At 40.4% G+C, this 288,358-nt stretch overlaps 3 protein-coding genes across 6 annotated transcripts; 2 read left to right on the top strand and 1 right to left on the bottom strand.

Moving 5' to 3' along the window:
- Positions 1–71,241: 71,241 nt before the first annotated feature.
- On the bottom strand, positions 71,242–120,298 carry ASB7 (ankyrin repeat and SOCS box containing 7). Its single transcript, XM_004271648.4, has 6 exons — positions 119,776–120,298; positions 119,511–119,605; positions 112,746–112,870; positions 110,578–110,839; positions 88,841–89,446; positions 71,242–74,595 (listed from the first exon to the last, which is right to left on the bottom strand). Exons 4-6 carry the CDS (start codon positions 110,786–110,788, stop codon positions 74,456–74,458), a joined length of 957 nt encoding a protein of 318 aa, XP_004271696.1. The 5' UTR covers positions 110,789–110,839; positions 112,746–112,870; positions 119,511–119,605; positions 119,776–120,298; the 3' UTR covers positions 71,242–74,455.
- Positions 120,299–120,539: 241 nt separating this feature from the next.
- LINS1 (lines homolog 1) lies at positions 120,540–149,973 on the top strand. 4 transcript variants are annotated; one of them, XR_004484192.2, is made up of 8 exons: positions 120,540–120,683; positions 135,957–136,451; positions 136,554–136,643; positions 137,479–137,620; positions 138,079–138,669; positions 139,880–140,051; positions 141,905–144,290; positions 145,746–149,973. XR_004484192.2 is itself a non-coding variant. In XM_033431427.2 (8 exons), the coding sequence occupies exons 3-8, from the start codon at positions 136,053–136,055 to the stop codon at positions 142,788–142,790; spliced, it is 2,280 nt and encodes a 759-aa protein (XP_033287318.1). In that variant the 5' UTR covers positions 121,446–121,463; positions 121,575–121,749; positions 135,957–136,052; the 3' UTR covers positions 142,791–149,973. The 4 variants fall into 4 exon arrangements, 3 of the variants coding, with proteins under 3 accessions (XP_004271697.2, XP_033287318.1, XP_049562057.1); XM_033431427.2 differs by lacking the exon at positions 120,540–120,683 and adding exons at positions 121,446–121,463; positions 121,575–121,749 and having other exon boundaries at positions 141,905–149,973; XM_004271649.4 differs by having other exon boundaries at positions 141,905–149,973.
- Positions 149,974–162,893: 12,920 nt separating this feature from the next.
- CERS3 (ceramide synthase 3) lies at positions 162,894–286,420 on the top strand. The gene is made up of 11 exons (XM_004271678.3): positions 162,894–163,050; positions 184,773–184,946; positions 201,835–201,952; positions 207,799–207,917; positions 215,270–215,327; positions 216,283–216,333; positions 220,021–220,113; positions 222,797–222,925; positions 226,268–226,374; positions 243,695–243,848; positions 283,890–286,420. Exons 2-11 carry the CDS (start codon positions 184,774–184,776, stop codon positions 284,055–284,057), a joined length of 1,170 nt encoding a protein of 389 aa, XP_004271726.1. The 5' UTR covers positions 162,894–163,050; position 184,773; the 3' UTR covers positions 284,058–286,420.
- Positions 286,421–288,358: the final 1,938 nt, after the last annotated feature.

Here is a 288,358-nt window from a genome sequence, read left to right as displayed (position 1 = left end):
TGGGTCGTGGTGGTGCCGAAGTAAAATAATCTGTGAACATACCTGTGCTTGATAAAGTATCTACCTTTGGGCACCTAGGCACCCTTCTCCTGGCTGTTCTAACACATAGATGTTTTCAATGCTGAAGGCTCGCCCTGGAGAAATTTCTCCTTACTAAGTCACCACGTTGCTTTTAGAGTGTCTGTGGATGGTGCTGTCTCCTTCTGACATGAGACACAGTCCCAGAACTGCCTGTACTTTTCTCCGTTCCCTGGGTTTCCATAGTGCCTCCAGACTCCACTGGAAGTAGAATGCAATTAGATGGTGTGGTATTGTTACTTATAATAAGAAATACGTATTTGGTCTTCAATCTGTTTCTGGCACATTGTCCTAAAACCTTAGAATTTTCCGGTGATAAAGAGTGGTAAAGGTGTCTCATAATGCTGATAAGGTGACTTTTAGACCCCAACTAAGGATGGGGGCTGGTCATCAGGAGAACCAACCATGTGATTAGAGGGTTGGAACATTTAGTCTGTGATGGAAAAGGGGCTGGAAGTTGAATCAATCACCAATGGCCAATTAGTTAATCATTCAAGCCTATGTAATGAAGCCTCCATAAAAACCCAAAAGGACAAGGTTCAGAGAGCTTCCATGTTGGTGAACATGTGGATTCTGGGAGAGTGGTGAGCCTGGAGGGAGCATGGAAGCTCCATGCCTTTTCTCCATATACCTTGTCCTATGCTCTCTTCCATCTGGCTGTTCCTGACTTATATCCTTTTAATAATAAACCAGTAATCTTGTGAGTAAATGGGTTTCCTGAGTTCTGTGAGCAAATTAATCGAACCCAATGAGGGGGTCATGAGCACCTCTGATCTATTGCCAAGCCAGTCAGTCAGAAGCACAGGTGACAACTGGCATCTGACGTGTGCGTTGGGGCAGGGGAGGGCAGTCTTGTAGGACTGAACCTTTAACATGCAGGGTCTGATGCTGTAGATGGAGTCAGAATTAAGTTGAATTGTACACTTAATTCTGGACACCCAGCTGGTGTCTGAGAATTGCTTGGTGGTATGGGAACCCCCCTCCACACATACATATTGGAGTTGATCCAGAACTGTTAGAAGTGAGGATGGGAGAACCTGAGCACATCTGCAATGGAGAATTATACAGGTGATAATCAGTCCTCAACACTGGAAGAATGAGGACACCCAACTGCAAATTGGCACATCCCTGCAAAAGACCAAGAGCCGTCTGCTTTGAAATTTCCTGCTGGTGTGATGGCCTTGGAGGATTCAAGAAGATGGGAGGTAGCAGCTAGAGCACCTGAACTCCAGCACACAAACTGGTCAGGAGCTGAAGGAAGGAAGGAAACTATTTTTGGAAGCTGGATAAATGTAACAGTATGAAGCAGAAATGGAAATTCTATCCATCAACATCCACAGTGCTCTGAGGAATGTGCAGAGAAGAAGGAGGAGAGGGAAAGGGGCAGAGATGTACTTTGGCCGTCTCCTACTATCCATGATGACTGATTGTTAGATACTCTTTAGGAAATTTGCAAGCCTGTTGTTAAACCACTGGTAACCTAAACTCAGCCATGGTGAAATTAGCCACACTCCAGAAATGGGCAGAAGCCACAGATCGAGGCTTTGTGATTTTTTTTCCCAGAGATCTAATTTACCAACACACCAATGGGTAAAAGGAGTAGAGGAATGGAAGAGTCTGTTTAGAATGAAGGCAATGTCCCAGCAGAGAAAAAGCCTCCACTCAGAGAAGGAAAAGCAGCAGAAAGGAAGTGCAACAAACTTATGAGGTGGTTTCCCTTAGGGAAACTTTTCGGCTATGACTCAGACAGGTTAAGAACTTGTCCAAAGTCACACAGCTAATCAGTGCCAGAGCATTTGAAACCAGGTATTTCTGGTTGTGGTAGTTTTTGTTGTTGGTTTGTGGTCTTTTTGGTTTTATTTTACTCTGCCAGTAACAGATGAATGAATGATTGAAATGGAGTTAGCTGTTTGGAAGTGTCTTTTATAGGGTCAGTTCTATAGGCTACCTAAAAAATTCAGAATCCATGAGTTAAAATCACCTCTTGCTTTTGGCTTTATTTCCCATGGTTTTATTTTCACAAGCCAAATACACCTTCAATGGACCCAAGTTTGCTAGCATTAAGGGTTTCCTGTATGGCTAATTCTGCATGTAAAATCCTGGAAGCCAGTTCCAAAGATGGGTTTTGAGAGTGCCTTGGTGTTGTCCCTGGCATCATGCCTAACTTCTCAAGGAGGCCAACTTTCAAAATCAGCACTCCTTTAGAGGCAAAAATCCTGGTAGGGTCACCATATCTAGGGATATGGTGGTGACTTTGTTTTTGTTTTATTTTCACCAATCTTTATTACTGGGTCATTTGGCAACAATCCAAATTCTCCAGAATAGGGAAATAATTAAAGTACAGTACGCCCATACAGTGCAACTCTATAAACCATGGAAGGCAATAATGTAGATATTGATGATACATAACAATTTACATGGAAAGATGTTAGTGATGTAATGAGTGAAGGTTGTACAACCTTATGTAAAATATAACATACATAATAAGTATGTGTCTATTCATCAATCACATACGTATATAGATATAGGATTGGAAGATGGGTTGTGGAAAGATTTGGCTGGTTTAAATTTAATTTTGTTTATGTGATTTTTCTAATTTTTACATAATGAATACACATGACAAGTGCAATAAAAGTATTTTTATTCTTTTAAATATGTAGTAAGATGTTCTTTCTGGGATGGTTTAAGTGACATCATTGTGACGTGCTCTCAGGTTATGTGTTTTCGTTTTTTCTCTTAAAGAAGGTTAAGGGATCAGATGATGACTTTCTGGTCTTCCAGCAGGGTTCCCCATGCAGTCGCTGCAGAACCCCAAGGGACACTTGCTCAACAAAGACTGAGGATGGGCCGTCCCTGCCAACCTGGGGCCCTTTTGGGAGACAAATCCAACAGCGGCTGTGCCGTGTGGGATGGGGCAGAACTGGACACGGAGCAGGTCCTCACGCTCCACTGCAGACAACAGGGTGGTGACTCTGAATGGGGTAGCTGCCACTGGGAGTCCGGGTCCTGCTGGCTGCCTTGCCACACCCCTTGGGGAACCTCTGGTAGGAGTCTCTTGTGGGGGCGAGGGAGGCAGGGAAGTTGGAAACTCACTAGGCTTCTGTTTGCATTTCTTTTGCCAGGTGTAGCCACTTGTGTGGACAAGTATTATTAGGATGACCTACCTGGATTTAGCTAGTCAGGATAAATTAAAAATCTTCTTGGCTTTCAACAGTACTTTTGAATTTTATAATAAGGACTCTGTGCTTCACTGCAGTCAAGATTTAAACACCACAAACCAGTAGTTGGAAGTGATGATTCATTTAAATAGCACATTCACTGATTTTGAAACAGAGCATGGACCTCTCTGTCCACATAAACTCGTTTTATTTCTTTTTCAGAATTCAGAGTCATCAGGCAACTGAGACCTGAACGTCAGCTCATTCAGGCCATGTTCACGGTTTTGTTTCTGTCAACCTGAGGAGCGGGATGCCCTGACATCAGCAGTGTCAGCTCCTTCTCTGCCTGGCTCCTTGCTTCAGCTGGATTGACTCTTGACTGCAAATGGTTCTCCACAGTGTGGCAGGGCCTTTCTTCTACAAGATTTATTAGGGCCAATTAGCTCCTCAGAGGGGTATTGCAAAAATACCCGCAAAGTACGTTCAGGAGACACCTCCCTTCAAGTGGACAGTGTTCTACCAACAAGCTGTAACATACCAAGAGCAGTGACATTAAATTCTCAGTCTTCAGGACACAGCCTGCAGCCCTCCTTCTTTTCCCCCGCTGCCTCTGGAAGCATCCTTGACACATGGACAGGGGACAGACAGGCAGATGGGCTGGAAAGCAGCGGGGCACCATGACATATGTGAAGGGGATCACTGGCCTGGAGTTACCCACTTCTTGTATCTAATCTAACCTGGATAGTTGTGAGGCTTTCCACAAAACTATTTACATACTGAAACTGTCTCAATAATTTGTAGATACTCATCTCTTCTGGAACTTTCATGAGTAATTTGTCTCGGTATCTCTATGTAACTGAGACAGAAGGCTTGGCTCTACCCACGAAGGGATTAGTCATTTATATAAATAAGGATACAAACAGCTTGGGGAAATAGATTCTGTGAGACTGTAAACCAGATCACTGGGAACTAAAACACACAACGCTGGAGCACGTCATGGCACACACCATCTAAGTGTCATTCCATCCACTCACCCCCAATATCAACACCACCAGCAACATCAGCAATGAATAATGGAGAAGAATGTGCCCATTGTGGTACCATAGACGTGCCCTCTTTCCGGCTAACCAGCACACAGCACTCACGAATTCATTTGTTTGACATTCCTTCATTCATTCCTTAATCTGCCTTGACTCCCCATTCCCTCCCCGCCCCAAACCCTTGGCCAAGTTCTCTGGAACTCTCCACCGCTTCAACCTCTTCTCTTAATCTTCCCTCAACTCTTCACCTTAACCTGAAGCTGGCTGCCCCTCCCTAGAGGACTCCACTTGCCCTGCGGCCTCTCGGGGAGGAGAAGGGGCGCTGGTTTAAGAGGAAGGCGGTGTGCCAGAAGACGGGCACTCCCCGCTGCTGCTTCTGCACCACCATCTTTCCTCCTCCTGCACTGTCTCCCTCTCCTCGCAGCTGTCATCCACCAATCCTCATTCATGCAGGACTTGAGCCAGCTCACTGGCTTTGTCTCCTGTCACCCATGCGGATGACCGGCTACCCAATGGACAATCAGGTCCTGACCTCCTCACCACCGCTGACGTCTCCCTCCCCTCCACCTCACCCATCATTCCCATGGTCCCACCCTGTAACTGCTAATAACTGACATAGGGAAATGAAGGTGCTGCTGACGAGAAGTGTGGAGGGTTGCAGGGCAGGGCAGGATATCAGATCCACACGGCAGTAGATGGGGAGCTGGAGGCCAGACCAGGGAGATGCTGAAGGCTTGGAGAAGAGTAAAGCTGAGCATGGCACCTGAATGGGCCACAGCTGTTTTGCATCTCAACCTCTCCCATCAAAGGCCATAACGACTTGAGATCAGTCTGGCTCAGGCAGGCTGCTGGGGCCGAGCATCCAGGGGTGTCCTCTGGGCATCCTCCTCCATGGCCGCCACACTCTGTACCCACAGCTCACTTCCTCGGTGTCCCCTCTGCTGCAGGTCATTCTCCCCACTCAGCACTTGCTAACTCCCTTCTCTTCGTGCCCCTCCATCATTATAACCCTTACCTCCCTGCCCACCCCTGGCACTGTGGCTACTTCTGGCAGAACCCCAACCTTGAGTGGATGCAACAGTTTGTCTTCTCCACATATTTGTCATTTCCAGAGAAAATCTCCCAACCAAGCTGACTGGTTTCACTTCAGTCCATTAGCACAAGTCTCAGGGATGCTCAATACCCAGACTCATTCCCCTGGGGTTGATTTTCCTTCTCTTGAAGCAGTTTCTTGCTCTTTCCCATCCCACGCCCCACTTCCAGGGGTGCCCTCACCTCATATCTTACGTGTGAGAAACTGAAGCCATCATAGGGGATATCCCTCAACTTCCCACCACTCCATGGGAGTGCATACCTACATGGTCCCCAACTCCCCATCCTCCCCCTGGTGCAGCGGGGATGTGTCCTGCTCTGCCCCTCAACCTCGCGGGGGTCCTGCTTCCTCATCCGCTGACTGTCCCTCTCCCTCACTGCCACCTTCCACCTCACCACTGGAACATTCCCCACAGAGTACACACACACTCTAGCACCTTCCAACCTGAAACAACACTCAACCAGGACACAGAGTCCCTCTGCCTCATTTCTCCTGTCTCATTACTCTGCTCTCCTCACCACCGTCTCCAGATTGCTGTCTCAGCTCGCTGTCTCCACTTCTGCACCTCCACAATCCACGGAGCTTCTACGCTCTCCAATCTAGCTGTTGTCCCCTTGCTTCACTGAGACTTCCTTTATTAGGGTCACAAGTGTGTTCTTGTGGACAAATCCAAAAGATGCTTCCTTCACCCCATCAGTGTTGCACACATTTATCCATACCCCCAACTGAAGTGCCCTCCTTGCTCGGCTTTCCAAACCCTCCACCCCATCCACCTAGTCTCCTCTTGCTGCATTTCCCACCCGTGTCTTGACACCATTTTCTGGCTCCTCATTTTCTGACCAACACTCAACATTCCAGCACCATAGGCCTGGCACTGGGGCCTCTCCTCTTCCCTGTCCACATTCTCTTCCTTGGTGACCACATCTGGTCTCATGGTTTTAAACAATTTCTATTTGCTGAAGACTACAAGAGGACCTCTCCAGCCCTTGCCCCTGATCCCAGTGATCTTATATCCTGAAATGTAAGAACTGCCCCCTTGAAATCCCCATCTGGGTGTCTAGGAGGCATCTGAAATCCTCCTTGAAATCCCCACTGCCTCCTTGAAGTCCCCACTTGGGTGTCTAGGAGGCATCTGAAATGAAATATTCAATACAACCAAAATGGAACATTTGATCCCCTCTTCCCTCTGGGAAAACAAAGCAAAACAAACACATTTATTCTCTGGCCTTCTACAATCCCTATCTCAGCCTGAATGTCCACTGGTGCCTGCCGCCCAGAGGACACACCTGGTTGCTCGGCCCCAGCAGCCTGCCTGAGCCAGACTGATCTCAAGTCGTTATGGCCTTTGATGGGAGAGGTTGAGAGGAAAAGCAGCTGTGGTCCATTCAGGTGCCATACTCAGCTTTACTCTCATTCAAGCCTTCAGCATCTCCCTGGTTCAGCCTCCAGCTCCCCATCCACTTCTGTGTGGATCTGATATCTTGCCTTGCCCAGCAACCCTCCACCCTTTGCTGTCAGCAGCACCCTCATAGGGAAATCTATGTCCCTATATTCCCATAGTCCCTGGGAGGAACCCATCTCTCCTCCAAGCTCAGTTTGCCTGTCTCAGTGCAAGATGACACTACGCCCCAGACCCATGACAATGAGCAGGTGACCCAAATGTGGCCAACCAATCTATCCCATTTCCCTGGGAACATGACCCAAGCCAGGACAAAAAGACCAAATTCTAGGACTTTGGGCTTACTAGAAGAGTAAAGCTCTCCTCCAGCTGAGAGAGTCCTGATGCCATTATTTGAGTCCCCGGATCCAGCTAAGCCCCAAGTTATTTCTGCACTTGTCAGTTATGGGAGCAAATAAACACCCCTCCTTTATTTTTACTTAAACCAGTTTGAATAGGATGATTTTGCTCACAACCCAAAGAGCTCTAATTAATGCATCAATTCATTCACTTATTTACTCACTCATCCCCCTACTAGGTAACAGGCACTAATCCCTCTGCTAGTGACTTGTCCAAATCATGTCACTGAAACCACAGATATCCCCCTCTCTCTGCCCCATTGCCTATGGGTTCAAGCTCTGGCATTTATAATTCCTTAATTGGGTCCCATCCGATCTCATTTCTCAAGACTCTCCTTAAATGAACCCACTACACCAAGAAGGTCAAATGTAGTCCCCTTCAAAAACCACATTTAGGGCTTCCCTGGTGGCGCAGTGGTTGAGAATCTTCCGGCCAATGCAGGGGACGCGGGTTCAAGCCCTGGTCCAAGAAGACCCCACATGTCGCAGAGCAACAAAGCCCGTGCGCCACAACTACTGAGCCTGCGCTCTAGAGCTCGTGAGCCTCAACTACTGAAGCCTGCAGACCTACAGCCCATGCTCCACAACAAGAGAAGCTACCACAATGAGAAGCCCACACACCGCACCGAAGAGTAGCCCCTGCTCGCTGCAACTAGAGAAAGCCTGCGTGCAGCAACAAAGACTCAACTCAGCCAAAAATAAATAAATAAATAAATTTATTTTTAAAAAACCCCACACACATGTATTCCACTCCCAAACCCTTTCCTTGCATGCTCCTCATCTGATTCATCTTCCAGACTCATCTCCCAGGCACAGCCCCTTTGAGGAGTTGCCCATGTGACTCTGGCTTACACATCACAGATCCTCTCCAGCAGCTCCTGGACCACATCCCCTCACCCCCCCCCACCCCACAGGAACTCAGCCTCCCTGGTCTCAATGAACATGTGTCTTGCTTCCCAAAGGGCAACATGAAGGCAGGCCTGGGTCTCATACTCCTTTCAGACCCCAGAGTGTCTGGGACAGAATTGGACATCCTCATTAATAACAGGGTTTAGCATTGGCCAGGCCCGGTTCCACATGAATTCTGCTAACTCTCACAGTAATCAACAGTTGAGAAACTGAGGTGCTCAGAAACCCACCCAGCGTCACCCAGCTGGAAGGTGTTGGGCCAGAGTAGGAACATGGATCTGCCTTAGGATTCCCTGGGCAGGAGTGGACACTTTCTCAGTGAGGAAGGGGAAGAGAGAGGAAAATGCATTTCTAAGGCCACTTTTTCCCACCCAGCGCCTGTCCTGCCATCTGTGGTGAAGAACAAACTTGAACCCATCTCTGCCCAGTTGGTCCAAGAAGAGGAGTCCACGGATCACATGTTTGGCGCTTGCGGCCAGGACACACTGCTCTAAACGTGTCGAAATGCTTCCGCTCAGCACCTGTATTCGTAGCCTCACACTCCAGCAACAAACAGCAGATAAGGTTTCAGGCAGCAAATCCAGCCACTGCTTTTCAGGGGAGCCTGGTGCCTTTCTCTCCAACCTTTCCTCCTCAACCCTGTCCCTTGTGGGCAGCTGCATCTGAGCCTGGAGTCCACATGACCAGAGAGCTGAGCAGGGAGGCAGGGAGCCAGCCTGGAGGAGACACCAGGCAGAGCGGGACCCTGGGCAGGGGCACTGCTGAGACAGCAGAGGGGAAAGCAGCGCTGCTCAGCCCCCAGCTCCCGGAGGTCAGCTCTGTCACAGACCAGCGAGAAACCTCGGGTTCAGCACCAAAGGCTGTTGGGTCTCCTCAGAAGGACCGATCAGACCACTTGAAGAGAGACGTCAGGCCGATGGCCCTTGAACCAGAGGTTAATGGCCTCTGTCCAGTAAATGCTCCAAGTTTCATTCATTCTTTCAACAAATGTTTATTGATTGCCAGGCTCTGCGCCAGCATTCAAGATAGAACCAAACCATGTCTCCTGCTAGTCGGGGGACAGATGCCTAGATAAGAGTTCAGGCGGACAGTCATGGATGGGTGGACAGCGAAGGAGAGGGGCGACAGAGAGCCCAGAGCAGGTCTCCGGTTCTGTGCCGTGGGAAGCTGCAGGGAGCTGCCTTTGCCCTCACCTGGTCCAGCCCATTCTTGGCACCAGATCTTTCCAGGGGGCCCCCCAGTTAACAAACGAAGGAAAACCTGGGGTCTGCACCTAAGGAACTGGAACTGGGCCAAGGGGCCCCTGCTAAATCCTCCCCCTCCTCTGGCCCCTTTTCCACCCGCCATTCTTTCTCATAGCAGGAACCTGATGCTCTGGGCCGGAATCTGTCACTTTCCCAGCAGACACTGAGAGGCTGTTAGGAGGATAATGCTCCTTCTCTATCCTGAGAGGCAGCATAGCAGGATCAGGAAGCTGGTCTTTGACCTCAGGAAGATTTGGGTTCAAATCCTTGCCTGGTCACTTTGCGAGGATGATGTAAAGTGGTTGAGAGCCAGACTCTGAGCCAGACTACCTGAGGCCAAATTCCAGCACTAGCTGTGTCACACTGTGTCACTTAACATTCCTGTGCCTCAATTTCCTTCCCCATAAAGTGGAGAATCACTGTAGTACCTGCCATGGAGTGATCAATGGGACTGAGTGAGTGAATTCATGTAAAGTGCTAAACAGAGCCAAGCTAACCATAAGCACTTCGTTATTGTTAGCTATGTTATTTATTGTATGTTAGTTATTGTTAGCTACAGTTATTACACCAACTCACAGGGATACTGAACAAACTAAATGGGCTAATCACTCAAAATATTGAATAGGTGCCTGACAAATATTACTGTCCTTTCTCATACATTTTTTTTATGCTTTTTTTTTTTTTTTTTTTTTTTGCTGTACGCGGGCCTCCCACCGTTGTGGCCTCTCCCGTTGCAGGGCACAGGCTCCGGACGCGCAGGCTCAGCGGCCATGGCTCACGGGCCGAGCCGCTCCACGGCATGTGGGATCTTCCCGGATCGGGGCACGAACCCATGTCCCCTGCATCGGCAGGCGGACTCTCAACCACTGCGCCACCAGGGAAGCCCTCATACATTTTTTTGATAAGATAAAGAGCGGGTGGAAGGCAGAATCTGCCCTCCCCACCAACCCAGGGAGCAGAGGCCTGCTGTAGATGCGAATGTCCAGGGGCTGCTCCTGCTGCCCCTTGGGAGGGTAGCCCCAAGTCTTCTAAAGGGGCTGTGAAGTTCTTGAGAAAATATCCATGTAAGTTCACCTTAATACTTACACACTGTTTTTAAAAGGTAGATTTTTAAAAAAGAAGCAGGAAGGCAGAGAAGTGGGAGAAGCTGACGGCAGTGGCCAGCCAGCTGTGGGTCCAGGGGAGTGTCAGGGTGGAGCCCAGGTCACCCCTGCCCATGACCCTGGGGGCAGATGCCAGGAAATCCTCTCCCTGGAACAGAACCTTCACCTTTTGCAGGGAGGGAAGGTGAGTGCTGCCTGGAAGAGATGAGCTTAAAAATGCTTAGTCCTCCCAGAATACAAGCTTTTCTTGTTGCCTTTCCCAGACATTTTTGTGAAGGAAGGAAGAAAATTGTCCAGGGCCCCTGAGCTGAAGCCTGTAGGCTGGAGGTGGGAAGGGAAGGGGAGGACCCCAGCTACAATCTCCTACTGGAAATTGCTGCCCACCACATGACCGAGGGGTAAGGGGGTCTGGCTTGGCGTGAGGGGTCCTCAGAGCCCTCCTCTCTGTAGTCATCCTGGTGTCCAGTCCCTGCCCATTTTCAGGGAGGGGGAAGCCCCCTGAGGGCCTTTCTCCACACAGCCACCTGAGACCCTGAGATCATCCCCACACATGCTCCCAGGAGGGCTGGGATGCACCTGTCCTTAAACCCCTCTTCCTGAACCCAGACTGGTGCCCCGCTGTGCTGACTGGACTGTCCAGTTGGGTCAGTAAGTCTGAAAAGTTCCCCAGAAGTCACTTGTTCATGCTGGCCCTCCCCCAAACTGCCCCCTATGGCTTGGGTTGATTTGCATTTAAATGGTGACCCAGCTCCTGACTAGGGCCTCACCTTGGGACTTGGTTTCTCCTCTATCTCTGACCCCTGGCCTCTGTCGGCCTCTCTAACTGGTAATGTCCTATCATGCCAGGGCTGAGGGCACAAATAGACACCCCTGGGCTGGGCTGGCTGAGGTGAGACCAGGGGAGCCCAGGCCAGACACAGGCAGGTGAGGCAGGTAGCGTGTGATGAGGTCTCCTTGGGAGAGCAGCTTGGCAGGTGAGTCACTCCTGAGGAATCCTCTGCATTATAAATAGGCCTGGCTGGCAGTGATGGGAGGGAGAACAATGAAGGACCATTGTCCTTCCTGATAGGTTGTCACTAAACCATGAATAATCCCTTTGAGGGAACTGAGTCTACAGATAGCCCCAGAGCCCCTTCCTTGTGAGGCACCAGCACTGTTGATGATACTAGGTGCCTGGAAGCATGCTGGGGCTGTACCTATATGATGGCATTTAATCGATCAGGATATCAAACCAGGAGATAAGTATGCTTATCCTCAATTTAGAGATGGATCAACAGATCAGAGAGGTTCCCTGCCCATGTTCATGGCTGAGTCAGTGTTGTAACCCAGGTCTGCCTGCAATGAGGCTTCTGCTCCTTCAGCCAGGCCATGGAGCTCCCAAGGGCAGGCCCAGGAACCCCAAAATGACCAAGCCAAAGAATCCACTGAGACTTGAGTGCAAAGCCAGCTGTAGGAAATGTCACCCATGGAGAGGAGTGGTTGGAAATCCTTTTAAGCAGGTATAGATCTATTACATTTTTTTCATCTTTATTTCCCTTAAAAACATTAAATAAAGGGCAGGGCCAGGAAAGTCTTCCGATAGGAACTAAGCAAAACCTGTTCTTTGTTACAAGGTCATCCTGCTTTCATTGCCAATGAGGGTCAGATCCCTGTCCCCACAAGAGGTCCAGAGACCATTCTAGCAATTCCTGAGCTATCACACCACGCCTGCTCCTCCCAAATGCCCCTGGGATAGAACAAGACTGGGCCTGCCTAGGTGGGCATCAGAGGCCTCAGATAACCAAGATGTGGTTTGATCGGGACCCCACCCAGTTCCTTGAGCCTCAGGCTCAACATGCAGGGGTACTCACATTCCTGAGCTGCCTGGGACCTGGACCCTCGGGGGCAAACATCATCAGAGCCTGAGAAGAGCCTCCTCCTGGTTGGTCCTGGACTCCTGAGTCTGCTGGGGTTGGAGTATGGGGAAGTTTGCCTGCTCCCTAGGCATTACAGGCCCAGAGCTGGAGCAGGTCAAACCCGGTCTACACTGGCAAGGTTAGAAGGGCACATCGCAGCTCCATTAATGCAAGTTGGGAGGGAGGTTGGTTTGCATATTTTTGTTTTTTGCATCAGCACCAGACACCCATCTCTCCTCCCCTTCCAAATCTTCCCTAAAGCTACATGTGAAAGCTCTTAGTGGGGGACGCATTTTAGGGAGGAAGGAAAGGGGGCCAAGTCTGCCTGGGTGTCAGCAGATCTGGGTTGTCTGAGAAGGTCCCTCCCACAGTAGAAATCCGCATGGAGCTGGCAGCAGCCTGGACACACGGGCTACCCCCAGAGACACCACTGGAAGCCCTTGCCTTTTCCTCAATACCATAGGATGACATAATTCCTAAGCCAGGCCTCAGGGTTCTTCCTACCAGGGATTTTCAAGACCTGTGGCTTCCTCAAACCCTGGACATCTTACACACAAGTCAGAACCAAGAACAACTGGTTTAGGTTAAAATGGACTTTGAACTCAACAAGTAAAACCTCAAAAACTGGCTCTCTTTGAATGAATATTTCAGTGAAATATCGTGCAATGTCTGTGTACTTGGGGGCTACTTTCCTATAATGCCTCTGAGTACAGGAACCCAGATTCACAAGCCAAACCCAAACCCACAGCAAGGATCCCCATCCCCCACCCCCAGCCTTCCTTCCTGACATTGGCACCCAGTCTGTGATGATATGTGGGCACTTCATCAAAGTTTAAAGAGGCCAAATAAGTGCCAGGCACGCTGCCGGGGCCTTTGGCCTTCAGCTCCACTAGAATTGCCAAGACATTTGTCAAACAACCCAAGATGGCAGAGGCCACTGACACAGTGCAGCCTGAAGGGCTTGAAGGAAAGGAATCTGTGTGCTCTGAACACACACCCAGTTGACATGCAAGCAAGACACCCATCTGCAGAGCCATTGTTCACTCCTGTGCCAAGCCCAGCTCCCTTAATCTGCCAACCCAAGCCCAGCCAAGGGAATGAGACTAGGGCCTGTCACTTCCAAATGGCACACAGACCCTTCCCTGCCAACAGGCTGCCTGTGAGAAACTGAGCCAAAAGCATGAACCTACTCCCTTAGGTCCATGACAAATAGGGCAGGGCCATCCTGGTTCAGATGGAGCTGTATTGGCCCTCCTTCCTGTAAAAGCAGGACCTGCATTGGACCACTGGATCTTATGCTCAGGAATTTTCTGGTAGATGTGGCACACCAGGGACATAGCTGCCCCTTCCCATTGGAGCTTATCTAGGAGACCGTGACCCAAGCAGACACCATCCAGACCCCTTATGTTCATCTCTGCTTGCTTTTCCTATGGTTCCATCTACTTCTGTGGCTGTTGACCCAAATCTATACCTGCAGTCCGGAGCCCTCTCCTGAGCCCCAGCTCACAAAACAGCAGTTCTTCAGGACACCCTGCGTATGCTCTGCAGATTCTTCAAACTCACTAAGTCCAAGATGAGCTGACTTTATTTTCTCATATCCCATCCTGGTCCCAAACCTACCTTCTTTTTACATTCCCTATCTTGATAAATCCATCCAGACACCCGGTCAGAACTTTCTACTACTCCCCACCATCACCACCTCCACCTCCACCATGACCATTGCTACCACCTTCATCACCATCACCTCCACCTCCACTGCAACCACCATAACCATGATCATCACCACCACCTCCACATTCACCTCCACTAACACCTCTACCTCCACCACCAACTCCACCACCTCCCCTCCCCCACCACACACACACACACACAGACACACACTCATAATGTGTCATCCAGTCCTAGTGATTCTTTCTTCCAAATTCCCCTGGAGTCTTTCCCTTCCCTGCACCCATCCAAACACCACCTGAGCTTAGGCTAGTCCGTGTTAATGTTGCCCTAACCAGCTCTCCGTTCTTCAGCTCCTCCCCCTCCCCTTTGATTACACACAGCTGTAAGAGGAAACTTCTAGAGTGCTCAAAGCCCTGCAGTGACTCCCTTCCACCTGCTCCCAGACTTTCTCAAACATGCCCTTTAAAAGAGAGTTTTGATCAAATTTCGGGGGTGCTGGACTAAAAACTTAAATGTGTTTCGTTATTGCAAGATTTGGCAGTCTTTAATACGAATGAGCATGGAGACAGTTCCAGGGGAAGAAAGTAGATGCACTGTGAAGAGCTTCCTGAATTTCCCTAATCATGTAACTTTGGCTGGAGCTTCTCAGGGAGGAGGAAGGGAAACCAAGGCACCCATTTGGCCCTGGTTTCCCCTTCTCATGATTCTCTCCCTGCTGGTAAGTATCCTCAGAAATGTCCCTCCTCCACTTCTTCCAAGGTAGACATAACCACCCCCCACCTACTTCCTCACTCCCTTTCTAACACTATAATTGTTTACATCTCTGATTTCCCCACTGGTCCAGGAGCTCCCTAAAGGCAGGGAGTAATGGGGATCCCCTCAGCTAACACAGAGCCTGAGAAATGGTGGTGCCATCAGTGTTTGTGGAGCAGCTGTCGAATGCTCACTGGTCTGGGCAAGAAAATTGGAAGGAAACCGAGCAGTGTCTGCACGACTTGCCTGCACCATGCATCTCCTTCCCTCCCCCCGCCCCCCAACTGCTCAGCCCACTGGCCTCTGGAATCTGTTTCTGCCCCTCCATCAAAGTAGCTCTTACTCGTGTCACCAATGATGCAAATCACTAAACTCGCCCTGCTGTGTGTCAGTTTTCAGCTGCCTCAACCTCTAGGCAGAATCTACAGTTTCCCCTCTGTCTTTCTGGGCCAGTCTCACGCACAGGCACCCCTCCACCTCGACCACTCTGTCTTGGTGTCCTTTGGGCCCAGGCTCTCCAGGCTTCCCTCACTGCTGCGTTCCTCCAGGCATGCCTGGCTGCCCTCTCCTGCTCTGGGCGCTCCTTCAGCCATGTCCCTTGCAGCTGCCCCCATGGCCTCAGCCACTCCGAGCCCTTTAGTAACTCCCTCATGTTGTGTCTACCCCGGTCCTCGGCGCAGAGCTTCCAGTCTGATTTCACCAGCGGCCCACTTGACAAATATACTTTGATGTCTCACTGGCGCCTCAAATTCTCTGTGGCCAACATGTTAACTCTTGTTCCTCCCCCTCAAACCTAATCTGCCTCCAGAGTTTTCCCATCTCCATAGACGACACAACCACCACTTGTTTCCCTCAGCTCCACAGCTTTGCCAATAGTTAGTCTCCCAAATATATTTTTTAAATTTTTTAAAATTTATTTTGTTGTAAAGGAATATTTGACACGGGATCTACCTTCTTAAATTTTCAAGTGCACAATATGGTATTGTTAACTAAAGGCACAGTGTTGTACATCAGATCACCAGGATGTCTTCATCTTGAATAACTGAGTCTTTATGCTCATTGATTCCATAGCTCACTGCCCAGCCCACTGCCTCCAGCCTCTGACAACCAACTTTCTACTCTCTTTCTATGAGTTTGACAATTTTAGATACTTCATATAAGTGGAATCATACAGTATTTGTCAGAAGGACAAATCTTTCTTGAGCATCTTTCTTAGTCTACCCATTTCTCTTGGCTGCCACCCAATCCAGATGCCATCCTCTCTTGCTAGGATTCTTGCAGGAGCCTCCAAACAGTTCTCACCTCACCCAACCTCACCCACCTGCACCCCCATTCACTCTACACAAGCAGAGAAATCTTTCCAAACACAAACCATTCCCTTGCTGAAACCCTCTGTTTCCGCATTACTCTCAGGATAAAACTGAGCATCCCTAGTGTGGTTCCCTCACCTCATCAGCGGGGTTCCTAGTTGCAACTCCAGCTTCCTGCAGGTCAACTACACCAGCTTTAGTGGAAGGGGTGCTTCTCCCTTCCTGCATCACTTACACAAACTCCTACATGTAACTCCTCATGTCCTTTGGAGCTCAGTTCAAATATCCCTTCATGCCAGACACCTGCCGTACATCCGCATACACATTCATGTGACACCATGTGCTTCTTCTTCCTAAATTCACTATGATTGTGATTAAATCCGTAACTATATTAGGATCTGTTTCCACTGCCAGAATGCAAACTACAAAAGGGCAAGGACCATGTGCATATTGTCCTCACTGTGTCCCCAGTGCCTAGAAACAGCCTAGCACATTCAGGACTCAGCCAGTACTTCTGCAGTTAATGCTTGAGGAGCTTTGCTTATTCAGAGGCAGCTTCTCTGTGTTGAAAGCAAAGGTCTTGGAGTCAGACACACACGGCTCAGCCTCTCGCCAGCTCTGGGACCCTGAGACTCAGTTTCCTCATTGGTAAAGAGGGATGACTGTGTGGGGGATCTGGCCTGGAGTCTGAGTTCAGCGAATTTCAGCAGCTATGGTGCAAGGCCAGAGCAACAAAAAATCTCTATTCTTGCCTCCTGAAGGAGACATTTTTCTCACTGAACACAGAACGGAGGCTGTATTAAGTAGTTTCCTAGGGTTACGATAACAAAGTACCACAGGCTGGGGGCTTAAGCAACAGAAATGCACTGTCTCACGGTTCAGGAGGCTGGAAGTCTAAGACCAAGGTATCAGCAGCATTGGTTCCTTCTGACTGACCAGGAGGGAAGGTCTGTTCCAGGCCTCTTCCACAGGTTCTGGTGGTTTGTGGCAATCTTTGCTTTCCTTAGCTTGTAGAGGCATCACCCCCATCTCTGCCTCCATCCTCATATAGCATTCTCCCTGTGGGTACGAGTGTATCCAAATTTCCCCTTTTTATAAAGACACTAGTTATTAGGGGCCTTTCCTACTCCAGTATAATGGCATCTTAACTAATTACATGTGCAACAATCCTATTTCCAAATCAAGTCACATTGTAAGGTACTAGGGGTTATGACATCAGCTTCAGTTTGGGAGGGATACAGTCCAAACCATAATAGAACCTGTCCACCGGGTCTGAAGAGGAGCCCCCGCTGCCCTGGATGGGGTGACTTGGTGTGGGTGGGGTCCTCTGTGCTTGGTGGCTCTCAGGCAGGCTGGGCTACCCGCAAGGTGTGGCAGGTACGAGGCTGCGTAGCCAGCGTGATGTGCCCTCAGACTGCCTGGGCTCGGAATGTCCCTTCGGAATGAAGGGGATTTCTCTCACCTCCAGGGCAGGCAGGTAGCCCCACTATGTCTCTGGTGAGGGCTTGAGAAAGGGCTTCTCCAGCGCTCTCCTGAGACCCCTTGCCCAGGGGCCCCACTGGTGGGTTCCCCCTGACTGCAGGAGGCCTTGGCCCCCACAGCTTCTTGCCTCGCAGAGGAGGGAGCCCGCCCTCCCCTCCCCTTTCACCCCATTACCAAGAACTGAGGCAAGCTGGAGCCTCCCCAGAACTTGCAGACCGAATGGGAGTGAGCAAGCATTGCTGGGCCTCGGCTCTGTCCCCGAGACTGCTAGGTGGGCTTCATGGGAAGGGCTTCTCCGCCCACAGGGGTCCCCAGGGTGCGCCCACCACAGCTACACTTGGCTGTCCAGACCCCACAGTCTGTGTGACCCTCAGCAGCTGGAAGGCATGGCAGGCCTTTTGCACTCAGCGTTTTGTCTACTTTAAAGGTGGCAGAGGGATTCCCACTGAAGCTACCCCCTGAGGCTGTGTGGTCACCATCATGATTTCCCCCTCACCCCCTCTCCCTCTCACACACCCCAGCTCCTCAGTTTTAAGATGGGACCTAAAGCTGGTGAGCGACAGCCCAAGCACATAGTAGGTGCTTGATAAATGTTTCCCTGATGCTTCCCATGCGCTCCACCGGCATTTCCAGCTTCTAAGTGGAACTATCTTTAGCCAAGCTCTCTCCCAACTCCTCCTCGTTGTCCCCTGCCAGGCAGGGCACCAGCACCACAGCTGTCCAGTTGCCTCAGCTAGAAGCCCTCTCATTAAAGACCTCCAGCATCTGTCTCCGTTTCCCTCAAGCCCAGCCTCATCTCTCCACCCACACAACCTCCCATCAGGCCCACACTTGTCTTGCTTCCAGCTTGATGACTGTCTTCTCCCTGGGCTCCACTCTCGTGGTCTCCTTCCATCCTATCCATCTGCCCCTCTGCCTCCAGAGCCCCAGGACAGCTTGGGACCCTGCATCCAACTCTGTACCATCTGGATGTACACAGTCTGTCCTCCACTTATCTGGTCATCGTCCCCTGCCAGCTTCCCCACGTCACCCTCTGCCTCAGCCACTCCAACCCACACACTGTGAGAACCAACTCCAACATCACCTGTGACTCAGCCCTGATCATGCCACTCCTTCATCCTTCCTCCCAAGACAGGTTGGACACATGTCCACTGTGGTGTTTGTCCCTCCATATTGTGATCCTCTGTCAGTTAGTCACTCTCTCCCATAAGAGTCCCAAAGTGCACAAAACCACAAGGCAGCATCACAAAAAAGGTAGGTTGTCTGGCTCCAAGCCAAAGATTCTGATTGTGGGGCCCAGGAATGTGCATTTTAGCAACACACCAGGTGGTCTTGTTACGGGTGGTCCTTGGGTACCACACTGAGACCTGCTGCTCCTGTGAGTTACAGGCTGGGGGGTCTGGTCTTGTTCATGGGTGAGTGTCCCCAGCTCCAGCTCAGTGCCCATCACAGGAGAGCCCTAGTGGGGGCCTTGGCTCACATCGTGGCTGCCCCCTTCTACCAGCTCAGGGACTATGCCAAGCTCCTCAGCCTCTCTGAGGCTGGCTCTGGGCTTCCTCTGGAAAAAGGAGGATACTAGGCCTGGCTCACAGAGCTGTGAGGAGAACTGGAGGACAAACAAACCTCAGCACGGCTTTGAACCCAATACACCATCCTTGAACAAGGCTGAACCTATGGCAACCTGTGCGTCATAAGATTTCCCAGAAGTGCTGAGGCCTCACTCCAGCCCTATCAGGGGATATCTATTGCAAAGAAGTAGATGGAAATTCTACTGGGAGGAAATATCTCCTCCCTTCTTTGGAATCAATAGAGTTTAAATCCTGTCCTGAGTTTGCCTAGGTCTCTTGTCAAGTTTTAGGAGGGTGGATATTAATGCACAGAGATGAAGGCACCAGCATTTCCCAAGAAGACAAAAGGTGAGAAGTGTTTCCAGCATGCTGTATGATGGCGATGGGCCCTGATGTGAGAACCACAGGGTGCAGCAGTGGCCCTGGGCCTGACATGCTGACCAACGGAAGTGCAGGTGGCGAAGGGCCAGGGCCTGCCTAGAATTCAGCACCCTTGTCCAGTTGGGTTTGACCCTGCACCCACCTCTGGGCTCTGTCTCACCCTCACAGTAAGTCATTCATTCATGCAGCAAATATTTATTGAGTGCCTGCTCCATGCTAGCACTGTGCTAGACCTGGAGATACAGAGGTGATAAGATAATCCTCTCCACAAAAGGATTTACAATATTGGGTGGGGGACAGATAAGCAAGCAGGAGCAAGGCAAGATGGTAATGCTGGGATGAAAGTAAATAGAAAGTTCTGGAGAGAGAAGGACTACAAAGATGGAGTCTGGCCTTTACCTGTGAATTGGGATAGAAGAGGCCAATGCCTCCTGTATCAGAATCAAGGCCTGTCTGGGCACCACATGCTACCCTACTTCTCCCAGTGTAGCCCATGACCTCTGCAACCTCACCCACTGACCCCTGAGTCCACAGGCCTGCAGGGGTGCTGGGGCTGGCCAGAAGGACCAAGCAGAGAGGGCAGAAAGAACCCGGAGGAGCAGGCTTGTCGAGAATCTGAGATGGGAACCCTGCCACCCAGACACAGATACCCTGTGCTAATTCTTGTAGTGCCTAACTATTTGGGGCTGAGTCTTCTGGGATTCTTGTGAGCCCTTTGTAGTCTTATTTAAGGAAACATTTTACATGAACCAGTTTTGTTCATTTGTTTATTCAAAAAAGTATTTACTAAGCATAGACCAGGTGCCAGGTGTAATGCTAGATACTTGAGTTATATCAGAGAACAATTTTAACAAAGACCCATGTTTTCATGGAGTGTGTGTTCTAGAAGGGGAAAACAGACAATAAACAATAAGCATAACAAATAGGTCAATTATATAGTATGTAAAAAGTTGTAGGTGCAGGAAGAAGAAAGCAGAATAGAGTGAGGGAATTGGGGGCCTCGCGAGTATGGGAGCAAATTGCAACATTAAATAGGGTATAGGCTGGTCAGGTGAGGCCTTGCTGAGCAGGTGAAATGAGAAGGCTTTGAGAAGGTGAAGGAGACACTGTCAGGGTATCTGAGGGAAGAGTGCTCCTGGCAGAAGGCACAGCAAGTGCAAAACCCTATGTGGGAGTGCTCTTGGAATGTTTGAGGATCAGCAAGGTGACCGGGGCCTGGAGCAGAGTGAGGGAAAGGCAGAGCTGTGGGAAAGGAGACAGGAGAGGTGAGGGGGCCTGAGGCTGGGGGCAGCCACTGGAAGAAGTGAGCCGAAGAATGTCAGCATCTGAGTTTCACTCTAAAATGATCACTCTGACTGTTATTTGAGACTTGATGGGGAGTAGAACAGGAAGACTAGTTTGGATGCTATCGCATACTTCAGATGTGAATCAATGATGCTCTGACAAATGTGGGAGCAGGAAACCTGCTGAGCATTGGGCAGTTCTGGATCTATCTTTCAGGAAGACCAACAAGGTTTCCTGACAGATTGGATGTGGGCTGTGATAGAAGAGAAAGGTTGAGTTTGAGTGGGTTTCTGTTGCTTGCAGCCTAAAGAGGTGAGTCCTGAAACTGGTCCCCTTTGCTTTCACCAGAACTCTCAAGGTGGGCCTTCTCAAGCCCACCTTTCCACTGGGCTCAAGACCTGGCAAGACACTGGCTCAGAAACCACCCATTGCCCTGTGAGGAATTAGAGGTGATGACTAAGCCAAGGGATTGAGTGAGCTGGGCTGTGTTTACACATAGAAGCCTGAAGTCAGAAAGAACAAAGGGTGTGAATGAGAAATCCAGGAAATAGACCCAGGAGCTTATTAGGATTCAGCACATTTTCCCACACACTGTCAGCAACTGTAAGGCCATTCTTCAACTCTGTGGCTGAAACTTCTCAGTGAAGGCATCAGACCACACACATCATTCCTTTTACCACAATTCTGCTGGTCTTGTGGAAACAGTTGATGCTCACCTACCTACTATCCATGAGCTCCCCTACATTTCCCAGCCTCCCTTACTATTAGGTCAGGTCACATGACTAACTCTGGCCAATGGACTGTTAGCACAGGTGATATGATTTCCTCCCAGGATAAGCAATAAGAGGCAGTATGTGTCCTCCATCCCTCTCTTCCCCTGCTCCAGTGACCTGGGAAAAAGCGGAGGCAGCCTGGTTCCCTGAGTCACTAGGTGGAAAGAACTACTACCAGACTTCATTGGACCTTATGTGAGCAAGAAATAAACTTCTGTTTATTACAGGGTTAATTTTTTGTGACCGCATGGCATAGCTTTCTCTGATGAATACCACTGACCAAAGACTTTGGAACCAATTTAAACAATAACAAGCTTAATAATATTCCCAAACTACCTCATAGTTTAAAAGAACTTTTGCTTACTTTCATTTGATACTCACCTATTCCATGAACTTGGTAGTTCCCTTTGAACATCTTCAAATGGACACCTTCTGACCAGTTGAAAAAAAGCAACCATAGAGAAATCAGTGGCTTTCCTCTGTAGAAAACAAAGTGGAAAAGAAGACTTCTTTACCACACTATCAAAAATTAACATATACATAGGAACAAAGTTACCAGGAGAAAAGCAGGATTTGTTAAGAAAGCTATGAACTCTACTGAGGGAAACAAGATAAAATTTTAATAAATGGAGAAAGATATTTAGTTTTTTATTAGAAAGATCAACATTGTAAAGATGAAAACTCTTCCCAAATCAGCTTGTAAGTGTTATGTACTTCCAATCAAAATACCAAGATGACTGTTTGAGAGACTTGAGAGCATTAATATAAAGTTCCTCCTGGAGAATGAAAAGGTAAGAGAGGAGAAAATTTGGCGGGAAAAGTACAAATGCACGAGTAGATAATAAAAGCCTATCTTCAAGCCATAATCATTGAGAAAGCATGGTACTGGTGGAGAAATAAACATATCAATGAAATATAATAAAAAGCCCCCAAGGAAACCCAGGTATTTCAGTAATAGAAGATAAACTCCAAAGACATAAGTGACAAGAGTTTAATTATTTTCAAATCCCCAAACTCTGAAGTACTGCACACATTCCCAGGGTAACAGTACTCACCATGACAAAGATGCTCACTGGAAGGGCCTGAGATGGAAAGGGAATCATTTAGAATGTGCATGCGTGTGTGTGTGTGTGTGTGTGTGTGTGTGACTTTGAAAAATTGTCCCTGTATGTACATACATAGTAAAGTGATGAGAAAATGCAAGAGAATAATAAGCAATTCAAGACATCCCTTACTTCTTCAAGAGAAGGAAGAGAATGAGGTCAGAATGACCTTCAAAGGGCCTCCAAAGATTTGGTGATGTTCTATTTATTAAGTTGAGTGTTGGGTAGATGCGGGTTTATTATATTATTTTTTATTCCTTAGATAGACATTATACTTATTTTTTGTATGTATAAAAAAGTTCTTAATACCTTTTAAAGCCCCTGAGGTATATTGATATCCCTCTCAGGAAGGTGTATCTACCCCATCTCTAGTTATGAATCACTGAAATAAGAAATGATTAATAAAACAAAATTTGAAGAATGGAAGAATTATAAGTAGTATATGTGACTCACCATATTTTGAAAAAAAATGGTGGTGAGGAAGATGAGGTCCAAATGCTTCCATGAAAGCAAGTGAGGAAATAAATTTTAGTGCCATCCCTTTCTTTCCCCAGGAACTCTCCCTCCCAACCCCACCATACAAAACGTCATTGACTTCCTACACTTCAGCAATAACCTTTATAATTATAATAGAGGGGAAATTCCATTTAAAAGAACATGAAATAATATTTTTTAAACCCCCATAGGAAAAAAATTATAAATTCTATGTGAAAAAAATATATTTATTAAAGAACATTTTTAAAAGCCTGAATAACTCCATAATTTTCATTGGAAATGCTCAATTTTATAAAGTTTCCCTGAAATGATACACAAACTGAAAAAAATCCCAACCAAAATCCTAAAGGAGTCCTTGAAATTTGCAAAATGATTCTGTTTTAAAAATATCTGATAGTATAGCCATAAGTGTTTAAAAAATAAGAAAAAGGAAAAGTCTGATATACTAGATATCAAAATAGTCTATAAAGTTAGAGTAATTAAAATATTATGGTACTGGTACCAGAATAGACAAGTAGATGGATGGAAAAGAACAGCAAGTCTTGGAACAGACTCATGATTATTTAGGAATGTAGTACATGATGGAGGTGTCATTTTAAACCAACAGAGACAGACTAGAATGTTCTAGTCCCATAAATGAAGATAGGATGACTAATTAGTATTAAAATAAATTACATAGATCCTTAATATATCACTATTTACAAAAATAGAATCCAACTGGATTAATGAATCAAATGCCAAAAAATAAAATCATAAAAGTATTAAAATATATATATGGACATATCTTCAAATTTGATATGCAAAAAGTTTTTCTAAGTGTGATCCCAAATCCATTAGCCATAAAAGAAAACACTAACAGATTTAACTACTATCTATAATTTTTAAAACTTCTGTACATTAATGACATCATTTGTAAAGCTTATTGATGAGAGAAAATTAGGGGAAAAATACTTGTCATATGTATAAAAAACAGTGTTTAACTTACAAATTATTTCTAAAAATTTATAAAAGAAAAAGGAACATCCTAGTAAAAATAAATAGGCAAAATATATTTAAAAACAATCCACAGAAGAACTACAAATGTTAGTTAAGTCATGAAGTATTGCACATGGAAATGCAAATTCTAACAAGAGGACATTTTAAACTCTATCAGAATGGCAAAATTTTTTTTAAGATTGATAATGTGGGTTAGAGTGTGGGAGAAAGAGATCCATCACACGCTTTTGGTGGGATTGTGGAACATGGACTCTGTTGTGGAGGGCATTCAGTGGTGCCTGTCAATGGGCCACTCTCTGGACAAACAATCTCACAGTTAAGAATATAACTGACCTGGGCTCCCCTGGTGGCGCAGTGGTTGAGAGTCCGCCTGCCGGTGCAGGGGACATGCGTTCGTGCCCCGGTCCGGGAGGATCCCACATGCCGCGGAGCGGCTGGGCCCGTGAGCCATGGCCGCTGAGCCTGCGCGTCCGGAGCCTGTGCTCCGCAGCGGGAGAGGCCGCAGCAGTGAGAGGCCCGCATACCGCAAAAAAAAAAAAAAAAGAATATAACTGACCTAAATCTTTATGCCATGCACAGGGCCATGCATTCAGGAACATTCTCTACAGCATTGTTGATAATAGCTAAAATTGGAGAAATTTAAACATGTCAGGATGGGGCTTGCAAAGTAAATGATGGTATATTCCTACTATGAAATATCATGCAGCCTTTCTCAAAAAGGAGGTGGTTCTAGATGTCCAGAAGTGGAAAGAGACCAAAGATCTATTCTTAAATGCAAGACATAGAGCCTCAAAACAACACCTTTATTATGACCCTTTTGTGCAAGTGCAAAAAAAATGTATTATAAAACAAAAAATTTAAATGGTCCTCACAAAACTATTTATATTACTCTAGCAAGAAAAATGAGATTGGAGGTGAGGTGGAGATATTGGATTTGAAATGAAGAACATTTACTTTTTTTTTTTTAATTGGGTATAGTTGCTTTACAATGTTGTGTTAGTTTCTGCTGTACAACGAAGTAAATCAGCTATATGTATACATATATTGCCTTCCTCTTGGACCTCCCTCACCCCCCCCATCCCACCCATTGAGGTCACCACAGAGCACCGAGCTGAGCTCACTGCTCTATATAACAGGTTCAGCTATCTGTTTTACACGTGGTAGTGTATATATGTCAATCCTAATCTCCCAGTTCATCCCACCCCCCTTTCCCCCCCACATGTCCACACATCTCTTCTCTATGTCTGTGTCTCTAATCCTGCCCTGGAAATAGATTCATATGTACCATTTTTCTAGATTCAGCATATATGTGTTAACATACACTATTTGTTTTTCTGACTTACTTCACTCTGTATGACAGACTCTAGCTCCACCCACGTCTTTACAAATGACCCAATTTCGTTCCTTTTTATGACTGAGTAATATTCCATTATATATATATATGTACCACATCTTCTTTATCCATTCATCTGTTGATGGACATTTAGGTTGCTTCCATGCCTTGGTTACTGTATATAAAAGACACATGGTCCCCAATGTTCATTAGTTTTAATAATCTATACTTTTCAGACTCACAGATATAGAGAACAAACTAGTGATTACCAGTAGGGAGAGGGAAGGGGGGAGGGGCAATGTAGGGGTAGAAAATTAAGAAGTAAACTATTAGTTATAAAATAAGCTACAAATATATATTGTATAACAGGGGAATATAGCTAATATTTTATAGTAACTATAAATGGAGTATAACCTCTAAAATTTGTGAATCACTATATTTTACACCTGTAACTTATATACTATTGTACATTAACTATACTTCAATAAAAAAAACTCCATAAGATACTCATCCATAAAAACTAATTGCCCAGAGTTATTTAAAGTAGAATTATTTAACAATAAATTGTTATATTGACTAACAAAACGTTTTTGTTGAATGTACACACAAGTGAATGAATAAAGCAACAAGTAAATATTTTTTACAATCTATACTTCTTTTGAATTTGATATTTTAAAAGGATTTTTTTAAAACAATAAGTACAGAATTATTCCATTCTAGTTTTTAAAAGACAAGTACTTAAATACACATATAGTGGCCCTCACTTTGCATGGTAGTGTGGACCAAAAACTGACTGTGCTATCTGAAAGCATGCAAAGAGATCTTAATAATCAATGGAGAGGGTACACTCTAAAATTCCTCTGGGGAAGGAACTGGGACAGGGTCTTGAAGAGGGACATACACATTTTTCTCAATATACTTCTGTGTTATTCAATACTTGACAATGATCCTTGGAATTTTAAAAAGAAGTAAGACATGCAGAAAAAGAGAAAGTCATCTGACAAAAATACCATTGTTTTTCTAAAAAGATATTAAAAACACATTTAAATAAAAATACTTCATTAGATTTTTATTTAATTATCTTTATTAGATTTTTGAAATTATGAAGTAATACATGTCTATAATAAGTGAAACAATGCAAAGACAATAAAAATGTTAATATTTATGGACTTTATTTTGTTTCATTTGTTTCTGATTTATGTGATTATTTTTATGCCAATTGTTAAAGCTGTTTTAAAGTGAGTTGTAAAAATCTGGGGAGGCAAACCACTCCCCTGCCACCATTCTCTTATAAAGTGTTCTGAGTTATTCTCAGACTTTATTCTTTCATATTACCCCAACATATAAATATTTGTTCAACCCCAATGTATAACATTGGAATTCCATTTAGAACTATATTTTATTTTTGTTTTTATACAAATTGGTGTTTATATCTAGGAACACAGTATGTCTCTCCATCATTGTTTTGCTTTATTTAATAAAGTTATATAATTTTCTTCAATAGGTGTTATATCCTTTTTGCTAGATTTATTTCTATGAATATTGTTGAATTTTTGTCACAAACATGAATAGGATCTTTCTATTTTCATTTCTAACTAAATTTTATTAATATGAAGAAAGGCTACTGATTTTTATATATTTACCTTGTATCCAGCAAGCTCACTTAATTTTCTTACCAATACTATTTTTTTAGTCTCTTGAGTTTTCAAGATGTCCAATCAATTACAACTGCATATAAAGCTAATTTCACCTTTATTACTAATATTTATATTTTTAATTAATTTTTATTTTTTATCTTAGTAATAAAAGCATGTATTTAAAAACCATATAATACTAGAAGACTTAAAATTTAAAAGCAGCAGTTTCTTGCCACACTCTTGTTTCCATATCCTCAGACAAAGCCACTTTTATCTCTTTTAGCTATTTTTTCTGACTTTTTCACAGTGCCATATTTCTAAATGACATGCTTATACTAGTATCTTTTTATTTTTTAGGTTTAGATACTACCTATTCACTTCCCCAAATGGAAAACAAGAATTTAAGTCTCTTACACCACCCCTCACCCACATATATATTCCACATCTCTTAATATAGTTTTTTCACAATAAACCAATTTTCATATTCATAAAGTCATGGCTTTGTAAATATTATCTATAGATGAGCCATGCACCCAATGACTATGACCATCTTTCCTTTACTTACAGCTTTTCTTTTTCTTCTTTTTTTCTTTTTTTTTGTGGTATGTGGGCCTCTCACTGTTGTGGCCTCTCCCGTTGTGGAGCACAGGCTCCGGACACACAGGCTCAACGGCCATGGCTCACAGGCCTAGCCACTCTGCAGCATGTGGGATCTTCCTGGACTGGGGCACGAACTCGTGTCCCCTGCATCGGCAGCCAGACTCTCAACCACTGTGCCACCAGGGAAGCCCCACAGCTTTTCTTTTTCCCAGAGTTAATAATGGCTTTACTTTTCTGTTTGTTTCTTTGTTTTAGATGTGTGTATATGTATGTTGTCATTATTATTTTGTTTTGCTTAGTTATTCACTAGCATCACTTCTGATACATTCTCCTCTCAAAACACTTAAACACATCCAATAATCTATCAGTTTTGTTTCTTTTTTGGATATCTTTTTCCTGTGGCTCTCTACCTTCCTGCTCCAAATGAAACTGGCTGTGGTTAGCCAACAACGTGGCTGTAATCCTGGACTGTCATTCACATTAGCCATTCACAACACCCATTTGCCTTTCAACTGTGTTTCCTTTTCATTTATTTCTGGTTTTTCCTCATCTTTCTTTTCCCTGCTTTACTCTCTGTGGTAAATAGAAGGTAAATTGTGAGAAAGAGAAGGTCATTCTCACTTGCTTAAAATGTTTTCTAGTAAAGAGAGAAACATAAATTGTTAACCAAAAAAGGCAGATGAGAAGGAATTAGCTAAAAGAGAGAAACTGTGATCACCCGAGATAAGGAGATAATCTGTAGGAGAAAGTTTCCAGATATTACACATGAATGAGCTGGCTTTGGAAAGGGAAGTCTTCCCACAACCATCATCAGGGACAGCTGAAAGATAGACTCCATTTCTGGGAACTTGGCAGACAAGATTACTTGGCCAACTCTCCTGCTGAAAACAATTTAAAATGCTAGATAAAAATAGAAGAAATATCCAAAGGCTGGCTAAATATTAGATTTATTAGATTTGCCTTTTGACAGCCAAAAATGGCCAACTGATAATAATTCCATATGTTTCAATCTGGTAGTAAAGAATCTAGTAGTAAAGTAACAGGACAAAAATCTAAGGGAAAGAAGGATTCCCTAGAATTGTAACAGCAGTACTGGAGCTGCTTTTGCTCCAAGGGCATTTGTTTTTGTTTATTTATTTAGTTAGTTAGTTGAGGTAAAGTTGTTTTACAATGTTGTGTTAGTTTCTACTGTACAGCGAAGTGAAGTTGTTCCCTGTGCTATACAGCAGTTTCTTATTAATGATCTATTTTATACTTACTAGAGTATATATGTCAATCCCAATCTCCCAATTCATCCCATCACCACCCCCCTACTTTCCCCTCTTGGTGCCCATACGTTTGTTCTCTACATCTGTGTCTCTATTTCTGTCCAAGTGCATTTGTTGATCTAAGCAAACCTGAACTTTGATTGGCCTCTTGATGGTGGGGCAAAAGTCAAAAGTGTAATAGGAGAATCTCCCACAATATTCTATGAACCTGAAAAGCTATACTCTTAGAAAAAAAGATGAATCAGGGAACTAAATGAGAGTTGCTGAGACACTGAGCAGAATGGGAGGAGGGAATCCCCTAAAAATTTGTAATCATAAGTTGACCTTTATGGAGATTTGTAACCCAAGTTCACATTTCTAGAAGGGTCCCAAAGTAAGCTCAAATGTGAGTTTGGTTTAAAGTGGGCTTGGTGGGAGTCACCCCAGACAACTTGCAGAAACAAATGCAAATCCTGAAAGGAAGCATTTCGTCCCACAAATACTTTTTCAAGGAAAATAAGCAGCATGCAATAAAAAATAACCAAGCCCATAAGGAAAAAGGCACCATGGTGAGATCCAGCGGAAACAATAGACAGCAGAAACAGACCTACAAAAAAGTCCTGTATTAGAAACATAAGACATAGATTACAAAATAACTGTAATTTATGATGTTAAAAGATATTTAAAGCTTAAAAAATATCTGCAGAGAATAAGAATCTATAAAAAGTGACAGAAAATTTGAAATAGAACCAAATAGAATTTCTAGGAATAATTTTTAAAAGAATCATCAAAATTTAAAACTCTTATCTTTTTTTAACTTGTTTTTTATTTGGTAAAATATAACAAAACATGAAACTTACCATTTAAGTCATTTTTAAGTGTACAATTCAGTGGCATTAAATATATTCTTATTGCTGGGTAGCCATAACTACCATCCATCTCCTGAACATTTCCATCTTCCCAAACTGAAACTCTGTACCTTTAAATACTAACTCCCCGTTCCCTCCTCCCCAGCCCCTGGCAACCAACATTCTACTTTGTGTCTCTATGGATTTGAATACTCTAGGTACCTCATATGAATGAAACCGTACAGTATTTTCCCTTTTGCATATGGCTTAAATCACTTAGCATAATGTCTTCAAGGTTCACCCATGTCATAGTATCAACACTTCCTTCCTTTTAAAGAAGTTTATTGTGGTATATACACATAACATAAAGTTCACTATCTTAACCATTTTTAAGTGTACCATTCAGTGGTTTGAATAGATTGACATTCTTGCGAAGCCATCACCAACATCCATCCCAATAACTCTTTTCATCTTGTAAAACTGAAACTCATTAAACAATAACTCCCCATTCTCCCCTTTCCCCAGCTCCTGGCAACCACCATTCTACTTTCTGGCCCTATCAATTTAACTACTCTAAGTATCTTATATAAGTGGAACCATACAGTATTTGTCCTTCTGTGACTGGCTTATTTCACTTAGCATAATGCCCTCAAGATTCATACATGTTGTCACACATTGCAGAATTTCCTTCTTTTTCAAGGCTAGATAATATTCCATTGTATATATATACCACATTTTGCTCATCATCTGTCTATGGACAGTTGGGTTGCTTCTACATTTGAGCTATTGTGAACAATGCTGCTATGAACATGGGTGTACAAATATCTCTTCAAGATCCAGTTTTCAATTCTTTTGGGTAAATATCCAGAAGTGGAATTACTGAATCATATGGTAATTCTATCTTTAAATCTTTGAGGAACCATTATTGTTTCCCACAGTAGCTATACCATTTTACATTCCCACTAATAGTGTACAAGTATTCCAATGTCATCATATCTTCACCAACATTTGTTGTTTTCTGTTCTTTTAAAAGTAGCCATCCTAATGGGTGTAAGGTGGTATCTCATTGTAGTTTTGATTTACATTTCCCTAATGATTAGTGATGTTGAGCATCTTTTAATGTGTATATTGGTTATTTGTATATCTTCTTTGGTGAAATGTCTATTCAAGACCTTTGCCTATTTTTAAACTGGATTGTTTATTTTTTGTTTTGAATTTTAGGAGTTCTCTATATGTTCCAGATATAAATCAATTACCAGTTAGATATATGATTTGCAAATATTTTCTCCCGTTCTGTGGGTTGCCTTTAGGCTGTGTTGATGGTGTCTTTTGATGTACAAAATTTTTAGTTTTCATAAAGTCCAATTTGTCTATTTTTCCTTTTGTTACCATGGATATGTTATCATATCCAAAAATTTGTTGCCAAATCCAATGTCCTGAATCTTTTGTCCTATGTTTTCTTCTAAGAGTTTTATTGTAGAGCTTACATCTAGGTCCTTGATCCATTTTGAGTTAATTTTTGTATATGGTTTTAAGGTAGGTATCCAACTTTATTCTTTTGCATGTGGATATCCAGTTTTCCCAGCACTGTTTTTTGAAAAGACTGTCATTTCCCCGTTAAATGACAGTCTTGGCACCCTTGTCAAAAAATCACTTGACCATATATACAAGTGTTTATTTATGGGGTTTCTATTCTATTCTATTGATCTTTATGAATGTCTTTATTCCAATACCACACTATTTTGATTACTGTAGTTTGGTAGTAATTTTTGAAATTGAGAAGTGTGAGTCCTCTGATTGTGTTCTTCTCAAAGATTGTTTTGGTTATTCAGGGGATGTGTTTCTATTTGTTTATGTATTCTTTAACTTTCAGCAGTATTTTGTAGTTTTCATTGTACAAGTGTTTTACATCCTTGGTTAAGCTAATTCCTAAGTATTTTGTTCTTTTTGATACTAATTGTAAATAAAATTGTTTTTGTAACTCCCTTTTCAGATTGTTCATTGTTCATGTATAGAAATGTTACTGATTTTGGTGTGTTGACTTTGTATCCTGCTACTTTGTCGAAGTCATTTATTAGTTCTAACAGTTTTTTTGGTAAAATCTTTAGGGTTTTCTACATATAAGATCATATCACCCACAAACATAGGTAATTTTACTTCTTTTCCAGTTTGGATTCCTTTTATTTCTTTATCTTGCCTAATTGCTCTGGCTAAAAGTTCCAGTACTATGTTAAATAGAGGTCATGAAAGCAAGCATTCTTGCCTTGTTCCTGATCTTAGAATAAAAGCTTTCAGTTTTTCACCAATTTAGTATGATGTTTGCTGTGGGTTTTTCATATATGGCTTTTATGATGTGGAGATAGTTTCCTTCTAGTCCTAGTTTTTTGAGTGTTTTTATAATGAAAGCATATCGAATTTTGTCAAATGCTTTTCCTACATCAATTGTGATATTACTTGAGCTTTTTCTTTCATTCTGTTGGTGTGACATATTACATTGTCATTAATTTATGTTTAACCATCCTTGCATTCCCATTTGGAAGAATCCCACTTTGAACAAATCCCACTTGTTTGGTCATGGTGTGTAATCTTTTAATATGCTGCTGAATTCTGTTTGCTGTATTTTGTTGAGGATTTTTGCATCAATGTTCATAAGGGATATTGGTCTGTAGTTTTCTTTTCTTGTAGTGTCTTCGTTTGGCTTTGGTATCAAGGTAATGCTGGTCTCAGAATGAGTTAGGAAGTGTTCTCTCCTTTTCAATTTTTTGGGGGAAAGTTTGAGAAAAATTGGTATAGTTCTTTTCTATGTTTGGTAGAATTCACTAATGAAACCATCAAGTCACTGACTTTTCTTTGTTGGGAGATTTTTGGTTACTGATTCAGTACTCTTACTAGTTATATACCTAATCAGATTTTTCTATTTCTTCCTGATTTAGTGTTTGTATGTTTTGTGTTTCTAGGAATTTGCTCATTGCATTTAGATTATGCCAAATTTGTTGGCATGCAATTGTTCATAGTACTCTCTTCCAATCCTTTTTATTTCTATAGAATTGGTAGTAATGTCCCAACTTTCATTTCTGATTTTAGTAATTTGAGTTTTCTCTTTTTTCTTGATCCATCTATCTAAAGATTTGTCAGTTTTGTTGATTTTTTTCAAAGAGTCAACTTTTGGTTTCATTGTTTCCTCTATTGTTATCTATTTAATTTATATCTGTTCCAATTTTTATTATTTCCTTCATTCTGCTAGCTTTACGTTTAATTTGTTCTTCTTTTTTAATTTCCTTAAGTTGTAAAGTTAAGTTGTGGATTTGAGATCTTTCTTTTTTAATGTAAATGTTTATATCTATAAACATTCCCATTAGGAACTTTCACGTTTGCCCATAAGTTTTAGTATGTTGTGTTTTCATTTTCATTCATCTTTAAGTATTTTCTAATTTCCCTTGAGATTTATTCTTTGATTCATTGGTTATTTAAAAGTGTGTTGTTTAATTTCCAGAATTTTGTGAATTTTCCATTTTTTCTTTTGTTATTGTTTTCTAACATCATAAAATTGTGATTACAAAAGATACTTTGTATAATATCTATCTTTTAAAATCTATTGAGGCTTAATTTGTGGCCTAACACATGGTCTATCCTGGAATATGTCCAACGTGCACTTGAGAAGAATGTATATACTGTGTTTGTTGAGTAGAGTGTTCTACATGCCTGTTACATCTAATTGGGCTAATGTGCAGTTGATGTCACAAAATTACGTCTTTATATATGTTGCCCCAAAACACAAACTAATAATTATTTTAAATGCATCGGTCTTTTAAATTGTGTGGAAAACAAGATTTATAGTTCTAAACAAAAGTTACAGTAGTACTAGCTTTTTTACACTAGTAATAGTTTTATTCTTTAAATGTACTAGTCTCTTAAATCATGTAGAAAACAAAAGGTTCAGTTAAAAACCATTTTTACAATAATATTTGCTTTTATAATTGCCCCTGTATTTACCTTTATTGAGATCTTTATTTCTCCATACTGCTCAAGTTCCATTGTCTCATCTTCAAGGTTGTGGATTCTCTTTTTATTTTTTTTAATAAATTTATTTGTTTATTTATATTGTTTTTGCCTGTGTTGGGTCTTCATTGCTGCGCATGGGCTTTCTTTAGTTGCGGTGAGCGGTGGCTTCTCTTGTTGTGGAGCATGGGCCCTAGGCACATAAGCTTCGGTAGTTGTGGCACACGAGCTTCGGTAGTTGTGACACATGAGCTTCAGTAGTTGTGGCTCGTGGGCTCTAGAGTGCAGGCTCAGTAGTTGTGGCAGATAGCCTTAGTTGCTCTGCGGCATGTGGGATCTTCCCGGACCAGGACTCAAACCCTGGTCCCTTAGTCTCTGTTCACTTTTCTTCTATCTTTATTCTTCTGTTCCTCAGATTCAATAATTTCCATTGTCTCATCTGCAAGGTTGTGGATTCTCTCTTTATTTTTTAAATAAATTTATTTGTTTATTTATATTGTTTTTGCCCATGTTGGGTCTTCATTGCTGCGCGTGGGCTTTCTTTAGTTGCAGTGAACGGTGGCTTCTCTTGTTGTGGAGCACGGCCTCTAGGCACACAAGCTTCGGTAGTTGTGGCACGTGAGCTTCAGTAGTTGTGGCTCACGGGCTCTAGAGTGCAGGCTCAGTAGTTGTGGTTGATAGGCTTAGTTGCTCTGCAGTATGGGGGATCTTCCCGGACCAGGGCTCAAATCCATGACCCCTGCATTGGCAGGCAGATTCTTAACCACTATGCCACCAGGGAAGCCCTGTGGATTCTTTCTTTTGACTACTCAATCTGGCTTTGAATCTCTAGTGAATTTTTCATTTCAGTTATTGTAATTTTCAGCTCCAGAATTTGGTCTATTTTTAGGTTTTCTATCTCTTGAGCATTTCTTAACTCTTTATTGATATATACATTTTGTTCACACATCATTTTCTTCACTTTCTCCACATCTTCCTTTAGCTCTTGGAGCATCTTTAAGATGGCTGTTTTAAAGTTTTTGTCTACTATATCTGCCATTAAGTCTTTCTCAGGGACAGAGTCTGATGAATTATTTTTTCCTTTGAATGGGTCATACTTTTTTGTTTCTTTGTGTACCTTATAATTTTTTGTTGAACAATGGATATTTGAATCTAATAATGTGGGAACTCTGGAAAGTAGAATCTCCCCCTTCCCCAGGGTTTGCTGCTTTTTGTTACTGTTTTTGTTTATTTGTTCATTTTTTAAATTGTTGTAGGCCATAGCTGTGTAGAAGATCAGGCTGAATTGTACACTTAAGGTCTTCTCAGGTCTTTTCTGAGCCTTTCCCTAATGCCTGGTCACTTCTAAATTTTCCCTGTAAGTGCAGCTGTTTTTTGAGTGTCCTACTCTTTAATGTCTGATTCCCAAAAGGGGGCAAAAGAAAAAAATAAACTGGAGAAAAAAGAGATGGCAGCCTTTTAAATCCCCTGGAAGTCACTTTGGCCAGAGGAGAAAGAGCTCCCAACAGTGGGAAGAGGTGCAAAAACAATGGTTGTATGCCTCTTTGACTGCATCTCTGTGATCAGAAGCAACAATCAATGATCACATTTGGAGTACAGATCCTGATACTTGGAGGACAGGAGAACAAAATCCTTTTTGCCCTCCCTGCCTCCTCCAAGAAGTGTGCAGGCTGTTCCAGGAACTCAGACACACTGCCTGACACATGGCTGGGGGTGGGTGATGGGTAAGCAGCTGCTGTGCTAAGAGCTGAAATTGACCAAAATTAACCACAATTTATGATCTAAGTCTTCCCCTGGAAGTTGTAAGCCTTCAACAGATTCCAGAGTTCCAAAACTGTATGCCAGACAGATTCTGCAGTACAATTGTTGGTAAAGAGATAGATTTCTGGCATTTCCTACTACACCATCTTCACAGAGTTCTCCTCTAAACTCAGATCTTTTAACAAAAGGTTAGAAAAAGCTAAAGAAAGAATTTGAGAACTGGAAGTTAAGTTAGTAGATATTATCCAGAATGAAACACAGAGACACATTTAAAAATGGAAAATATGAAAGAGAGATTAAGAGATATGGAAGATAGAGTTAGTAGATAAACATGCATTTAGGTAGAGTCAGAGTAAAGGAGAGATAGAACAAGGCAAAGTCAGTATTTGAAAAGATAATGGCCAGCAATTTTCAGAACTGATGAAAGTATGGAATATATCCCTGGGTGGTATTCCTCAATAAATACATAGCAAAATTTGCTCTGTTATCATATTGTGGTGGGTGTTGGTAGGACTTGGGAAATTTTTAAATTTTATTAAATCAGGATCACTTCACCCCATCCCCTGAGTTAAAATCCAGTATCGGTGTGATAACACACTGCAAAATCAGCCCCCACCCTGCATGGGAAGTAATGATTTACAGCCTAGCTGAAATAGAGCAGAGTAGGCTCTTTAGAGCACTGATCTCAGGTTAGGATTCCTTTGAATTCTCCCCAAAGAGCCATGAAGTTTCACTTTTTAAAATCAGTATTATTGGTGAAAAAAAGCATAACTTCCTCAGAGGAGGACAAAGAAAATCCCATAAGGTTCTACATCAGCAATCAAGACCAAGGCGCCAGAAAAATGTTACATGCTCTGTCTTGTCATGAGTTACAATCATTATTCTGGGAAATTTCTCAGAGGCTTGGTATTTTTCGTTATAAACAAAACTACATATCATTCTTGAAGCTGTCTGATAACTGGAATGCAAGCAATTGCAGCATCTTTTTCAGGCCAAAGTGTGATGCCCGGTGGTCCCAAGTGACAACAAGGGGTTTGGGTTTCACTTTTCACTCCCCAGTGGAACTTCCCCCTTTCAGGACACGTATCAAGACAGCTATCTCCTCAGACCTCTCCAATCTGTCCCAGGCATCTCATGCATGGATCTCAGAGGGCTTCTTCCTCTACCCCACAGAGCCTGCGATTTTCTCTGCCTGGCGATAAAGGGCTAAGTTTTCTGAGGACCCATTAGTGTGGACATGATATCCCTGTGATCACTGTATCAAGTGCACATGTCCTGGTACATCATGTTTCTTGTTTGTAAATTAATTCTGGGGTGAGGTTTACAAGATAAAGTTTGATGACCTCTTGGATAAAGGGATGCAGGCTCAGAGATAGTTTAAATAGATCTGAATAAAACACAGAAGAAATAATCTTTGCCAGCCACCCCTTCGCCAGCCAACTTTCTTCTAGTTTCCCTCACACCCTTTCTTATTTTTCCTTCGTTAATAATATCAGAGTAGTGTATCTCTTTATTATATAGTCTTGATCCCTAGTACCCTGAGCACAGAGCTCCTGATTCCTCTGGAGGAGGATTAGAGATCATCCTTCACATCTGTCTTGTTATCACCCCTTCTGGTTGTGGTGTTAGACCCTTTCCCATGTGCATACAAGACTGACCACAGTAGGAAAGGCAGCAGGTGACTCACAGGTATTCTCAGCTATCTTGACAGTCTTCTCTCGTTTGAGTATGAGGTCTCCCCTTCCCCAATTTCTCCTCCATACCAGTTCCTCCCCTGTACTTCCCCCAACACTCTTCCTTGCCCATAAGCCTTCAGTGATTTCCCTTCTTCTTAAGGATCAAGACCAAGCTTGTTCCTCTGGCTTCCAAGGCCTTCTTTAGTCTGATACCAAATCTCACTCTGATTTCCAACTCTCATCTGCTCTAGTGGTTCTCAACCAGAGGTGCCCTAGAGGGTGTTTGGAAATGCATGGAAGCCTTTTGGCTGTCCCAAGGACGGGGGTGGCAACTGGCATTTGGTGGGCAGGGTCCAAGCATGCAAATTGCCCTCTGATGCCCAGGACGGTCCCACGCAGTTGTCCCATCCTGACGCCAGCAGTGCCCCTGTTGAGAAACACTGCTTGATTCTGACCAAACTTGTTTATTCTCCATCTATCAAACCAGTTATATGTGTTTGTCCCTGCTGTTACATCCTACCTGGAATTTACCTCCTTTCTTCTCTGCTTATCTGAGTTCTACCCATTTTCAAGAACTGCCCTTCTTAAATGTCCTCCTGAAGCCATTGTGCCCTCTGATGCCTCAAAGCCACCATCATCTATGACTGAGAGGCTGTCAGGCCACATGAAAGATAGGACCCTGGAGTAGCACAGACCTGAGTTTGAGTCTCATTCTGCTGCTCTACCCACATGGCCTGGGGAGAGTCACCCCAGGCCAAGTCTAGTTTCCGCATGTCTGAGGTAGAGGTGATAACAGCACCTCCTTAGAAGGTTTTGTGAGGATTAGATGCCACACAGTAGTAAAGTGCCCAACACCATCTGGCATGTGGTAGGAACTCCATTCATGCTACATATTTTTAATTCCTTTCAACACAATATATGTATTCAATAAACACCTGTGGAGTCACCATTCACCCCTAAGACTGTGAAGTTGAAGTGCTAGGTCCTGTCATTCTAGACAGAGACTGTGTAGGCAGACTCTTATTCAGCCACATAAAGTGTCTTAGCATGTGAGCCATTGAGAAAGGGCAAAGGAAGAGTCAGGATTCAGTACCTGCTGAATCCTGACTTTTCACTGAACGGGAGTGAGTCGCTGCCCCTCTGACACAGAATGCCACTGCCATGCTGCCTCCCCAGCTTCTCTTGGCTGCTCTTTCCTTGCTCTGGTTCTGCACTACAGACACCCCCAGTTACCTTTGAGTCCTCCCAGCTTGGCTTTGCTCTATGTCCCAAGAAACGTCATTGTCTCCTAGTCAAGAAATGGCAGATATGGAGTCAGAGAACAGTTTCACTGCATTTATCCAACAACGTAGGGTGGCACAGATATCCAGGGAGTGTGCAAGGGCCTTGGCCAGGCCAGCCCAGGCTCCTTGGCCTGAGTCAGAAGCCCAAGTCCCCACAGACTGTGCATGAGCTCTTAGCAAGCACTCAAGGGCTAGCTGATGACAGCTCAGGATGTCACTGGCTCAGGATGACAGCTCAAGATGTTACTGGTGAAATTCCTGGTAAGGGAGGACCAAGAGTGTTATTGCAACTCAGGGAGCTCTATCCAATCCCTCCTTATGATTTTCTACTTCCAAAGTTAGCAACACCCCAAAAGTTTAAGAAGACCCATCAGGAGTATTCCAAAACTCCTATAGAAGTAGCTCAGCCACAAGGCACTGGATTTCCTATGCTCTGAAGACAAGGAAGTGGTCCCAACCAGATGTGGGTCAATGGACTGATGGAGCAGACAGCACCATCCTTTGTGGGGGGAGGAGTGAGGCCTGGGCCTGTGGCCTGGCTCTGGGCACCTCACACAGCTTCTCTGGGTGTCTGTCTTATCTGTTCCATGAGACCACTGGTCTCTAAAGGCTGTTTCTAATGATGATGATGATCCAATTAAACAACCAATAGAATTTTACCCAAAGGATTGATAAGTAGTTGCAATGATCTGTTGGTTGTTTATTTGGCTGCTGGCCCTTCCCACAGAAGACTTCTCACCCACCATCCACAAAGCCACCATGAGGACACCCAGCTCTCTCTGGTCACCCAGAGAGAGGGGCCTCCATCTGACCAGGTTATATGTTCCTGGTCAGGTTCTGCCTCTGACTCCAGTCATCTGTCAATTAACCCTTTGGACCACCCCTTCTTTGTGTCTCCACTGATTCTTCTCCCAGCACCGGGGCAGGACCAGTTTCATCAGGGCTCTGGGGGGATGGGTCAGATGGTACCTGTGACCCAAAGGCCAGAATCAAGAACTTTAATGACTTCCACTGCCCACACTCCACTGGGTAGTGGCTGGTGTCCAGCCAGAACAGACAAGTGAGAAGTGACAAGCACCAGTTTGTGCTCCTGTTCTTGGAGAGAAGGCTCCGTGGCTGCCCCTGGTGGCACTGGGGATGGAGACATTTGTTGTATGGCACACGTTTGTAGATGCCTCTCTCAATACAAGGTCCCGGAAGAACCACGATCATTTGTACTCCCGGGAATGACATCCAAAAGAGAAAGGCTGAGCAGAATTCCCTGGCCAAGGACTAACATAGCCTCCCTCCCTAGGAGCTGGGGAAGCCCTGCCTTCAACGTGGAGAAAAAACAATCCTTCTCAAAGCCATCTCCAGCCACACATCCAAGTGTGTTCATGTCAGGGGCCAGCTGGACACAACCTGTAGGCCTTCATGCTTCTGGCCTCTTCAACTTAGAGGTTTTACTACAGAAAAAAAAAAACCTTAATAAACTGGAGCATAATCAAAACTCTAAATTCATCAGGTTATTTTGGAAAGACTGTCTTGTAACAGAAAAAGAAATCACAATAACACAAACTCACATCAAGGATATAATTAGAGCACAGCAACACCAACAATCACAAACCAAAATGGTCCTAGCTCTTGTCACCAGCTGGGAGGCAAACTTAGGATGGTGGCCCTAAACCCATCAAAGCCCAAAGGAACCACCCTAACCATCTGAAGAGAGAATTAATTCCAGAGACCCTTGCTGGTTTCTACAGCAGAGACCAAATACATGCATTTCAGACTGTTGAGAATGAAGCAAACGGAAACTTTTCTCTCATTAATCCTCAGTGAATTAAACAGTTTTGTTAACCGATTCTTGAGTGTCTCGGGCCCCTTGAATATTGTGCTGAAATGACATTGGTGAGATATGCAGAGTATTCACACCCTGCATCTTGACAAAATCAGATACCTCAAATCTTTTTGGAAATGAGATAGAGAATAAAGTATAAAAATCCACAAAACAATGTGGAAAGAAAAGGGGACATTGTGATAAGCTACTCTTTTGTAGCCCTTTGGAGTCCTGGAAAGGTTAAGAGTGTTCTCAGAGTTGTGGCATTGGCTACCCTCCAAAATTTGAGAGGCACCTCAAGGCATTTGGAAGAAAGCACCATTTGGCCAGGAAAAGTGGTACCAAGGGAGGTTTTTGGTCCAGGAATTACAAGGAAAGTAACAATAATGTTAATCAAGTGACTAGAATTGGCTTCGCACAGGCTGTCTATGCAGCAATTGGCAAAGGATGTCTTTCTGTTTATTTGCATAGTTGACAAAAAAATCCTTCTTCCCTAGAATGCATTAACCTCTTGTTCTACTTGTTCTTAAAACTGAGGAGGTCATAGATTCCTTTGCGAATACAATGACCAAAAATTCCCTCTTGCACACAATTTACAATGAATTTGAAAGGACCCCAAAGTCAATCCATAGACCCTGGCCTGGAACCTCTGTGCTAAAGTGGGCTCCATTTGTGACCTGTGAACTAAGGGTGGGTACAGGTCCATTTCCAGACAGCTTCACTGCCAGGAACCAATCTTCTCCGAGAGCTGATGGACAATTCTGATCACAAGAGAAGGACCTTGCAGCTCTCCAGTTTGCCCTGTGGGCCCACAATGTCCCTGGTTATTGTGTAGGCATCCATCTTAACCCACCCAAGGCCATTCCTCCCAGGGGTTTTCAGGTATTTAAAAAATACTAACTGGCATGACTAGCCAGGTGGGTTTAAGTCAAGACAACCTAGCAGTAGTCAAATCTAGACTGCCCCCATTAGGTTTTATCCTGTAACTGGTGTGCATGTGTGGGTGTGTGTGCACATACAGCAACCTCAGGCAGTCTCAGTGGCCAGCTGGGTTTATCTAGGCTCAGGTCTACACCTGGACCAATTCCTCACTTTGGAGCATTTCCCCAAATGAATTGTGAAAGAGACCAATAGAACCAGCAACTCAGTGATTCGGCTCAGAAGTGACCCATGTCACCTCTCTCTCAGCCCTTGGGCTCAGAGGAGGCCTATGGCCCTGCCTAAGGAGGAAGAAAAATGGAGCCTCTGTGTGGTCTGAGAGAGTGGAGCGCTGGATCCAGACAAGCTTGGGAGTCTCCTCCACACACTAGGTAGATTGATATGTTCAAGGTCACCTATGTAGAGGGCTATGCCGGGATTCCAGCCTGTCTCTGTGGTACTCAGTGGCTATGCTCCAAATCACAGTCAGCACAAGGCAGGGATCTGGAAAGGGACAATATAAACACAGCAGGTCCCTGCTCTGCATAAGGTGCAGCTGTCTGCATGCTGGGAACTCTCTGCATGATGGGAGACCCCTCCCCCATCCTCCTCTGGGAGCAGGCACGTCAACATCTCCCCTTGCCTGATGTCACCCATGTCTTGGAATACTGGCCATAAAATAGGTGGATTTTCACCGGAATCTGACCTGGTAACACGCTAGGGCGACCACGTGCCCCAGGAGCCACATGGTGGGCTTGAGGCTCATGGTACAAGGTCTCAGTCAGCCTGGGCTGCCATGACAAAATACTACAGACTGGGGGCTCAAACGCAAGACAGTTATGTCTCGAAGTTCTGGAGGCCGGAAGCCCAAGGTCAAGGTGCTGGCACTTGGTTCTTGTTGGGAGCCCACTCCTGGCTTGCACCAGCTGCCTTCCTGATGTGTCCCCACGTGGTGGAGAGAGAGCAAGTTCTCTGCGGGCTCTTCCTATTCTTATAAGAGCTCTAATACCATCTTGAGTGCCTCACCCTCCTGACCTCATCTTAACCTAATCAGCTCCCAAAGGCCCACCCCCAATGCCATCACATTGTGGGTTCTGGCCTCATCATATGAATTTGCGGAGGACACAAACATTCAGGCCAAAACAAACGTTCAGGTTCTGTGGCACTGGTGTCACTGGGGTGCCCAGAACACATCTTCCTACTGTCCCAAATCTGCTCTGGCCAGGGAGGCAAATAGTGCAGGACCCATTTCCTGTGGCTTCCTGGGAAGAGTCAGAAGGGCAGGGAGTCAGTGAGGGCTGGGGAAGGGAGGCTGGCTTTAGTTTTGAGGTTTGTCGACTTTAGACATAAGACCCTGAGCTTCCATGCTGACACCTTGCCCACAGCTGGAGTGCAGGCCTGCATGGCACAGGCTTCCTGTTCCGGGCCAGAGAGTAGAGCCGGGACTGTTCCCCGGGGCAGCGTCTCGGCAGGAACACATCACACAGCAGCACCTGAGGCTTGTGGCAGCGGCTGAGCTAGGGCCTGGGAGGGAGCCTGCAACACTACCTAAGAAGGGTTTGGAGTTGAGCCTCTGGCTCAGGCTCATGGGGCCAGCTGCCTCTCTCCTACACCTTGTTTGGGCTTTGCTTGATTGATTCTGAGGGTTCATTTACAGTCAGAGGGCCTGAGCACCTCACTGTCCCAGGGATCCCCCTTATTTCCCTGAATCCTCTCTCTCACCTACGCTCCCTCCCTCACTGCTGCTGTGACATCAGCCCTGGGAATCCGGCTGGCAGGGTGGATCATTCCTGCCAGACTGGCTGGCTTGCGGGGAGAAGCCGGAAGCTTCTGTCGGTAACAGGGCCACCTTCTTCACTTGCATCAGCATTAAGAGGCTGCACAGCCCACTTTTCCTGTAATTTGCTCTTCCCGCTCTTGCAACCCTGGGCTGAGTGATGTAATGAATGCCTCTCTGTCCACTGCTGCAAGGATTTCTTTGGCAGGCCATGTGGCAGCCTGAGGTCCACCAGAACGTTTCCATTTTGTTCCTTCCATTTCTCCTTTTCCATCACCCTTTTGGTCCATCCTGAGACCTTCTGAAGAAAACCAGGGCAGCGAACTCTGGCTTAAAATGCTCCAGCCGAAAGCTCGCTACGTTTCCTGACAAACCAAGAAGCTTCATGTTGAGAATCTCTGAGAAACTCACTCAGCTGATTACAACATTGCTGAACTTTTGGCAGAACATATGTTTATCCATTTAATTATCATTATTAAGTTTCTCTCCCACTCAAATTTTTGGCTTTACGTATTATATCATTTTTGGCTGAGTGTGCGTGGCTGGGGGGTGGTGTATGAAAGGATAAAAAGATGTAATTTGCTGCTCTTGACTCTCATGCTGTGTACTTAAACATTCATTTTCTCCCAAGGACAGCTATCTAAGAACTGTCCATGGCACTAAGCAAATATTCTTTTCTTTAAATCAATTTTCTTTTGTTTCCATCAAAAAGTCCCTTCCACTGTTTCTGCTCTCCTCAAGTCTTACTCACGCTCAATCACTTCCTACTGGGGTCATAGATAGTTTTTGTTTCACCACTGGTCTAAAATGATGTCTTTTGAATATCCCAGACAGACAGCAGAAAGATTGAATCTCAGCTCTGGAAAATAAAATATTAGTCATCTGCTTTACTCACTCATGAAACACAGTGAAGGATTAAAATCCAACTCGTCCAGATTTCCAGAGTTTTCATACTGCCAGTTATTCCCAAAATTCAAATCAACTTCACCTGTTATATATGCCGTCCTTGGTGCATTTGCATTTATGTGGACTGTTTCCAAGCCACTGGCCAGGGAAGACAGTAGAGGAGCTGTGGATGACCCTCCTTGACAACCTCAGGCCTGCCCACTTTCCCACCCAGATCCAGAGGAGGATCTGTGCTGCTACCTCCCAGGGCTCTCTTACCACTGGGTTGCACTGTTCTGAAAGGACCCCCACGTTTGGCTCTGCTGTAGCCACCATTCCCTAACACACTCCCTCTCTCTTTTGCTCACCACCAATCCCCACCAGGGTCCCCTGCTCTAAGTTTGCTCCCCAGGATATAGGCACCAGCCCAGAAGCCTGCAGCCGGGAGACAGTCTACAATGCCGAGGGTCCATGCTCTTGCCTATGTGGTTGACCTGTCTCCCCATGACTGGGATCCTGATGGCTCTCTCTTCTCTTTCTCCTCTCACTCCTGAGTAAGTGGCCCTCAGAGAGCAGCCCTCTCCTCCTGTTACCTGCTTCCCTCCAGGCCGTGTCTCTGCTGTGGCAGAGAGGGCTATGTGCAAAAAAACCCATGCTCCCCTGCCCTGCCCGGTGGTCCCTGGGAGGGATCCCCACCAGGACTACCTTTTCCACTTCCCTTGCACCCAGGTGAGGCCGTGTTACTGGTTCTTGTGTCAGTGGACTGTAAGCAGATGTGCCAGAGTCATCTCTAGGCTGGAGTTCTTAAGGAGCAGATGTGACTTGCCTGTCCTCTCCTCTCCATTTGCTGGGTGGACAAAGAGTAGATCAAGAGCCTGGGGGTTGCCAAAGATACAAGATGGAAGAGTACTGGCCCCTGGCAAAACACATGGGAGAAAATTTGCCCCTTGACCAAGAATGCCTGCCTTGGACTCTTACGTGGGTGAGACATGAGGTCTGTTGTGCAAAATCACTGCCAAGTGGGGGTCATTTGTTACAGCAGCCAGTGTTCCCATCCATCCTCCAATGGCCATCTTTGGCCCATTCCTCTCTGGGGCTGCTGCCCACTCTCCCAAGGGGCTAACTTCCCCACAACCGTTGAGACCAGCACCCTAAGGGCCAGTGGCAGTGGCAGTCTGGAACCTCCAAATTTCCTGTCCAGGTGACCTCTCCTGTCCCTTGAGAGTTATCCCCAGCCAGTTCTCTCTCCCCACAGAGACATGCGGGGTGCTCCCAGGGCACGGTGTGGAGGTAGGGTTTGCTCACAGTAGAGGGGGGGCTATCTTGGGGTCAGCTCCCCAGGTGCCTGCACAGTGGCCCAGCCTGTCTCTGTGTTAGTTCTTGCACCTGTTAAACAAGGTAATGGCCTCTAACCCACAGGGAAACTGTGAGGCTTTCAAAGCATAAGCCCCCCCACAAAGTACCTGGAGCAGAGTGAGGGCTCAGGAAGTGTTAGCTCCCTCCCCAACACCCGCCTCCCTCCCTGAGGAAGAAATTCACACACAAAACCTTAGCTGTCTGCCTGAAAATCACCTGGAGAAGCAAAGCGGGGAAATCTTTCTAAAAACCAAAGCTGGCCAAGCCAGACAGGGCACATCATTCCCTGGTCAGGGAGCTCAGCAGGCCTCTCATGTTCCAAGGAGGTCAGAGACCTGGGCCTTGTCACAAAGGCCACTCCAGGCCCGTCCTGACCATTCATCAACCTCCCAACACCCCCAGGAGCCTCAGAAGGGGCCACTGGTGGTGTGTGAGAGCTTGGGACCCCTCTCGCCACACCTAGGCCCACCTGGTAACAGGAAGAAGCTGTCCCAGAGCTCTTTAACACAGCCCTGCAGGGGTGTGGCCTCCTCCAGTCTGGGATGCAGAATCAGTGCTGACCCTTTACTTACATGAATGCTGTCCAAGGCTTGGCTCTGGAAGCCCCACCACTACTTCCCCACAGCTGTCTGCCAAGGAGGGGACGTGCTGGCTCTTCCTGGACGGGCTCCAGCTCTCCATCCTCCGGGCCTGGCCCTCCCCTTCCCGGCTTCGCCCTCCATCCTTCCCTGCACCTGGGCAGCCCACTGGGGTGTCCTAGTATGTGCACCATATGCCCTGAACTCAGCAAGAGTACCCACTGGAACCCAGGCTCAGGTGCCTGCTTGTCATCTGTTGTTGTTTCAAGGCTCTGGTCTTTGTTGAAGTCCTTCCACCTGAATGCTGTTTCCTGGAAGTCCTCTCACTACACCAGAAGGTCAGCTCTCAGTGAAACACAGCCACAGAATTTCCTTTAAAATGGAATCAGATACTGTACAGTTATGTTGGACCTCTACCCTCCAACAAACCCTGAGCTTCCAAATGTCAGCCAAGGGAAGCTCCATTTACAGGAAAGCTGGTTAGGTTCTGAAGCTGTGGAGCTCATCAGCAGAATCACCATTTCTTTCTGTAAAGAGGCAGCTGGGGGGCTCAAGGTGGCCTCCCTTCTTCTCAGGAGGGTCAGGGTCCAGGAGTAAGGGGAGAATAAGGATATCACCTCCATTCTTGCCCTAAAGAGGTGCTTCACCAAGGCAGTTCTTCCCCAAAAGACTGGCCTGGGATCACTCTGCGGCCAGGACCTGAGAGCCTCCTGAAGCCAGGTTCCAAAATAAAAAGGGAGAAGCCGACCTCTGATGGCAAGGCCTGACTGTCTCCTTCGTGGAACAAAGAACCTGGATTCTCTTCCAGATCTGCATGGCAAAACATGAGCATTTGCTGAGGATGGAATAGAGGAAACCCTTCCTGTCCTCTCTTCTCTACAAATGGAGAGACTGTCACCAGTGCCCCAATGCCTCCAAAATTAAAGGGGCTGCTCATGTCTTAAGCAGGGAAAAGGGAGAGGAAAACATGTGTAGACTGTAGCTCTGTGTGGCAGGGTGGGGACAGAAAGGGATTCAGGAATAGAACGAGGACCCGCTCTCCCATGGCCACGTACTAGGTTTTGGTAAAATCTCAGTTGCAGCAGGGTCCACAGGAATCTGACCCCTGCCTGCCCAGATGGCCCCCAAGGGCCCTAGATATTTAAAGAAGACTCTAGTAGAATCCACAATAAAACGTTCTACAAAGAAGTGACATTTGGCTTTTGAGGCTAGTGCAATATTTAGGGTAGAATTGCCAGTTGCTTCTAAAATGACAGACCCAATCTTTCATTAAAATATCCTTTCCTTCCTGATGATAAAATGTTAGCAAGTATATAAAGCACTTTTGATTTGTTGATGCTGCAAAACCATCAGACTTCAGAGTATTTTGACAAAGGCAAAATTCTCAGGTGGTACCTAAGTAGTTCAATGACATCAACTGCTTCATCCCCAAACACCAGTGAAAGAGAAAAGTTTGGCTTTGGGGGAACTGAACTTGAGCGAGCAGCTCCACCATTGCCCCTGGCCTGCTCCTCCCCCCAGGAGGCACACATCAGCCCTTGAAGGCAGGACATGTCTGAGATGCCCTCAGTTAGGAGTAGGAATTCACATCGCAGATGGTTCTCTGTGTTCTTGTGTGCAAGGTTTGGTCTTGTGCCTCCAGTTTCTCAATTTGCAAATGACACAGAGAGGGCATTCTGAAAGGACATGCCATGTGGTTTGTGAAAGAGGCTGGGAGGAGGGTTGTCCTCTGGGCACACACGCTGTATGAGGCGTGGCAGTTGGGAGGAAAGTGCCGTGCAATCCTTTGATCCCAGGACACCATCCTTATCTCTGCCTCCTGGAAAATCTTTTCATCTCTGTCCCCCTGATCAGAGGATGGTGTGTGAGGGCTTCTAGAGAATGGATTGTACTAGCAGGAGTTGCCGTTGCAACATTTTAATCACTGTCTCTTCACCAAGTGTTATAACACAATGGTCACTGACCACCCACTGTCTTAAGAACTTGGTGTTAAGCTGGATGAGCAAGACACACGGGCCCCTGTGCATGAGGGTCACAGTCTGCAGAGAGTCCCACAAGCATGGACTAAAGAGCAGACAGGGACTAAAGGGACTCCACCTAGTCTGGGGGTCAGAGAAGGCTTCGGGCAGGATAGGAGCAGGGGAAGAGAGTGTGAAGTGGAATGGGGGGCCCAGGCCACACGAGACCGCAGCAATGCCAGAAGCAGAGAGGGTGAGTGAGAGAGGGTGCCATACCCTGGGAGGCCGCCAGGATGTGGCCGAGAAGAGAGCTAAGCACTGGCCAATGGGAGTTTGAACGTCATGCGACTGCTGGTGGGTCAGCTATGGATGTCATTGACTCCCAGATACCATCAATTTTAAGCCATTTCAGAAATGTTAGAGTATATAAACTATACATATTCGAAGATGAGAAGTATAAGCCTCAAGTCCTGACTTAAAATTTTTAAAAGTCCAGAAAGTGTCCACAAGTGGGGTATGAGGACAAAGAGAGCCCATGTCCTTCCTTAGGGGGCTGCTCACACCGCAGAGCTACCTTTCTGACCCCCAACTCACAGCACCCCCAAAGGCTCCCCAGCTCTGCTTCCCACCACCCCCAACAGTGAGGCAGTGGCCCCCCACACCGACACTCAGCACTCACCCATATTCCCCTGTTTGCATTTTACCCACATTTTAATGTTTCAAAATCACAATATCTCTAACAATCGATGTGGACATTGAATGTGTTTCTCTCCCTGAAAAGCTGTTAAACTGATGGTGCATCTTAGAGTCATTTAGAACCTAGCCTTAGACCCTAAAATATTCAGTAATCCACAGGCCCAACACATTATGCTGTAGGGACTGTGTGATTTACTTAAAAAAAAAAAATAGGGCACTCTTTTTTTTTTTTAATATTGCTATCTCCAACTCATCTCCCCTTTTTGCAGATGTGCACAAGAGCCACTTATAAACAAATTCCAACATCTATTGGGTAATTCCTCTTAAACTGAGGAATATCTGGATGGTTACAGGCATTAGAGTCCCAAATATTTTGCGGGGGTGCCTTTTGCACTCACACCTAATAGTACTGTTTTACAGAGGGAGAAATTACCACAGCAAAGCAAGGTTGGGCATTTGGCTGGCTGCAATTTGCTCTGCTTGCTGGCTGTCATTTGATGGTGCTGAATGACACAGAGCATCTTAGTAGATGCTTAGCCCTGTGACTACTGTTCAGATGTGGAAACTGAGTCTTGGCAACAGAGGGGGCTGCCTGACACCACAGAGGCATGTAGTCAGGGCTTGAATGCAGATACATCTCATTCCACAGAGCCACAGAGATTCCAAGGGGCACAGCGTCCTCGGTGCTTTAACCCATGATGCAAATCAGTTTCCTTAATGCTCTTCCCGGGAGAAACTGGTGTGCACGATTCACCTCCCTGCTGCAGAACCTGGTGCTGCCAGTGCAAACTTAGCCTTTGCCTCCCCACACCCCCACCACCAATCCTATCCTCCCTCAGACTGAGGGGCAGGGCTGGTGGGGACCGAGTGCCAGGATGCTGATGGTGGCCGGGCAATTCTGGCCACTCTTAGGAAGCCTTCAGGGTGCTTCTTTTCCAACATGGAGAACTTGGGCCTTCCATTTACAGGTGTGGCCTTGTGCCGAGCCCAGCCTGAGCTGCTAAAAAAAGGGAGTTCGGTAGCTAGGGAGCAGAGCTGACTCTCCTCAGGCAGTAGTTTATGTGTCCAAACCTTCCCATCTTCTCCTTCTTATTGCCCTGAAACACAGGTGCGTGCCCATTACTGCTAGTACTGCAGTCCCACTTTTTCACAGCCTCCCATCACTTTACTGAGCAAATGTTGAAAGGTGAGTTCTCAACTTTCCCATCTAAATCTGGAGTCCAAAGATACTGGGAGCTTGATTAGACCAAGGAGGCCTCAGACAGGTGAGGTGGGAGCTTGATTAGACCAAAGAGGCCTCAGACAGTTGTGGTTTAACACAGTGAGTGTTATGGGCTGAGTCGTGTCCCCCACCCAAATTCCTATGTTGAGGTTCTAACCCCCAGTACCCCAGAATGTGACTTATTAGGAAACAGTGTCTTTGCAGATTGAACCAAGATGAGGTCATTAGGGTGAGCCCTAATCCAATATGACTGGTGTCCTTATACATGTGAAAATTTGGATGCAGAAAAACATGCACACAGGGAGATTGCCATATGAAGATGAAGGTAGAAATCAGGACGATGCTTCATCCAGCTAAGGAACTCCAGAGATGGCCAGCAAACCACCAGAATCTGGGGAAGAGGCCTGGACTGATGGTCCCTCACAGCCTCCAGAAGGAACCAACCCTCCTGACCCCTGGATCTCAGACTTCTGGCCTTCAGAACTGGAAGACAATATATTTCTGTTGTTTATGCCACCCAGTCTGTGGCAGCCCTCACACACCAACACAGTGACCGACATCCTGGATTCTCCAGAAAAGTTACAATTCCAAATGTTCTAAACCTGAGTCCTCATAAGCTGTCAAAATATTCCAGAAATTCAAATTTCAGCTAGAAAATATTCTTTCCCAAGCTGTCTCCCAGACTCCCTAAAAGCAGCAAAAACCCACTGAAGGACCATAAATCTTGATTTAGGGTTCAGAAAACATGGACACCACATGTGTAGCTCCATCCATGCAAGCCCCTGTGGTGCCCGCACAGACCAGCAGACTCTTCTCAGACAAGCTCTGCGAGAGTGAGCCAGCATGCACAGTGATGCTCCCGGCTTGCGGTACCAGCTCCTGCTCTCACTGCCCTGCTCTCCTGCTGAGTGCGCAGGAGGCCAGCCCAGCCGACGGGCTCCTTATTGTACGTCACTGCCTGTCTGTGCTTGAACACGTCTCAGTCCTGCTGCCAGTGACCCAATCCACCACAGTGACACAATTAAGATGATTCTAGTAAAACCAACTACCAAGTTTTCTTGGAGGATGGGAGGATGGTTTTTATGCACCATTAAGCTTCTCGAGCCAGAAAGCCATGGGTTTTTGGTTGGGTGGTGCTGCTTGCTTTAGAGGGGACATTGTTGCCTGTCCTTCCCCAGATGGGCTGACAAGGACCCCAACACTCTGGCAATGTGAGCAACGCCAGAGTGTTGACCAAAAGCCCCAGTGACCTTTGTCTAAGTGGAGAAAACTATTCACAGCGAAACGTGCCCAGGTGTCTTCCATCAAAACCCAATCCATGGTGCCACATCAACGGGGCTCTGGGTGAACAGTTAGAAATGCCCCAGGAACATCATCCAAGGGCTCAGACCAAATGCAGCGCAGTACATTTCTGGGAGGATTGTGTGTGTGTGTCTGTGTGTGTGTGTGTGTGTGTGTGTGTGTGTGTGTGTTTAAACACAAGCAAGTCTGAGCCACAGAATTTAAAACCTAAGGAAGGGAATTTTCAAGTGAGTCTCTTCAGCTCCAACTCTGTGGGACCAACAAGCTTGGGCCATCTATTTACTTTGTTATTTGGTTTTTGGCCTGAGAGATGAAACACAAGATTAGAGAAAGAGAGGGGGAAAAAAGAAACACCATGTGTAAAGAAATGAGGAACAAAATCCTCCATCCAATCCAAAACAAACAGGCCTGGCCAGGCCTTGCCCTCCATCGGCTGGCCTGTTTCCTCACCTCACTTTAGCTTAGCGTAAACGTGTAGGGAAGGGAAATGCAACTCGGATGCAGTGCTGTGCATCACCAAACACTAGCTATTCCTGGAAGGGACATAAGCCATTCCCAGCCTCTGCTAAGTGGCCAGATGTTTTCCTCATTAAGGCTTTCCTAGGGTAGAAATGATTCTTGCCTTTTTTAATGCAAGATTAGTAGTCCTTTGGCAAGGCCTAGGAACTGTCTACTTTCAACTGCCTTTAAAGATGAAACTCTTAATATGTATTCTAATACACAGCATCATCTATAAAATGTTTACCCTGAATACAGCCTAGCTGCCAGATTGACCTCCAGCTTAACAGGAAATACCAACAGTAGATGATGAACAAGCTAAATGACATGAGGAATAAACAGTCACACAAATCCAGATTATGGGATATTCTCCAAGGCAACTCTTCTAGACTCTTTACTCAATCTCATGAAAATAAAAATTAAATAGATAGAAGACAGATAGATAGATAGATAGATAAAGGTAGGAGGCAGTGTTCTAGGCTAAAAGAGACTGGAAGAGACACACTGAATGTAATATATAAACCTATATTAAATCCTGATTAAAAGTATCAAAATAGTTATAACAGACATTCTTGTGGCAATTGAGGAAATCTGAATATGGACTGGATATTACGTTAGAATATGGAATTACCATTATTTTCTTAGGAATGATGTTGGCATCATGTTTATATTGAAGAATGTCTTTATTTTTGGATACAGCGTAGAGTGTTTAGGGGTGAAGTGTCATGATGTCTACAACTTACTTTTGAATGGCACAAAAAAGATCCCTACGTGTGTACACACAGGGATAAAGCAATGATGTTAAAATCTTCACAGTTGTTGGATCTACATGGAGGTATTCAGTGTATAATTTTTTTCTACTTTTTCATGTGAAGATATTCATGTTAAAAAGCTGGGGGAAAAAACAGGCAAAATAAAAATAAAGAGAAATCCAAGAGAATAAAAATAAATAAAAGGAAAAATATTTTAAAAATTAAAAATTTTAAAAAAGGAAGGGGAGGGCTTCCCTGGTGGTGCAGTGGTTGGGAGTCCACCTGCCGATGCAGGGGACACGGGTTTGTGCCCCGGTCTGGGAAGATCCCACATGCCGCAGAGCGGCTAGGCCCGCGAGCCATGGGCGCCGAGCCTGCGCATCCGGAGCCTGTGCTACTCAACGGGAGAGGCCACAGCAGTGAGAGGCCCGTGGACCGCAAAAAAAAAAAAAAAAAAGGGAAGGGGAATTTGTTGTAATTAGAAGACACACATTCCATTGCTTTGCCTTCTGAGAAGCATAGTGGAGAAAATATTGCCAGCAAGCACATACACAAGATTGCACTACTACAGTCATCTCTTAGTATCTGTGGGGTATTGGTTCCAAGATCTAGAAGAAACCAAAATCCACGAATGCTCAAGTCCTTTGTATAATATGGCATGGTATTTGCATATAACCTACTGTACATCCTCCCCTATACTTTAAATCATCTCTAGATTACTTGTAATATCTAATACAATGTAAGTGCTATGGACATAGTTATCAATACAATGTAAATGCTAATGTACATAGTTGCTGGTGGGCAGCAAATTCAAGTTTTGCTTTTTGAAACTTTCTGGAATTTTTTTTCCAAATAGTTTTCATCTGTGGTTGGTCTAATGTGCAGATTTGGAACCCATGGATATAGAGGGACGACCATACTAGTGAGACAAGGAAAGAGCAGCATTATAAAATCCCAATGCAGGTTAGTGGTGATGTCTCAGGAGGAAGGAGGAGCACAGATGTCAGTGAACATTGTTATCAGTATTCTAGTTCTTAGATTCTGTGGAAGCTTGATATCTATAACATATTATTAATAAATGAATAAATAAAATGGGAGTGGGCCATGCACAAACGAAGATGGTAGCTCAAATATCTTGTAAAATCATTGTCCAGTTCCTGTACTTGGCTATGTGAATAATGAGAAATTTCCTCATGTAGGAGTCTTCAGTCCTCTGAATACTGAAGCAAACAATTATACTCATTACGTGATGTTTCTATTTATCCACTCCTTCATTCAGTCCATAAATATTTATTAAGCGTCTGCTATATTCCAGGTGTATAGTATGTATATAAACATATACATAATTTTTTGAGGGTCTGCTATATTCTAGGTATATTGTATTATATAGATGTTATATATAAATGCATGATATATATTTACAGAGGGTCTGCATAAATCAAAGGTTATGAAGACAACATAAAGTGTATAAAGGGCCTTGGGAGCAGAGAGCCTGAATTTTTTGCCAAGCGGCCAAGGGCAAGCTGTCTGAGAAGGGGCTCTTTGGGCAGGCCTGGAATGACTGAGTGAGCTGCTGTGTGTTCTCTGGGCAGGAGTATTCCTGGCAGAGGAACAGTAAGTGCAGAGGAAGGTTCTGCGGCAGGAGCGTGCCCTGTGTCAGGGAACACAGGAGGTCAGAGCAGTTCCAGAGAAGTGATGAGGGTCAGAGAAGCTGCTGAGGCCATCATAAACACTTCAGATTCAGTACATTCAAAGCAATCAGTGGTTTTGAGCAGGGAAGTGATATACCTGATTTGTGTTTTTAAAGGTTAAAGCTGAATGATTCTCTTGAACAAGTGAACCAGAACGTTATTGTGTCCACAAAGGCACGGGTAATATCCAAAACACTGAGCAACTTTCAAGACAAGGGTCCTGACCAATCAGAACTGACACTGGTCCTGCAAAAGGGCCACGTGCTGGTAAGCCCCTGCTAGGGCAGGTGGCCAGTTCTGAAGCTGCAGGATCTGGGTGAGGTCTCCGATGTCGAGGAGGGCAGGGGCAGTGGGGGCAGGGGACATTGGAGGGCTCAGGGAATACCTGATGCCCAAATATAGAAGTGGTCAATATTTTAACAAAAGAATGGGTAAATACATGCTTGTATAAAGATATAATGAATAGAAATAAGACTAAATCATATCTCTGTCTAAAGTAGCTAGGATTGTGGTGGAAGTTGAAGGAAACCCAAGCAAGGTGATCAATGAGCAGTTCTACTTCTTCCCCTAATCCCTTTATTCATGGGAAATACAAGAATCATCCATTCACCTGTGTGTCCATCCACATGTCCATCCAGCTATGCAGAGACTCAATAGGTTTTGAGCTGCTGGTATTTACTTGTCAAATACTGTTTTCAGTGCTGGGGATGTATCAGTGAATAAGATAGGCAACATCATCGATTTTGTGGAGTTTATATTTTAATGTAGACAATTAAAATATACATATTAAGCACATTTCAGCCTGAGAAAATAAAAGCTCTTGATGATATAGCGATTGAGAAGCAGGTTGGATACTTTAGATTCTAGAAACAAATTAGCAAGAAACAGACAATACAAAATAACTAGTTCCTGCAATATCACTAGTCCCTAGAGAAGCGCCTGGCACATGGACAATGCTTAATATACATGAAAGAAAAAAAAAAGAACATGGAATATTATTTAGCCATTAACTAGAATTAGGTACATTTACACATCTACACATGGTAACACAAAAAGGTCTCTATGAGTAGAGGTAAGCTGCAGAGAGTTCATTTTTGTAAAACTAAATGTAAAACTAAATTCACAGAGAAAGAGCTGTTAGAATATACACTACATGGTTAACACTGGGAGGAAAAGAGAAGGGACTTCCACTTTTTACTTAATATATATTTATTGTTTACATTTAAAGGGTACACACTCATTTTGAAATACCAAGGACTTTTTGAAATATGCATACATGGAGGCTAAACAATACACTACTTAATAATGAAGTGATCACTGAAGAAATCAAAGAGGAAATCGAAAAATACCTAGAAACAAATGACAATGGAGACACGACAACCCAAAACCTATGGGATGCAGCAAAAGCAGTTCTAAGAGGGAAGTTTATAGCAATACAATCCTACCTTAAGAAACAGGAAACATCTCAAATAAACAACCTAACCTTGCACCTAAAGCAATTAGAGAAAGAAGAACAAAAAAACCCCAAAGTTAGCAGAAGGAAAGAAATCATAAAGATCAGATCAGAAATAAATGAAAAAGAGATGAAGGAAACGATAGCAAAGATCCATAAAACTAAAAGCTGGTTCTTTGAGAAGATAAACAAAATGGATAAACCATTAGCCAGACTCAACAAGAAAAAAAGGGAGAAGACTCAAATCAATAGAATTAGAAATCAAAAAGGAGAAGTAACAACTGACACTGCAGAAATACAAACGATCATGAGAGATTACTACAAGCAACTCTATGCCAATAAAATGGACAACCTGGAAGAAATGGACAAATTCTTAGAAATGCACAACCTGCCGAGACTGAACCAGGAAGAAATAGAAAATATGAACAGACCAATCACAAGCAATGAAATTGAAACTGTGATTAAAAATCTTCCAACAAACAAAAGCCCAGGACCAGATGGCTTCACAGATGAATTCTATCAAACATTTAGAGAAGAGCTAACACCTATCCTTCTCAAACTCTTCCAAAATATAGCAGAGGGTGGAACACTCTCAAACTCGTTATACAAGGCCACCATCACCCTGATACCAAAACCAGACAAAGATGTCACAAAGAAAGAAAACTACAGGCCAATATCACTGATGAACACAGATGCAAATCTCCTCAACAAAGTACTAGCAAACAGAATCCAAGAGCACATTAAAAGGATCATACACCATGATCAAGTGGGGTTTATTCCAGGAATGCAAGGATTCTTCAATATACACAAGTCAATCAATGTGATACACCATATTAACAAATTGAAGGGGAAAAACCATATGATCATCTCAATAGATACAGAGAAAGCTTTTGACAAATTCAACACCCATTTATGATAAAAACCCTGCAGAAATTAGGCATAGAGGGAACTTTCCTCAACATAATAAAGGCCATATATGACAAACCCACAGCCAGCATCATCCTCAATGGTGAAAAACTGAAACCATTTCCACTAAGATCAGGAACAAGACAAGGTTGCCCACTCTCACCACTATTATTCAACATAGTTTTGGAAGTTTTAGCCACAGCAATCGGAGAAGAAAAAGAAATAAAAGGAATCCAAATCAGAAAAGAAGAAGTAAAGCTGTCACTGTTTGCAGATGATATGATACTATACATAGAGAATCCTAAAGATGCTACCAGAAAACTACTAGAGCTAATCAAAGAATTTGGTAAAGTAGCAGGATACAAAATTAATGCACAGAAATCTCTGGCATTCCTATACACTAATGATGAAAAATCTGAAAGTGAAATTAAGAAAACACTCCCATTTACCGTTGCAACAAAAGGAATAAAATATCTAGGAATAAACCTACCTAAGGAAACAAAAGACTGGTATGCAGAAAATTATAAGACACTGATCAAAGAAATTAAAGATGACACAAATAGATGGAGAGATATACCATGTTCTTGGATTGGAAGAATCAACATTGTGAAAATGACTCTACTACCCAAAGCAATCTACAGATTGAATGCAATCCCTATCAAACTACCACTGGCATTTTTCACAGAACTAGAACAAAACATTTCACAATTTGTATGGAAACACAAAAGACCCCGAATAGCGAAAGCAATCTTGGGAATGAAAAATGCAGCTGGAGGAATCAGGCTCCCTGACTTCTATACTACAAACTATACTATAGTATAAACTATACTACAAAGCTACAGTAATCAAGACAGTATGGTACTGGCACAAAAACAGAAAGATAGATCAACGGAACAGGACAGAAAGTCCAGAGATAAACCCACACACATATGGTCACCTTATCTTTGATAAAGGAGGCAGGAATATACAATGGAGAAAGGACAGCCTCTTCAATAAGTGGTGCTGGGAAAACTGGACAGGTACATGTAAAAGTATGAAATTAGAACACTCCCTAACACCATACACAAAAATAAACTCAAAATGGATTAAAGACCTAAATGTAAGGCCAGAAACTATCAAACTCTTAGAGGAAAACATAGGCAGAACACTCTATGACATAAATCACAGCAAGATCCTTTTTGATCCATCTCCTACAGAAATGGAAATAAAAACAAAAATAAACAAATGGGACCTAATGAAACTTAAAAGCTTTTGCACAGCAAAGGAAACCATAAACAAGACCAAAAGACAGCCCTCAGAATGGGAGAAAATATTTGCAAATGAAGCAACTGACAAAGGATTAATCTCCAAAATTTACAAGCAGCTCATGCAGCTCAATAACAAACAAACAAACAAATCAATTCAAAAATGGGCAGAAGAGCTAAATAGACATTTCTCCAAAGAAGATATACAGATTGCCAACAAACACATGGAAGAATGCTCAACATCATTAATCATTAGAGAAATGCAAATCAAAACTACAATGAGATATCATTTTACACCAGTCAGAATGGCCATCATAAAAAAATCTAGAAACAATAAATGCTGGAGAGGGTGTGGAGAAAAGGGAACACTCTTGCACAGTTGGTGGGAATGTAAATTGATGCAGCCACTATGGAGAACAGTATGCAGGTTCCTTAAAAAACTAAAAATAGAACTACCATATGACCCAGCAATCCCACTACTGGGCATATACCCTGAGAAAACCATAATTCAAAAAGAGTCATGTACCAAAATGTTCATTGCAGCTCTATTTACAATAGCCAGGAGATGGAAGCAACCTAAGTGTCCATCATTGGATGAATGGATAAAGAAGATGTGGCACATATATACAATGGAATATTACTCAGCCATAAAAAGAAACGAAATTGAGTTATTTGTAGTGAGGTGGATGGACTTAGAGTCTGTCATACAGAGTGAATTAGGCCAGAAAGAGAAAAACAAATACCGTATGCTAACACATATATATGGAATCTAAGAAAAGAAAAAAAGGTCATGAAGAACCTAGGGGTAAGATAGGAATAAAGACACAGACCTACTAGAGAATGGACTTGAGGATATGGGGAGGGGGAAGGGTAAGCTGTGACAAAGTGAGAGAGTAGCATGGAAATATATACACTACCAAACATAAAATAGCTAGTGGGAAGCAGCCACATAGCACAGGGAGATCAGCTCGGTGGTTTGTGACCACCTAGAAGGGTGGGATAGGGAGGGTGGGAGGGACGGATATGCAAGAGGGAAGAGATATGGGAACATATGTATATGTATAACTGATTCACTTTGTTATAAAGCAGAAACTAACACACCATTGTAAAGCAATTATATTCCAATAAAGATGTTAAAAAAAAAAAGAAATATGCACACAATGATTATATGCTTCAAGAGGGGCGACCTGGAAATGGAGCATGAAAACTGGTGAATAATTTGATCCAATCATGAAAACTTATACCAGATAGTCACTCTACAGGTGATGACTCTTCAAACGTTTGGGCAAAGCAAGCTCACTCACACTCAGTGCCATCCATCAGCCAGGCTCCCTGATGCTCCTCCGGGCCTGGCACGTGTCCAGGAAATACCTGTATGGAGCATGCTACATTTTCTAACGCATGCATATGTGTTATCTCAGAAACAAGGAGCAGAAAGCAAGTGTAAAAACAGAAAATAGAGAAAAGTATTTCACGTTTCAAATTACAGCATCCGGGTGACACTGTTGAAATAAAATTGTCAGGACCTACGGGTATTTAAATAACCCAGATCGTCACCTTGGAGGAAGATTAGAGACTCTGAGTGGATGAACTCTCCAGGTGAAAAAAGACCAACCAGGAAGGACGAGCCTATCCTTGTTTCTCAGTCTAGAGAGACCTGACGCATGGTGGGAATATCAAACACCTGGAAACAAAGGCATCCTGTGCAGATTTTTGTGGAAGGATTAAAAAACTAACAAGCATGCCCTCCATAAATTCTCCTGGGCAGTGGCGGCCAAAAAGCCCCACCGTGGACAGCTGCACACAAAAAACGGGTGGGTGGGATGCCGGCAGGAGAGCATCCAGGGGTGAGGGTTCCCTGACCCTACAGGCTGAGCAGGAGAATCACGGGGCTCAAACTCCTAAAAAACCCTGTAATTTTCAGTTGACTAATGGTGGGAAAATCAACATGTGAATCACCTTTCAAGTATTTAATTTAATTAGACAAGGAAAATGAGGCTTCTTTAAAATTCTTACTTGGTATTAACTTCTGTCACAAAGCAGCCTAGCGTAATTGGTAAAAGTGAAAAAGTGATTACCGAGACTTAAGCTTATTTATCACAGCTGCTGCACTTTTACAAAGTGAGTTTTACGGTGCTAAACCCTCCGCCAGAGCAGTACAGACCCCGGAGCATGGATTCCAGTGTTTTCATAAACCACCTCTAATAAGCTGCTGTAATAGGATGGGTGGGGAGGGGAGGGGAGGGGAGGGGAGGAGAGTAACGAACATCCCCCCACCCCCCCACTGGAGCTCACAGTTTGGTCTGTTGTCCTAGGTGCCCATTCTTCCCCTTCCTGTCTTCTCTGTCACTTTTGAATCAGACAGTGATGGTGGGTGAAGGAGCCCTTAGCTCAGATTCTCTAATCCTTGGCAAAGCACTTGCCCAGGGGCACACGGCCATTTACCAGCAAAGCCAATTAAACCCAGGCCATGTGACATCCATGTCACAGACCTTTTCTGTCTTCAGCAAGCCAATCAGAAAGAACAGGGATACAAAAAACAAATGCTGGAGAGGGTGTGGAGAAAAGGGAACACTCTTGCACTGTTGGTGGGAATGTAAATTGATAACAGCCACTATGGAGAACAGTATGCAGGTTCTTTAAAAAACTAAAAATAGAATTACCATGTGATCCAGCAATCCCACTACTGGGCATATACCCAGAGAAAACCATAATTCAAAAAGACACATGCACCCCAATGTTCATTGCAGCACTATTTACAATAGACAGGTCATGGAAGCAACCTAAATGCCCATCGACAGATGAATGGATAAAGAAGTTGTGGTACATATATACAATGGAATATTACTCAGCCATAAAAAGGAACAAAATTGAGTCATTTGTTGAGACGTGGATGGATCTAGAGACTGTCATACAGAGTGAAGTAAGTCAGAAAGAGAAAAACAAATATCGTATATTAACGCATGTATGTGGAACCTAGAAAAATGGTACGGATGAACTGGTTTGCAGGGCAGAAGTTGAGACCCGGATGTAGAGAACAAACGTATAGTCACCAAGGGGGGAAAACTGCAGTGGGCTGGGGATGGTGGTGTGCTGAATTGGGCAATTGGGATTGACATGTATACACTGATGTGTATAAAATTGATGACTAATAAGAACCTGCAGTATAAACAAACAAACAAAAAAACCCAACTAATACTAAACTTTCTTTGGGTTATTTGTATGGAAATATGTTAATATAAATGTTTCAGACGTTACATGAAATTTCTAAAAGTCTTATATGTTCTGGTATAATAAGTCATAATTCTAGTTATTACTTTAAAATGTATATCTCAGAAATAGCTAAATTTCCTTGTCAACTGCATTATTATGAACTTTCATCAAATCTTTAACCATGGTCATTTTTAAGTCTTTTGTCATTTACAGACAGTTCTGGGTGTACTCTGATGCTTTCGCAAAAATGTTCCTGTAAAAGGGTTTCATCTTCAAGGAATTCATGGAAAAGACTCTGACAAGTACAGGTTTCTGGTAACTGACTATACTGCCGAACTGAACGAATAAGCATTTTCAGAACTCTAATGGAAAACTGATGAATTCATAAAAGTGCTAACAAAAGATTAAGATGAAAAAAATAATTAATTACATGGGACTGAGTGAACTGATGAGGATGATTATAATTTTTGTGACTTTCTGTTTGAATAAAAAAAAAAAAGAAAGAAAAAACAGGGAGCAGCATCTCAGGAGGCAAAATCAGAAGTGTTGCTCTGCAGCTTTCTGTCTGGTGCTCTTCTGTGGCCCTCCCTGCTTTCCCACTGCATTAGTAACTTCTGTTTACCTCCTCTTCTCCCCAAAGCTCTAAACATTTGGAAGACAGGTTCCTGACCCCATCTCTCTTCGATTACCGGAGGGTCAACTGCAGCAGTTAGTAGGCACTAGGTACAGCTGTGTTGAAAGAAAGAAACCTCTCTATGCTAATAACTAATGAATTTTAGGAATCACTTTCCTCTACTCAAATAGACCAAAATTTCCACCTAATGAGTGGTTGTTTGCAATGTGCCAGCCTCTGTGCTGGAATCCAAAAAGGAAAAAACAGACCCAGTCTGCAAAGAACTTACAGTCAAGTGGGCAAGAAGACAATTTTTCTTTTCATTTTTGGGTAAAATATTAATGAAGGCTCAGAGAATAATAGCACAAACACCCATTTACTCACAACCCAGACATATAAATTTTGTCATATTCACGTGGTCTCTCCCCAAGCCAAAAACCAAACAAATAAAACCAATATTACAGCAGGCCAGGGATTGCTCATGACCCTGGACTTCCAGGCTGGGGATTCCGCTACATTTCCCTTTAGAAAACTACTCGATTAGGTAAGTTAGGAGATACAGGGGTTGGAGAATAGGACTGTTAAAATCCTTCCAAGAATCCAAAGACCCTAAATATTTCATTAAGCACGTTTACCTGACAAAGGATTTCTGGCCCCCTGTACCTCCACCTCAGCCAGCTGTACCCTTGTAAGGAGGCCACATGGCTGACAGGGGCAGGGCGGGCTGCCTGCAGCCACCTCCCAAGACCTGCCAGGCCAGGCTTTGGAACGAGGGATAGGCTGAGCCTCCCTTGGGGAGTTCCCTCAGAACATTTGGGACACCACTATGTACTGTCCTTGCCACATGAGTTCCAACCTGCTCCTCTACCCCAAGGCCACCTGCCCCTGGAGACTAGAAACTTGTGCCACTCATTACCTGTCTGAGGCCTTGGATTATGTGCAGTAGCCTATCCTACCATGAGGAGGAACTTGGAACATTCCCCTTCCTTCAAGTTGTCTGTTTTACCACTTTCCAGTGAGAACAATCAAACCCATCACATTGTAAACATTAAAATGTGTAATTTTTTCTATAATAATTACACCTCAATAAAACTTTTTTTTTTTTTTTTTCCCTTAAGTAACTGGTTCTTCCTTTTAGCAGGCAGATTCCATCCAGGGACGACTCCATGTCAGTGGCTCTCAGAGTGGCTCCTGGACCGGTAGCAGCAGCATCGGGTGCAAATCTACACTCATCTCCTAGCTGATTAGTTTTTCTTTCTTAAAGCAGGTAACACCAGCTTAGCTCCCAAGAAACCCAGGCTGCATCCATGGGCTGGGTTAGGATTCGTGGGTGCTGTTGTTCCCTTGGGCCCCTCTGGGAGCTCAGGCTGCACCCAGCCTGACCTGGCAAGGTGTCTCCCATCTGCCATCAGCGCTTGGGGCAAGGCTGCTGATGCTTCTCCCATCTTCAGGACACGCCATTGGCAGCCTGACTTGTCAGCAGTACCAAGGCACATGCTGGCTGGAGCAGCCAGAGTCATTGTCTCCCCCACCCAGGGCTGTCATTATTAATGTTGGGCAGACATATTATTTACGAGCTGCTAAACTAGGCTGAAGAATAATAACAGCAGGATAACAGAACTACAGGCTACCAGTTTTGTCTGTGCCCAACTTAAATTAAGCAGTTGCAAAAGATAATTGGAGATATAAAGGCCCAGATGTAGAGTCAGCTTGTAATATGGCAAGATAGATTTGTAGTCTTTGTTCACATAACACATACAGAACTATTCAAGGCTGCCCATAGAATAAGGCTCATTTCACATGTGGCTTCTGAGAATCACTAGAAATACTATACGCACAACTCATGGACAAGTAGGTAGGTGGTTTCTGAAACATCTCATAGTAACTGTTGGATTTTTCTCTTTTTCTCTCTCTTCCATTTGCCATGGAAGAACCTAAATACCCAAATGCAGTGGTTCTAAGACGGTCTCCAGACCAGCACCGTCCACATCATCTGCATTAGAAATGCAGATTCTCAGGCTCCACCCTAGCCCTGCTGCATCAGAAACTCTGGGAGGCTCAGCAATATTTTAACAAGCTCTCCAGGGGATTCTGATGCCCACTCAAGTTTAAGACCCACACCCGGCAATGTATACAGTGGAGCACCATAATTCCACACTCGGGAATTGTACACATTTTGAATTTAGAACGTGGGAGTCCTCGGTCAAGCATAACCCTACCCGATCTCCACACACCTGGTCTCCCCACACCAGCCCTGCCTCCTTCTTTTCCCAGGTGCTGCTGGCTATGAGTGCTGGCACGATGCTGGCACCTCAGCACAGGTGTTCCAAAAATATGTATTTAAGGGGCAACCAATCCTCAACTGATCATTTCCAAACTTTCCCCAATTTTGTGAACATCTCAGTAAACGACACGAGGGTGGAATCTATGAAGGTTGTATCAGGAACCTCCCAGAAACACTAAGCTGGGGTTCTACTGCATCAGGAAGACCAAGGGACTGCTCTCAGGAGCTTTATTATCATTACCAGGGGTCCAGTCTGACTGGAGGAACAATTCAACTTGTCTATCATGTGATGATGAGCTTCTACCAAGCAAGATTTTTATTTCTGTCCATTAAAACAGAAGGTGATTCAAGCACTTTTTAATTTATAAAAATTTTAAATGAAGAAGGTAGTAATGGTATCAGTTAATCTCAGGTCAGGTTTTTTTGGAAGCTCCTAATAACTTCTTTTAAGTAGTACATTTTAGGCAGAAGTATTTATTTATTTATTTATTTTGCGGTACATGGGCCTCTCACCGCTGTGGCCTCTCCCGTTGCGGAGCACAGGCTCCGGACACGCAGGCTCAGCGGCCATGGCTCACGCGCCTAGCCACTCCATGGCATGTGGGATCTTCCCGGACCGGGGCACGAACCCGTGTCCCCTGCATTGGCAGGCAGACTCTCAACCACTCTGCCACCAGGGAAGCCCACCTAATAACTTCTTAAACATCAAGCATTTCCATGAAGCTAGCCAATTAATTACAGGATTTATGAGTAAGCACTTCTACAGAATTCTCAAAGGAATAGCCAGGATCCTCATATAACAGGGTTTAGATGTTCCATACTTGGAGCCTGTATACTCACCCTTTTATCTTAATGCACAAAAGTGTCCAGAAGAGGATGCAACGAGGGGTTACATACTTTGGGGAGCCAGCCTGGCTCAAGACTGGGAACCTAGTTTCCAGCCACTGGCCCTGCTCACTGTGGGCCACTGCAGGGCCTACTCTGGTGATATAGTGACCCTCCAGGTTGTCTCAGGCAGGTGAGTAACATGAAGCCTCATCATCCAGGACACTCAAGGTTGCTACTGTCCCCCTCCCAGCTCTGCGAGTCTTCCTTTCAAGGTAACACGGGAGCCTGCAGAGGACAGACTGATGGTGCGATGACCTGGAGGCTGGTCTAGCAGCATCACCTGCTGCCAGGCTGCGGGCAAGGCCCACCAGCCTCTCCTATCCCTGATCTGCGGCGTGGGATCCCGCAGGTCTCCTCCAGCTTAACAAGTCTCTCTACCCCCTAAAACCTTCTCACTGAAGAAAGACGTCCAGGACCCATGTGGAAACAGTTAAGCGAGGAAATGGTAAGGTCGGGGAGAAGAGGGCCAAGGAAGCAGACCCCAAGCCCCAGCCCAGTCAGGGCCAGATGGGGACTCCATGTCCAGGAGGCAGGAGGTGTGTGCTACACCTCTCACCACGCTCAGCGTGGAACTTGGGCAAAGGACACGGACAGGGCCCCCAAGGTGGTGGGCGAGCTGCCCTTGGCATTGGGGTGGCAGGGAGACAGATGCTCGGGAACTGCTTCAGGGGTCGGTCAATGTGCTGTTTCTGACACTAGGGCTCTACAGACCCCTCTGACGACTTGATGGCCCAGACTCTCCTCCCAGGAAAAGCCACGTGTGCGAGCACACATTTGCACAGCCTTGTGCAGGGTTCCTAGCTCTGTATTAAGAACCTGAGGAGCAGAGGTACACAGAGAACAAGACAGCGAGTGGCTGGTACCTGTGATAACACAGGGAGTAAAGACTCTGGGGAGCCTGGGGAAGGGGGAGTAAGCCCAGGTGGGAGGCTTAGGGAAGCACCCCTGGTGAGGAGGCATGAAAGGCTGGGCCAGGGCCGGGCAGAGCCAGACAGGAAAATTGGAGTGGGGAAGACTCAACCTCAGTCTCTTCATTGTGAAGATGACCAAAACACCTACCTGGCAGTATGGGGGTGATAAGTAAGTTAGAATAAGTATAAGTCCACACAGCTTAGAGTCCACACAGTGAATCTAGTGTTGGTTCCCTTCCGGCTTTCTTACCTGCTACCAGGGCTTTGAAGGGGCTATCACACCCACCTCCTCACTCCCCAAACATATGGGAGGCAACTGACTGTCTACTCGCAGGTGCTGGTCTTGTTGTTGGGCCACAAAGCCTAAGGCCAGATCCCTGCCTTCCAGAGGCTTCTTGGCATGGCAGGTGGACACCAACATGCAGACCACTTTCCCCCCTAGAAAGAGGAACTGCAAGGCAAAGCCTCCAACTAGGACTTCCCAGAGGAAGGGGCAGGGCCAAGAGGTGGGAGGCTGGGAGGGAAGGGCATCCTCATGGCTGGGACACGAATGCCTTGGAGAAGCAGTCGCAAGGGCAGCCCGACTACCAGCCCAGCAGGATGGGACCCATCCCTTGCTCTCCCCAGCCACAGGACTACCAGCTACCAGGTACTCACACCTGAGTACCAGCCCCCTCCCTCACCTCCTTAGTTTCCCATCCCCTTCCAGACTTGACCAGCCCATTACTGTAAGTCCACAGGCGACTCTCAACACAGAAGCCCTGCTCACAACACACAACCACAGCTGACCTCTCTGCAGAGGCACCACAGGCCCGCCCCACTCCCTGGCGAGGAGAGTAACACGTTACGGAGCAGATATGCCTAAGGACAGATTTAATAGGAATCAGGACTAAAGACAAGTGTTCTGAACAGGCTGCAGCAAAGTTGCTGCTTCCTAGGCCATACTGGGTGTAGGAGGCAGTGGCAACGCTGTGCAGGTCCAGGCAAGGCAGTGTCCCTCATTCTTTAAGGAGCCAAGGCAAGGCTGTTATTGCTACCGGTTCTGCCTGGCTCAGAACTAGGTTCCTGGTGCACCTTGTTTGTCATCAGACTGTAGCTGTGTACCGGGCCCATTTCTCGCAGGGTCCACTCTCCCCAAAAGGAGAGGCATGAGGCAAGGGACTTCCATCTCTCCACCACTGATATTACATCAGCAGGTGGAGGCCCTAACTCCCTACACCTCATGCTCTAGAAACACCTGCCAGGGGTGGAGAGGTGGTGGTGACTTTCATTGGGTTTAACAGGAAGCTGGAACAGAAATGACCACCTTGTTGCTGACATGTCCACTGTAATTTTAACCATGGGACCTCAAAATGTTCTATGGATAGTATATTTGAGTCGACAGTACTTTCTGGAATAAAAGCATTATAACTTTAGTCTCAAGGACTGATGAATTAGGGTAAACTAATAAGGTGACATCCTCCAAGTCGGCAGCTCCACTCAGCCAACCACATCTAAATTGACAAGTCTTATTTTCTATTTGTTAGAGATAAATACCTGACAGAAAAATTTATCAATCAGCTTCTTACAGAAAAATTTCAGTTGAGGCCTCCAGGTAAGAAACGCTTACTTTAAAGTGTACACAACAATTGCTATGTGATACAAGGATTTGTGCAATTTGTTTCAGTTCAACTTTAATTCTAAGTCAAAATGTCCAAGTTCCTCTCTACTCCTCTACAAGTGTCTTTAACTCTCAATGGAAATACATACTGTGAATGTGAGGGATCATAAAATATGATGAAAAGACTGGTGGATCAATCTCTTAGCTGCCTGTAATGAAAACTTAAAGGGAAAAAATGCTGAGTATAAACGCCACTGGCATCGTTGAGCAGCCTCATATATGCAGTTATTCAACTCGTCTTGTAAACACAGAGCAAAACAAAAGCACAGCACAATGAGAATTCCTATCCCCACGCTCAGGAGGCTGGCGATGCCGTTCCTAAGGTCGCCCCCAGAACCTAAGCCCTTTCAGTCATGATTTTTTTTTTTTTTTTGCGGTACGCAGGCCTCTCACTGTTGTGGCCTCTCCCGTTGCGGAGCACAGGCTCTGGACATGCAGGCTCAGCGGCCATGGCTCACGGGCCCAGCCGCTCCACGGCATGTGGGATCCTCCCAGACCAGGGCACGAACGCGTGTCCCCTGCATCGGCAGGCGGACTCTCAACCACTGCGCCACCAGGGAAGCCCCAGTCATGATTTTTCAAAAAGGCACAATGGAGACCAAGATGGAACCCTCAGGAAGCATTCTGTAGGAAATTAGAGGCAGTTTTATGGATGTGTGGGCTTTAATCCAGGAACTATACGTATAGAGTCCTGAACCTTGCCAACTCTTGCCAAAATGTAACTCATTCCATCATTACTCTGTTAACAAGGGGTCAGTTTCTGTTCCACAGAAAACACCGGATGCAAGTGAGGGCCAAGCCACCCAAAGCTGGGATCGCTGAAGAACCAGAGGTTGAGGAGTGCTGGCTGCTGTGCCCTTCATTGCCAGCCACTACAGGCAGGGCCACAGTTACTGAGTCACCTCAATTCTCGACCCATAAAAAAGGGCTTCCCTGCCTGTAAAAGAAAGGGCTTGGACTAGATTAATTCATTTGAAGAATAACAACTGAGCACCCACTATGTGAAAGGCACTGTGTGGCAGGCACCATGGAGAGGAGCAACAGTTAGACGCAGGAGCCAGCTATGCAGTGCTCCCCTGCTACGTAAACAGTGACGTCGTTCGTGCTGCCCGTGGGAAAGTGGGGAAGAGCACAGCCGGGGGTGATGAACCAGGGGCTCTACTTCAGTCCCCACCTAGCTGCCCTGAGATGTGAGGAGAGCACAGCGTAACCCATAGAGACACATCAGTGAGCTGGGGTCACTGCTGGGAAGCTCTGAGCTAGACACGCATGGAGGGTCCTCAGGAGAAGTGTGATCCTTCAGAGGCTCAACACACTGTGGGAGCGCAGGGAGGGAGACTCCAAGTAGGCAGAATTCCCCATGACCAGAGCCCTGTGGCATCTCTTTGGAAGTCTGCCATCCCAGTGTCCACACACCATTGATCATATGGGTCCACTGCTCAGTGACCATGATGGAGGGGAGGGCAGAGAGGTGGGGGCAGAAGGGAGGAAGGAACAGCAAAAGACAACACTGGCAGGAATTAGGAGGACAATACTTACCTGAGATTTGGAGCTGGGAAATGCTGATGCTGTCATCCACATGGCCCTGGGTTCCTTGGAAGCTTGAAGGAATAAAGTTACTGGCTGAGGACCAACTGCCACATGTACCTATGGCTCTGGAAAACTGATTCTTTCAGCAAATACTGTTTGAGATTCAGGCAAATAAGACCCAGGGTCCATCCTCAAGGAGCCCACTGGGCAATGGACTCACAGAAAATGATTTCTTAAGAACACGTAATAAACCAGGAAGAAATGCAATTTGTTCCTCTCTGGTGCTACCCAAGATGGGAAATGGATGTAGCCCAGACTTATTAGGCTTCTTAAATGATATTATGCTATATTTCCTAATGATATTAAGCTGTATTTCCATCCAGGTAAGGCAGGGAAAGAAAGCAATCAGGGAACTCAAGTCAAAAAAGCAACTTGGCGAGGCCATGATTTGTGCACGTGTGGGTACTTCACAAAAGGGTTAAGTGGACAGAAGTAAGAGAGGGAAAATCTAGAAAACCTCTAGAGAAATATAAAATGGTCATGTACAGTAAGTCTACCCCTACAAGTGTTCTTCTTTTTCAGTAAAGAAAAAGAAAACTGAGCAGTGACCTGACCCAAAACTATCAGAGGAAGAAAAGCAACATCAGCTCAAGACTGAGCAGCAAGAAAAATAAGACTCTGTTTGCCAGATAAAATAGGAAATATCTGCAGCTGGATTACCTCTGTGTCAGACCCAAAGGGTCAGTCTACTCAGCACATAACCAAGTTTCTCAGCTTCAACTGAATCCCCTCATCCAAATTAAGCCATCTCATTTCTGATTCATAAAATACTATTTCACAGAAAAGTGAGTCACTTAATTACTACCTAATGTAACATAAATTACATTTGCATTCATTTAAAACAATTTCCTAATTACAAGAAAACATAAAAAAAAGGTTCTGAGTGTGATTTTTAAGATGCCGGAACAAACCAAGATTTAATTTAAAATATATTTACAATAACTACAAACAATTACATGATTTTTTCTTAAAGGTCATATCTGCAACAGAAGAGAAATATTTTGCTTTAATCTGATCCTTTACTTCTAATGGTTTATGGGTCTTCAGAATTGATAAAGCATTTTAGCACAACTGAAACCCAGCACAAGGCACTCTGGGCACAGGTGAGTGAGAAATGGAAAGAGCAACACTTGGTGGAAGACACTCCCCCCCTGCAGGACAAGAGACCACGCTCTGCAGCAACAGAGCTATTACCAGGTTTTATTCACACAATGATGATCTCTCATAGGACCTTGTGCAAAGCACCTCAGTCTTTTTTCATATGGGATTGAGCATGTTAACTGTCACTCAGGAATCAAGAGTTTTTCTGGAAGATAAAGAAGTATCTATAAAATGTACAATGATCTTAGAGAAATATAGTACAAGATTTTGAACACTATTTATCAGCAGCATACGAGAAGAGTCATGGGCTCCAGTAGAGCCATATGCTGGCTGACCCTTTGCTTTTCATCTAAGACTTAAGAGACCTTATAGGTAATGACCGAGTAACCAATGATAAAATAAAGACAAATTTGCCTTGGTATCTTAGGAGTCTACATCAACCTAAATAACAGTATCTGGCAGTGGATATTTAAAATCTTTACTGGTATTTAAGCTAATATAAATGCTAACATCAAAGTTTGTCAGACGTGTTAAGAGAACACAAAGCTACATTGTTACATAAATACAAAGATGATACAAAAATCCACTTTCTTTTACCTTTGAAACCCAACTACATGGGATGTGGAAATATTTTTTTATCAAGTAGATAATCTGTTTTATCAATAGCTAGAAAGCCATTTTTGTTAAGTTGTCTTTCAGCTGAAAAAACAATACACTACTTACATCATATTGGAAAAGGAATGACCTCAAGATTTCCAAGCAACACAGCTCTTTTTCACATCTGAACTCCCCTGCTGATCATTAGGAACAGTTTCAGATGTCCCATTCTTGGCTTTCATTTGTGCCAAACCCTGGACAAGTCTGTAACAAGGTTATGGTAGCAAAACACTGTGTTTCTGCACGGGGTGCTAAGTCATCTGTCCTCCCTTCTTCTTAGCACAGCATCATTCACATTAGTCTGAGGTCTCTCCTAAATCAAGCTGTGCTTATATACAGAGGAAATATGAAAGCAAAGTTATCTTCCTTCTATCTCTTGTAAGCTAATAAACTACCTCAAATTCATTGTTTAACTGAATATACTGTTCTGTGCTTAGAGATGCTGTGGTCCAAACTCTGTCCTCAGTCAAGGTGAGGCAGAGGTGAATACGGCCCCAAAAGGCTCAGTGCTGGATCAACACACTCAAGAATGGGATAGATAGTCTTTTGTTGGTAGGTATTTGCAGAATACCTTAAAAAAGGGAGGGGGGCTTCCTTATCTGATCCAAAATGGTGCTGTTTTCTGTATCACATTCTTACACAATTCCCAATTATCTAAAATGCTGAGGAATGAAAGACAGCGTTCTGTTTCTTTTGACCAAATAGCTGGAAGTATTAAAAAGTTAAGGTAGACTAGAAATAAAACACAATTCCAATATGTTTTAAACCAGATTTAAGTTTTTTTTTTAATTCAAATTGACCCAAAGCAAAACTTACATTACAAAGGAAGAACAAAATACATTATGATATAACACACTAGGAGTTACATGAAAGCTAAATTTGTGGGCAAAGGGCCTCATCCCAATCACATTCTGGGCTGATGAGCAATTCTGCAAGAAAGTTAGAATCTCAGTTTTTGTATGGTCCACTCTGGTAATTAAACTACACATTTTCGTCTCATAGGGTGTGTATCTGACAAATCAAGCTAGACTCCCTCACGCTCCAGATGTGTACTCTTGCTACTGCCAGAACACTGAATTCTCTAGCGGAAATGCTGTTCCAAGCATGACTGATAATGAATTAAAAAAACAAAATAGTCAAGTCCTCCAAACTAACAAGCATGGATTATTCTGTGGTAAATAGTTTAGAAATATGGGAATTAAATAATCTAAAAAACTTACTCTGCTGTACATTTATAAACACAAATATTTACACACAAAAAAATCTGTTTTTAAAAGATGAGGTTTGCAGTTCATTAATGATCATAATCTTTTATGAGCTGGTTTCTTTGGTGTACTTGCCAAATATATGTCTATAAAGGTTTAGTAATAGGCTTAAATAATAAATTTCAAAAGAAACATAGAAGGATCAGTGACAAATTTGATACTATTCTGAACATTTCAGTCAAGATTCTGGAAAAACCAATCAGTTGATTTTCTGAAAATATTTGTTCTCATTATGTTACTACAGAAAGCTTCTCTGCCAATCAAATTCAAGTGCAGACCGGCACGTTCATCCCTATATTCCACCAGTTACCAACTTGGAGACATTTTAGTTACTGTTAAATATGATATGTGATTGGGATTCTATTAACAACAACAACAAAAACATTCTTTTTAAACTTCCAGAAAAATGAAACCTCAAACAATAAATAATGGAATTATACACTTCTTCATTAAATAGAAATTTTGATTCCAGGAAGAGCATTCATAATTTTTTTCTGAAGTCGCAGCAGCAATACAGAACAAAGAATTTACCTTCATCTGACCTTTTTACTTGGAATTCCCTGACTCAAACTCAGTGGCTAACTTAATTTGGAAACCTTTGACTGGCTGGGGAAAGAAAATCATTTTGAACTAACTGAATAAATTAATAGACACATGAGGAAATAAGTCCTGTGCAAATGTAACATTAACACCACTGCTCAGAGTGCAGGACCCCACAAGCCCTCCCATCTCCTCGTCTCCCTGGGCCCAGGGTTTCAGGGAGAAGTAACACAATTCATTTCTGGCCATGCCAGGTCCCTGATGCCGCAAATGTGTCCTAGCTCTGACCTGGCTATTGGTTTCCAGAATGAGAACACAGCTCAGCTCCTAGCTTCATAAAGGACTCTCTCTCAGAAGATAACTTTTTGGAGATATTTTTACGAAAAAAAAAAAGACAGACCACCCATTTCTATCCATCATGTTCCAGTTACAGTTTTGGGATGGTTACAAAACTGGCCACACTCTTAGTGGCTCCCTGTAGAAGAGGCTATGTAGCCCATCCGTGATCCCCCACAACAACCTCTTCCCGAAGCTGCCCGTTCTTCAGAAACCTGTACCCAGCCTAGGCCCAGCAGATCAGACATCTGATGCCACAGCTACTCTGCATCCAAGAGAATAAACTCTGTGCTTGAGGAAATAACACTGCTGGCTCTGAAAAGGGTAAAGCCAGAGTAGACTCCTAATTCTGCTTAGTTATACTTTTCAGGTGAAATTCAGACAAGAGAAGCCCTTCATCTTGTAAACTTCTGATAACGAATTTATTACTGGTATGTAACTATTCTGAAATTTCCTAAAGCACTAAGAACAATACTGGGATATTTTTAAAGTTTCTTCTGAAACTAATATGATGACAAATCAAGCACAGAACTCATTTCCAAGGGCATCACCATAGATCTCTAATGCCTCTAGAACCACTGTTATTGACACTTTATCATATTTATGTTTACACTGCAAACATATGCCAATCAACCCAGAAAATAACTGTTCTGAAGAGCGTCACTGTGCATAACTTTAAAATAGATAGGAAATGCTTAATTAGCATATTAGGAATTAACCAGATTTACAAATGTGCACCCATTAGAAATTTTACCCTTTAGAAATTTTATTTCAACTGGGAGGAAAAAAACACCATGAAACCACCCCAAATTATTTAACCATTAAAGCCAAATGGTTTAACAATATTTGGGGCTATTTTTAGGGAATACTCTACCACCAGGACATGAAATTTTCGGCTTAAAGTGAAGTAAAAGACAAAGCTTAAAATGGAAATTGCAACTGACATACTATGGTTCTGCAATTAAAATTAGTGGTGGTTCCTGTTCTCACAGGCATGTCAAAGCCAGCTGTGGAATGAGGAACATCAAGTGAAATAATGGATAAAATACACCAGAAAGAGTACTGCACTGGAGGCACTGTTTTAAAAACAGAATACACGGGCTTTACAAAGTTATTTTCTTTCCCATTAGTTTTTTTAAAAGCACAATTCAACTAGAGACAGAAGTTGAGACGCAACGTCTCTGGGTAGTGTACTACAGTTGTTAAAAAAATAAGTTTAAAACAAGAGCACACCAACAGGAAAGCAGAGGTAATGGATTTATGTCATCCAAAGCTACATTAATTAGGAAAAGAACAGTTTGAAACAGCCAATTTGTACTCATTAAAAATGACTGAGGTGACAGCGTTACTTTAAAATTTTCTTAGAGCATTTTCCAGTAGAACCCAGGATGCCCCGGGTAAAACTGTGCCTCCAAACTGTAACAAGTGCTCTGCTGGTTTATAATATTGTGCACGTCAACGAAACCATAAATTTGGAAAGGGTAAATTCTCCACTCCTAACCTGCTTGTGTCATTTTGGAAAAACAATTGTTTTAAATGCAATATTGTATAGAAAGCTTGAACCTCGTAAACTTGGACCAAGAAACCAAATTAAGACCTTCAAGCATGTGGGGTGTGTGTGTGTGTGTGTGTGTGTGTTTATATATATAAAAACACCCCTCCCCTACAATGAAAACCAAACAAACAAACAAACAAAACCTAAAAGTGTATACCTGCTTTCTGATTTCACAGCAAATCAGAAATTGCATAGGATATACTTTGTGCAAGGCAAAAAGCCTTTTAAGTATCTGGAATATAACTCCTAATCTTGCTCACAGTTCTGTGTATATCAGATATCATCAAATTTGTGTTTTAAGTAGTCTTTCATGACCTTGGCAATTGGTAGTTCATCAAGTAGCTTTAGGTTTTGAAGGCCTATACATTGTCGAATTTTAATTCGGCACAGGTCCTGCAAGTTTCTGGGCTGTCCTATAAAGACACAAAAAAGAAAATGTTACAAAGCTGAAAAGCACAACATTTAAGGCGGGCTTTAAGGTTCTGGAAAGAATAGTTTATTTCACTGGGAAGTGTCTCTCTGTGGACTTTACATGCAAAGGATCAGAGAGACTCTAGCTAAGAGGACATGTCCTGGGTACCTTCATACGGCGTCTCATTTGATCCTTTTCACATCCCTGGGATGGTCGATATTTTCACCTCCATTTTACAAATAGGGACACTAAAGATCAGGGATTTTAGTCAATTGCTCAATGTCAGACGACCAATTAAAGCTTTTTAGACAGAGGCTAAAACCATATCTTCTGACTCTAAGCCTGGTATGCCTACCAGTACAAACTGAAATGTCAGTTCTTGTCCCAGGTAGGCCTCTAATATGCTGGGTGAACCAGTGTGAGGCAAATCACTCTTCTGGGCCTCAGTTTCTCAACTTGAAAAGTGAGAGAACTAAAAGAGATGCTTTCTAACATGGCTCCTCCTGTCAGCTCACTGTCCAGGGCACAGAACACAATCCCGGGGAGCTCTCCCAAATGACATCTGCCCCGCTGTTCACCATGATTCTGGACACAGTAGAACTTGGCTGTGGGGAGAGCATGGACTGGGAGGGCGGGGGGGGGGGGGGCGGAAAAAGCACCCCAAGCTATTCTGAATCCCCACCTCTTCAGACATGCCACCCTGACCATCTGCCAATAAAAACCTCTGCTATAACCCAACTCAAAAGAAAAATTACAAAATGCAATTTCTTTCACTTTTGAATACTTCGTTTTACCGAATCAATACAGATGACCACAAACACAAGCAAAAATTCTTTGCCACAGAGCCTCAGAAGCGTTTGGATTCACATAAATTCTACTTTCATGTTAAATGGTAATAATAATACAAACTAACATATGTTGAATGTGTACTCTGTGCCATGTAGTCTTATAAGCTCCCGACATATACTAACTCGTTTAATCCTTTTACGAGGGAAGTACTTTGATCATCATCCCCATTTTACAGACTGCTTGCATCTCTAAGTAACATGCTCAAAGTCAAGCAGGATGCTATACTTCAGCGATTCTCAAACTTCTTGGCCTCAAAACCTCTTTACAGGGACTTCCTTGGTGGCACAGTGGATGGGAATCCGCCTGCCAATGCAAAGGACACGGATTCGATCCCTGGTCCGGGAGGATCCCACATGCCGCGGAGTGGCTAAGTCTGTGCACCACGGCTGCTGAGCCAGGGCTCTAGAGCCTGTGAGCTACAACTGCTGAGCCTGCGCTCTAGAGCTACCAGCCACAACTACTGAGCCTGCGATCTAGAGCCTGTGGGCCGCGACTGCTGGGCCCGTGCGCCTGGAGCCAGGCTCCGCAACAGGGGGGGCACCGCAATGAGAGGCCCGCGCACCGCAGCAGAGAGTGGTCCCCGCTCGCCACAACTGGAGGGGGCCCGTGCTTAGCAGTGAGGACCCAACGCAGCCATAAATAAATAATAAATAAATAATTAAAAAAAAAACTCTTTACACTTCACCATATTAGAAGTTAAAACAGAAATTTCAGAAATACTTAATTCATTTAAAAATAACAAAGATAAACCCATTATATGTTAGTTAGCATAAATACCATTGTTATGAAGGTAACAATATTCTCAAAAATAAATGAGAAGAATGGCATTCTTCCACATTTCTGAAAACCTTTTAAAGGTCTGGCTTAACAGATGATAGCTGAACTCTCATATATGCTCCTACACCCAATCTGTTGTGATGAAACCACATCATCCAGTCTCTGGGGAAGTCCACTTACTCTCATAAAAGAAGGAATGTGGAAAAGACAAATAATGTCTTAGTATTATTATGAAAATTGCTTTGACCTCGATATCCTGAAAGGGTCTGGCTAACTCCAGGGGTCCCCAGGCCATACATGGAGTACTACTGCTATACTTAGTACTTACTTGAATAGTACTCATTTACAGGGATCACCATTATTCAAAATTAAGTAATTCTTTATAAACGAAAAAGAGTCCTTAAAACTTAGACCTCTGCTCTGTAAGCCCTGTGCTTTCCAAGAGGTACTTAATACATGGTCTCTTAACAGAATCACAGCTGAAGCTACTGCTTTCCTAAAAATGGCTGTAAGCTAGGGGCACGTGTATCCGTGGATGTCTGCATAAGGATCCCTGTGAGGCTGTAGCACTCACTCATGAGTCTCTTGGTGAGGTACGTCCCCCTCATCGTCCAGATCTCTACTAAAAGGGCACTGCTGAAAGGGAGATGAGGTCAGGTTCCCCATCAGATTCTCTCCGAGCTCCTTTTCTCTACAGTACTTAACAAGGCTATGATTTTACATTTACTTGGTGATTACCCATTAATGTCCATCTTCCTCACATGTTCCATGAGGGCAAGATGATTTCTGGCTGCCAATGCAAAAGTCCAATGCCTAACACAATACTCAACAAATACTAGTTGAACAAATGAACACTTAATAGGCTTGTCCTTAATGTATAAAACAGCTCATTGCAAAACACACCCATGTCAACAGCAAATCATTTTCTAACCTGTTTTGAATTATTTTTCATCACCATTCATGGGCTACCTTTAGGAAGATAATAAATTATCACTGTCATTTTTCAATAAATGCTTATAGTATTTGAACTGCAAATGCAAACCAGAATATGTATCAGATTTGAATCTTCTTTTTTTAAAGAATTTGATTTTCCTAATAGATGGCAGGTTCTTTTCAAGTATAATATTAATGAAAAGAACAACCACGATGTATTCAGGCAAAAAACAGATGACATAGAATTGACATATATAAATATACATGTGTACTTAAATGAAAACATATCATCTAACAATGTGGAAAACCTGTATTATTGGAATTTGCTTAGCTAAGATAGAAAAGATGGAGACAATAGGTTCCAAATAGGGGATCTTCTGATGGTCTCGTTTTGTGGCAGATTATACTCTCCAAAAACGACCACAGTACCTCCTATGCCTCATGCTCTTTTTTTTACAATGTGACCCATCATTAAGAGACAGTATCTAGGTTCCCTCTCCTTGAAACTGGGTGGGCTCATGACTATGGTGGAACTCAGATCATAGCTTTCACTTGGCTCTTGGGACATTCACTCTTGGCACACAGCTATCACCACGCCATGAAGAAGTCTCAGCAGTCTACAAAAAGGAACTGAGGTCATTGCCCAACATCCAGGCTGAGCTCCCAGCCAAGTGCCCGCACAACTAGCCAGCCATCAGGGTGAGCCCTTTTGACAGTGGAGAGGCCCCAGTCAAGTGGCTCCAGATGACACTGCTTGGAGTAGAGAAGTAAAATAATCAATTATTATTATTTTAAGCCACTAAAATTTGCAGCATTAGATAACCAAGTGAGATTCTGGGACGTGGAAGTAGGGGGCTGTCATTAAAAAAAAAATCTAAAATAGATGGCTTTGTCATTGGGACCAGGCAGGGGGGAAAAGCTTTGACGAGGCTGTTGGTCAGGGCTTAAAGGAAAGTTTTAAAAATGTTACTAGAAGCTGGAGGAAAGGGGAGACTTTTAATTGTTTAATAAGTTCAAGGGAGGCAGCTACAGAAATACTACCACCCTCAGAAGCTATTGGTGCATTAGCCTTTCCCAGGGAAAAATGCACTTTCTATGCCTAAATATCAGAAAGTTTTACTCAGTTTGCTACCGAATTTTCTTCTTCTTAAGCAGTGTGTTGTGGCAGTCTTTTAATGTTTGGGGAGAATGTGATCTTTTGAAGATTTCCTGACCATGTATAATTCCTGTCTGCAGAAAGACCTTGAACGGTAAAGGCCAGAGTGGTTAAAAGCATCAACTCTGCAGCCAGCATCAAGTGCTGGCCCCAGTAGCTCCTGGGTGAGCTACTTAGCCTCCTGCCTTGGTTTCTGCATCTATGAACTAAGGATAACACCATCTACATAATAGGCCTTACAAGCACAAAAAGAATTAGTTTTGGTAAAGTGCTTACAATAGTTCCCAGGCATATAGTAAGAGCTATAGAGTATTTGGTAAATAAATGTTAAAATAGTAATTTTAAATACTTGTAAGGATATGTTTTGCTTCCCCTTCTCAGAAAAGTAGAGGGCTCCTTTTTGGAAGATGAAGCTTCCTGGTGTTAAGACGGTAAGAAAACTAGCTGACAACTTAACAGTAAAAGAACAACTCGTAATCTAGTCCTGGGAAACAGTGCTGAGCAAACTGATGGAAATCATATTCTGGAAATCACTACATGACCTGGATTCGGCAGAGATGTGAGAACTTAGTATAAAAAAGCTGTGCAGTGATGAAGTGAGGTTGTGTCGTTATACTACTGCTCCACAAATATACAGATATTCCCTCACCTTGCCAGGTAGTAGCACTGAGTGAAAAGCGGGCTACATAATAAAGAGTAATAAAGACTAATTGTAATGACTGTTATTTCTAAGACTATTTAAGGACCCATTTTTTCAAGAATATCATTTTAGGAATAGAAGATTATGACTGAAAAAGAAGTACAGCCATACCTCGTTTTATTGTGTTTTGCAGATACTGCATTTTTTACAAATTGAAGGTCTGTGGCAACCCTGAATTGAGGAAGTCTATCAGTGCCATTTTTCCAGCAGCATTTGCTCACTTCATGTCTCTGTGTCACATTTTGGTAGTTCTTGCAATATTTCAAACATTGCCATTATTATATTATTATGGTGATCTGTGATCAGTGATCCTTTTCTTGAAGTTACTACTAGGCTAAAGGCTCAGATGATGATTAGCATTTTCTAGCAATAAAGTATTTTTAAAATTAAGATACGCACATTGTTTTTTTAGACATAATGCTATTGCACACTTGATATACTACAATATAGTCTAAACATAACTTTTCCATGCACTGGGAAACCAAACAATTTGTATGACTTGCTTTATTGCAACAGTCACTTTATTGCAGTGGTCTGGAACAGAACCTGCAGTATCTCTGAGATGTGCCTCTTATTTATTTTCTTGTCAATATATCACTCAAAAGTATTTACTGAGCACCTACTATGTACTTAAAAATGCACTGTCCCAGAGATTAAAGGGGCAAGAAAAAGAAGGAGGTGGTGGCAGAGGAAAAGAAGGCAGAGAAAGAGAATAAAGGGAACAAAAGCAAAAAACCAACACATGTGCATGCTGTTTACCAGGCGTCTTAGAAAATTACTCCTGTCCTCTTAAATGGCAACTGCCTTGTCCATGGGATGACAGGGGAGACCTTGGGGGACATCTCACAAAAAGAGTATAATTTAAGGAATTATAAACACTATGGGGGATGCAGAAACACTACAAACTATTATTCATACTAATGAACTACAATGGGATTACATAATACTTCAAAGGGTTATTAGTCTTTCCATTTGGTAAAGAAGCCCATCATTAGTAATAATTGGGCTGGTATAAAATAGGAAATCAGCTTTTGAAGGGTCTGGTCTAGTATAATTACAAAACCAGGGCAGCAGCATAATTTTGAAAATTAAATATCCTAAAGCACCTCCTTTTGACATGACCACCACTGCATTTATAATAGGCTAAACTTATTTATTTAGCACTCTCCATCTTTGGTCAACATCTGGAATGGTCTCCCAATACCTCTTTGTTTTATTTCAGTTTCCCATTTTAAGACCCTACCATAAACACGTTTTATTCCTTTGCTCTTGCCTCTGAATTCCCTTCACAGAGACTTAGTATGAAATGTGTTAAATCTTATTTTACAGGACAAAGGTAGTTGCGAGCTCACCTCAAAATAAAAATCATGGTATTGTAAAATAAAAGGCTACTCTGATTTAACTCTTAGATAGAATCCAAAAGTACACAATGTCAGCCTTGATGACATTTGTCCACTTGTTACATTTTTCTTCACAGGCACACGAGCTTTGACCTATTTTTCTCATTTGCACTAAGCCAAACAAAAGCATATATTGCTTCCTAACAAATAACAGAAATCCCTAGAAACCTACATAAAAAATAGAAAGTAATACAAATATGACAGAAATAGTACAGAATAAGGTAATACTTTCCATATCAAAGAACCTTAAAATGTGGTGTAATTTGACTTAAAACTGTGTACTATTTATTTATTTCTAAAAGTGATTTTAATCATTGGGACTAAATAACCTAATAAGACTACAATGTAGATGTGTAGCAAAATCCCCAATGAGAAGAAAAATCAATAATCAAAAATAACCTTAGTTAAAATGTGTTACACAAATTATTTCCCCAAAGAGTTATACTAAGGTAACACTATTTTGGTAAGTCATACTAAAAAAAAAAAAAAGAAAAAAAAAGTGCAAAGAAATTGATTAAAGAAGCATTTGAAAGGAACACAGGAGTAAGGTCACCTGATGCCGAGGGGTTGTATGGGGTCATCTGCTTACATACCTACCTGCTGCTGTGCTGGACTTAGCTGAGAAAGCCACAGCCTAAACTTCACTTTCTTAAAATTAAAGTCATGATTTGTATTCTTACTTTTTTTAAAGTTTAAAACTTTGCAGCTAAAACATACTACTTGACTATGACTAAAATTTAAAGACATATTTAAATAAAAACATATAGTGTTTATAAAACAGTATTTTTAAATGCCTGTGATTTCAGTTACTGTAGTGTTTATAAAATAGTATTTTTAAATGCCCGTAACTGATGTTCTAGAAAGTAACAATCTTAAGTACTTGATGGATTAATTTTCTGCAAAACAGTTTATCCAACTCATTCCCATTTACCTAATCTTTTTCTCTTAGAAGTATGAGCCCTTTATTTTTCAAATTCCTTTTGGTCAATTTACCTATTTAAAAAGTTTTTATTTAAATAAAATATTTTAAAATTATTAAATACATTAAAATTATTTAAAATTTAATTTAAATAATTAATTCCTTTTATTAACTCCTTTAATTCCTTAAAACATACAAATCAAAATATTGATACAACACAGCACTACCTTTTACCTACCACTGAAGCATACTGAGCAGCTGCTTCAAGTATTTGGACAGCATCTACTAGAAACACAGATCAGTGCATTACCTTAGACTCCTCTGGATATTAAACACAAACCCAATTGGCATATTCTCTGCCTTAAGAGTAATTTATACGAGAGCCTGCTATGCTATGTAAAAAAAAAAAATGTGTTTAGTGAACAGTTAAGTGGTTAACTTACTCAAGGACTCCTTGGCACCTCTGATATGCTGCTGTGCACGGTGAATCTCTGAAACTGGGATCTAGAATCCAGGGTACTAGTCTTCTAAACTGACTTGCACTCTTAAAATTATAGGACCTCAAAGAATTTTTGTTTATGTGTGTTATATCCATCTATATTCATCATATCTAGAAAATAAACTTCAGAAATTTTAAAAATACTTATTGATTCACTTAAAATAATAGTAATAAATTTATTATCAGTTGAAATAAGTTTTTATGGGAAGAAAAAGCTGCTTTTCAAAACAAGAAAGATTTCATGAGAAGAGTGGCACTGTTTTACATCTCTGCAAATATCTCTTAGGTCTGGCTTCAGAGAAGACTGCTGGATTTACAGATCTGCTTCTGCGTACCATCTGTTGTAATATGCTGTCGTGATTGAAGCAGATGAAGAAAATCCAGACTCACATAGGTAGTTGGAAAAGGAAGTAATATTTTAATGGCCTTTTTAGATAATCATGGATCTTCTTTGATACTTCACCAAAACTCAACAAGAGTTGTTTTTTTAAAGGTTAGATGCAATATGGAATCTGAAACCACAACAATGAACTTCTTTATACTCTTTCACATTAAAATCCATTGGTCTGTTTTGCCCTCTGAATGGATCTTTTACCCATGCATGATTTTGTAACATCATGCATTAGTCATTTGGAAAATACTGGTTACCTGGGTTATTATGCAGATCTTCCAAATGTTGACCCAATTTATTACATGATATCAAAAAATTACTTTTGTTATTATCTCTACTAATCTCAAAAAAGTCTTTACATGTTGGGAAACTGGCAATATCCCAGTGGCAAATACAAAAATACAGGCTTTTCAAAATTCTAACTTTCACTTGAAAGCTCAAATTTTATGACTCCCCATAAATACTGTAAGTTGTTTTCCTTAAGGTGACAAATGCACTTTATTCATTTTCAACAAAATGTCTACCAAATACCAAAGCCTAAACAGCTATAGTTTGGCTGTCCATCCATCCTTCAGGTAAAAATGGTATTCCACCAAAAATGCTGCTGGTTCAGCTCAAACAAATCACAGATGTACTTTTCCTCCATTCAATCACAGCACTTCATTACACAGTAAGAATACTTTCAATTTCCATCCCACAGAATATTTAAAAGGTACATACTGAAAGGGATAAGATTTAATAAAATTAAATCAAAGAGATTCCTAAATGGAACTGGAACAGTCTTTACTGAGATTGCCTTGTGGTGAAGAACACAACTACTAGTACCCTCTGGGACTACTGCCCTGATTAATGCTGAGGTACCTGCCATTTTACCCACCACAGCTCTTACACCATCAGTGCAAAAGTCAGTGCAGAGACACAGATGCAGAGAACGGACATGTGGGCACGGGGGGGAAGGGGAGGGTGGGATGAATTGGGAGACTAGGTTTGACATAAATACACTACTATGTGTAAAACAGATAGCTCATGGGAACCTGCTGTGCGGCACAGGGAGCTCAGCTCCCTGCTCTGTGATGACCTTGATGGGGGGGAAGGGGGGAGGGAGGTCCAAGAGGGAGGGGATATAGGTATACATATAGCTGATTCACTTCATTGTACAGCAGAAACTAACACAACACTGTAAAGCAATTTTACTCCAATAAAAAAAAAAAGAAAAGGCAAATAATATCTTAGTATTGTTATGAAATTAGTTTTGGCCTCATGGGCACCTAAAACTGTCTCGAGGACCCCCAAGAGTCCACACTGTTCTACATGAATCCAGAAACAAAATAAAATAAAACCACAAGCAGCAGGATATCATCCCCTTTAAGAGTGTTTATTGGCAAGAATTTTTAAAAGGAGGGACTCCACGGACTATGGTCTAATACCTCCATCTTTCAGAGAAGGAAACAGACCCATGAGGCAGGTGGAGGCTAATCAGCTTGCCCAAGTTTATTAGGTAAGTCAGACACTGGGTCAAGAGCCCATTAACTGCTCTCTCCACCACCAGACTCAGCTGATTCAACAGCACCCATGACACAGGCACAGCTGAGAAACCTTCAGGACGCTATAAAGGAGACACATGCCTCTGAATACAAGTGGGCAAAATTCTACTCAGCCCAAGGGACCATGGATAGGATGATTTTCGCATTGTAAGTAAAAATGATAAAAATAATGAATAGACTTCTGGTTTCAGCTCCAACATATAATGAACTTGAAGTCCTCGCTCCAGTCCTTATAAGAAGAAAAAGCCAAACAAACTGAAATTAATGACTTATCTAGGACCCATCAGTAAACTGATGTCACAGGGCAAACCACCATAAAATCTGGAGAGAGAATCAGATCTAGAGTCACAGCTGAAATCTGTGCACCTGCAGCAGTAGCTATTGGAGCCACAAACTGGTAGGAACACTTAAATGGTCATTGTGACAAACTGCCAGGAGCTGTGCATGGACCAGCCTGAGAGGGAGAGCCACAGTCTTAGGAAACATCCGATGTTCTGAGCTTTCCTTTCAGGAACCCCATCAGGTTCTCACATGAAGAGCCAATAAAGACCCCCTCATGGCTCTGCCGGGGGAGGGTGAGAATAACTATCTGACATACACTCAGAAACTTCATAACAAAGTCTGTTCTCCAAAGGAAGAGACTTCACCAGAGTCTTACCCCACCTGGAGAATAAATGTTTCTCTGACTCCAGTCACTGCAGTCCTCCTAGCTCACCAAGGTGTGGGTATTTGGGGGTGGGGGGCAGGGCATGAAACAGGGGAGAGGGCAAAACTGCTTTCTCATGAAATCTCTCTTTCTTAAAAAACTTTCATATTCTGAGTAACTCCTTGACTCGGAAAGTTTACATTGTAGGGCAGGGAGATGATAAGGGGAAAAGAGCACTAGATTAAAATCCCATTGCTCAAGGAGAGTTCTATTATTATTTAACCATTTCTCAGGGTAAGCTTTACTTATGAAATAGTCTTTCTTGAAGTTTTAACGTTGCACCTCTTTTAACAACATTTTCTTGTGCTCTTTCTTGTGCCCTTTCTTGTGCATAAATGTTAATTTTTTCTTTTGAATTGGGCAAACATTCCTACAATCTCTGCTCTTTATCTTCAGCTAGAGAATTTTTGCCCATTCCTATATGCCAGAGTTTCCATAATCCTCTTAGCTCCAAATGGTGTCTGTGCAAATGCTACGTACAAATTATTCTACTTTAATTAACTGCATGCATTTGCATGACCCTCAGAATGACTGTCTCCAATAGACCTCCATCAACGGACCTCCATCATCCTCCATCAATGGACCTCCATCAGAACGTCTGCTGCTGTCTGTCATCACCATTTCTACCTGTCATCAGTCACATCTTCATTGCTCTCTCTGTTGTTGTCCCTTTAGTTTATTTGCGCCACTCTTTTTTTATCTAGTAAAAGAACTAAAAGACCAAAAACTGGCTTCTCTAAGCAGGAAACACCTTTCCCTCAGCAAGGTGATCCTCATTCTCCAGGTAGGATCCTTGGCTCTTCTTAGCTGTATTTACCGTTCCAGGGCACAAAAAAGCTGCTCCTTCAGTTGACTGGCTTTCTGGAGGTGACCACATTGAGTTCCAGCCATTCTACAAGGCAGAGGTTTCTGGAAGTCTGTCTGTAGAATTAACACCACCTCTTTGTGGCTTCTCCCTCTACTGTGACCAACAAGGCACCCACAGATACTACCTTATAACTAAGCCACTTGACCTGCTCTGTTTTTATGGAGTGTGTGTATCAGAGTTTTTATGGCAATTTTTCTAAAAAGCCACAGTAGCTTTTAGATTCTAGGATTATGATTGTCTTGAGTTCTTCCAATTTAAATAACTTGCTCTCTAGTAAAATGGCCCTGAATAAAGACCACCAAGTGGTATTTCTGCTGTCCTTACACCTCAGGAGTCTGAGTTCTCAGATGTGAGGCCAAGGACTCGGGGCCTAGAGAGCGGTAGCTCTCAGCAGCAGTAAAGACTGAAAGGAGCTCAGGGATTTGACTTGATGGCTCCCTGAACCACCTAACCATCTTTCACTCTGGTTTTCTTTTCTTTTTTTAAAATTATTTGATTAATTTATTTATTTTTGGCTGCATTTGGTCTTCATTGCTGCACGCGGGCTTTCTCTAGTTGTGGCGAGTGGGGGGCTACTCTTTGTTGCAGTGCATGGGCTTCTCATTGCGGTGGCTTCTCTTGTTACGGAGCACAGGCTCTAGGCATGTGGGCTTCAGTAGTTGTGGCAATGGGCTCAGTAGTTGTGGCTTGCGGGCTCTAGAGCGCAGGCTCAGTAGTTGCAGCACACAGGCTTAGCTGCTCCGCGGCATGTGGGATCTTCCCGGACCAGGGCTCGAACCCATGTCCCCTACATTGGCAGGTGGATCCTTAACCACTACGCCACCAGGGAAGTCCTCACTCTGGTTTCCAAGAGAGCCAGTACAGACCTCCAGAGGGCATCAGCTACAGTTGGTCCTTCTAGCACATAATTATTCACTAGGAAAAGAAAATCTAATAAATAATGCACAGGTGAAACAGAAACACTTAATTTGCTTTTGGCAGGAAACACCACTGACAGCAAAGTCAAGAAGTAATGAATTACGTTGCATCACCTGAAGACAGAGGATAACTGCAGCCTTCCAAGGACAGATGGTCCTTCACTTCTGAAAAGCATCCCAAGTTTGCTCAGCTACCATCCTTACAGATGCAGCCAATCAGCCAACCCACACTTACTGAGGTGTATGGCTCTGCTCTAGGTGCAGTGGAGAACTCAAACACAAAGAGGCAGTCCCGTCGATTTTTCTATCTGTCCTAATTTTAAAGGTATGTGTGAATCTCTTTCTTAACTCAACATTCTTGCTCACCAGCAGCACTCCATGGTGGAACTGAGCAGCTCCAAGGGCCGGGGGATGAAGGGGCAGCTCCCCCCATCCCCCTGGCTGCCTGTCTCCAGATGCAGACCACACAACAGTTTATAGATTTGAAAATAGAGGCTAGGGTAGAATAAGAATCTAAGGGATTCACTCTGTAGGTAGCAAGCCAGCTCTTGCTGTTCATCTACCCTCACTTAATTAATTATTTTATTAAAAAAAAACATATATAGCACTTAAAATGTGCCAGGTACTGTTTTAAGTGCTTTATAAATATTAACTCATTCAATCCTCACAACAAGCCTGTAAGACAGATATAATTACCCCAATTTTAAGATGAGGACACAGAGGCACAAAGTGGTTAGCTAACCCACCCAAAGTTACAGCTAATATGTGGTAGAGTCATGGCTGGTCTAACATAGTCTAGCCCTAGTCTACCACCATTAACCACGGAGCAAAGTATTTAACAAACAAGGCTGCGGCATTTATGTGTGTAACATGCCTTCCTGAAGACAGACAAGGTAATTTAACCATGAGCCTCTAGTGTTAAGTTAAAACAACAACAATAGCAGCAACAACAAATATATATTCAGAATTTATTAAGAATAAGATATACGTTATAGGCTACATACCACGACAGAATTCTAACCTCAAGTTCAAGAGTAATCTTATCTTTCACTACACCAACACCCCTACTGGTCGATATAAATGAAAACTGCTAGAACATTTGCTGAGAGAATCAGCATTTGAATTTTTGCTGTAGTCTTTTCCTAAAATGTGGCCTGGATCTGAAGGGTCAGCTGGGGAGGAATCAGCACACATAACATCTCCTGTCTCTGGGTACATCAGTGTGCCTCAAAAGCTTTCTGCAAGGGACCACCTACCAGATAGCCCAAAACATCTCTCCCAAGGCAGGCATATCTGTGCTGTACAAGTCGACAGCCACTAGGCACTTGTGGATGTTTAAATTTAAATTAATTAAATAAAATTAAAAATTCAGTTCCTGGGTGGCACTTGCCACATAAGTGTTCAACAGCCACATGGGGATAGTGGCTACCACAGTCAACAGCACAGAGACCATTTCCATCATTACAGAAAGTTCTATTGGACAGCATGAGTTAGATCCTGAGTGTGATTTCTTTTTATGCTTGAGTCTGAATATACCTAGTGGTAATAATTTCATCCTTCCTTTCTTATGAATAAACAAAATACAAATTACATTTCATTTCTTCATAAGTTTTCTACTCCCAAATTCAGCTCTCAGGGGGGCAGTGGATTATTTACAAGCAGGTCAAGTAAACTCCTCACCCTCCAGTACCTGGTACCCAGAATGTGTTTCTTCTTCCATAACAATGAATGAAACATAAAACTTAGGTAAGGAAGGGGAATTCATTAAAAAGTGTGGCAGACAAATGTTCTGTTTATAGACTGTGGCTTCATGTGTGATGTTAAGCTCTGAGACACATACTCGACTGGTCACAAGGAAGTCGGACAGGAGAGGGTGGCTACTCCACACAAACAAATACCTCTATCCGAAAAACAACACGAACACATGCACCACTACACACAATGGGTCAGACACTTTTCCTGGCTTTAAAAAAAAGTGCCCACACAAAAACAGGTCAGTTATACAGTCCTGTGTGGGCCAGAGACAGTGGCACCAAATTTTCCACTGGGAGCAAATTTTTCTTTACAACACTTTCTGATTTCTATCATCCTTAACCTGCATTACTAGGATGTCTGATAAATAACACTGCTGTTCCATTTCATGTGTGTTCACATTGTAAAGAAGAAGAAAAGCAACAATAAAACATGAGCAACAGCTTAGCAATAAAGCACAAATTCTAGGACACTTCCATAGCTATGGATGCTAAGATCCAAAATTCTCCTAATTCCTCAGTCTCAATTCCAGGAAAGCCTGGAAAGACTATGTTTATGACCAGTAGGAACTGCCTTGTTCTAGCATCGATCTTAACATCTAACATCGAGGGTGTTCTAACACCCTATCTACCCCCATTTACTTTTAGTAACATAACTGAATTTTTAATGAAATCCTGTGATATAGAGCTTTCTTTTCAGTTCAGATGAATGGAATGAGCAAGGCTAATAAGAATCATTAATGTCTGGTCATTTTAAGTTGTAAAAATACCTTAAGCTCCTCAGAAGATGCAAAATTTAAAAAAAATGTAATAGTAGTAATAATTAAATTACATACTTGTGACTTCTTGTAAGAAATCCAAACACGGTCGACTACTTCCAGAAATGCTTATTGAAACAGCCAGTGGGGTCTGTCCTTCATAGTTCCTTGTGTTCGTGTCCGCTCCATAATTATATAACATCCGTGCACAAAGCACGTCATCCCTAAGGGCAGACAAATGTAAAGGAGTTTGTCCATCTTCTAAGCGACCCAAGTTTGTGTCTGCTCCTCTCTGAAGGAACATTCGGCAATAAGAGTGATTGCTTTTGATCACAGCGTATCGCAACAGGAAACCGTTCTGAATGTCGATGTTGGCATTGTGGTCCAGGAGGATTTTCACACAGCTTGACCTCTCTCGGATAATGGCGAGCTGAAGCGGCGTTGTACCTTTATCACTGAGCGGGTCAACCTCAGCCTTGAACTCCAGTAGGAGTCGGACAAATGAGTCCCTACCATAGTGAGCAGCCACATGAAGGGGAGTCCAGCCATCATTGCTTTTTGCATTAATAATGTCGCTCCTGTATTCAGATTCTAACATCAGGCGTGCAATCCGAGCCCGGCCATGCATGGCTGCGTAATGAAGTGCAGTGAAGCCTCCGATTAAGTCCTTAACTGTGGGATCAGCTAGAGTTAAAACCAAAATGAAAACATTAGCAGACTCTGAGACAAAGCAATGAACTCTGCCATGGCACAGCACATCTTAGCCAATTCTCATATGAAATGTGAAATGATTAAACACTATAATGAATATTAATTCCTTCTCGCCTCAGCTTAATTGAAATACCGTTTTAATGGAAAAAAAATTTTAGTAGAAAGTTATCAAGCCTCGATTAATAGGATGAGTATATGACTTACAAAGCATTTAAAAGCTATATACAAAAAACACAGAGTCCAGATCACCACATCCCCTCTCTTTGCTAATTTCACCAATTGCCCTTGGCTTCCCAACTCCCTCATCTCTGTACTGTTTCATGTTGCTCTTCTGTTTTGAACTTTTTGTTTTATTTTCTCTTCTGCTGCTTCTTGGTCTTAAAAAGAAGCATGTGTAGCAACATCTGCTGCTCTAAATTACGGATGTACTGTGGTCTGGCAGACTGTGTTGTTTTAGGGTGTATTAGGTAAAAATTAAAAAAAAAAAAAGGTTTTCTGTGATCTGTAAGAATTCCAAAACATGTAAGATATATGTTAAGTGATCTTGATAAATCATGTTTTTATAAGATAAAACTCTATTCTGAATTCTTCGTTTTACAAGAACTTTGCAGTTTTTAAGAATTAAACAGCACACATTGTGTGAAAAATTGGGAGAAACCTCAGCACTGAATAAATATTATTTTCTAAAACAGTTCCAAACCTCTCTCCTAAATCGACAGATTTCTGGAAGAAAAAAAAGAAATAAAAGAGAAGAAAAGAAACTAAAATGATTTATCTGCTGTATGACTCCTCAAGTCACAGACTTTTGTCACCTGCCCCCAGTCTTTCCTAAAGCTGAGGGTCAGTTCTACACAGCTCTCATCCCACTAGCCTTCCTGGACAAGGGCAGAAAAGGGGCAAGAACCCTCATATGCTATAGGTAGGTCACTTCCTGGAGGCCAGCAATTCTGTGTGAAGATAACTGGTTGGACCTAACTACCAAGGATTAAAATACTTTCTTCTTATAAAAGTCACCATTAATTTTTAGCTTGTTCATGAAAGAGAAAAATTCATAAGTGTTCTTCAAACAAACAAACAAAAAGCCTCCACAGTCATGTGATTAAACAAAACACTTGCATTTTGTTTAGTAAAATGTTGCTTAGTTCTAAAACATTTTATGACAGCTTGGTCTCTTAGAAAAACCTATGAGGCAGAAAACTGTATCTAAAATAGTAATAATACTGTGGAAAATACAAATTTCAATTAAGAAATAGTTACAACAAAAGCTATAAAAAGTGAACACTTTTTAGGTAAGCTATATCAGTTGAATTTCTAAGATTATTTCATATAAACTGATATTACACAACACTAATATGACTTTTATGTGTTTAAAGAAAATGAGGGTATCATATCTGCCTTGGTCTTCACTAAAAGAAAAATATACAGTACCTATTCACTACTTAATTAAAAAAAAAGGAGCAAGAATATTTAAACAATGCACATTGCTGCCATCTACTGGTAAGGCATGAACATGAGCTACTGTTGCCATTTTGACAGATGATGCTGAGCCCTCAAATCTGTTTTCAGATACCTCACTTACCTAAAGTAGACTAAGACAGGCATGAAATATAAAAGAACCCCTTCTATTCAAATAAAACCGTAAATCTTGCCAAGATGGCCATCCCTAATCTATACCTGACCAATCAACTGCTTCCAGACATTCTCTTTTAATCTGTTAGTGAAATTCAAGAATACCTTTTTTCACTTCTCCCACCTTTCATCCACCATGGGTGCCTTTAAAGTTGCCAGCAAACAGTCTCATGTGCATCCTATACTCGCTTTGTTTGACAGTAAAATTAAAATTATGTTACATAAAATTGCACTGGCATCTTTAGTTTTCCACCTCAGGTCTTTTTTAGATTCTACTTACAACTTGGTGCTATACTGAGCTAGGAAAAACAAAGATTAACAAATACAGCAATGATCTGCTTAGTCTAAGTAAAAACCACTAAAATCCATTAATTGAGCACACACTGGAAACACAGCACAGAAGGAAGACTGTAGGTTAACAACATATACAATCTGTATAGTTACTTTCCTCAAGAAATTAACAAATAGGAAATATAAGACAAAGATGAAAACAAAAATTAATTTAAGGATTATTAGCCAACGCAATAAGATAAGAAAAAGATCTTATTTGTAATAGTAGCAGAAACTACAAAACACCTAGATATAAATTCTGTAAGAAATGTGCAGGGCACATGTGAAGAGACCTTTTTTGACTTAACTGAATTCACTTCATCTGTGTCTGTTCAAATGTTCCTTCAACAGAAAATCCTTCGCTGAACACTAACATGGTAGCCCCATCACCTCATAACTTTGTCTGCTTTAGCAAGCTTTCTCCCCCCAGGTGCAACCTATTTAATACAAATTGTATCAGTCTCAAGAAACCCATTTGAAAAGTTTGAAAGCATATATAAATAAAAGCAGACAAACATTCCCTACCAATATGGTTCTTTCTTTGCAACAGCTTTACTGAGGTGCAATAAAACTGAACCATTTTAAGTATACAGGTTGATGAACTCTGACGAATTGTATACAGTCATGTGACTACCACTACAATCAAAATATTCCCATCATCTCAAAAAGTTCCTTCCTGCCTCTTTATAGACAATTTCCTGCCCAGACTCTAGACCTCAGGCAACCACTAATGTTTTGCCTTTCTATAATTTGATATAAGTGGAATCATAGAGTATTAGGCTTTTGTATTTGACTTATTTCACTTATCATAATGTTTCTGAAATTCATACATGTTGTTGTGGTTCATCAAAAGTTCGTCCCTTTGCAGCTCGGTGCTTTGTGACTGCCTGGAGGGGTGGGATAGGGAGGATGGGAGGGAGGGAGACGCAAGAGGTAAGAGATATGGGAACATATGTATATATATAACTGATTCACTTTGTTATAAAGCAGAAACTAACACACCATTGTGAAGCAATTATACTCCAATAAAGATGTAAAAAAAAATTTAATCCCTTTGTATTGCTGAACAGTATTCCATAATATGGATATATAGTTATTATTTATATAGTCAGTAGCAAATGGATAAATGGGTTATTCCTAGGCTATAATGAATAAGGCTACTGTGAACATTCATATACAAGTCTGTTTGTGGATATATGTTTTCAGTTCACTTGGGTAAATACCTAGGAGAGAATTGCTGGTCATACGTTAAATGTACATTTAACCTCCTAAAAAAGGGCCAAACTGTTTTTCTAAGCGACTATACAATATTACACTCCCACCAGCAATGTATGAGAGTTCCTAATGTTCTACATGTTCACTAATACTTGGCATTATTAGTAATTTTAATTTTATCAATTCTATTGAGTATAAAGTGGTAACTTATTGGGATTTTAATATACATTACCCTGATGACTACTGATACTGGGCTTATTCATATACTTTCTTTTGTGAAGTGTCTGTTGAAATCATTTACCCATTTTTATTGTGTAGTTGTTCTCATTATTAGTTTAAAACTCAATTGTGTATATATTCTGGATACAAGCCCCTTTGTCAGATATGTTTTGTATTTTCTCCTAGTCTATGGCTTGCCTTTTCATTTCCTATACTGTGTCTTTTGAAGAGCAAAAGTTCTGAATTTTGATGAAATCTACTGTCATTTGTTTTCTTCTATGGTTTGTGCTTTTTGTGTCCTGTTTAAGAAATCTTTGCCCAACACAATGTCACATAGGTTTTGTTTTCTTCTAGAAGTTTTATACTTTTAACTCTTATATTTAGGGCAATGGTCCATTCCTAGCTGATTTCTGTGTACAGCGTAAGATCAGATCAACGTTCATTATTCTCCATATAAATATCTATTTAATCCAGCACAATTTGTTTAAAAAACTACCTTTCCTCGATGATTTATCCTGGTGCCTTTGCCACAAAACAATTTACCATACAAGTGTGGATCTATTTCTGAACTCTATTCTGTTCCACTGATCTAAAAGTGTATCCATATACCAGTACAAGATTGTCTTGATTACTGCAGCTTTATAGTAAGTTTTGATAGCAGGTAACATTCTCAAACCTTCTTTAAACTGTTTTGGGCAATAAATTTTAGAATCAACCTACCAATTTCTTCAAACAAGCCTGTTACAATGTTGACTGGAACTCTACCAACTCTAAAAATGTAAATCTGCCCCAAATTATCTAAATAATATTTATTCTTCCAAACCATGAGCACAGAATACCTCTCTATTTATTTAGGTCTTCTTTAATTTCCCTCAGCAATGTTTTGTACTTTTCAGCATACAAGTACTGCACATCTTTCATTACATTTATTACTAAACTTTGTTGCTATCATAATGAATTGTTTTTACATTTCATTTTCTAAATGTCAATTACTGGTACAGAGAAATAAAATTGATTTTTGTATACCAACTTGTGTATTCTGTAATCTAGCTAAATTCACTTTTTAGTTCTAGAATGTTTTTGAGATTTCTTACGATTTTCTAAACATACAATTATGTTCTCTGCAAATAAAGACAGCTTTACTTCTTCCTTTCCAATCCCAGGACCCTTATTTGAACAATAAAATGTTGACAAAATGTAGTAAAAGCATATACCCTTGCCATGTTCCTAATCTCAGAGGGAAAGAATTCAGCAGTTCACCATTTACTATGATGTAAGTTGTAGTTTTTCACAGGTGTCTTTCCTTAGGGTTTGGAAGTTGTCTTCTGCTTTTGGCTTGCTGAGAGTCTTTATGATGAATGGGTATACTATACTGTCACATGCATTTTCTGCATCTATTGAAAGGATCATTTGGTATTTACTTTTATTCTATTAAGAGGGTAAATTACTCATCATATTTTCAGATGTTAAACAAAGCTTGCATTCCTGGGATAAACACTACTTGGTCGTGATGTAGTATTCTTTTTTATATAATGATGGATGAGATTTGATAGTATTTTGTTAAGGTTATTTCTAACTTTTGTCATGAGTGAAACTGGTCTGTGGTTTTCATTTCTTGCAATGTCTTTATTTGGTTTCAGGGTACTATATGCCTTATACAATAAGTTTGGAAGTGTTTCCTCAAAGAGTTTGGGTAGTGCTGTTATTGTTTATTCCTTTAATATTTGAAATATTTCAACAGAAAAGGCAGCTGGGCCCACCTAAAGACCTTTAGTGTAAAGTTTTAATTATGAACTAAATTTCTTTGATGTAGGACTATTAGATTGTTCTATTTTTCCCTTGGGTCAGTTGTGGCCATATGTGTCTTTCGAGGAATCTGTTCATTTCTTCTAAATGGCAGAAGGGTGTTCATTATATTCCTTATTATCCTTTTAGTATCTATAAGATCTGTAGTGAAAACAGTTTTTTCCATACTTGATGTTGGTACGTGTCTTTTGTTTTCTTCATCAGTCTAGCTAGAGATTTTATCAATTTTACTGATCTTTTCAAGGAACCAGCTTTTTCTTTGTTTCATAAATTTTCTCCATCATTTGTCCATTTTCAATTCCACGGATTTCTTTTCTTCTCTTTGTTATTTCATTCCTATTCTTACTTTGAATTTAATTGTAGCAGTATATAGAAACTGTTTCAAGATAGCCCCCTTTCCTCTCCCTTCCTTTGTCCTATTATTGTCATATATATTACATCTTTATATAAGCCCAACAATAGTTTTATAATTATTGTTTTATGTTGTTGTCTTTTAAGAGATGAAAAGGGGGGAATATATTTCCATTGTCTCTGGCAGCACAATTTTAAGGGGGCCCCTCCCATAATCCCTGCCTCTTGATGCTCATGCCTTTGTGTAATTCTCTCCCCTCGAGTATGAGCAGGAACTGTGACTTCCTTCTAACCAACAGAATCTGGCAAAGGTGACGGAATGTCACTACTGTGGTTATGTTATGATACACAAGACTCCATCTTGCTAGCAGACTCACTGTAGCAACTTTCACTGCTGCCTTGATGAACTAAGGAGCCTTGATGGGAAAGCCCACAGGCCAAGACTCTGCAGGTTATCTCTAGGAACTACTGGCAACCTTCAGCCAGTAGCCAGCAAGAAGCTGAGGCCCTCAGTCCTGTACATCCAAGGGAATTCATCTGCTAACAACCTGAATGAGCTTGGAAGCAAATTCTTCTCCATTTAAGCCTACAGATGAGAACAGTCTGGCCAACACCTTAAAACTGTGAGGTAATAAGTATATCTTGTATTGTCATATATTTGTGTAATTTGTTACACAGCAATAGAAAACAAATATACTGTTTTTTACATGCATAATTACCTTTACCAGTGATCTTTATTTGCTCTGTGAATTTGGATTACACGTGGTCCTTTTTTCAGCTGGAAGGACTTCTTTCAGTACTTCTCGTAAGGCAGGTCTGAGAGCAACAAATTCCCTTTATTTATCTGGGAACATCTTTATATCACCTTCACTTAAAATTTTTTTCTTAAATATTCTTATTGGCTTTTACTTTTTTTAAATTAATTAATTTATTTTTGGCTGAGTTGGGTCTTTGTTGCTGCACATGGGCTTTCTCTGGTTGCGGCAAGTGGGGGCTACTCTTTGTTGTGGTGTGCGGGCTTCTCATTGTGGTGGCTTCTCTTGTTGCGGAGCACGGGCTCTAGGTGTGAGGGCTCAGAAGTTGTGGCTCACAGACTCTAGAGCGCAGGTTCGGTAGTTGTGGTTCACGGGCTTAGTTGTTCCGTGGCCTGTGGGATTTTCCTGGACCAGGGCTCGAACCCATATCCCCTTCGTTGGCAGGCGGATTCTTAACCACTGTGGCACCAGGGAAGCCCTATCACCTTCATTTCTGAAGGACAATTTGGCTGGATTTAAAATTGCTGGTTGACTGTTATTTGTTTTCAGTAATTACAAGATGTCATCCCATTGTCTTCTGGCCACTGTTGTTTCTTATGAGAAATCAGCTGTTAATCTTATCATTGAGGATCCCTCGTACATAATGCATCACTTCTCTAGGTGCTTTCAAGATTTTCTCTTTGTTTTTAACATTCCCCAGTTTGACAATTACATCTCTTAGATGAATATCCTACTTGGAGACACTGAGTGTCTCAGATGTATAGTTTAGCATTTTTCATCAAATATAGAAGTTTTCAGTCATTTCTTCTTCAAATATTTTTTTCTTTCCCTTTCTCGCTTTCCCCTCTCTTTTCTGGCTCCCATTATGCCTCATGCATATATTGGTATGCTTGATAATGTTCCACAGCTCTATGGGGCCCTGAGTTGAGGCTGTGATACTGCTTGCAGCAAGCAACACAGCAGCCTCACATTTAACAGGAGACCTGGCAAATGAGACAGCCATGTGGGCTTTGATAAGCTGCTACATATTTCTGGGAATTGGGAAGGCAGATGCATGCTTAAGAAAGACCAGAGAGGACCCCAGTTATCTACTCATCCCTGGCTGAACATGAGGCCAGAAAATGGAAGCTGGGGCATACTTGTAAATTGTCTGATTATTAAATGTGTCTCATCCTATACACAGATCTCCTTGGCAAAGGGTAGAAGCCTTACCGGCTCAAATTGCTTAAGCAAAACCTCTGACCAGTTACCAGTCAAACATAAGTTATTTTGGCCATAAGATGTCTTACATATCTTATTGTTGTTGATATTTTTAAAAATTCTTTTTTCTATATGTTCCTCAGACTAGATAATGTCTATTGATAAATTTTCAAGGTCACTGATTCCTTCTTTTGCCAGCTCCAATCTGCTGTTAACCACTCTAATGAATTCATTTTAGTTACTGTACTTTCAACTCTAGAATTTCTATTTATATATATGTATATACATACATTCCCATTTTCATATATAAAATTATATGTATTCTATCTCTTTATTGATCATTCCTACTTGATTTGTCACTGTCACATGTTTTCATTTAATTCTTTGAACATGGTGTCCTTAGTTCTTTGAATACATTTATAATAGCTATTCTGAAGTTTTGTTAACTAAGTGTAACATCTGGGCCCCTTCATAAACACTTTCTATTAGCTAGTTTCATTTCTTGTGTATGAGCAATACATTCCTGTTTCTTAGCATGTCTCATAATTTTACTGAAAATTGAAGATTTTAGACTATATCATAGCACCCCTGGATTTTGAACCTCACCTCTTCCAGGTGGGCTGTTGCTGCTATTTGTTTTAGTGAATTGCCTAGACTAATTCTACATAGTCTGTCTCCCTTATAGTATACAGCCACTTACGTCTCTGCTCAGTTGTTATTATTAAAGTCTGGCTTCTAGGGGCCGCTCCTAGGAATAACTTACGTTTGACCAGTAACTGGTCAGAGGTTGTGCTTAAACAATTTGAGCCAGTAAGGCTTCCACCCTTTGCCCAAGAGATCTGTGTATAGGTTGAGACACACATTCAATAAACAGACAATTTACAATTTACAGCTTCCATTTTCTGGTCTCATGTTCAGCCAGGGGTGAGTAGATAACTGGGGCCCTCTCTGGCCTTTCTTAAGTATGTATCAGCCTTCCAAATTCCCAGAAATATGTAGTAGCTTATCAAAGCCCACATGGCTGTCTCATTTGCCAGGTCTCCTGTTAAATGTGAGGCTGCTCTGTTGCTTGCCCCAACTGGTGTTACAGCCTCAGTTACAGCCTAAGAAAGGCCAACTACTGTTGGCCTTCTCAGTTTGTTTGCCACCTAGATCAAGACCACAGTTATTTTCAACAATGCTCCAGGCATGGGGAATTTCCATGGGCTCCAAAATCAGGTCAGTCCCTTCCATCATCGAGGAGGATTCCAGCTCCCATGATAATGTGACACACAGACTGTTGGGGAGCAGAGAGGGTAAATGGCAACAGCCACTTTGGGCTCAATTTCTTCTTTTTCAAGTTTCTTAAGGTAAAAACTTCAGTAATTGATTTAAGATGGTTCTTCTCTGCTATTCAAACATTTATAGCTATAAATTCCTAAGCACTGCTCTAGTACATCCCACAAATTCTGATATATTGTATTTTCACTATCATTCAGTTCAAAATTTGTTTAATTTCTAAATGTCTGAGTTTGTCCTAGACATGTTATTGTTGTTGATTTCTAACAGAATTCCATTGCAGTTAGGGAATATACCCTTAAGATTTCAGCCTTTTAAAATTTACTGACACGTATTTTATTGCCAGCATATGGTTTATCCTAGTGTCCACAGCATGTACACAAAAGAATGTATATTCTGAAGGTACTGGATGCAATTTTCAAAAATATTAGGTCAATGTGTTTGATAATGGTTTTTAGATTTTTCTATAGTTATTGATTTTTTATATCTAGATGTTCTATCAATTGCTGAGAGATGTTAAAATCTCCAACATTCAAGACTGTGAAACTGTCCATTTCTCCCTTTAACACATATTTTGAAGTTCCCTTCAAATTTTTTGCGTCACGTATTTTGAAGTTCTCTTCCTGGATGTATGCACATTTTATGACTATTATTCCTCCTAATGAAGTGCCCCATATGTCCCTGTGAAATGTCTCTCCTTAGTTCTGGTAATAGTCTATGTCTTGCAATCTATTTTATATGATATTAATGTAGCCACTTGGGCCTTCACATGCTTGCCATTTGCATGACATATTTCCATGATATATCCCATCCATTCATCTACTTTCAACCTACCTGTACCTTTATATTTAAAGTATTATCTTTGTAGTCAGCATGTAATTGAGTTTTGTCTACTTACCTTTCTGATAATTTCTAAATTTTAATTGGATTGTTCAGTCCATTAATGTTTAATATAATTATTGATATAGTTGAGTTTAGATTTACCATTTTATTATTTGTTTTCCATCTGTCTCCTCTATTGTCCCTCTTCTTCCCTTTACTACCATTTTTTTTCTTTGTACTATCAGAACATTTTTTAACATTCCATTTTAATGTCTCCATTGACAGTTTAGCTATACTTCTTTGCATTATCTTTTTTTTTTTTTTTTTTACTGGTTACTCTGAGGCTTGGAATATATAAACTGAACTGTTCAAAAACATTACCAGGATTTGTACAGAGGTTATTATAAGCTTCCCATTTGTGTCTAAAAGCTCAAATACTTTTGGACATTACAAAATCCTAAAAGCAGGAAAGTCAGAATTTTACAAAATATATGTATAAGCATTATACCATAATTTACTATTTATGTGATTACTCTTCTTAAAAGTTTTAGAAAGCACCAAATGCAATTAGCTAAGTTACACAGGCACAGGCACTGCTTGGAGTTCTAAAAACCAGTTATGCATTGTGCCATGTTATTATAGGAAAAAAAAGCAACAATGGAGGAAATAAAAAATCTAGACAAAAACCTAAAACTTGACTAATAATTCAACACAGAACAAAGAGCCAGAAAGTCAGATGGTATAATGTTCCCAAACAGAATTTCCCCAAGTAATATTACTTTTTTGTTAATGAAAAACTAAAAATTTAGAAAAGCATCAAAGCAAAAACCAGCATTCTCTAATAACTACTGTCAACACTGATGATAGACTTCTTTCAGCTTTCCTTCTATACATTTTAAAAAATTACTCGTAATTGTAATCATAGTCTAATTACTTAATTTTTCCTCTATATTTGGGCACTGAAAATGCCTCCATTTTTAAAATTATATATAATAAAGGGTAAAATTTTCATACAGAAAATAATTCCTGTACTTAAGACTGCTTCCTTGGAATAAATTAATAGAAGTAGATATATTGGCAAAAAAATCTCCCATTTCTCAGGATCTAACATACTACTAAACTTCTTTCCACAACTGCTTTAATAAACTTCTACCATCAATGTTCCTGTTTCATCACATTTGGGATTACCATTTGTAAAATCTTTCATTTTTGAAAAGCTAAAAATAATTTCTCACCATTCTGCTATGGATTTTTCTAATCACTTATTTCTTTCATTTATTTTCTTGTGTTTCATCAAGAGGATTTTACCTACTGTACCAAGAGGAGACCTGAGACACTTTTCAGGTGTCTCATCTCAGGTTCCTCCAGGGATGTGTTTTATGGAATTAACTTCTAGAGCTTCAGCTGACCGCCCTCCAGGTCAGTCTGCATAAACACTGAATCTGAAGATAAATAAACACACTAGCTAATATAGGGTCTCTTAATGTTACTCTCTTGAAATGTCCAGTGTAGTATTAGAATTTTCAGAAAGATTCAAAATGGGAAAATGAATATAGTAATAGTGGGTTTCTTAAAATTCACACTCTTATAGTAGTGACTCTTCCCCATAATTCCAAGAGCACACTAACCTGGTCAGAAAGACTACCAGGATTTGGACAGAGGTACTATTATATGCATCACATTTGTGTTTAGAAACACTAATATTTTTGGACATTATAAAACCCTAAGTGTTCATCATTTTGAAGCAGGATACTTGAAAGTAAAGCAGCAAAATATCACTTACCTGCATAGGCCAACATTTTGTATCTACAAGGTCTACTAGTCACGTGTGGCTACTGAGCACTTGAAACGTGGCTAGCGTGACTGCGGAACTGAAATTTTGTTTACTTTAAATGTAAATACAGGCACATATTTTATTGCACTTCACTTTATTGCACTTCAGAGATACTGCAATTTTTACAAATTGAAGGTTTGTGGCAACCCCTCCTAGATCAAGTCCATCGGTGCCATTTTCCAACAGCATTTGCTCACTTTCTGTCTCTGTATCACATTAGGATAATTCTCAAAATATTTCAAACTTTTTCATCATTATTCTACTTGTTATGGTGATCAGTGATCTTAGATGTGACTATTTTAATTATTTAGGGTTGCCATGAATCACGCCCATAATAAGACAGCGAACTTAATCAATACATGCTGTTATGTGTTCTGACTGCTCCACCAACCAGCCGTTCCCCAGTCTCTCTCCCTCTCCTCAGGCCTCCCTGTCCCCTGGGACACAACAATATTGAAATCAGGCCTTTAACTGTTCAAATGAAGAGTCACATGTCTCTCACTTTAAATCAAAAGCTAGAAATGATTACACTTAGTGAGGAAGGCATGTTGAAAACTGAGATAGGCCAAAAGCTAGGCTTCTTGTGCAAAACAGGTAGACAAGTTGTGAATGCAAAGGAAATGTTCTCAAAGGAAATTAAAAGTGCTAATCCAGTGAACACAGGAATAATAAGAAAGCAGAGCACCCTTTTTGCTGATATGGAGAAAGTCTGAGTGGGCTGAATAGAAGATCAAACCAGCCATGACATTCCCTAATTTAGCCAAAGTCTAATTCAAAGCAAGGCCCTAACTCTCTTCAATTATGTGAAAGCTGAGAGAGGTGAGGAAACGTCCAAAGAACAGCCTGAAGCTAGCAGAGGTTGATTCACGAGGTTCCAAGAAAGAAGCCAACTCCATAACATCAAAATGCAAGGTGAAGCAGCAAGTGCTGATGTAGAAGCTGCAACAAATTATCCAGAAGATAATTAATGAAGGTGGCTACACTAAACAACAGTGTTTCAATATGGATGAAACAGCGTTATATTGGAAGAAGATGCTACCTAGGACCTTCATAGCTAGAGAAGAGAAGTCAAAGCACGGCTTCAAAGTTTCAATGTTAGGAGTTAATGTAGCTGGTGACTTTAAGTTGAAGCCAGTGTACATTTACCATTCCCAAAACCCTAGTGCCCTTAAGAATTCTACCAAATCTACTCTGCCTGTGCCCTATAAATGGAACAACAAAGCCTGGATGACAGCACATCTGTGTACAACACAGTTTACTGAATATATAAAGTTCGACGTCGAGATCCACTGCTCAGAAATAAAGACTCCTTTCAAAATATTACTCCTCATTGACAATGCACCTAGTCATCCAAGAGCTCTGATAGAGATATACAATGAGATTAATGTTGTTTTCATGCCTAACACAATATCCATTCTGCAGTCCATGGATCAAGGAGTAATTTCGACTATGAAGTTTTATTATTGAAGAAATACATTTCCTAAGGCTACAGCTGCCATAATTAGTGATTCCTCTGATGGATTTGGGCAAAGTAAATTGAAAACTCTTTGGAAAGGATTCACCATTCCAGATGCCATTAAGAACATACATAATTCATGGGAAGGGGACAAAATATCAATACTAACAAGAGTTTGGAAGAAGTTGATTCCAACCCTCATGGATGCCTCTGAGGGGTTCAAGACTTCAGTGCAGGAAGTAACTGCAGATTACTTAGCAAGAGAACTAGAATTAGAAGTGGAGCCTGAAGATATGACTGAATTGCTGCAATCTCATGATAAAATTTTAACAGGTGAGGAGCTGCTTCTCAGGGATGAGCAAAGAAAGTGATTTCTTGAGATGGAATTTACTCTCAGTGAAGATGCTGTGGAGGTTGTTGAAATCACAATAAAGGATTTAGAATACTACATAAACTTAGTTAATAACGTAGCAGTAGGGTTTAAGAGAATTGACTCCAATCTTGAAAGCAGTTCTGCTGTGGATAAAATGCTATCAAACACACTGCATGCTACAGAGAAATCATTCGTGAAAGGAAGAGTTAATCAATGGTGGCAAACTTCATTTTTGTCATATTTTAAGAAATTGCCACTCCAGCCTTCAGCAACCACCACCCTGGTCACTCAGTAGCCATCAACATGAGGGAAGATCCTCCACCAGCAAAAAGATTATGACTCACTGAAGGCTCAGATGATGGTTAGCAATTTTTTAGCTATAAAGTATTTTTTAACTAAGATATGTACATTGTTTCTTTAGACACTGGGAAACCAAAAAATTCATGTGACTCCCTCTGTTGCAATATTCGCTTTACTGTGGTGGTCTGGAACCAACCCTCAGTATCTCTGAGGTATGCCTGCTGCCACACGTGCTATAGACAGCACAGGTTTAGATTAAACTAAAGAGAGCCTCCCTTTTTTTTTTTCCTTTTGGAATATAGCCAGTATTAGCGATTCAAGTCAAACTTGCTCATTTCCTCAATGAAACTGGATTTCTCCCAAGCAGCAGCAAGCGTACTTCACATACCTGCTCCACAACCAGGCTTCCCTCTGTGGTCACATGGCTGTCACCACAGCACAGAGACAGGCAACCTCTTAGCTCTGAGTTTTGAAAGCTCTGTGTGATCACTCATTGGTGGTTTCATGGTGCAGGTGTACACATTTAATTATAAGATCTGCTCCTTTAATGTACTTGAGATTAAAAATTTCTGGTAGGGTAAATGGCTGATATTAAACATCTATATCCTTTCTTCTTTCCAATTGCTTTGGCTATCTTTCCCCTGCTCATTCAGTAAATGACAACTCTTTTTTTTCTTCCTGATCCTCAGCCCCCAAACCTATTATTCTTAATTTCTTTCCCTCTCACCTCATAGCCCATCTATCAGCACATACTCGTGACTCTATTTTCAAAATATATCCAGAATCCGACCACTTCTCAACACATCCACTGCTATCATGTAGCCCAAGCCACGAACATCTCTCACCTGAGCTATTCCAAAGCGTCCGGACAGGTTTTCCTACTTCTCCTCTGCTCCTCCACAATCTATCTTCCTCAGAGCAGCCAGAGTGAGCCCTTAAGTAAGTTCATATTGTTGCTCAGTTGAGAAGTAGTCAATGCCACCCCCATTCTCACTCAGAACAAAGTCCAAAGTCTTTTCCATGCCTTCTAGGAGCTACAGAACATGTCAGCTGACTCTCTTTAGCCCTGTTTGCCCCCCTCTCCCATTATTCTGCTCCAGCCACCGTCTTCCTGGCTTTTTCTTGAAAGTGCTAAGCATGTTCCCAGCCTAGAGTTTTTACTTTAACACTTTTACTTTAACACTTTTCTCCCAGATACACACATGGTTTGGTCATCGTTTCTTTCAGGCCTCAGCTAACATGTCACTTTAGAGGCATTCCCTGAATACCTAATTTAAAACAGAAGCCTGTACCTCTTTATCCCTTCTCTGCTTCCTTTTTCTTCATGACTTGATATCATATATTTACTGTCAACTACTGAAATGTAAGTGCCACGACAGCAGGGACTTTGTTACTGTATTCCCAGCCCTCAGAACAGTGCCTAGCACATAGCAGTGCTCAATAAATACGTGTGGGGTGCAAGGAAATGAGGCTGCAGTCCTGACCAGGCAGCAGTGCCTGAGGTCTTGGGCCCTTTCACTAAGCTCCCAATACTACACCCAGTGAGCTTTCTACAACACACAGCTGTTTCTCCCACTCCTCTCTGTCAAATGGCTCACCACTGTCCCCCAAATAAATGACCAGATATGCTCCAATCATACTGAATTTTCTTCAGTTCCTAAAACCAAACATGCTCCCTTTCTTCTTCAGCCCTTTACTCAGTGTCTTCTGTGTTTGAAAGAACCCCACACCTCCACCCTTCCAGCACCCCATGCAGCCTCACCTTTCAAGAACTTGATGCAAACCATGCCTTCTCTAGTAAGCCTTCCATGCCACTCCCACCACCTTTGCCCCAACAAATGGGGTGGTCTTTTATACACGGCGCTTAGCTCACTCTGCTGGGACTGCATTGTTTTCTTACAGGTCATACAGAATCATGGTTAAGACAATGGGTTTGAATCCTGGCTCTACAATTTATGAAGTGAATGACTGTGAGCAAATTACTTACCATCCTGTGGCTCAGTTTTCTCAGTGGAAAAATTACTACTTACCCTCACAGAATAGTTGTGAAGAATTAGGCTGATACTAAATGCTCAACAAATGTTGGCTACAAATCCATCCACCCACTAAACTATGAAGTGCCAGAAGGCGAGCACAATGATTACGTCCATATCTCAGGGCCTGGCCAGAGCATGGCATACGTTACGTGCCCAATAAATATTTGCTGAATAAATATAAGAATAAGTGACCAACTGGCCACCTCATCCTCATCTAACTATCTATATGAATTCTATCTCAGGCACAGAGGTGGGGGAGGGGAGAGAGAGGAAAAGAGGAAGGTGAACCCTTGTTTCTTGTGCATTTCTTTGCTCACTTTCCCATATTTGAATCTTTGACTGCATTTCACCTTAATGTCCATCACAAAATAAACGTATTAACAGGAGGGGATCAATCTAACTGGAAGTTTATAAGCTCTTAAAGAAACTGTGGTTTAAGGAAAAGAGCAGGTATGATGAATTCAGGGACTTTTCTAATCCCACCTGGCCCATTTTCAATCAATATTTTTTAATAAAAAGAAAAGGATCAGGGGTTTCCCTGGTGGCGCAGTGGCTGAGAGTCTGCCTGCTAATGCAGGGGACACAGATTCGAGCCGTGGTCTGGGAAGATCCCACATGCCGTGGAGCAACTGGGCCTGTGAGCCACAACTACTGAGCCTGCGCGTCCGGAGCCTGTGCTCCGCAACGAGAGAGGCCGTGATAGTAAGAAGCCCGCGCAGCGCGATGAAGAGTGGCCCCCGCTTGCCACAACTAGAGAAAGCCCTCGCACACAGACGAAGACCCAACACAGCAAAATTAATTAATTAATTAATAAACTCCTACCCCAATATCTTCTTTAAAAAAAAAAGAAAAAAGAAAAGGATCAGCCTTGTCTCTGTAAGGCTGGGGAACAATTATTTTAGATAACTGGTGTTTGTTTCCTCTTTCTCTCTCTCATTGAGAACAGTACAGATACAGGTTCTGTCCTCATGAAGCCTCAGACTAACAAGAATAGAATTAAATAGAATACTACAAAAATAATTTATTATGCTTGTGATAGGAACTACAATAAAAAGGTACAGAGCCCGATAGTATCACACGATAGAAGGATCTGACCAAGTCCAGATGGTAAGGGAAGGCTTCCCTGAGAAAGTGTAGGGAGAGGTGAGGGAGAGGCAGGCAGGAGCCAGGCGAAGGTGGCAGCAGTGCAGGGAGCAGAGGGACCCCAGCAGGTCCTGGGCACACGCCTCTGAGCTCAGTGAGTCTGAAAGAATGCAGATGGGCTGCGGCTCAAAGACAAGCTGGAAAGATATCGCAGAGGAGCAGACGCTGCAGGGCCGTGTAGGTCACATTAAGGACTCAATATTGTCCCAAGAGAAGTGGGAAACCACCGACGGATTTTAAAAGGAAATATTTTAATTGCCATTTTTAACAGATCACTCCATTTAGAGACTGGTTGGAAGGGGGCAGGACTGGAAGCAGGGATGACAGGGACATCATAACCGTCCTGGTGAGGAACAAGGTTTCCTTGCCCAAAGGTGGGGCAGTGACTCCAACGAAAGGAAGTGAAAAGATCTGACAACTATTTAGAAGGATGGTTTCTAGATTTCTGGCACAGCAGTCATAGGCTGTAGTGCCATCTACTGCAAAAGAACACGGTCAAAGCAGCAGCTCATGCTGCGCTGTGTTGTGAGCCACAACTGTGGAGAAGCTGAACAGGCAGCTGGGTACACTGGTCTAGAAATCAGAAGCCAGGCCTAGACTAAATACAGAGCAAGTCTAAGCATCACATGTGGCCAACGGGAGCAAGGAGGAGGAAGTCTCCTCTCCTATTTGTGTTTCCAAATTGATACATAATGTGCTATTAAAAACTACTCCCTGAATCTCTTATTGTACTAGGGTAAAAGGAGGAAGTAAAAGGTGTTATACAAGAATAAGTGAGGGGCTTCTGCAAAATATGTAATTTTGTTGTTTTACAATTTTATATGGAAATGTAAAGTGCTAAGAATAGCCAAGACATCCTTAAAGAACAAGGAGAGGAGATTTGCTCCCCCAGATATTAAAACGTATTAGAGAATAATAATAATTTACAACAATATTATACTGACCCAGGGATATAACAACAGACAATAGAACTAACGGAACCATGTGTATATAAAAACTTTATACCTGAGTTGGCAAGACATAACAATGAGGAAAGAAAGGATGATTTAGGCTACCTTTATGTATGCAATTGTACCTGACCACCTCATGTTATACACCAAAACCAATTCTGGATAGATTAAAGACCTAAATGCCATGAAACATTTTAGAAAAAAATATAGGCAAATAATGACCCTGTGGTATGATGTACAAGACACAAAAAGCACAAACCATAAGCCAAAAGAAAAATACAGTTTACCTACTTAAAATGCAAACTCTGCTCCCAAAAAACAAGCAAAACAACAATGTGGAAAAGCTACAAGCTGGGAGAAGACTGTTGCAACATATAACTAACAGCAGAGAATACATAAACAACTCCTACAAGTCATAAGAAAAAGACAAGCAAGCAGCCCAGTCTTGCAATGCTTTGTTACTCATATGTCATTTTCGGGAAAAAAGGAGGCAAGCAAATCACACAGAGGAAGAGCAAACCACTTAGTGATACACTCCTGGCAAAGGCAGGGGACTGGGCACCCTCCCACCTGGTTAAGGGCAGAGCCATTAACAACCTTCTTTGGAGGACAATTTGTCAATATCCATCAAAACAACAACAACAAAACCTAACAACCCTTTGATGTGGCAGTTGTACTTCTTGGAATTATCCAAGAGATAAATTCACATATGTAAAAAGATTAGTCAAGGACATTCTCTGTAATACTGTTTCTAGAAGCAGAAAAATGAAAAATTAGAATGTCCAACAATGGGGAATAAGTTTAAATAAATTACATCTATACAATGGAATCAATGACAAGGATCTATCACTTAGAGAAACTGTTTTGTAAAAAAAATCAAGATGCAGAACAGACCATTAACAAAAGAGAAGCAGGCTAGAAGATGGAGGGTGGAAAATATGCACACTTATATGCACAGACTATCTCTGCAGGGACACAAAAGAATCCAGTAAGAGTGACTGCCTCTGGGAAGGAGAGGAGGGGCCAGTGCTGAAGAGCAGACATTTCCCCCTCACTGAACAGTCCGTATCACCTTTCGTTTTGTTTTTAACCATGTATATATATGTATGTGTTACCTTCTTAATAAAATGTCCTACTGAGAAAATTTCATCCACTCAAAAAATAAAAAAGAATGGTTTAAACAAACGATAGTATATCCATACTAATAAATACTATATCTAGCAGTTGAACAGAGTAAACCTATATGTATTAATACTGAATAGGTACAAGGTTCCTTTTTGGGGTAATGAAAATGTTTTAAAATTGGCTGTGGTAATGGATGCCCAACTCTATGAATACACTAAAAGCCACTGAATTGTACACTTTAAAAGGGTGAATTGTAACGTATGTGAATTCTATCTCAATAAAAGCTGTTAAAAATATCTATACACACATACATACACAAAAAGAGAGAGGGGGATGGTGAGGAAATAGGATTCAGCAAACTGGGACCAGAGGCCGAATCCGGCACACCACTGGTTTTTATAAATATAGTTTTATCAGCACATGGCCACACTCATTCATCCACATATTGTCTATGGCTGCTTTCATGCTACAAAGGCAGAGTTGAGTAGTTAACAACAGAGACAGGAGGGCTCGCAAAGCCCCAAATCTTTACCATCTGGCCTTTTACAGAAAAAGTTTGCCAACCCAATATTTAAAAAGTCTTAAGTTATATACAGCTGAGCAAAAACTAACAATTGCAGAATAATACAGTCAGTATGATATCATTTATGTTCTAAAAACCACACACAACACAATAAGACATATTTTCTATAAGTACATTTAGGAAATGATCTAGAAAGATAAGGACCAAACCAAACTCATACCCATGAGTTACGTCTGGGCAGGGGTAGGCAGATAAGGATTGGGAGTTGGCCAAAGGGGACTTTGGCTTTATTTGTAATTTATTTGAAAATGTATTTTATTGTTTTAAGGAGACAAGTTCATACATTACCTGAGTAATTGAACTTTCTTTCTTAATTAATATTTAAAATATTTTAAAAGCAAGGCTGGCAGAAACAGAAAAGTAACAGGACTAGGTAGAATTTAAAAATGTGAGTTCTGATCTTGGTCTTAATATTACTAAGCACTGCCAGAATTTTAAGTATTCTGATCCTACACCCACTTCTTAGTTTTTTCAGCTCTTTCTCCTGGCATTCCTCTTACATTTCTCCTTCGTTGCCTTCAGAGCTGAGGTTTTCAAGTTTCAAGGTGAAATGAGATATGAGCAAGGGTGGCAGGGAGGGATGGAGGATGGCTACAAAGGAGGCACAGGCTAGCAAATGGTGGTGTCCTGTCAACAGTCAACTATTTCGGGGATATAATTCTTATTTCAGGGCCACTCGGATGTGTGATGATTCCTAGTCTCAGGTATAGCAGGACTTTGCAGTAAGTCCACGCTCATAGCCTTTGTATTCCTATCTTCACATAATTCACAAGACCCTAATGAGAGCTGTGTGACTTCTAACATTTTCTGTACTTCAAATTAGTTTGCAAGTAAGTTTGACTAGTCTTGTAACAAAGTACACCATAGAAATGGAACTAAATGACTGTTAATAAGCAATCCAGGCCCTAGAATGGTACATAATGGATCCTGAGTCCCAACCAAGCTGTTTTACACCATAATTTATAAAAATAATATGGGTACAAATGACAAAATACACTTGTTCATCTTTAGGAAAATAAATTAAGTGAAAATATAATGGGAGAAAAAAGTAAACTACTTTAAGACAATTATTAGTTACTATTAATTACAGGAATGGACAGTTTTTCAAGCAAAAACATTAAATGTCAAATGTAGTTTCCAACTGCATATGTTTACACAAAATTAGACCTCAGCTAACCAATCTTGTAGGATACCTAGAAACTATGTACAATTCTAGAAAAGGCAAGTGCTCTAAAACAGTAATAAAAGCAACTAAAATTTTTTTATGAAGAGGTAAATTCAAAAGGTAGGGTATCCTGAAGGCCATGGTATTATCAGTGGGCCTGTGTCAGCTCAGTTAGCTTGAGCAAGTCTCAGTTGTTGGGACCACAGCCACTTCTGCTTCTGAAACAAAGCAACCTGACAACCTGAAGAAGGGCTGCTTTTGGTTGAAATAATCTGGGGAAATCTGGCTGTATAGAAACTAGAGTTACAAGGGGAAAAAAGCACATTCAACAAACTGATTTTTTAGACAATCTGGTTTTAAACAAGACTCAGCATAATTTTAACACATCTTCACAAAGGAGAGAATAAGAAGTAGAGTATTAGCAAAAAGAAGCATTAGAAATTATATACACAAGCACTCATATATTTTAAACTAAATAGAATTTCATTTTAAGTTTCTCCTTGGGAAAAAAGGGTTTGCTTCTAATAAACTCACCTCCATGTTCTAGAAATACTCGAACACATCTTTCCTTTCCTCTTGCTGCAGAGAAATGAAGCAGGGTCCAGCCATTAGCATCCCGGCCATTTGGAGAATAGCCTTGTTCTAACATCTTTCGTACCGTGTGAACATCCCCGGCAGCCACTGCAGCTTGAATCTGCAACTCTTCCTGGAGTTCAGGGTTCCTTCGACAATGGTGGTGTAACATCCTAGCTGAGTCCACTTTTTACAAAGGATTCATTAGGTCACAGGGATCAGCCTTGAAGGGTAGGTAGAATACATAAAATTTAGAATACTTGACACCTGACAGTGTGTTCATTAAATAGCACAGAAGTTTCCATTGCTAAATCATGTAAACTTTAGTGATGACAGTTCATACTACTAAAACAAATTAACATGTATCAGTTTTGACCAAAACTTTCAGTTATTTCCCTAAGATTATAAAAGATTTCAAAAAGAAAGTAAGGCATAAAGCCCTAAAATGCCAAAACAGGCAATTTCTTCTGCAGCCTTTTGTAAACTCAAAGCAAACACCAATGAACACAACATTTATTTTAGGTAAAATGGAAAGTGATGCTAGGCAGCTGAAGATGGAGACAACAGAGGAAGCAAATGAGTACTTGTCTTAGGAGTTCGCATTTACCTGATGCACACGGAAAATTTAAGTTATAAACCATTCAAGGATTCTATCACAGATCAGTGAGTACATATCGAGTATCAAATGGACAATTCATAGATTAGGACTAAAGACCTCCAGCTATGAGAAGTAGTCTAAAATTTTAAAAAAGCAAAAACCTTTAGGCTGGTCCCCTAAAGTATTTCAACAATATTTTATTTTTAGCCCCAAAGAGTGGAAAGTTGGGGGGAAGGGGAAGTGGGTGGGGTTTAAGTAAATTAGAGGAAAATGTGTAGATTATATTTACTTTCCTTTTGTTTCTGTCTCTTTCTATCCTCCCCACTTTATGTCCTCTGAGGCACGATTTACTACTACTCTTTTTCTGCCACATTTCTTTTGCACTTTTTTAATTTCCATTTTCCAGAAGTTTTATTCTACAAATACTCAAAGTAGCAAGATCATACAAAATATTTAAAAACTAAAGGAATCTAATCAATCTGTTGATTAACCACATGAAAAAGGTAAAAGCAGTATATAGAATTCTAACACTCTCTAATAGGTCACAAACGAGGTGTGTACTCAAACTCAATGTAAAATGAGATCTCCTTCATGCAAACAGGGAAGTCCAAACTGAACTGGTGAAAAGTTACATCTTATATGTGTGTATACAAAAACTTTTTTAGTGCATTTTTAAGCTTTTAAATACATACAGAAACTTAAACTACATAATTCTAGGAAGCCATTCCATCTGGGCTAACTTTAAGGTATAGATTAAACTCACCTCCTAATTAGTAGCTTCCACTTCTAAAAATAAAAAATTATGTGAAAGTCCTTTAAAGACATTCTGGTCTCATATGTAGGTTAGACATCTTGGGATAATCTTGTTACCAATAATAGTTTACCTTGTAAAACTTCTCCTTATAGACTGTACAAAGGTCAACTTAAGCCTAACTTAGGTCATAACTTAGGTCATATTATCACAGCTTAATAGTATAATCACATATCCTACCTTGTTTCATACATAGAAAATGGTTATTACAAAACTCCTAAGTATCACTACTAAGTAATGTAATTTAAAAATATCAGGCTATCTCCTCAAGGAAAATTGGGAAATTAGAAATTTCCTGACAATTTGTTTTCTTAATAAACGTGATTTCCCCCATCTCTTCACTTACTTTTTCAACTGACACTAAAATTAAGTCTCTTGTCTTAGAAATTTTAAAACCAAGAATCCTTTTGGAATAGGTTTTTGCTTATTTTTAGCATTATAAGGAAAGATGAAGACCATTAGAAGGAGTTAATAGAAACTACTACCATATACTCAAAACAATCATCTTTAACAGATTTTTCTTTTTTAATTGGGATGATCACCTTGGCACTTAAGGCATACTATGCAAGGAAAAAGATTCAAACAATATCAAAACAAACCTGGATTTTCTTTTAGCAAGTGCTGTGTTTAGTATGAATTAGGTGATCTGAAGGAGAAATAAAAGCTAAATGGATTTTCCCCCAGAACAGCACAGATGACCTATGACCCTCAGTCACTTACCTTACGGGAAGAATGCCCCTTTTCCTGATACGTGGATTGCCTAATAACCATTGTGCACATACAGCATCGTGAGTAGGGGGCTCAGAGTGTGTCCAGATTCCAGTGTCAATGAGCTCTTTCTTAACCTAAAAACGAATGAAATAACAATCACGGGAAATTTTCTAAAAAAATAAAGAAACATAGCTGCCTGAGTAGTCTACCTTTTGATGAGCTTATATTTTAGCACTTTACAACAAACTTACAGAGCAAAGAAAGAACTTAAATCAATGCTTAGAAAAAATGATCTCAAATCTACATTAACCCGCAAGGTGGTACAGGATATGACTTATTTTCAGGAATTTTTTTTTTTCTAAAAAGGCAGGGTTTTTTTTTTAATGAATAAGGAAAATAATAAATCACACACTTGGAATTTGGATGCAAACACAAATTCTTCTTTTTGCTCTATTCAAAATATATTTTCAGTACTGAATTACTTTTTAATTGACATTGCAAGTTTCTTACTCTTTCTAAACAATTAAAATGAGAATATATCTGCATTCAATACAATAGGTGGCCAGGGTCAAAATGAAATCTATGACAACTAAAAGGAGATTTTCTTTAAATGCTGGTTCTTCATACATGCAAAAGGCATCACGTTAATAATTTTGAAACTTTTTTATTCCTTTATGCATACACCAAAGTAGGTAAAAGATTAACAGTCTTGCCAGCTTCTCCATATGGATTCTGAAAAAATTCTCTACAACTAAAAGAATAGGGATCTTTCTCCATGTCAGATAAATCCTAGATCTGTGAATTCCATTAAGGTTAAGAACACAGGCAAAGTGACTTCCATGCATTACACCAGAATCCCTCTAGGAATTACTCACTGGGAGAACTGCCACCCCATCCCAGTGGGGTGGATGTGCTAATAAGCCCTCCATCACTTAAACAAGGAATGGTCAAGCTGCCTGGCAACCTGATGAGCTATGGAGAAAAGTGACAGTCATAGGTGGTGGTGGCTACAGACCAGAATTTTCAACCAATCCAAATTAGTATGGTCTACTTTGAACCTTTCCTCTTTTCACACCTTATTTTTCCTTGTCAAATTTCTTCAAGGAAGGCCAAAGACTTTGCAAACATGCACTTGGAAATAAATAATATTTGGTTTAAAACTCTGCTTAACACTTCTAACTGAACTAGGCATGATCAGAACAACTCCTACATGGCAAGCTGTAAAAAATGCACAGTTATCCTTACAGAAATGGCTGATTCTAAGACTGGGCAAGAAATATAGAAGATGAGCCTAGAGCATCTCACAGTGCCAAAAAGCAAGGAAGTGCTCCAAGAAAAATGCAATGATGGGGGTATGTCAAAGGGACACAGGAGCCAACCAAAAGAGCTCTCAATAGCCAAGATGGAACAATTCAAACAAGAAGATAGTCAAAGTACTATTAGAGTCTATCCCAAAGTACAGAATAAATATCAATAAGTCTGTATTGATATAAATAACTAATTAAATTTTTAAAGGGGGAGAAGAAACAAATCTCCTGTGCAAAATTCCAAATAATTTGTGTAAATTCTCTCCCATCAAGGAGGTGGAGCACAACTCCTCTCTCCTTAAATGTGACTTCCTTTCAAAGAGGATAGTATGGGGGAGGGGGGAAGAAACTTTACAGTGGGAAACCTGAAAAACACTGCCTCAGCCAGGTGATCATGGTCAAAATCAAGAGTGCCAAGTCATGTTGTTAGTATGATATGATGAGAATGGCAATTTACCTCTGTGCTCTTTCTCCCCCAAACCCATAGACCTAGCCTAATCATGAGGAAAATATCAGACTAATTCCAATTGAGGGGCATTCTACAAAATACCTGACCAGTACTCTTCAAAATGTCAAGGTCATCCAAAGCAAGGAAACAAAGAAGTCTGAGAAACAGTCATAGCCAAGAGGAGCCTAAAGAAACGACTAAATGGAATGTGATATCCTTGATGGGATCCTAGAACAGAAAAAAAGATATTAGGTAAAAACTAAAGAAATCTGAATACAGTATGGGTTTTAGTTAATAAGAATGTTCATTACTGGTTCATTAATTGTGGCAAACGTATCTATTAATATAAGATGTTAATTAGGGGAAGGTGAGTGTGCAGTATATGGGAATCCTGTATTACCTTTGCAATTTTTCCATAAATCTAGAACTGTACTAAAATAAAAAATGCAAACCAATGTCTCCAATGATGAGCCTGCAGCATTTCCACAAAGGAACATGTGATTACTTCACATGTGAGCTACACCTACAGTGCAAGAATGAACACCACTGAAGCCTTACTTCTAAGTGCGCCCTGCCTCCCAAGAAAAGTGGAGACGACCCTCTACGGTCTTGAGTCTTTAAGAGTCCTTGTTCTTGTTGTTGCTTTCCATATAGCCATCATCACTTCCATGAATGCAGTGGAGTGGTGGGGAGGACATGTGAGGTGGGGGTTGAGAAGAATATGAAATGGTATTAATTTATTAATAATATCAAGAAAGGCTTTGTTAAAAGTCAAAGTGACTCAACTATTTCTCTCTTATAAGAAAGATGCACAAACAATAGTAACTTGTGATAATCCCACATGGTCTGCTTCAATTAGACAAATGAAAGTCTACTGAGTGCCTGACACATGCCTGGCATACTACTAGGCTTTGGCCACTGGTATTATTCCTGGGTAGAACTTTAATAGAGAGTTCTGCATACTTCAAATGAATCAAATACTCCTAGAATGGTTAAGATCCTTTTTCTCTTTTCTGACAATACCAAGCTCTATAAATAATAACCATAGGTTTAAACCAAAAAAGCGCTTCAGTCTCTATGGGAAAAAACACAGACACACACATAACATGCACACATGACCCCTGTCAACTGCATACCTTAAATTATGAAGGCCAATGACTTATTAGCAAAACATCCTAATAGTTCAAAGCATCAGATGAGTTAATTTCATCCTGGTGTAATTTTATGAGAGTTTGTACTTACTAGAGTAGAACCATCCATGTATGTATAAGTACAGGGAAAAAAGACTATTGAACTTAGTAAATATAATATCCAGTGGTAAAGTTACCTATTAAAAACTACAAAGGAAGCCCAGAGATGAGAATGGAAAAAAGTCTATTCCCCCTCAAAAAGTGCAAGTTTGAAAGTCTGATAGCTCATGGTAGTGACCTATAAAATAAAAAAATACGGCAAAGGAGGCAATTTTCTAAATAAACATATGTACAATGTAAGTTGACTCAGAATGACTAAAACTCTGAGGGTGCAATCTTTAGAAATCCCATTCTAGGTTTCACAGTCAGAAAAAGAAAAAAAAACATACTAACAAGGAAGACTTCAGAATTATGTATCAAAATGAGCTGCTTCCCAATGTATATCACTTTTAGATAAGATTTTACTGCCCAATGTTAATGGTGTGTTTATATTTTACGAATTCATCTTTTCTACTCTACACTTTTCTTACAAAAGAAAACAATCTAGGCATCCGAGCTTTTATACTGTTGACTGTATTAGAAACTATAAATTTAGGAATTAAAATGTTGCCATCTAATTTCTATATAGATGCCAAGTGAACCTCATTAAGTTAAAACCAAAGCTTCTTGCTTCATATAATTAAAAGAAATCTATATTCACAGAATAAAGAATAAAATAGCTATAAAACAAAATATATTTAAGATCTGTCTAAAATTATATAACTTCCACCGAATTTGCCCACGTGTCCCCAGTTTCCTTTGGCATAAATGATTAGTCATTAATGGCTTTTTACATATTATTTTCACTAAAAGGCCACACATTTTTTGGATTAAGTGACACACTTTAGAACTGTGCTTTCAGATTTCACACAAACTAGAAACAAGATAACAGCTTGCTACTCAAAAGAAGAAATAAGCATTTCTTTGCAGAGTAAACAGAGATACAGGCTGGAAAGGAAAGAAAATCAGCAACTCCAAGGATACTGGCCCTGAGGAGAGAAAAAAAAACAAAAAACAAAAAAAACCAATAGTTCACAAGTCCTAAGAAGGAAGATGGGTGCAGAAACACTACAATGCCCGAAGTGTGCAACATGGGTGAGATGGATGTTAACGAGGTCTACTCATATAACTAAGAGCCTGGAACCCAAAATGAAGTAGAAGTGTTATTTTAGTAACACTCAACAAAGCACCATAGTGTTTATGTTCCAAAACAAGTGAGGGTATCCCTTCGAATTACTGGGCCTCCAAATAACATAAGGAGTTATTATCATGCAAGACTTAATCTATAAGTCTCCTAAGTTCTAACAGAAAGACCAACAAATTTCATGAAACGTGGACAAGGCAATAGAGGAAATTTCGTAATTCACTTACCCAGACCCAATTCAAAGCATAAATCACAAGTATTATAAATGATGAAGTCTTGTCAATCTTATCTCATTAACCCATGTCTGGCATTACCACCTTAGCAACCTCATGTCGGTACCTAAGTTTGTAAGAAATGAGACAAGCATTCCACATAAGGCATGCCTTCTGTTGAGAATGAAATGAAAGGCTAAAAGTCACGTATTAGATATGCTTATAGAAACTACCTGACTTTAGACTTTTTAGGGACAGTATGTACTTCTGTGTTATCAAATAAAGAGATATTGTACGTGTCATAATTGTGAATGGCACCACTTTAGGTATGAAGAAAATAAGTACTGGCCATAGCATACTCAAAATACAACACTTCAATTAAAATCAGTGATTCTTCCTATGTGATCATAAATCTTACTTGGTTACCAAAAAAATTGGGTATTTAAAATTTTTTTTCCTTTCAAAACAATGTGACTGACAACAGAATTAACACAAAGTTAACTACCAGATTGAAAAAGATAAACTACCTAACTGGCGATGTTGGTAACGAAGTACTAAATTAAATATTTTACATGACTGGCATAACCTAGACCAAATACTCTCAATCATGCTAATATTAAGAACAGATGCTGACAATTTATATATATTCTGTAATCTTAGAAAAATCATTAAAAGCTGAGAGGATCAACGAAACATTATTTAAGCAATGAGAATGAACTCACTGGAAACCAGAGGAAAGCAGTGTTCCTCTCTTTACCTTACATACTTGACTCAGCACAGGTGATAATATCCCTCAGAAATGAAAACATGCTAGAGTTCAATCTAAAGCAGAAATATATTTAACTGAGAAGGCCTGAATAAAAAATACATAATTCATTTTTACCTTAAAAACATATTTCAAGTATTTTAGCATTTTTTAAAAGTTCTAAAGGAATCATTAGGCATTTCTCTAGTGATTCACATATTTAAATAATGAAAGACGCATTCTACCTAGCTTTTACTGAAATGAAGTGGACCCTACATATACATACAAAGGGTGCCCTAAATGCTCACTGTGTAATAGTCATTGGTAGATACTGATTTTAAATCCCATTCAGTAGCATACGCTCTCATTTTGGTGTCCAGTTCCAGGTTTCAAGAATATGCAAACCCTCAGAGCCCCTTAAAAGTCTCTTTAGCTGTACCTTGACAATTAGAAGAATCAGGAAAGACATTAATTTCCTTTTCTGGAAGGCAGAAAGTCCAGTAGAACAGAGTAAGGCAAAGATTTCCTAACAACTTCTGCTATTTTAAGTACTTCTTTGTACCTAAAATTCCCTAAACAATCTGAGATATTAAAATAACTCTGAGATTAACAAGTCACTTTATACTCCTGCTATTGGATGTTGGAGAAGCTATTCATTTGGCTAATTTCTGAATTAACTCTTACATAATTTCCCTGTTCACATCCCCTCTTTAGGACTTACATGAATGTCCTAAACCTACCTTTAGTGCATTTTCAGAAGCAGCAACGAAATACAGCAGCAGAAATGTGATCACATGAATTAGATGCTTAAATTTCAATTTAACAAATTCTCTGTAAAGGTTTTGAAATGAGAAATCTTATGAAGAGTGCCAAAATAAAACCCTAGATTCTAAACACACCAAAACATTCTTTTGTTTTAAAATTCCTGACTGTCAAATGATTAACAAGACATTCTGTAAAGTTTTATAAGTATTAGAAAATGAGGTATAACAAATACGATTTATCTTTTTATAAGAGTTTCAGAGCCCATCCACATCTGTCACACAGAAACACACAAAAGCTCAAAGAGTTAATTATACATAAGTGCTTCAGGAGGGAGTATTGCTTTCATACCATTCATACTACTAAGGTACACAGATTCACTTTTTACTAGAGAAAAAAAAGTCACATTATTTTCTGAAACTTACAAATTTCAAGGTATTACTGTACCATCCTCTACCAAACCCCTGTCAGTTAGGTAACTCAAAAGATTTTCTGATGGAGGTAGAGGAAAGATGATAGGAAAGAACAGGGGAAAACAGAAAATTGTGGTTTAACTGAAAAGCAGAGTCATTCAGAACTAACAAGCCATTAACAAGGAACTGAGGAATTCCTATGAGAGTAAGAGGGGCAGGGGGAGCTACAAAAAGGTCTCAAAGTCTCTGAGCTGGGTAAATGGTACAGTGCACCAAAAGATAAAGCAAAACACGGAAACACACTGTACAGAGAGAAAGGGGGAAAACATGTTCCTGGGAAAGAAAAGTTATTAAAATGTTAAGGATTGGGGCACGGACAGTGTTTTTGTTTTTGCTGGGAAACTGGGAGCCAGGAAAGGGTTGCATTCCCAGGTAACCATCCTGAAAATAAAGCACGGCTTAATGAGTTGGGGCCAGGAATAAACAGTGGGGGAGGGGAGGGCTGGCTTATTACCTTTATGGAGGATGCTGGTCAGAGGCTCTCTGCTGCTTCTCTGGTGGGTGGGCAGCCCCGTTCCTGCTCTCTCGCCTCCCCTAGCCAGCTCAAACCTGGAAATCAGAAACCTGTGAGTGGTGCAGTACCCCGGGGGCGAGGAGGAGGGGGCTCTGAGGAAGGGGGAGCAGAGGAAGAGACTGGTAAAAGGCAAGCAGGAAGAAGCAGTGATTCTCCTCCCTCCCAGGCTAGCCCCCTTCCCCTCAGGGGAGGTAACTGACTTTACCTGTCTCCTCAGCTGCTGCTTCTCTTCTTTCTTTCAGCCTCCTCCACACTCACCAACTTCTCCATTGAAGAAACAGCCCAGGCAGGGCCGGACACGGGTGTTCTTGATCCTCCTCGATGCCTCACGGCCCCAGCCCGGCTAGCATCCAGACTGCCGAAAAGACTGGAGGCGGCGGTCCTGGCCGCCGGGCAGCCTCGGGGCAGGGGTGCAGGGAGGAAGTCCCGGCTCGGGTGGGGGGGCAGTGCCCGTCTGAGGGCTCGGAGCAGGGGGCTGCCGCGCTCCGGGCCGGAGGCTCCCAGCTACGAGGGGACACAGGAGGTCTCGGGGCAGCGAGGTCCCAGGTCATTCAGGGTCCGAAGTGCCAGCCGCGGGGGATCCAGGCAGGGGGCTTTCGGGATGCACTTTGCACTGATCCACCCCCGCCCCCTCCCTCCAGCACTTTGGGGTCACTGGGATGGGACCAAGCCTTCAGCAGCCAATCAGCGGCCGCACTGGAGCCTGAGCCCGGAGCCGTAAACTAGGTCCGGGGTGGGTGGGGGTGGGGGGTGGAGGCGACTTGGTTGGTTGGTTGCTTCCTTCCCTCCTCCTTACCCCAGCAGCACCCACCCCTAGCCTGCCGTAAAGCCGCCTGTGCATTCGCGACAATAAGAGGAGGCGTGCCGATCGAGGTTAGGACTCGTCTCCGATTGGCCTCAGTCACTTCCCCCTCCCCGTGGCTTCCGCTGCTCCGCCCCTGGCGGATGGACTCGAAGCGGTTGCTAAGAAACACTGTAGGCCGAACAGGTCCTCTGCGCATGCGGAAGAGGAAACGCCTTGTACTTTCCGTGAACTACGGTGTCTCGGAAGGGGCCGGGGTTTGCTCGAATGGCGGTGCAAAAGCAGAGTGGCTTGAGTCAGATCCCTGGCAGGTAAGTGGGCGCAGCCGCTGACCTCGGCGGCGGGGGAGGCGTGTGTGCGGCCGACTGAGAGGCTGTTCCAGGGCTTAGGATTGCGGAGGCGTCAGTCCCCAGGAAGCCAGGAGAGGGGCGCCTTGTCCCGCCGCTCTCCTCAGAGCTTTTTAGACGCGACTGCCGGGTCCTGGGCTCCTCTCTCGGTCCCTGAGGCTCCGCTATCTCCCAGGCTGGGCGTGCCTCGCCTAGCGTGGCAAAGAGGACTCTCTGTGGGGTGACGGTAACGCTTCAAGGGCTTTCCTGCCAGAACAGCGACCCTCACGAATTCCTGTGAATGAAAGGGAAAAGAGTGGAAAGTATGGGAGATGGACGTGTTTATTAAGTGCATTTTTTTCGTTTAGCCGGTATTTACCCTCCGGTCACTGTTCTAGCCGTTAGGGACACAACGGTGAACGAGATAGGATAGATGCAATCATTTGCCCTCGTCACTTTAACAGAGAGACCGACAAACACAAAATTATTTATCAGATAGGGATAGGTTATGTAAAGAAAAGCAGAATAATGGGATCGAGATTGGCTAGGGCGCGATGGCTATTTTAGATAGGAAAGGTCTCTGAGGAAGTGACATTTGAGTATCGATCTGAGTGAGGAAGAGCTAGCCATGCCAAGAACTGAGGGAAGAATTTTTCAGGCAGAGACATCAAAAGGGCAAAGCTTCTGACGCTGGAATAATCTTTGCTGTTGACAGGAACTGCAAGAAAGAAGGCCAGGTAGTCAAGCAGCATAAGAGGGAGCATGGTTAGTAATGAAGTTGAGGGTGGGGGAGGGGGGGTGCGACAGGCTGCGGATCTTGCAAGACCTTGTAGCGGGTGGTCGGAAAGTTATCGTATCTGTTTATGTTTTGAAAAGATCACTGGCTGCTCAGTGGAGAAGACTGCAGCGGGGAGTGAGGTTAAGGCAAATGTGAAAGACTGTTGCAGTAGTCCAGGCAGTAGTTGACATTATCTTAAACTAAGCCACCCAGTACACCAGACGTTTGACTACCACCGATGTCCTCAAAGAAAGGCCTAATTGTATAAAGGAAGTATGCATTTCAACGTATCAGCTGTTTTTGTTTAATAAAATATATTAAGATGTTTTGTGGCAGATGGGGGTCACTGCAAACACTTTAAATTGATATCCTCGGATTTTATTGTACATTATCATTCATTTATCAAGAATACTAGTTTTGGTGCCTTCTACATGAGCTACTTATTGGCTTAGGTGGGCAAACTGGGTTCAGGCCTGCCCAGGGAAGCTCGTAGTCAAGCATAGGGGAACCAAACTAGAAAATAGTTATGGACAATTCAGTGAGAGAAATACTGTGTATAGGCTGAGGGAGCACTTGGCAGGGCCCTCTAATCCTGACTTGGATATGTGGAGGGCTCCCCAAGACTGGAGTTTTCCTAGTTGAAGGTTGAGAGTGGGAGGGAAATGGTTGAGTGTGATTTAGAAAGAATGGGCCAAGCAAAGCTTGGGAATCCTTAAAGTGCACAGAGTTTCTGAGGCCCTCAGAGAAAGCCTGGAGCTAAGTTTGTGGGGCACAGAGGTGAGAAGACCCCAAGAGCCAGATCTCAAAGGACATGCTAAGCCATGTTCAAGGATTTGGACTTTATCTGAATGAAAGTTGAGATGTCTTTCAGAAAGAAGTTGGTGTAAGGTGGGTGAAGAAACAGCCGCTTAGCACGGACTCTGTTGTGGTTGTCCAGGGTAGGAGTGGTGTACTGTAACAGTGGCAGTGAGGATAGAGAGAAGTGAGGTTAGGAAGGGTCCAGGAACATAGCCAGGTTTCTCACTTGGGTGACTGTGAGATACAGGTGCCGTACACTGAGATGGCAAGTTTGAGAGGCCATAGACTGAGTTGAGTTTGTATTGAAGGTGCTGTGGAAACTCCAAGTACAGCTCTCCACTGGCATTTAGATACATGAGTGTGGAGCCCAGAAGAGAGCTAGACCTAACTGTGGGTTCTGAGTTGTTAGCATGTAGATATTAATTGAAGACATTGAAAGTCCCTGAAACATTTAAGGGACTACAGTCAACCCTCTGTATTCAAGGGTTCCATGTTCAACCAACCTCAGATCAAAAATATTTGTAAAAAGAAAAACATTCCAGAAAGTTCCAAAAACCAAAACTTGAACTTGCCACCAGCTTAGCAACTATTTATATACCATTTATGTTGTATTAGGTATTGTAAGTACGAGATGATTTAAAGTATAAGGGAGGATGTGCATAGGTTCTATGCAAATACAATGCCATTTTATGTAAGGGACTTGAGCATCCACTGATTTTGGTATCCCGGAGGGGTCCAGAACCAGTCTCATACCCAGAAATGACTGTAGAAGGAAAGGGGTCCAGCAAGCGTGTCTGAGAAGGAATCTCCAGAGAGGAAGAAGGAAGTCCAAGAGAAATTGACTTGTCAAGGATTAGTGTGTGTTTAGAAAAAGGCAAAAATACTTTTAATGGAAGAACTACACAATTATTATCTGTGTGAACATGTGCCCGTTTTTCCTTTAAAGAATATACCCGTTTGGCCAGCAAGTCTACTGATGAAATTGTAAGCAGAAGCCCCTTTTAAGAAGAAAACTTGAAGACTTGCAGGGGGAGGGGAATGAAAAGATGTATTATAAAGTGAGAACCCTCATGCAGGATAGAGAAGGCACTGAAATTCTGTGGATTGATGATTAAATTAATATTCACATCTGGTGAGCCCTAAAGACTTCTTTCCTTTGTCCTGTGTAAGGCTTTTCAGAAAATACAAATTCTTAAAAGAACATTCTTGCTAAACATTTGCTTAGATTAGAAAAAATTAAAGTTGTGTATTATTAAAAGCCAGGCTGCAAATTATACAGGAAAAGTTTTTAATTACTTCTGGCTGTTCCTTTAAACCAAATCCACCCAGAAAGTATCATATCTAACTGTATATTCAAAAGAATATACAGTACAAAACTCTGCGAGCAGTTTCCAAAGGGGTTTCAACAAGAGCCTGGAAGAGAGGTACTCTATTTGGAGGTAACTTCATAAAAAAACTACTTTGAAGGCTACTACATATTTTTGGTGTATAATTTCCAATTTTTAAAAAATTAGGGCTTCCCTGGTGGCGCAGTGGTTGGGAGTCCGCCTGCCGATGCAGGGGACGCGGGTTCGTGCCCCGGTCCGGGAAGATCCCACATGCTGCGGAGCAGCTGGGCCCGTGAGCCATGGCCGCAGAGCCTGCGCGTCCGGAGCCTGTGCTCCACAACGGGAGAGGCCCGCATACAGCAAAAAAAAATTAAATAAATAAAAAATAAGCTATTTTTTATATCTTTATACTTCTCAGCAATATTTCATAACTTTGAATTTCTAAATTTCCCTTCCTCCTTGAAGTACATAGCTGAATTATAATTAGAAACCAGTTATATTCAGACATATTAAATGATATTACATATTAGCAACTTCTGATCTTTCAATTCTGCCATGATTTCTTACTGGTTTATTATAAAAACAAAATAACATCACAAAAAGTTTGGAAAACAACTTACAATACCTCAACTTCAGTACCACCACCAACTGTATTTTTTTTGGGGGGGGGGTACGTGGACCTGTCACTGTTGTGGCCTCTCCCGTTGCGGAGCACAGGCTCTGGACGCGCAGTCTCAGCGGCCATGGCTCACGGGCCCAGCCGCTCCGCGGCATGTGGGATCTTCCCGGACCGGGGCACGGACCCGTGTCCCCTGCATTGGCAGGCGGAATCTCAACCACTGCGCCACCAGGGAAGACCCCAACTGTATTTTTGCATACTCTTTTTGTCTTCAGACATTTCACACGGTTCCAACAGTATTTGTGCTATGGGGAATTCCCTGGCAGTCCAGTCGTTGGGACTTCCACACTGTCACTGCGGAGGGCCCAGGTTCGATCCCTGGTTGAGAAACTAAAATCTCACAAGCCACATGGCGTGGCCAAAAAAAAAAAAAAAAAAAAAAAAACCTCATGCCATAAATTTCTAGACTTTATCTGTGCATTCTGTGTAAATAATTACTGCTTCCTTCTTGGGAACCTGGATTGCTACCTGACATCCCTAGTACTCTTGGTTTCTGGAATTGCGTAGAGGCTTTAGGAATCTCCTGGTCCAGTGATTTTCAAATTTTCGTAGCAGTGGGACTCCAATGTAAAAAAGTCTATTAAAAGTGGTATTTTACTAGTATGAATGTAAGTTATAAGTTCAGTTTTATAACGTTTACTGATTATAGAATCAGGCAGTTTTGAATTCCAAAAGGAATGAAAGGAATGAATAAATATGTGAATAGTTATGGAGAACACATTCAGTCTTAAAGCATCCTCAGCACCCACGCAGTTTGGATAGTGTGTTTGCAAAATGCTGCTTCAACCAAGACATGAAGGTCTATGAGCTGCTTAACAGAAACTGGTATCTGAGTTGAATCCTAATTTTTCCTAGCTTTTCCACTTCTCTGGTCATTTATTTTTCACTTGAAATCCTTTGGTCAGGTTGCAACAATTTTTAAGATTACGGACAGATACAGTTATATCACAACCAGGGAACATGGTATTACCACACTTTCACAGAATGTGCTACTAGATAATTCTAAGTTGCTTTCTTGTATTGGTGCTCTCAAATTTGGTAATTCTTAAATTATAACTTTTCATTGATTTAAAAGTTTAGATGGCATAATATTTTTTAACAAGTTAAAATTGATTAGATTTCACCAGACATACTTCATTTTCCATTCAGTTAGGTGATATCAAATTCACACAAATGGAAACACTAATTTTACAACATATAAATGAAATAATTCATGATCAACGCTTATGATGTTTTAGTTCATAAAACCCTGACTCAACCTGAATTGAGTTTATACCCTGCATGGAAGCGGACTTGATCGTTGGAAAAATGCTCAAGCCCCACTGCAGCAACTCTGATTCAGTTGGTGCCTAGGGCTCAGGCATTTTTCCTAGTGCCCCAGAGAGTTCAGTGTGTGACTGAAGTCAAGAATCACTGCCCAGGAGGCTGTGTCTTAAAGCACACAGTATTGGTGGAGAGGGTAAGCAGGTTATGCCCTGATGACAGCAGACACCATTCTTGGGACTGCAGGGAGATCGGGACCTGTGTGTTGTAAATAGGGCCATCAGACACGCAGTCCCATCATCTGCCTTTTAGCCTAACTTTGTTCAGCAGTACCTGGCAGGAAAGGAGGATGGGGATGGATAGAGAAATTCCGCTTTGACCTCACGGTCCCAGCAAAAAAAAATGCTGAAAGAAAGGAAGCTAACTACTGGCTCTTGAGCTTCTTGTAGCCCTGATTCTGCTAATTTAAGGGATTTTTCTCCCTCAAGGGTAGTTTTAATTTGCACTTTATTGTGACTTCAACGTGTGCAGCTCGAGCACATTGTTAGGTGTGTAACACAGTAAAGACTGAATGAGCTCAGAACTCAACCCTGCTATAGATAGTACTGCATTTATAATTATTGACATGAAATTTTTATTGTATTTTAAAATTCATAAGTTAAAAATTACACAGCAGTTAAAAATTTTTTTGAGATCAAAACAGTACTAAAATGAACTTTGGAACTGATTTTAGGATTATTTTGGACATACACACTACTCATGGACACTAAATGAATGAAGTTAATAAATCCCTGAGAACTTGACTGAAGCAGAATATTCAGCCATGAACATATTCAATAAATATTTGTTAATACTACTGTGTACCTGGCATTGTGCTAGGAGCTGGGGAAGAAGTGATGAACCAGACTCCTCTTAAGGCAGGAGTGTTACAAATTATTGCACAGATAACTTAAAGTACAATTGTGACACATTCTGTAAGACAGCAGTGGTGCTGGGAGACTGAGAGTATCTCAGGAGGACCCAACCTTGATGGAGAAAGTCATTATTATTAGTTTCAGGTGAGCAACAGAATGATTCAATATTTGTATATACTGCAAAATGATCACCACAATAAGTCCAGTTAACATCCATCTTCTCACATAGTTACAGATTTTTTGTGTGATGAGAACTTTTAAGATCTACTCCCTTAGCAACTTTCAAATATACAATATTGTTAACTATAGTCACCATGCTGTACATTCCATTCCATGACTTACTTATTTTTGACCACCTTCAACCATTTTTCCCACACCCCACCCCCTGCCTCTAGTAAGCACCAGTCTGTTCTCTGTATCCATGAATTTGGGTTTTTTTTTAGATTCCACATATCAAAGAGATCATATGGTATTTGTCTTTTTTAATCTGACTTATTTCACTTAGTATAATGCCCTCAGGGTCCATCCACATTGTCACAAATGGCAAGATTTTGTTCTTTTTTTATGGCTGAACAATAATATCTATATCTATAGATATATAAATATATAGATATCACATTTTCTTTATCCATTCATCCATTGATGGACACTTAGGTTGCTTCCATGTATTGGCTATTGTGGATAATGCTGCAGTGAACATAGGGATGTATATATATATCTTTTCAAGTTAGTGTTTTCACTTCCTTTGGATAAATACCCAGAAGTGGAATTGCTGGATCATATAATAGTTCTAGTTTTAATTTTTTTAAGGGACCTTCATACTGTTTTCCATAGTGGCTGCACTAATTTACATTCCCACAAGGGTTCCCTTTTCTCCACATCCTCACCAACACTTGTTATTTCTTGTCTTTTTGATAAACAGCCAATCTAATAGGTATGAGGTGGTATCTCACTGTGGTTTTGACTTGAATTTCCCTGATGATCAATGATGTTGAGCATCTTTTAGTGTTACCTGTTGGCCATCTGTATGTCTTTGGAAAAATGTCTATTCAGATCCTCTGCCCATTTTTTAATCAGTTTTTTTTGTTTTTGCTATCAAGTTATATGAGTTCTTTATATATTTTGGATATTAACCCCTTATCAGATATATGGTTTGCACATATTTTCTCCCATTTTGTAGGTTGCCTTTGCATTTGCTGCCTGATTCGTTTGCTTGCAATTAATGGAAACAACCTAAGTATGTGTCGATGGATGATAAAGAAAATAACAAAAACACCAAGCTCATAGATACAGAAAACAGATCGGTGTTTGTTAGAGATTGGTGGGGTGGGGGGAGGTGGAGGGCAAATGAGTGAAGGGGATCAAAAGTTACAAACATCCAGTTATAAAATAAATAAGTCATGGGGATGTCATGTACAGCATGGTGACTATGGTTAATAATACTGTATTGCATATTTGAAAGTTGCTAAGAGAGCAGATCTTAACGGTTCTCATCACACAAAAAAATTTTTGAAACTATGTTGATGGATGTTAACTGGATTTATTGTAGTGATCATTTTGCAATATATATATATATAGAGAGAGAGAGTCATTATGTTGTACACCTGAAACTAATATAATGTTATATATCAATTATACCTCAATTAAAAAAAGAATCTGGTAAACGGTGTCTTCTATTTGCGCCTTTCTTAACTTGCCACTCCTTTAAGAAATGGGGGAGCATTGTTTTTTCTCAAAATAAATCATGTTCATTCATTTTTTTTAACAATTTCACACCATAAATAGAAGTGCAAAGGAAGTAAAAGGAAGGAGTGGGGTGGGCAGGGCCTGGAGTCATTCCTGCTGTGTGTTATCTTGTTTAACAGGGCCACCTGGGGCGTAGGAAACACTGACAGATGTGCACTGGGGATTATTATGGAGACAATCATTTAACTTAACCCTCCCAGCGTCATTATGCCCCTGAACATGGAAGGAGACTGAAGCTGAGGTGGTAGCTTGCCCCATGGTGACCCTGATGTGGTAGAGACATATGACTCTAGATCCCAGATCCCAGGTTCTTACCAGTATACCACGTTGACAGAAAAACACTTTTAAGTATTGTCTTAATCATACATTTTATCTTTTATCTATAACTTAATTATCAGGTTTTTTCTTTATGCTAAAAAAAATGCCTGACCTGGATCAGAGTCCTGCCAACAAGAGTTTAATAGGAGGACGATTTACAAACATGAGGCAGGGTCTAAGTGTTCTTAGTGTTTTAGCAATAACCTGGAAACTTGTTAGAAATAAAAATTTGGGGGCCCCATCCCAGAACTGCTATATCTGAAACTCCTGGGGTAAGGCCTGCAGTCTGCTTTTACGTGCCTTGACAAGTGATTCTGAGGCAGCTAAAACTTGTTTTAAGGAAATGAGCAAGGGGGCTGGTAACTGCCAGTACCTGCTCTAGGCCTGGAGGTAAGTAGAAGGAGCCATTCCTGAAACTGGAAAGAACAGTCTCCTGCTCTCCCTCTCCCCCCTTCCCCCCCCCCATCTACTACAGGAGCATGTTGGGACGCAGAGAAAGGGGAAGAGTAGAACTAGCAGAGCGAAGGGAAGGTGCCTAACACAGGATGTGCTGTTGGAACATATCCTTCCCCCTCTTGTCAATAGGGTAGAGAGGTGCTCTTGAAATCAGAGTTGGCCAGCTATGATGGCCCTGATGGTGGACATGGATGATGGGAACCTCTGTCCTTTCATCTTCTGGGCCTTCTCAGTGCCTTCACTGCCCTCTCAGACTTTCCTAATCTTGGCACTGCCACCCAGGTTCCCCGCCCCCTCCCAACTTTCTGTGGAGTCTAACCAGACCCACTTTAATTTTTTGGACAAAGTAAATGCCATCTCAGTTGGGGGAAGGAACTGGAATCTTAGAAGCAGCCTTTGTTTAGAGTGCCTCAACTTCTGCCTCAAGAATCACAGCAGCCTTGTTATTGGAGAGAGAGATTAAGTAACCTGTCTGGCTGTGGTCAGATTTGAACCTATTGTTCCATTAGGCCAAAGCCCAGTATTGAGAGATTCTAGTCACTTAGCAAACCATTAGCTTCTCATAGAAAGAAAAGCAGTTTTTTACTTTACATACTGACCATGAAAGTAATTATTTTTCTGTATTCTGAATTTAATGTAGAGTTTATGTAAAAAAAAAACTCCCTAAAAGTAATGTCATCTTTTTTTTTTTTTTAGACAAAGGAGTAAATTACTAGCAGCTTGTTTTCTGATAATTTTAAAATTAAGTTGTGGGAGAATGTCTTCTAGTGAATAGACTATGCACTTAAAAGCTCTATTTCTTAGGAATACTTTTTAAGAAAATATTTTTAAATACCATTCTCAGTTTTCAGTCTAGAAATTTTTAAAATCAAAGTTCTAATGAGTTTACATTTATATTTTAGTTGATATTAATGAAGTCTTATGCATATTGTTGCTAAGGATCAGAAGGCTGATGCCTATAGCTGAAATTGTTTTTTTTTAATTTAACTTTTTATTTTGAGCTAATTGTAAATTCACGTGAAGTTGTAAGAAATAATACAGAGAGATCTCGTGTACCCTTCAACTAGTTTCCTCCAATGGTAGCATCTTGCAAAACTGTAGTACAGTATCACAACCAGGATATTGACATTGATACAATCAATCTGCTGCTCCAACTCAGATTCCCCTTTTACTTCTGTTAATTTACGTGTGTGTATTTAGTTCAACGCAATTTTATCGCATATATGGGTTAGCGTGTTCCCCATCAGTTCTATTATCACAAGGCCATTATGACCCTACCCACCAAGTGGGAGGGGCCCTCACTAACCTCTGGCACCACTGATGTGCTCTCCAGCTCTCTAATTTTGTTATTTCAAGAATTGAACCATACAGTATGCAGCCTTTTGACATTGGCTTTTTTCTCTTAGCATGATTCCCTTAAGGGTCATCCAAATTATTGCATGTATCAATAGTTCTTTCCTTCTTATTACTGAGTAGTATGGATGTACCACAGTTTATTCATCCGTTGAAGGACAACTGGATTGTCTCTAGTTTGGGGCTGCTGTGAATAAACCTACTACGGACTTTCACATACAGGTATTTGTGTGAAAATAAGTCTTTATTTTGCTGGAATAAGCGCCCAAGAGTGTAATTACTGGGTCATATGGTAGCATGTTTAGCTTTTTTGTTTTGTTTTAAAGACTATATTTTTTAGAACAGTTTTAGGTTCACAGCAAAATTGAGAGGATGGTACAGAGATTTCCTGTATACCTTCTGCCCCCCCCACATGCATAGTCTCCTCCATTATCAGCATCTGCAGATGGGATACCACAGTGGTACATGTGTTACAGTTGATAAGCCTACATTGATACGTCATAATCACCCAAATCCATAGTTCACATTAGGGTTTACTTTTGGTGTTTTACATCCTATGGGTTTAGACTATAATAGACAAATGTATAATCACATCATTGTAGTATCATTCAGAGTAATTTCACTGCCCTAAAAGTCCTGTGCTCCATGTATTCATCCCTCCCCTCATCCCCCAACTTCTGGCAACCACTGATCTTTTTACCGTCTCCATAGTCTTGCCTTTTCCAGAGTGTCATATAATTGGAATCATACACTATGTAGCCTTTTTAGATTGACTTCTTTCACTTAGTAATACGCTTTTAAGTTTCCTCCATGTCTTTTTCATGGCTTGATAGCACTTTCTTTTTAGCATGAATAATATTCCATTGAGTGGATGTACCACGGTTTATACATATTCATTCACCTACTTAAGGATATCTTCATTGCTGCCAAGTTTTGGCAATTATGCACGTGCAGGTTTTTTTCTGGGCATAAGTTTTCAACTCCTCTGGGGAAACACCAAGGAGTGCAGTTGCTGGAACGACGTGGTAAGAGTATGTTTAGTTTTCTAAGAAACAGCCAAACTGTCTTCCAGTGACTGTACCATTCTGTGTTCCCACCAGCAATGTAGAGTGGTCCACTTTCTCCATGTTCTGGCCAGAATTTGGTGTCACTAATTTTTATTTCAATCATATTGATAGTGGTATTTACTGTGGTTTTAATTTACATTTCCCTAATGGCTAATGTAGTTGGACATCTTTTTGTGTACTTACTTGCTCTGTATCCTCTCTAGTGAACATGTCCATGTCTCTTGCCCATTTCCTAATTATTATTATCTTTTTTAACGTTGAGTTTTGAGAGTGCTTTATATATTCTAGATACTAGTCCATTGTTGGAAATGTGGTTAGCAAATATTTTCTCTCAGTCTGTGCTTATCTTTTTGTCCTCTTAATAGGGTCTTTCACAGAGCAAAAGTTTTTAATTTTGTTGAGGTCCAGTTTATCAGTTTTTACTTTTATGGATTGGGCTTTGAAGGCCAAGTCTAAGAGCTGTTTGCCTAGCGTTGGATCCCAAAGATTTTCTCCTTTTTTTCCTAAAAGGTTAATTTTAAGTATTAAGCCTGTGATCCATCTTGAGTTAATTGTTGTAAAAGGTTGAAATTATTTTAAATGAAGTTAAATCAAGGTCTTAGTCACTTCTATTTATACTGCCTTTAAACTGTTGATGAACTGATATCAAAGTATGATAGTTAGGCTTTTCACCCTGGGTTTGATGTAGCTACTAAAAGTAATTTAATGTAAAAATCAAATGGGTGTCCTAATTAATGTTTCAACCTTTGGTTGCTGAGTATCATTTGAAAAAATTAATTGTAGTTTGCACTGGGAAGTTGCATAGTTGGGAAGTTGTATAGTAATTGGCCTTGATTTTAGAATTTGTGCAGCATGTAGAAATGATTCTGAGGATCAGTATTCTGCTTTAAGTTATTGTGGGAGTACCTATAGAAACTGTTCAAGATTAGGCTGTGCGAGTTACTCCTTACACTTAAGAAGTTTATTAGAGAACTTCTATTCACCCATTGCCCTGAGGCTTTGGAACATCAGAGGAAATTTGAGAAGGGGCACTGGCTGTGAAATTAGACTTTCTGGGTTCAAATCCTGATTCTGCCACTTAACGGGCTCTGTAACTTGATCTCTTTTTGCCTTAGTTTCCTTATCATAAAATGGGTGTGGTAATTAAGTACCCACCTATTACAGTTGTTATGAAGCTATTACTCACTTAAAACAGTTTCTGATACATAGTGGGCGCTCGATAAACTTCAGTAATTATTATCCCTAAATCATTGATTTTATGTGAAGCTGGGTGGGGAATATATTTTTTATATTAAGCATGATTCTATTAGGATTTGACTGCAAAATTCAGATAGTTTACAGTCCTTAAACAATAAAAGAGAGACTTTAAACAAATTTTGTGTTTGTAATGGGCACCCCCTTAGGCCCCCTGACGTGGGAATTCACTTTCCTTTTCCAGGAGGCGTTTTCTGAAAGAACTCTGAGAAGCACTGCTCATTCACTTCTCCTAATTAGGTCTCTCCTAACGTTTGTGTCCTTTACAGGCTAAACAGATCTCTCTCATTTATCCAGGATAGCTGGCTCCACAGCCTCTCAGCATTCTGAGCATCCTTCCCCAGACACTTCGCTTTGGCGATGTCTCGTAAGAGCTTGGTGTCGGAGGGGTATGCCTTCCTCCAGACCAGCATGGTAATGCAGGTTGAGATGTCCCAATCTCATAGCAGCCACTACGAGGAAAAAAGTGTGGTTGGTTAATCCCCTAGTTCGTTTTTTCAGGGTTTGTCCTTTCCTTTAGTGCTATGATTGCTTTAAAACAACAACTGCAGTTCTCAATTCTCAGTGGGTTACCATAGACATTTGTTTCAATGCAGGTTTCTTTGGCCAGCATTAATATCTTAAAAGACACTGTAATTAGGAAGGGTTTATAATAGTCACAGTAGAAGCAGCCTAGCACCTATTGTCTTCGTTCATTTGTTATCTGCCTGGCATTTGTGACCCCTAGCTGATGCTTTTGTTTTTCTTTCTGTCTATAAAGCATCATTTTGACTCTTTGTATCTTCAAGTTTATAACTTTTCAATCTGATTTCTCATAACCACTCTTATCAAGGTCCTGGGTCCCACCGTGATAGAAAACAGCCCATCCTTCCCTCCAACCCCCCCGCCAAACCCCCAAAATGCTTTTTTGTTTACCTATTTATTGGCATTCACTTCAGTTTTGTGTGCTGAAATGATTGAACCATTTGAAATGGGTCTTTTTATAGGTTGAAAAATAGTTGAAATAGCAGTTTTATTCTCATTTGTGGTAAAATTTAAGGACTTAAGATGTATAGGAATATTATTAGAAGTATTTTTATTGCTATAACATTGAAATAAAAATAATTCCATTTGTGGTTGAAAATTATATTAATAGAGTTGAGCATATAATATTAAAACCTAATTAGATAGATTTACTGATTAAATTAGTTTTAAAATAAAAAATATTGTCACAGAATATTTTATGTAATAGGATATATATAAAAATGTCAGTAGTTTTATTGAGAAGAAATGTTATAACTAAAATATAAAGTAAAATAAGTATGATGGAATTCATCTTCGAAGTAGAATATGAAAACTAATTTCTAGTATGTGACAGACAAAATATACCAGACAATTAAGGAGATGATTTTATTCAAGTATTGCAACAGGGAGGATGTATATTAATGGAAAACCTCTCAAAGAAGGAAAAAATGGGGAGTTTTATAAAACTAGGGAGTCAGTAAGGAAGGGTGAAGGTGGCTCCTATCTGGAAATACAGTCAGCCCTTTCTTGGAACACAGAAGGTTCAGTGCTTCTTAACCATGGCTGCTTTCTGGGAGCACAGGGCTCAGGTAAATTTTAACATTATCAGATGGAACAAGGTTACTGATATTACCGTATTAAGTTATGTTTATAAATTGTGTGAGATACACACCACGGTTTGAAAATAGAATTCAGTGAAAACTTTACAGAAGCTTCATTTGTAACCTTAAAATCTATAGGTTTCTTAATATTTATTTCTGCACTGGAGGACTAGAACAGGGTGGCTTTGTCTTGTAGGGGTGACCAGGAATTGAAATTCCTCACAAGCTAAGCAAGGGGAAGAAACCAGTGGAGAGGGAGGTTTGAAGACCAAGGGCAGGCCAGTAGCCCTATAGTAAAAGTGAGACCCGATAAAAGTGACAGCCCTCCCTATGAGGTCTCTTCCAGTGAGGAAGGAAGGAGGTTAAAGATGGGCATTTATAAGTGGGTCCGGGTAAAGGAGGGAATTTTGTGGATTTTGTTAAATATAAATTTTAAAAGGACAAAATCATGACCCATATAAAATGAACGTGGAACAACGATTTTATTTAACTAGTTAATTAATGAAAGAACTAGACAAATGTCACAACCATTTTAAAAGAAAAGTTGACTTTATATAGAGTAAAGGAATGTTGAAATGAGTTTACCGATGGAAGCAAAACTGGCTTTTCCCACTGCAGGAAGGGTTGCCCCTTCACCAGACAATTATGAGCATGTCCTCAGACAAGAATTATTTGCATTGCTATCAGTCACCTACAATTTACCAAGGTGTAAAATAGCTCAAAGGCAGTGAAAAGACCAAGCCCTAGTAGGATCCGATAATTCCCAGAGGCTCCAGTATTCCATTGAAAGGATATTCAGTAATCTCTTTTGCTTGCACCAAAGTCTTTCATTTTTCCTAGCCACGCTTGCTGTATAGTAACTACATGCTTTCTCTAATATTCAGTTATCAGTTGATTGCCCATTTCTCTGCTTTAAAAGCCATGTCTGATCCTTTCCTTTCTCCCCACTCTTTCTGGTCTCCATCAGGTCAAAGGAGCCTGGGGCAACCAGGATGTCTAAATTTATATCCAGCTGCAAATACAAAATACAGTTTGCTCACGTTTGGATTGCTTTTGCTTAACGTCTTGTCTTTTTCTTGGGATGGCATTTAAAATTTTTTAATTTAATGTTATAAATGATAACCAGGGTTTCTTTATATTATCATATAATTTTAAGTTGGGAGTTAATCAGCAATAACCATAATAGTTTGACCACATAGCAATCTAACTTTAGGTTTTCATCTATAAGTTGAAGGTAAAAGTTAATGAATTTGAGTAATTAGCCAAATGGTTCTCAACCTGGATGATTTTGCCTCCCAAGGGCATGCTACTGGCATCTAGTGGGTGGAGGCCAGGAATGCTGCTAAAACTTCCTACAATGCACAAGACAGCTCCCCCAAAGCAAAATTACCCAGTTCCTACTGTTAATAGTGCCAAGGTTGAGAAACTCTGACAGCCCATTGAAAAATGTTAGAGGAAAGCTAAAGTTTTACTGTAATAAAATTAAAAATAATTTTATGATCTTAAATCTATATGAAAAACATAAATTTTATTTTTATTGTTTTAAAATAATCTTATTACCAATTTTCCATTTTTAGAAATTAAGCCATCAGTATTACCTTTAACTTGAGAGACTAAATGTTTAAGTGGAAACAGATGCCTTTCCCTTGTAATGTAATGTATATAACACTTATATTTTTAAATTATTTTTCCTATTTTAGGTTTTATTGAAGAAACAGAGATTCATCCCATTTCTAAGATTAATATTTACAATTTGGATTTGTCGACCTTCTTGTAAGATATATTTGGCAATCAAAATGAAAGCTTTCTTTGAAGTTTTAGAACAATTATACAGGAAAGTACTTCTTGGAGCCACACTTGAAAATGACAGCCATGATTACATCTTTTATCTCAACCCAGCATTTTCAGATCAAGATTGCTCTACAACCACCTCCTCAGACTGCTCAAACATCCTTGATGTTCAGGGCAAGCATCAGCCATCCTCTGTCAATTTGGCTACCCCTTCTGTAGCACCTGTGTGTTTGCAGAGACATTTTCAGATGAACAGTACCCGAGAAATAATGCTCCTTCAGTTAACAGTGATTAAAGTGATGATGACCAGAATATTATCTGTCGAAACTGAATTGCATGCAAAGGAGAAATATAGAGATATAATTAAAATGCTTTTAAAATCATCTGACATCGATTCTAAATTAGTAAGCCCATTTGCTTTTGGGTTTTTTTTTTAAGATCTAGATTTTTAAAATATAAGTTTTAACATTCAGTAACAGTAGGTAAATTTATTTGTTTTCTTATAGACCTGTATGTTCCAAAACTCGGATAAATTGTTATCTCACATGGCTGCAAAGTGCCTTGCACTACTTCTGTATTTCCAATTGAAGGAAAAGGTAAGATAAGTAATCAAATTATGTTACTGTTTCTTTTATAGTTTCTTTAAAATTGCTCTCTGGCATTCAATATTTTATCAATAAAATATTTGCTCACACAATAACGTGTAAATCCACAAAAGTGTAAGAATAGAATAATATGATGATGGCTTATATCAAGGATTAGAGTCTTAAATATGTTGTAAATATTCACAAATCAGATTCTTAACCCAAAAGATGGGTTTCACATCAGAGAGTTCATAACTTTCTTCAGATTGTCAAAGAAGTAGGTGGGCCTCCTTTCTCCCCTCCAAAAAAAGGTTTAGGAACCCCTGCTTGAGACTAAGACCGTTTTCACAGGTTTAATATAAATAAATTCTAAGAGTGGTCCTCAGCATAATGAAAAAATATGAACAAATTATCAGATTTTTCTCTTATCTCTGAATTAGTTAATAAACAAATCTAAATTTACTGACTTCTTTCAGCTATAATTGCTTGTTCCTTTCTTAAAATAACATTCTTTCCTGAATTAAAAAAGGCAGTATTTGCAGTAGAAAATTTGGGAAAAGAGAAAATGTATAAAGACCAAAATAAAAATTGCATATCATTCCAGGTACCAGAGATAATAATCACTGGTAATATTTTCATGTTCCCTTTGATCTTTTATTTCTATGGCATATTGAATTTCTTGATTTAAGGAATATTAGGATATTTGTGTCCTTGTTTTAACAAATATTATCATACTTTTTTTTGGAAGGGAGTAAGCAATGTTGTATTGAGTTGTATATAATAGGTAATTTGTAATTGTAAAGAAAATATTGTATTATAACTTCTTTAAATTTTTTCTAACTTCTAGATAACATTGAGTAATTCCTGGATTTCTTTTTGCCAAAAAAATCTTTCTGAATATACTGAAAGTGATAAAGTAGTACACTGCCTCTGGATGCTTACCTTTGTAATAAAAGAAATCTTTAAAGATACATGTTCACAAAAAACAGGTATGAATTATGTTTCCCTGTAAACAATGGTCATTATCTTGTTCCCAAGGAGCATTATAGTTATATAATGAAGAGTAAAACTTACTTTACAACGTCTGATCTGTCTTGAAGTATGAAAAACTAAAGAATTTTGCCCCATATTTTTTGATTGAGGATACCTTTTTAAAAGGAAAAAAAGTAAAACTTCACTATTATTAAAAATTGAAATTAAAGCTTTTCATTTTTATATATCCTTTGCATCATCTGATGTTACTGATATTTGTAAAATGGGTATTAGCCATGGTTATTAGCTCTTACTTAGTCTGTGTATCTTCATTTGTTCATGTTAGAGATAAACAATCCAATCCATTTTTTCATCTTATAAAAGGATAATAATTATAAAAATTGAATTGTAAAATTGCTTTTTAAGAAGTCTTTGTTTTTCCTGTTGCTTATAATTACTATTTTTTTAATCACAGAAATTCTAAAGCAGTTCCTGACTCCTTTTGACACTATTTTTGAAGTCTTTTACAATTCCTTATTTTCTCAGCATTTTGAAAACCACCAAGATACTTCTAAACTAATAAACAGCTTGATATGTTTCCTGGAATTGCTTGAACTTCTTATAGCCTCCAGAATCCACCTGAAGTTACATTTCACTTGCCAGAGGATGTTATTTTTGAAACCTTCTTGTGTGTTCAACGTTATTACCTGGCCTATTCAGGCTTTTGTCAAAAGGAAATTCATCATATTCATCAAAAAGTGCCTTCTCTGCAAAGTGGGTGAAGACCTTTGTCGGGGATCCGTCCCTACCTTCATGGCACCAGATCATCCTTTAGATGTGGACCTGTTGGCTTTGGCTGATGCTGTTCTGCAAGCTGTGGATTTGGGCTTTTTGAGGACACTGTCTGTCTATGGAAAACCTTCCTGCTTTGGAGGCGATGAAGTCCAACCTGGATGTGAATGTGTCCCTGGTCCAGATCATGTGATCCTTAGAGCAGCGAGCTTACTTATCATTAGATCCTTAGAAATCAAGTTTCAAAATGGTGCTTCAGCAAATGAAATGAAAGGTAACTCTCTCAAACTCCTTTTGTATGCAAAGTAATGAATTATTTACTGAAGTAAAATTATTCGTAATTATCAAATCTCAGGACTGTAATTTCACAATTTAAGCTATATGTTATTCTAGTTATAATTTATTAATTTTCTTCCAAAAAAAGAGAAAAAACTAGAATTACCTTAAGAAATAAAGTTTCAGTTTTGTGCTCTAAACTGAATTTGCATAGTATAGTTAATAATTGTGTTTAAAAAATAAAGATGCTGTTGAGTCACTTCAAAGTAAGCAATGTAAGTCAATTCATATTCAGATACTTGTAGTATATTATTCATATTTTCCTTCATAAAATTGGTATATCTACTAATACAGATTTTTGACAATTAGGAGTTGAATCGAAACTATTATGTCAGAAGTTATATTGATGAAGAAATTTTTGTATAAAATTTCCAGGATGTTAACTTAGAGTCCAAAGAGAGCCATTTAAAGTATTCAGTGTAGGTGCTCTGTTTCATTTGAGAAAAATGAATAGTAAACGTCTCTAAGCAAGCAGCATAGAGTTTCAGTGAAAGGTCTGAATTGTAAGCAGTGACTTCCCTGAATTGCTTTAGGTAACATTTAGCTTGTAGTAACATTGCAAGATATAATCCTGTGCAGTTATCATTTACAACACTAGATGGCGCGTGTTATATGTCAAGAATTTTAAATTGCAGTTAAAACTCCTCAAAACCTTTTTGACTTTTGTGCTTAATAGTAGTACTTTCTTTTAATACTTTAAACAATTTTAAACAAACAAAAAAATTTTTTTCTGTTATTTTGAGGGCATATTATTTTTGTTTGGGTGCATTGTTGCCTCTAGTAACAAACCATGTGACATCCAGTGAAGTGATTTCTGTTGCCTACCACTCATTCATTTATATGCTTTTAGCAAGAATTTATGTAACTTTTATTTCTCAGAGATAATTAGTTATTTGGCAGCGTGGGAAGTAGATGATCTGGCTATACATTTTAACTGTATCCTACTGACTGGGTCATTTTTTTCTCTGAAGCTCAGTTTCCTAATATACAGAGTGGAGATAATCCCTAACTCACAAACTTTTTGAAAGTGTGAATTATGAAAATGAATTTTAAAATACTCTAGATATTATAAATTTATATATAGGCAAGTTATTATAAATGCATTCATAAACTGTTGCTTGCTCTTTGAAATTTGCATTTTTTTGAAGTTGATTTACAGAGGTTCATGTCTGAGTTACTGACCTTCTTAAAGCCTCACCTTCAGCCGTCTCTGCGATCACACAATCTTTGTGAGTGGTTGTCTAGGGTCTTCATAGAACAAGACGATGACATGCTGGAGGCTGCCAAAACAGCAATGGGCATCTACCTGAAGTTGACCAGGTTCGTATATTTTAAAGTAATTTTATTAACTACATCCCAGGAAAGCAGAAAACATTTTTAATAATGTGTTGGACATACTATTTACTTTCCATCATTAGGGGAAAAAAAAAATCCCTAACAATCTTGTGGTTTCCTTATAAGTTCCAATTCCTTTCTTTAACCCTGCCCTACATGAAAATAGATTACATTTGAGTTCTCATTATGAAAACTTGGCTGGCTAGGCAGATCTAGGGATTAGAACTAGACTGATATTAGACAGCATGGGTTCTGGCTGAGTCACCACCTTTGCTTTACCTGTGTGATCAGGAATAAGTTAATACACTTGTCTAAGTCTTAATTTAATTGATGTTTAAGAACTCTCTTCACCTCTAAGACTAACTTGTCTGTATTGAACTTCTGTAAGGTGATTTTTGCCTTTCTAAAGGTGAGTACAATCTTGTAAGTAATCAAAGGAGCTGTTGTAAATTTTCATTTTAATGTACAGTTGAACTGGGATTGATATCATCTTGAGGCAGATATCTGAAATTGATTATGAACTTACGTTACTGATGACATTTTATACTGATCCTATTTCTGTTTATTAAAACAGCTGTACTTGGTCAATCTTGGGTCAATCTTCTTGTGGCAAATATCTGTAATTGGTAATGAAGTTAATAACTGAAGACCTTTTACACTGTTTCTGCTTCTGCTTTATTAAAACCTTAAAGTATTTGCTTTATTTCCATTTCTTTCTTGGCTTCAGAGAAAGGGATTTCTTACTAATGACTGTCGGTGCAGTGTTGTGCTGCCAGTTCTTACTTGTATTATGACACTGCTGGCAGTGGCTGCTTTCAGACTGTAAGAGTTTGGGGCCAATTTTCAAAAGGTTCTAATCAAGAACACAGAATTCCTGCATGCGATTTGAATTAGGCTTAGAAACGGTCAAATACAAATTCTGTCTGAATGCACATGCCTCGTAGAGTATATCTTAGTTGTATTCAAAGCTGACTTCTTACTCATCAAGAAAGAGGAAGCCTCTGAATTAAATTTACTTTGTATGTGAATTTCTAACTTTCTTAGCTTGAGTTTAGTGTGCTCGCAGAGGCATGTGCTCATGTCACATGTATTTTTTTTAATGTAACTGTATTAGTTAAGAGTGACTGGCTATAAGTGATAGAAATCAACATAAGTTAGTCTAAGTGAAAAAAAAATGGAATTTATTGACTCTTAATTGGGAATTCTAAGGGGTCAAACTGGCATCAGGTGTAACTGTATATGACTCAAACCATGTCATTGATTATTTCTCTTTGTTTCTATCTCACGGCTCTGAATTAATTCTCAGACAGGGCCACCAGCAGTGCCAGGCTTACAGCAGCCTTACAGTTATAATCTTTAATGGTGCCAGCAGAAGTCCTGGAGAAATCTGATTAGCCTACGTGGGTCACAGATTCATGTTGGAATCATGGTGGCCAGGAGCTTGGGTACTCTGATTGGTCATTCTGGGTCACATTCCCACCCCTGTTGAGGCAAGTGTGGAAGGAAAGGAAGGAGGTTAATTCCCACCTTACCACAGGGAATTAGTTACCTGTAGGAGCAAGGAATTCTGATGTCAAGAGACAGGAAGACAGAGGACTTTAATTGGGCAGGTAAAAACTAGAACTACCAAAGTCAATGGATTTTATTTATTTTACTGAATCAGATTTATATGGAGTTTGTGGAAAAAGAGATTGTTTTGAAATTTTTTTTGTTTTTAAAATAATGCATACATTAAAAAGAAATCTGATAGGAGAATTTATGGTTTGTGAATTACATCTGTCAAAACTTGTATTTGTAAACAGTCATTAATCTGAAGTCTCTGCTCTCTTTGTTTTCAGAGAATGTGAAGCTACTGAAAGCTTGACCCAAGAAAAAGAAATGTGGAACCATCACACACATGAAAATGGCTATAATCCACACTGTATTTTTTTATTCTTATTAAAAAATATAGGATTTGATTCTACAGTTCTTCTTGATTTTTTGATTTCATCAGAAACCTGTTTTCTTGAGTATTTTGTTAGGTATTTAAAATTATTGCAAAAAGACTGGGATAATTTTTTCACCATTTGCAAGTACTTTGATATAACTGAATCTAAAGATAATGTAAATATTTGTTGTTGTATCTCCTTACTTGTCCAAGACAGAAGCAGCAACCAAACAGAGCCTAGTCCTTTGGCTGTTCTTGGTAATCACAGAGATGCTCATGCTTGGGTCTCCTGGGCTTCTGAAGCGTCTTCTGAACCACTGAACCATGCTGTGATGTCTGAGGAGGCCCAGGCCACACTCCAGGCTAATAATCTGTCTCCCCAACGAACTTCTCAAAGTCTGGTAGATTATGAAACCTCTGATGATTCTGAAGAAGAATCCACAGACCAGCGTTTAGCAAACAGTAGACTAACATCTTTACACCAAGAAGCAATGAAGAAAATTCAGGACACAATTGGAACAAGTAGGGATAAAAAAGAACTTATCCTGGAGTCTCAGTCGAGGTCTCTGGTTCCCAAAGAATCTAATACTCCCTTCTCTGTTGATTGTGACATAGGCCCAAATAACATTGTTTCTAAAGTGGGAATATCTTACAGAACAGTAAAGTGCTTTGAAGAGCTACAAGGTGCCATTTATCGTTTGCAGAAGAAAAATCTGTTCCCATATAATCCAACAGCACTTTTGAAGTTGTTAAAACATATTGAGACAATATATAATAGAAGTATGACTCCTTTGTAAAACAGGAACTGGTTTTCCGTAATATAATTGTGCCTTAATGAGGTAACAGTAAAAAAAAAAACAAAAAACTTCAAAAGGGTTTTCTAACATGCTTTTCCTTTGCCTTTTGGAAGCTGCCTAGTGACTGAAAAAGATATATCAAATGATAAGTCACTTGATACAAGTACAGCACTCAAAATTTATGGTAGTTCAACTTACACAAATTTGGGATAGTTATTGTATTACTTTCTTATTGCTGCTGTAAAAATTACCACAAACTTGGTGGCTTAAAACAACAGAGATTTATCCTTTCACAGTTCTGGAGGCTAGAAGTTCAAAATCAAGATGGCTACAGGACCACACTTTCTCTCAAGGCTCTAGGGGAGAATCCTTCCCTGCCTCTTCCTAGCTTCTGGCCATTGCTGGCAATCCTTGGTATTCCTGGACTTCCTGGACATCACTCCAGTCTCTTTCTCTGTTGTCACATGACATTTTCCCTGTGTGTCTATCTGTATCCAGTTTCCCTCTTGTAAGGACACCAGTCACTGGGTTAGGGCCCACTCTCATCCAGTGTGACCGCATCTTAGCTTAATTATATCAGCAGGTACCCTATCTCCAAATAAGGCCACATTCACAGGTTCTGGGTAGATGTGAATTTGGGGAGGGATGCTGTTTAAGCCAGTATGGCTATTATTTCCCCCTGAGGTATTTACGTGTAATGTAATATGTAAAAAACTTGAATCTTAGAAGTTTTTTAAAGAGAGGTGATTAGCTCTATATGTATATATGTGGTCTACGAACACAAATGTATTCTTTAAAAAGAGTTTTAATAGGTAATTTTCCTATTTAAAATTGTTGTGATATGGATAATTATATTCTGTCTTTTTGAGAGGAGGCAGTAAATTCAAGTTTTCACGTCATTACAGGCATACCTCATTTTATTGTGCTTCACTTTATTGTGTTTTGTAGATACTGCATTTTTTACAAATTGAAGGTTTGTGGCAATCCTGTGTCATACAAGTCTTTTGGTGCCGTTTTTCCAACAACATTTGCTCACTTTGTGTCTTTGTGTCACATTTTAGTAATTGCAATATTTCAAACTTTTTCATTATTTGTTACAAATATAAAACTAATGGATGAGGAGTTGCTTCTTATGGATGAGCAAAGAAAGTGGTTTCTTAAGATGGAATCTGCTCCCGGTGAAGATTCTGTGAAGGTTGTTGAAATGACAACAAAGGATTTAAAATATTATATAAACTTAGTTGATAAAGCAGCGGCAGGGATTGAGAGGATTGACTCCAATTTTGAAAGCACTTCTACTATGGGTAAACTGCTGTCAAATGCATTGCTTGCTACAGAGGAATGGTTCATGAAAGGCAGAGTCCATCAGTGGGGCAAACTTCATGGCTGTCTTATTTTAAGAAATTGCCACGGCCACCGTGATCAGTCAGCAGCCATCAACATCGAGGCAAGACTCTCCACCAGCAAAAAGATTACACCTCGCTGAAGGCTTAGATGATGGTTAGCATGTTTTAGCAATAAAGTATTTCTTTATTAAGATATATAGGCATAATGCCATTGCACACTTACTAGACTACAGTATAGTGTAAACATAACTTTCATATGCACTGGAAAACCAAAAAATCCGTGTGACTCACCTTGTGATATTTGCTTTATTGTGGTGATCTGGAACTGAATCCACAATATCTCCAAGGTCTGTGATGGATTTATATACTGAGAGCATAACTATATTGCGCTGGTCAGTCTGTCATTAAGACAGTCTGAAATGTTCTTAAAATATTTTTTAAATGATCCTTTTATAGAGAAATATAAGGAGACTGAACCTATCAGACATTAAAATATATTTTAAGGCTGTGTTAATCAAAACAGGGTAGTACTCATTCAGGTAGAAATGGGAAGATCAGTGGAACTAAACAGAGGATGGCTAATCAAAATAACAGATACTAATGTTAACCAAAGAGAAATGCAGAGGTCAAAAACTCTGTTTGGTAACAGAGTTGGGGGTATACATTGGGGCAGCTTCTACATAAATTAAAAAGTATGTATCTTCAAGGATTTTCAATGCCACATTGTTTATAAAAGCGAAAGACTAGAAATAATCTGGTTAAGTAAGTCATAATATATATATTCATAGTATGTATGCTCAGTTATATATACTTGTGGAAAGAATGAGCTGTATTCATGTTTACAGAAATGAAACATCTACAGTTAAAAAAAGTGAGTATACTGGGCTCCCATTTGTTTAAGAAAAGAAGGTGGGGAAGGAGTAATACACACACATTTATATATGCCTTTGTGTGTTTATAAAATATTTATGTAGGAACATATAAGAAAATACTAATAGTGGTTGCCCTGGGAAACAGATCTGAAGTAGAAAATTTGACTTCTCATTATATATCTTTTTCTACTCTTACTTGTTTTTAATTGGGTACCTTTTTTTTTAGTTAAAATTTTTTTAAGGAAAGGAAAAAAACAAACTTGATTCTTTATGTTCCTAAGGGTACATAAATGTTAAATGCATTAAAAGTCATGCTTATAAAGATGTGTTTTTGACCTGTGTTTCTCTATAAGGTTAATAAGGAACCATCAGTCCCTTGTTATAATATCTAAAATTAGGAAAAGGCAGTCTCCTATGTATGCAGAATGTTGGCATTTCAGAGACGCTACATATATTCAATATAACTAACCCTTAGGTGTAAGCCAATTCCTCCCACCCTCACTGAAGCCCTGCTGTTGGTGAAGGTGACTTGACTCTGGCCATGTGATAACTTTCCTGGCTGTTCAGAGTACCAGAGCTGTCCTGAGGTAGTCCATAAAGGAACACAAAACTAGTGATATTTGCACGATGAGTTTCCAGTCTGTAACTCCACCTCTTCTTCAAGTAAACGCATGTGTGTCCAAGTGACCACTAAGTGTCATGAATCTAATTTATTGTTTTAACTTAAAATACAACAGATACAGCAAAATACATGTATACGACTTGATGAATTTTCACAAACAACATACCTGTGAAACCAGTATCCAGATCAAGAAACAACGTTACTGGCACTCAGGGGTCCCCCTTGGATCCCCATCCAGTCACTATCCACCGATAAAGGTAACTATACCCTAAATTGAGACAACATAGATTAATTTTGCCTAGCTTTGTCTTTTATGTAAATGGAATCATAGAGTATGTGTTCTTTTATATCTGGTTTCTTCAACATTATTTGGAAGCGTGTTCTAATTTATTTTTTAAATAATTGCCAAGTAGCTGCATTTCAGCTATTAGTAACAAAATACTTATAACTCCTCAAAATTGTCTATGGCACTCCCAGTGTGCTAGGACGGTGAAATTGACAAACAGTGGTTGAAACAAAATAGAGACTCAAACAGGTTATACAGGGCCTTGTGCAGTTGGCCCCAACCTGTTCCTCTAGTCTCACCTGTGGTTCTCGCCCCACTCACTGTCTTAGGAGTACCACCTTTTGCCTTACATATTCATTCATCAAGCTCCATCTTTTTTTTTTTTTTTTTTTGGTCAAGCCCCATCTTAAATGTTGGACCTGTGAAGCCTTCTCCACCTGTTTTGAACCATTAGATCTTACATGCTTTATGTTCTCTTCACTGTGCTCTTTCCTGTATTGTAGCATTTGTCACATTATGTTTTAATAATTTGCCAACCGTCTCCATTTGCCATGCTCTTTTTACATTGTCCCTTGTGAATAGCATCATGTCTGCCCCATTATTATAAACACACCACAAATGTTAAGCAAATGAGAAGAGATCCTCTCCAAGGACTTGATAGTCTTCTGGGGCAGACAGGTGTGCAGAGACCTAAAATCTTTAACGCATATATGCCGGTTGCTGTTCCAAGTGCTCTGATAAATCCTCACAATAATAGGTACTATTATGATCCCTATTTTGCAGATGAGATTAATTTGGTAAACTGGTAAAGTGGCAGAGCCGAGACAGTGGATCTAGTCAGTCTAGTTCCAACCTTCTCTCCATAACTGCCTGTCTTCAAGCAGAGGGTGGTACACGTGCACTATTAAAACTAACGTTGTACTATGTGTGGTAAGTGGTATGAAGAGAAGTCATGCTGGCAAGCTATGCTGGGGTCAGAGCATCCAAGACCTTGTGTGCTGTGCTAAGGAGTTTTGACTGTTTTGTAGGCAGTGGAGAGCCAGTGTGGTTTTCAAGTAAGTGACTGGTTTTGTGTTTGAAGAAAGTGACTTCTGTAGCAATATATTGGCTAGGCAGACAAGTAGAAAGATTGAAAAGAATCCTGGGGAAGTCCCACTGGCATCAGGGGCAATGGGAATGGAAGAGGGGGAGCAAGGCCTTCTTGCTGAATGCCTGCATCAGGCCCCCTCCCTCCATAGACCCACTAAGACATGAGTAAAGGAGCAGTGAGACACGCAAGCACTGACTGAGCAGTCCAAGAAAGCCAAATCCTTAGCAGGTCTTTGGACTGAGGAACAGCAGGCACAGCTGAGGACAGGGCTACCACACTGAAATGGGATTAATTAGACACATACTGAATGTTGAGAACCACCACCACCCCTAACCTTTTCCCCCAGGAAATTAGAAGAGAGTTCTGTGGAATCAGACACAGATTTAAGAGGAAAGATCTAAAGATACATTGTGTGTGTGTGGAGGGGGGGGGGTTCCCCAAAGAAATTACTCGGCCAAGTCTCCCAACTATTAAGCCCACAGTCACAAACCACCCATGGGCAGAGTTTCTAGTTGGCATTTATGTGCCCAACTCTTACATAGGAGTGAACAGCCAAGGATCACGAGGCGTTTGCGGAAAGCCTCTTAACATGACAGAGGCCAAAACAAGACAGATTAGGCAAGGAGGAGATTAATCTAGTAATATCCTCAGAGATAAATGGTTATAAAAGATAATACATAAAAAAATATTCAGGAGAAACAAACTTCTTATAAATGAATAATGCAATAGCAGAAATGAAAAACTCAATAGAAATGTAAGTTGAGGAAAACAGCAGGACGAAAAAAATTGGAAAATAAAGAGAAATGACAAAATTTGAGGACAGTTCACGAGGTTCAATAACTGAATAGCAGAAGTTCTAGACAGAAAAGTGGAAACAGAGAGGGAAAAGTACTAAAGTAATCCAGGAAAAATTTCCAGAACTGAAAGACTGAGTCTTTCAACAATGTGTGAATATATAACTGGAAAAAAAATACACCTAAATTTTACAAAGGACGGAGAGGATCAGCCTGAGACAGGAGGTGTTTTCTCACTCGCACATGCACGGTGGAGATGCAGCTGCTGCTGTTCACAGAAATAGGGGAAGTAGATCGTTACAGTCTCGAGGAAAATGAGTTCCATCTTCACCAGAGTGACTTGGGCACTGTCTTCAGCACATATTCATGCCCAGCAGACAGAAATCCTGTGTTGAAAATGAGAAGATCAGCGTTAGAGCAAGACATAGGAGTCATTTGCCTATGCATTATGAAAATCACAGAAGGTCTGATTTCCCTGAGACTAGGGAGAGGAAGGGAAAGAGATCTGGATGAAGAAGGAAAGTGAAAAAAATTACAGAGGCCAGAGAACAAGAAATACTTTGCAGAAACTAAGGTCAGGTAGGGCTTTGAGAAAGGAAATGTATATGGAGTTTAGTATCTGAGAAGAAGACGCTGGGCGTTTTGACCATCAGGAAGCTGTTGTTCACTTGTGACAAACCAGCTTTAGTTGGACCCGGAGAGAGGAGACAGAGAGGAGGTAGAAACCACCAGGACAGTGATTTTCAACTTATTTGTGTTCTCTGTGCCATCTGAATACTGGGATTTGTTGTGGCACCTGTGACATGACTGTGTCATCACTGACTTGAATGCCATCCCCAGAGGCAACATTGTGGTCACCAAGCACCTGCTGGGACTCTGACCTGCCTCCTGACCTCTCCTCAGGGCACATGTGGCCCACTCATGCTGCATTTAGCCCACCTGGGCTGCCCAGGGGTTTGGAAAAACTTGACCTAAATACTGAACTTTAATTGGTCTTTTATGAATTGTCATTTGTGACACCGTATAGAGTTGTCTTGCTTTATATTAAAATACTCATTTGAAAATTGTGGTTGATAAAATGCCTTTTCTGACTATATTATTATAGGTCAGACTAGCAAACCAACTGCAAGTTTTTCTAATTATTCTAAGGAAAGTGGAGCTGAACAAAGCAGATCAAAGCCTTTACAGTTAACCCCATGTATCCCCTCCTAACTATACAGCTCACTAGTATTTTTTAAGATATAGAAAAAACAGGGATCCCCTTCTAAATTTGCCATTGGCATTAACCTTTTCAAGTAGATTGACTAAACTGTAGTACAGTTACTCACTGTGTTGGGTAAAATACATGTTTATATATACCCTGGATCGCTTGTGGGTTTTTTTTCTCTTTGGAACTTTAGCTATTTTTTCAAAGAAAGTACAGTTTTCTAATACTTAGAAGAACTGAGAAATGGAATGTGATCAGGGTATGATTTCCTTTCCAGTGAGAAAAGTTCAGGTGTTTTTAGTCTGGTTTGAGACAAGAGTCTACCTAATCATTGAAAGCCGTAGAGTTTAAAACATGGGTTTACATTAAAGATATTGTCTAGGGGTGGGGATTGGGATTGTCTGTGGCATCATGATAGCATGTGGGGTTTTTTTACAGTGCTTTAGACCTCCTGCCAGACACATTTCTCCCTTGAGGCCCACAAAGTGAACACACCAGCAGCACATTTATGATTGCTTATGACTTTGTTTTTTAAGTTATTTAACAAACTATAATAAGGAAGCACAGGTTTTCCTGCAGCTGAACTTTTTTTTATGTGCTAAGAAAGGAAGTTTATTTTCCATTTCTAAATTGCTGACTTTGTTTGTTCATTTCTGTAAAACATAAGAGTAGTATAGCCCACTACTGTAAAATAGAATTGGATTTTTGACTGCCGATTTTCCTATAAATTGTCTTTTAAATTTTTTTCTGATTTTGCTATTTTTTTCTGTAATAAAGTGGAAAGATTCCCCTTACTAGATTGTTGACAAGTAAAGCATTTTTGGTGTCATGTAGCATTCTTTGCTTGAATATGGCATATGTCCTCTTGTGTGTCACTTTTAATATGTATAATGAATGATTTGATGGTTATATGGAAGTGAAAATGAGTGGTGAACTAGAAAATAAAATTGATTGGCAACAGCTTTATACTAATGAGTTTTATTAACAACTAAGAGTGAAATTAGAGTAACATTTAGGAGTAATCACAAACAGCCTGATTCTCTGAAAGGTCCGTATGGACAAAAAAGTATGTCAAGACACCTTCAGATAGGGATTTGGAAATGGATCTTGAACAGCACTTGCACTTCCTAGATCGGCATGGAGAGAGAAGAAACAACCAAGATTCCATCAGAAGTTTTTCTTTTAACAGCATTATAAAAAGTTAGTTAACAGTATTGTTTATTTTGTTCTTTAATAGTCTGTTATGGAGGGTGGCAAAGGACCATCTACAGCAAAGGTATGTCATTCCAGGTGTTATAGGTCAGTGGTGACATACCCACCATGGGAGGCTGGACTCACAAACACAGTAGCATGCCATGTGGGACAGTGATAAGTAGAAAATATGATGCTAGAACTCTTATGCCATCTGTGTTATACACCCGGGCTGTGCAACTTGATTTGTGAACCAGCTGATGAAAAAAAAATCACTGTAGTATCTCAAGAAAAGTGCTTTGGGACCACCCAAGACCAGCGTTTGAGGTTCCAACTGTATTATGTGACTTTTAACCTAAACCTTTGGGTAAGAGTTCTTTGGTCTGGTCATGTACAAGCAGCAGACAATAAATAAATGGACTTTATATTATAAACAATCAAAAAGTTCCTTTTTAATAGTTGAAAAGTTGTTCCTTTTTATTGAAGTATAGCATACATAGTTTTAAGCTTAAAATGATTTTTCTTGTCATAAATTACATTTTTGCCATTACAGTTTATTCTTTCTTGTTATTTCCTTTGTTTACTCTTGGGTTGCAGATGGGTTGTTAATAATTTGTACTAAGTCTTGTAGCTATTTGGAAAACATACCTACTTTTTTAACTATACAAATCATTACCTTTTATGCTTTCAAAAAAATGTTTGAAAATTCCTTTTTCATCAAAGCCAAGACTGAAGCCATAAGTGTAGACTCCATTATATGCAAATTTAGTTCACTTTCACTTTTCCTGCCCCCTCCAGTTTTCTGGCCATTGTTAATTTCATCTGAATTCATAAACCAAATTGCTGTTTCCCCAAAATTTGTACATTATATAGCTTCTCCCAATTTTACTTTTTCCTTTTACATTCCATTTTATTATTACCATTATATTTATTTATTACTTAGTCTTAACTCTGTTTCACAATCTGTCCAATGAACTAATCTCAATTTTGGTTCCTCTCGGTTAATGTTTCCAAGAAGGAAGTCTAGGGTATGTCTCTCAGCAATTTTTCCAGGAAGGGGGATATATTTTCTGAGACCTCATATATCGGAATGTCTTTTGGTTGCCATTCCTTTGTTGACCTGAATAACAACTTGTTTGAGAATAGTTTTTGTGTTACAACTTTTCTTAAACCATTGCCATTTTGCTCTTGTTTTCTATCCTTAGCTTCTGGAGAAGAAAGCTAAATCCATCCTCATTTGATTATTTTTAGGTTAACTAATTTTCTGATGGATGCATCCAAAATAATTTCTTGTCCTTGAAATCCAGAAATTTCCTGAGGTTCTGACTACGTCTGGTTCTCTTTTGAGTATTCTTGCCTAGAACAAGATGAGTCTTACATACCATCCCAGATATGTTTTCTAGGTTCTCTTTTGCCATTCCTTCAGTATTCTTTACATTTCATTTTTTAAATCATCATTTGTAGATTGAGTTTCTGCTTTCTAATCTCCATGCTTACTTTCCTCTCTTAACACCCTCATCTTTGTTCTTTTTTCTGAGTGTTCTGGTGGAATATCTGAACTCTTTCCTTCTTCATACCTGATTTGATGTTCCTCAATGTCAGTTCAGCTCATCATCACCTCCAAAGCAGGTGTTAAATTATGGTTATTTTTCTACTTCCTTGAAATCTCCTTTCATCCATCTCTATTCATATATTACCTGCATCCCAGCTCCTTGTTTTCTTATCCTGAGCTCTCCTTGATGCCTTTTTGTTTTTATTTCATGGAGAACTAATTAAGACTTAGCACTTAATAAGACTTAATCACTAAGTTGCTCATTATTAAGAACATTTTCTACATTTTTTGTGCACTCAAATAGTAAAAATAGCTGTCATTTTCTGAGTGCTTAATTTTTCCAGATATTATGCTAAATGCTTTCTAGACTTTTTTTCTCCTCATTTAATCCTCAGGACACCCTGCAAGGAGGAATTATTATCCTTATTTTACTCATGAGGAAAATAGCATTTAAAAGGACTATTAAAAAGCCCAAGGTCACACATCCCAAAGTTAATAAGCTGAAGAGTCGTAGTTTAAACCCAGGGCTGTCTGGCTCCAAAGCCTGTTTTCCTTACTACACTATACTATCTTCTCTATAAATGATTTTCATAGGTTTATATTTAATAAAATATTCAGAGGAATAATACTCCCACTTTTACTGGAGGGTTTTTTTTTTTCATTGCCCCGTTTTATCTGTCTTCTATTTATGATCTATCTTTGTTAATTCAACCTTGTAATGAGAGATCACTGCAGACCTGGGTTTATGTAATTATTCTAGAAGTTTCCTCTTCCTCTCCCTACCCCCCGAATTGTGAACAGTCTATAGGCCAGTTACAATGTTATTTTCCCCCTAGAAACGTTGTGTAGTTGAGTAGCAAGGGCACTGGGTTTGGACTCACGAAAAACCCAGATTCGAGCCCTAGCTGTGCTATGTACGAGCTGTGTAGCTTGGGCAAGTTACTTAGCTCCTCCGTTACATGCCTGTGTTACGAGGTCAGTGTGCCTATTAGGAGGAGAGGTGTCGGCCCAGGTAAATTCCTGCCACCAAAAGCAAGCTGTTGTTACTACGGTGCAGCATGGTGGCCTGTTGGGGCTCCCTCTCGGCCCCACCCAGGGGTCCCACGCCCTCAGGCCTCTAGCGGCCCGCATCCCAGGATGCACCGCTGCGCTGACCGCCCAGCCCAGCTTAGCGATTGGAGCCTCGGCCTCAGGACAAAGGAGGAGAAAGGTGCGTGGGAAGGATGCGGCTCAGGGGCCCTGCGGCCGGTGTGCACTGGGCGGGCCATACCTCACCGCCGGGAGACGTCGCTGCGCAGGGCGAGGCTGAGTCTGGGTCTCTGTGCCCACGCAGGCCAAGGCTGTGCCCCTGTCCCCACGCAGGCTGTATACCGGGCCCCTTCCTTGCCCAGGCCGAGGCCGAGTCCGGCTACCTGTCCCCACGCAGGCCGAGGCCACGTCCTAGGCCGAGTCTGTGCCCCTCCTGCTGCAGCCCCTGCTTATCAGGCCTTGCAAAGTCAGTTAGGCGCGTCCCAGGGCTACAGTGCCAAGCAGGTTTCCATCTTTGCCTTTGTCTTTGCCTTCATGGGTTTTTGTGAATCGCTGGGTTGGCTCCATCTTCTCACCCAGGTGAGTAGAGGTCAAGCCCAGATTTGTGCCGAGTTCGAAGTAAGGGAACCTCAGAGACTGTCGGGAAGTGGACTGAAGGCCTAGACTTGATTCCACAGGCCACTGTGGGCTTTGTACTCCTGTCCAGGACATCTTTCTGTGTGGGCTTTTTCTCAGGTGAAAGTTATTATCCCTATGTGACTTTAAACAAACTCTAACAATACCCTTTTATTTACTCTAAAAATTCAACATAATGTATCAAGGACCCAGTATGTGCCTAGACCCAGTATGAGATCTGGGTGCTGGGACCTCAAAAATGAAAAAGGCACCCATCCTATTCCCCATAGTCATAGTTTGGAGGCCTAAATCACCCTCCGATATTTGATGCTTACTCCAATTTTTCTTTTACCCCATCAGAAAATGTCTTTAAATCAACTGAAATGAGGGGAGGAAACATCTAAGTAGTATGTGGAGTTGTAGAAAGGGTAAGTCGATCCAGTTAGGTTGGTTTGGGCACTGTAAATTGTGCCTCATAATCCATTAATAGGCCAGTAAACCAATTTAGTAAGTCCAGACCAGCATTTTTCTAAAAGATTAGACTAGAATAGACAATAGAGTACATCAAAAATAGTATGGATAAGTATTGTTGTGCAAAACTTTGGTTTCAGTTATATATATATATTTATGGGTGTATTTGTACTAGGTTGTGATGCAAAATGTATTTATTGTGAATTACATTTTAAAAATTAAGTTACAGGTTTAGATCAGGACAAATATGTTACATATATACAAAGTACCCTTGCAGTAGTGATAATCTATCTTGATAACAATTATTTGCAAAGATTGGAACTATGAAAGAGTCAAATGGTATTTCTGCCCTAATTAGCTTCATGTTTGATATTTACTTTACATGGTATTAGCATGGCATGTATTTGGGTATCTGATCCTTCACATTCATTATAGATCATTGCTGATGTGTAAGGAATGGAATGGCAGAATTGCTCCAATATATGAGATCAGACACTCTGGTGGTTGCCGATTATAGAAGCCACAAGCCATCATTGTTACTGTGAAAATATGCATGATTTATAGGTTATGTCTGTTGTTACCATGTGTGACCATATGAAGATCTTTGCTTTACATTGTCCTTACTAAAAGCCAGTGGTGACGTTGAACAGTCTGAGTGTTTTCTGGTCTGTTCTAGTTATGATGTTACTTTCTCTGAAAACTTGATGCAGAGCATATCTGAGGTCAAAGGGTTTTTGCTATTGAAAGATATTTTTCTTTTCAGCTTTGATAAAAGATTTTTTTTTAATCTATTTATTTATTTATTTTTGGCTGTGTTGGGTCTTCGTTGCTGCACACGGCCTTTTTCTAGTTGCGGCCAGGGGGGGCTACTCTTCGTTGCGGTGCGCGGGCTTCTCATTGCCGTGGCTTCTCTTGTTGCGGAGCACAGACTTTAGGCACGTGGGCTTCAGTAGTTGTGACACGCGGGCTCAGTAGCTGTGGCACGCGGGCTCTAGAGCGTAGGCTCAGTAGTTGTAGCACACGGGCTTAGTTGCTCCACGGCATGTGGGATCTTCCCAGACCAGGTCTTGAACCCGAGTTCCCTGCATTGGCAGGCGGATTCTTAACCACTGCACCACCAGGCAAGGCCCAAAAGATTTTTGTTTTTAATTTTTGACTAAAATTTAAAGCTCTTAAATCTTACTATAATAATTATTTTTTATATTTTGTATTTGTATTTATTTGTTGAATGATTAGTTGGTTGATTTTGATTTTAAGGATTTAAATAACTATAAGTTTGGACTATAGTTGTTGAAACTAATTTCCCAGTGTACAATTTATCCTCTAATGTTTAGGCCAGACATTTAATTGTAAATGGCTAGTATTTTATTTTGCAAATGGGCCTTGCAGACAGTTTAACGTGATCAAGCAAACTATTATATTTTTATTTTAACCATGCTTACTGGTGTAGTAACTGCTATGATAGGAATTCCATAAATGTATGAATGAATGAACACTATAAATTATTCATGTAAACATTTGGTGATACGTATTATTAGTTTTTAGTAAAACGATTTTTATACCTGGAAAGGTTGTGTAGTTGAGTAGCAACTTTTAAGAGAAACTGGTTTCTTTTAAGAGAAACATATTTGGCAGGTTTAGTCCACAGAAATTGTAAGGCATCTATTTTAAATGAAATAAGCGAATAGAAGTCATCTTTTCCTATAGAACACTTTCAAACAGCACCTAACAGTGAAACAAGTTATGTGACATCTGAATTTCTAATTCAAAACCAGCCTAACACAAAAGAGGTTAAAAAAGGGGGAGGGGGTATTATTTTTCCTTATTTGAGGTCTCAGGAGAAGCCAGTGAGGGGCATTTTATAATCAACTTAGTATGTGGTATTTTGCTCATATCCCTTTAGTCTCTTTCAAAGTGTTAGACCCCAGCAATTGCTGTGTAGTTCAGCTGATCTGTTGATAGTCTCCCACAAAGAGAGAGTAAATGACTGCGGACATTCAGGGAATGTACTTGCTTTTTCCAGCCATAGCCAAAGCTTGAGACTCTTAAGTAGCTAGAAAGCAGGGACCATAGCTGCCTTGTTCACTGTGATTTCCTATTTTCAGGCACGTAGGAAGTGCTCAATAAATAATTGTTGAAGGAATGAAAATACCATGGAAGGAGGAAGAGCAGCAGCAGAAGGTACATATAGCTTAAAACATGGGGGAAAGAGTATTATCAGATCCTTAATATTTATTGAGGGTCTCCTATGAACCTGGTAGTGTTTCTAGGCTCATGGGCTGTTTACAGCCTAGGGGAGACAAGGCACATACTGATCAAGTTGTGTTACAGGAGGATTTTCTGTACTACTATTAAAAAATGGGGCTGCACATAAAATGGGGCTAATGGTGTGATCTGGATAATAAGTGTAAAGAGAAAGGTTGATTCAGGTTGATTTGAGAGGCAAAGTTTCCCAGAGGAAATGTGTGGGGCTGGGATAAGGAGGGATCACAGGTGGGGCATGCGCATAGCCACTGGCTCAGGCCAAGGGGAGATTTGTATTGGGGTACGGTGGAGAGTAAAGTGGGATAGCCTGGGTGGAGATTATATTTTGGAGGAGAGGTTAGGAAATAGATAGTCATGGAAGTTAGATTTCATGTAACCAGCATAAAGAAGCCATAAGTTCTGGAGCAAGGAAGCATTTTGTTGAAGGCTGTGTTTTCAGAGTACTTGGTAGCTGCAAGCAGGAGGGCAGCTCTCCCTCAGAGACCAGAAAGGGACAGGAAGCAGCCCTCAGGATTGGAACCTCAGCACCACTTTCAGTTACACCAGGATGTTCTGGTCACTTTGGATGCTTTGGTGGCACAAAAGCAACTGATGAGGGGAAATGCCTTTGGCCTAAAACTCCACTTTAGGAGGGTCTGGAAATGACTAAAGGGTGACCAAGTCTGCTCAACTGCCACAGAACTACACATGCTCACTCCCAACCTCAAGCCTGTCTGTGTTTCTAATGCCCTGTGGAGTAACAAAGTCTTTTATTAACAAGGAGGCAGAAGTGTGAGTTCTTGTTCTTGGGAATGAGTCTTAGTTACTGATCTCATGAAATTTAGTCCAGCTTCTGTTTTCCATAAAGCACTCCATCCTGATTTTTAAAAAATTGCTCCCCAAAATTCATAAGCTGAAGAGAGGTACCTATCCTTGGGGGTCTCAGGTTGCCAAGCACATCTTCTCCCAGTTCTTTGTCGGCAGGTGGCATGTAGGGTATGGGGTAAGAGGGAGAATGGGAGGGAAAAGATAGACAGTAAGCTCCTTGAGGTCAGGGGTCTTGTGTTCATCTTTGTGTTTCAAGCAGCTTATACAATAAATGTGTTGAATGAATGATGGATGGATGGATAAGGGGCATTTTGTTTCCTTACGGTCTAGTCACACATAACATGGTATCAATGGCCCAGATATTTATTCAAACACTCATCTTCTTCCTACCTCCTCTTCCTTCCTACCTGTTTAGTGCTGATGCAACTCATAAAGCACATGGAATGCCCAGCACAATGCTGGATAAAGGGACTGTAGATGTTAAAGCTGCCAAGTCCAGCCTTCACAGACTGAGATAATCATGGGATTAATGATTTTGAGGATGAAAAGTTTATCTGCCCACTCCAGTCTGATTCCTGATGCCATACTGTGTAGTCTGAACTCCTCATTTAAAATCCATGGCTTATGCTTGCATGCACAAAGGATATGAAATAATAAATTTTGAAGTCCATCTCCTCTATCCTCCCAATTTGTACCTGGGTAGAACATATAAATAGACCCACACCACATACACATGTGTCTGTTTCCCTCTACACTCTGTATAATAGGGTTAGTGAACAGTTCTGCTCATTTGTGTGAGTATGCATCTGTGTCAGTTTGGGCAGTCATGCTATATTGTTATTCTTGAGATCCTTAGCTCCTTCAAAAGACATAATGTGATGTGCCTGGCACTAGTATGAACCCAATAAATACTTGCTGAATGAGTATTTATTCATTGAATAACAAATACTCTGTTCAGAGAATGGTAATGGGTGCTACTTGGAAACTTTATACAGTCCTTATACTCAAGATTTAATTGGAGAAACTAAGTCTATGTGCAAGAAATAAAGTCTATTAGGAATAAACATAGGAATAAAACCTATAGATTAAATATATTAATAATAATTATTATTATAATCATAGCTAAAATTCACAGAGTGCTTACTATATGCCAGGTACTCTCCTAAGTGCTTTGATGGATATTAACTAATTTAATGTTTTCCTAACTCTATAAGGTATTGCTGTTGTCTTCCCCATTTTGCAGTTGAGAAACCTGAGGAACTGAGAGGTTAAATGACTTGTCTAGACTCACACAGTCAATAAGAATAAGATCACATAATGAGCACAAAGTGGCACTGGGGCTTAGCAACAAAACCTTTCTGCAGGAGGCGAGTTGAGATGTGGCCTGCCCCATCACTGAGGCAGAGACCATCTGCTGGCCATCACTGGGGGTGGTAAACGAAGCTGTGGAGATGTGTGATCTGGCTGGCACGTGACACCACAGCCTTCCCAGAGAATGTGCCAGCTGGATTCTAAAGTTCCTTTGCTTCAAGTACTCAATATGTGACAGACTTAAGTCTTCAAGGGAAGACTCTCCCCTTCTCCTAACAAGCTCAAAGTAGAACTGGCCATCTTCTCAACACACAAATGCCGACTTTCAATTTTGAAAAAGCCCAGTGAATTACCTTTGAGAAAGTAACTACCCGTTGTGGTAGAGAGGAAGTTACAATGGTAAATAGCTAGATAACTGAATGTACTCTCTCAGCACTGAGTGTCCACTCTGCCAAGAACTGTTTGGACTCCTGAGGACTCAGCAGTGAACAAGGCAGATAGAAGTCCCAGTCCTCATGGAGCTGCCATTCTAATGGGGAGACAGACAGTAAAACAAAGAAGTAAGAGATAGTGAGGAGTGACCAGGGGAAACAAAGCAGGAGAGGGGATGGAGCTTTGGGAAAGGGAGGGCACTTGAGTGCAGGAGAACCCTTAGTTCTGATGATTCTCTCTTCAGTTTCCTCACTTTCTCACGAAGTAGCCTCTCAAATCACCTGTCAGGGACCCTTGCAACACTGGGCCAGGGAAAGTGTGGACCCTGGTGGTTGGGGTAAGGGAGACACAATTCAGTTCCTACAGTCTGTAATCTACTGTGGAGATTGAATCATGGAGGCAGGGGGACTATTTTATGTCAATTTTTCAATCGGTGTAGGTATTTGTGCAGACATTTCCTTGTTTCATTATATCCCATATGAGTTTTCCCATATACCTATTTAAAGAATACACGGTTTGGTAGCATTTTGAGTTAGTATTTCTATCTCTGAGCAAACCTTTGCATTTGAAAACTCTGTGAAAACGATGAGATGAAACATTACAAGAAAACAGAGTTTGTTGATAGCAAAAGCTCAGAAAATTTGACTGGTTAGGTTAAGATCGACATGGCCAAAACTGTATTCATTATGTTTCTTGGAAGGGATTTTCTCCTTTGAGGAGAAAAGCAGATCAGTTCTATTAAACTTATATTTTCTTCTCTGGAAAGTTAGATTAAGGTTCAGTGTCAAACATAACATGCAGCTTAGAATATCAGAAGTTGCCCCACTTCCCGTTCCTCCACACCCACACCACGTGCAGCTGTGTACCCTCTGCTCCTTGCTAGCAGAGCTGTGGCACCATGTCTAGTCGGCTTCCTGCTGGGGCCCACAGTCCATTTTCCTGTGTCCTGCTTCCTCTGTTTTCCTCTTCTGAGATCCTAAGTAGCCTTCCAGAATCTTGATTGGATTTACCTGAGTCCACACTGCTCTTATCCCCTGCCCCTCTTTTACTCTGTGAAATATCCTTTATATACTTTAGTAACCTTTAGTGACAAGATTGGTCTGTGTGTAAAAACGCATCAGTTTTGTAATGTACCCCCTATTGCTCCCCTCGAAACTTCTCCACTCTTATCAGGCTTAATTGCCTACATTTAATTGTCAGAGGTAATATTCACTTTTTAAAAAGCAATGATCATTAAGATTTTAATAAATGATTTAATATCCATAATGTAGATTCAAATATATAAAACTGATTCAATGTCTTAACTCCTAAAGTTTTCTCATAAAATGAAACAGTTAAGTATCGCTTAGAAGTGACACCCACACATGCATCTTGCTCTATCATGCTTCCTTCAGGTTCTCTGTTTTCTGTTAGCAATGAACTGATACATTTATCATGAAGCACAAGTGAGAAAGAGAGAAAAAAAAAGAGAAAAAGAAAAGCATTACTGTAGGAGTCCTGGAAAGAACCATGTTTATATTTATTTATCTTCCTCAGAGGAACTCCCAGACATGAGGCTTACATGTCTGGGAGTTCCCCCAATTCACAGCTCCCCCAAGTCACAACTAGCAAACCTCCAGAATTCCTCTCTTCCATCCCTCTAGCTGTTGTCCCCTGTTGCATAGGTTTTTCATCTGTCTCTAAAGAAGGAGGAACTACACCTTGACCTTGACTCAAAAAATACAGCAGATGTGAAATTCTTTTAATGATAGAGAAGGTATTGAGCTATGTATAAATACTTCATATTTGATTTGAACATTGTATCTCATCAGTAGATGACATGTATTTAGTTATATAATTGACAAACAAAAAAATGTGGTCCTACAACACTCTTGGCTTGTTTAATTCTGAGAAAGGGCATCCAGAGTAGAGTTCAGGAGTATCCTCTTCCCCAGATATCTGCAAAGTGAAATTGAGTGTTTGATGCCCACAATTTAACTGTTGACAAGTGTTAACTGTTGACAAGTATTGAACAGCTCAGCACTGTGCTAAGCTCCAGGAATATAAGGATGTGTAAGGCATGTCCCAGAGGGATTCCCAGTGTAGTGGGGAAGCAGATACAGAACCAGCTAAGTAGTAATAGTAGAGTGAGCATTGTAATATAGGTATAAACACAGAACAGGGAGGGCTGAAAGCTGCAGGACTTGGCAGGGGAGTCAGACTTTCATCACTCAGAGAGGGCAGAGAGCAGTCAATGGAAGGGCATGGAAGCTGCCTGTTTGCTTTGCCTGGAAGGTAGTGGGAAGAGACAAGAGAAGATTCTGGAGGAGTAGCTATCTCCTGTGCTAAGGAGACCTATAGGAAAAGGTGGCTGGTGGAGCTCTATCAGCAGGGGAAAGAGACATGATAAAGAAAAAAAACTTAATTGGGAAGATAATGTTACACAGTCCAAGCTCGTACTGCTTACTGTACAACAGGCCAATAAGCTGAGAAATGAGTTGTTGGGGTGAGGAGTAGCAACTTTATTCAGAAAGCCAGCAGACCAAGAAAATAGTGGACTAGTGTCCCAAAGAACCATCTTCCCTGAGTTAGAATTCAAGCTTCTTTTATACTGGGGGTGCATTTGGTTCTGCAGTTTCTTGGTGCCAGAATCCTTTGTCTTTGCAGAGGTCCAGTCACAATGATCCTATAAACTTCCAACAAGACAAATGTTATTCTCTGTTCTGCAACTTTTTATCTCCATGTGAATGGAAAAGTGTTATATATTTAAAGGTCAGAGCCTTGTGAATGAGCTATCCTGTATATTTCAGGCTATAGGCAACATTCTTAACTTGTAGCCAAAGCAATAGAATACAAGGTTTAAAGAAAAAGAAACAGATCCAACATGAAGTTAGATTTGTTCTTGCCTATTACAATAAGTCTGGTGGCAGTTAGAAGACAATAGACTAGAAATGGATAGTGTGAGGTAACTCTGCATAGTCTCCTGGCAAGATCTGATGAGGGTCTGAACCACAATCTGCGCATTTAGTGCCCACTCTGCTGGAAGTTCACCACCTGCCAGATGAGCTTTAAATTTTATGACCACCTTAATAGAAAAAAGAAAGTCTGGGTAGAGAAAAACAGCCTAGGAGAACTGAGTGAGCAAGTGTTGAGTGAAAGGGCCTTGACCAGGCTTCCTTCTTTGAACTGAATTCATTAGAGAAATTTGAGAAACTATGGAGTTTCAAAGAACTTGAAACTGGCGTTTCCCCTTCTCCGTCTCTAGTCAGCTTTTAATTTGCTCTTAGCTATTAAGCTGATAGAAGAAAAAAGCTGTCTTTCAGCAGTTGAAGTCAGCCAATGAGAAGAGCTTCGAATCAGGCATTCAGAGGAGGCAGCACCTTCTGCCCAGACCTCCTGGGAGGCAAGGTTCAGCTTATAAGACGGACAGGAATAAACTTGTTGAAGTTTTCTTGTCAAAGCACCTTTAAATAATCCACGCCTGCAGCAGTTTCATCTTCAGGCAAGAGAAAGTGAAAATGGCCCCAAAAGGTGCAACATCTCAAATAAACACTATAAAATGAGGGACACTTGCCTTTAAAGTTGAAGTGTCTCAAGCAGACAAACAACATTTATATTGTGCTACTAATAGATTTGTCTTTCCTTGTCTGTGATGATTGTTCTTTGAGACACAAATAAAAACAAAGCGAATCGCATCCAACTATTCTAAAAAGAAAAGATGATCTGATTTTTTTTCTTTTTTTGGTCATTTTATGGTTCAAAAAAGGGTTTTCTTTTTCAATTGCTAGGAAACAGGTGGAAAAGTTGCATTTCTGAGACTGATGCTCCTTGGTAATGAGTTTTGTGGTGTAGTGCTGGTGGTAGTGATTTAGTTAGCAAAAAGCCCTGCCTGTGTTCCAGGCTTCTGGAGAGTACTACGGCTGTCAGACTAGCTCAGAGGATAGTGCAGGGCTGTCAGCAGTGTTGCAGGTCTCTTTCTGCCACATAAACCCCTTCCTTTTAATACAAACAGCAAGACTATCCTGTTCAGTAGTTGACTAATGACTGTGTGCACTGAAATGCAATGATGATGAAGCAGTTGATGCATTTGTGACTCGGTGTCCCACTGAATTCCAGTTTTCTCCTCTCCATGTGGTCAAACAGGAAACAACATTGCATCAGGAAAGAATCTGAAGGTGCCATCCAGTAGCTGTGCCTCACGTCACTGACTGCCCTCAGTCAGAAATCTTGACCTGCAACTTTAGAGGGTGGGTCTCTGAAAGAATTTCAGAGCTTACACAGAGCTGAGGTGTGTTGCTCTCTGATGAGAACAAAGCTGGCTGGAGCACTGAGAGTCTGGCTCTGTCTCTTCACAACCAAGGGGCATCTTTGTGGACTGAAGTTTCAGAAAGGTAGGCATCATCTTGTGGATGTTGTTACTATTTGAGAAACTTCAAAACCAAGTTGGCCTTGGCTCTGTGTGTGTGTGTGTGTGTGTGTGAGAGAGAGAGAGAGAGAGAGAGAGAGAGAGACAGAGAGACAGAGAGAGAGAGAGAGAGAGAGAGAGAAATGATGAAAATGTTTGTTTTTGGCCTGATTGTGGGAGAGATACAGAAAAGAGAGCTTTGAAGCCATTTGCTTGATGAGTTTTACTACAGAAGTCTTTAGTAGTGGAGAGTAAATGTTGAATTCAAACTTCTAACTTGTATTACTTGCTCTTTGGCGAGTTTAAACTGATTCACTGAAGGGACAGGAAGAATTGTTCAGAGAGTGAAATCACATGAGGCTGAACGCTCAATCGGCATAGCTTGGTTTATTTGGAAAGCCTTGACTCAAGCTGAAATGCAAAGGGTGACCGAGGATCTCCAGGCAGCATAGCAAAAGCCATTTCAGAATGTCTTAAATTTGGAACAAGGCAGAATTTGCTCATCTCACAGTAAGAAGGTTTTCTAAGCTGGTTCTGTCTTAAGGGAGATAGTCTAAATGTCATGTCCAGAAGACATTAGGTGATTAATTCTAAAACTGCCAGCTTTGTGAAGAAAAACGAAACAAAAACAAAACTTTATTTTTTCTAACCCATGTTTAGTGAAGATGTTCTTTTAAGCAATTTTATTTCCTGAAAAGCCTTACACAGAGCAAAGGAAAGAAACCTTTGGGACTCACCAGATGATGAATATTAATTTATTCATTAATCTATAATGTCCAAGGTCCTTCTCTACCATGAGTGAGGATTCAGACTTTAAACACCTTTCATTCCTCTCCCCTACAAGCCTTTTTTAAAAAGGGGGTTTCCACTTAAAATTTCATCAATAGGATTGCTGGACAAAGGGACAAATTCTTGAAGGGGAAAATAGGCATATGTTCATGCTGACAGTAATTGTATAGTCTTCCCATTAAAAATATTCTGTCTTTTCTAAAAGCAATCAAATTTATATAAGTCTGAAGATAATTCTGGGTTAGCAATAGTCTGCACTTATTGGGTTCTTGCTGTATGTATATGCATTTCCCATTTAATTCAGTGAGGCAAGACTCATCTTATGCAGTTTTCAGATAAGGATATTTAGGCTCAGTGAGATTTTAGCAGTATAATAGGGAAGTGAGAAAGCCAGAACTCTGTTGCCTTCCTACACACAGATATATATATACAATCATATATATATATGATTGGAGCCTTCTATTCTCCTATTGTATTCCATCAGCCCTTTACAGAGTCCTTGTCACCTGGAGGTGTTTCTGAATCCAAAATAATATGCAAATATGTTAATTTGGTGTCATAGCAAGATCAAGAGCCAATCTATAATTTGCTTCTACTCTTGGGGTGAAGGCATGATGAAGTGGACTGAACATGGGCTAGAAAGGCAGACAGACCTAGATTTGAATAGCTCCTTCCTGGTTACTAATTATGTGACCTAGGCAAGTCAGTGAAATTCTTCAAACCTCACTTTCCTTATTTATAAGCTATTTATTATAACGTCCATCACATGGCATTGTTTGTTATAAGGAATAGAGAGACAAGTTATGCAGTGTGTCATCTGCATGACTGAAAAATGGTAGGCTTTCGATAAATAGTAGTCATTTCTCCAATTATTTGTTGATGCTTTGTCATGCTAGATCCTGTTCTGGGCATGGGGGTATCAGCAGTGAACAATGGAGGCAAGAACCTGCCTTCATGGAGCTGCCTGGTGCTTGTTTATTATAACATCGTGTGATTGACTTTCTTTGAATATCACGTTATAATTATTGAGATCCTTTATAGTGGTTACCATCCAGCTTTGACATAGCCTCTGAAACAGGGTAGTGAAAGTCCTGTGCCAAGATTCCCCTAAAGCATAGTAAAATCAGGCAAAAAGCAAGAACATCAGATACTTGTTTTACAAAAGTCAGTTTGTTGTGCTAATCATTTCAGAGTTAGAGGTCAGGAAAGATGTGTTCTTATGCACACATTCACACATACATACACACACACACACACACACACACACAGAGTTCATCTGAGTTTTCCTGGGCTCCCAAAGCCATAGCAGAAACCTTGTTGGCAGGATGCATGTGGGAGGAGGGTCTGGCTCCAAGAACTCATGGAACAGAGTATAGTGTGGCAACCATTCATTTGCTTTGGGCCCCAGGCCATCTACTCAGGAGCCTTGGGCTTTCCAAGGCCTTCATAGTGTGAATTTAGGGATGCAATACAAAGCTTGAACTGGAGATAATATACCTTTATAAAGACAGATTCAGGACAAGAGTGATTGATTTATTTACTGGCTAAAAGCCTGGAGTTAAGTAAGCCAGTTGGCATCAGGAATGGCATTTCGGCATCTGTCCCTAACTTTGAATCCCAATGAACTGCAGATCATAGCAGAGAGATAGGAGAGGAACACAGGGAAGCTCCCTCTGGAATCAAATGCAATTGTATTCTTCCTTTTCCTGGAGACACCTGCGCACACAATACCACTGACCTTATTGGTCTTACACATCGTGAGTTTGTTTTTATTTAGCTGGAAGACCCAGAATGATTGAAGAAACCTTTGTGTCATCCCAGACAGACCAGACAATTGGCACTCTGAAAGAAGACTTTCTTAAGTGGCAGGACTTACTTTCCTAAGCCCAGTGCAACAATCAGTCTCATCATTTTATGGGCCATACTATATATTGCCTTAAGATTGTGTCTTATAGCAAGGATTTTAAATGATGAAAATATAAACTAAGTTAAAAGCCTAATTAGAATAAATTAGGGCTTAGGTATAAAAACATCAAACAGCACGTGGATGGAGAGATTAAGAACCTTTGACCTTGGGACTTCCCTGGTGGTCCAGAGGGTGAGATTCCACACTCCCAAGGCAGGGGGCCTGGGTTCAATCCCTGATTGGAGAACTAGATCCCGCATGCATGCCACAACCAAGAAGTCTGCAAGTCTCAACGAAGAGCCCGCATGCTGCAACTAAGACTCAGCACAGCCAAAATAAATAAATATTTTTTTAAAAAAGAACCTTTGACCTTATACAACACTGTAACAGCCTAAACTTTCCCCAGGAATTTCTGTGGATAGGGGACAGACATTCCATTGTAAATGGACTTCAGCAATCACTGTATTTTTGAAACAGTTAAATTATTTCCAAATTTCATTATTATCAGACCTTAAAGTCTGAGGAAGCCCATTAACAAGTAGAAGAGGGCTGTGTGAGAGGGAGTTTGACCTTGAGACACATTTCCCCTTTCCCAAGTAGGAGGATTTAAAATTTCTCAGGCAGGGAATGTTTACATGCTGCTCAAATATAAAGTTAAAGGGTTTTGGTTCATTTAAAAAACCATTTCCTCTTTTTTTTTTTTTTGCCAACCTGGTTGCTGGAAAGTCTGTGGAGGGTATCTGTACAGCGTTCTAAGGAGTGTGAACTGAACAGACCAGAGGCCTTACTCATAGCTGGCATTCGGTTTACAGAAGTTCCAATTCAATGAAAACTTTCCTTTTTTTTTCCCCTGAATTTTATCTTCAGGAAATACCAGGAAACTAATACATTTAACCAAAATTTCCAAATTTCTCTGCTCAGTATTGGTACACACAAACACACACCACACAGACACACAGATGCACATACACACACACACGACATAGACACAGATACACACAGACATACACATACACACACTACACAGACACACACACACGTTCGTGTGCATGTGCACAATATAAAAACAAAATCAAAAGATACATACTTTTTGCATGTGTGCAGCAACGGTTTAGTTCTCCTGTCATAGATTGTGCTGCCTTCTTCCATCCTGTAGCTCTGCCTTCTGAAACATGTGACGTGTGGTCACTGGGCCTGGAGAAGGGAGAAATGGAAGCAGTTTTCTAGCTTTTTTTAAAACTCAGATATAATTGACATACTGGCTTCAGGTGTTGTTACATAATAATTAAATATTTGTATATATTGTGAAATAATCACCAAACATAATTCTCGTTAATGGGAAAACTGTAAAATTCACAGCTAATGCATATATTTAGGTTATATGAAGAGATAAAATATTACATTAAGGGACTTGAAATAATTTTTATTTATATTTCCATGTTCTTAAATGAAGTGATTAGGGAGGAAAAAGCATATGCCACAATCCATTTGTTCTTTATAGAGTACTTGTGTTCAAGAACAAGTCTTATTTCTTTTATTTATTTATTTTTTAATTTTATTTTTTTGCGGTACGTGGGCCTCTCACTGTTGTGGCCTCTCCCGTTGCGGAGCACAGGCTCCGGACGCGCAGGCTCAGCAGCCATGGCTTACGGGCATAGCCGCTCCGTGGCATGTGGGATCTTCCCGGACCAGGGCACGAACCCGTGTCCCCTGCATCGGCAGGCGGATTCTCAACCACTGCGCCACCAGGGAAGCCCTATTTGTTTTATTTTGATTCATTTGCCAGACATACTTTAGCAGGTAGTCAATAAATACTTGTTGGTTAGATTGATCCTGACACAGGCTGAAGAATAATTATTTCAAGATTCAAGCAAAAATTCTGAGAGCATTTTCTTCAATAATGAAGATGACTTGACATCATTTAATAACTAAATTGGCTTCAATTTCTTCCCTTCAAATTTTGTTTTCTTGCTTGCCATCTGATTAAAAATGTAAAATATGCTGATGCTGAGCAAATCTCAAACTGCGCAGATGCGCAATTTTCATTTGTGATGTTCCCACAGGCTCACTGTCACTTCTGACCTTGGGTCAGCGTTACAGGGCTTATAATGAGCTCCTCCTGTTCCATTAGCTGTAACTGACTTTCCCTGACTTGTTTCCAATGGAAATACACTTTCTGTGGAATGCTGGTCTACAACCAATTGTGGAAGAGAAAACGTCAGAGCATTACTAGATGATGACTGTAAAATAATATTCAAGTTGGATTTTCCTAAGTAATTGTTTCACAGATTACACTATTGCAGTGGTTGTCAAACCTCTTTTAATGATCACTGATGGTAAATACTTTTAGATCTCAACTCAGAACACACACACACATTAACTGGAATAAAAGTTTCACAAAACAATACTTGATATGTATTGATGTTTTCTCTTCTATTCCATTCCACTCTATAAAATTTCTGGTCATGATCTACTAATTAATTTTGTAGCTGGTAGTGGTTCTCCATACTGGCTGAAAGTAAGAATCAACTAGGAAACTTTAAAAAAAATACTAAAGCCAAAGGCACAACAGACCAATAAAATGGACTAGAAATTCCAGAAATAAACCTCCACTTTACATATTGGACACGTTTACTCCAATACATATTGGACCCTTGATTTATGACAGTATTGATAATATAAGGAAAGAATGACCATTTGAATATCCATATGGAAAAAAATTAACCTTGTTTCTAACCTCAAAATATATAGAGACCTAAATGTTAGTATGGATGTGACAGGTAAAATAATATAACTTCTGGATCTGTACTGTTCCATGCAGTAGAAATTGAATATCATGATTCTCTTGTTCACATTCAGAGCATCTTTTTCTTTTTGGTTAACCTTAAGACATTTATAATTAAATTTCACTGACATGAATGACACAGGGGAACTTGAATCCTCTCTTACAGCATGTGGAGCCAGCAACCTGCCCTGCGGGTCAACCCAACCCCAGTTCCACCACTTTCATCTAGGTTCACATGTGGTCCTGCTTTACAGAATCAGACTAGTCATTCATGGTAGCACTAATGGCAACTGTATGTTTTGGCAGAAAAAAATCTGAGGAAATACCCAATAAGTCTTAGTTTAGAGAAGAAGATTTTAAAAAGAAGGCTTAGAAACCCATAGACCCCAGATCAAGATCAATAGAGGAGTAGCCAGCAGATCACATGGCACATGTTGGACTTCCCCCGACCAGGGAAACGGGAGTTGGCTCTGTGCCTGACATGACACTGACCTGGTACCTTGCTTGGTACGTGTCAGCATGGTGTTTTCTCTGATTCACAACAGCTAATGGCAGAAATCAGAGACAAATGAAAATCATATAAATATATATTGGACAGAAATTTAAGGATGCCCTTTTGAAAAGAATGTATATTTGAAAAGTCTGGAAACCTAGGGAAATTTTTATTTTAAAATATGTTACATTTTCGTATAATATACCCAGAATGTTTTTTCTTCCAGATACTTTTGCAGTCAAAAGATCCCTAATTTTTTATAAAATAAAATAAATAAAATATATTTATTTATTTGGCTGTGCTGGGTCTTAGTTGCGTCACGTGGGATCTTCGTTGCAGCATTCAGGATCTAGTTCCCTGACTAGGGATTGAACCTGGGCCCCCTGCATTGGGCTCACGGAGTCTTAACCACTGGACCACCGGGGAAATCCCAAAAGATGCCTAAATTTAAAGCCATGGATTTAATCATTAATCTCCCCCAAAAGTATAATTAATAAATGAAATATTTTCTCTATGTTGCAGACTTTGCAGATACCCTATATGTCTCTCTATGTCTCTGTCTGTCTCGGTGTCTCTGTCTTTCCCCCTATCTACTTAAAATCTGGGTGTTATGCATTTTTTTTTTTCTTTAAGGGGCTTCTTGCATTAGATAGAGCTAGATAGGAATGACTAGTTCTTTTCAGTTTTGAGATCTTGTGAGTTACTTACTCTTGGTGAGTAAATAGCAAGAGCTAGTGGCCATGGACAGAGGGAGAGGCTGGGCTGAGAAAGGGAGATGACCCATCCCTGTTTGCTCAGAGGAGGAAACAGTGACTATCCCAGCAGGTGCCCAATTTCCTAATCTCATGCCAGCACTTCTTGCCAGGGGGAAATCTCCCCTTTTATTTATTTATTTATTTATTAATGATTTCTGAGTTAAAGAAGGAAACTGTTGGGAACGTGTAATTGAGATTATTTTTCTGTACTCCTTCACTGCTTCCCTGCCCTCTGCTCTAGGTTCTCACACCCACTGCACCTCACCCTCATCTGAAGATTATGGGAATCTTTGTCATCTTGTTCTTTTCTAAGGGATGTTTCCTTCTGCAGTGGCAGCAGGAAACACTTCATAAGCATATATTTTAAATATTAAAATTGGAGGCTTTCTTCATCAGTTCTCTAATAACACCAAGTCCTTCCCTAAAAGTAACTTGCTTCCTCTTTATCGGTGAGTGAGACAGATGTTCCAGATTCCTTCTTGATCAAGGTGTGGCTCTGTACCCTTCTATAGATTTCACTCTCTTTCATAAGAGATTCCTTTGGTGACACTGCCCCTGAAGACTACCGTGTTGTAAGAAATCCTGCTGACACTGAGGAAATGAATTACCCTGTCAAGGAAATGGATTATCCCTCAGAAAAGCTGCTCTGCCACCAACACTTGGTCGGGTAACCTCAATACTGATCAGGGTATTATAGGAAATTAGTGAATGACGGCTGGCTGTTATGCCACTTGGAAATCCATAGTGCCATTGATGAGGAAATGTAAATAGTGACCACAGTACCAACACTTGCAGCTTACTGGGCACTTACTATACACCGAGCGTTACAAAGTGATTTAGACACATGACCTCATTTCATCCTGACCTAGAGTTTACAAACATAAAAATCATTATATCTGTTTTACAGATGAGGTCATATAGCTGGAAAGGGGTAGGATGGGCATTCAGATTCCCAAACATCTATTCTTGACAAGCCAATAGGCCTTGGGTTCCTACGCGTCCTGTCCTGAAATTCTATCCCAGTGTGTTGTGGGGGGAAGGTCTGGGCATCCCCCCAGGTGAGTCTGATCATTGGGAAGGTTGGAACTAGGTGACTCTATGCAGCACAGCCTCTCCAGGACTTGTCTCTGGACTTTCTGTTTAGCAGAGTTTTTGCCCATTATGTGGGCGTCCTTTACTGAAAGAAGAATATGAAACCAGTTATCTTTTCCCAGTAGTGAAAGATGTGGAAATAGTGGCGGGAAGGCAGCTGTGAAGGAGCAGATGTCCCATTCCTCTCCCTTGGAGAATCTTTTTAAACTTAGCATTTAATCTTATTATTTAAACCAGCCTGACATGGGATTCTTGCCCCTACCCAATAAAGTCAGGATAATAAGATAGTATCATTACATAACACTGATTCTGTACTTTACTGTATTCAGGTAAAGTACATACATACCTAATCACTCTAATCCACAGCAGGTCTTTGCAGTAGGTAGAATTAGCACCATTTAATTCAGACGAAGATTCAGAGATTGAGTTGTCCAAGACCTAGCTATTGACAGGTCTGGCCCTTGAACGGGCTGTCTGACTCCAGGGCCAAGGTTCTTTCTTTTTCAGGTGTTTGAAAGACAGTGAGCTACTTGAGGCAGTGTATGTAGCACTGCATTCTTTTTAAAAAATTCTTAAATTGCAGGCTTGCGATTTGTATGGTGGTCTTCCTGACCTGAGGCTAAGTGAGTGGGGAGCTTCTGCAGAACCTGCCACAGTGCACAGGAGGGCTTTGCACCCAGGCAATCCTCCAGTTTCTCCAGTGGGAAAACCTGAGACAGAATCAGGGCCTGACCTCGGGTTCCTCTGTGAGTCACTAGCAGCAGCGAGGTTCTCAACTCCCTTGCTTTTGCCTGCATCAGTCCCTTGTGCCTGAGACTAATAACAGTATAATTTATGAAGCAAGATGTGTGACTCACCAGGCAAGGGAGGAGAGCTTGCAAGGAAGGACGCGGCGGAGAGGAGCAACATATTTAACAGCAACTGGAAAGGAAATGCTGACATGATGGTAATTGGGTTAAAATTTCTTTACATTGCAACACCATTGCGTGGTTACCCAGCTGTTAATTTATATTTTAGACTTCTAAAGTTAACTAAAAAGGGGGGCGGGAACAGGGGGAAGAGGGGAAGGGAATTCCACCTTTGAAGGCAGAATTATCAAATCTATGTAACTTTTTCATAGATTTCTTCTCAATCATCTTGAACCCCTTTTCTTTGAACCCCAGGATTTGCATTCTTCTAAAACATATCCATTGTGTAACTTTGCTTTACACCCTTCTGATTTCAGTCTTACCTGTTTTTCTGCAACCTCCTATCCATGTTACCAGTCTAAATAAACTTCCTCAGTCACTTACCTCTCTTGTTCCTGAGCTGGCCTTTGGCAATCTTTGTCAATTAATGACCAGGACAGAGATGAACCAGAGATCCGATAAAGGTGAAGAGGCATCCAGGAGAATTACTTTTTGGTGAATACTCCCTCCTTAAATGGCTTTTTCTGCATTATCTTTATTATCTCCAGAATCTAAAGTCAGTTTATAGATAGGTCACAAGAGCCTGTCTTCCTGTTGACCAAGGAAGCACATTTTAAATTTTCAGTTACCTGTTTGTGTGTGTAAAAAGGCTGTGATAAGTTTTACGTAGGTAGCAAACTTGCCTTACTTCAAATCATCTATTACTTTTTGTATATGAAACATTAACTTAAAAAGTTAGCCTCTTAAAATATATTAATGTGAAATAAATCACCTTAATAACACCTTTTAGTATGGGAAGCTGGGTGCATACTGGGAAAACAATAATTTAAAATCTTAAATATTCAGAGTTTTACTGTTCTAGCATATCAATTATTTTTTCATGTTTCTTTCTAGTTTTTGTCTTTACACACACGCTCACACACATATATGTGTATGATTAAAATAGTATATTATACGAGATCATATACTGTCATATGATCATAGTATAGATATAATTTTGAATTTTCTTTTTTAAACGTGTCATAACACTTTTCATGTTTATAAATTTTACAATTTTAGCATTAATTGATTATTATTAGAGTTAACATTTCAAAATGTACTTAAACATTCCATATTTTAAAAATCCATTATTTACTAGTACTGAAGTGTTACTTATTAACTATAGTTTAAAAAGTTTTCTTTCCAGTTTACATGTATTTCTAGGTAGGCAGGAACATTTTGGTGACTCCTAAAATTTATTATCCGATTCCAAAAGGGTAGTATCATTTACGTTGCCACCAGTAACATAGGAATGTACATTTATATGTAAATGATATATATGAGACATTTATAGCATAGTTAGCACTGAGTATTATTTTTAAATAATGTCTTCTAATTTAATAGGTGTAAATTATAGAATTTTATGACCTGGAAGTTCATTTAGTTGCTCTCTTTAGAAGGGCAACCTGGTATTTGATAGCTTGACTCCAATTTACGTTTAACAGGCATGTAATACAGTGATTTACAAATATTTACTCACTTTGTTATTTAAACAACCTCATCAGGGTGGTACAATTATTATTTCCATTTTGTAGATGGGGAAACTGACATTAAGTTAGTTGTCCAAGGGCACATAGCTAGTTAAGTGTCAGAACCCAGGCAGTCTGGCTCCAGAGTCCATGTGCTTGACGACTGTGTTATACTGGCTCCCTTAATATCTATTTAGCATTTACTGTTTGTACGCTTTCCGTATGCCAAGTTATGGGTGCTATTGTGAGTAAAACAATTTTAGCCCCTGACCTCATGGATCTGGAAGTCTGGAGAGGGAACCAGACTTTAATCAAATCAACATACATATAATTACAAATTTGATACATGTTATGAAGAAAAAGAATGGAGTGATGGTAGCATCTAACAGGAATATTTCTTTTAGCTATAAGAGTGATGGGGGTGCAGGGGTCATGGAAAGTCTTGGTGAAGATCTTAGAGATACTTAAATTGAGACTTGAAGGATAAGGAGGAGAGAGTAGGGTGAAGATGGGTGAAAAGAGCATTCTAGGCAGAAGGAATAGTCTATGCATATGCCCTGAGGCAGGAAAGGACTTTCCCTTCTGCTCTAAGGGTCATAAAGCTGACCGGCTTGCTTGTGGGATCACAAAGTGAGGGGAAGGGGATGCACAAGTGAGCCTGGAAAAGCAGACAGGGGTCCAGTGGTCCAGGGCTATGCCACAAGCTTCTCACTCACAGAAGAGTGCACACAGGGGGAGGAAGGTGAGCGCTGCCTCCAGACACAGCTGGAGTTTGTTTTGGGCAATAAGCCTCAGGCAGAGCCATCCCCAGGTGGGGTTTCTTCTGCACACAACAGCAAATGGTGACCCTGCCTGTGCTTTTCTAGGAATTAAAACTTCACTGGCTCATTATTTGAGTTAGGAAGGGGATATTTAAGTTAGGAACCTAGATCAAGGCATATTGTGAAGTCTTATTATAGAGCCAAGAGAAACATGGCCTGAAGAGAACAGCACCAGGGGAGAGCCTTCGCTTGAGGGAGAACATGACCCCGTACAGATGCCAAGTGCCTTGTTGGCATTTTAGGGGTTTATTAGTTTTGCTGGAAATTTTTCCATAATGTGTACTAACAGTGAAAGAGTATTGTTCTAGTAGAAAGTGATAGCTGGCTCATGGGGACATTAACCTATGCTTTGGAATCAGTGGAAGCAAAAAGGCAGAAGCACATCTTCCTAAAATCTCAAGTCAACTTTTACTCTATAAGCAAACTCTATATACAGTATTAGAAGGGGAAAATGAGAAGGCCCTTTCTTCTAATTTCAATTTCAGAGGGCTTTTTGATTTGCTCCATATAACTTAAGCTTTTGTTAATTAGTGTTAGAGTAAGCACATAAAGTTTGTTGGACTTTTCCATCAAGTCAATCAGGATTAGAGAATGAAGGATTGGCCAGTAGGAAGAACTCTAAAGAGTATAGGAATCACAGCTATAGGAAGCAGTCACGACCCCTGGGGCGGAGATACAGTACACAAGGAAGAGGCCTCCAGGGCTGATGTGCAGACCCTGATGAAGAGGGCACAGAGGGGTCGCTATGGAAAACCAGCAGAACTGGCTGGCTATGGAACTAGCCCTCAGAAACTTGCGGGAAATCTGCCCTCTAGGGTGCTGTTCATCGGGAGGTGTCTCGCTGGAGACACTCTGGCCACAAAACTCCCCAGGAAGGTGCTGGTGGATTCTGCTGGCTGATGGGGGCTGCTGGAGGCTTCACTGGGAGTGCACCAGAGCCAAAAGCGAAACTTCTTCCTCCTGCAGTATCTCTCCACTACTCCCTACTTGGAAAGGTCCTGGGCCAGCTGGCAAAGGAAGTAGGTAAAGGGACCAAAGGGACCAGACTTATTTCACAGAGCAGGCAAACAGGGTCAAAATCTAATGACTTACATGAAATAGAAGTTTATTTCTCTTGTACATAACAGTTCAGATATGGGTGGACCAGGGCTAATGTGCTAATTGGCTTCAAAAATTGCTCCAGTTCTGTCATCCCCATTTCCAGCTGTCAGGAAGGAAGACAGAGAGAAGCCAGGACATGCAGCTTGGTCTTTAGGGAGATTACCCAAATCAGTTCCTACTCCTGTGTCATTGACCCAGACATGGTCACGCATGGCCGCACCTAGCCGTGATAGAGGGAGGTTGGGAAATGTTGCCTCGTGTGGCAGGGTAGCCACATGCCAGGTTAAACTGGGGGTGGGGGGGTGGTGTCTGTAACTAAAAGGCAGAATCAATGGATACTTAGGACATCCCGACACCCCTCAACGGCATCTTTGAGGCAATACCATGTTTCTGCTACACATCTTCTGAAATTTTCTTTTTCATTTCTAAATCTGTTCTGAATTTCTTGAGGCTTTAAATTGGTATAATTGTAAAATTCAATATGAGGGAATTAAAATTGTTTTTATCTTGTTGTAAGTTAATTACTTCTTTACATAAAGTATAGGGTTTTTTTTTTTCCTTCTCTTCAGTTTTCTAAAGTTATAAGCCCAGGCATTTATTATATTTTTATAAACTAACTTAGTCATAATAAATATCCTTCAGAGTTAAGTTGCTCTGTCATTTGCATTGTCTTATCCATTTGAAATGGCACAACTCAAAATGCTTTCAGAATTGGAAGTTACAGCTGGCTCAGTCCTTACACTGTTCACAGGAAGCAAGTAGCTGCTCATGTTTTCTTTTGTGTTTTATCTTAAAGGCATAAACCAGTTCTTTTGGTTGAGTTAGTAGAGTTAAGGTAGACTAAAGTTAGATAAACATGTTTACCTGACCTCCTACACCAAATTTTAAAAATTGTTCTCCAGCTAACGAAAATGAAGTTGTACATAGTTATCAATAAATTAGATATAATTTCTGGCCATAGTGTCATGCCTTTATTGTTCAAAACTCCATTCCAGCCTCAGTAAACCCTCCATCAGTTCATTCAGCAAGCACTTGTATAGTGTCTACTGTGTGGCAAACTTTGGGTATACAGTAGTGTATGAGCCACGCAAAGTCCTTGCTCTTCTGGAGCTGACTTTCTCTTCACCAGAGAACCCTGGCCCCTCTGTAATCCAGCTGGTCACCCAGTCACAAAAACGCTCACCAACTCTCATATCCTCCAACCATAATAATACTCAGAAATTGTGAATACTGATTCAAGAGTGTCTCTCACTGCATTGCTCAGGAATATGCCTTTACTTCAATTTAACTTGTTTTCCTAACTTCCCATTTCTCATCACCGTCCTCTATCTGAGAGAGATTTTCTGTTCTGTTCTTGTCACTCCCCTCCGTCCAAGAGATATGTTCTGTAGAGTTATCTTCTAAACTGATGTGATGTTTACAGTAGGGATTAGATGGATAGTTACCAGAAGCTGTCCAAAGACTCAGCCTGACTTGGAGTTCTTACCTCAGCAATAGTTAGAGTACCACATTTTTTCAGTACTTTACAAAAATGTTGCTTCAAATAGTGATAAACTTGTAACCCAGATAATTTTATTTCTTCAAGTACTAAGGTCAGATTTAATGGTGTGTGTCTGAGAAAGTGGCTCAACAGGCTTCCTTCACCCTGATGGGTTCTGTATCCATGAGGTCAGAAAATAATGAGTCATAAAAACCTACATTCATTAGATTGTCTTCCTGCAAACTACTGGCAGCTGGAGTTGAAAATAGGGTTTAAAATTTCCACAGTATTAGTGGGAAAACACAGCTGGGCTATGATGCCACCTCCATTACTGAACTTCCCCAAAGTAAAAAGAAATAACTGCAGGTACTTTTCTTGTAAATATTTCCTATTTTTAAAAATAGCTTCAGATTCTTTTATATAAATAAAAATTGTAGTTCCTTCAGATTTTTTTTATGTTAAGTAGGAATTTCAGTACTTAGAGAATGTACGAAGGATGGGAAAAAATGGAGTTTGAGTAGCTGATGAGAAAAAAGGGACTGAGAATGGCCAAGGAGTAAATGAATACGTTTGCTTCTGAGAGAACACTAAGCAGAGACTGAAAAGTTGTCAATATGGTTGGCAATTTTCAGTTGCCAGAAAGGCCTAGAGTTCAGCCAAATGAATCAAGATGAGATATGGGCTATGAGTTTGATGTGGGAGTCAGTGAGCTTCTCAGAGTGTTCAAAAGTGACTGAGTCACAGGCAGGGCTCCTGAATGACAGATTTATTGTTGCAAATGCTCAGGATTTTTTTTTTTTTTTAGAGCAGTAACTTGTGGGGTTTTAAAAACACAGGTATCTCTCCATCTCAATATTTTCTAATTCTCTTTCCATCTGAGGATTGTTTAAATATCACAATAGTTAGTTAACACAGCATACAGGTACTGTTCCACTCACTGTGGGAATGTTTGTCATTCACCAGGCATCTTTTTAAGGCTGAGTCAGGGAAGCCAGCAGCCTCTGTTACACTGAACAACCAAAAAACCCTTAAGTAGTGACTGAGTGCCACTGTCGCATTTGAAATGTAGGCGGAACAGGAGCAAAAATGGGAGAGAAAGAAAGAAAAGGGGACCAACAAGTGCCCATTGTGGGCAAGATGAGATCGAAGGCTAACCAGAGGGAGAAACTGACAGATGCTACAGGCTGCCAGTCCCTCCTCAGTTACTCAAGGGAGTTCCTGCTTCCCCATTTAAACTTTAGAAGGAAATCCTAAGAACAGGCACTTCTGCTAAATTTAAGGTTCAGACAGCTGAATTGGAGCTGTCTGTTTCTCCTGAAGGAGAGTGGGGAAAATGCTAGGTGTATCAGTCAGTGCTCTTGATTGTAAGCAATGGAATCCACCTCTTTCTTACTACCTTAAACAAAAGGCTTCACTGAAAGTGACTCACAGCACCAGGTCTGATGGACCAGGCCTGGACCACAGTAGAAACCAAGAGACTAAGGTGATCAGGAAAGCCAGGAAGCTGAGAGATGACAACTGTGTTCTCAGCAGCAGCAGCCTAGGCAGAATGCCATCTGCTGCTGATGCAGCTCGTCCCGGTCTGGTCCAGATTCAAAGTCCTGAGTAAAGCCTCCATTTTGCCAACCCCAGGCCATCCCAGGTCAACTGCTAGCAGATGGAAAATTGTCCATCTTGGCTTTCACAGTGGGAAAGACATGGTACCAACTCTACACACATTGCTGATTTCCTCTGCTACTAGGAGGGCTGAAAGCTGGGCTACCTCTAGAACAGCACGTCCTGTACACTAGAGTCAGGGAAAGATGACTGTAAAGGATGCCAGAGGTCCTGGAACAGGCTTGTGGCCTTAAGACAGCTACTGAGAGGCTAAGAGAATGTGACTTGCTTCTTGCTACTAGAATGAAATGGCAGAAAAGAGGAGGAGAGTGCCAGTCCCAGTTCTCTCTCTGCTTAGCCCTGGATCTCGTCTTGAGAGCAAGTATGGTAGAGAGGCTGGCTGGAGGGTTAGCCTGGATGAGTAAAGCCCACTGCCCAGAGCTAGACTGTTGACCTGAACACTCTATACCGAAGTCTGTCATCTGAGAGAGCCATTTCTCCTTCAGAGGAGTTAGTCTGTTTTTACTTTTTAAAGCATGAAATTTTTATTTTCTCCCAGAAAGCCATTAACTTCAAAATCATGCTGAAGTCTGAATCTGGATATAGTCTTTCCTTCACTATTTATTTTTCTGGGTTCATGAACACAATCTTTTTTTTTTTTTTTTGGCTGCACCACACAGCTTGTGGGATCTTAGTTCCTTGACCAGGGAGCAAACACGCGTCCTTGGTGGTGAAAGTGCGGAGCACTAACCACTGCACTGCCTGGGAATTTCCCGTGGACACAACCTTGACTCAGGTGAATTTGGGAGGTAAAACTCAAGACCCTTAAATGAGATGATAGGAAGCTTTAGCATGAAGTTCAGGCTGAGTCATGGATTAAAAGATATAAAAGTTAAAGGAGGATGAAGCTGAGAAGGAGACTTTTATTTATTTATTTTATTAAAAAAAATTTTTTAACATCTTTATTGGAGTATAATTGATTTGCAATGGTGTGTTAGTTTCTGCTTTATAACAAAGTGAATCAGCTATACATACACATATATCCCCATATCCCCTCCCTCTTGCGTCTCCCTCCTACCCTCCCTATCCCACCCCTCTAGGTGGTCACAAAGCACCGAGTTGATCTCCCTGTACTATGTGGCTGCTTCCCACTAGCTATCTATTTTACATTTGGTAGTATATATAAGTCAGAAGGAGACTTTAACTTTTTTTATTTTAGATATAACTCACATACCATAGAATTCACCCAAAGTGTGCAATTTAATGTTTTTTTTAGTATATTCACAGAGTTGTGCAACCAGCACCACATTCAATTTATGAACATTTTCATCACCCCCAAAAGAAACCCTGTACCCATTAGCAGCCACTCCCCACTTCCCCCCACACCCCCGTGTACACCCTAAGGAACTACTAAACTACTGTTTGTCTCCCTATATTTGCCTATTCTGAACATTTCACATGACTGGAATTATACAATATGTGCCTTTTCTGCCTGGCTTCTTTTACTTAGCATGTTTTCAAGAGCCATCCATGTCGTAGCATGAATCCTTTCAATTCTCTTGAGTATATACCTAGGAGTAGAATTGCTGGGTCATATGATAACTCCGTGTTTAACATTTCAAGGAACTGCGGACTATTTTCCACAACAGCTGCACCATTTTACTTTCCCTCAAGCAATATATGAGGGTTCCAATTTCTCCACATCCTGCCAACATTGTTATCTTTTTGATTATAGCCATCTTAGTGGGTATAATGAAGGATATCTCTGGGTTTGTTTCTTATTTGCATTCCCCTCATGGTTAATGATGTTGAGCATTTTTCCATGTGCCTATTGGCCATTTGTATATCTTCTTTGATGAAATGTCTATTCAAGATCCTTTGCCCATTTTTAAATTGGGTTATTTGTCCTTTTATTATTGAGTTCTAAGTGTTCTTCATATATTCTAAGTACAAGTCCCTTATCAGATATATAATTTTCAAATATTTCCTCCCATTCGATGGATTGTCTGTTTTTTTTTTAACATCTTTATTGGAGTATAATTGCTTTACAATGGTGTGTTAGTTTCTGCTTTATAACAAAGTGAATGAGTTATACATATGTTCCCATATCTCTTCCCTCTAGCGTCTCCCTCCCTCCCACGCTCCCTATCCCACCCCTCTAGGTGGTCACAAAGCACCGAGCTGATCTCCCTGTGCTATGCGGCTGCTTCCCACTAGCTATCTATTTTACGTTTGGTAGTGTATATATGTCCATGCCACTCTCTCACTTTGTCACAGCTTACCCTTCCCCCTCCCCATATCCTCAAGTCCATTCTCTAGTAGGTCTGTGTCTTTATTCCCTTCTTGCCCCTAGGTTCTTCATGACCTTTTTTTTTTTTTCTTAGCTTCCATATATATGTGTTAGCATACGATATTTGTTTTTCTCTTTCTGACTTACTTCACTCTGTATGACAGACTCTAGGTCCATCCATCTCACTACAAATAACTCAATTTATTTCTTTTTATGGCTGAGTAATATTCCATTGTATATATGTGCCACATCTTCTTTATCCATTCATCTGTCGATGGACACTTAGGTTGCTTCCATGTCCTGGCTATTGTAAATAGAGCTGCAATGAACATTTTGGTACATGACTCTTTTTGAATTATGGTTTTCTCAGGGTATATGCCCAGTAGTGGGATTGCTGGGTCGTATGGTAGTTCTATTTTTAGTTTTTTAAGGGACCTCCATACTGTTCTCCATAGTGGCTGTATCAATTTACATTCCCAACAACAGTGCAAGAGGGTTCCCTTTTCTCCACACTCTGTATATGGATTGTCTTTTAACTTTCTTGATGGTATCCATTGAAACACAAAATGTGTTAATTTTGATGAAGTCCGATTTATCTATTTTTTATTTTGTTGTTTGTGCTTTGGGTGTCATATGCAAGAAGGCTTTGCTTAACCCCAGGTGTTGAAGATTTACTCCTATATAATATTCTAAGAGTGTTATTATTTTAGCCCTTATATTTAGATCTGTGCTTCATTTTGAGTTAATTTTTGTATGTCCTGTGAAGAAGAGATTCTTAACTCTTTTGAAGCAGCAGTAATTGATGTTTGGTGGCAGCACATGAAGAAAGAGGAAATAGTGTAGATTTTTTTTCTCAATTTGAACTACATATACCTGGGGGCCACCCTTAACTTCTGAGTTCTTTCTCTCTCCCCATATATGTTTTTGGTTGTTTGATATTAAAGTTATTAGGCTTTCAACAAATCTTTTTTCATTGCTTGCATATTATTTAGCGTGGCAAGCCCTATATAACCATTGTAAGCTGTTTATTTAGTTATATTTCACACTGGACAAAATAATCTTTACTGCCTGGAGTTACATTTTAGGAGTGAGCAAACTATTTTGTATAATGATTATTATAATAGTATCAAAACTAACTCACTGCCATTGCTATTTGTTCCCTGAGTCATAGTCTATTAAATTTGGAGCTAATATAGTAATGAACATGCTAAGGCAAACTTTTAGGAAGAAATAGACCTCCCCTTGCAGGAGTAGGTCGTTCTGATGCAGTGAGGGACACAGGCACGGTACAAGGTTTGTCCGTTACAGGAGAGACTCCCGTGACCTGGGCTCATTTCTAAGATCTGTAGGAATTTTGAATTTTAGCTGTAGTCTCACTCAAAGAATTGTGCCTGCTCTTGTTCTGACCCAATCCGGCTGTGCACTTCAATGCAGATTTCCTCTCTTAATTCCCTCTTTGGTTAGTTATGTCAGATGGCCCAGGCAGCCAGGCTGGAATCCTCAGCTCCCTTGCCAAAGTGTGTTAATTCTTCCTTCCTAACAACTCTTTCATCAGTTCTCACTGTCTCCTCCCTAGTCCAAATCCAGGTCAGTCCTGGCTCAGTTGTAAGCTCCCTGAAGTCTAGGATCATCCCTTTCCTTTCTGTAGACCCAAAGACTGATAGGAAGTATTCAGTAAATATTTCCTGATGATCTTTATTCCACCATATTTGCACAATTTTGCGACTGTATTAATGCTACTTACCCTCCTCCAGGGTAGAAGTTACAGTAAAATGATTAATACATGAAAAAGAAGGCAGCCCCTCTCCTTCTCCACACAAGGCTTGCAGGTGTGGGTGTGACCAGTTTCCTGCTACTTTGCACGCACGTGTCTCTGAGCAGCAGATGAGAAATGAAATAAAGTAGGGAATATCTCACCATGGTTAGTTATTTGGTTTTGGTATGGATTTTTCTGAAGCATATTGAGGCCACACTCTGGAATTCTTCTTCATCTGAAATCAGAAATCTGTAATGCTGATACTCCACTCTGATCCTCATCTCTGATTGAGTCTTTCCGCTCTCTTGGGTCCCACTTCCAACAGACTTGTTCTTTGGCCTCTGGTCCCTTGAGTTTTGTATTTTTTTCCCTCCTTCTCATTTCTTTCTTGGCCTCTCTTTATTCTCTACCCAGTTTAGATCTCACGTGTAATCTCATAAATGGCGTGATCAGCAGGTTCAGCTGCCTGATACCACTGCTCTCTGCAGCTTCCAATTTCTGACCATATTTAGTGCTTCAAACTCCTAATTGCTCTTCAGTCTTCCTGTGTCCTGAAATGTACTCCATATTGCTGCCAGAGAGCAGCCATGTGTGTGCCTGGCCGAGGGTTCTGGAGGCTGAACCCAGATCTCATTCTGCTGGCAAGAAGGGCTGTGTCTGCCCAGAGGGGACACCATCCTGTAATCGACACAAAGATACCACGTGGGCTCTCAGAGGACCTGGCTGCCCAAGCAACCTTTCTAAAATATCTGATTATTTTATTCCTCTGTATAATACTCTTCCTGGGTTCCATTGGTTAAAGCCCAAGCTCCTTAGCCTGGATTGCAGACACTCTGTGACCAAGTCTGAACTGTCTCACCAGCCATTTTTTTTTTTTTAAGAAGATGTTGGGAGTAGGAGTTTATTAATTTATTTATTTTTGCTGTGTTGGGTCTTCATTTCTGTGTGAGGGCTTTCTCTAGTTGTGGCAAACGGGGGCCACTCTTCATCACGGTGCGTGGGCCTCTCACTATCGTGGCCTCTCTTGTTGCGGAGCACAGGCTCCAGACGCGCAGGCTCAGTGGTTATGGCTCACAGGCCTAGTTGCTCTGCGGCATGTGGGATCCTCCCAGACCAGGGCTCAAACCCGTGTCCCCTGCATTAGCAGGCAGATTCTCAACCGCTGCGCCACCAGGGAAGCCCTCACCAGCCTTTTGATGAGAGTTACTGTATGATTTATTACCCAAACTGGGACACTTACGAAAGGAAGGGGCACTATTATTAATTATGCCAGGACAATAAACCGAGACTCTGGGCACTTGTGTGTGACCCAGCATCCCACACCTTGGATTCTTAGGCTGTGGTGGAACCACACTGCTGGTGGTGTTCCATGGGCACGTGGTATTTACAAATCAAGAGGTTTTGACAGAGTTATTTTGACCACCCTGCTGTGAATCTGTGGACATTTGACTTCTTTGTCTGATTAACTGTTAAAGGATTACATCAAAACATCCTCAAGGTCAAAATGTCAAGATTAAAATTGTCATAGCCTAAATGATGAGATTGGAGCATCTAAATGTTCTTCTATGTTTCTGGTTACTTGATCAGTGTACTTTCTCTCCTTAAAACTTCTATTCCCTCTTTCCCATTTTCCTGCCTTTCTCTGGTTTACTTCCACTTACCGTTTAAGACATCTTGAACATTGTTCAATATCATCTGCTCCAGTGGGCTTTCCCGACGCATCTTGGCTGGGCTCAGTGCTGGTCACCTTGTTCCCACAGCACCCACTACAAACCTGTTTCATTGTACCTGAAAAAAGTGTGTCAGAGTCGTCTGTCAGGCCTGCCTTGCCCACAGAATATAAGGTCCTTAAGGCAAGAACGCTGTCTTTTTAATCTTTGCATCCTCAGTGCCTAGCACAGGGCTTGACAAATAATAGAATCTCTGTAAATATTTGTTGACATGGACTAATTTGAATTCTTTATTGTAATACAAAGTTAAATATGCTTGCCCTTTATCTCCTGGAGAAGTTCTTAGGATACTAGCGAAGGTTTATACATACTTGGAACTTTCATGAGGTTGGCCTTTGGCATGTTGAAGTTGTAGAGATTATTGTTAGATTAATTTTCATATGATAGAAACATATAAGAGGAAGACACATACCCATAATATTAACACATGTTGTGCCAAGAGTGTGAACAGTGGTGTATTAAACTTCAGTTTGCCATGCCACAGCCGAAATTCTTCTGAGAGTGTTGGCAGAGTAATTCCTGTTTAATGCAATGAAGCTCCATGAAGCCCGGTAAATAATAGTACTCCGTTCTGTTCAATAATAGTACCCTGTGTTCTAAACTCTCGGGTTTAGGTATTTTGATTAAAGGTGTCAATGTTGTCTCAATTTTAAGTATTTGTTCTATAAGTCTAATGTATTCTTTTTCCATCTCTCTAGAATGTTTCAGATGTTTAAAGAATGGTTTTGGTTGGAAAGATTCTGGCTTCCTCCAACAATAAAGTGGTCAGATCTTGAAGATCATGATGGACTCGTCTTTGTGAAACCCTCTCATTTATGTATGACCATTCCATATGCTTTTGTCTTGATAATTATCAGACATTTTTTTGAAAAGTAAGTAGTGTTTGTATGTCTTTCCTCCCCATTCCCCTTCTTTGCCCCACCTCTAGAATAAAGAATTTTGGTAAGATTCTTAAAGAATGTGTTGTTCGGAGGTCACCACTAATGGGCTACAGGTTCTTAGGGGAGTTCATGAAATTAAATGCACACTAAATATTATCTAGACTGAACAAATAAAAATTAGAAACACAATCTCCTCAAGTACATTAATTTTACAATGAAGAAAATTGAGATCAAGAGAGGTTAAGGATCACAGAGCTTATTAGTGTCAATGACGGTACAAGAACTCAGCTTATGTTCCATGTACCATGTTGTCTGACAATGGATATGCATCCCCATGTCTTTGTTGGCAGTATTAGGAGAGTGTGACTAGGGGATGCATTATCATTTTAGAATGCCTATAAAATAGCAAAAATGGTTCATTAAAGACCAAACTTAATATTGCTTTATAGCATAGTTTACTTTAAAGGTTTATTGAAAGTTTTAATAGCAGACCTTCATTCCAAGGTATAAGGAAATCAAAGAAAAATATCAATTTGCTTTCTCAGAAAAAGTAAACTTCTTTTCTTTTTCTTAATTTAATTTAAATAGATATTACCTCCAACCTTCTATTAAAACTGTACTAGTGTTATGATAACTGAAGATAAATGTTCATCTATAATCTCTGTAGTTGTCTCTATTTCAAAAAACTGTTATTAGCACATTAATTTTTTTGGAGCAAAAACAATATTCAAATGTCAAGACTTGGATAAACTTAAGACAAAATCTGATAAAGATCATTTTGTCCAAGACTAACTGTAATGCAGATCATATGTTTATAACCATTTGCAGGGTCCTTATCTCAAGAGTTAGTTTGACCAACTCTGTTTCATGGATTGTCCAAAAGGTTTTTGTACAAATAACAGCTTCACTTGGGCCAACAATGTGCTATTGCTATTGGGAGGAAAAGAAAGCCCCTCAATACCACTAAGCTCTAGCTGAGAACATTTGAAAATGTTCTCCCTTTTTGACAGTTAATTTTACTTTTACTCACATGTTTGGATTTGTCAAAGAATGCCTAAATAAAGTAGCATTGTGCCACTGCACTTCCAAATTAGCAAATTACTCTGCTGTCCTGAAATACTTGCTTTTCTTGCAGTGTCTGGTGATCTTTGAACTTGTCATCCAGGTCCTCTACTTATTTGCACTGCAGATTTCCTACTTTTTGGTGGACAGATCCATTTTTAACATTTTGATCAGACAGTGAACTAGAAAAATTTTTGTTTGCCAAAGCAGCATAGTTGTGGAGGACCAACTTGTTATGCCCTGGTCTTGGCCTCTCCAACAATTATCAGGAAGGAATCCAATCTTCTTTTAATTCCTAGGACCATTCTTGCTTCTTCTCAAGGGGTTAAGTATAGTCTTTTGTAACTCCTTATAACTTTAACTACCAATTACTCACGCTTAGTTTTTTCCATCCCATGACACTACAGAAAACTATGTGTTGCTCCACTAATCTCATATCTCTCTTTTTTTTCATATTTCTTTTAATGCAATAGAAGGAAGGAAAATTTAACATGGGAGCAAGATCATGCTTTTTGAAGTATAAGTTTATATTTTTTCAGGGCTTCTATATCATTTGCCTTAGACTAAACCACTTAGATCATAAATAAAATATTACTTACACCTTGCATTTGAATAGAAACTTATATTTTAAGAGGTACAGAAAATCATAAGTGGTGTGATCTCAGTCAAGAAAATGAGAGGTAAGTGAGATGGCCAAGGTCACATGGTTAATATGTCGGGAGTAGATCTGGGACTTTAACCCCCATGGTATGACACCAGGTTCAGGGTTGCTGGGTTTTTATTTTCCCCTGTACCGGTACTTCTTGGACTTTCACAATGAAATACTCCTGGTGGCAAAAGAGAGTAAATTAATATCCTTTGGGAGTATAGAAGACATGGCTTAAGGGAATGATAGCAAATGTGAACTTTTCTTAACTATCAAAAATTCGTATAAATTTGACACAGTGTTTCAGCATATCCTATGGTATATGTATCACAAGAACGCTTCCTTCTTTTGTCCTGGACTGTGTTTGTGTTACACCTCCTCATTCTAGGAAGTGACCAGGAGTTGTGATTTGGCTGGCTTATTTTTATCTTTTAGTACTAACCAGGAGCCATTTAAGATGAGGAAGTAAGGGCCCTTCCCAGAAAGGAGTAGAGAGACAGATGGATAAAGAACAAACAAGTAGATCATTTGAAAGTGACTGACATTTGCTTTGTATTTAGAATTTCCTTTCGTTACAAGTTTTACCTTATGTTTTAATTTTTTTGGTGGGGAGGGGTCTAGAATAACAATTTCTAACTAGTATATCCAGACTCTTCTACACATTCTTTTTTGTGTCTGAAGTATGATTTAGAGAGGATCTAAGCTACTCAAATTTAAGCACTTGTGGAATAAGCACATTATCTCAGAGTAAATTATGGTCCTGGAAGAGTCCAAGGCAGGGATGGGGGTGGTAAAATCAGAAGGTAATCTTTTTGCTTTTACTTAATGGTACAATGAATAGATACCCCACCTCTACCATTTCCACTGAGCAACATGAGGGCATGATGGGATTCTTTAAAGAAGGGTAGGTGTAGCAGTTTACAGGAGTTGAAAAAGGATTGTTGCTAACCGTCTTCAATTGAAACAGTCTCAAAATAGTACATTGGACTTAAATGTTATCTGAGACTTGCATTACTTCAGATATTTTGTTCTCTCATATAAAACCCTCTGATTAAATCTGGTCAAAGAGCCTTTCAAACCTTAGGAAATGGGAATCAATCTTAATGGCAATAGGCTATTGTTTCTGTTTAGGAGAAGTATTTAAACTTCACATGCTTTTTTTTTTTTTTGCGGTTCGAGGGCCGCGGGCCTTTCACTGCTGTGGCCTCTCCCGTTGCCGAGCACAGGCTCCGGACGCGCAGGCTCAGCGGCTATGGCCCACGGGCGCAGCTGCTCCGCGGCACGTGGGATCCTCCCAGACCGTGGCATGAACCCGCGTCCCCTGCATCGGCAGGCGGACTCTCAACCACTGCGCCACCAGGGAAGCCCTCACATGCTTAATATCAGCCTAGGCCTGCCTTCTTTTTTATTCTACAAAACAATATTGAAAAAAAAATATGTGGGGCGTAGTGCTCTGGGATTCCTTGGCTTTTGGCTCACAGGTAACTGATGTAGTGCTAAAGGAAGAGCGGGCTATGTGGGTGTCTGAATGAGGCCATCTGAGGGCTCAGTTCTGCAGTAGTAGCAAACCTGAGACTCATTCCCTGGTAATTAACCTAACTTTGAACCATTTACATGGGAGCAGAAGTTCACGTTCTCTTTTCTTCCTCTTGGACTTTTCCCTTCTATTCTATATCAATAAAATGAAAGTTCAGGAAATTTCATCTTAGTCTAAGGTCCTTCTAGAGCTAAGATCTGTCATTTCCCTCTTCAGTTCAGTTTATCAAATACTTATTGTGCTTCTTTATTCTCTCCTTTTTCAAAATAGGTTTTTAATTAAGTACCTATTCATATTTATTTACACTTACATAACATGAATTGATTGATTTTCTAGATTTCTTTGAAATGAAAGGATAATGCTAAAGTAGAAAACTGTACTTATATACTTCCTCTGTTCTACTGAAAATGTTATTTCTGTCCTTGAAGCCTGGACATGTTAACAAACAGGACCATTATTTCTCTTTTTTTTCTTTCTTTCTTTCTTTCTTTCTTTCTTTCTTTCTTTCTTTCTTTCTTTCTTTCTTTCTTTCTTCCTTCCTTCCTTCCTTCCTTCCTTTCTTTCCTTTCTTTCTTTCTTTCTCTTTCTTTCTTTCTTTCTTTCTTTTCTTTCTTTCTTTCATCTTTATTGGAGTATATTTGCTTTACAATGGTGTGCTAGTTTCTGCTTTATAACAAAGTGAATGAGTTATACATATACATATGTTCCCATATCTCTTACCTCTTGCATCTCCCTCCCTCCCACCCTCCTTATCCCACACCTCTAGGTGGTCACAAAGCACCGAGCTGATCTCCCTGTGCTATGCGGCTGCTTCCCACTAGCTATCTATTTTACATTTGGTAGTGTGTATATGTCCATGCCACTCTCTTACTTTGTCACAGCTTACCCTTCCCCCTCCCCATATCTTCAAGTCCATTCTCTAGTAGGTCTGTGTCTTTACTCCTGTCTTACCCCTAGGTTCTTCATGACATTTTTTTTTAACTCCATATATATGTGTTAGCATATGGTATTTGTCTTTCTCTTTCTGACTTACTTCACTCTATAAGACAGACTCCAGGTCCATCCACCTCATTACAAATAGCTTAATTTCATTTCTTTTTATGGCTGAGTAATATTCCATTGTATATATGTGCCACATCTTCTTTATCCATTCATCCTCTAATGGACACTTAGGTTGTTTCCATCTCCTGGCTATTGTAAATAGGGCTGCAATGAACATTTTGGTACATGACTCTTTTTGAATTATTGTTTTCTCAGGGTATATGCCCAGTAGTACAATTGCTGGGTCATAATGTAGTTCTATTTGTAGTTTTTTAAGGAACCTCCATACTGTTCTCCATAGTGGCTATACCAATTCACATTCCCACCATCAGTGTAAGAGTGTTCCCTTTTCTCCACAACCTCTCCAGCATTTATTGTTTCTAGATTTTTTGATGATGGCCATTCTGACTGGTGTGAGATGATATCTCATTGTAGTTTTGATCTGCATTTCTCTAATGATTAATAATGTTGAGCATTCTTTCATGTGTTTGTTGGCAGTCTGTATATCTTCTTTGGAGAAATGTCTATTTAGGTCTTCTGCCCATTTTTGGATTGGGTTGTTTGTTTTTTTGTTATTGAGCTGCATGAGCTGCTTGTAAAGTTTGGAGATTAATCCTTTGTCAGTTGCTTCATTTGCAAATATTTTCTCCCATTCTGAGGGTTCTGTTTTGGTCTTGTTTATGGTTTCCGTTGCTGTGCAAAAGCTTTGAAGTTTCTTTAGGTCCCATTTGTTTATTTTTGTTTTTATTTACATTTCTCTGGGAATTGGGTCAAAAAGGATCTTGCTGTGTTTTATGTCATAGAGTGTTCTGCCTATGTTTTCCTCTAAGAGTTTGATAGTGTCTGGCCTTACATTTAGGTCTTTAAACCATTTTGAGTTTATTTTTGTGTATGGTGTTAGGGAGTGATCTAATCTCATACTTTTACATGTACCAGTCCTGTTTTCCCAGCACCACTTATTTATTTTTATTTTTTTAAATTTTAATTAATTAATTTATTTATTTTGGGCTGTGTTGGGTCTTTGTTTCTGTGCGAGGGCTTTCTCTAGTTGCGGCGAGTGGGGGCCACTCTTCATAGTGGTGTGCGGGCCTCTCATTGTCGCGGCCTCTCTTGTTGCAGAGCACAAGCTCCAGACTTGCAGGCTCAGTAGTGTGGCTCATGGGCCTAGTTGCTCTGCGGCATGTGGGACCTTCCCAGACCAGGGCTTGAACCCGTGTCCCCTGCATTGGCAGGCAGATTCTCAACCACTGCGCCACCAGGGAAGCCCACAGCACCACTTATTGAAGAGGCTGTCCTTTTTCCACTGTACATTCCTGCCTCCTTTATCGAAGATAAGGTGACCATATGTGCATGGGTTTATCTCTGGACTTTCTATCCTGTTCTATTGATCTATATTTCTGTTTTTGTGCCAGTACCATACTGTCTTGATTACTGTAGCTTTGTAGTATAGTCTGAAGTCAGGGAGCCTGATTCCTCCAGCTCCGTTTTTCGTTCTCAAGATTGCTTTGGCTATTTGGGGTCTTTTGTGTTTCCGTACAAATTGTGAAATTTTTTTTTCTAGTTCTGTGAAAAATGCCAGTGGTAGTTTGATAGGAATTGCATTGAATCTGTAGATTGCTTTGGGTAGTAGAGTCATTTTCACAATGTTGATTCTTCCAATCGAAGAACATGGTATATCTCTCCATTTATTTGTATCATCTTTAATTTCTTTCATCAGTGTCTTATAATTTTCTGCATATAGGTCTTTTGTCTCCTTAGGTAGGTTTATTCCTAGATATTTTATTCTTTTTGTTGCAATGGTAAATGGGAGTGTTTTCTTGTTTTCACTTTCAGATTTTTCATCATTAGTGTGTAGGAATGCCAGAGATTTCTGTGCATTAATTTTGTATCCTGCTACTTTACCAAATTCATTGCTTAGCTCTAGTAGTTTTCTGGTAGCATCTTTAGGATTCTCTATGTATAGTATCATGTCATCTGCAAAAAGTGACAGCTTTACTTCTTCTTTTCGAATTTGGATTCCTTTTATTTCCTTTTCTTCTCTGATTGCTGTGGCTAAAACTTCCAAAACTATGTTGAATAAGAGTGGTGAGAGTGGGCAACCTTGTCTTCTTCCTGATCTTAGTGGAAATGCTTTCACTTTTTCACCACTGAGGACGATTTTGGCTGTGGGTTTGTCATATATGGCCTTTATTATGTTGAGGAAAGTTCCCTCTATGCCTACTTTCTGCAGGGTTTTTTTTAATCATAAATGGGTATTGAATTTTCTCAGAAGCTTTCTCTGTATCTATTGAGATGACCATATGGTTTTAGTCCTTCAATTTGTTAATATGGTGTATCACGTTGATTGATTTGCATATATTGAAGAATCCTTGCATTCCAGGAATAAACCCCACTTGATCATGGTGTATGATCCTTTTAATGTGCTGTTGGATTCTGTTCGCTAGTATTTTGTTGAGGATTTTTGCATCTATGTTTATCAGTGATATTGGGCTGTAGTTTTCTTTCTTTGTGACATCCTTGTCTGGTTTTGGTATCAAGGTGATGGTGGCCTCGTAGAATGAGTTTGGGAGAGTTCCTCCCTCTGCTATATTTTGGAAGAGTTTGAGAAGGATAGGTGTTAGCTCTTCTCTAAATGTTTGATAGAATTTGCCTGTAAAGCCATCTGGTCCTGGGCTTTTGTTTGTTGGAAGATTTTTAATCACAGTTTCAATTTCAGTGCTTGTGATCGGTCTGTTCATATTTTCTATTTCTTCCTGATTCAGTCTTGGCAGGTTGTGCTTTTCTAAGAATTTGTCCATTTCTTCCAGGTTGTCCATTTTATTGGCATAGAGTTGCTTGTAGTAATCTCTCATTATCTTTTGTATTTCTGCAGTGTCAGTTGTTACTTCTCCTTTTTCATTTCTAATTCTATTGATTTGAGTCTTCTCCCTTTTTTTCTTGATGAGTCTGGCTAATGGTTTATCCATTTTGTTTATCTTCTCAAAGAACCAGCTTTTAGTTTTATGGATCTTTGCTATAGTTTCCTTCCTTTATTTTTCATTTATTTCTGATCTGATTTTTATGATTTCTTTCCTTCTGCTAACTTTGGGTTTTTTTTTTCTTCTTTCTCTAATTGCTTTAGGTGCAAGATTAGGTTTCTTATTCGAGATGTTTCCTGTTTCTTAAAGTAGGATTGTATTACTATAAACTTCCCTCTTAGAACTGCTTTTGCTGCATCCCATAGGTTTTGGGTCGTCGTGTCTCCATTGTCATTTGTTTGTAGGTATTTTTTTATTTCCTCTTTGATTTCTTCGGTGATCGCTTCGTTATTAAGTACTGTATTGTTTAGCCTCCATGTGTTTGTATTTTTTACAGATGTTTTCCTGTAATTGATATCTAGTCTCATAGCATTTTGGTCGGAAAAGATACTTGATACAATTTCAATTTTCTTAAATTTACCAAGGCTTGATTTGTGACCCAAGATATGATCTATCCTGGAGAATGTTCCATGAGCACTTGAGAAAAGTGTGCATTCTGTTGTTTTTGGATGGAATGTCCTATAGATATCAATTAAGTCCATCTTGTTTAATGTATCATTTAAAGCTTGTGTTTCCTTATTTATTTTCATTTTGGATGATCTGTCCATTGGTGAAAGTGGGGTGTTAAAGTCCCCTACTATGAATGTGTTACTGTTGATTTCCCCTTTAATGGCTGTTAGTATTTGCCTTATGTATTGAGGTGCTCCTATGTTGGGTGCATAAATATTTACAATTGTTATATCTTCTTCTTGGATCAATCCCTTGATCATTATATAGTGTCCTTCTTTGTCTCTTGTAATAGTCTTTATTTTAAAGTCTATTTTGTCTGATATGAGAATTGCTACTCCAGCTTTCTTTTGGTTTCCATTTGCATGGAATATCTTTTTCCATCCCCTCACTTTCAGTCTGTATGTGTCTCTACGTCTGAAGTGGGTCTCTTGTAGACAGCATATATATGGGTCTTGTTTTTGTATCCATTCAGCCAATCTGTGTCTTTTGGTGGGAGCATTTAATCCATTTACATTTAAGGTAATTATCAATATGTATGTTCCTATTCCCATTTTCTTAATTGTTTTGGGTTCGTTATTGTAGGTCATTTCCTTCTCTTGTGTTTCTTGCCTAGAGAAGGTCCTTTAGCATTTGCTGTAAAGCTGGTTTGGTGGTGCTGAACTCTCTCAGCTTTTGCTTGTCTGTAAAGGTTTTAATTTCTCCATCAAATCTGGATGAGATCCTTGCTGGGTAGAGTAATCTTGGTTTTGGGTTTTTCTCCTTCATCACTTTAAATATATCCTGCCAGTCCCTTCTAGCTTGCAGAGTTTCTGCTGAAAGATCAGCTGTTAACCTTATGGGGATTCCCTTGTGTGTTATTTGTTGTTTTTCCCTTGCTGCTTTTAATATGTTTTCTTTCTATTTAATTTTTGACAGTTTGATTAATATGTATCTTGGCGTGTTTCTCCTTGGATTTATCCTGTATGGGACTCTCTGTGCCTCCTGGACTTGATTAACTATTTCCTTTCCCAGATTAGGGAAGTTTTCAACTATAATCTCTTCAAATATTTTCTCAGTCCCTTTCTTTTTCTCTTCTTCTTCTGGAACCCCTATAATTCGAATGTTGGTGCATTTAAGGTTGTCCCAGAGGTCTCTGAGACTGTCCTTAGTTCTTTTCATTCTTTTTTCTTTATTCTGCTCTGCAGTAGTTATTTCCACTATTTTATCTTCCAGGTCACTTATCCGTTCTTCTGCCTCAGTTGTTCTGCTATTGATCCCTTCTAGAGTATTTATTTTATTTATTTATTTATTTATTTTTCTGCAGTACATGGGCCTTTCACTGCTGTGGCCTCTCCCTTTGCGGAGCACAGGCTCAGCAGCCATGGCTCACAGGCCCAGGCAGTCCGTGGCATGTGGGATCGTCCCAGACCGGGGCACGAACCCGCGCCCCCTGCATCGGCAGGCGGACTCCCAACCACTGTGCCACCAGGGAAGCCCGATCTAGAGTGTTTTTAATTTCATTTATTGTGTTGTTCATCGTTGCTTGTATCTTTAGTTCTTCTAGATCCTTGTTAAATGTTTCTTGCATTTTCTCTATTCTATTTCCAAGATTTTGGATCATCTTTACTATCATTATTCTGAATTCTTTTTCATGTAGACTGCCTATTTCCTCTTCATTTGTTAGGTCTGCTGGGTTTTTATCTTGCTCCTTCATCTGCTGAGTGTTTTTCTGTCTTCTCATTTTGCTTATCTTACTGTGTTTGGGGTCTCCTTTTCGCACGCTGCAGGTTCATAGTTCCCGTTGTTTTCGGTGTCTGTCCCCAGTGGCTAAAGGTGGTTCAGTGGGCTGTGTAGGCTTCCTGGTGGAGGGGACTAGTGCCTGTGTTCTGGTGGATGAGGCTGGATCTTGTCTTTCTGGTGGGCAGGTCCACCTCTGGTGGTATGTTTTGGGGTGTCTGTGGACTTATTATGATTTTAGGCAGCCTCTCTGCTAATGGGTGGGGTTGTGTTCCTGTCTTGCTAGTTGTTTGGCATAGGGTGTCCAGCACTGTAGCTTGGTGGTCGTTGAGTGAAGCTGGGTGCTGGTGTTGAGATGGAGATCTCTGGGAGATTTTTATGTGGAGCTGGGAGGCCTCTTGTGGACCAGTGTCCTGAAGTTGGCTCTCCCACCTCAGAGGCACAGCACTGACTCCTGGCTGCAGCACCAAGAGCGTTTCATCCACATGGCTCTCTTCTCTTCAAACCTGCTAGGCACTGGTTTGGCCCAGACCTGCTGGGATCAGACGAGACCACATAATTTGTGCCGTACCTGCCAAGGAGCAAGTCTTCTTTAAATTAATGCTTTGACTGTAGATATGATCCTCATATCCACAAATATGCTATGGATATGTATTTTTATCCATTGTGTATACTTATCCACCCTTTATCTCTCACATGATTCCCTAGAGGGGAATGTTATACTTCGTTTGGCTTTGAGATTGGTTGTATTCCCTTACTGAATAAATCTTTTCTTAATCCTGCTTTGCTTTTTTATTTTTGCTAATTTCTTCATTTCTAATATTTGAGGAGATAACATTGAGTGAGTGTGATTGAGAACCCTGCCATATTAAACCATTTTGTATTTGCGTTATTCTACTAGTAAAGACAGTGAGTGTTTTCTCCAATAAAAATTTTTAACTAGTAGGTTAGATAAATGACCCAATTCTGTTATTTATCCAAAATCCTGTCATATATGTTTTTTGAGTCTTTGTTAGTTTTAAGATCATCTAAGTTTTTGTTTTATTTGGAACTTTTATGCAGAGGGGGAGTTAATCATATTCCTTGAACCACAGCATGTCTTTGGTCTGTATTAGATCTCTTTTGATTGATTGACTGATTTCAATTAACTTTTTCATTAACTACCTTTTATCCTCATTTCCTAGTCCTGTTGCCATTCTTGCTGTAGGTATTTGATGGCTTTTTGTTTGTATAACCTAGTCAAACATGAGAATGAACATAAAGTACATGTATTGTTAGTTGACATAAATGGTATAGTAAGAAGACCTTCTTCCATATCTTCTTTTTTTTTTAATATAGCACTGTGCTTTATGATCTATCCACATTGCTCTGTGTACATATGGTGCATAATAAGTTTGTTTTTTATGTCTCTGAAATGTATAGGTCATTTTCAGGAGAACTTAGGCCATCTGGAAGTTGGATTGGCTTATATATTTTATCAGAGTATTTTAGGAAAATTTTTTTATTTTTATTTTTTTATTTTTGGCCATGCAGTGTGGCATGTGGGATCTTAGTTCCCTTATCAGGGATTGAACCCATGCCCCATGCATTGGGAATGTGGAGTCTCAACCACTGGACCGCCAGGGAAGTCCCTAGGAAAATTGTTATTCAACTCCGTGGTTATAAACAATGAATTTAAGGGTTAAATGATCATTCATAACTAAAATTTCCAGCATTTAATTAAACACAGAAACTTCTAAGTAAGTACTAGAATAGCCTGACCCGGCAGATAATGGAGCCTTTGTTAGAAATGAAGGAAGAATAGGGACATATCATGCTTTTAAAAAATCATCTTTACTGAGGTATGATTTACATACAAGAAAGTTCATCCAAAATTTGACACATTTTGACAAAAGTAAACAGTCATGTAACTATCACCACGATTATGATATAGGAGATTTCCATTGGCTGAAAACACCCCTGTACCCTATTCAGTTAATCCTCTTCCTACTTACTATCTCCTCACAATCACTAAAATGCTTTCTGTCAGTATAATTTTGCCTTTTCTAAGATTTCCTATAGATGGAATCATATAGATTATAGTCTTTTGTGTCTGATTTCTTTCACTTAGCATAATGCTTTTGAGATTTTTTTCATGTCATTATATGTATCAATGATTCCTTGTCATTTCTGAGTAGTCTCAACATATTGATATATTGCAATTTATTATCCTTTAATTAGTTGATGGAAATTTGGATTCTTTACAGTTTTTGGCTATAATGAATAAAACTTCTCTGAATATTTGAATAGAAGAATTTGGGCATATGCTTTTATTTCTCTTGTTAAATTGCTAAAATGTTCTTCAAAAGACATTGTTAATGTATGTGTATCTATACAATAGATTATTTGGCAATAAAAAGGACTGAACTCCAAATGCGTCCAAATACATTGATGTATCTCAAAAACATTAAACTCAATGAAAGAAGCCAGGCACAAGCAACCACATATTGTATGATTCCATTATGTTAAATATCCACAAAAGGTACAGCTATAAAGACAGGAAGTAGATTAGTGACTGCCTGTGGCATGATTAACAGGAAAGAGGGACTAACGTAAATATGTATGAGGTATTATAGTGGGATGATGAAAATGTTCTAAAGCTGACTCATGGTGATAATGTACAGCTTGGTAAATTTAATAAAAAAGAAAAAAATCACTGAGTAGTATACTTGAAAATGGTGAATTATACGATATGTAAAAATGCATTAATTGTTATTTTTAAAAGATGTCAGTAAAATTAAAAGATAAGACAGACTAGGAGAAAATGTGAACAAAACATATATCTGATGAGGGACTTAAATTCAGAATATATAACTCAATAATATATTAAATTCAGAATATGTAACTCAATAATAAATAACTTGATTTTTTTTAATGGGCAGAATATTTGAGCAGAAACCTCACCAAAGGAGATATACAAATAGCAAGTAAACACATAAAAAGATGTTCAACATCATTAGTCATTAGCAAAATGCAAATTAAAACCACTACACACTGAAAGTTAACAAAAATGTCAGAGTAAGGGCCTCTGAAAATTTTCTCCTTCCTAAAATCAGAAAACTAGCAAAAACTGTCAAGATCAACTTTTCAAAATTTAGAATTAGTCAAAGACTTGCAGCAATCTGGAGAGTGTTATTTAAGAAAAATAGCTGACTGTTGGAAAGAACAGCAAGCTTTGTGGCATTTTAACTTGCCCTATTTCTGTCCTTACCTTTCTTCCTCTGTGATAGTCTTGAAAAACCAACAGCCCACAATTTCAGTGGAAACCAGCAGCCTGGCAGCCGTTGAAGGAAGCAGAACAGAGTTGGAGCTCCTTCAAAGCATCATTCCCAAAAAGCTGTCATTATCTGACCTGTCTAGTGGTTCCCTGGAAGGGCATTACTCACAAGCTGTCTTTGTTTGCCTTTTTCCTTGGGGAGAAGAAGGGTGCTTGTCTAAAACAATTAAATGCAATTGATTAACTTTGGAACTGCCTGAGGTAATGGATAGCAGTTGGGGCAAACAATAAACTAACAGCTTTTCTTTTTAAAGGATAAGCTGGGAAATGATATGTCCATAGGGGGGTTTGAAAAGCTCTGACTTATTCTTGGAAATTAGAAGACCACTTGAATTTGTAGAGCTTTGGGCATGCCCAGGGCCATCCACATGCTCAGGTAAGACCTTAGTAGACCTTAAGTTCTCACCTCTGGATGACCTTGAGGCTCTGTGCAAACAGGAAGTGAAGGCTAAGGCAGAGTTGCCCACTATCTTAGTGTTGAAGGTGTGCCCTGAAACATACACAGAGCCCCTTAGTAAACACTGGAAGACTTATTGGTTCCAGGCATTTAAGGAAATATCTGTCTAATCATTAGGAGACCACTAAGCTAACCTAATAGATACTTTAGTGCCCACACATGACAAAGAATACAGACTTTACAGATCAGTTCAAAAATGTAAACAAACAAATGGACAACAACAAACTCTGAGTATGGGGATAATCTGATTTCCAGGGTTGTCACATTATATTATTAAACTTGTCCACTTTTCAACAAAAAATTATAAGACATGCAAAGAAACAAGAAAGTATGGCCCATACACAGGAAAAAAACAGCAATCAATAGAGTGTCCCTTACAAAGCCTAGATGTTGGACTTCTTATTAGACAAGACTTTAAGCTATTTTAAATATGTTCAGAGAACTAAAGAAAACCATGCTTAAAAACTAAGGAAAGAATGAGAACAATGTCTCACTAAATTAAGAATATCAATAAAGAGATAAAAATTATAAAAAGAAATCAAATAGAAATTGGGACTTGAAAAGTACAATAACTTATATTAAAAATTCACTGGAGGGCCTTAACAGCATATTTGAGCAGGCAAAAGAAAAAGTCAGCAGTCTGAGGAAAAAAAAAATGTAGAAAAACAAAGAGCCTCAGAGACCTGTGGGACACCATCAAGCACAGCAACATATGCATAACAGGAACTCCAGAAGAGGAGGAGAAAATGAACAGAATTGAAAATATTTGAAGAAATAATTGGCTAAAAATTTCCCAAAATTTGATGACAAACATTAATCTATATATCCAAGAAGCTAAACAAATTCCAAGTAGGATGAACTTAGAGAGATCCATATCTAGATACATCATAAGCAAAATGTTGAAAGACAAAGAAAGAATCTTGAAAGCAGCAAGAAAGGAGCATCTCATCACATAAAAGGGATCCTCAGTAAGATTGAATTGATTTCTCATCAACAACCATAGAAGCCAAAGGCAATGGGAGGACAAATAAAAAGAAAGAAAAAACTGTCAAACAAGCACAACTATCCTTCAAAATGAAAGAGAAATTAAGACATTCCCAGATAAACAAAACCTGGAAGAATTTGTTGCTAAGCAGACCTACCCTATGAGAAATACTAAAGGGAGTCCTACAGGCTGAAATTAGAGGACACAGACATTAACTTGAATCCACATGAAGAAATAAAGAACACCAGTAAAGTTACCTACATAAGAAATAAAAAGAAAATATAAATGCATTTTTTGCTTGTAACATGTTTTTCTCCTATCTGATTTATAAGGCAACTGCATAAAATAGTAATCATAAATGTATGTTGATGTGAACACAATTTATAAATATATAATTTATATGACAGTAACAGCACAGAGAGGAGAGATCATGGAATTTTTGTATAGTGCTGAAATTATTTGGCTATTAATCTGAGCTAGGAGGTTATAAATTAAGATGTTAATTGTAATCCCTAGATGAACCACTAAGAAGGTAATTTTTAAAAACAGTAAAAAAAAAAAATTTAAAAAGTACGCCAGAATATCTATTTAACACAGAACAAGATAGTAATAGAAGATATGAGAAACAAAAAGGCATAAGCTATACAGAAAATAAATAGCAAAATGGCAGATATAAATCCTGTCTTATCAGTAATTAAATGTAATTTACATTAAATGTAAATGAATTAAATACTCCAACTAAAAGGCATAGATAGGAGGACTTGATAGATATATATGATCCAACTATATGGCTTCTACAAGAGAAACACTTTAGGTTCAAAGAAATAAATAGGTTGAAAGTAAAAGGATGAGAAAATATATACCATGCAAGCAGTAACCAAAAGAGAGCTGGAGTGGCTATACTAATACCAGACAATTTAACAGCCTTTAAATTGTTATTAGAGACAAAGGACATTTTATACTATAACAGGGTAAATCTATCAAGAAGATATAACATTTATAAATATATATGTAACTGGCAACATAGTCCCAAAAACGTGAAGCAAAAACAAACAGAATTGAAGGGAGAAATCGACAATTCAACAATAACAGTTGTAGACTTCAGTACCCCATTTTCAATAATGGATAGAACAACTAGGCAGAAAATCAACAAGAAAATAGAAGACTTGATTAACATTATAAACGAACTAGACCTAACAGACATCTGTAGAGCACACCACCAATAATAGCAGAATACACATTCTTCTCGTGTGCACAAGGAACATTCTCCAGAATAGACCACGTGTAAACCATAAAACAAATCTCAATACATGTGAGAGGATTGAAATCGTACAAAGCATGTTTTCTGATCACAATGGAGTGAAATTAGAAGTCCATAACAGAAGGAAATTGAGAAATAAGCAAATATGTGGAAATTAAACAGCATACTTCTAAATAACCAATGGGTCAAAGGAGAAATCACACGGTAAATTAGCAAATAGTTTGAGATGAGTGAAAAAGAAAGCACCATACGAAAACTTATGAGATTCAGCAAAAGCAGTGCTTAGAGGGACATTCATAGCTGTAAACACCTATATTTAAAAAGAAGAAAGATCTCAAATCAATACCTTCTACCTAAAAAAACAAGGGGAAAAAGCAAACTAAATTTATAATAAGCAGAAGTTAGGAAATAAAAACTAGAATGTAAAAATCAATAAAAACCACCACACATGCAATAGAATTGCAATAGAATTTAAAATTGCAATAGAATTTAAAATTAAAAAGACTGGCAATACCATCTACTGGCAGAGATATGGAATAACTGGAACTCTGGCACCTTATTGATGGGAATGTAAAATAGTGCAGACACTTTGGAAAACATTGGGCCAGTTTCTTATAAAGTTAAACGTATACTTGCCATACAACCCATCAATCCCTTTCCTAGATATTTACCCAAGAGTCATGCCATTTTTCATAAGTTAGAACTTCAAATAGGGACATAATAATTTCTTGAAGATAGTATCACCAAAGAAAACCATAATAACAAAACTATTATTTATTTTAATCCCTGGTAGTCTTAAAAATGAAACTCTAAGTAAAATGGCTTATCTCAGTTCCTGGATCTTGTATATAAATATATTTGGGTTTACATAAAATGGATTTTAGAACTGTGCAAGTACAGTTGACCCTTGAACAACAAGGGTTTGAACTGCAGGCTCCACGTATAAGCAGAATTTTTACAATAGTAAGTACTACAGTACTAGATCTACAGTTGGTTGAATCCATGGATGTGGAACCTCGGATATGGAGGAACCACTTACATGGGGGCTGACTATAAGCTATACAAGGAGGATTTTCAACTGTGCTGCTGAGGGTTGACACCCCTAACCCCCATGTTGTTAAAGAGTCAACTATATTTTATTTTTTTAAGTTATTGTGTGTATAAAAGTTCTCAAATTTTGCTCTCTTTGAGTTTCTGTAAGGCAGATACTGGCTTTAGATAGCCCAATGACTGATCTTTCATTTGGAATCTAAAATTACAGCTTGAGTTTTCTGGTGACATTGTGAATTCATTCTCAGATTTTGAACTTACTTTTGTTCATATTTTTGTAGGTTTATTGCTTCACCTCTAGCAAAAACAATTGGCATTAAAGAGGAAGTTCGAAAGAAGATTATACCAAATACTGTTTTAGAGAATTTTTTCAAACATTCCACAAGGAAACCATCTCAAGTAAGTACAGATTCTTCGTTTTTGGATTTTAAAATCTCCTTTCTTAATGTTTCAATCATCTGTGGTTTACCTTATCTGTGCAAAAAAATCTGTTTCAGTTGAGCAGCAAATGACTTGAATCATTTGATTTTTTTTTCTTTATTGATAAGTTATACAGCATTCTGAGCATAATATAAAATGACAAATAAATATTATAATATAAAACTACAAACATTGCTAGTGTTGAATGCTAACAATCAATGCCATAATTTGGGTGTACATATCAAAATTTAATTTTTAATGGTAGCATATATACAAATATACTAATGAAAAAAGATCATTGTTAAGGCAGAGTTGCCCATATCTGACACTTTTGATAATTGTGACACCATCAATATACACTACACACACTATGAAAGTGTCTATTGGGTGGCTTTCCTGAGCAGGACACTTTACTTTATCCAAGGCCTCGAAATACTCAGAAATATACTGTGCCCCTACCCACTCCCCAGAGATAGAACAGTTAGGAGAGTCACAAATCTCTTCTCAATATGAGATGTACTTGATGAAATGTTATGGTGCACTGCATGTTTACGCCACAGAAAATGGCTTTAACCTAAAAGTTATATTTAAAAATAATAGTGTCTAAGCAAGTCTAGTTATACCCCCATATTTAAATAAGAGATGAAATAAAAACTTCTCCAAAAGTGGCACACCCTCTATGATGAATACAGACATCTCTCACCAGTAATTTAAAAGTCAAAAGTATGTGCTAACACAATTTTAGGATAGATAGATTTTTAAGGTCCTGAACTTGTCTGCTGAATTCACTTGCTTTTCCTATGAGCCTTTCTATCACTGGTCTGGTGGGCTCCCTGCACAAAGAAGCCACGTTGAGGTCTGACCACATAGCACCAGGCATCATGTTCAGAGTTGTTCACAGCTAGCCAGCACTGTCTCTAACTTGTTCTGCCCTCAACTTCTGCATGTGCCTTTTTTTCTAAAATGAGGACAGTCTGACAAGCCATCTCCACGTGTTCTTTATTTCCTTGTGCTCTAAAAGACTGCAGTCATTCATCTAAATACTGTTGTTACCACTGGTGATAATAATGCCTAAACATCATTTCATGTTTTTCAGACAGGAAATTATTTAGCTGTGTTTATGAAAAGTTAGGACTCTTTCAGAGAGTCCTTATTATCCTTCTCTGTTTCTCTCTGAGAATAACTAACCTTGGTAATACCTTGCAATAAAACATGAAGAACAGTGGTAGCTATCAGTTACTTGCTGTGCTTGCTGTACAGCTTTTTAGGGTATTTTAAAATATGTAGAAAATTTGGCTCTTATCAAGTTTCTCTGCTATGGAGAGAAATTAGCCATGTGACAGTTAAAGAAAGACTAAGAAAAGCTAAAAGAGATTTAGAGATTAGGTCATCTTTCCTCTTTATGATCAAGATGAGGAAACTAAGGTCAACAGAGGAAATGACCTGTCCTAGGTCATGCAGCTAATCAGTGGCTAAATCCCCAGCTGGACCCTGGCCCATGGCTCCCTGTTGAGTGCTGTTTCTACTATGCCCAAATGATGTCTTTATCTGTGAATAGAATGTTAAAAATATATTTCAGAGTCTGGAGCTGTGTGTGTAAGTATTTGTTCTAACTCAATTGACAGTACACCATGGCTTAGTGTAGATATAATTTGGACATTTGCATCAAGTAAAAGAAATGTTACATATCAACTTCAAGTGTTAGAAAGCTTCCTCTACTAAACCATGAAGATGAAGGGACATAATTAAAACACCTAATTTATATTGCTCATAGATTACAAAATCAAGGCAGTATTTGTATAACAGATCAAGATGACAAGTTGGCCAGTAAAATGCCCATAGAATAAAAGTACTAGAACTTCGGAAGATAGAAGAATATAGTAGAGGAATGCAAAGCACCTGCCTTAAGAGTGATTTCAGATGTGGAAACAAAATAATATCACAATACCTCCACACATTAACTTGGCCAGTGTCATACAGATAGCATTTTTGCTTAATTTATAGCTGAAGTAAGACAAGTTGCTGGGAGGACTAAAAAAAAATTTTGTGCTGATTCAAGGGATGGGTGGGTATTCCGAACCTGTAATCTCAAGGCACTGCAGTGGTAATACAGGTACCTAACACCTGACTTTATTAAAAGAAACTGCGGACACAAATCTGAGGATGCTTCTTCAGCTGCAATAGACTGTACCAATAAAAACAAAAACATTTCAGTATATACAGTATCAATTCTGGACTGGTTAGCACAGAAGGGTATAACATGGTATTAATGAGGTCCAAAATGCTGTACACATGAACCTCCATTGGGAGTTGTTTTGTTTTGTTTTTTTCATTTTAAAAAATTTTTTAGCTGCGCCATGCGGCACGTGGGATCTTAATTCCCTGAACAGGGATCAAACCCACACCCCCTGCATTGGAAGCGTGGAGTCCCTGGACTGCCAGGGAAGCCTCTCTATTGAGAGTTTTGATCTGCGATTTCGCACACTTCTTTTGTGACTGTGTATGTGCAGCTATGTGTCCACTGTTTTTATATGTGCGTGTTTTGCTCTGAGTGTATCTCAATGACAACTTCAAGATGTACTGAGAGAGAACCATGATAACATACCAATATCTCTGGCCAGCAGATCAATTTTCCTGCTGTTGGTAAAATGAAGGAACAGCAGAACTTATTAACTAGCCCATTTCCTCAGAAAAATCATGTTGAGAACTGCTGCAGAACAAATGAGTGTGTAGTTCTGTAAGATGTCTAAAGAAAATGTGGTGCCATAAGGCTGACATAAAGCAGGTATTGTGGTCCACGGGGCATTCCAGTTTGCTAGCTTGTCTCAACCACAGATTCAAACATTTTTAGGGCAAACAGCTCTCTAGTCCAGTTTATTTTATGGGTGAGAGTCAAAGAATTCGAGTGGCTCCTCCACAGTCCCAGAGGGTTGGTTTTTGCATCAAGTAGCCAGGCCTCATAGCCCCATTTGGTGCTTTTCCTTCAGGCCACACTACTTCTCCCTGAGGTTCTGCTTGAGAGCCTTTCCCTTCTACAGACACACACTCTATCGTGTCAGGCTAAAAACATGGATTGTGAGAAAAGACTGTGTGTGGAGGTGAGCAAATTAACCACTCTGAGCCTCAGTTTCCCCTTCTGTGAGCTGAGCATGTTAACAGCACTTACCTCACAGGACTCTCAATTCAGAGATTGAATTGAGTACTTAGAATAGTGCCCAGCACACACTCAAGGTCAGCTGTTGTTATTTGTAGTCTGTGTCTATCATATAGACTTCTCCAGGAGCGTTCTCAAGTATGTCTTCCCAACTTAAATTATCCCAAGAGAATGTCATTTGTTTCCTATTTATGCTTGTTTGTATTTCCATAACATCTTACACAATTTTCTGTACATAGTAGGTGTTCAGTAAAATGCTTGTTTCGTGTATCATTAACAAAATACTACTAAAGACTTTTGTTTGCAAGATGATTTCTATCCCAATAAAATTGTAGGTCTATGAGGCCAGTATTGCCAAGACTTTCAACCAGATTCATCTGTGCTCCAAATCAGAAAAAAAAAAATGCTTCAGATCATGTTTGATCACTGTCTTCTAGAAGCATTTATTCAGCAGGTATCTGTAGAAATGATGGGATAATAAAATTGGATTGTTCTCAGATCTGGGAAAATTCCAGTGTGAGGACAGGGACTTTGCTCACTGCTTAACACCGTCTCCACCTCTGCTCACTCCTGGCACTTCATTCTTTACACCTGCAAGAGGGAGACTTCAAAATGCAAACATTCTGTAACCTACAGATAAATTCCAGGCAAGGCCCTCCTTGCTGTGGCCTTAGCCACATCTTTCCTCCTCACCTCTCTGTATGTTTCCACCCTGCAAGGCCTCTATCTGTCCCTCAAGTGCCCCCAACTCCCCCATGTTCTCATCTCCAGACAACCTTACATGCTGCCAGGACACTCCTTCTTCATCCTCTCCTTCTTGGGGCATTTTTCAGGGTTCAGCATAAGTGTAACTTCCAGGAACTGCCTATGTAAAGTTAGGTCCCATGGTACCGTTATCCTCCCCTATCTCAGCACTCATGATATTTTATTAGAATCCTTTGTTGCATTTTCTGACTTCCTCACCAGACAGACTTTACCCTGTGAAGGGGAGGACCATACTGGTCTTTTTCATTTAGATCTCCAATAGAAAGCAGAATGCCTGCAGAAAGTAGACACCGATAAATAGTTGCCAATTCAGTCTTGTCAAAAACAAACCAAAACAACAACAACAACAAAAAACAGCAGGTGAACCCTTGGCCTACAAAATAATAGGTATTAGAGAGGATAATTTACAAGGAAACAGAGTATAATGTGGGCTATATCTTGGTTTTGTTCTGTTTTGCTTTCTTTCTCTAGATTAAGTAATAGGCTAGCAGTTCAGTAGGTATGTAGTTGCAATTAGTCCTTTGCCTGTCTTCAGCACGAGAGCTTCTTTAGGAATTTTATCTACTGTTGTCCTGTGCGCCTGAACAATTATGTAAACTATACACAATAACATAGCAGAAGCTCCACGACTGATCACAGACAGCTGGGTGTGCAGCCAACTGGCCCATGGTCAGGCTTTGTTTGACCTTCACCAATCTTGGTCCATGATTGGTTTAAATTTACTTTAAACTTAAACATTTAAATTTAAGCATTAAATTTTAAAGTAAATTCAACATAAAAAAAAAAAAACCTAGCGATTTCACATCAGATTTCTGGGACTGCACTTTCACTCTGGGAGCCATCAGTCAGAGCTGGGTCGCCACTGTCCCTTTGGGATGGGCCATGTGCTTTCCTGTTGGCTGCATCCATATGGCTCCTGCTTATTTCCTCAAAACTGAGGCTGAGGGACAATTTTATTTTTCTCCTACTAAAGTTAGGAGTAAGCTGAAATATTTCTTGTACTCAACATAGGAAAACGAAAGATAAAGAAGACTGATGTCTCAAAAAATATTACAGAGCTTATTTCCTTGTGGAAGTGGAAAGTACTGTAGGTTTAACATATAAAGCATGTCTGTGTTGAAAGAATAAAACTTAAAATCCCACCATGAAGCAGACCTGGTCCTCTCAATCATTTTGGGTTCTTGTTTGGCCCTGGGAGAACTTCAAATCTGTGACCTTTGAGCTAATCCATCATCCATATTATTTTCAATTTTAAATCATAACCTACAACATCTGCCTTCCAGAGGAGAAGCAATCGTCATTATTATAGTCAGCAATCCTTAATCATTTTTTACAATTTGAATTATTTCAGATTAGTTTGAAATAGGCTGTACATCTGATTAAATGTGAAACTTTTGGATCTGGTAGAAAGATTGTGTGAAATAACAGAAAAGACAGGAGCCTAAGTTCTTGTTTTCACTTTGCTACTGGTTTTAGGTCTTGGACAAGTTGTTAAAACCCTTGGAGTTCCATTTTTTTCATAAGAAAGAATGAAGAGATTGGGTTTGATTGACATCTTAAACTACACTACTCTACCTGGAACCTAGGAGGCCCTAAATAAAATTGGCTTGAATGAGTGAGCCACATATTAACTTGAATATATGGGTTGCTACCAACTTACAGAGAATTGGTCTTTCTTAACAACTCAGAGTTCTGGGAACTAACATTCTCTCTGTTTTGAGGTGTGTGTGTGTGTGTGTGTGTGATTCCATGAGCAAAAGAGGTAAATGCACTGGCTCAAGGTCTAATGCAGAACTCTCTCCTCTCCAGTGCACAAGCACTTGTAACCCAATCTCACTGTCTTTTGACTGCCTGCCACCCTGACTCTACTCTTAAGCACTCATTCATTTGTTTCATCCCCTTTCAGACTGATATTTATGGACTGGCAAAAAAGTGTAACTTGACAGAGCGCCAGGTTGAAAGATGGTTTAGGAGTCGGCGGAATCAAGATAGGCCTTGCAGGATGAAGAAATTCCAAGAAGCTTGGTAAGAAGGACAGTTAAAGCTTTTGAAATGGTACAGTTTTATATGGAGCAGAATAGTCATCTCCGAAGGAATCCTTAGGATGCAGCAGAAGAAGGGTTTGAACCCTCTCTGTCACTTACCAATCAGGAATTTGATGCTAGTCACTCATCCACCTCTTGTGCTTCACTTTCCTTCTCTATGAAACAAGGTAAGCTATGAACTCTCTTAGTTGAACAGGAGATGTTATGTACTTATCTTTAAAGTCCAGAAAAATCATAAAAATGTCTTAACCTGGTGTTTATCTTTTCTAGGGTATCAGTTGGCCCTAGCTCTTCTGACTATCGCCTGTTTCTAATCACATTACTCTATCACATTATAAGAGCAGAGAATGTCTGAGAGGGTGCTGTCCTCCTCTCTCAACACTGATGGAGAGGACTTCTTTCTGTTTCACTTGGCTCTTACTCCACCCCTGCCTATGGACTGGGCAGCCAGTTCCTCTGGGTTTCTGCCTGGTTTAGTAGGGGGTCAGGATAAGCTGGGCAACACATAGGGTTTTTGCAGAGCTGACTGCTTCAAATACGTTCTGAGTGCAGTGAGACTGTACCACACTTATTTTTGGCTTCATTACAACTCTGTTTTTTTTTTTTCTCTCTTTGCAGAGTATTATAGTATCGATACTTTAGGTTACTCCCTTGGTGGCAAAAACTGACACCTGTGCCAAAAAGAGGGTCTAGGTCATTGCTCTTACTTTGTTCCTCTTCTTTACATCCAGACAATGCCTGTTAGTTGGGAAATTTTTTTTTTTTTTTTTGCAGTACGCAGGCCTCTCACTGCTGTGGCCTCTCCCACTGCAGAGCACAGGCTCCGGACGCGCAGGCTCAGCGGCCATGGCTCACGGGCCTAGACGCTCCGCGGCATGTGGGATCTTCCCGGACCAGGGCACGAACCCATGTCCCCTGCATCAGCAGGCGGACTCTCAACCACTGTGCCACCAGGAAAGCCCAGTTGGGAAATTTTGATGCCACATTCTCATGCCAATAGCATTCCTTCTTTTTGCCTGTTTCTTAAGGTCCTCACATTGCCTAGTGACTTTCACCAGATGTTTTTGTTTTGATGGTAAAATGGATAGGGAGCTGGCATAAGACTCTCAAATAAAGAAACCAAGCCTGTGGAAGGCTAAACTTTAATGACTTTAAACTACCTATGCATTGCCGAGTACAGCCATCCTGCTGTGAAACTGGTGATGTTTAGAGGCACAGACCAAGTCTTCATGGTGTCTCGAGACTTTTTTCCTCATCAGCAGGCTTCCATTGCCTTTCCCACAGTGGCTAGAGGTATATGACCTGGTTTGTTTTCCAACTGCTTCTCTCTGAGTTTTAGCTCTTGAGAGATTGGTTAATATTGTGTTTCTGCTATGTCAGCTTGGCCCAAGTGAATCTCTCTGGACCGTCACTACAAAACACTACAAACTGGAGCTGTTTTCACATTACATCTTCCTGTTTTTCTGCTATCATTCATTTATTCTTTCTTTCTTTCTATCAAATGATTCTTATCTTAAATAAAGTCCCCAGGCAGGGACTAACTCTCAGCCTCTGAGCTGAATCATACTGCAGTGAAATTCTGGGAATTTCTTATACATTATAGTGCCTTCCAGTTTATAAATAATCTTGGATTGATCCTCCTAGCAACAGCGTGAGGCAGTCAGGGAAAGTGGGGCCCTGTTTGAGAAATGAGAAACTGCACATCATGTAGTTTAAGGAACTTGCTCAAGGTCGCCGGGCTGTTGGGCGCCTGTTGCCCTTAGGCCTTCTGACTCCTTTTCTGATACTCTTTCTGCTCACTGTACTGCCCCTGCCACCTAATGCTGACCTCTCAGAAGCAGGGAACCCTATATGTCAAGTAACTGGGTGAGAAGGACCCAACATTTGGAATCTAGCGGTCAGTGAGTCTGCTAGAAGTCAGCCACAGAGTTCAGGCTAGAGAAGGGAATTTCAAGTTGCTATTATCAATCAGTCAGGCAATGCAGAGGGTTGTGTGGACCATCTTCTTGGTATGTGGCACTATCCTAGATCATATGGACTCGTAGATATTAAGAGGGAAGTAAAAGTGGAAGGTATGGTCACTGGCCTAAAGCAGCTAATCAGGGATATGAGACTATCACTTATGAAACCACAACATCTGTTGTTGTTCCATTCCCAATGGCACATGGGCCTGTATACCTGTGGTCTACAGTCATGTTCAGATGTGATCTGGGCATTCAGAGGAGGTGGTGTCAGCAGAGTTGGATACATTAGACAAAGGCTTTCTAGAGGTCAGGCATAAGCTGGACCTTGAGGGGAGGGATGGGTCAGATTTCCATAAGAAAAGAAAGCATGGGGGCTTCCCTGGTGGCACAGTGGTTGCGGGTCTGCCTGCCAGTGCAGGGGACACGGGTTCGAGCCTTCGTCTGGGAGGATCCCACATGCCGCAGAGCAGCTGGGCCCGTGCGCCACAGCTACTGAGCCTGCGCTCTGGAGTCCGCAAGCCACAACTACTGAGCCCATGCGCCACAGCTACTGAAGCCTGCGCACCTGGGGCCCGTGCTCCACAACAGGGGAAGCCACCGCAATGAGGAGCCTGCGCACCGCAATGAGGAGTAGCCCCCGCTTGCCGCAGCTAGGGAGAGCCCGCATGCAGCAATGAAGACCCAATGCAGCAAAAATAAATAAAATAAAATAAGTTAATTTAAAAAAAAAAGAAAGCATGATTTGAGGGCAGCATGTTTTAAGTAAAGCAAAGGCAGGAAGCAGTACAATGTATTCAGGAGACAGGAGTGAACCCACAATTTTATAATTTAACTTTTACATTATTCTTTAGCAATGTCACAAATATCAGGGAATTGTTAAAAGTTATTATGGATCAAATAAATAGACTAAAGCAAAGTACCAAGCTCTTTAATTGTATAGGGACTGCACTTTATTCCCTAGCTATGGGATGTGCTACAGGAATCATAGCAAGAGATACCTAGCCCAAGGCATTTTGGAAATCTCAGGAAACTTATTCTCCAACACAGAACTCTTACAAATTACTCTCCAACAGGCAGACACTTCTCCATATCAGGATGGATTAGTCTCTGAACATCTTAAGTTCAATGTATTATTTCCATGGTTACTTTATTTAAGGATGACCCCTAAGCCCTGTTTCACAGAATTCAGGATTTTAATCCATAGCGACTCCTTTATTTTTAAATCAAATTCCATATTAGCAGATCACTTTTCTTTTTAAAATAAGCATTTCCATTTAGCAATGAAAAGTTTAATAAAAACAGAGTAATTTCCAAGTATCTGTTGTATATAGGCAGTGGCGCCCCCCGGTGGTGGAGAGAGGCGCTCTCCTCCCGCTGGGTGGACTGCCGCTTGCCCAGCTGGCCCTCGGGCAGGTCCACTGCCTGCTTCATCCAGTTCCCCCACCGTTGAGCCCCATGTCCGTCCTGTCAGCGTCTCTCATGTCGCCCGAGTTCACTCCATCCAGATCCTCCCTGATCTCACCTGGCAGTCTCGTCTTTCAACATCACCATGTGAGTCTAACCAATTAATTTCTGGGTTTTTTTCCAAGAGTTTTTTTTTTTTCCCCCTTACAATTATGTTTGTGTCAGCCATTCCTGGGGAAAAAAAAAAAAGGACATTTTACTGCCTTAGGTTCATTTGAAGCAAGGAAGATAGCATTGACAAGAACATCATCATTCAGCTCATGGTTAGTGAAGTGCAGCAGCTCCCAAGTTTTTGATTTCAGGACCCCTTTGTTCTCTTAAAAACTATTACAGAAAGAAGTTATACAGATTGCCAGCAAACACATGAAAGGATGCTCAACGTCACTAATCATTAGAGAAATGCAAATCAAAACTACAATGAGGTTATCACCTCACACCAGTCAAAATGGCCATCATCACAAAATCTACAAACAATAAATGCTGGAGAGGGTATGGAGAAAAGGGAACCCTCTTGCACTGTTGTTGGGAATGTAAATTGATACAGCCACTATGGAGAACAGGATGGAGGTTCCTTAAAAAACTAAAAAAAGAACTACCATATGACCCAGCAATCCCACTACTGGGCATATCCCCTAAGAAAACCATAATTCAAAAAGAGTCATGTACCACAATGTTCATTGCAGCTCTATTTACAATATCCAGGACATGGAAGCAACCTAAGTGTCCATTGACAGATGAATGGATAAAGATGATGTGACACATATATGCAATGGAATATTACTCAGCCATGAAAAGAAATGAAATTGAGTTATTTGTAGTGAGGTGGAAGGACCTAGAGCCTGTCATACAGAGTGAAGTAAGTCAGAAAGAGAAAAACAAATACCGTATGCTAACATATATATATGGAATCTAAAAAAAAAAAAAATTGTTTCTGCAGAACCTAGGGGTAGGACAGGAATAAAGATGCAGATGTAGAGAATGAACTTGAGGATACGGGGAGGGGGAAGGGTAAGTTGGGACAGAGTGAGAGAGTGGCATGGACATATATACACTACCAAGTGTAAAATAGATAGCTAGTGGGAAGCAGCCGCATAGCACAGGGAGATCAGCTCGGTGCTTTGTGACCACCTAGAGGGGTGGGATAGGGAGGTTGGGAGGGAGACGCAAGAGGGATGAGATACGGGGATATAAGTATATGTATAGCTGATTCACTTTGTTATACAGCAGAAACTAACACACCATTGTAAAGCAATTATACTCCAATAAAGATGTTTAAAAAAAAAATACAGGATGCCCAGGTGAAGTTGAATTTCAGATAAGTAACAATTTTTTTAGTATAGGCAGGTGCCAATATTCATTGTTTATCTGAAAAATTAAAATTTAACTGTGCACTCTGTATTTTAACATTTTAACTGGCACCTCTAGTCTTCACCATCAACTAGGAAAATATCTTGGGGATTTTGGTGAACTTCACTGATCCCTGAAATAAACAAGATTAATGACAGAAAAAAAAAAAAAAAACTATTACAGACCCCAAAGAGCATCTGCTTGTGTGTGTTATACCTACTGATATTTACTGTACTAGAAATTAGAACTGAAACATTTATAAAGCATTAGACTACACAAGCACATATGTCATCAGCTCTCAGAGGAATAATAACATCACAGAACATGTAGCCTCTGGGAAGCACCACTTCACACTTGAGAAGGAATAAGAGTGAAAAAGGCAAATAACATTTCAGTATTATTATGAAAGTATTTTGATGTCAGGGATCCCTGACTTTGAGAACCCCTAGCATAGTGTAACAGACCTGATAGGACTGGTCCAGGAGGATGTGAAACTTGGATTTTACTCTTGCATCTGGTTGTTACTGTACAGCCTTGAGGGTGAGTTATGTGATCTCTCTCAACCTCAGCATCCTTTAGTATTCATCTTATCTACCTTTTAGGGTTGTTGTGAGAACCAAGCAACAATACATAAAAGGGGCTGATTATAGTACCTACTTAAGCTTGTTTTGAGGAAGAAAATGTGACATCACACAAGTGTGCTTAGCATAGTGCCTGGCACAGTGTCAAGAGGTCAATACATGTTTGAGAAACAAATAATATGAGATATGCCACCTAGACTTATGGCTTCCTTTGGGGCTGGCAGGTCTCATCATCACTTTTTTGTGCTTCTCGTTTGGCCAGAATAATCAAGGACCAAGGAAATGCTCTCTACATCTACGCGTGGGGCTTTGCTGGACCAACAGTAAATAAAACAAGTGGGATCAAGTCTCAACTGGCTCATTTTTATGGTTCAACTTTCTGAGTAATTGAGCCCTACTTTTTTCCCTGATCAAAACAAGCCATAAAGAAAAACTGTCGTGTAGCTTAGAGACAGTGACAGTGTTCAGTAAACACCACTGGATTCAGGGTCCAAAGACCTATATTTCCGCGTCGACTGTGTCTTTGCTCAGCTGGATGAGATGGGGGACGGCCTAGCCTTTATGAGCCTGGCTTCTCATCTCCCAAGTGGGGATAGGCCGATATTCCTCTTTCTTTTTTATCTCACAGGTGTGTTGAGGAGAGCACTATAGGCATTACACAAATGTAAGGAACAAATGTTATTTTTAATATTGTTGCTTCAGCAATCATTAGATAAAACAGCACTAATTTTTTAAAACCTTTTCATTTTGCCAAGTAGTAAACATATACAAAAGTAGAAAGACTAGTTAAATGAGCTGTGTATGCTATGATTTCATCACCAACTTTAATAATTATCAGGGCCATCCTGTGTCATTTCTGCCCTCGTCTACTTCTCTCCCCTACCACAGATTGTTTTTTTTGTATGTGGATAATAATTTTCTTTCAGTTTTATTGTGATATATTTGACATACAGCACTGTATAAATTTAAGATGTACAATGTAATAACTTATGAATGTTGTGAAATGATTACCACAGTAAGTTTAGTTAACATCCATCATCTCATATAGATACACAAAGGAAAAAGAAAAAAAATTTTCCTTGTGATGAGAACTTTTAGGAGCTACTTTCTTAGCAATCTCAAATATACCATACAGTAGTGTTAATAGTCATCATGTTATACATTACATTTCCAGTACTAATTTATAACAAGAAGTTTGTAACTTTTGATCACTTTCATCCAATTATTATTGAAGATCACTTTTGAAGCAAATACCAGATATCGAATGATTTCATTTGTAAGTATTTTAGTATGTATCTCTAAACGATAAGAACTATTTTAGATATTATCATACCTTAAAAATTTATTTAATAACAACAAATATTCAATCAGTGTTCAGATTTCCTTGATTGTCTTAATTTTCTTTGCAGTTTATTTGAATCAGGATCTAAATAAGACCTGTGCATTACAACTGGTCTTTTAAGTCCCTTAATCTACTGTATAGGTCTTTCTCCATACATGAGAAAAAAATATTCTTTCATAATCTGCTTTTCAGAGACATGACTAAAGTCTAGCGACATAGAAACCTTTTCACTGGGAATTAAATTGGGATGAAATGAGTACCTAGATAATACGAAGTCAAACCATCGTTTATCATGTGTCAGGAACTAGGCTAGGCATATTAATAATAACAATAGCTATGACTTATTGTTGCTTACTTTATACCAGCCACTATGATCAATATTTTTCATAAGTTATCTTCGATTCTTTTTACATTTTGAGGTAAGTCTTGTTATTCCCATTTTATTGACGAAGAAATTAAGGCTCCATGAGTTAAGTTACTTATCTGAACTTATAGCCATCCAACAAGTGGCAGAATCAGGATATCAACTTAGATTTTTCTGACTCCAGATGTGCATTCTTTCCAAACTGTTATAGCAAGTGTTTTTCTCCTCAGTTGTCAGTCACCTTAACAAGACTTTTCTTTCTTTTGGCAGCTGGCGATTTACATTTTACTTAATGATTACCATTGCTGGAATTGCATTTCTTTATGATGTAAGTTGTCTTTCTGATATCTTTGATTGGAATTTGTCTTTAATTTTTAAAATTCCTGCCTGTGAATTCCTTGGGATATAATACTTTCAATAAGGTAACTAGGTTTTAAACCTCTACTCACTCTAATGCCTAGAGAAATAGCAACTCCTTAGTCTGTCTTTCAAAGCTTGTGAAGCTTTGCATTTGTAATGTTAGTTTTTAAACCTAATATCTCCCTATTTCCACTCATGTAACCCACACACCAACTAAACTGGACCCCTGACAATCCACTGAATATACCTGGTACATCCCCACTTTAGGATCTTAGCACATATTATCCCCTTTGCCAGAAATGTCTTGCCCTTCCCCCTCTATCTCTACCCATCAAATTCCATCTAGTCCCATATCAAAGGCCACTTGTTTATGAAGACTTTCATTTCTTGCCCATTAGAAATCAAATCTCTCCTTACCATATTCTCTTTGCATTGTCTGTTTAAATAATTATTAAATAATCACCTCATTAAGTGATATATAAACTTAATAGTAAATTGTTAAACAGAAAAAAAATATAGCTAGCTTTTAGAGATGTCTCTAAAGATTCTCTCAAGATTTCTCTTAAGATATTTTATTGCTACGGATATTTCAAGATATTTTTATTGCTACAGAAGCAGTAATCTAATTGGTTCAGAAATAATTTCATTAGAAGAGGCACTTGTTTGAAATAAGTAATTTCCTTTGTGACACAGGACTATTATTGGTTCCAGATTCACTAGAAGTCGTGCATGTCACAGGGGTGTTGTATAGGAACAAGTAGAAACACCTGTGGAGGGAGAGAGGTGCAGCTGGAGCAGCAGGAATGTGATAAAAGTGCATCTTACTGTGCACGTTTCCTCCCTATCAGTGACATAAGGAAGGGCTTATGTCTCTGCTGAAATCAGCCTTTGACAAAGTTTCTCTTGGTTCCTTGTTTTTCCAGAAACCTTGGGTATATGACCTTTGGGAGGTTTGGAATGGCTATCCTAGACAGGTAAGTCACACTGATGTAGTCCCTTCCCTCCTCAGCAGCTTGTCCCCTGATTTAGGTCTGAGTCCCTTCCTGCTCTCCGTCCACTTCAGTGAAGTCCTGGAGCTTACTTATCCTTGTTCCTTATTTACCCTTCACTTGTCTCATTCCTTTTGTTTGTTCGTGGTTAATGTAATTATGTATTTGAGTTTAAATTTACCATCTTAGTATTTATTTTCTACTTGCACCACCTGATACATTTCATTTATTGTACTCTTTTCTTTTTTATGGAACAGTGAAGTTTTAAAAAAATTATTACTCTGTTTCTTCCCTTATATTAGCTTTTCAGTTATGCATGTTTTTATTCTTTTAGTAATTATCCTAGAGATTACCATATGCATCCTTCAATTATCAGAGTCTAATGTAAATCTAATGTCTAATGTCTAATGTCTAATGTAAGTGCTCTTACCTCTTTCCAGTCACTGAAAGATCATCAGACTACTCCTATCCCCTCCTTCAAATATTTAAAACTACTCCTATCCCCTCCTTCAAATATTTAAAACCCTACAAGTCACTACAATAATTGATTTGTAAATCAGTCAAATTGCCCTTTCCTTGCTGTTCCTTGGCATCTTGCATTTCCATGCTTCCATCTGGGATTATTATCCTTCTGGCTATAGAAGCCCCTTTGGTTTGCTTGTCTGGAAATGTTATCATTTTACCCTATTTTTTTAAAGGATATTTTTGCTGGGCATAGAATTCTAGGTTAGTAGTTATTTTCCTTAAGCACTTTAAAGAAGTCATTCCATTGTCTTCTGGATCCCCTCAGTTTCTTTAAGAATTCAGTTGTCCGTTTTATTTTTGCTTCTTCAAATGGTGTCCTTTTTCTCTGATTTTAATATTTTGTATTTGTCTTTTAGCAATTTTAATATGATATGTATAAATGTGGTCTTCTGTGAATTTATCCTGCTTATTGTCCATAGTACTTCTTTAATCTGTGGCTTGATGTCTTAAGTCTATTTTGGAAAATTCTTAGCCATTGCTTCTGTTCTTTTCTCTCTCTCCTCTCTTTCTGGAATTCCAATTACAAGTGTGCTAATACGTTAGACTTTTATGCTAGGTCCCGAAGCTCTCTTATGCTTTCCCTAATATTTTCCATCGTCTTGCCTTACTGCTTCAGTCTATAGGGACACAGTTCTCCACAGACCTCTTGCATTTCTGCATGTCATATGAAGTGATACATGGACTGACTTTTATTCTGTACTGTCTTTTCAAGGATGTTTGTATGGCAAGCAACCTTGGAAGATAGAGATAATGTCTCCTCTGGAGCAATTGGTATGCATGTCACTGTCCATTATAAAGATTTAGGTTCCCTAGCTCAGTGTTCCTCTCTGGTAGCAAAACCCACTGCATGTGCAGATGTCACCTGACCCTCTTTGTTTAGCTATGGGAATTGGGATGGGAGAACTGGCCCAAATACTGATATTCTGGCAACTGTATTAGTGTGAATAATAAGCTATCCTTTATCTCTGACCCAGGAGTCTCATATCTTCTATCAGCATTCATGAAACTATGGCAAGCTAACTTGCAAGTAGGGTAAAATCTCAGACCCTTCACAGTTCTGGATATTTTCTGCTTTCATGTCCTCCAGTTCACTAGTGCTTTTTTCAGCAGTGTCTAATCTGCTCTTAAACACATCTTTTGAGTTCTCAATTTTAGTTATGGTATTTTTCATTTCTCAAATTTTCACTTAATTATTTTTTTATGGATTCCAGTTCTCTACTGAAAATTCCCACTAATTTTTAAAAATAACTTTAAATACCTGGTTAGTTTTTAAAGTTATTTTAAAGTCAGAGTCTGATAAATCCAATATCTTGCTCACTTGTGGGTCTATTTTCTTTCTTATTCCTGTCTCCTTATGCTTGATAACATTTGATTGAATGATAGACATTGCATATGAAAAATAATGCTTAGAAATGGTATTATCTACCTCCTGAGAGGACTTACTTTCACTTCTGTTAAGCAGAGTAGAGACAGATCACCTTAAATTTTATCTATGATTGAACTGGTTTAATATAGACTCCAGTCTTTGTGAGGGCAGATGTATTTACAACTTATCCATATTCCTAGGGTATTCCCTTATAGTGGTTTTAAATAAAAGATTATAGTATTTACCAGGACTCCTTTTCCCTGGCTGGCCCTGAATACCAGTTTGCTTCCTAGCACTATGAGATTGCCAAAAGTCCTACTTAACTACTGCTTCTTAGTCTCTGGGCTCTATACTGCTTATAAATTAGCAAATGCAGACTTTATGCTATACACAGGTGTGGTTTTCTTTGAAACTATCCTGCTTAGGGTCTGTAGTACTTCTTGAATTAAGGATGCACTTGAAATAAAGGATTCCATTTAATGCATTTTTCTTCTCTTTGAAATCTTGGCTCCACAGGTTCTGGATGCCTTGGTTGTTCTCCAGTGCCTTCAAACAGATTTTTTTTTTTTCTTTATCCATACTTTATCCATATTTTTAAGTAGTTCTCACTAGGAGAGTTAGTCTCATACAGGCTTGTTTGTCATAGAAGAAAGAAGAAACTCTTATTCTTTCTTGGCCTTATCAAGGATGATGAGTTGACCAGAAAATTATTCCATTTAATGTGTTAGCTTTACTCTTCACTTCTCAGATGTGTCAGTTATATGCTGGTGTATAATAAATCATCACCAAAACTTAGTGCCTTAAAACAACAACCATTTATTTGCTTATGATATGGATTAGCAATTTTGGCTAGGCTCAGCCAAGCAGTTCTGCTCCATGTGGTGTTAGCTGAGTTCATTCATGCATTTTCAGTTAGTTGACAGGCTGGCTAGGGCATATCACATGTCCCTGGTGCCCTCATTTGTATTTTTGTCAGTGGACACCTTGATGCTCTACTTTGTGACCTCCAGCAGGATAGCTCAGGTTTCTTACATGGTGCTTATGAGGTCTCTGATTGCATCATAGTTGCTATGTCCCCTTGACCAAAGGCCAAGATTCAAAGGCCTCCTGGTGATGTTAGAGGAGACTGTACCAGGGCATGAATATGAGAAGGTGAGATTCATTGAGGGCATTAATGTTACAACCCATCACACCAAGTAATATAATGTCTCAGCTTAGCTAAAATAAGCATACCGCCCCTCCTATTTTAAAGAAAATTCTAGCCATGGAAATTTCATTGTTTTTTTCAGAAGACATTTTTAGAGTACTTAAATATTTGTATATATTTTATTACTGTCCCATTTGAGAATGGGCCAATTTGGATCACCATCTTGTCACTACAGAAGAGGTTAGGACATCAGATTTGAGTAGTATTCAAGAAATATAAAACAAGGTATTTTGTGGGACAAGCAGAACAGCTTTTCCATTGTTCTTAAGTAAAGATTTTAAAATTATTTTTCTAATTTAACTCTCACTCAACTAAAAGAATGCTTTTACACCTGTTGTAGTTTTATTAAATTTTAAACAAAACATTTAACTTGACTTTGGAATTCTTGTCTCCCTTTTTAGAAACAAAATGCCTCAAAATGTTGTCTCTGATTTCTTCTCAGAAGTTGAAATGTAAAACATTATTATTTGGGAGAATTCTGTGGAATATAAATAGGTATAAACAATAGTTTTAATCCTTAAAATGAGTTGTTTATATGGTGACATTAAAGTAGTGAATACTCTTGTTTTCTCAGCCCTTGCTGCCATCTCAGTACTGGTACTACATTTTGGAGATGAGTTTTTATTGGTCTCTCTTATTTAGCCTTGGCTCTGATATCAAGAGGAAGGTAAGTGTCTTATTTACAAAACTACTTTATCCATTTTTTTCAAAAGTTTTTATCCCCCTGCCCCAAATCCTAATCTTTAAATCATATTTTTATATATGTTCAGTTCCAGTTCATAACTTTTTTGCTTTTATAACACAAAGAATAGTGCAAATATGCTCATACTTTGGTGCCTTGGTAAGTATTTGTAGTGAAACATTATAGAAACGTTAACTTTGAAGCTCTACACTTGTTCAATAAGAAAAGAACTCCCCTTTATGATGTCTGTTTCTTTCTTTTAGTTTGGGAATTTAGTATTCTTCAGTGCAAAGAAGAAAAGTGCTGGTAGTTTTAATTCTACAGCCACGTCCTTTAGTTGATTACAGACTACTTTATATAATTCTTTTGATGTGTTCAGTGACTTTGAAAACATTTTTTCCTTAATTCATCCAAGATCCTTGTTAGAAAACATTGCTTCAAGTACTATTAGCTTTGCTTTATTTGCAGGGAAAGTGAGTCACAGGCATGCTAAATGCATCCTCTGAGGTCACAAAGTGTGGTATTTTAGGAACTGTTTGGTTGTTACTGATTCCTATTTGCTGGTACAGAAAATTATATTATACTCTCAATGCAGTCACGGATTTCCTCATATATGTTAGCAGTACAGATCAAATGACAAATACTCTTGGCATGTACTTTATACGCTACGCTCTATATAAAAGATTGGTTTGTAGCAAAATTTGAAAATTAAGTTGAATTCAGTATTAAGGAAATAAAACCAAGTTGGCTTGACTAAATGATGTTTGAGTGAGCGTTGGTGTACAATCTATCACTAAGGGGCCCAGTCAGCTGCTCAACTGGAGATCTGAAAAGAAACTTACAGAATAAACCAAAGGAACATACTGTGAAAAAATCTGATTGAAATGATTTCCTTTTTCAGAAAACTTAATAATAGCTATAGTTTAACTGTTATTAATTTAGGCTAAGAACATATCAAAATTTAATTGATTGGGTCATCTTCTCAAGGGATAGAATTGAAAATAATCATTATTTAGAAGGTCTTCGTAGATATACTCAGGTAGGTTGATCCTGTAATGATCCTGTCTTTTTCCCACTTTTGATCCTTTTATTTTTTTCAGTAGTTGCTTTCTCTTTATTATTTACTGGTCATTGGACACCTTTTCAAAAATTAAATGTAGATATATGTCATATATTTGTAAATACACATCTTCAGAGACATAAAATTATTAGGAGTCAGGTAAAGCACAGGCTCTGGAGTCAAATTGCCAAAGTTTGGATCCCTGACTTCACTCATTAACATCTTGAGCTAGTTGGTTACATTTGCTAAACTAGATCTGTCTCGTCATATATAGAGTAGAGCTAAAAATAGTTCTTATCTCCTCCAGTTGTTGTGAGGATTAAACAAGTTAATTCATACAAAGCACTTTCTGGTGTATAGTAAGTACTCAATAAATTAGGCTGTTATTATTATCATGTTTATTCTTTTACTTTGGCTACAAGGAAACTGAAGTCTTTAAGTTTTTTTAAACGTTTTAATCAGGATATTCACAGACCATACAATTAATCTATTTAAAGTGCATAATGCAATGGTTTTGAGTATATTTGTAGAATTCTGCAGTCATCACCACAGTCAGTTCTATTTCCATCACCTCAAATAGAAATCCTGTACCCTTTAGCAGTCACTCCCCATTTCTTCTAACCTCCACAGCCCCAGGCAACCACTATCTACTTTCTGCCTCTATGCGTTTGCCTCTTTTGGATATTTCATATAAATGGACTCATACAATATATGTTTTTTTGTATCTGGCTCCTTTCACTTAGCATAATGATTCATTCCTTTTTATTAATGAATAATATTCCATTGTATGGATATACTACATTTTGTTTATGCATTTATCAATCGATGGATATTTGAGTTGTTTCTACCTTTTTGGCTATTATGAATAATGCTACTATGAACACTGATGCGCAAATTTTTGCACGAACATATATTTTTATTTCTCTCATGTATATACCTAGGGGTGGAATTGCTAGACTACATAGTAGTCCTATGTATAACCTTTGGGGGAATTGTTAGACTCTAACAAAGCAGCCATGCCATTTTACATTCCTACCAGCAATGTATAAGGGTTCCAGCTTCTCCACATCCTAGCCAACTCTTGTTATTGTTTGTCTTTTTTATTTTAGCTATCCTGGTGAGTGTGAAGTATTTTGCTACTGTAGTTATTCCACTTTCATTTGTTCCTTATTTCATATGCAGTAACTCTTATTTTAATAGTTGTGTAGTTTTATTATATTTGTCTTGGAATTAGGCAGGGAATTAACAATAAATGTAAATGTACACAGGAATATGCTTGGGTGTGTATGTATGTCTTTGTGTGTGTGTGTGTGTGTGTGTGTGTACATATATCCAGTGTAGAACAGTGGGAAGAACAGCAGATATTAGGACTTAGATGACAACTATTCAATGCTATCTCAAAGTTAAATGACTTAATCAATGAGGATAACACTTGTTATATCTCCCTCACAAGGATTGTGCTTAAGAATAAACGTGAAAGCATTTTACAAAGTTCAAAATATGCAGATGTCAGTTGTTAGTTTTAAAATTATTATTATTATTATCTCTTCCAGTGATTGAGAAATAACTGCATTTGCTTAATGGTTTCCATTTCCCCTCATTATATAGGATTTTCTAGCTCATGTCATCCACCACCTGGCTGCTGTTAGTTTGATGAGCTTCTCTTGGTGTGCTAATTATATTCGCAGTGGGACCCTCGTGATGATTTTACACGATGCAGCCGACATTTGGCTGGAGGTAAACGTTTGCCATTAAAAAACTAATAACAATACCATGTCCTGGGTTTAATGTGACTCCTCACAGGAAGAATTGTCTGTGAGTGATTTAGCAGAGCTCTCTGTCCTGAAAACACCCAAAGTCTGCAGATGTCTCTAGGTCCCCAGATCTTTCAAGCTCAAAGAAAGGAAAGCTTTCAGTTTTTAGTTTCTAACCTTTTTTCTCCATGGTACTCGAGAGAGAGGTTAATTTGTGGGATTCCACTTATGAAAGTTGCCTGCAGATATTAGCTTAGGAGGTAAGCTGAGGTATCTGAAGAAGGAATGAACTCTAAGCTTTTAAACGGAAAACTTGGACTATGACATTGTAGATTTTTAAAGTTGGTCGGCACCGTATATTCACTTAAGCAAAGCTAAATACACACTGAATGCTTGCACCTCCCTGCATGGACCCTCCTCCAGCTTTAAGGAATGAGAGCCGATGTTTATTTAAATGACATCTATTTTCTAAGGAAGGAATGTTTCAGAGCAGGGGACATTAAAACAAGAATCTTCCTAATCCCAAACCACACAAAATATAAGGAACGATGCAAAATTAGGATTGTTTTCTCTACATGTTTCTGATGTGCTTTGGTTCCTGTTTACCCTGAGGCAGTGGGTCCTGCTGTACTTAGAGCCACATTGTTCATAATTTAAATATACTCATTTATAATGAAGCCGGGGAAAATGATGCTAACCCATTTGCATTCAGGATTGCCTCTTCAAGGGCTAATAATTGAATGTAAGTTGATATGGAAGAAATTAAATTTAATTTAATAAGATCTTGTTCTTCTAGATCAGGGTTCAGCAAACTTTTTGGTAAAGAGCCAGGTAGTAAATCTAGCTTTGTGGGCCTCATAGGATCTCTTGTCACATATTTTTCTTTTTCGTTGTTTTTTCTTTTCTCTTATACCCCTTTAAAAATGTGAAAACCATTCTTTCCCTTCTTAACTCAAGGGCTGACCAGCTTTAGCCCATAGGCTGAACTGTAATTTGCCAAACCCTGTTCTAGATATAACCAGAAGTCATTTGAAGCCATTTCAAAGCAACTGGCTGTTGTTAAAATATTAGCTGTGTACAGAATTGTATTTCTTGTACATAATCGTAATTAGACATGTAAATACCATTCTAATGGTCAAGATTATTATATGTGCTTCAGGGCAACACGTGGCTTAGCAGAAGAAGGATTGTGCCAGTTTTTCCGTGTGTTGCTCTCTGAATGTAGCCATCTCTGCTATAATTACCTCCTTCTCCGATCATATCTCAGAAACCCTGCCTGAAAATTAAGACCAAATTGGCCATGAGTTAAAAATTTTATGCTACTCTATTCTTCTAACCCTCTAGTTCAATTGCCTTTGGTGTGTGTCCACCGTAAAAACAGTTTCATTGTGTTACTAAAAGGGAGCGTTAGGTGTTGGGACTGGGAATAAGCACCATGTTATTCCTGTCTACCCTGCCATTGACATGACATAGCTCCCTAGGTGACCTGGACAAATCACTTAATGCTTTGTTTCTATCCTCAGCTGTAGCATGAGAAGTCATATCTGCCTCTTAGGGTATATTGTGCAGTTTAGCTCACTATCGTTTGAAAATGTTCTGAGGTCCTTAGGTAAAAAACAGAAGAAAAATGAAATGTCAAACTCAGGTCCCTACATGGGTAAACTATGAGAACAGCTTCATGTCGTTAATGATCATCAATAATTCTTGATTCACAAGTCAGGATCTAACTTGAGGTTCAGTGAGCGAGGCCAGTACCCTCCATCAGCTGGTGGTAGAAACAACATTGAATAGTGGTGTGGGGCTGATTTTTTATATTCTCCAGGAGTGCCTATTCCATAGCTTCCTCAAGTAGTTTGTTTTAGTGTTTGTCCTCTCAGTCAAGTTCTAATTGAACCCAGACATGGTACAACTTTTAGCCCTGTTTAGACCTTCCTAAAGGTGGAGACTATTAATCTTTCATGTTCCTTAAAACAGTTGTTGGGTCATTTCTTTGTTCTTTCTTTGCAAGGAAGAACAGCCTCAGCATCTACAATTTTTACTCATAAGCAACCTTGTGCCTTCTTCATGCATCTTCATGATCCTCTCTAGTTTTCTGCATGTTAAGTTTAGATCCAGGACCCAACACTTTAACAGTATCTTGACTGATACTTAGCAAAGGAGAGGGGTTACTCTCTGATATCCATCTTTGCACAGCCCAGAATAGGCCACGTGTGCATTTGCCCAAAGGAGTGCTACTTTGCCATTACAAGTGGGGGCAAAGTAGCATTCTTCATGCCTATGCACATCTCTAGCTTCCCAGCCTGGCCTACCTTCTGACCCTTCAAACAGCTCCCCACTCCATTCCAAGCCCTCTAAACTTCTGGCCTTTCTCCCCATACGCAAGTCCTGCCCAGCTGGCATGCCAGACTTCTGTCTCAGCAATGGAGGCTGTTCCCTTTTGGGCCCCTGCCAATCCCATAGTCTGATCACATTCTTACCCCATGGTAGGTATGGAAAATGCAATGTAAACCATTCCTGAAATATAATAAGCTGCTTCTCTTGTTCTAGATGGGCCTTGAGGTTCCTGGGTGATTTCAGTTCTGAAACTGGTAGGGCTAAGCCACACCACCCACCTGCCCACCTTCCAGCCCCAACTTCAGACTCTTTCCCATTCAGCCTTGGGCCCCGCTGGATAATGCAAGAGAAAATCCTCGTTACATTAGTACCACATTAAACAACATTTTCTGTAATTCTTTTCACTCAACACAGATAATATGAGCACTACAGGCTAGCATAAAGTAAGTAGAGAAAATCAAGTGCTTGAAACTTTACTTCAACCAGGGCATGGCCCCAAGGGCTGCCTCCTAACTCCACTTCTTCTGTCATCTGCCTTAAAGTAGCTGCCTTGATTGCAACATGCCCAGCCCAGCCCAGGACTTCACTCATATCCCAGCCTTTCTTCAATTCAGCTCTCCTCCCAGTTAAATGGAGGAATTCAATAAATGCCCAGATAAAATACATGCTAAAATTAATTATGCTAATTTGTAGTGCTTGTGAAATACAGGAGTAATATTACAGTCATTCTAACTAATTTTTTAAACATTATATTATGCAAAGTTTCAAACATATGACAAGGTAAAGAGTATAATGGGCCCAATGGACCCATCATCCAGCTTTAACAGTTATCAATATAGCCAATCTTGTTTCAGCTATTTCTCATCCATAACCCAACTCCCACCAAGATTTTGAAGCAAATCCCAGGTATAATTTAATTTATAAATATTTAATTTAAAAATTTTACATGAATATCACCCTATCTGAATGCAATTTCTTTCTATTTTCTCAGTCTGCTAAGATGTTTTCTTATGCCGGATGGAAGCAAACCTGTAACATCCTGTTTTTCATCTTCTCCATCGTATTTTTCATCAGCCGCCTCATTATTTTTCCCTTCTGGTGAGTAGACAAGGTGCTGTGTGTGCCTTTGGTCACTGTGCTGAGGTGGCCTTGCATGTTGTTCAGGTTGGAGCATTGCCCTTTCTTTCTTTCTTACACTGATCTCCAGCTATTTGTGCCAAGTTCAGCTGGAAAGAAGAATGTGAAGGAGATATTTTTATAGATAATTAAAACCACACCTTCCAATGTGAAAAGGCTTGTTACAAAGGGAGATTAAAGATGTGTAACCAATAGGAAGCAGCAACTCTTACTCTGTGTCTGATTTCATGAATCTGGATCTTTCTTTGTGATTAACAGCTTTTCCAGTTATTCAGTGAAATGTCATTGGCCAATTATCAGCTCTTTAAAAGAGAGGCAAATTCTGTGTTAAAATTACAATAGTTATAACCACCATTAATTGAATGCCAGACACTGGATTAGGCCCTTTATACATCTTGGCACTAGCTACACAACAAATCATAAAGATAGGTATCATCACTTCCAGTTTGCAGATGAGGAAACTGATGCTGATTTCATTTTCCATGATCACTGGTCCTAACAGTGATTTGGACCACTGGCTCTTGGTCGGTCTGTTGATTTTGTTTAGCCAAGAGCTGGCAACATAGAACCTATGTTGTGTCTCTCCTGACAATCATTCCTTTGGCAAGCATAATTTTCCATGTGTTGATTGACAGAAACCAGAGGAAAAATGTGAGGAAGACATTGATGGTTTGGAAAGAACAGCTTAAAACTAACTGTAGTTTGGGGATAGTCTAGAGTTTCAGATATTCTCAACAGAAAAGCTAGTGCTATTGGAGGTACTAGGTTCCAGCAGAATGAAATGGGGACCCAGGTTTCAGGCCTGATCCCTTGTGGGTGGAGAGCACCCTTAACTAGCAGCATGCAGGGAAGACTGGTAAGAAAGTGTGGGTGCTGCCTGCCCTGTGGAAGCCAGGTGTGTTCTTTAACCCAGGACTGGGTGTCTTGATTAGACATTTTTTTCTGGAGAGGAGCAGCATCATGCAGTGATGAATTTCACAGATGCAAGTCAGTCCTGGCTCCAGACTTACTACCTGTGTGATCTTGTACAGGTTAGATCATTTCTCTGTGCCTCAGTTTCTCATCTGTAAAATGTAAATAAGGGTTGTCATGAGCCTTAATTGAAGTAATACATATGAAATAGCTTAGAACAGCATCTGGAACATAGTAAGGATTCAGTAAATGCCAGCTATTTTAGTAATTTAGTTATTACTAAAATTATTAATGAGTCTCTGAGAATTTGAAGTTTAATCTAGAATCAAATCTGAGATACATGTTTAAGATATTCTTCTTGGTTGACGAATCATATTACCATCACTTTTGCTTTGGCTGATCAGGTGTGTTTATGAAATTAGAATATTGTACAATAGCAACTATTGATAGGGTAAGTATTGACTTGCAGATAGCAGTTGAGTTGTGGCTTTTCAGTGTGACTTTCATGGTGCTCTAAATCCAGCATTTGCCCATTGGTGACACTTATTTTGTTCAAAAAGTACCATGTGTTCCAGTTATCTATAGCTGTAAACAAACCTTTTGAAAAATTTAGTGGCTTAAGGCAGTAGTGAGCAAACTTTTTTTTATAAAGGGCCATAGAATAACTGTTTTAGCCTTTGAGGGACATATATGGTCTCTGTTGCATGTTTTTCTTTGTTTGGTTCTGATTCTTTTACAACCCTTTAAAAATGTACCAAACCTAGCTTAGATCACTGGCTGTAGAAAAACAGGCTGTAGGCCAGACTTTACCAACACGCCATGTTTTGCAGGGCTCTTTCTTAAAACAACAATACATTATTATTACTATTTCTTATGGATCTGGGAGTTGACAGGCATCATCTACATGGTTTTCACTCATGTGATTACAGTCAGATGGTCGCTGGCCAGTCAAGGTTGGAGTTTTCTTGAAGGCTTCCTCACTCACAAGGTTCAGGTGACACCCGTGACATCAGCTGGTTGATGCTGATTGCTGGTTGGGACCACTGCTGGGCCTGTCAGCTGGAACACATGCCCATGCCCCTCCACTGGCCTGACCTTCTCTTAGCACAGCAGACGGATTTCAAGGGTGAGCAGTTCAAGAGAGAGCTTGGCAGATGCTGTCTCCTTTTATAACCCAACTTCAGAAGTCACAGCATGTCACTTCCAGCCTCATTTTCTTCATTGAATCCAAGTCACTAAGGCCAGCTCATATTTAAGGGAAGGAAATTTAGACTCCATTTCTTGATGGGAATAGTTTCAAATAATTTGTAGAGATTTTGTTGTGTTGCTGTGGTACGCGGGCCTCTCACTGTTGTGGCCTCTCCCGTTGCGGAGTACAGGCTCCAGATGCGCAGGCTCAGCGGCCATGGCTCACGGGCCCAGCCGCTCTGCGGCATGTGGGATCTTCCCGGACTGGGGCACGAACCCGTGTCCCCTGCATCGGCAGGCGGACTCTCAACCACTGTGCCACCAGGGAAGCCCTGTAGAGATTTTTAAAGCACACACCATGGAAGTTCTCAGTCTGGAGAACTCTCTGAGAAGCTTCTAAGTATTGCTGCTGTGGTTGACTACTGATTCAGCATCAAAGGATCTTCGCCTCGGACCTTCCCATGATGTCTCAAAATCAACAGGCCAGCTAACTCTGCCTCATAGACAGTCGAACATCGGGTTGGGGTTGAGTAGAGTGTTACTTCCCCACATACCCTCAACTTTAAAATCCTAGATTTAAGTGACTTCCCTGGTGGCACAGAGGTTAAGAATCCACCTGCCAGTGCAAGGGACACAGGGTCGACTCCTAGTCCGGGAAGATCCCACATACCATGGAGCAACTAAGCCCGTGTGCCCCAACTACTGAGCCTGCACTCTAGAGCCCACAAGCCACAACTACTGAGCCTGCGCGCCACGACAACTAAAGCCCACGTAGCTAGAGCCCGTGCTCCACAACAAGATAAGCCACCACAATGAGAAGCCCGCGCACCACAACGAAGAGTAACCCCCACTCACCGCAACTAGATAGCCCATGCACAGCAACGAAGACCCAATGCAGCCAAAAATAAATAAATGAATAAAAATTAAAAAGAAAAAGAAAGGAGAGGCTTCCCTGGTGGTGCAGTGGTTGAGAGTCTGCCTGCCGAAGCAGGGGACACGGGTTCGTGCCCCGGTCCGGGAAGATCCCACATGCCGCGGAGCGGCTGGGCCTGTGAGCCATGGCCACTGAGCCTACGTGTCTGGAGCCTGTGCTCCACAATGGGAGAGGCCACAACAGTGAGAGGCCTGCGTACCGCAAAAAAAAAAAAAAAAAAAAAAAAGAAAGGAGAATGATCAAACCAGAAGAAATAAAGACATTATTAAAAAAAAATTCCTAGATTTAAGAACTCATTCTCTTGCCAGCATTTCTGGATTTCAAGGAGAATTAGTTACATGCATTTGGCATTTTCTTGATCTTGATACTTTGCTGAATTCACCAGCCTACTGCAGAGGGCAACCAATACCACTGTTTGCTGTCTTCAGGAGGTTGGGCTGTGAATAAACCAGTATTAACAGACTTGACTGAAAAAATTTTTTGTGGGTAAAAATTCTTCTGTACTGACATTGACTGATCTTCATTGTTTGGAAGCTTAAGGAGAACCTCACCAAGCTATTGGAAGTTTGGGAGATGGGTTTTTCATGGTTTTTGAAAGCATTAGTTGCAGTGTATTACTCTGACTTAAATAGCCATCCCATCAGCTTGAACATGTTACACAACCAAGTGGTGGTACCAAAGAGGAAAAGTCAGTTCCTTGTTGTTAGTCTGGCTCCCACCATCTGTCTAAAACTTGTAACTCTGCAGACTCACTTTTCAAGGATATTTTATTAGTCCAGATTTGTTGGGAATTTACCATGGACCAAACAAAGTGCAGACAGGCCCATTTCAAGATTCAGATATTTTAGAGGTTCTGTGGGAGGTGGTTCGCCATCTAGTTGCTCTGTTCTTCTCAACTGCTTTTGTTGTACATTTTGTGGTGAGGTGAAGGGTTGAGTGGGGAGAAAGGTGACTGGGGTGGTGCCATCTGAAAGTCGTCTGAAACCTTGAGGAAAAGAACAGGAGTTTTTTTTTTTTGCTTGTTTGTTTGTTTTTGCGGTACGCGGGCCTCGCACTGTTGTGGCCTCTCCCGTTGCGGAGCACAGGCTCCAGACGCGCAGGCTCAGTGGCCATGGCTCACGGGCCTATCCGCTCCGTGGCATGTGGGATCTCCCCGGACCGGGGCACGAACCTGTGTCCCCTGCATCGGCAGGTGGACTCTCAACCACTGCGCCACCAGGGAAGCCCAGAACAGGAGTTTTACATCATGCGTGTCTTTCCCTTTCTTCTCCTTTCCTTTTATTCCCCCAGCCTCAAGCAGATTTGCTTTCCCCTCATGAGTTTCCTTTTGTGTCCATACAACTGTGTCCCCAATTCTCCTTTCTTCCTGCTCTTTTCAGGGATCTAATTTAGCCAGTTTTCAGTCAGTGTCAGCAAGAGTTAATTACCTTGATTTTCTAAACAGTGTTACTGTCAACATTAGGTAGACATTCCAGTTGGCACTGGCCAAACTGCTTTAATCTAATTGCCTGGTTACCCCCATTTATTTGCATTTTTCTTCAAAAACATTTAAATCTCAGGCTTATGTTATTCACATTGTATTCCCAACTATTGTATTAAAATAATGACTTCTATATTTGTGAATTATTGGACGTATCTATCTACTTGAATATTATACAAATACCACCCGAGATCATTCGGTTAGAAAGACCCTCCGAAGGTCAGATAAACGGTGCCCCTGACTCCTGACAATTTTCCTCCATAAATAAAAAGAGCAGATAATAATTTAGTCCAGGCTGATTGATCTGAAGGGAAGGAGCACTGTTTCAACTGAAGTTTCCGAGTGGCAGTGCTGGCTCATTGCTTTGTTTCTGGAACTCACCACTGCTAGATGTTGTGAGGAGCTCACGGATGAGTGAGACGCAGCTCCTAGCCTGCAGCAGTTCATGATGGCAGTAGAAGAAATCTTTGTATCCACCACCTTTTCCATGTATTTGAAGGCTATTAATACTGACCCATATTTTTTGGATATTCCAAAAAGAAAAAAATAAAACATTTCCTGCAAATCAAAACTACAATGAGGTATCACCTCACACTAGTCAGAATGGCCATCATTTAAAAGTCTACAAAAGTCTACAAATAATAATTGCTAGAGAGGGTGTGGAGAAAAAGGAACCCTCCTACACTGTCAGTGGGAATGTAAGTCAGTGAAGTCACTAAGGAGAACAATATGGAGACTCCTTAAGAAACTAAAAAATAGAGTTACCATGTGATCCCACTACAATCCCACTCTTGAGCATATATCTTGGAAAAGATGAAAACTCTAATTCAAAAAGATACATGCACCCCAGTGTTTATTGCAGCACTATTTACAATAGCCATGACATGGAAGCAACCTAATTGTCCATTGACAAATTAATGGATAAAGAAGATGTGGTACATATATACAATGGAATATTACTCAGCTGTGACAAAGAATGAAATAATGCCATTTGCAGCAATATGTATGGACCTAGAGATTATCATACTAAGTGAAGTACAATAAGACAGAGAAAGACAAATAATCATATGATATCACTTATATGTGGAATCTAACAAAATGATGCAAAGGAATTTATTTACAAAACAGAAATAGACTCACAAACATAGAAAACAAAGTATGGTTACTAAAGGGGAAACAGGGGGAGGGATAAATTAGGGCTTTGGGATTAATAGGTACACACTACTATATATAAAATAGATAAACGACAAGGACCTACAAAGGAATTATATTCAATATCTTATAATAACCTATAATGGAAAAGAATCTGAAAAAGAATAGATACATATATGTATAACTGAATCACTGCTGTACACTTGAAACTAACACAACACTGTAAATTAAATAGACTTCAATTTTAAAAATGGTTAAGAAAATAAAAAATAAAACATTTCCAACAGTGGATAATACTCAAATAAATAGCTTCCTTATCTCCAAGGGTACATATGCTAGTGGTAACTTTATTTTCCCCACCAGTGGTTCACAGGACTTTGGGCTTCATCTTTTGATGATCCAGGTCTCACTGGTATAGAAAAATGGTACCCTGAGAAGCCTCATACGAAGGAGAATTTTGTGGGCAATGAGGCCATATAAACCCTTGAAATGGCTATCAGAGAGAGGACAGTTTTAAGAAAAGACGAGACACAACAAAGCTGAAAGCATACAGCAGTGCTCTAAGCTGATGTCCATCAGAGAGAGACAAGAGTGAGGACACGATGGTCCTTTCTTTCCTCCTAAGGCCTGGGGCCTCTGTTCTGAATGGTGAGTCAGGGGCAGAGCAGGGGTCTGATGGTGCCAGGGTCAGCTTCCTTGCCCTCCTGGGATGGCACAGTGCCCTTCCCACAGTCATCAGAGGAGAGGAGGGCCTGCACCGTGCCAGAGAGGCTCTGTTGAAGTATCTCAGAACTGGACTTTCCAGTCACAAAGCTTATAGAGGAGAGGGCAAATGACACTGCAGGTGTTTGCTCTGCATCTCGTTCAACAAGGAGCCCTCAGGGGAGCTCCTTCCCACACCCCACAGGCTTGGCACTTCTGTTGCTGCTTGTAAACTTATGAAGGACAGCGACAACAGTCCATAGAATTTTAGAATTTTAAATTCATAATTTAGTCCAACCCCTTTATTCATTTATGTGTTTGGAAATAATTTTAAGCTCACAGGATAATTTCAAGTATATCACAGAGAACTCTTACATATTGCCTTTACCCAGATTTACCAGTTAATGTTTCCCCCATTTGCTTTGTCATTTTTTCCTCTCTCTCTGTTTCTCTTTCTCTTTCTCTCTCAACACACACACCCACATGTGCTCACACATGTGGGTGTGTGTGTATATATATACATATATATATGTATACATATTTTTTCTGAACCAGTTGAAAGTTGAAACCATCACGTCCTTTTAATCCTAAATAGTTCAGTGTGTATTTCCTAAGGACAAGGACATTTTTCTACAGAATCACAGTATAGTTATCAATTTCAGGAAAGGTAGCAATCTACCATCCATGTTTCAGTTTTGTCAGTTGATCCGATAGTGCCTTTCATTGCTTTTTTCCCTCACTATTGGATTTGGCCCAGGATCACATTCTGCATTCAGTTGTCACCTGCCGGGAATAGTCCTTACCTCTTCTTGCCTTTCGTGTCATAGATATTGTTGAAGCGTTGCAACCCTGTTTGTTTTTCACATGAGAAGTTAAGATAGTTCCAGGATCGCACAGCTAGTTATGAAAGAATCAAGATTAGAAACAGAACATTTGAAACACAAAAGAGATATGTTTCCAGTTAAGTTACTAAATTTGATAATTAAGAGCAGGCATCATTGCCTTACCTAAGTATTATTAAGTTTTCTTCAACTACTTGGTCACTTCGAAATATAAGCCATCTCTAGAATGTTAGGTGAGCAATTATGCACCTGTAGAACCAGTATTTGTTATCCTGAAAAGGCTTAATGCTCACACCTACAATTAGCAAGAAAAAAAGACCTTTAACTTTCCTTAGAAAAATTACTTTTGGTGGCTGCCTTATCAGCCCAGCAAAACCAACTACTATTTATACCAACAATGTGATTTTTTTCAAACCATGTAAACTTTGGTGATTGAGTAAAGAGTAAAAATGGGGAAAAAAACCCCAAACAGGAAAAAGGCCAAGCTTTGCAATCCACAGGCACCATGGTAGTGCATCCGTTTGTACAGGTTAAAGGCCAGCGTACAGAGCAGAATTGAGGAGTATTCTCTGTGAAAAGGGAGATTCCACAGGACCCACAAGGTAAATGTGCAAGTGTTTGTGGGTTCACTCGTGTGTCTGCACACTTGATACACAAAATTGAGAAAGGCAGATTTGTTTTTTTTCCTTCCCATTCTCCTTTTAGCAAAGGACCAGAAGAAATCAAGGCTGAGAGATTGGACCATCTTTTAGTGAGGGCAGTGAGACCCATAGAAAGAGGCCCTGAAAATGCCAACTGAAGCCCCATAACTGCTGTCCTTCCTTCTGAACTCCTCTTCACTTCTTGGGCCTCCTGTTCCCTCTGTCCTCCCACAGCACAGGGTCCCCACTCCTCCTTAGCCGGCTCCTCCCCTCCAAAGCGGCCTCCTCCTTCTCCCTGATATGCAGAAAATCCAGCTATTTCAGCGGCACCCTCCCTGGGTGTTGCCCTCCCTGTATTATTAACGAAGCCCTCTGCAGTAGGAAAGGGGGTGGTGGTGGAAAGCCATCTCGTCATAATGATGGTAATAGTAATGTTATAACTACCATTTCTGAGTGCTTACTATATGCTAAGCTCTTCCCATTTGTCAACTCATTTAATTCGCATAACAACCTGACAAGGTGAGACCTGTTTTATTACAGAAGAAATTGAAGCCCAGAGAAGCTACGTAACTTGCTGCAGACCCCAGGGAAGCCATGATCCAAATCTAGCGGGCTCCAGTGCCCATGCCATTGACCTCTCCTCTCTGCAGTGGCTTGGCTGTCTCTGAAGGCATTTGTGTTTAATGGCAGTCTCTTCTGTTTCTAGGACTCTGCAGTTTGCAAAGCTGGCTGTGTGTTTCTCTGGAGCCGCTCATTCAGAGATGTGGGGTTAGTTCTACCCAAGGAATGGGAGGTTGTGCAGGTTACCAGGCAAGAAAATAGCAGCCTTAGCCCTGGAGCCCAGCTCTGATGATTCTAGGCCAGGTGTATCACTCTTCTTTCTAAAACTGGCGAAGCTTCCCAAAGCTGTTACTACGAAGGCCACACCCTTGACCTTGACTTTCAAGTCCAACAGGAGATGGCTGCATTCACCAATCCAGCTTTATCTTCACCCCACCCCCACCCCCTGCCACTCCTCTCCCTGAAGCCACACTGGTCTTCTTTTAGCCCTTGAATTTTCCATGATGCCTCCACCTGAGAGTTTTGTATGTGTCCTTTCCTCTGACTGGAATCCTCTTTTCTGTGTCTTCCCTTCAACTAGAGGGAAGAGGGAAATCTCCATTCAGTCAGAACCCTGCAATATGCTCTCTGTCCTTTTCTTTCTTTGCATGGACCACAGTGAGTTTAATTATATGTTTAAGTAATTATTCACATTCTCTGATAGAATGCATGAAGGAGATATTTTTTAGTAGATTCCTTTGTTAGTTTTGACACTGACAAATTCCCAGTAGGAGACCTTGTATGGGACCAGGCCCTGGAACAGGTGATGGGAGGATACAGAGATGAAGGCATCATGGCTGCTGTCTTTAGAAAGCTTGCTAGCTAATGAGGAGTCAACTAATATAAGAGCTTTTACTGCAAGGCAGGGTGAATCAGCCAAATGCTCTAAAGAAGCTGGTATCAGGGGAGCCCAGAGAAAAGTTATAAATTCAGAGGTGAGCAGAATAGCACAGAGATTTTGGTATGGAGAGGGCCATGCTTTGATAGGTGAAAAGAATTTCAATTGAAAAGGGGAAAGGCATTATAGGCTAAGTGAGTCCAGAATAAGGCACACAATTGCTTAAGGACCCAGCAAATCAGAATAGCAAATTGGCTTTATATATATTATTTCCTATAATCCCTGTGGATGCAGGCACCAAAATGTAAGCCCTTCTAGTTCAGGAATTTCAGTCTGTTTTATTCATTGCTGTATTTCTGGCTCCCACAAAGTTCCTGGTAGCACTTTGGTGCTTAATAAATATTTATTGAATGCATAAGGTAGGTACTCATTGCTTCCATTTTACAATTGAGAATATGCACAAATAAGTGACTCAAGATTACATAGGGCCAAGATTTTAAGAAAATATGGAAAAATATATTTTAAAATGTTGGGGGTGAGAAAAACCTTTTAAAGCCTAATATGGAGGAAACAATTGTTTCATATAAAGGAAACAATTGATAACTTTTGTTACAAAAATGTTTTAAAAATTGATTTGTCAAGAAAAATTATAAACAAAGTTGTAAGAATCAAAACCATGTGATGTTATTTAACATGATTAAAAAGTAATATTATAATCCTTAACATATAAAGAGTACTTAAGAGTCAACAGAAAAAGTAAATACCCCAAAAGAAAAATGGACAAATAGATACCATGAAGAAGCAGTTCACAAAAGCACAAATCACAATAATTTTAAAAACTCATATATATATCTTCACAAGAAATAAAAATGTAAATATATAAATAGTGTGATATTGTTTTACGTAGCAGCTGACAAAGTACAATGTTGGTCAAGATCCAAGGAAGCAGATACTCTCATACACTGGGTGCAAGACTATGAATTGGCACAGTCTTGCTGGAAAGCATCTAGCAATACACTTCAAAATGTAAATTGAGTATACTCTTTGACTCAGGATTTTAGCAATTCTAAGGAAATATCAAACAATTTTATCAAAATGTCTTTACAAGTAATATTCTGACAGTGTTCTTTATTTTTTTTCACTGTTGTCAATTTAATTAATACTTTTGACTACACAACCTCCAAAAGAGTAGTTCTCAATTTAACCAAAGCACTTTCCATGATGCCAAAAATTAACGTTTGGTTGCCATCACTCTTGCAACAAAAGTACTTGGACAACTGCCAAATGCAGAGCACTCAGGTGGGTACCTCAGGATTACACAGATGCAGTCAAGAGCTCAAAGAAGCCTTCAGGAAAACTTGTTAATTCTTTGATTTTCCTCAGCAACTTCTCCCCTCTCATTTTCTTTAGCAAATATCCAGAACCACCAGTAGTCTCTGTAAATATACTATCCAACTATTCAACTATTCAACTCCTCACCCTCAGCAAGGGTTGCCTTTAATCAAGCAATTGGCTGGAGTGGAATTCTAACCCAATGCTTTCAGCACCATCTTGACTCCCTTTTTTTTTAAAAAAAAATATTTTTGGCTACGTTGGGCCCTCATTGCTATGCACGGGCTTCCTCTAGTTGTGGCAAGCGGGGGCTACTCTTCGTTGCAGTGCGTGGACTTCTCATTGTGGTGGCTTCTCTTGTTGCAGAGCACGGGCTCTAGGCATGCGGCTTCGGTAGTTGTAGCACATGGGCTCAGTAGTTGTGGCTCATGGGCTCTAGAGCACAGGCTCAGTAGTTGTGGCGCACGGGCTTAGCTGCTCCGCAGCATGTGGGATCTTCTTGGACCAGGGCTCGAACCTGTGTCCCCTGCACTGGCAGGTGGATTCTTAACCACTGCGCCACCAGAGAAGTCCCCTATATTATTTTAAGTAGTGTCAATCCCTACTCTGTGTCAATCTACTAGGTTAACACTACCACCTCCCAAAGTCCTTCAATCCATTAGGTCCTTTCAAAGTCCTGCTAGTGTTAGAGGGTCTCCTGCAGAGGTGGGGGCTGGCTGTGGCTCACCGTGGGGTCAAGGACACTGGCAGCAGAAGCTCTGGGAAGCATTCCCTGGTGTGAGCTCTCCCAGAGTCCACCATCAGCCCCACCAAAGAGCCAGGCAGGCTCCAGTGCTGGGTTGCCTCAGGCCAAACAACCAACAGGGAGGGAACCCAGCCCCACCCATCAGCAGACAAGCGTTCTTTATAATACAGTGAAAATTTGGAAACAACTTAAATGTCTATCAATAAGAGATTAGCTAAATAAGTTATAAGATCTATAAGTGGATTTCTACGCAGCTATTACATAGGATGGTATGTAGTATGGGTTGGCAAACTGGCTCACGGGCCAAATCCAGTTCACTGACTGTTTTTGTTAATAAAGTTTTACTGGCACACAGCCACACTCATTTACTGATATATTGTCTATAGCTAGTTTCACACTACAATGGTCACTTGAACCTTTGCAACCGAAACCAAATGCCCCAGAGGCCTGAAATATTTACTGTCTGTCCCTATACAAAAATGTTTGCTGACCCCTGATTTATAAATATGTTCATTGTCATGGAAAGCTCTCTGTAACATATTATTGAGTGATAAAAGCAGGGTAAAAAATCACAACCATAGTGTGATCCCTGTTATATGAAATCATGTGGTAATGGGGAAGGGGGAAAAACACCTTAAATAATATATTTTTAGGAAAGATGTCTTAAATTATGTTCACCAGACATAATATATACTGGGTTACCTGTGAGTTGTGAGATTTTAATTTAATTTTTACTTAACCTCTTTATATTTTTCTGTAATTCCTAAGTTTCTAAAAAAATTTACATAAGTAAAACGGATAAATGGCTATTATTTTTGTTATATTGAGTTCAAAGTTCATATTATTTCTTTTAAAAAAATTAATTAACTAATTTATTTATTTTGGGCTGCATTGGGTCTTCGTTGCTGCATGCAGGCTTCCTCTAGTTGCGACAAGTGGAGGCAACTCTTCATTGCAGTGCGCGGGCTTCTCATTGTGGAGGCTTCTCTTGTGGAGCACGGGCTCTAGGCACGCGGGCTTCAGTAGTTGTGGCACACAAGCTCAGTAGTTGTGGCTTGTAGGCTCTAGAGCCCAGGCCCAGCAGTTGTAGCGCAAGGGTTTAGCTGCTCCGCAGCCTGTGGGATCTTCCTGGACCAGGGCTTGAACCCCTGTCACCTGCATTGGCAGGCAGATTCTTAACCACTGTGGCACCAGGGAAGTCCCATATTATTGCTTTTTGAATAAAGGTCTTAAACTAATAACTCACAAAGAAAGGAAATAGAGCTACTAAGCAGACTGTCAAAGGGAACTGTCAAAGGTTGCAAAAAATGCAAGTTGAAATTGTTTTGGAGGGAGGATGGGGCAGCCTGCAGGGGCAGCAGCTCCTGCCTTCTCTGCAGCTCGGTAGCCAGGGGTGGAAGGAAGCCTCAGGTGAAACCCCAAGTCAGACCCCACACTGCATCCCACTGTCTCATCTCTCCCCCCTTGTTTTTCTTTTACCATTTGGTTTGTGGTTCTATCTGTTTGTGGTTTTTTCTTTTTTCCTTCTTTTCTTCTGAGCCGTGTGGCTGGCAGGGTCTTGATGCTGCGGCCAGGTGTCAGACCTGAGCCTCCAAGGTGGGAGAGCCTAGTCCAGGACATTGGACCACCAGAGACCTTCTGGCCCCATGTAATATCAATCAGCGAGAGCTCTCTGAGAGATCTCCATCTCGACACTTAAGACCCAGCTCCACCCAACGGCCAGCAAGCTCCAGGGCTGGACACCCCACACCAAACAACTAGCAAGACAGGAACACAGCCCCACCCAATAGCAGAGAGATTGCCTAAAGTCATACTAAGTTCACAGACACCCCAAAACACACTGCCGGACGTGGCCCTGCCCACCAGAAGAACAAGATCCAGCCCCACTCACAAGAACACAGGCACAAGTCCCCTCCACTAAGAAGCCTACACAAGCCACTGAACCAACCTCACCCACTGGGGGAAGACACCAAAAACAACAGGAACTGTTAACCTGCAGCCTGTGAAAAGGAGACCCCAAACACAGTAAGTTAAACAAAATGAGAAGACACAGAAATATGCAGCAGCTTAAGGAACAAGGTAAAAACCCACCAGACCAAACAAATGAAGAGGAAATAGACAGTCTACCTGAAAAAGAATTCAGAATAATGATAGTAAAAATGATACAAAATCTTGGAAATAGAATGGAGAAAATACAAGAAACATTTAAAAAGGACCTAGAAGAGCTAAAGAGCAAACAGATAATGATGAACAAAACAATAAATGAAATTTAAAATTCTCTAGAAGGAATCAATAGCAGAATAACTGAAGCAGAAGAATGGATAAGTGACCTGGAAGATAAAATAGTGGAAATAACTGCTGCAGAGCAGAGTAAAGAAAAAAGAATGAAAAGAATTAAGGACAGTCTCAGATACCTCTGGGACAACATTAAACACACCAACATTTGAATTATAGGGGTCCCAGAAGAAGAAGAGAAAAAGAAAGGGTCTGAGAAAATATTTGAAGAGATTATAGTTGAAAACTTCCCTAACATGGGAAAGGAAATAGTCAAGTGCAGGAAGCACAGAGAGCCCCATACAGGATGAATGCAAGGAGAAACACACCAAGACACATATTAATCAAACTATCAAAAATTAAATACAAAGAAAACATATTAAAAGCAGCAAGGGAAAAGCAACAAATAACATATAAGGGAATCCCCATAAGGTTAACAGCTGATCTTTCAGCAGAAACTCTGCAAGCCAGAAGGGAGTGGCAGGACATTTTTAAAGTGATGAAAGGGAAAAACCTACAACCAGGATTACTCAGCAAGGACCTAAATGTAAGACCAGACACTATAAAACTCTTAGAGGAAAACATAGGCAGAACACTCTATGACATAATTCACAGGAAGATCTTTTTTGACCCACCTCCTAGAGAAATGGAAATAAAAACAAAAGTAAACAAATGGGACCTAATGAAACTTAAAATCTTTTGCACAACAAAGGAAACCATAAATAAGACAAAAGGCAACCCTCAGAATGGGAGAAAATATTTGCAAATGAAGCAACTGACAAAAGGTTAATCTCCAAAATTTACAAGCAGCTCATGCAGCTCAATATTCAAAAACAAACAACCCAATCCAAAAATAGAATACCTAAACAGACATTTCTCCAAAGAAGATATAAGATGGCCAAAAAACACATGAAAGGATGCCCAGCCTCACTAATTAGTAGAGAAATGCAAATCAGACCTACAGTGAGGTATCACTTCACACCAGTCAGAATGGCCATTATCAAAAATTCTACAAACAATAAATGCTGGAGAGGATGTAGAGAAAAGGGAACCCTCTTGCACTGTTGGTAGGAATGTAAACTGTTACAGCCACTATGGAGAACAGTATGGAGGTTCCTTAAGAAACTAAAAATAGAACTACCATATGACTTAGCAATCCCACTACTGGGCATATACCCTGAGAAGACCATAATTCAAAAAGAGACCTGTAACACAATGTTCATTGCAGCACTGTTTGCAATAGCCAGGACATGGAAGCAACCTAAGTGTCCATCAACAGATGAATGGATAAAGAAGATGTGGCACATATATACAAGAAATGAAATTGAGTTATTTGTAGGGAGGTGGATGGACTTAGAGTCTGTCATACAGAGTGAAGTAAGTCAGAAAGAGAAAAACAAATACTGTAAGCTAACACATATATATGGAATCTAAAAAAAAATGGTTCTGATGAGCCTAGGGGCAGGATAGGAATAAAGACGCAAATGTAGAGAATAGACTTGAGGACACAGGGAGGGGGAAGGGTAAGCTGGGATGAAGTGAGAGAGTAGCACTGACATATATATACTACCAAATGTAAAATAGATAGCTAGTGAGAAGCAGCTGCATAGCACAGGGAGGTCAGCTCAGTGCTTTGTGACCACCTAGAGGGGTGGGATAGGGAGGGTGGGAGGGAGGCTCAAGAGGGAGGGGATATGGGGATATATGTATACATATAGCTGATTCACTTTGTTATACATCAGAAACTAACACAATATTGTAAAGCAATTATACTCCAATAAAGATGTTAAAAGAATTGTTTTATTTTTTAAATTAGCAAAGTTTAAACCCACTTAATACTGGTTAGGGGGGTTCAATAAAACTCTTCTTTCATAAATTGCTGGTCACCTTCTAAATTGTTATAATTTTGGAAAATAATCTGGTAAAGTCTTAATAGCTTTTAATATAACCTTGAACTTCTATACTTTTAATGTATGCCTTGGAATAGTATTCTCACCTTTAGGAATATACACAACTAAAGAAATAAACTTTGATTTGGGAAAGACAATATACACCAAGTTTTTCAGGTAAAATGTTTTTGATTTAAAGTTAAATGGAATTGAACGTAAGATCCCACGCGTGCTACTTTTACTACAGTGGCAAAGTCTCTACAGGACAATAGCAAGTGCTGCTCAAGATGAGCAGCAACTGGAGCTCTTGGACGTTGCTGGTAGGGATGCAAAACAGCCACTCTGGGAAACAGCTTTTCAATTTCTTATAAAGGTAAACATATACTTTCAGTGCGATACCCAGCAATCCCAACCCTATGTATTTACCCTTGAGAAATGAAAACTTATGTGCACACAAAAACCTGTACATAAATATTTATAGAAGTTCTGTCCATAATTGTCAAAAACTGGAAATAATACAAATGTTCTGTAATGGGTACATCCACACAATGGAATGCAACTCAGTAATAAAAAAAAAAGGAGCGAGCTGTTGATACCCACAACTTGCATGAATCTCAAAGGCTCTATGCTGAGTGAAAGAAGGCAGTCTCAAAAGCTGACACACTGTATGATTCCATTTGTATGGCCTTCTTGACAGACAAAATTAAAGGGATGGAGAATAGATAAGGGGTTGCCGAGTGTTAGGCCTGGGGATGTGACTACAAAGGGACAGCACTGGTGTTTGGGGGATGATGGAACTGCTCTGTCTCCATATTGTGGTGGTAGTTACACAAATCTATGCACATATTATAATTCATAGAACTGCACACCCCAAAATAGTCAATTTTACTATATGTTAATTTAAAATTAAAATAAATATATGTAGGAAAAAATAGAAGATAACACACAAAAATTACAGTATTATTTGTTTAAAATCATGATTTTATGGGCAACTTTCTTATTTTTCCAATTTTATATGAATAAATTATTTTTATAATTCGAATAATATACTTACAAACAAACCTATCCAGGAACTCTAAAATCCTAGCAGTGTATGCAGTTTGGGAAGACAACAGATAGCCTTCATACTGCAATTGTATCTGAAGGCACTGTGCATTCTGGTCATCGAGGGCAGTTCAAATTGTGTCCAGGAGTCTGTTTATGAAATTAATAAAGTATGCAATTCACTTTAGAAAGTGGAAGTAGAAGTAATAACAGAACTTTTGCTTCCTTAAAAAGTCTCTTTTATCCACAAAATTTACTCTTGTAGAATTCCTCACTCACTTTTTTCTTTCCCTCATTCACTTTTGATGCCAAATAAATGAGATTGTGTCAAAAGGCAATAATAACCCCATATACACATTCATTATCTCGTGTTATCCAATCCTGAGAAGGTGAGTGGGGTTAGTGTACACTCATCTCTTTGCAGAGAGGAAACCGAGGTAGAGAAACATTGGAGTGTAGGCAGCATGGCAATAAAAATTCCATTTGCTTTAACTTTTCTCCCAGGAGGCAGACTGTATTTTTTTGTGGCTTGCCAATAATGATATATAAGGTAATATTATCATATTGTTTTCTCTTGAGACTTTCCTGGACATCATTAGGAATGAAATAAGTGTTGTATGCCTTGAGAGATAAAGTATTTGTTTTCTCACTGAAAATTCACAAGTACTTTGACTGTAATGAAATACTCTCATCTGTTTGGTTTTTCAGGATTTTGTATTTCACGCTGATTCTGCCTCTGCAGTACCTTGAGCCTTTCTTTTCATGCATCTTCCTCAACCTACAGCTCATGGTCCTGCAAATTCTTAATCTTTACTGGGGCTACTTCATCCTGAAGATGCTCAAAAGATGTATATTCACGAAGGTAAGGGCTGTTCAAGTCTCATTGCTCTTAACAAATAGATTTCATTGCCAGATTGAAGGTGAGGCCCAGCTGGTGGAACATTCTACTTAATTTATAGTTAACCAGAATTTTTTTTCTTGATTTGATCCGTCTTGATAAAAGTTTCTCCAAACTATAGATTTTTCATTAAGTAGATTTCTAAGGTGTTCTTAAGAAATTGCTTTTATTAGAGGACAAGGGTTTTTTTGAAAATTTCTGTCCAAAAATTGAATGCTGCTTCTTAAAGAATGTCCTAATAAGTCTAAATTTGCTCCAGTTTGGGGCAAGATTTATGGTGTTGGTTGGGTACTGTTTCAGATCCTTGGTTTGTTTACCTTTGCTGAACATCCAATTTGCACATAATGCTCTCCCCCTGAGCTTTCTCTTCCTTTCTGAAACTTTGTCCATCATTTGCCTATACTTTTTTCTGAAAACATCTTCTTCCCTAAGAAATTAATAATACATTTTAGACAAAAGAAGGGGCTTTTCTGTTTGTTTTGTTTTGAATTCTAGTTTTTAATTTCAGAACAGGGGAGGAGAGGGCTTCAGAAATGAGTAAGACATAATCACTGCCTTTGGGGAAACAGCCCAGCATATAGTCGGGGAATATTCACCTACTCGCAACTTACATATATTGTACAGAATGTCCGGTGCTGAAGAGAGGTCCCAGAAACTTGCTGAGAAAGACAAAAGAGAAATTAGGGGACCAGGGAAAGTTTCACTGAATAGATGGAATTTGACTGGAGTCTTTAAGGCATGTTAAAAAAAAAAATCAAATCACAGCTCCTTCCTTGCCTGGAAATCATACATCCAAGGGAATTTTAATTAAGAATCTTTCAAGGTAAAAAGTTACAGCTGGCTCACTTTTGGGTGTTACCTAATCCATGTATAACACAGCATTGTATCGTGACCAGAATGAGTGACTCATATGTAACAGGTATGCTGGTATTTTATCAGATAAGCTCATTTTTTGATCAACTCTCTGATTAATTCATTTTCCTACTTTAGCAATTGTGTCTCAAAGATCATTGAAGAGCTGACAAATGAAGTGGATGTGGCCATAATTGACCTCTAGATCTGCTAAATCTAGACAGAGGTATAGGAAATTGGGCTACCTCTGCATTAATCTCAAGCCAAATCCTGAAAGTTATTTTACTTTTTTAAACTAAATTGCTGACTTGAGCTTGTTTTCCTGAGAGTAGATTCTTTCCTTTAAAGCTGGAGTGCCCCCCAAAAAAAAAAAAATTTCATTGAATGGTTCTAGTTTATTAATGTTCTAAATAGTTTTTCTATGATCTCTGCAAAAGTTATTTTATCCCTAAGTGACAGATACAGTTCAAGTAACTGAGATAAACTTAAGAATTTGAGCAGTTAGACAATTTGCACATCCAGGGGTTGGACAGAAGGCAGGTCACTGAACTGAGCCTGCCTGACCTTTGGGTCCAGCCTTCCTGGAGCTCCTGTCCCTAGGCAGAAATGGTTCCCTTATTAACTGGTGAGTGACAGTAATTACAGGCTTGGAAGGGATCCAGGCAGAACAAAACTTGGAAACCAGAAAATACTCTTGTTTGGTTTCATCATGATTTTCATATTTCTGATCTCTAATGGGTTGTACCAAGCCTGATAAAAACCCAGTGGGTTGGGGAACTGTGGACAGGAATTCCTGATTTCTCATGCTGTACTTTGGAAAAGCTGTTTCCAATTGCAATTTGACAGCAGCAGTGGAGGCCCCCGCGGCCCTAATCCTTGCAGTCCGCATGACTTCAGCTGGCTTGCATGTGCGCTCTGTTTTCCACAGCAGTGGCAAATCTGGCTGTGAAATCAGCTTCTTCCTCCAAAGCCATAAAGCCGACTTTTAAAGAATGCTGTTTGAAGGCATAGTTGCATTGCAAAGGGGAGGAGAGGGACAGAGGCAGGAGTTGAAATTTTTAGAGGAACAACTAACAAGTCAGTTTTCAATTCTATTTAATAAATATTTAGCATTTCATACACACCACAATTGTTACCAAGGTGACTAATTCTTGATATTTAAAAAATGGAATTGCAGAGGTTTGTAGGCCTCCAAAAAAAATTTTTTTTTAATCCTATAACAGCAATTGAGAATTTGTCTTTTCAAGTTCTTTATGTCTGGCAGGGCCCTAATAAGTAATTTTGAATATGTAAATGAATAAATAATTTGGATGGCAAGTTACAAAATAATTTATTAATCTGTTTATGGTCTCTATGAATTTGCATGGTAGACTGAAAAGACAAAAGTGATTATTCTTAAAAACAGTGATTTTTTGAAGTATTCACATCTTATTTTCCCTAAACAATAATATCGTTGCATGCATATGATGAGTGAGGACCTTCTACCATTTCTACCTTAAAATAACAATATCACTGTAATTTCAGGCCACTAACATATACACACCATAGTTAGCAGTCATCTTGCTGTTTGAGAACAAGAGTTGGCACTGAAACTTAACTGGTTCCTATAAAGTGGATGATTTTGTGATGAACTACCAGCCCACACATCACATCCGAAGTATGACGGGCTGACATATTCAACCTGTCATTCTCTTCGCAAATATGAGAAGTGCTTTCAGAGGAAATTAGAAGAAGCATAGCATGCTTTCGTTTAATGTTACTTAAGAGAACTTGATCATCCTTAAGCTTTTATTTTCTTCTTTCTAAATATCATACTGAGTGCTGGCCAGCTTGAGCATGTTTCTGTGACATCTTAGGCTGGTTCATTGCCAAGACGTGGAGGTGGAGCTGTAGCCTGCAACCCTTACACCCAGGCTGGAGAAGCCAGCCCCTTGGCCACTGGCCCCAGCCATCTACTCTCTACAGGCAGTGTCTCTTAAGTTCACAGAATGACATTTACACATGCTGAACTGTTTCAGTTAAAGAAAGGAACCCTCTAATAAACATGAGGAAACTGAGGCCTCAACCAAATTCACACAGTAATCGCATGGCAAAGCCTGAGTCTCTTAACTTGTAATACTTCACCTTTTCTAATTATTCAGGGAAGAAAATTAATAACCAGAAAATTAATTTTAAATACTTGTATGGAGTAAAAAATAGTGAGTACAGAAACAAATTGAGTAATCAAGATAGTAGATTAAAACACAGATCCTTCAAGTTATTTTTGAACTTTTTAAAAGCATAAAAACAGTTTTGTAATTATTTTTTAAGTAATTTTTTATTTTTAATAATTTTTACTTCCTAGTGAAACATTTAGGGTAATAGCTAAGACTACAGGCTCTGTGTAGAGTCAAATCTTAGCTCTCCCATTTATGGCTGTGTGATCTTGGGCATATTATTTCTATTTATTGCCTCAGCTTCCTCACCTGTAACATGGGGCTGATGATATTAGTGCCTCCCTTACAGGAGAAAGCCCTTAGAACAGCATCTGGCATCCAGTGGGCACATGATAAACATTAGCTGCCATCATCACTGTCACTGTTACAATATACACGGGTTCCTTGGGCAGACACCTTGTGAATTCCAAGTGGCCTGACAGTTTGCTCTCACTCAAGCTCTCTCTTCCATTTGCTTAAATAAGGCTGCAGCTGATGTCAGGGGTCAGAGTCCTAGACTTTCCACCAGTGGCTCTAATGACAGTTTCCTAAGCTGTCTTCTGCCAGTTGACTTTCATGACTCACATTCTAGATGGCACTTTTTGACACATTCTCTCAGATATCAGCATATTAGGGAAGAAATACAAAATCTGTAACTTCCAAGAAGACTTCAAGTCTCTTTTGTTAGTAGGCAATAGTGGATGTAAAAACTGCCATTTGCTGAACAAGACATTATAAAAATACCACAAAGGCTGACTACTGAGAGTGTTAGAAAAATGCTATTGGTTTATATTTCCATATTTCTGGATATTTATATAGATTAACTAGATTAACAATCTATTCAAGAAACAACAGTGGAATTTATAAAATTTGATAACAAAAATAACTTTGCAAAGTTGCTGGGCTCAAAGAATTTCAAATTTGAATATTCTATACTACATGTTCAGCCCAGCCACAAAATAGAGAATCCCATAGGATTTTAGAGCTAGAAGAGACCACTAAATGTCTACCAGGACACCAGGACCCTCCTCACGGCCTTGCTACTGTGGCTTACCACTCATGTTCATGTAGATGGTAGTCTCTCTTGTATGGAGGAAGAGAGAGCTGAGTGAGGAAGGGACGTGCCTTACCCGAGGTCACACAGGAGTGGGGATTCCTGAGGCTAATTCTGTGCTCTCTGCCTCCCCAGGAATAGTGTGCATCTGTGTGTGTGTGTGTGTGTGTGTGTGTGTGTGTGTGTGTGTGTGTATGTTTAGTGTGGCTTACGCTCCGTTCCCACAAACTTCATGATCTTATCATAAACTTTGCTTGGTTACCTTACAAATAATCAATTAATTCCAGCTCTTCATAGAGGGTTCTCTTTAGAAAATCTCATTAAGGATATTCCCATTAGGGAATTTCCTGGCTTAAATCAGTCATAAACCTATTTTGTGTTTTTTTTTTAAATAAACCTGAAGTGTAGAGTTGTTTAAAGGAGCCAAAGTAGACTAGGCAACCATCTGAATGGTTCTAAGATAATAAAGAAAGGGAAAAAAAAGTATCATGAGTAAGAGCCAAGCCCTACAAGTAAACTGGCCTCTTCCCAGCTCCATATGCCCCCAACGGAATTCCTGTTGCTTTGCCTTCGACTGGGAGGCCTCCAAAACAGACCCACAGGTACAGCCAGGGCACCAAGGTGGTTGCTTGGGAGAAGACCCAACCTCACACTCACAATGGAGATGGAAGCGGCCCAGAACTGGAAGGAGGGGGTCACCTGCTAAAAGGGAAAATGGAGGCTCAGAGGGAGAAAGGGACTTCGTAAGGCCATGCAAATCAGGACTGGAACCCCCAGCAACCTTCTCAGTGAATACCTCTTTTCCACACCAGGATAACATTATGCAGGCATTTTCTTACATTGGCATGGTCATAAAACAAGATTTTATTTCAGTTTTCTTCAATCCACCCTCTCTTCCTTTGGAGACATAGAAAGCAGCTGGGTGCCGGCAGCTGAGTGGGGCCTGTTCCCTCTAGAAGATTTCAGATGCTGGGTGTCTGTTTAAAAATTGCGGACCTGGGGCTTCCCTGGTGGCACAGTGGTTAAGAATCTGCCTGCCAATGCAGGGGACACGGGTTCGAGCCCTGGTCCGGGAAGATCCCACATACCGCGGAGCAACAAGAGAAGCCACGGTGATGAGAAGCCCGCGCACCACAATGCAGAGTAGCTCCAGCTTGCCGCAACTAGAGAAAGCCCGCACGCAACGAGGACCCAACACAGCCAAAAATAAACAAATAAATAAGTTTAAAAAAAATGGCGGACCTCCCTTCCCTGCAATTGCCCGTGAATTATGTAATTATACTACAGTGATTTTCCATACTTACTTTATCACATATTGGCTCCCTTTGTGTGTGCTCTTAACTTTTTTGTCTTATGTGTTTTCTAACAATGGTTTTCAAGATACTGTTCTTGGAGGTACTGGACTATGCAGGTCGTTTGATGGACAAGAGGTTAACTGAAGCTCTTATAAAAGGAAGGGACTTGTTCAGGTGAGAGCTGTCCCATGAAGCATTTTTGAGGATAGCAATGGGTACTTAAATCCTGCTTTCTTTCCTCTGTCCCAAATGTTGACCTGATGCTCCCCTGATGGTATTTCGCTGAAGCTGAAAAGGAGGGTGAGCTATGGGTGAAAAGTGAAGAGATAAAAGAAGCTCTGACATCTCTTGTACCCACAGTTTTAAAAATAATTTCACAAAATGCAGTGGGTTTTTATATATTCCTGAAAGGAATGGATATTCTTCATTTTATTAGTAGAAAAACAGACACACAAGTACATGCACGTAAACACACATACACACACAGATGTTGTATATGGAACTTGAGTTTCTGTTTCTGTATCAGCCTAGACAAGGGGACAAGCACAATTCATGGCTTGTTAATAAATCTACGCATTCACACCAGTATGTGAAAGCTTTATTAATGGCCTCTTGGGGCAGAGAGATTGGTAAGAGCAGGTGTGGGGGGAGAGTGTGCCCTGGCCAACACTGTCCCTGTTTACCTCCCAGTTTTCTGTGGCTGCACCCCTCCCTGTGTGGGGCGAGGTCCCACCCCCGACTACAGAAGTCTCAGAAGGGAGCTTTATGTAACACAAAAGGAACCCTATTCTTGAAAACTCATTCTGTTTGTAGATATGGATAAAATTAGTTCCTTTTTAAAACATTTTCATTTTGATTTATCATGTGGGCTTTAGCGCTTGAATGATTTATGATGCAGATGGCTTTATCTGAGTTCTGTTTTGGGGAATAACAAGCATGCTATCTGTGGAACTCTGACTCTCAGTGGGGCTGTTTTCTGCAAATGGTGTCTCCTTGCCACACGCGGCAGACTCAGGAAATCTTAAAGCGAGCAGCACTGGGCACGTACCCTCTTCCTGTGGCTCTGAAGCACGTTCTGCAGGCCTGCCCTGAGACCTGTCATTTCCTCAATGTTGCTCGAAGCAGCTCAGGCCTGTAGGTATACTTCTGTAATGTTTTCGGTGTGAACCTGGAGACTGTGGTCAGATCTTTTAAGGGAATGGGATTGGCAGTTCTTACTCATTGGCTGGGTTGGGACCTCTGACCCAGTCTCTGGAGCACTGCGCTGAGGCCTGGCCACAATGGGGACACAGTCTAAAGTCAGTACTGGTCCCACCCAGTAGCTACACCGGGTGGCTACTTACATCATGATTTGATAGAAGCCAGTCAACCTCCCTGCACCCCTAACAATCAATTTACCCACTTCTCTGGGTGTGAGATGGTGTGAAGAGTATAGGGAAAGTCCAGCCTCCTTGAGACCCCAAGATCTTGGCTGTCCAGAAAATGAATAATGAGGAGAGGGTAAAACTCAGTGAATGCGTAGAAGAGACCTAATCAAACTTTGTCTACTTTCTGTAGCCATTGTTTCTTCCCCATATCAGTTGTGAGTATTTGTGTGTGTGTGCACATGTGTATACACAGAAGGCTTTTAGGGGTACTCTGGGATTCCACACCTGTGAGGGAGGGAAAGGAGCTGGACTGGGCAGAGGGAGAAATTAAACTGTGATGCAATTGCTACAAAGGCCTCAGCCAACCCTACAGAGCACTCTAGAGCTGAGTGGCCCTTCAGAGATATCCCAGTTGAAGCAAAGGGGCCAGACCTCTGTACCCCAGCATTAGCCTGTTACTGGACATGGGCTGCCCTGTGGAAAGGGGCATAACTCTGGTCAAGGGAGTTCCCTTCATCCAAGGATAAGACCAGAGAAGGACAGAGCTGGGAGCTCCCATAGCTGGGAAATTAGAGCTATGGTCCTGAAGGGGTTTCTGGGCTGTGCATCATGGTGTCCACATGGCCTCCGATCTCTGCCTGCTCTACCCCGAACCTAATGCCAGCCCCCACAAACAGGATTGCATTTACCCTCTGTAGGGAGGCAGACTAAGGATCAAAGGGTATGGCTTCCCAAACACTGAGATGTGAGGCCTTAGAGAAGTTATTTATTTTTTCACCCTCTGCTTTCTTTCTTTCTTTGTTTTTTAATTGAGGTATAGTTGATTACAATATTATATTAGTTTCAAGTGTACAACATAATGATTCAATATGTTTATAGATTATATTCCATTTATGGCTATATTTCCCCATGCTGCACAATATATCCTCGTTGCTTATTTATTTCCTACATAGTAGTTTGTGTCTCTTGATCCCATACCCCTATCTGCCCCTCCCCCCTCCCTTCTCCCCACTGGTAACCACTAGTTTGATCTCTGTATCTGTGAGTCCATTTCTGTTTTGTTATATACATTCATTTGTTTTATCTTTTAGATTCCACATGTAAATAACATAGAGTGTTTGTTTTTGTCTGACTTATTTCACTAAGCATAATACTCTTTAGGTCCATTCATGTTGTTGCAAATGGCAGAATTTCATTCTTTTTTAATGGCTGAGTAATATTCCATTGTATATATATACCACATCTTCTTTATCCATTCTTCTGTTGATGAGCACTTACTTAGGTTGCTTCCATGTCTTGGCTGTTGTAAATAATGCTGCTATGAACATTGGGGTATATGTATCTTTTCAAATTAGTGTGTTTGTTTTCTTCTGATATATGATGGGAATTGCTGTGGGATTGCTGGGTCTTATGGTAGTTGTATTTTCAGTGTTTTTGAGGAACCTCCATACTGTCTTCCATAGTGGCTGCACCAATTTACAATCCCACAAACATTGTACTAGGATTCTAAATGATAATCTTGCTGGGTAGAGTACACTAGTTTGCAAGGTTTCCCTTTCAGCACTTTAAATACATCATGCCACTCCCTTCTGGCCTGCTAAGTCACTGCAGAAAAATCAGCTGATAGCCTTATGGGGGTTCCCTTGTATATGACTCTTTGTTTTTTTCTTGTTGCCTTTAGAATTCTCGCTTTATCTCTAACTTTTGCCATTATAATTGTGATATGTCTTGGTGTGGGTCTGTTTAGGTTCATCTTATTTGGTTCATCTTCTGTGCCTCTTTTATCTGGATATGTTTCCTTCCAGGTTTGGGAAGTTTTCAGCCATAATTCCATTAAATACATTTTCAACCCCCTTTTCTCTCTCTTCTCCTTCTGGGATACTTGATGATATCCCAGAGATCCCTTAAACTATTTCCACTAAGAAAAATAATTTTTTTCTTTTTGCTGTTTTGATTGTGTGATTTCCATTTTTCTATCTTCTAGATAACTTACGTGTTCTTCTGTATCTAGTCTGATGTTTATTCCTTTTAGTGTGTTTTTTACTTCTGTTATTGTATTCTTCAGTTCTGACTGGTTACTTTTTTTATATAAATTTATTTATTTATTTTTATTTATTTATTTTTGGCTGCACTGGGTCTTCATTGCTGTGTGTGGCTTTCTCTAGTTGCGGCGATCAGGGGCTACTCTTTGTTGTGGTGTGTGGGCTTCTCATTGCGGTGGCCTCTCTTGTTGTGGAGCACAGGCTGTAGGCATGCGGGCTTCAGTAGTTGCAGCACGCAGGCTCAGTAGTTGTGGCTCGCGGGCTCTAGAGCGCAGGCTCAGTAGTTGTGGTGCACAGGCTTAGTTGCTCTGTGGCATGTGGGATCTTCCTGGACCAGGGCTCGAACCCGTGTCCCCTGCATTGGCAGGTGGATTCTTAACCACTGCACCACCAGGGAAGCCCTGACTGGTTATTTTTTATACTTTCTAGTTCCTTGTTAAATTTTTTCACTGTGTTCATCCGTTCTTTTCCCTGATTCGGTTAGCATTCTTATTACTAATGCTTTTAATTCTTTATCTAGTAAATTGTTTATTTCTGTTTCATTAGTGTTGTTTTTTCAGGGGTTTTCCTTGCTCTTTCAATTGAGACAAATTCCTCTGTCTTATTTTGCTTATCTTCCTCTCTCTGTGAAATTAGATGAAATAGTTACCTACTGTGGTCTTGAAGGGATGTCCTTATGTGAGAGCATCCCTATATAGTCTGCATGTGCCCAGTGGCTTTGGTGGGAGAGTTGGATCTGGCATGAACACAAGTCATGTCTTTCCTCAGGGTGTACTGGCAGCTGTCACCTTGGTAGGAGGTGGGCCTGGAGAAGGAAGGGCTAGGACCAAAGCCAGCTGTGAGGTAGGGCTTCCCCTCTGCTCAGTGGATGTCACCCCCCTATTGGGGGTGGGGTCATGTCCCAAGTTTCTGGAGCAGAAACCCTGAGGGTCAGGTGGAGCTGGCACAGCTCTTTTTAACTGTGTGCTCTACACCCCTCCCAGCACTGGCATACTCAGCCCCAGTGGGAAGCAGTGCTGGAGCAAGATGGGCTGGTGTGGGTATTCAGCGAGGGACAGGGCAGCGGCTGTGGCAGTCTGGCTGCCAACAGAGATATAATCTGCCTCTGTTGCACTGTCTCTGCAATTGCCAGGAATGGCTGCCTGCTTCCTGCTCAGGTGCCGCTTAGGGTTTGAGCTGCCACAGCATCTCACAGCTGAGCTTTCTCCTTGGTTGTGGCTGCCTATGTTCCCATGTGGAGTTACAATGCAAGGCAAACAGTGCTGGGGTGTTGGGTCAGCTCAGGCTGGGGTGCGCACTGAGGTGGTCACGGGAGACCAGTCAGCCAGCCATGTGGTCTCAATCCATCCTTTCTGCCCTGCTTTGGGAGCAAGCAAGCATTCCCACACTCCTCATGAGCAGAGTCCAGGCTTCCCTCAGCCCTTATGTTAGTACCACCAGCCCTCCAACTAGCCAAGGGGTCTCATCTTCCCTTTGTCGGACCCCAGAGCTGAGGTGGCCAATATGTGGCTCAAACTGCTCACTCCCCAGGGAGGATCTCCACCCATGTCATCTTCCTTTTCTCTGAGTCCCCTCCCAGGGGCACAGGTACCGACCCAATTGCTTCTTTTTCCTTCCTGCTTGATTTCGCATGTATCTTTCTTATAGCCTTGGTTTACAGGAGTCTTTCTGCCAGTTTTCAGTTAGTTTTCAGTGAGAATTTTTCCACATATAGGTATTTTCAATGTGTTCATTGGGGGAGGCAAGTTCTGTGTCCTTCTACTCTGCCATCTTGATTTGAGTCTCCACCCTCTGTTCTGTAATTCGAGTTGATAACTGCCTTACCTTCCTTACAGGGTTGTGGCAAGGATAAAATGCTATGATGTAAATGAAATTACTCTCTAAACTGTGAGGTGTGGAGAAGTATGTGGTGGTGTCATAATCATGGAACCAAACATTCCATGGTTTCTGAGTCAGTCTCAATCCCAGTTGTACTTTCCTGTTCCCCCCTCACTCCCAAGACACTCATTTCTCTCATGCTGTATATCCTTTTTGAGCTGTGGAAAATAGGTTACTGAACACTAGCCCACCCACTGAGGCATTGAAACACTTTGCTGAGGTGCTTGGTGAGAAAACCTGCCACTTGTAGGTTTCTGGAGTGGGAAGGGGTGAGGAGGTGGTCACTGCCCTATGAAGAGGTTTGGGGTCAGACCAGGCCTTTCCAAGAGGTTTCAGAAAGCTTTTGGGAAGCAGGTGCTGGAGGTGGCAGATTTGGTGCCCCATCTGCTTGCTCTCATCACCAGTGGAGAAGGCGGCCCTCCTGGCTCCCAGTCTTCACACAGGTCCCGGCAGTGCTGACTGCCTCTCTTCCCCATGAGGGATATGTGTTCCAGAGGCGTCCTTGAAATCAGCAGGTCTGTCTCTGGCTCAGGGCTTCTCAGCAGTGAGTGGCACTAGAGACATCCTGGGCCAGATAATTATTTGTTGTAGGGGGTGTCCTGTGCACTATAGGTTGTTTAGCAGAATCCCTGGCCTCTACTCAGCAGATGCTAGTAGCACTCTCACCTACAGTATGACAACCAAAAATGTCTCCAGGTGTTGCCAGATGTTCCCAGGTAAAAATCTCCATGATTGGGAATCACCACCTATATGCACATATATCCTTCTCCCCTTTTTGTAAAATAAATCATGTTTTCTTCCTCAAGCACAGAAACAGTATTGTTTATAGAAGTTTAAAGGCTTTCATTGCCCTATTTATTTACTTACTCACTCCTGTCCTTTGTGCTATTGTTGTCATGCATTTAATTATATATAATAATATATAATGTTTATATAAAAATATAAATATAGGGCTTCCCTGGTGGCGCAGTGGTTGAGAGTCCACCTGCCGATGCAGGGGAGTGCCCCAGTCCGGGAAGATCCCACATGCCACGGAGCGGCTGGGCCTGTGAGCCATGGCCGCTGAGCCCGTGCATCCGGAGCCTGTGCCCCGCAACGGGAGAGGCCACAACAGTGAGAGGCCCACGTACCGCAAAAAATAAATAAATAAATAATAAATATATATAAATATTAATTATAAATTCCATATTATATTGCTTTTTTCTTTAAACAATTAATTATTTTAAAAATTAAAAAAATTTTAATGTCTTTTATATTTCCCTACATGTATATCATTTCTGGCTCTCTTCATTCCTTTGTGTAAATGTAAGTATCCGTCTGGTATCATCTTTTTCTCTGTTCTTTATTCCCCACGAAGACACTCATTTCATGTAGTGCAGGTCTGCTTGTGATTAATTATCTCAGCTTTTGTTTGTCTGAAAAAGTCTTTAATTTTTCCTTTTCTTTTTCTTTTTTCCCTTTTCTTTCACTACTTTGGAGATGCTCCTGCATTGTCTTCTGGATTACATACTTTATGGTGAGAGGTTGCTATCTTATTATTTTTGTTACTCTAAAAATGTGTCTTCTTCTGGCTGCTTTTGAGATTTTCTCTTTAATACTAATTTCAGTGATTATGACATGTCTTGGTGTGCTTTTTGTGTGTGTGTGTGTGTGTGGTACGCGAGCCTCTCACTGTTGTGGCCTCTCCCGTGGCGGAGCACAGGCTCTGGACGCGCAGGCTCAGCAGCCATGGCTCACGGGCCCAGCCGCTCTGCAGCATGTGGGATCTTCCTGGACCGGGGCACGAACCTGTGTCCCCTGCATTGGCAGGCAGACACTCAACCACTGCGCCACAAGGGAAGCCCTTGGTGTGCTTTTTTTTTAATAACAAAGTGAATCAGTTATACATATACATATGTTCCCATATCTCCTCCCTCTTGCATCTCCCTCCCTCCCGCCCTCCCTTATCCCACCCATCAAGGTGGTCACAAAGCACCGAGCTGATCTCCCTGTGCTATGCGGCTGCTTCCCACTAGCTGTCTATTTTACGTTTGGTAGTGTAATTAGGTCCATGCCACTCTCTCACTTTGTCACAGCTTACCCTTCCCCATCATCATATCCTCAAGTCCATTCTCTAGTAGGTCTGTGTCTTTATTCCTGTCTTACCCCTAGGTTCTTCATGAGATTTCTTTTTTCTTAAATTCCATATATATGTGTTAGCATACAGTATTTGTCTTTCTCTTTCTGACTTATTTCACTCTGTACGACAGACTCTAGGTCCGTCCACCTCATTACAAATAGCTCAATTTCGTTTCTTTTTATGGTTGAGTAATATTCCATTGTATATATGTGCCACATCTTCTTTATCCATTCATCTGCTAATGGACAATTAGGATGTTTCCATCTCCTGGCTATTGTAAATAGAGCTGCAATGAACATTGTGGTACATGACTCTTTTTGAATTATGGTTTTCTCAGGGTATATGCCCAGTAGTGGGATTGCTGGGTCATATGGTAGTTCTATTTTTAGTTTTTTAAGGAATCTCCATACTGTTCTCCATAGTGGCTAAACCAATTCACATTCCCACCAGCAGTGCAAGAGTGTTCCCTTTTCTCCACAGCCTCTCCAGCATTTATTGTTTGTAGATTTTTTGATGATGGCCATTCTGACTGGTATGAGATGATATTTCATTGTAGTTTTGATTTGCATTTCTCTAATGATTAATGATGTTGAGCATTCTTTCATGTGTTTGTTGGCAGTCTGCTTATCTTCTTTGGAGAGATGTCCTTTTAGGTCTTTTGCCCATTTTTGGATTGGGTTGTTTTTTTGTTATTGAGCTGCATGAGCTGCTTATAAATTTTGGAGATTAATCCTTTGTCAGTTGCTTCATTTGAAAATATTTTCTCCCATTCTGAGGGTTGTCTTTTACTCTTCTTTATGGTTTCCTTTGCTGTGCAAAAGCTTTTAAGTTTCATTAGGTCCCATTTGTTTATTTTTGTTTTTATTTCCATTTCTCTAGGAGGTGGGTCAAAAAGGATTTGCTATGATATATGTCATAGAGTGTTCTGCCTATGTTTTCCTCTAAGATTTTGATAGTTTCTGGCCTTACATTTAGTTCTTTAATCCATTTTGAGCTTATTTTTGTGTATGGTGTTAGGGAGTGTTCTAATTTAAGGCTTTTACATGTACCTGTCCAGTTTACCCAGCACCACTTATTGAAGAGGCTGTCCTTTCTCCACTGTACATTCCTGCCTCCTTTATCAACGATAAGGTGACAATATGTGCGTGGGTTTATCTCTGGGCTTTCTATCCTGTTCCATTGATCTATCTTTCTGCTTTTGTGCCAGTACCATACTGTCTTGATTACTGTAGCTTTGTAGTATAGTCTGAAGTCAGGGAGCCTGAATCCTCCAACTCCGTTTTTCGTTCTCAAGATTGCTTTGGCTATTCAGGGTCTTTTGTGTTTCCATACAAATTGTGAAATGTTTTGTTCTAGTTCTGTGAAAAATGCCAGTGGTAGTCTGATAGGGATTGCATTGAATCTGTAGATTGCTTTGGGTAGTAGAATCATTTTCACAATGTTGATTCTTCCAATCGAAGAACATGGTATATCTCTCCATCTATTTGTGTCATCATTTATTTCTTTCATCAGTGTCTTATAATTTTCTGCATACAGGTCTGTTGTCTCCTTAGGTAGGTTTATTCCTAGATATTTTATTCTTTTTGTTGCAATGGTAAATGGGAGTGTTTTCTTGATTTCACTTTCAGATTTTTCATCATTAGTGTGTAGGAATGCCAGAGATTTCTGTGCATTAATTTTGTATCCTGCTACTTTACCAAATTCATTGCTTAGCTCTAGTAGTTTTCTGGTTTCATCTTTAGAATTCTCTATGTATAGTATCATGTCATCTGCAAACAGTGACAGCTTTACTACTTTTCTGATTTGGATTCCTTTTCTTTCCTTTTCTTCTCTGATTGCTATGGCTAAAACTTCCAAAACTATGTTGAATAAGAGTGGTGAGAGTGGGCAACCTTGTCTTGTTCCTGATCTTAGTGGAAATGCTTTAAGTTTTTCACCCTTGAGGATGATGTTGGCTGTGGGTTTGTCATATATGGCTTTTATTATCTTGAGGAAATTTCCCTCTATGCCTACTTTCTGCAGGGTTTTTATCATAAATGGGTGTTGAATTTTGTCAAAAGCTTTCTCTGCATCTATTGAGATGATCATATGGTTTTTCTCCTTCAAATTGTTAATATGGTGTATCACGTTGATTGATTTGCATATATTGAAGAATCCTAGCATTCCTGGAATAAACCCCACTTGATCATGGTGTATGATCCGTTTAATGTGCTGTTGGATTCTGTTTGCTAGTATTTTATTCAGGAGTTTTGCATCTATATTCATCAGTGATATTGAGCTGTAGTTTTCTTTCTTTGTGACATCCATGTCTGGTTTTGGTCTCAGGGTGATGGTGGCCTCATAGAATGAGTTTGGGAGTGTTCCTCCCTCTGCTATATTTTGGAAGAGTTTGAGAAGGATAGGTGTTAGCTCTTCTGTAAATGTTTGATAGAATTCGCCTGTGAAGCCATCTAGTCCTGAGCTATTGTTTGTTGGAAGATTTTTAATCACAGTTTCAATTTCATTGCTTGTGATTGGTCTGTTCATATTTTCTATTTCTTCCTGATTCACTCTTGGCAGGTTGTGTATTTCTAAGAATTTGTCCATTTCTTCCAGGTTGTCCATTTTATTGGCATAGAGTTGCTTGTAGTAATCTCTCATGATCTTTTGTATTTCTGCTGTGTCAGTTGTTACTTCTCCTGTTTCTTTTCTATTTCTATTGATTTGAGTCCCTCCCGTTTTTTCTTGATGAGTCTGGCTAATGGTTTATCAATTTTGTTTATCTTCTCAAAGAACCAGCTTTCAGTTTTATTGATCTTTGCTATCGTTTCCTTCATTTCTTTTTCATTTATTTCTAATCTGATTTTTATGATTTCTTTCTTTCTGCTACCTTTGGGGGTTTTTTGTTCTTCTCTCTGTAATTACTTTAGGTGCAAGGTTAGGTTGTTTATTCGAGATGTTTCCTGTTTCTTAAGGTAGGATTGTATTGCTATAAACTTCCCTCTTAGAACTGCTTTAACTGCATCCCATAGGTTTTGGGTTGTCATGTCTCCATTGTCATTTGTTTGTAGGTATTTTTTTATTTCCTCTTTGATTTCTTCAGTGATCACTTCATTATTAAGTAGTGTATTGTTTAGCCTCCATGTGTTTGTATTTTTTACAGATCTTTTCCTGTAATTGATATCTAGTCTCATAGTGTTGTGGTCAGAAAAGATACTTGATACAATTTCAATTTTCTTAAATTTACCAAGGCTTGATTTGTGACCCAAGATATGATCTATCCTGGAGAATGTTCCATGAGCACTTGAGAAAAATGTGTATTCTGTTGTTTTTGGATGGAATGTCCTATAAATATCAATTAAGTCCATCTTGTTTAATGTATCATTTAAAGCTTGTGTTTCCTTATTTATTTTCATTTTGGATGATCTGTCCATTGGTGAAAGTGGGGTGTTAAAGTCCCCTACTATGATTGTGTTACTGTCGATTTCCCCATTTATGGCTGTTAGTATTTGCCTTATGTATTGAGGTGCTCCTATGTTAGGTGCATAAATATTTACAATTGTTATATCTTCTTCTTGGATTGATCCCTTGATCATTATGTAGTGTCCTTCTCTGTCTCTTGTAATAGTCTTTATTTTAAAGTCTATTTTGTCTGATATGAGAATTGCTACTCCAGCTTTCTTTTGGTTTCCATTTGCATGAAATATCTTTTTCCATCCCCTTACTTTCAGTCTGTATGTGTCTCTAGGTCTGAAGTGGGTCTTTTGTAGACAGCATATATATGGGTCTTGTTTTTGTATCCATTCAGCCAATCTGTGTCTTTTGGTGGGAGCATTTAGTCCATTTACATTTACGGTAATTATCGGTATGTATGTTCCTATTCCCATTTTCTAAATTGTTTTGGGTTCGTTATTTTAGGTCTTTTCCTTCTCTTGTGTTTCTTGCCTAGAGAAGTTCCTTTAGCAGTTGTTGTAGAGCTGGTTTGATGGTGCTGAACTCTCTCAGCTTTTGCTTGTCTGTAAAGGTTTAAATTCTCCATCAAATCTGAATGAGATCCTTGCTGGTTAGAGTAATCTTGCTTCCCAGTTTTTCTCCTTCATCATTTTAAATATATCCTGCCTGTCCCTTATAGCTTGCAGAGTTTCTGCTGAAAGATCAGCTGTTAACCTTATGGGGATTACCTTGTGTGTTATTTGTTGTTTTTCCCTTGCTGCTTTTAATATGTTTTCTTTGTATTTAATTTTTGACAGTTTGATTAATATGTGTCTTGGCGTGTTTCTCCTTGGATTTTTTCTGTATGGGACTCTCTGTGCTTCCTGGACTTGATTAACTATTTCCTTTCCCAGATTAGGGAAGTTTTCAACTATAATCTCTTCAAATATTTTCTCAGTCCCTTTCTTTTTCTCTTCTTCTTCTGGAACCCCTATAATTCGAATATTGGTGCGTTTAATGTTGTCCCAGAAGTCTCTGAGACTGTCCTCAGTTCTTTTCATTCTTTTTTCTTTATTCTTCTCTGCAGTAGTTATTTCCACTATTTTATCTTCCAGGTCACTTTTCCGTTCTTCTGCCTCCGTTATTCTCCTATTGATCCCATCTAGAGTATTTTTCATTTCTTTTATTGTGTTGTTCATCGTTGTTTGTTTCATCTTTAGCTCTTCTAGGTCCTTGTTAAATGTTTCTTGCATTTTGTCTCTTCTATTTCCAAGATTTTGGATCATCATTACTATCATAATTCTGAATTCTTTTTCAGGTAGACTGCCTGTTTCCTCTTCATTTGTTAGGACTGCTTGGTTTTTATCTTGCTCCTTCATCTGTTTTGTGTTTTTCTGTCTTCTCATTTTGCTTATCTTACTGTCTTTGGAGTCTCCTTTTTGCAGGCTGCTGGTTCGTAGTTCCCGTTGTTTTTGTTGTCTGTCCCCAGTGACTAAGGTTGGTTCAGTGGGTTGTGTAGGCTTCCTGGTTGAGGGGACTAGTGCCTGTGTTCTGGTGAATGAGGCTAGATCTTGTCTTTCTGGTGGGTAGGTCCACATCTGGTGGGTGTGTTTTGTGGTGTCTGTGGACTTACTATGATTTTAGGCAGCCTCTCTGCTAATGGGTGGGGTTGTGTTCCTGTCTTGCTAGTTGTTTGGCGTAGGATGTCCAGCACTGTAGCTTGGTGGTCGTTGAGTGAAGCTGGATGCTGGTGTTGAGATGGAGATCTCTGGGAGTTTTTTGCCGTTTGATATTATGTGGAGCTGGGAGGTCTCTTGTGGACCAGTGTCCTGAAGTTGGCTCTCCCACCTCAGAACCACAGCACTGACTCCTGGCTGCAGTACCAATAGCCTTTCATCCACACAGCTCAGAATAAAAGGGAGAAAGAGTAGAAAGAAAGAAAGAAAGAAAGTTTAGAAAGAAAGAAAGAAGGGAAAGAAGGAAAGACGATAAGATAAAATAAAGTTATTAAAATAATTATTAAGAAAAGAAATTTTTTAAAAAGAAAGACAAAACAAAAAAAATGGACGGATAGAACCCTAAGACAAATGGTGAAAGCAAAGCTATACAGACAAAATCTCACACAAAAACATACACACTCACAAAAAGAGGAAAAGGGGAAAACATAATAACTCTTGCTCTAAAAGTCCACCTCCTCAATTTGGGATGATTCATTGTCTATTCAGGTATTCCACAGATGCAGGGTACATCAAGTTGATTGTGGAGCTTTAATCCGCTGCTTCTGAGGCTGCTGGGAGAGATTTCCCTTTCTCTACTTAGTTCACACAGCTCCCAGGGCTCTGCTTTAGATTTGGCCCCGCCTCTGCATGTAGGTCTCCTGAGGGCGTCCGTTCTTTGCTCAGACAGGACGGGGTTAAAGGAGCCTCTGATTTGGGGGCTCTGGCTCACTCAGGCTGGGGGGAGGGAGGGGTGCGGATGTGGGGTGAGCCTGCAGCAGCAGAGGCCGGCATGACGTTGAACCAGCCTGAGGCGCGCCATGCGTTCTCCTGGGGAAGTCATCCCTGGATCCCGGGACCCTGGCAGTGGCGGGCTGCACAGGCTCCCCAGAAGGGACGTGTGGATAGTGACCTGTTCTCGCACACAGGCTTCTTGGTGGTGGCAGCAGCAGCCTTAGCGTCTCATGCCCGTCTCTGGGTTCTGCGCTGATAGCCACGTCTCACACCCGTCTCTGGGTTCTGCGCTGATAGCCACGTCTCACGCCCGTCTCTGGAGCTCCTTTAAGCAGCGCTCTTAATCCCCTCTCCTCACGCACCAGGAAACAAAGAGGGAAGAAAAAGTCTCTTGCCTCTTTGGCAGGTCCAGACTTTTCCCTGGACTCCCACCCGGCCAGCTGTGGTGCACTAACCCCCTGCAGACTGTGTTCCCGCTGCCAACCCCAGCCCTCTCCCTGTGCTCTGACCGAAGCCTGAGCCTGGGCTCCCAGCCCCGCCTGCCCTGGCGGGGGAGCAGACAAGCCTCTCGGGCTGGTGAGTGCTGGTTGGCACTGATCCTCTGTGCGGGAATCTCTCTGCTTTGCCCCCGCCTCACCCCTGTTGCTGTGCTCTCCTCCACGGCTCCGAAGCTTCCCTCTCTGCCACCCACAGTCTCTGCCCGGCAAGGGGCTTTCTAGTGTGTGGAAACTTTTCCTCCTTCACAGCTGCCTCCCACTGGTGCAGGTCCCATCCCTATTCTTTTGTCTCTGTTTATTCTTTTTTCTTTTGCCCTATCCACGTACGTGGGGAGTTTCTTGCATTTTGGGAGGTCTGAGGCCTTCTGCCAGCATTCAGTAGGTGTTCTATAGGAGTTGGTCCACGTGTAGATGTATTTCTGGTGTATCTGTGGGGAGGAAGATGATCTCCGCGTCTTACTCTTCCGCCATCTTCCCAATTCCTCCTCTTGGTGTGCTTTTATACTTGGGGTTTTTTGAGCTTCTTTAATCTGTGGGGTTTATAAATTTTCATCAAATTCAAATTTCAACAAAATTTTCAAAATTTCTTCTGTCTTTTCTTTTCTGTCTTCTTATAGGACTTCAATTACCTCTTTACTGGCCCACAAATCATTGATGTTCTATTCATTTTCAGTCTTTTTATTTCTGATCAGTTTCATTTTGAATATTTTCTATTGCTACATCTTCAATTTTTTTATCTTTTCTTTTACTGTGTCTAATCCACAGTTAAGCCTATCTAGTGTGTTTTAAAATTTCAGATATTGTATTTTTCATCTCTATAAATTACATTTGGTCTTTTTTATATCTTCCATTTCTTTCATTATATTCATGGTTTTCTCTACCTCCTTGAATATATGGGGCTTATTTATTTATTTACTTACGGATGCGTTGGGTCTTTGCCACTGTGCACCGGCCTTCTCCAGCTGTGGTGAGTGGGGGCTACTCTTCGTTTTGGTGCACAGGCTTTTCATTGTGGTGACCTCTCCTGTTGTGGAGCACGGACTCTACATGCGTGGGCTCCAGTAGTTGTGGCACGCGGGGTCAGCAGTTGTGGCTCGCAGGCTCTAGAGTGCAGGCTCAGCATTTGTGGCTCACAGGCTTAGTTGCTCTGCAGCATGTGGGATCTTCCTGGACCAGGGCTCGAACCCGTGTCCCCGGCATTGGGAGGTGGATTCTTAACCACTGCACTAACAGGGAAGTCCCTGGAGCATACTTATAATAATTATGTTAGCATCTTTGTTTGCTAATTCTGTCATCTCTGATAGTTCTGGGTCTGTTTCTATTGAATTTTCTCTGAGTTATGTGACATTTTCCAGCTTCTTTGCAAACCCAGTAATTTTTGATTGGATGCCAGACATTTTGAATTTACTATGTTAGATGCTGGATATTGTTGTATTCTTTCAAATAGTGCTTTTTTCAATGTAGTAAAACTAGTGTATTTTGGTTTTGTATGAAGTTAACTTACTTGTAATAAGTTTGATCCTTTCAAAGCCTGCTTTTATAAGCTTTGTGAAAATGAGAGTAGAATAGCCTTTAGTCTATGGCTATTAAGTGGAGTTCTTCATAGTATTCTCTTTGCTGTCCATGTACTAAGAGTTCTTTCTACTCTGGCTGGTGAGAAGACAACAAATGGCCAAGCCAATGTAGGTTCCAGGGGTTGTTTTGCCAACTCCTTTCTGGTAGTTCTCGGCCTGGCCTCCAGTAGTTTCCTCATACACATGCACAGATCAGTACTCAGCCAGAGACTGAAGGGGACCCCACTGCAGATCTCTGGAGCTCACTCTCTGTGTAACTCCTTTTTTACCAGCATTCTGCCCCATAAATTCTAGCTTCCTTGCCTTTGGTGAACTCTCTGTTTCCTCAACTCACTGGCACCGCTGGGCTCCGTTTGGGGTCTTTGCTGTGCTTCAGCTTAGAAGCTTCCTCCAGGCAGTAACTGAGGCAGTTGAAGGGCTTCCCTTCTACATTTTCCTGTTCTTAGGAATCACAGTCCCAAGCAGCTTATTGAACAGTGTCTAAAAATTATTGTTTCATATGTTTTATCCAGTTTTCTGTTTGTTTAACATGATAGAATAATCTATTACCTATTTTTCTATAATAGCCAAAAGCAGAAGTCACAGTATTTTATTTTCTAAATAACAACACTTAATATGCTTCCTGAGATGTCCTGTTTTACTTTTCAAACAAGTACAACTGTTTGGTGATTCCTTCTTTTTTCCTGATTTTTCTCTCTAGGTCAATGCTGTCCAATAAAAATATAATGTGAGCCACACACATACATAATGTTAGGTTATCTAGTAGTGTCATTTTAAAAATAATAAGAAACAGGTGAAAGTAATTTAATAATATATTCTATTTAACACAATACAAACAAAATATTATCATTTCAATTTTGTCTGGTATGTATTTTAATCAGGGAAGGATTATAATCACAATCATTATTTAAAGCTAATATAGTGATTCAGCAATCAGTACAAACAAATCATTAATGAGATATTTTTCATCCTTTTTTTCCATACTAAGTCCTTGAAATTCAGTGTATATTTTACACTTACAGCATCTTTCAATTTGGACCAACCTCATTTCAGAAGACACACGTGGTGAATGGGTGGCTACTACATTGGGTGTTACAGCTCCTAGCTCTAGACTAGCAATTCTGCTTCTCAACCACTGCATATGGGACAGGTGACGGGATATGTTCTCATGTGTAATTTGTTCTCACGGGGTCCCTGGTGGTGTATTCAATTGTAACATGCTGGCTGTACCTACTACCCTTTCTTTCCACCCAAGAAAACTTTCCAGTTTGTGAGCAAGGGAGGAAGGTACTATTCTCGGGATCTTTTTTTTTTTTTTTTAAGTCAATTCTTTGTCTTGTTTTTCATTCTTTTCTGCAGGTGCCTTACTTTTCTAATCCTATTTCCTTCTTTCCCTTCACTACTCATCTCCAGGTACCACTCTTCTGTGTATACCTGGTTCTCCCCCACAAGCTCTGCTTCTCCGAGGCTGACACTTGTATCTTGTACACGTTGGAGCCCCTTCTCTTTAGCAAGGGCTATGAACTTCCAGGTCATTTATGGCTTTACTTTCTGTTTCTGGGGGGGATTTTGTCTGTGCTTCTTCTAAGTTCTGTACTCCCAGGCTGCTTGTTTTTCTGACCTCCTCTTCCCCCCACCCCCTTTCCCAGCCACAAACTAGAGGGCTGTGGGAGCTAACTGGAATTTGTAAATGTTTTCTTTTTTATCCAGATTCTCCTTTAAATCAGCACCAGTTTCTAGATATGGTCTGACTAATACAAAGTCAAGCAGTTTTGATGTCTCTTTCTGTGAAAACTATGCTGCCATCAATGCATCCTAGTTTTGCTTTGAGTTGCTGGTAGTTCACATTAGGTTGTTAATTCATATTGAGCTTGAAATTGATTAAAACCTCTAAGTCTTTTTCACATCAGCCAAGCCACATTTCTGCTCAGGATTGTATGTTGATGATTGTGACTTTTGTGGAAGTTATATTCCTTCTTGTTAAACTTCATTTTGCTTGACCAGCTTATCATTTGAGTCTTTTGTTTAAGAATGGGAGGGCTTCCCTGGTGGCGCAGTGGTTGAGAGTCCGCCTGCCGATGCAGGTGACACGGGTTCGTGCCCCGGTCCGGGAGCATCCCACATGCCGCGGAGCGGCTGGGCCCGTGAGCCATGGCCGCTGAGCCTGCGCATCCGGAGCCTGTGCTCCACAATGGGAGAGGCCACAACAGTGAGAGGCCCGCGTACCGCAAAAAAAAAAAAAAAAAGAATGGGAAAGCATGACATTTGGTGATGGGTGCCTAAACGTTTCAGAAGACCTTTTGTCTAAAAGGCCTATTAAAGAAATTCAGGATTATTCTATATAATCTAGTTCATGAAAAAGAGTCATTTTTTGGCTTGATATATATTTTAATCAGGAGAGGACTATAATCATATTTAAGACTAATGAAGAATAAGGTATTATTCTGGATCTCACACCCAAAAGATCTCCCAGGATTTCCACTTTTCGTTTCAGTTCAGCTTGTTACATACTGGCTATGTTAACTATAGCTTCACTAGAATGACCTGTAGAGCCTTAAAAATAATACTCACAGCCAGGTTCTAATTCAGACCAATTAAATCAGAATCTATGGGGACTAGACCCAGACACTGGGGTTTTTGACAGTCCTCTTCTTCCCCCAACATAAGTGATTCTACTCTGCCTCTCAGGTTGAGAGCCACTAGATCAAGTGGAGAAACCCAGCTGTGTGTGTGTGTGTGTGTGTGTGTGTCCTCTCTGTCCTACTCTGCACAAGTGTCCATGGACATCCCTCTGATTGCTGAGTCTGCTTTCTAAAAAGCAGAGATGGCTGCACTCTTCCCCACATCTGTAGAGTTCGCTGACATGACCTCAGCAAATACACCCATCATGAAAATTTTAAGAAGAGCAGTAGACTTCATGTTACATAGGGGTTCTATGCTGAAAAAGCCTTAAAAATAAAAAGTCAGACTGTTGAAACAGGCACCAAGCACTCTGAGATTCTTTACTTTCTAGAAAACCAGAATTCTCTAAATAGTACATTTCTCTGGAGAATTAAAGACATGAGTCATTACATAAAGTGAGACATACTGGTAATTTTATATTACCTTTCTGGACTAAAAAGACTCATGACATACAGAGTCAAGGAAGTCAAAATTGTTTGCAATCATGGGATTTTAAAATGTGAAAGACCCTTAGGCACAGAGAGCAGCAATCTAGAGAGGGTCTGTGGCCTAAGCATCCACCTGCTGACTGCAGTGTGGTACCTGACTGTCAGCTGAGGCATCACCAGAGCTGGTGTGACATGCAGCCTTTCAGGCCCCACTAGATACTTTCTGAATGAGAATCTGTATTTTATCAAGAAACTTAGGTGATTCATATGCACATTAAAGTTTGAGAAGCACTGGTCTAGAAATTTCATATTACAGATAACTGATAGGAAATGTCCATGTGTAGCCAAGTTTCAAAGAATTAAATTTAATGCAGCTCCTTTGAGTAGAAAAAAAGGGGAAAACTGTTTTTTTCTGTGACCTTGTCAACTTGGATAATAAGAACTAATATGACAAAAAGGAATGTATTTTGACAGTAGTTCAGAAGATTAAACTCTGACTGAATGCACTTTCTTTTTCATACAGTTAAAGCTAAAATTTTCTTTCAAAACAGCATAAAGTGCTTATTATATTGTCCTTTGTTTCATTGCCAACTGTGGATTTAGATGTGGAGCCATTCAAAAAAGCAGTGGGACATTATGAGTCATTCACGACCTCCTGGGCTTTTGACATTACTGTAAAGCCACAGATTCCCGAGCGCAGAGTTTAGTTAAGGCATTTCAAAAGCACAGCTCTGCAATTTTATTGAAACCATGGTTGCAGATGTCATTCCCAGAGTGTATGGAAGTGCTGTGGCAGAGATTATTCGTAATTTTATCCTATTAACATATTTTTTCTCATTGTCAAAGTTTATTTTGTTTGGTAATCCTTGCAATAATTTTTGAGGACTGCAGACCAGGGCCAGCTACTTACTTTCACTAATAGGCAAATCATGATTAATTCATAAAAGTATATATATTCTGGAATCTAAAAATATAAGAAAAATTACACAAAAAATAAAACTAAAAGCATAGACATCATCAGGGCTTGACTTTAAATTTATTGTACTCACTTTTTTTTTGGTGGATATGAAAGTGGTAAGTTGTGTATTAATTGAGTGATGCTGGTTGTGTTACACACATAATCCAGTGTAAGGCGGTGGCTGTGGATGGGAATATGTTCTCATAAGACACGCAGGATAGTGAAGGGTTTTGGTGCCATGTCATATGAGGATAAACTGAAGAAAATAAGAATATTTAGCTTGAAGAGGGGTTAACTTCAGCATTTGAAGGAAGTATACAGACCCCTTTTGGATAAGGAGGCAGATTTTAGCACCATATGAAAAAAGAAGCAGGTAATGAATTACTGGAAATGTACAAGCAGGAGAATGTACATCTTTTGCTCTGGTTGTTAAGAAAGGCATATCAGCATCAAGTAGAAATTAGATTAGATGAGCTTAAAAGTCCCTCCAAACCTGGAGGCCTTTGGGCACCATTCTTTCTTATGTAATTGCCCCTCTACATCTCAAATGCTACCACTCCAATCCAAGCCACTGACATTTCTCTTCTGGTCTATGACCACAGCCTCCTAAGTGCTCCACATTTGACCACCATGGATTCTGTTTCCATACAGCAACAGAGAACACTGTTATATATAAACCAGTTTCCACAGAAAGCAGAAGATTTCTGAGGATAGGCACCTTGTCTTTTTTTGTCACATATATTCCCAATACTTCAAACAGTGCTACACAGCGGTTTCCATTTGGACTTAGAAGTAACTTGGAACTTTTTACCATGACCTATTAAATCTGTAATCTGGTCCATGCTTACTCCCCGACCTCATCTTAGGTCATGCTCCATCTTTCTTACCATGTTTTAGCTGCACTGGCCTTTCTGATCCCTGAGCATGCCATTCATCTCAGGGCCTTTGTACATACTGTGTCTTCTTCTTGAAATGCCTACCCCATCTTCCCTGACCACTCCTCCTTAACCTTCAGATTACAACCTTTGTGTTCCATTTCCTTAGCAAGGCCTTCCTTCCTTCCCATCCATCTAAGTGAGATCCCCAATTTACATATCATGGTATTCTCTGCTTCCTAACACTTACAAATGGGTGGTTGAATATTGTTATGTGTTTGATACCTTAGGGTTTGGCTCTTTGAATAGAGTACAAGTTATTTGAAGACAGAAACCATTATATCCCCAAAGTCTTACACAATGCACAGGGGCTCAAGAAATATTTTTTGAATCAGTGGTTCTCACCTGGGGTGGTTTTGCTCCCCGCCTTGCCCCCTGGGACATTTGGTAATCTCTGGAGACAATTTTGGTGGTCATAACTGGCATCTAGTGCACAGAGACCAGGAATACTTACTACTAGCCCTTCTACAATGGGCAGAACAGTCCCCACAGAATAAACTGGCTGAGATCCCTGGAATAAATGAGTAAACTCCTCTCTCTTTTGGTTGATTTCACTTTGTGGTTGGTGTTGATCTCAAATTATTCCTTGCTTTCCCACCTGACAGTGTCATCCTATACAGAGAGAAGTTAGGTTTATACAAGAACAGCCAAACACACTCTTTCTTGAGGAGCCAAGCTCTCCATAATTATCTGTTTAGCATTTCTTCAGGTATTGGCAGTTTAAAATTACTCAAGTGATAATCACAAATGGTTGCCAGCCATCTCCTTTAGAAATAAGACACCTGCATTTGGAAAGTTCTGATGGATTGAGAGAATGAGACTGTAGCTAATTGTTCAGGTGTAACTGAGAGAAAATTATGACTTTGATGGCACTACACCTTTCTGTTCCTGCATGGCTTTGTACAGTGTGGGTTGAGAAGGACATTGCGGGTGAGGCAGTGTGGACTGTGCCGAACACTCGTTCCTCATTCATTCTAATTCACTTAGTGACCAGTTCTCTCTCCTTACTTTTCACCTCTTTAAGCTCGCTGAATGTTGGGTCTAAGCCAGCAGAGCCATTCATGTCCTGGAGGGAGCCAGTTCTCACCTCCTGCCCTGCACACACACATTTCTCTCCTAGGGGCTGCAAGGCTTCTCATCTTTAGTTCAAGCCTCTGCATTTATGAGGAAGTCTTCTAAGGTTGCTACTTAAGGAAACATTTCATTCAGCTCTGTAGTCACTCTAGGACACTGCTTCCCAGCTTCCTTACCTCAGGCACTGAAGAAATTGATATTTGTACAGCACACTGGGGGAAACTGACAGGACTACCCAAAGCAGGAGACTGGGGCTCTGCTAGTTGCCCCAAGGCCTGAGAGAATCAATATCTCAGCATATCTTTTAACCCTTTCCTGGCACATCAGTTGGGAAACACTGGTGTAGAAAAGCCCCACTATACTATGGCTGCTCAGCTATAAGCCAGTTATGTATTTCCTTTTGAAAGTTGGCTGGCTGATTGGAGTTGTCTAAAAGCAAATCATATTTCTCTATCCCTCGAGAGAGGCAGGGACGATATTTGTAAATTTTCCTTATTCAAAAATCCTGCCAACAACAGTAGTCTGGCTCCTCTGAGCTGTGGAAGCAGCACTGTCCGGCAGGAGCTGTCTGCAGTGGCCATCGCAAGTCTTGCAAGGCAGTACTGCAGGGCACTGTAGGTCAGCAAGGGTCTTTCAGGACCCAAACCTGTGTGACTGCATCTCAGAGGGCCAGCTGTGCTGCCCAGCTCAGCTGACTGCCGTGCCCTCAGACTCTGAGGTCCTAGGCAGGGACTCACCAACAGAACAGTTCAACTCAGAGTCTGGATGTGACCACAGATATTAGATGTAACTTGGAAACCACTAAGACAGGAGCTCAGGGATCTGTGTCAGAGTCCCTCTGAATGCGATAAGCTGGGAAACAAGATCTCCCATAAAGGGCAGGACTGAAGATGACCTGGCAGTTTTGCCTGGAGCAGCTGTGTGGATGGTAGTGCCATGTGCTGAAATACGAAGGCCAGAGAAGGTGGTGTAAACGGAGCCTCGAATCTGACAAGGCCTTAGGCAGCTGAGAGGAGATGGTCTGAAGCCTGGAAGAAAAGTCCACGCTGGGATACAAATTTGGGATCACCTGCATTCGGATGGGATTTAAGATTCCCATCTTGTGGTATTAGATTCATCCATTCACTTGCTCATCAAATATACACTGAGTGCTTGCTGAGTGCTGGTGACATCACCTAAGAGAAACTAGGGGAGGAAGATGGCACATTCCGGTATATTCCACCCCATCCTTTCTCCCTCCCTCTGCAGAAGGGAAGCTGATGTCCTTCCACCCATGCTTTTATATGCTTATTATGTTTGGATATAGCCACAATTAAAGCATTGCTTTTTTGTTTTTAAACTTTACATAAATGGTATGATTTAGTTTATATAATTGTACAACTTGTTTTCTTCACTCATTATGACATTATTCATATTGAGAAATATTACTGTGGACCAGTGTACTTACCTCCTGTATAGTATCCATCACAGAATAGTCCACAGTCTACATATCCTCCTGTTTACATCTTTATATATGTCTCCTGGTGGCACATATGGGAGTTTCTCTATAAGTAGAATTCCTGAGTCAAGTTTACCAGATGCTGCCAAACAATTTGTCAAAGTATGTGGGAGTCTCTCTTGCCCCACATCCTCACCAATTTTCGGTACCATCAGATATTTTAATATTTACCAGTTTGATGAATAAGAGATTTTATCTCATTTTAATTTGCATTACTAAGCTTGAGCATTTTGTATAGTTGATTAGTCAATAGTTGTCTCTTCTGTGAATCATCTGTTTATATTCATTGTCTGCTTTTCTGTCACATTGGATTTTTTTCCTTCTTAATGGTGCATATGAATTCTTTGTTGGATGCTAATATTTGAAACAAACTTTAACATTTTGTTGTTAATACACATTTTTCTGGGCTATATATTCAATACTTAATCTTCTGTCTTTCCATGGTTATTTCCTAAGTGTTGCTTACATAAATCCTAATGATTTTTTTTCAAAATGGTTTTGTATATCTTTGCCCAGTTAAAGTTGTGGAATTTACAGGCTGTTGAATCTAAAGCTGCGTCTAAAGGATGCAAAATGTGTAGAAAATACACTAATTTTAATGGTTTTAATCCCCAAAGCAAAGTACATTCATGAAATCAAATCATTTTCTACATCACAAGTTGGTGATTACCACAGAGCCTTTTACATTTATTTTAAATTTACTTTTAGGTAATATAGAGAATATGAAAGAAATCCATGCATTTTTATCAAGAGCCACATAGCGTAATCTGAGCTCTTCTCCACCAAGCTGAGTCAGTGAGCTGAGTGGGTTCAAGTCCTGTAGTTTTTATCTCTTCTGGAAAATGAATCTGCCCGACCAGATACTCTCCAGAGTCCATCTATCCCTAAAACTTACTTTTTCTCCTAGAAGCTCATTTTTTAAAGCCTGTAAGCCTTAGCAAAGTGAAATAATTTCTTAAGGAAATTAGGTACATTGATAGCAGCAAGTGTAATGAAAATAAAAACCATCAGTGGAAAGTACAATATATTTCATACCGGTGAGTTGGGACAGTTTAAAAAGCAACCTTTGAGTCCGGTTCTGAAATTCAAGAGAAGAGGCATTCTATGTATACAGACCAGTCACAAAAATTGGGAACCATGCATAAGCCGGTTTTAGGGCATGTTTTCGATACTGCTTTGACTTGCACTCATGACTGCAGGGAGCCGGGACAGTGGCCTTGGTCCTGTACTCTGTGTCTGAGAGATTTGACACCAGCCAAAGTGAATTACTGTGTGATATTACAGGTTCAAGCATTTTTTCACAAGCCCCCCACCAAAAAAAAAGGGTCAATAGGAGAAGTTGGAAGTGTGTCCATTGCTTTAAGATACTCCCGTGCTTGGGTGAATGAGTCTTTGAATGTGGTTCGGTTAAGCTCTGTGCCCCTGCTCCTGGAACATGCCCTTCAAAGGGGAATGTTGGCTTCAACCGACTTTAATCTGGAGAAGATCATTTTGGTCCCAGATTCAGGGTTTCTGTTTCTCCTAGCATATGGGATGCTTTCAGACTGATTGCTCACCTTCCTTCATAGTGACTGTGACTTCAACCCCATCCTCTGAATGCGTGTCTTCTCTGCCCTCCTGGAGTGCCAGGCTGATGACATTTGCCAATACTGGTGCCATTAGTGATGTGGGGGTTCCAAAGCCCTTGTTAAGACCTGTTACAAGGTCTCTCTTCCATAAGTAACTTGTTCTTCATTCCCTTCACCATCATTTTGTGTAACTGAAGGGAGTTGCTGGGGAGAGGAAGGAGGTACTTTTAAAAGACATTGCAGAAATTATATTCATGCATTTCCATTTGTGGAATGAATAATATTGCCAATAATGTATTCTAGAGGGCCCAGGTCATTTCTGGAAAATGTCCAGTTGAATATTAGATATCTTTTCTAATTCCATAAAGAAAGTTATCTAAAGTTATCAGAATAGTAATAATGCTGTCTGTAATGGCACTGCTAACCCTTCACCAAGGGCAGCTGGCGGGCAGGTAACAGGAAGCATGTGTGCTGTGATATGCTTGGCATGTGTGAGAACTGTGCATCTGGTGGCTGCAGCCCTTGGCTCCCTTCACTCTTCGAAGAAGTGTTTAGATCCTTCTTTTTTGCATGGATTTTCTTGGGCCCTTAATGATTTGTGGGAGGGTTCAGGGCCAACAAGTTGCACGAGACCAGTTCTACAAGCCCAGGGACAACTAAGAAGTAGGAAAGTAAGGGGCGCTGGTGTGCAGAGAAAAAGCAAAGGGAAGGACAATACAAGAAAAGAATCTGGCTGATTCCAAGGGAGAGACTCACTGCTGCTGGTGCAAGCAGAGTCTTGGCATCCCATCAAAGCAGACAGGTAGAGTTCTAGAAAACACTGTGGCTTGACCTTTAGCAGGTGTTTAGATTTTGTTCCCCTAGAGCAAGGTTGACTTGTTTTTGATTTCTATTAAGTATTGTAATTACTGGAAAAGATTTACCATTGTGAAAAGGTACTTTGCAGAATACGGATTGTGATTTATATCTTAAACTTTTCTGATTTCAGCTGATTAGCAAAGCCTCATTTTTTCTAGCACACCTTAGCCAGTGTTTTTCAAACTGTAGGTTGCAGATCATTAATAGGTTGCCAAATCAGTTTTGTACATCATTTTTAAAATGGAATAGAATAGAATAAAGCATGCCAGTGTTTGTCTCACCCCCTGGGTGCCCTGTCTCTCCAAATATTCCAGCAGGGGTTTGTAGAGCACTGTTTTGAGGTGTCTAAGTTTTGATAGGGTTTTCACCCTGTCTGCCTCTTGTAGCTGTGTGGCCTTGAAAAAGTTACTTAACCCCTCTAAGCCTCATTTTCCTCTCCTTTAAAGTAAATAGAATAGGTCCTATGTCCTAGGGTTGCTGTGAGGAGGAAACGGTATTGTTCATACTAATTGCTTAGTTCAGTGCCTGGCACATGGACATTTATAGCATGGATAGTGCCTTCATTTATAATTGCCAAATCTTGGAAGCAACCAAGGTGTCCTCCAATAGGTCAGTAGATGCATACTTCTGGTACGCACATCCGAACAATAGAATATTCTTCAGCAATAAAAAGAAATGAGGGGCTTCCCTGGTGGCGCAGTGGTTGACAGTCCGCCTGCCGATGCAAGGGACACGGGTTCATGCCCCGGTCTGGGAAGATCCCACATGCCGCGGAGCGGCTGGGCGCATGAGCCATGGCCGCTGAGCCCGCGCATCCGGAGCCTGTGCTCCACAACAGGAGAGGCCACAACAGTGAGAGGCCCGCGTACCGCAAAAAAAAAAAAAAAAAAAAAAAATAGAAATGAGCTATTAAGCCATGAAAAACCATGGAGGAACCCTACATGCTTATTACTAAGTGAAAGAAGCTAATCTTCAAAGTTAAATACTATATGATTCCAACTACAAGACATTCTGGAAAAGACAAAACTATGGTGACAATAAAAAGGTCAGTGAATGCCAGGGCTTGGGAGGGAGGGAGGGATGAACAGGAAGAGCACAGAGGATTTTTAGGACAGTGGAATAAAAGCCCCTTAAGGGTGTCATTGCTGTTATTGTTATATTACAGATAGCATATACAAGATGAAATTGAATATAATATGAGGTTTTATTAATATTTTTCAATACCGTTCAATTTCCAATTTGCATTATTCAAGTTTTTTTTTTAACATCTTTATTGGGGTACAATTGCTTTACAATGGTGTATTCAAGTTTTTATAGTGTGCAACCACCTATACATCTATCTAACAAACTCTTACTACCAGGAAATCCTTTCTGAGCTTGATTCATCATCAAGGGCAGTGGTTCTCCAACCTGTTGGACCCACACCCTCTTCACTAGCCTGAAATTAAATTCCTAGGTAATATCACTCACCTAAAAGCATAATTTCAAAAAGCAATATAATGCCACAACGTAATAAAAAAGAAATATGATGAAAAACATTTCTGATAAAATATGCATTTCGTGTGTAACGTGTACATGACTGCCCTAGAGAATGTAATGAAGTTGGCAGATGCTGTGCTTGCTTATATGGAGACTCAGCATGAGTGGGGCAGCTGCAAGTGCAGACTGACACAGCCTCAAATGCCACTGGTAGGGTTGCCATCAGTGACATGGCTTTCTGAAATTGTGAAGTTCTGAACAAAATGAAGTATAGTCTTCCTTGAATTTATGTACATAGTTGCAGTCCTGAAAAGTTGAGAATATATTAAAACCATGCAAGAATTCCTGTGCTTGAATGTACAATGGAATTAGATTCTAGGCTTGGATAATTACAAATGCAGGTCTGGCAGGACATTAGGGTGTCATGCACATTGTAGGGTATGCGGCATCCCTAGCCAATGCTCATTAAAAGTCAGTAGTGCTCCCCAACCTTTATGACTGTGAGGATGTCATACATTTCTAAAAGCCTGAATATGGTCCAGGCCCTCTTCTCAGAGGTGAGGGTGCTGGAGGATGTGGCTTCAAGCTATGGGGAGCATCCTCCAGGATGAATTTATTTTTCAGCTAAAGCAGCTATTCAAGTCCTGGAGAAAGGGGTGGGAAGACGCTAGTATGCCTTTCTGGGGAGAAATTAGTTTCTTTGTTTTGATTCAGATTTCCCCTTGTTCCCTACAAAAAACTTTTGAGGAAAGAAAAGGAGAGCCAAGAGGCACCATCCATGAAAGCAAACGTCAGCCAAGCATGGCCCTTCCCTCAAAGACTCCGTCTGCAGGGGGAGCACTCTGATCCTGGCTCCCAGCAAATCATGGAGAGGCTGCGTTTCTCTGTTGCATCTTAACTGATGAGATGCCAAGTTTATTCCTCAGTGTTTACAGTGAGCCTTGTTTATTTTGGGACCCTTTCTGTGTTGTTGTGAAAAGAGCAAAACATACAGAAAAGAGCCTATGAAGTTATATTTCTGTGATTAAGACAGCAGAATGTGTGTACGTTGTTGTTGATGTTGTTGTTTAAGCTGTGTTTGCATGAAGCTTGTATGCAAGGAAGTATTTGGTTACATATACCCCAAGAATCTCCAGAGGTGGTCAGTTTTAGTCTTCAGGTCACAAAAAGGGAAAACTCTTATGGTTATGGATATCATCTTGAAAAATGATGCGTGAGGAAACAGCCTCCACCTTCCATAGTTTTTTTCTTTTCTAGGCTGGGTTTAATAGAGATGTTTCTGAACTGGCTTAGAGGGTCAGGGGTCAGATCCAACACTGGCCTTGCAGAGAGCTTGAGTTCTTGGTATTGTTTTAATAGTTCATACCATCATTATCTTTTGCAATGAAGTCTGATCTGCAGCAATTCCATCTGCATTCATTGGGACAGTGTTATTCTTCTAGGAGTTTTCCTCACAAAATTCCTTTCAGAACACTGTAAAGAAGAGGAGAAACATATTACTCTTAATTAAGAACTGTCCTTGAAGGAATTCCTGCATAAAGAAAATAGGAAACATCCTATTCCCAACAATAAAAATATCCTGACAACCAAAATGCCCGCATGAGCAATACTTTACTTAGCAGATGTTTATTGGGAAAACTATAGTGTTTGCGTTCTAAAAAGAAATACATTTAAGTTTTATTTTTAAACTTATCATCAGTGAAATTTATTTTTTCCTGTTGGTGTACAGTTCTGTGAATTTTAACACAAGTGTAGATTTGTGTAGCCATCACTATAATCTGGATACAGAATAATTCTGTCACCCCAATAACTCCTCCCTCCACCCCAGCTCTTGGCAGCCACTTATCTGTTCACCATCCCTACAGTTTAGTCTTTTTAAGAATGCCATGAAAACTACATCAGTATGTCTTTTGGTAGGTATAATTGTTTTACAATGTTGTGTTCGTTTTTTTTTGGGGGGGGTAATAGTTGTTTTACAGTGTTGTGTTAGTTTCTACTGTATAGTGAAGTGATGCAGAGTTCCCCGTGTTATACAACAGGTTCTCTTTAGTTATCTATTTTATACATATTAGTGTATATATGTCAGTCTCAATCTCCCAATTCATCTCACCTCCCTTTCTGACCGGTGTGAGGTGAACCTCATTGTAGGTTTGATTTGCATTTCTCTAATAATTAGTGATGTTGAGAATCTTTTCATGTGCCTCTTGGCCATCTGTATGTCTTCTCTGGAGAAATGTCTATTTAGGTCTTCCACCCATTTTTGGATTGGGTTGGTTTTTGGGTTTTGGTTTTATTTTTGATATTGAGCTGAATGAGCTGTTTGTATATTTTGGAGATTAATCCTTTGTCCATTGATTCATTTGCAAAAATTTTCTCCCATTCTGAGGGTTGTCTTCATCTTGTTTATGGTTTCCTTTGCTATGCAAAAGCTTTTAAGTTTCCTTAGGTCCCATTTGTTTATTTTTGTTTTTATTTCTATTACTCTACAAGATGGGTCAAAAAAGATCTTGGGGCTTCCCTGGTGGCGCAGTGGTTGAGAGTCCGCCTGCCGATGCAGGGGACACGGGTTTGTGCCCCGGTCTGGGAAGACCCCACATGCCGCAGAGCGGCTGGGCCCGTGAGCCATGGCCGCTGAGCCTGCGCGTCCGGAGCCTGTGCTCCGCAACGGGAGAGGCCACAACAGTGAGAGGCCCGTGTAACGCAAAAAAAAAAAAAAGATCTTGCTGTGATTTATGTCATAGAGTGTTCTTCCTATGTTTTCCTCTAAGAGTTTTATAGTGTCTGGTCTTACATTTAGGTCTTTAATCCATTTGGAGTTTAGTTTTGTGTATGGTGTTAGGGAGTGTTCTAATTTAAGTCTTTTACATGTAGCTGTCCAGTTTGCCCAGCACCACTTATTGAAGAGACTGTCTTTTCTCCATTGTATATCCTTGCCTCCTTTGTCATAGATTAGTTGACCATAGGTGCATGGGTTTATCTCTGGGCTGTCTGTCCTGTTCCATTGATCTATATTTCTGTTTTTGTGCCAGTATCATACTGTCTTGATTACTGTAGCCCTGTATTACAGTCTGAAGTCAGGGAGCCTGATTCCTCCAGCCCCATTTTTTTTTTTTTTTTTTTCTCAAGATTGCTTAGGCTATTCAGGGTCTCTTTTGTCTTCATACAGATTTTAAGATTTTTTTGTTCTAGTTCTGTGAAAAATGTCATTGGTAATTTGATAGGGATTGCACTGAATCTGTAGATTTCTTTGGGTAGTATAGTCATTTTCACAATATTGATTCTTCCAACCCAAAAACATGGTATATCTCTCCATCTGTTTGTGTCATCTTTGATTTATTTCATCAGTTTCTTATAGTTTTCTGAGTACAGGTCTTTTATCTCCTTAAGTAGGTTTATTCCTAGTTATTTTATTCTTTTTGTTGCAATGGTGAATGGGATTATTTCCTTAATTTCTCTTTCTTACCTTTTGTTGTTAGTGTATAGTAATGCAAGAGATTTCTGTGCATTAATTTTGTATCCTGCAACTTTACCAAATTCATTGATTAGCTCTAGTAGTTTTCTGGTGGCATCTTTAGGTTTTTCTATGTAGAGTATCATGTCATCTGTAAACATGATGGTTTTACTTCTTTTCCAATTTGTATTCTTTTATTTCTTTTTCTTCTCTGATTGCCATGGCTAGGACTTCCAATACTATGTTGAATAATAGTGGTGAGAGCAGACATCCTTGTCTTGTTCCTGATCTTAGAGGAAATGCTTTCAGTTTTTCACCATTGAGAATGATGTTTGCTGTGGGTTTGTCATATATGGCCTTTATTATGTTGAGGTAGGTTCCCTCTATGCCCACTTTCTGGAGAGTTTTTATTATAAATGGGTGTTGAATTTTGTCAAAAGCTTTTTCTGCATTTATTGAGACAATCATATGGTTTTTATTCTTCAGTTTGTTAATATGGTGTATCACATTGATTGATCTGTGTATATTGAAGATTCCTTGCATCCCTGGGGTAAATCCCACTTGATCATGGTGTATGATCCTTTTAATATGTTGTTGGATTCTGTTTGCTAGTATTTTGTTGAGGATTTTTGCATATATATTCATCAGTGATATTGGTCTGTAATTTTATTTTTTTGTGATATCTTTGTCTGGTTTTCGCATCCAGGTGATGGTGGCCTCATAGTATGAGTCTGGGAGTGTTCCTTCCTCTGCAATTTTTTGGAATAGTTTGAGAAGGATGGTGTTAGATCTTCTCTAAATGTTTGATAGAATTCACCTGTGAAGCCATCTGGTCTTGGACTTTTGTTTGTTGGGAGGGTAGGTAACCTTTTGAAACAAACTTTTTTCACTTAACATAATGCTTTTGAGATTCATCCAACTTCTTATAAATGTCAGTAGTTTGTACCTATTTATTGGTAAGTAGTATTCCATTGTATGGATGTACCATTCATTTACTTCTTGAAGAACATTTGGGTTGCTTACAATTTTGGGCAATTATGAATAGAGCTTTTATAAACTTTTTTTTGTGTGTGAATATAAATTTTCATTTCTCTAGTGTAGATACTCAGGGGTAGGAATGCTGAGACATACAGTATATGTATGTTTGCCTTTATAAGTAAAACTGTTTCCAAAGTGTCTATACCATTTTGCAGTTCCATCAGCAGTGTATAAGAATTCCTTCCAGTTACTCTTCATCCTTGGTATTCTCAGGATTTTTAATTTTAGCTATTCTTATGATAGTTTTATCTAATCATGATTTTAATTTGCATTTTCCTAATGGCTAACGATGTTGAATATCTTTTCATATGTTTATTTGACATCCTATATCCTCCTAGAAGTGTGTATTTTTAAATATTTTCCCATTTTTTAAATGTTTTTTCTTATTGTTGAGTTTTGAGAATTCTTTATTATCCATACTAGTTGGATATGGGATTTGTAATTACTATCTCCCAGTTTGTAACCTGTCTTTGTATTCTCTAAATAGTATCTTTCTTTTTTTTTTTAAATAGTATCTTTCATAGAGCAAAAGTTTTTAATTTTGATGCAGTACAGTTTATCATTTTTTTATGGAGTATGCTTTTTGTGTCTTGTCTAAGAACTCGTTATGCAACCCAAGGTCATAGGTTTTCTTCTAAAAGTTTTATAGTTTTATATTTTGCATTTAGATCTACAATTCATTTTGTGTTAACATATGTGTAAGGTTAAAATTTACTTTTTTGCCTATGGATTTCTCCTTGCTCCAGCACCATTTGTTGAAAAGACTATCCTTTCTCCATTAAATTGCTTTTGCACCTTTGTCAAAACTCAATTGGCAGTATTTGTGTGGGTGTATTTCTAGATTCTCTATTCTGTTCCATTGATCTATTTGTTTACCCCTTTGCTAATACCATCCAGTCTTGATTACTATAACTTTATAGTAAAGTCTTAAAATTGGATAGTTCGAGTTTTCCAATTTTATTCTTCTTTTGCATAATTGCTTTAGCTATTCTAGTTCCTTTGCCTCTCCATATAGAATTTAGAATCAGCTTGTCTATATCTATAAGAAATCTTGCTAAGATTTTAATGGTATTATGTGGAATCTGTAGATCAATATGGGGATAATCAACATTTTTACTGTATTGAAACTTCCAAGCCATGAACATAGTATGTCTCTTTAGTTATTTAGATCTTTGATTTCTTTCTTCAGAGTTTTGTAGGTTTTACATGCAGATACTATACATGCTTTGTTACATTTGTACCTAAGTGTTTTATTTTTTGAAACTATTGTAAATGTTACTGACTTTTAAATTTCTGTTTTAGTTGGACATTGCTAGTCATGTTCGTTTACTATGGCTGCCATAACAAATTACTACAAACTTGGTGGCTTAAAAAAACAGAAATTTACTCTTTTACAGTTCTGGAGGTCAGAAGTCTACAATCAGTTTTGAGCAGAAATCAAAGTGTGGCAGATCTGTGTTCCCTTTACACACAGCAGGGAATCTGTTCTTTGCCTCTTCCAACTTCTGGTGGCTGCCAGCATTCCTTGGCTTGTAGCTACATCACTTCAATCTCTACCTCTTCTTCATATTGCCTTTCCTCTGTGTTGAATCCCCTCTGCCTCTCTTATAAAGACACATGTGATGGCATTGAGTGGCCACCTGGATAGTCCATGATAATCTCTCATCTCAAAATCCTTAATTTAATTAATAATATCTGCAAAAAACTTTACCTTGTAAGGTAACATTCACAGATTCCAGAAATTAGGACCTAATATTTTTGAGGACATTTTTTAGCCTACTACATTAGTGTCTAGAAATCAAGATTGTGTGTGTGTGTGTGTGTGTGTGTGTGTGTGTGAGAGAGAGAGAGAGAGAGAGAGAGAGAAAGAAAAAGACAGAGAGACAGAGACAAAGAGAGAGAGAAAGAGATTTTATGTGTTGACCTTTTATCCTGCAGCCTTAGTACTAAACTCACATATTAATTCTAGGAGTTTTTTGGTTGATTCTTTGGTATTTTGTACATAAATAATAGAGACACTTTTATTTCTTTCTTCCCAATTTGTATGAATTTTATTTCTTTTTCTTGCCTTATTTCATTGACTAGGATTTCCAGTACAATGTGAATAGGAATGGTGAAAGTGAACTTCCTTGCCTTATTCCTATTCTTAGGGGGAAAGCATTTAGTTATTCACCATTAAGTATGATGTTAGCTTCTATTCCTTCTTTGTAGAGAAGTTTTACAATTTTTTTTTATCATGAATGGATGTTGAATTTTGTCATATGATTTTTCTGCATCAATTGATATAATCATTTTTTCCCTTCTTTAGATTATTAATATGATGGATTACATTCATTGATTTCCAAATATTGAACCAGCTTTGCATTACTGGGACAAACCCCACTTTATCATAGTATAATTTTTTATACATTCCTGGTTTTGATTTGGAATATTTTATTAAGGATTTTAATGTCTATGTTCATTAAAGATATTGCTCTGTAGCTGTATTTTCTTATACTGTCTGTCTGGTTTTTGTATCAGGGTAATTCTGGCCTCATAAAATAAATTGGGATGTGATCCCTCCTCTTTTTTCTAGAAGAGATTGTGGAGATTTGGTGTTATTTCTTCTTTATACATTTCATGGAATTTGCCAGTGAAACCATTTGTGCCTGATATTCTTTTTCAGAAGATTTTAAACTACATATTTAAATTTTTTTCATATTTTTAAGACTACGCAGGTTATCTCTGTTTCAATTTCATTGATTTCTCATCTCTGTTATTTCCTTCCTTTTGCTCATTTTGGGCTTATTTTGCTTTTCTTTTTTTTTTTTTTCCTAGTTTCGTAAGTTGGAAGCTCATATTATTACAGACTTTTCTTCTTTTCTAATATAAACATTTAATGGTATACATTTCCTTTTAAACACTGTTTTAACTACACTGAAGAAAATGTGATGTGTTTTAATCTTAATTCAAAATGTTTTCTAGTATCCCTTGAGACTTACTCTTTTGATCCACTGATTATTTATAAGGGTGTTGATTAATTTCCAAGTGTTCTGAAATTTTCCCATTATTTTTTTATATTGATTTCTAGCTTAATTCCATTAGGACCTGAAACATATTTTGCATAATTTTGATTCTTTAAGTTTGTTAAGGTTTATTTTATGATCCATGATATGTTCTATGTTGGTGAATGTTTGGTTGTTTGAATATTGTGTTTTCTCTGAAGGGAGCCATATCTCTAAACTGAGCCCATTTGTTTGCTTATTCACTCAAGAGTCTTTCTGGAAGGTTGTCACTCACAGCCCATTGTTTCTTTTGTCTAGAATATCCAGGACGTGAGAAGTGATGATGAGGATGAGTATGAAGAGGAAGAGGTTGAGGAAGAGAAGGAGGAGAAGGAAGAAGCCACCGAAGGCAAAGAGACAGACGGTTTGAAGAATGGCCTTGGGGCCAACAGGCACCTCATTCCCAATGGTCAGCATGGCTGTTAGCTTGAAGCCCGCATAGCTCCTGGTGCACAGTGCGCTGCAAGGGCTGCTGGGAGCTGGAAGTGCTCCCTCCTCCATTGCTGTAGCCTCAGGACCCACAGGGACCACAGATTTTGCCCTTCCCTCTTTCTAACCAGCACCTTCCCCCCCAACCAAGATGTATTTAACAAAATGTTAATTTGTGTTAAAATGTTTAATATAAGCATCCCCATGGATTTTACTGGAGTTAGGACTCAGATTTCAAAGATTTCTCCTGAGAACCCTTCCACTTCTAATTGTTCCATTCATGAATTTAGACGTTTGGAGCCCACTTTGTTGTAGGCCTTCCCCTTCCCACCTTGCCTGTCCTCAGGATACTTTGGGAAGTGCTAAGTCAACCCACTTTTTCCAGGTGCATTTAGCCACAGAGAGCAGCTCATTTCCCAAAAATGAGCTAGAAGTGGCAATGGAATTGTGGTGGCAGGACCAAACCAGGGGGCCAAGCTTCCAGGGCTCACGGATCCCTTTCTGCCATGGGCAGTGTTTAAACCTTCCATGCCGTGTGCTTCGTCTCTCCGATGGGAATAACCAGACCTGCCCTGCCCCCTCACAGGGTTGGAATAAGGATCAAATGAGATAATAATGGAAGTGAGAGTGCATACTGTAGGCTATGGTGTTGCTGTTACCTGACCCTCTTTTCACTGTGATCACAGTCCCGTTTGGGAGAGAAGCCTGGTGAAACTTGGCACTGAACAGGCCTGAACAAAAGGCACAGTCTTGAAGAATTCCTTTTAAATGTGTCTGGAAATACCTAAACATGCAAGTACCCAGAAAGCTGTTTCCAGTTTATCTGGTAACTATTTATTTGTTAGCTTCCCAAAGGTAATTCTCAAATCCCCCAGGTTCTCATCCCTCAGGTTCCATGGCCAAGGGGAGGGAGTTTGGGCCCCATTCCTTCTTGTCCTTTGCTGATTTCTCACTTATTTCCTCTCTGAAAGGGACGCTTCCCTGCTGTGGCCCTGAACCCCTCCTTCAGGCCAGCAGAGCTACCCAGCAGGCCATAGGGTCTACCTGGGGGCCTCTCTGGGGGCACTGGACCCAAGTCAGGTTGTTCCCCTAGCCACTATCACCCAGGAAGCCCAGTTTCTGGGGCATGTGTTTGAGCTCCTGATCAAAGGAGGTCTTGGAAAAACAAAGAGACTCTGTACTTTAAATCCCTGCTCTCCAACCCAATCAGAGTGCACAACAGTAAAGCAGAACAAAACAAAGGGCTGGAAAACACCCCTGAGAATGTCCAAGGACAGGTGCTTGAGTCAGTGTCAGCCCCTGGGGCTGCCTTACCTCTCTGGGAGGACAGGTAGGGGCTGGAGGGTCAGTAGCCACCTCTCGACCCCCACAGGGATACATCTCGAGGCCAGCGTGCAGGGCAGACCTCAGAGACTTTCTCAGGTTACTGACTGAGGAGAGGCAGAGCCTTGTAGAGGAAGAGCCTGAGCAAAATGTGCAACTTTTCCCCACCCAATCTCTCATATTTTGGGGTCACATTTTGCATCTTCATCCTGTTTTGCTCAGGGCCTGTATTATAAAGCCAAGTAAGTGGAAGCTAAGACTGTGGGGACTAGTAAAACCCACACAGACTCTACCAATGGGGGCTGCAGCCTCTGGAGCACAAAGGACACTGTATACAGTAAAGGTGTCTGCTTTTTTTTTTTTTTCAGTAAAAAGATGTTTTTAAAAGCTTCAGGCTAAACAAAAACAAAAAACTTCAAAATTCTTTCCCAACAAAATTTCTTTTTGAAGAATTGTTAGAACAACAGAAAAACATGTGTCAGGTTTCTCTGCATAATATTTGCATTTATGAGTACAATAACATTATATGTGTAATGTATATTATAAATCTCAAATGCCTCCAGTCACTTTAGGGCATAGCTGTTGAATTATTATCAATATTTATATTATTTTTTTTTGGTGAAAGATCACACTAAGATATTATTTTTATGTTCCAGTTAACAGTTTTTTCCTTGATTTATTTTGGTCTTGTCTCTGTACCAAATAACTTCTTGCTTTAGGTAAAAAAAGTGTTTAGTTGTTGCTCTATCCTCCAGTTCTTTCTTTTTTTTCTTATTTGAACATTGAAGGTAAAATTGATATGCCAATTTCAACTATCTGTGATACAGCTGGAAGCACTAAACTATCTCTTAAGAGGTAGAGATGCATATTTTGTAACATTTTTAGGGCTTTTGTGGTTAATTTTAAGGGTAACCTGTCTTTCTACAGGAAACAAGAGCTCACAGTATATACCAGATGACTTTATAAAAATGTAGTCCACCATGCCGCCAGTATTATTGTAATGGTAATGACTTACAATAAAACAGAGACAGAGCCCAGCATGTGTGGTGATTGAGTAGATTCAGCACACACATTGTTTGGCTTCTTAGAGATCATTACTAGTCCTATTGAGTGGCGGAAACAAAGATTTGCCAGTCCTCTAGAAACACCCTGCAGGGAATCGGGGAGCAGTGGAGAACAGAGCCAAGTTAGGACATTAGGGCTGCTGGCCTTGGGGTACCAGACACCAGAGAGGAGAGGTAACAGGTCAGGCCTGACTGGGCTGAGTATCTTGGCTGTGCACAGTGTAGACATAAAGATATTTTCTCAGCCCCCTTTTATATACCTACCTTTCAAAGGTGGAGGAGGAAATAGGGTCTATTGATGGTTCAACTGGCTGTCCATCAGAATTACCTATTGAGCTTAAAACACACCTTGCCTGTTGCCTGCTCCATATTTAGATTAAGTACTTCTGGAATAAGAAAAAGGAATTTGCATTTTAACCAAGTCCATGTGCTTCTGAAGAGCAGTCAGGACTCTGTGTGACCCCACTTGGTTTTATTCCTACTAGCAGTTTTATATGCTAATAAATGAGAATATACAATGATACAGAATATTTACTCCAAAATAAATTCAAATAAAATAATAAAGGAGAAAAGGAAACATGAGAGCAGTCAAGACAAATAGAAAACATTGTAAGAGTTTTACACTGGTTAGTACAATGGCAGTACTAATTACCAAATCCAAATTTATAGGTAATTACATCCAGTGTAAGAACAGAGTACCAGATCAGATTTTTTAATACTCCAACTATAGGCTACTTACAAGAGATATGCTATAAATATATGCAGAAAGAAATGTTGAAAGTAAAAGGAGGGATAAAGGTATACCATGCAAACTCTATCCCCAAAAAGCTGACATAGCTATTCTAATATCAGACAAAGGCAAGAAGAGCTAGTGGGTATTAAGAGGAATGTTTCATAACAGTGAAAGGGATCAGTCCACCAGGAAAATATTTAAAAATTAAATCTGTATACACTGAATAATATGCCTTTAAAATATATAAAGAAAAATTTTACAGAATTAAAAGGAGTAACAAAGTCATAATTGTGTTTGGGTGGTTTTAACACACCATTCAGTATCTGATAGAAACAGCCAACCAAAAAGCAATAAGAATACAGAAGATTTGAACAATGAAATGAACAAAATTGGCCCAGATGACATATGTAGAGAGAGCACTGTACCCAACAAATGCAGGCACACATTCTTTTCAGGTGCATGTGAACATTTACCCAAACTGACCACATGATAGGCCTTAAAACAAATCCTAAAACATTTCAAAGGTTTTAAATCATGTAGAGTATGATCACTGATCACAGTGAAATTAGACAAGAAAAATCACCTATTTTTTTTTAAATCACCTATTTTTAAGTTAAGTAATGCACTTCTAAATGTAGCAAAGAAGCAATCACAATGGAAATAAAACATTTTAAAATGAATTATAATAAAAAATAATGAAAAGTATGTAGGATTCAACTAGTGACAAATTTAGAAGAAATTTTATAATATTAAAAGCTTTTAGGGGCTTCCCTGGTGGCGCAGTGGTTGAGAATCCACCTGCCAATGCAGAGGACACGGGTTCGAGCCCTGGTCTGGGAAGATCCCACATGCTGCGGAGCAACTGGGCCCGTGAGCCACAACTACTGAGCCTGCGCGTCTGGAGCCTGTGCTCCACAACAAGAGAGGCCGCGACAGTGAGAGGCCTGCACACCGCGATGAAGAGTGGGCCCCCGCTCGCCACAACTAGAGAAAGCCCTCGCACAGAAACGAAGACCCAACACAGCCAAAAAATAAATAAATAAATGTCTCAAAAAAAGTAAAAAGGGAAATTAATAAAATAGAAAACAAACATATAATAGAGAATATCACAAAACCAAAAGTTGGTTCTTTAAAAGAAAACAATTCATAAAGCAAGACTGATCAAGAAAGACACAAAT

The sequence above is a fragment of the Orcinus orca genome, chromosome 2 (genome assembly GCF_937001465.1).
Source record: "Orcinus orca chromosome 2, mOrcOrc1.1, whole genome shotgun sequence".
Classification (NCBI taxonomy): Eukaryota; Metazoa; Chordata; class Mammalia; order Artiodactyla; family Delphinidae; genus Orcinus; species Orcinus orca.
Note: the sequence above shows the minus strand (reverse complement) of the source record. Positions and strands in the feature narration are given on the sequence as shown.

What these genes read in the sequence shown, in the direction of transcription:
- ASB7 (XM_004271648.4), bottom strand. Translation starts at nt 110,788, where the DNA reads ATGTTACACCACCATTGTCGAAGGAACCCTGAACTCCAGGAAGAGTTG. An exon ending in AGTATTTCTAGAACATGGAG is followed by an intron (nt 89,447 to 110,577) that starts GTGAGTTTATTA and finishes TTTTAACTCTAG; the next exon opens with CTGATCCCACAGTTAAGGAC. An exon ending in TTTCTTACAAGAAGTCACAA is followed by an intron (nt 74,596 to 88,840) that starts GTATGTAATTTA and finishes GTGTCTTTATAG; the next exon opens with GACAGCCCAGAAACTTGCAG.
- LINS1 (XM_004271649.4), top strand. Translation starts at nt 120,570, where the DNA reads ATGCGGAAGAGGAAACGCCTTGTACTTTCCGTGAACTACGGTGTCTCG. An exon ending in TACATGTTCACAAAAAACAG is followed by an intron (nt 137,621 to 138,078) that starts GTATGAATTATG and finishes TTTTAATCACAG; the next exon opens with AAATTCTAAAGCAGTTCCTG. An exon ending in ATCTACCTGAAGTTGACCAG is followed by an intron (nt 140,052 to 141,904) that starts GTTCGTATATTT and finishes CTTTGTTTTCAG; the next exon opens with AGAATGTGAAGCTACTGAAA.
- CERS3 (XM_004271678.3), top strand. Translation starts at nt 184,774, where the DNA reads ATGTTTCAGATGTTTAAAGAATGGTTTTGGTTGGAAAGATTCTGGCTT. An exon ending in AAGAAATTCCAAGAAGCTTG is followed by an intron (nt 207,918 to 215,269) that starts GTAAGAAGGACA and finishes TTCTTTTGGCAG; the next exon opens with CTGGCGATTTACATTTTACT. An exon ending in GCTCTGATATCAAGAGGAAG is followed by an intron (nt 220,114 to 222,796) that starts GTAAGTGTCTTA and finishes CTCATTATATAG; the next exon opens with GATTTTCTAGCTCATGTCAT.